General features: G+C 42.4%; 4 protein-coding genes and 1 long non-coding RNA gene across 15 annotated transcripts in view; 1 reads left to right on the forward strand and 4 right to left on the reverse strand.

The window, feature by feature from the left end:
- Positions 1-9275: 9275 nt before the first annotated feature.
- On the reverse strand, positions 9276-18555 carry slc35b3 (solute carrier family 35 member B3). Of its 3 annotated transcripts, none has more exons than XM_030398934.1 (10): positions 18451-18555; positions 16809-17045; positions 15938-16059; positions 15561-15715; positions 13606-13713; positions 13256-13353; positions 12993-13085; positions 12048-12159; positions 11736-11805; positions 9276-10344 (listed from the first exon to the last, which is right to left on the reverse strand). In XM_030398934.1, exons 1-10 carry the CDS (start codon positions 18466-18468, stop codon positions 10194-10196), a joined length of 1164 nt encoding a protein of 387 aa, XP_030254794.1. In that variant the 5' UTR covers positions 18469-18555; the 3' UTR covers positions 9276-10193. The 3 variants fall into 3 exon arrangements, with proteins under 3 accessions (XP_030254794.1, XP_030254795.1, XP_030254796.1); XM_030398935.1 differs by lacking the exon at positions 18451-18555 and adding an exon at positions 18008-18268; XM_030398936.1 differs by lacking the exon at positions 18451-18555 and adding an exon at positions 17793-17978.
- On the forward strand, positions 18337-195538 carry LOC115570386 (uncharacterized). Of its 3 annotated transcripts, none has more exons than XR_003981761.1 (4): positions 18337-18481; positions 31905-32009; positions 100567-100702; positions 194864-195538. It is a non-coding gene; the product is annotated as an uncharacterized LOC115570386 (long non-coding RNA). The 3 variants fall into 3 exon arrangements; XR_003981760.1 differs by lacking the exon at positions 194864-195538 and adding an exon at positions 150549-150958; XR_003981762.1 differs by lacking the exons at positions 100567-100702; positions 194864-195538 and adding an exon at positions 34594-36189.
- Positions 195539-219302: 23764 nt separating this feature from the next.
- Positions 219303-252680, reverse strand: LOC115570480 (uncharacterized). The gene is made up of 8 exons (XM_030399086.1): positions 252617-252680; positions 250592-250683; positions 248660-248805; positions 234915-235166; positions 231361-231613; positions 230656-230819; positions 225262-225421; positions 219303-219377 (listed from the first exon to the last, which is right to left on the reverse strand). The coding sequence occupies exons 1-8, from the start codon at positions 252678-252680 to the stop codon at positions 219303-219305; spliced, it is 1206 nt and encodes a 401-aa protein (XP_030254946.1).
- A 107-nt stretch (positions 252681-252787) lies between these two features.
- LOC115570384 (uncharacterized) lies at positions 252788-273993 on the reverse strand. Of its 7 annotated transcripts, none has more exons than XM_030398930.1 (10): positions 272946-273270; positions 272556-272653; positions 271096-271182; positions 270006-270079; positions 268615-268738; positions 263189-263431; positions 259571-259719; positions 258946-259060; positions 257848-258169; positions 252788-253792 (listed from the first exon to the last, which is right to left on the reverse strand). In XM_030398930.1, the coding sequence occupies exons 1-10, from the start codon at positions 273265-273267 to the stop codon at positions 253599-253601; spliced, it is 1728 nt and encodes a 575-aa protein (XP_030254790.1). In that variant the 5' UTR covers positions 273268-273270; the 3' UTR covers positions 252788-253598. The 7 variants fall into 7 exon arrangements, with proteins under 7 accessions (XP_030254790.1, XP_030254793.1, XP_030254791.1 ...); XM_030398933.1 differs by lacking the exon at positions 252788-253792 and adding an exon at positions 273867-273993 and having other exon boundaries at positions 257244-258169; positions 272974-273170; XM_030398931.1 differs by lacking the exon at positions 252788-253792 and adding an exon at positions 273867-273993 and having other exon boundaries at positions 257244-258169; positions 272946-273170.
- Positions 273994-276723: 2730 nt separating this feature from the next.
- Positions 276724-288358, reverse strand: part of LOC115570486 (orofacial cleft 1 candidate gene 1 protein homolog) — an 11812-nt gene continuing 177 nt past the window's right edge. Inside the window, exons 2-5 of the mRNA XM_030399098.1 lie at positions 285787-285866; positions 281202-281268; positions 280634-280813; positions 276724-276875 (exon numbers count right to left, since the gene is read on the reverse strand). Coding sequence (XP_030254958.1) covers positions 276724-276875; positions 280634-280813; positions 281202-281268; positions 285787-285807 — 420 coding nt within the window. The 5' untranslated portion in view covers positions 285808-285866. The remainder of the gene's footprint in view (positions 276876-280633; positions 280814-281201; positions 281269-285786; positions 285867-288358) is intronic.

A 288358-nucleotide genomic window follows, 5' to 3' on the forward strand; every position in this document is an offset into this window, starting at 1 on the left:
AGAGATCGGTCCATCACCGGCAAACAGGATTTGTTTGAACTTTTAGCGGAGACAGTTGCTCAGGAAGTAATGATTTGGCTTTTGTGGGGTGAGGAAAAGCTCAGGACAGAGGACACAGCTGAGCAGCTCTGATGTCTTTAAGATCATATATTTGTCGGATGTCACCCCCGCGTGCTTATTGCCACCACAGTGGTCGTTTGGGACCGATGGTGGCTCCTGTCCAAATACCTCTGGATTTATAGCACCGTGGTCTCCCCCCCTCCCATTTCCTCCCCCACGGTGAAAGAGGTGTTGTTGTTTGGCTCTGCGCCAGCGATATTGGTGCTTCCACGCCCTCTTTAGTTATTTGGGATGCAGGGGAGGGGTCGGAAGCTGGGTCTACCTAATTAAAGCGGACTGGGATTTCCAGCGAATGCATAGTAGAAGCAGGGTGCTGCCTGGGGGGGCTATTATTGATGCAACACCCTGAGGACAAGAGTCACATATGGGCCTCTCTATCTGTAGGCCCTCTTTTTAATTCACTGTCATTAAGCATATATAGTGGCACCTCGCTTCCATGCAGCCGCTGACATTGTGGGAAACAACAGCATGATTACAACTATGACGTGCATGTGTGTGTGTGTTTGAGTTTGTGTATGTGTGTGTGCGTGCATTTATTTGCATGTGTGTGTCTTGTTTGGCTCCGAAGTGATACATGATGCGGCTGTGTTGTCCCTCCAATCAGTGCTCCCAGCCTCCCCCCTCTCTCCTTCCACAGGAAATTAATAGGCGGCTGCCACTGATGCGTTAAATTGCTTTGCGTTGGGCGCTGCAGACAACTGGATTATTTATTCTTTATATTCTCCATATTGGAACTCCTGCCTTCTGCTTTGCTATTGTTTTTTAAATGAGATCTTGTTTCCCAGTGTAGCGTTTAAAAGATACTGTATGTAATTGTTCCAAAAGGTTCACACGGTCGGAAGTTTGGTATTCCATCTCGTGATGTTTGATCAGAAGTTTCTTTCGTCCTTTTTTATAATGTTTATTATTTATAATTTGATCAAAATCGTGCTTAAAATATTTATCAAATGTATAAAATAAAAATATTTACGGTTTAAAGGGATGCAAACTCAAAACACACAGACAGGTAGTTTGAAAAAGTAAAAGCGAGCTAAAAGTAAATAAAAGCTAAAATCCAAGGCCAAAATTCCAAAACCCAAAGTCCAAGCAACAAAAAGGCAGGAAAAGTAAAGTCCAATCAAGTTAAGACAGCATTTTGCAAAAGATGGAAAAATATGAACAAAGCATGAATTGCGAGATAAAGAATGTAATAGTGTGGAAAACACAACATAATTTACTGAATGTTAGGAATGTTGGGAGCCTTTAAAAACTGGGGGAGCTTTATAGAGTCTTGGCAGTCTATCTTGGTAATGATCATAAAAGTCTAAGACAGGTGTTTTTATAAAGTAAAGTAGACCAGACACTCTTTCTTCCCTGTCCACACTTGAGACTACTGTAACATCTGTATATTCACCTCAGTTTAAGGGCACTCTATGTTAAAAATGTACTTTAAAACATTGAAAAATTAACACAAATTATCAACAGAATGTGAAGAAATATCAGTTTTGACATTATATCACAGATGTCTATGTGTTGCAGGGAATCCTACCGATGTTAGCATGCTAACTAGCTGGTCCCAGCCGTGTGCTCACAGTGAGGGCACACTAATAAGGCCGCTAGCTACACGGCTAACTGAACTGACTAGGTAACGGTAGCTACAGTTAGCAGCAGTTAGAGCTTACTCTGGTGATGTGCTGCCCCTGTTTGTTTGGAGAATGGTTTCAACAGGAGGCCAATTCTTACACATTGAACAATGTTTTTTATTGACTTGCTTATTTATTTGTTGGTGTGTAAAGTTTGTTGTAATTAAAACCCAGATAAAAATATACTTGCCAGGAGCAAAAGTTTTTATTGTTTCCCATTATGGAGAAACATTTCTATTTTACACCCTTGTTATCATTTCTTCATGTAGCATGTCGGCTCATCCCAGCTGCTGACACAAACTGACATTTCTTTTTATCCTTTATCCTCATCCTCACTACCCATGTGTCCCTGCCTCTCTCTGTGCTCCTACCATGTAGAGAGGAAGGCCTGCTGTTTCACTTTGCAGTGGAGGTCTCCTCTCCCCCCACCGGACCACTGTCAATGGGAATCTCCTTCAAACCCCTGCTGCTGCCTGGCCTGGCATCGCCTCACGCTGCCTCCGCACATATGCATGTCATGTGGTGTCAGCGCCAAGGTGTACTCTGATGTTATGGGGCCTGATGGTAGCATATTCCCTGCTGATAGCGATGATTGCCATGCCCAGGTATAGCTCTGAGTGTGTGTGTGCCCTCTGCGTCCGCCCTTCACGTTATGGGTCTGTGCCCGAGCTGACTGGTTAGCCCCTGCACCTACTTGAGTCCGCACTGAGGATTCAACATGGCAGCTGCAGGTTTATGAGGCTGCCGACCCTCCTCCTCTGTTCTCTATGCTCTATTTCACCTGGTTCTCTATCCTCTTGCCCCCGTTTCCTTCCCTTCTTGCACTAACCCTCCCATTTTTCCATGTGGCTGAGCTTGGAATAGAAGGGGGTGACTCACACACTGTGGATGGTGTACAAAGTCCTTTGCTGCTCTATTTTGCATCTTCCAGTCCCATCCTTTAGGGAAGGGATGCAAAGTGAAATCGAGTAGACAATTCCAGTGCAAATGCTGCATCATGGCACCATTCTCTCTTTAATTAATTCTACCAGCTCCACAATGACGCTTCAACATGCGGTCAGTTTTGATTGTTTAATGCTAAAAAAACACTGAACAATACTTGATAGTCTGTTTTCGCTCCTGTTTCTTTAAACCCCCCCACCTGAATTCCCATTCTCCTCTGATTGGTCACCTTGCACATGCCTGAGCCAGCACCGCTAACAACAGCAAAGCAGGTGTGCTAAGTCAGATGTCAAGTGCCAAACTAGATATCACAAAGTCATGGAATTAAAAATGAAGACTACTGACAAGTGAGGAGCTTCTGCTGGTGTGGAGTTTTTCAACTTTGAAGATCTTTCAAAAGCACAAAAACGTGTAACACACCGAAGTGTAGAAACAAATAAAAAAAAGCGTAACAGGTCTCCTTTAAGTTTTTTTTTAAAATGTTTTTAATATGAACAAAACAAGACACAAAGACCGTCACTGAAGGTACACGGAATCTACAAAAACTTATTCCAATACGGCCTCGGATGAGTTTTTCCACTTGTATTAAAACCAGCGCTGAGTAATATTCAAGTTAGCTGTGATTTAATATGACATTTAGTAGATTTTCCTCTAGCACACAGCGCAGACCAGGCAGCACCCATGGGAATCTCCTCTCCTGGTACACAGTTAACATTCCGCATTTGTCTGGCACTCTGTAATTTATTGGATCTCATCTGTCCAGGCTTTGATTTATATATTGATTTGAAAAATAAATAAAAGTGATAGGAACCTGCATTGGGGTGTAATGATGGACTGTGTCGACATGCAGGAGTAGGGATATGAAACATTGGGAGGAAATTAGATATTATGCCCCCAAGACAACTGCAGCCAGCAGCACATTCATTATTGGCTGGATATTTATTATTAAGAATTTCTCTTCATGAGTGACTGCTGCAGAATATTTCGGCCCTGCTCGAGCTACCAAAATGGTGCGCGTGTGCGTGTGTGTGTGTGGGTCTGTACAGTATCTATATGTGTTTGCATGTGCAAAAATGTTTGCCGCTGTGTTGTCGGTGGATGCTGACAAGACGAATACAAGAAGATTTGGTTTGTCACGTGTTGAGTCTCTAACACACACGAACAGTGCACACGGACCACCCACCCACACACACAACACACACACAAACACACACACCCACACACACACACACACACACACACACACACACACACACACACTGCTGTACAAGCTCCCCAGGTGAAATTGAAAAATACATGCAGTACATGTATAAAAGGCCCTGGTTTTTGCTTGTACAATGCACAATTATACCGTCCAAATCCATATTTCAACATGACAGGACTACATTCACGGACACAGTGGGAGAGAAATACACTAGACAGCTGTTAAAAAACCAAAAATCTTTGCCAGGACTTCCTCCACCACTCTGCACCAGTTTTAATCACAGCACAGTGAATTTTAAACAGCAGTATAGAGAAGGGCCGCTGTCCAAGCCTCCAGAATTTTTATTTCATTTTTTTCTTTCTTTTCCCTCCCACCTCTCCGCTCTAATCCACTTCAATTATGTTTCCTCCCATTTCTCCTGATCACTTTACAGCTCAGCAGCACCTGTGCTAATTGTAGTGGTGATGATCGCTGATATGTTTTGCATTCTTAAAGGAGTTTGAGAGGGGGACGACAGATAAACATCTAGCCCCGGGGCTTTTGGAAAGCGCGGCTCAGCCTAGCAGATGGCCATCATATTATATGAGGAGAGCTTCTCGCTGAGGCTGGGGTGTACGGGTGGGTGGGGTGTAATGAGTCTGAGGTAGGAGGGGGAGGAAGAGGTGGGGAGGGGGCTGATGTGGAGCGGGAAGGCAGGAAGGAAAGGAGAGAGGGAATGAGGGAAGGGAAGAAAATAAAGGTATAGAAAGTATCCGTGTGTGTGGAAAATTGAGAAAGGACGGAAGGTAGTTCTCTAATAGTTCAACATGTTTAAATCCATAGTCGCTTTGTTTCTGAGAGCTAGATGACAAGATTGAAATATGTAGCTACCACCAGAACCTGATAAGCTTATCTTAGCTTGTCTCAGTAGAGAGACTGGACACAGGGGGAATAAGGCGTCTTGGCTCATTCCGAAGATAACAAAAATCCACCTACCAGCTCACAAATGAACACCTTATATCTTGTGTTTTTTAAGCCATACAAATACCGCTTCTAGAAGATGAGAGAAATAATAATTAACTTAAAAACCACAACTTCGGTTTTATTTAAGCAACATAATATGTTGATTTGTTACATTTGTACTGATCTTGGCCAGCTGTTTCCTTCCATTAGTGGGCCGCTGCTGTAGCTAGCTGTTCCTTGGATGATTCATTTTCCTGAGTTGGGGAGACTTTGCTGCGGAATCAGCGTGGACCCAGCATTGTCAGGGTAAATGCAAGTCAAGTACGTCACTTTTCCAGCTAATCAAGGTCACTCTGTGTGGACAGCAACTATCGGTGACAACATAATACCATGTTAAAAATTGACACGTAAGCAAAACATTGATAAACAATATGTGAATTACTAAAAAGTTTCTTACCATCATCCAACATTTACTTTCATCCACCATTTTTCTGCATATATGACGTCAAAGTCAGCAAGTCGAGTACCAAAATACCAAAAGTTCCTATCAGTGATATAGTGACCTACCAATCTTGTGAATAAGCAGATGATGAATGATCACACACTTAAGAAAGTGCACAACTGCATTTAAATTGCAATATGTAGGAATTGGCCACCTGCCAAATTTCATACTCAAAATGAATGGAGGGGCAGCATATTCGTAGTGTAACCGCTAGCTGCCGCTAAATGTAGCTGCTGAAGGCTCAGTAGGCCGCGTAGTTAGCGGTCCTGAATGGGAAATTGTTACACCGGGGCAACTATTTGTGTTTACAGCACTAGCACAGGAGCTTTGAACCAGCACAAGAAATAGACATCATTATGTAAAAACACATTTCTTCCCATTCTGTCAATAATTCTAGTTAACCATTGTGTGTTTTTAAATTTAAATCTTTCGTATTGCACCTTTAATCTGACAACTGTAAAGTTTTGGATTCCACATACTGTTAAATCTATATCTATATATGTGTACTTGTTTGTGTGTGTGCCTCCCACTTAGCCAAGGACGACAGGATGTTTGTATGTGTGGATGTGTGTGTGTGTGAGAGAGTGAGAGAAGGTGTGTGTGCACATGTCTCCGTGAGAGCGGCCGTGTATCCGTCACCTCGCCACCTTGCTGCCCCCACTGAACCGATTGCACCCATAATGAATGGGCTGCCAGCCCTCCCTGCTGTGGCTATCCGAGGTCGGGCCACATATTATATTGCAACCTATCTGAAGTGGACCGCATATTATATAGCAGCCTATTTGCTGGGATGATGAGCTCCGGACACCTCCCATTATTTATTAGGAAGGGCTGCAGCCATGTGAGAGCAGGGGCTGGATGGCCTAGGTTACCAGGTGTGTGTCTGGGGGATGGAGAATGGGGGGCTTGGATGATGAGGAGGAGGAGGAAGGAAAGAGAGACAGAAAAAAGTAAGGTCTTTGTGAACCTATTTCAATATATATAAATCAAGAATTTATTCCTTCCCTAAATGTTCTTTAAATATACGTTGTTATGTCAAACAGGACATACCTCGATTATACAAGTAAACAGTTCCACACATTTACATTTCATCATTTCATAGCCTCACTAAAGACACCTAAAGTCACTTACGATAAAAAAAAAAAGAAAAAAAAAAAAGGGGAACTGTTTGTCGAAAACAATAAAAAAACAGCTGACTTCACTGGATGGCAAATTCCTGTGTGGCTTTGAAAAATGGTCCAAATCCTTAGCGTTCTAACAGGGGTCAGCCTGCTTTGTTAGGTGTGTTCTCCTGGTGCTAAAAGACAAATGATGTACTTTGCCTTAGGTCAACTGGGCTTTCCCATCCCATAATGACCTTTCAGGGAGCTGGAAGAGAGCAGCCATTCCCATAGCGATGAAGTAGTACTGTACGCTGCACATCGGAGGTGTATATAATGGCAAACTAATGTTTTAACGCTGCGGTGTGACCTCTCGACCTCTAATGGACTGTTTCACTGTTCATCAATCATAAAAAAAAAAAAAAACAGCAGTTTAGTGAGCCGGTGTGTGTCATAAAAACGGCCTCTCAGAGAAAATCTTCTCCCCATTTTGTGCTCGTGTGAAATCAGAATCAGCGGCCAAACAAGAAAGCATCCAAAGTCATTTTCTGTTTTCAATTCCGTTACACACTCCCAGTATGTTCAACAGCCGCCACTTAGCTTTTTTGGAAGACAAACTTCTCACTGTGTGTGTGTGTGTGTGTGTGTGTGTGTATACCGCTGTACTGCCAAAGGTTCCCCGGAGGAGTGAGGATCTCTGTCAGTTTGTCATCAGACACAAGCTGCCAAATTTTATGAAATACCAAATTACTAATTGGCCCAGCGTTAGGTTTCCCGCCTGGAAGTGAGACTGTAATATCTGGGCCTCTATTAGGATCACAGAGAGAGCCACACTCAGCGGCCTCCTGCTGAGCTGGCAAGTCTCTGTCATTTCACACCATGCTATGGCAGTGATACACACACACACACACACAAACACACACGCATAAAGCCATCATCAAGGACAAAAGACTTCCCAAACATTTCCTGTTTGTTCCTGCAGCTTACTGGAATATTTTTTTTGGTCGGGCCTTTTTCATAGGTGGCCAATTAAAAAACGAAGTGCATCAGATTTTCAGTACTGGACATGTGAACTGTAACATATGCAATATAACACTTTACTGACCTCTGGAAGGAAATTCTCCTGCTGCCCGTATATTCTCCACTGAGAGGTCAGAATGCATAGTCAGCAGACAGAACATTAGCGCTGGATTCGTGCTCCAGGGCACTTCAACAGGGAGGATTCTGGGTTCATGGATGAAGGACGGTGTTCTCTTATCACTTAGCGACCCCGCGGCTAACAGCTTATTTATGCCAGGAAAAATAATTTATATTTTGTGGACATTTATACTCAGTGAGATAATAAATCAGAGCTATGGTGGACTTTACTTTGTATGTGAAGATTTACAACTGGAATCAAGACACCAGTATTGACTGAAGGCTGCGTTGCATCATCAGAAGGGCTCTGCCTTGTGCTGTGTGATAAATAGTCAACAGGACTGTCCTGCTGTAAAGACCAGCATGGAACAGCACCAAAACCAGCACCAAGACACAACATATGCTGGTCTTGCTGGTGACCGGTCACCAGCGTTCATGAGATTTAGTCGTTTGTAAATAAAATCTCTTTTGAAGGTGCAGTATGTAAGAATTCCAGTTGAAATGTATCAATGGAATGTAAAGAGGAAACAGCTTTGACAGTCATGACAATCTGTGTCTACAGAAGCTAGCATGCTAACCAGCTAGCTACCACCTGTTTTGGTCCAACATTTCAACGCTAGTGGTTTAACCACAGACACTCTCCTGGCGGTCGGAGCTCCTAGTCAGGATCACTAGATGCACGGCTAATCAAGCTTACTAGCTTACAACAGCTACAGATAGCAGCAGTTAGCGGTTACTCTGGTGATATGCTTCCACCGTTTGTCTTGAGTATGAATTTGACAGGTTGCTGATTCTCACATTTTGCACCTTCAAAGCCAAAATGCAACTGTGTGAAGTAAATGTAAAAGCTGATGTAAGGCTATAAAACAACTACAACGCAGTCGCATGACTTCAACATTACCACCACTACGCTTCATACTACTCTATATAATTTGATCAATTTAAAAATTGGAAAGATGATGGTGATGTTTTATTTCACCAACAACCTCTGCAGTTTCATTTAGCCCCTTGCTAGAAACTGCCTTTTTAAGCATACATAAAAGCTTCAAAATTCCTGTGTGGGGATGTGTTGATGTATTTTATGTCATAGAACAAAACGTGAAATTGTCTTTAGCTTGTGTTGACCACAGACATCATTTCAGGCATCAACCAAAGACCCAGAAGAAAAGAAGAAGGGTCCAGAAGGTGCAAAAATGCCTACTCAGGTCTGGGTTCAAGGACTCATTCTTGCCACTCTCTATCAAGTGATGGTGGTGTAAGCATGAAAGAGAACGAAAAAAAAACCTAGCGTAATTCTCAAAATGGGCCTTGAATGGGCCAACAGAGGAAACTGTAGTGTTTTGCTGAAGAAAACCAGGTGAGAAATTCATTACATCATCGCTTAGACAAATGGCTGGTATTCATGTGAATGACTGATACACATATACACACAAACAAACACACACTCACACACAGGATGGATCCAAATGAATAGGACAGCCTCGGCACAGTGAAGACTGCTGTTTATTTTCTGTCTAGCAGTGCTATCTTTTTTTAGGACTCCTAATCAAACATGCCTAAGGCCACTGGGTGGATAAACACACACACACACACACATGCGCGCGCACAAACACACACTTTGGCAATATATCAACTCTTCTCTCAAGCGGTGCAAGGGGAGAGAATAAGGGTAGGCTGACGAGACACACACGCACAAAGACACTGTATTTTAAGAGAAATGTCTCAGTTTGTTTTAATGTAAAAAGAGTGGTACCCTTTCACCCAAACACATGGTTAGCAAATTATGGCAGTTGGTATATTTAATGTATTGATGTACAAATGAGAGAATGTCTCCAGATTCCTAGAAATGTCACCATATGATCACACAGATCCCACATGTTCAATAAAATAGGACAAATATAAATTACCAATAAACTGTGAAAAAAGCCACTTTTTATCAAGACAATGATTATGTAAAACAAAGTTTTGTTCCGTCTTCCTGGCACATGCGAGGGCAAATATGCCTTTTTTTTTTTTTTTTTTAAATCAAGATGTTTTTTTCTTTTAGGATGTGGGACAAACATTCATTTTCAGACATGACAGATTCACATGTCACTCTGTGCTATCTTCTTCCAACATTTCCGTTTTTTTCCAACCACTCATGGGTTTAAGTGTACAAGTCATTTCCAGTGCAAACTGTGCGATTTGGTTGGCTAAGGCGCTGGCTTCCCTTTCGAGAGTCTATAAAGTCCTCAGTGTTGTCCTCCATGTTTGGACTGTTCCTGTGGCGCTCTCAAGCACTGCTCAAAGAGCCCACTAACATTGATCCCCTTGTAAAAAAACAGTTATGGTTCCTTCAGTTTGCTGCAGAGAGTTTGAGTTACACCGGTGGTGTGGCTGGTAGATAGAGATGGGGTACAGTGACTCTATCACCCATTGTAGTTTAATCGTTTGTCAGCTGATTTTCAGGCTGATCTGTGGTCAAACTCTGTACACTGATTCTTGGCTCAGTGTTGGTGGTGATGAGGTTTGTAGCATGGGGCACGTGCTTCAATGCATCCCCTGAACCAGGTGGGCCGACTCTACATTGGAACAGACGTACAGTCTGCCGGCGCAGGACTTCCACCACACGTGTGGGTGCCCTTTTATACATCTTGTGAGAGAAATCGGACTTTCTTTCCCATCAGCAGCCAGCTCCTGAGGTCCTTGATGGAGGGAAGCTTCATTTTCTCTTTGTTTTTACTGTAAACATTCAAGAAGATGCCGAAGAGCACCAGAAGGCCGCCCCATATGTACCTGAGGAGCAAGAGACGGAAAGGTTAGATAATAATGGGATATACAGTATGAAGATGGTCACTGAACGACTTGAACAGTTTTCTTCAAATTTCCCACATACATGTTAGATTTTGGAGTTTAAGACCACAAACAGTGCTATAGAGAAGTGAGCAGGAACCTGTATTTTTGTTGATGTGACACAATACACATTCTTACAAATGGTTATAATGACAATAAACACATCAATGGCAATAAAGAAGGCTGGCAGCAAAAATAATAATAATTTCGTAAAATATTGGTTTTATGAGGAAGAAAATGCACATGTACTTTTGATAGATACATTTGATAGATCTCTTTAGATGTGTTAGATGGAGAATCTAAACAAGTTGACTGTTTACATGCTGAAGCTTCTTTACAGGCCATAAGAGGTCTCTAAATGGTTTGATGAATATGGAAATTATGTGACCTAATTAAGACCATTATGAGTGCACTTAAAGACAAATGTCGTGTCTATAGTGGCAAAAAGATACCAAGGATATGAGGAAAAAAAAAAAAAAAAAAGCCATTTGTCGAACATCAGCATATCTAAATTAGTTATGGAAATCTGCCAATGAGAACTGTGTAATGTCAGACATCTTATCCTTTACACACTGGAAGGTTTAAGCAATGTCAGAATCAGTGACAGTGTTGCCAGATGTGAGATGTCAAACATCAAACCATCAATAATTTTCCAGAACACATATTTTAACACATTTTGAAATGCTGTTTTTTATTATTATTATTATTATTATTATTATTATTATTTTTTTTTTATTATTATTTTTTTTTTTTAAGTAAGCTGATGTAGCTATGATGTATGGGATGTAGTGTCCATAAGTCCATCAGCATTCCCTTTCATTTAATTTGTCACTGACCTACACTTAACTGATCATGTAGCGTTTAGCGCTTGGTCAAACTAGCTGTTTAGCAATACAAAAAAATAATAAAAATGGTTTAGAAAGCGTAAACTGCAGCCAGGGAAGGGACTGCGAGTCCAGCAACGGTAGAGGGCACACAAAAGCTGGAGGGAGAATGAAATTGGCCATGAAGATGCAAAAAAAAGTTTTTGTATCTTGTGTGGAGTGTGTGCGCGTATGTCAAAAGTCACGCTGAAGAAACAGAGCAGAAGAGGTACAGCAGTAAACAAGACCCTTCTGACAGCACAGAGGAGGTTGTGGGTGAGCAAGAGTGGAGGGAGGACAAGGAGGAAGAGCAGAGGAGTAGTCGAGGTCTGAAAATGGTCTGAGGACATGAAAGCAAGGGGGCAGGGGAGCCAAATCAAGTTCCACTGTTTCAGTCAAAGGAGAGGTCAGTGTTGGCTCACTTTAAAACTAGAAGAAAACTGATCAAAGTCCAAAGGTGACGGTACTTACTGAAAAGTGAAAGGTTTTGCGAAGAACATGAAGGAAAGTACGATAGTCATGGCCTTCCTCCCAGTGGTCACTGCAAAAGAGTAAAACACATTTGTGGTTTCTCTTAATTACAGACAGGAAAGTTAAGCTCAACAGATGTGACTTTAGAACAAACTCAAAGAGACATCTCTAGTCTACAGCTGGGTAACAATTCAATTCTGTTCATAAAAAAAAGAAATACATCGTGAATTATCTCCATTTTATGTCTGAACTAAAATTACAAATCAGCTATTAATCCGATTATCCCATCGCGAAGAGAGGAGAAGCTCTGACCTGTTACTGCAACAAGGGCACCAAAGAGCTTGATCAAGGCCAGCACGAAGGAGATGCCAAAATAACCCGTAAGAGAGAAGAAGAATGCGTAACCGTACGTCTTGACAGGATGCTGGGAGGGAGGAAATCATTGAGCATGTTTAACACAGAATCCTCATCAATCTGCAATAACACCTGGATTTACAGTGAGAAAACAAACATCTTGGTGGAGTATGCAGCTAAATTAAAGGGACATATTAGGAGGTTACACAGGAGGACGTGACACATGATTATAATTATTATTTGGGATGTTTCTGATGGCTAATTAATTAAACATAGCCTGGTGGACTAGTCTTAAAGTAATAAAAAACAGGCAGTATTGAGCAGTATTTTATTCTGTAGTAAAAAGCGATGGTTTTAAAAATGGCGCCAAAACGTGTGGCACTTTGCGGCGTGCATTATTAACATTGGACTTAATTCTACGAAACATGACAACTGCTCGCTAAATAAAATTTTACTAATTACGTTTACTGAAAACAATATTCATCTTCACAAATCAAAATCTTGAAGAAACTTATAAGTAAATACTTTGCAACGGTTCACCAGCGCTACTCATGTTTTTAATTAACGCTCTTGGCAACATTTAATAGGTGCATATTATGTCAAAATGTAACTGAATGCATACACTCATGGAATAATACCTTTACCAGACTAGTATCTATAGTGCTGACTAGCAAAGGTAGCAATGTTTTATTGCCTAGTCAACTAATCACGCACATCCTTAATTATCGTACTATACGTAACTAATTGTTCTGCATATTTTACATTTGACTTTGGCGGTGTGTATGCACCTCGCAGTATAGTTGCAGATGCATACAGTCAACAGCCTCTGTGATGATATCAGTCTGTGGGCGGCCACATGAAGTGCCAGGGGTATCTAGCCCTATTGTCTTCAGGTGAACTCACCTCTGAGCAGAATGCCACTGCTGGCCCCAGCCCGCCCACACAGAGCAGGCCTGTCAGTATGTAGACAAAACCGATGGAGTACGAGTACAACACCTGTCAACACAACCCAGTCAGTGACATCGCATACACACAAAAAAAAACCAACACAATTCTCAGAGCAAAAACATGGCTTTTTTCTGCACTTGCCTTCACTATTGTGTAAACAGATCCAATTTCCAATACACATACAAACTCTCATTTTTTTAAATCTATCAACAAAGTACCATTTCAGAGTTGGAGCCATTATGGAGCTTCATGGCTTTCTCCTGCACGTTTCCAATGGCTGCATCTGCACACAGTGCCAGGGAGATGAGGAGAACACCTGTGTGCCAAAAACACATAAATATAAAAAACATGGATAACTGAACACAAATCATGTATTTCAGCTGAAGCTGTACAGGGAGAAGACTGGGCTTGACAGCGGAAATATATGCATATGAAAAAACACACATGCCTTTTAGTAAAGACAAACTAACCATGATGATATAGCGTGAAAATGTGGTTTCATCACTTGAAGCATTACAGAATTTTTGTGAAACAGCTGTAGTCTGCTGTTGGATGGAGAAGAGAGTACCTGTGAGGTTGAAGCTAGGAGCCACTTTGCTGTCAGCTAGCGTAAACCAGATAAGTCCCAGACTCATGCAGAGGGCAGCAGACACATCGGCCAGATTGTAGCGTTTACCTGGAACACAAGCACATAGATGTGAATCCTTTTGGATGTCTATCTGCATCTCTGGAATCAGAAACTGAAGCTCCTAAAGCCTCCGAAATCACATTTTGACCCAATTCACAAAGGGGAAAACAAGGAATACGTTTTAGATGTTATATCGGCATGAAATCCAATCTGAAATGTATGCAACTGTTGAGACTTCCAAAGCCTTTTGTAACATCACAAACAGAGAAACCAAACTGAGATATTGCGCAGGCAGAGAGTACTTGCCCTCGAGCACAGCTTGCAAAGAAATCTTCAAAAGGTGACCATTAATTTTTTAAATAAAAGAAGTTGACTTTGGACTCAGGTAAAAATTTTACTAAAAGTTTTTACAGTGGGTCTTCTTGACAATTCAAAGTTTCAAGTTTCTGAGGTTGTGCACGCAACAATGCACCAAAAAAAAAAAAAAAAAAAAAAAAAACCTGTGTGAAAAAGCAAAAGTTGGAGGAAAAAAACAACAGGATGAAGGAGTCTTCCGAAAACAGGCTGACGGATAGATGCCTTGAGGTTGACAAGGGGACGCAGCATCAGGTCGGCCGTGGTCGGCTTTGATTCCCCCCGACACGCCTTTGAAGGGCCTCACATCAGATGCAGCCCCGCACCCCTCCCTTCATCCAGCCATCCCTCTCTCCAACTTTCTTTCCTCTTTGCATTCCGAGTGAACAAATTCTGTTTTCCCACTCGACCCCTTGAGGGACCGTGGGCCTCACATCTACCCATCCAGAGAGAGAGGGAGAGAGGGCATTAAAAAAAAAAAAAAAAAAAAAATGCACAAAACCTGTCTGACGCCGAGGACACAGAACCTTGAGAAGGCCGATGTGAGGATGAAAGCACAGGCAGAACCGAGGAGAGCACGGCCGACTGGGCTCTGCCAACTGAAAACAACAGACTTTGATAAAAAGGAGGTGCCGCATGTTGAAAGGTGGTCATTGCTTCAAAGGAAACACGTAAGATGACTGAAATGAGGTGTAAAATGTGACGACAGTTAAATCGTTTTAAGTTCAGTGCCATTTTTTTCCTTGATGATGCAACCTTTATTCTTTAGAAGTTAATTTATCTTCTGTATAAAAATGCTGATGATTTAGTCTCTTTGAGTTCTAAGAGAAAAAATCCAACATTTTTCCAACTGCTCAAGGCCCAATCCTCATCTTTTTGACCCTAATCGCTTTGGATTAATTGACATTTATAGTTGAAGAGTTTGTCTGAAAGCTAAAAAAGGGAACTTATTATCATGCTTTATTCTCTGTTTTAAACTTTGTTTTGGTACCGTACTGTATCATCAAGAGACCGCTCAGTTCATCCCCAGCACTTCACCATAAACCATAGTTCTAAGTTAATGATCTATCCAGGTTGGATATGTTGGAATCTGACCCAGTGACAGGCATTACGCCTAACTATTTAAATTATACAGAGATAGACAATCTTCTTGATGATGGTCCTGTTTGCAGTACTGTAAGGTCATACAGACGCATCAATACGATCAACAAATTAACATTCTTAATACTGCTGTTGACTTTAAAATTCCAACTTCGGGTTATCTGAAGTGATTTAAGATATCGCACCCCCCAAGTTAACATGGTTGGCAAGCCTCGTTTAAACAACAAATATAAATAGACGAGTAACCCCAGAATTTAGGAGTCGAGTGCCAAACAATTTTTATACAGAGGAAGACAGAGGTTTAAAGAGAGAGCTACTTTAGATACACAATGACAGAGCAGCAAATATTAACTACATAGGACAAAGGATCAAAATATTGTACAGAAAAAATGCCCAAAAAAGAAAAATGTAGTTGCATATGTAAGGTTGGTTCGACTTACCTTGTATAAACACTCCTCCAATCATGACTGGGATGAGTTTACAGCACTTGAAGATAACCTGTGTGGGGTAGTTCAAGTAGCCCAGGGAGGTATTGGACAGGCCCATAGTGCCCACTGTTAAAAAGGCTATAATCATGTAGGTCTTCCCTGGTATCCTGGAAGACAGGGAAATAAACATATTTCCTTATTAAACTGCTTCAGACGATTCAACAAAAAGTTTGTCAGCCCCAATACCTCCAAAAAACATCAATTAAAGATTTAGTACACATTGTAAAGAAAAACGGTCTGTAAATATGGTCTGTTATGGGTGGCAGTCAAGAAGCAGGATAAACAAAAGAAGAATCATGTGTGTCATGCGACACCAGGAGACTATTTACCTTCTGCGCTTGTCCTGTGTGAGCTGAAGCTCCACGAGTCCGAACATGGAGTAGAAGCCAAACTGGACCAGAGTGAGGTACCAACCGAAAGGCTTGAATCCTTCTACGGAAAATATCAACTCCTGCGTGGAGAGACATACAGAGAGTCACAAAGCAGATAAAGAGCCTTCTGAGGCCCAGCTTGTGAAATACAAACATTCATATAAAGGGCTGCATTACACTGAAATGTAATTGAAATCGCTTTATGAACAATTCCATCTTTGCATCAACCAGGAGGCTGGAATCTTTTTTATAATCATGTCAGGTAAAAAATCCAAACAAATGTCACATTTCCATGATTTTAGTAACTTTTGTCTGTGAAAATGAAAATTGCGATGTAAAAATGATGATTTCCTCTAATTGTGAATCAAATCACAAGCGTAATATCTTTTAAAATAATCTTAATAGTCTTAATCTCTAACCATTTCATACAGCCCTAATTCACGTCATCAGTGTTGTCTCGTATTTTCCTTTCTTGTCATTATACCCAGGTACAACAGAACTTTGCTGAGCGTCTTGCTGAAGCACAAGACATACAACATACAATATAGAAACAAGAGTCTTAGATGAAAAATTTAAGAAAATGACATCAAAATTCTTATAAGCCATCTGTATCTGTACCAGCATCTTTGTCAGGAACACATCCACACCAAGCTACATTTGCTGTTTGTATTTGTACATGCAAACAGACACGCAGAGCATGCAAAACAGCCCTATCCTTTAACTGTGACAAACATGGTGACATCATGATATTTTACCACATGTGTGTGTGTGTGTTTGCTCAAGTTCATGTCTCAGATGAACTCAGACAGTTTCTTCCAGCCTGGGTTACCTGCAGGTATCCATAGATGAGGTAAAAGACAAAGACTCCAGCCACACAGATCAAGAACTGTGTGGGGGCACCAAAGCTGCTCAGGTTGATTCCCAGGACCCTCAGCTCCTCCACGGACTTTATGTGGGGTGACATCACCTCTGTGGATGACGGAATGGAGATCGAGATGTGCTTCCGTGAACTGTTGTAGCCCACCAGGCCATATTTGGCACTCATCGTGTCTGCAGCTGCTGGGAGCTATGGGACCACAAAGAGAGATTCAGGTAATAATCACATAGGACATCATTTTCTCCTGCTCAAGCTTTAAGTGTTGGATCTTGCTTGTTAATTAGCAATGCAGATGCACTTTTTAAAGCAGTAAAGTTACTTACATAAAAGGTACATAAGCAAAGTGTAGAGACCTGAACATAGAGGATGGACAAAGCTAAGCTTTTCCTCACCTGAACATAAAGAAATAACCATAGCGACAGTGTCAACACTAAGACCTGTTCAACTTGTTGCACAAGGGAATCGTGCTGAAAACAGATGATCGGGTGAAGCAGCTTTCTTTATTGTTTGAATACAGGCATGGATTTTGTTTGTTATCTTATTCAAAGAAGTGAGCACAGTGTTAACGCTTGCCAGCCAGTCTCTGTGACACTGGAGACACTACAAAAAAGACTTAGGAGATGCCCACACCGACTGTGTACCGTTTCTGTTCTTTTTAGTATTACTGATCAGAGCTCCTTCCTGATTAGTAGTAACAGTGTGTATGTTGAAGGCAGTGTTTAACATGTATACCCATTCAGCTCTGGTTGTAAGGGTGAGTGTGAGGGGAAAAACAATTATATATCTGTTCTCTGCAGTCAAAAATATTAATCCAAGACACTACACCGCTGCATGACAGTCATCTGAATATCCCCGAAATTGTAGATTTGTTGTAGCTGGCTGATAGTAATATTTCAAACATGTTGTGCGATTAGGGAGAGTATAATAGCCACTTACGTTGCCTTGGCTGCATGAAGCAGCCGGTTGCTAATGCCTTTAGTACCATTAAGAGCGACCATTTAACTAGCTAGCTTATTTTAAGCATTTAAACACAAGCGGTAATCCCATCGGTAACAGTGCCATTTTATGAGTCGCTTACTATTAGCGACTTATTTAGACCCTGACATTGGTTTGTCAGCCAAACAAGCAGGCTACAGTAGCAGGCTTGTTACCTTTAACAACACTTCCGGGTTTCTTTACGTTAGCGTATCCCCTTCCTCAGAGGCGATCCCAGAGAAAATCATTTCGCAGGACGTGGCGATTTCATCTTGTGCACATTTCGAACGTTTTCACGCTTTTCCTCTTCAATGAAAAACAGCACAAAAACACCCCGAGGAGCCTGTTAGCCTGCTAAACGCTGCCTGCACTTTCCTGCAGTGGCAGAAGCAGCCAACAACTTCCGCTCCTCTGACGACCTCTGAACTGTGCTGCTATTGGTCTACGTGGCCACGCGCTGTGGCAGGTGAACAACGTCATCCGCTGTGTCCTTAAAGTTAGTGTTAAATGCGTTGAATTAAATTAACCTGCGCCATTAGCACTGGGTCGGAAAGTTAAGGCAACCCTTTTTAGTTAAGATAAAACGACCCACAGTGTCACGACAGTCTGCATGTCTTACCTTTGTGGCAGGATCCATCTCGAGTTATAAGGTGAGTTTGCTGCCTTCTGTCACCACAACAGTGGCGCTAACGTTTAACACGAGCGAGTTTTGCTAGTTAGTCAAGTTTAGCAACACGGTTCCGTCCTGTTAGAAGGTTCTTCCTGCATGTTCCCCCTCCAGTTTATGGATATCATGTATTAATAGTTCCGTTCGAAGTTTAGAGGACAGTTTAATTATTAACTTAATAACAACATGAGCACAATTGACCAATTTTTCTTTAAACATTTTTTTTAACCCAAAAACAGGAGCCTGAGGGCAGTCTAGAATGTAGGAAAGTACTTAAATACTGTACTTGATTATTTCAACATAAAAAAAAATAAATATGACTTTTTATTCCACTACTTGTTTGGTACATACGGAAGAGGATTAGGGCCACATGTGAATTTTTTTTTTAATTCTGACTTTAAAGTCAGAATTCTGAGAAAAAAGTCAGAATTCTGAGAAAAAAGTCAGAATTCTGAGATTAAAGTCAGAATTCTGACTTTTTTCTCAGAATTCTGAGATTAAAGTCAGAATTCTGACTTTTTTCTCAGAATTCTGACTTTAATCTCAGAATTCTGACTTTTTTTCTCAGAATTCTGAGATTAAAGTCAGAACTCAAAAAAAATTTACATGTGCAGACTTCTGACTTTATTCTCAGAATTCTGACTTTTTTCTCAGAATTCTGACTTTAATCTCAGAATTCTGACTTTAAAGTCAGAATTCTGACTTTAATCTCAGAATTCTGAGAAAAAAGTCAGAATTCTGACTTTAATCTCAGAATTCTGAGAAAAAAGTCAGAATTCTGACTTTAATCTCAGAATTCTGACTTTTTTCTCAGAATTCTGACTTTTTTCTCAGAATTCTGACTTTAATCTCAGAATTCTGACTTTTTTCTCAGAATTCTGACTTTAATCTCAGAATTCTGACTTTAAAGTCAGAACTACAAAAAAAATTCATGTGTGGCCCTAATCCTCTTCCGTAGGTACATCTATGGTTGTGTGCACATAAAGAAAAAAGCCTATTTTACAGATTTTAAATATACCATCAACATATATAAGACATGTATTGAAATTAGAAGCCTGATGACCAGCTACACCACTGAAATACTCTTTACAGGCTGACGCATCACAAACCAATGACCATACAAATCAATTACAATAATATATCACTGATGGTGGCCATTCTGTTGCGTGATGAACTCGTACCTTTTTGCTACTTTTACTTCTGCACCTTCATTTTTTGATCTTTTAATTTTTAAATTTTTTTTAAAGGGTCAACCTACATGGCTTTTTCAGGGCTGAAACTGATTATTAGAAATCAAGGAGACCAATAAGCAATACTTGGAACCAGAATTAATTTGTAGGAAAAATTAAAATCTTCAGTGTCAAACATTTAGAGCAACCAGTGATGTAATGTGATTAGAGCGGAATCGATTACTCGAGTAACTCGAATAATTCGATTCCAAAAAATGGTAGAAGTGAAATCTCTGCCTCGAGGCTTTGTTTAATTCCTATCACCCGCACACACACCACTACGTTGGTGCTGAGTTGGTGCGATGGCAGAGAGCCAAGAAACCGTAAAAGACAGAGAATGTCCAAAGTTTGGGATCATTTCATACTCAAAAAAGAAGATAACAAAGTGCAGTGTGTCTACTGCAAAGCAGAAATGGCGTACCACAACAGCACTTCGACAATGATTCAACATCTGAACTGAAAGCATCCAGTTGTTAACACCAGCTCACCAAGAAAGCACAAGCTAATGTAAACACTGATGTTAGCTAATTTAACGTAGCCTTCCATTGCAAGTTGGAACGTATGGTATTTGTAGAGGCTGTAGCCTGATGTGGGTTTGACTAGATATCGTGTTAAGATGTGGAAACTAATTTGTGTTAAATTGCAAGAGAGTAATAGCCTACATCAAATAACACCTTTCCACACATGCACGCACGCACGCACACACACACAGACACATACACACACTCATCTCTTCTCTCTCACTCTCCCTCACGCATGCCTGCACACGCAAACACACACACCCTTAGTCCCGGTCTTAGATTACCACCACACCATAGCCTACTCCAGACATTATTAATAGGTTATTTGGTAGTAATGGTTAATGCTGCAGATGCACACAACTATGTTAAGATGTTTACTTTGAAGTGAGTATAGGGCTTGTTTACATCATGACATTTGTTATGCATATTAATAAATGTTTTTTTTTTTTTTTTTCCCAGCACATGACGGCTGCGAGTTGGAATAAATACCTCTATGTTTTTACAGGAATAAAAGCCAATTGCTTGGTCTATTTAACAGCCCTGTCATTTTGTTATGCATTATTTGGTATTGTTTAATAATATAAAATTATTTTTTATTAGATTACTCTATTAATCGATGGGATAATCGGTAGTAATACTCGATTCTAAAAATATTTGATAGCTGCAGCCCTAGATCTGATGTGTCTTAAGTATGTCCTTGCTATTTTATACTTCCTTGCTACTACATTTATTTCATACACTCATTTACTAGTGACTTTGCAGATTCCTCTTATTTTGTTGTTTATAGGCCATTAATTGTGAGGTGTAATCAGTCAGACGGGGTTGTGGACAGGACACGGGATGCTGCATCAGAGCACATTTTAAATTAGTTTATTTTATTGGCATTAATCTGACAGAAAAATCACAGATACTGAAAATCGGAAAGATGCTGAATATCAGGCCAGTAATCAGTCTATCCTAATTCATTTTTTTACATCATGGTATTGCTATATATTTTCCAGTGAAGAATCTACAGTGAAACCACAACCATAGTCAAAGAAATAATGCCCTTTAAAAAATGGAATGGAAAAAGTGCACTGAACTGAAACTGAGCAACAAAATAATATTCAGATTATTATATTCAGCTATCATGTTAATATTGTGGTCAGGTGGGGCAGCTCTATCCCTGCAACTTTCTCTGTTCCTCCCTTCACGTAACTCCCCCATTCTGTCCAGACTCCCTCTTCTCCCCTCTTTTCCTCTCAGTCTTTCCCATCAACTCCCCTCCTCCTCCTCCCCCACACAGCCTTGTCCGTATATGCTTTTCCCTCTCTAAATCCTTATTGCATTATTCCCTACTCTCCGGTCTTCTGTTCTGGCTCTGTCTCTTGGCCATCTCATATCCCTGTCTCTCCCTCTTTGGCTTCCCCCAGCACAAGGCATGAAACTCTCTTTTACCCCTCCATCCCTCCCCTCCCTCTTCTAGCCTTCCTTTCTCCCTACTGTCCAATCTCAAATCCCTCCCTCTGCCGGCCTCCCCTCCTCCCTCTTTCCTCTCCTCTCTCTCTTTCTTCCTCTCCCTCTTTCTCTGTCTCTCTCACTCTCTCTCGCTCGTCCCCTCTCCCTCTCTCCCCCTGTCCTCTCTCCCCAGCCAGAGGTTAATACACTCCAGGATGGCATTATTTCCTCCCCGGCCCTCTGACAATATAAAAATTCAGAATGGACAGCTCAATCCCTCTTCCATCTCAGATTTGATTGTAATGGTATTGCCTCCTGTCCCTGGGAGGCCCCTGCCGCCTCGCCAACCCGGCCTTTATGACACTAAATGGCCGGGCTACAATTTTTCCATCTATTCAAAAAATTCTGTTAATAACTCATTTGGAATGAGACGTCTGCACTCCCTGGGCCGTCTGCGGCCAGGTCTCTCACCCCTCAGCTCACAGGGGTCACAATATACAGAACAAGATGCAGGGCTGAATCGCAAATGTAAAAGGTTAATTAATCTCTCTGAATTTACAATCCCATTCCCCCCTCATTCCCCTTGCACTCCAATTGACAGTCCCAAAGAGACAAAAATGTCATATTTACAACCTCGCATGGAGAAAGTGCTCAGCGAGGCACGGCAGTTGAGCGCAGGCGCGCGGTCCGTCCGACCACTTTCTCTTCTCCCCCGTCCAACTTTACAAGTGCGGCCATTCATCACATGTGATGGATTTATGTAATAAAACCCATTTCCTTTTCCCATACGATCCTATTAAATAATAAAATAATTATTTATTGATTATTCAAAAAGGTACATATGCGCGGGTAATGGCTTTGTACCACACCACTGGACCTGCAATAAATAAAGCAGGCAGAGAGAGGGCTTGAGAGAGACAGAGAGGAATAAAGCAGGGAGAGGGAGAGAGAGAGGGAGAAATGAAGGGGAATGAAATGACTTTTGAACCAGTGAAATCTGGATCCAATATGGCCTCTTGCAGCGCGGATCAGGAAGGACATTATTCAATCTTCAGGAGGCTCATATGGGAGCGCGACCTATGAATGGTTTTGATATACTATATAGAGCATAGAAATTAAACTAGACAACTGGGTGAGTGTCCTGCACAGAGTTTGTGTCTCAGAGTGGAACATTTGTTGTGCTGAAAATAGTCTTAAACTCAAATAAAGCATCTGTATGAAAATAAAGAATAAAGGATGAGATGCATTTTATACTGATAAGATTTTGTATGATCGATCAAGGTAACGCGTGATAAGTAAACAATGAACACCCAATAAAGCAAATAATAAAAACTTCTGAGTTCAAAGATACTACTGATGCTTTTATAATCATTAACAGGCATCTAAAATGTTTCTTTTGGATCTTTTTGCTAAAAAACTTCAGGACTTCTTGGGGTTTAGTGAACTGTCCAGCCGTGCATTTCTGTTTTTATTTCTTTAATCTCTTTTCCAAAAAGACAGATTATCCACACAAATAAACATCCACTCCCTTGTAATGATCCTTCATATTATTTATTCAACATGAGTATCATGAAAAGCCCCCATCCCCAACAGTGGATCATTTCAAAAGGAGACACTTTAATGTCAGCCAGATATTACATTGAGGGCTTCTTAATAACCCATTTGTGTTTGGTCTTATCCTCGGCTAAAGTGCACTCACTCTCCGTTGTCTCTTTCCTGGTCTTGTCTCAAGCCTCCTGCATGCTACGGAAAACAGATGCTATCTCGGCTATATTACTTCTCAAAGCACTCATATCCTCTCCCATGTTATTTTCTTTGATCTGCTAGGCTTGCTGCTCTTACATTTTTCTTTCCCCTCTCGTCTCACGCCCTCCCCTCCACCTCCCCCTCCTCCTCCTCATCCCTCCCCCCCCCTCCCCATCCTCTATCCTCTCTGCCAGTGACCATAGAACAGAGACAGACCGGCCGGGCTGGTTAGTGGTGGCTGTGGATGATTTTAAATTCAGCTCATCTGTTCTCTGTCATCAGAGGGCAAGGGGTGCACGGTGGGTCAGACCTCTTAGATTCTCCATTTAATATGCTTCTACCATCAGAGGAGGGCTTCATGTCAGGGCTGAGGGTCAATTTACATTCAGTCAACAGTCCATTAGATTCAAAACAGGAACTCAAGCTGCAGTCGCAATACTAAATGCATGATAAGGATGGTTTTTAATTTTTTTTTAAAATTGACCTTATAAACTGCTATTTCTATCCATTGTATTGGTTATGTTTCTGTTTGTTGGTTGGTTTGTCAGCAGGATCACACAAAAAACTAATAAACAGATTTCCACCAAACTTTGATTGAGGATGGTTCTCAGCAATAAATAGACCCCATCCAGATTAAGGGGACCAATCCAGAATGTGTAGAAAAACTGTTCTCTACTTGGTGCCATTCAAGTTAAGTGAGAGTCAACTATATATTGTTTTTACAAGGATGAAATATCTTAACTGACAATGTTAACTTATAAGTATATTAACAATAACCAATTTGGTAACAATTCTGATAACTGAATAGTCTTCACGATATTTTCAAAAACAAAATACAAAAACATTTTCACTCCTCAAATGTGAACACTTGCTGTTTCACATGGTCTGCAATGAGTTTTGGGCTGATGGTAAGAAAAAACAAGTTTGAATATGTTGACTTGGGCGTTTGAAAACTGGAATCATCAAGTTCAGAAACCAAACACTTAATGTGGTTGATTAAGAAAACATGCATCAGATTAATGTATACCACAATAATTGTTAGTCGCAGCCAGTTTTTATGCCTTTTTCTCCAATTACCGAGTAAGAATTATTTTAGTCAAGTGTTTTTGAGTTGATAAGAGATTGATAGTCAAACTTTGACTTCATATCTTAGTTTGAAAACTTAGAATGGTAGACAAATTGAAAGTGTGTCTTATCAGCACCTTAGCTACACACAGGGACAATGTACAATCTAAAATAATTCAATACAACATCCCTGTCTTAAATGATCCCTTTTACAAAGATTGTCAGAAATTATATGTTTTATTGATGAGATCATAATTAAAGTTGGGAAGTGTTTCAAACTTTTTGTCCCTGTTTAATACATGTGTGGGGCAGAATATTAGAAACACCTCTCAGTGTAATACACTTTAGTTCTAGTTCTAGTTATAACAGCAATATAGTTGTGTTTGATTGCATTAGACTGTACCAGTGTATCTCATGAATTACTGAGTGTATGTAATACCTCCATAGACAAACTACAATTAAGTGACTGCACCTCCAATTTCTTGGATGTCAAAAGTTTATGAAAAGAGGAATGTGCTGTTTGTATTTTCAACCACTAGGACGCCACAAACCTCCTGACAGCTGTACTGTTAACGCACAGAATCACTGCAGCTCTAGTCATGAATTTTAAAAAAACGTTTTAGATGGAGTCATCGCCTTTTGAGTTCTTTTGGTTATACCTTTTTTTAGAAGTATACATAAATCCATAAGCATAGAGATGTTGCCCTATTCATAAGCAAGTAAAGTAAATGAACAAGTCTCTTAATCCAGAAGTCAAACAGCGAAACAAGAAAAGGGCAGTAAAACTGCAAACTTACAGTGAACTTAAAGTTAACCCAGTAGTTGCTGAGGTTTTTAGCTAAGTTAATGAGGATGCTTGCACATACGGTTACCTCTGTCTGCACACAGGTCATAAGCAGCAATAGCTGAGTGAATAGGTGACACTTGGGGCAGGCACAGGAGACCGTCGAGTCTTTGGCTTTCTTATGAGCAGCCAGGAGGGGGAACCATCCCTCTTTGCATGTGTGCTCACAAGAAAGGAAAAAGAAAAAGTAATTAAGCAAACAATTTACCAGGAATTGTGTGTCTGCTTATCCAATCTACCATATTCGCTGTTCCTCTCATACATATAGACAGGAAACGGGGGTGGAGGGGGGGATTGTTTGTTGTCTCCTCAGAGTAACGGTAAATGACACACATGTTTCATTGCCCATTCATTTAACCTGCGCTGTGCTTATGAAGAGAAAGGGATTGAGAAACAAATTACGTAGTGTCATTTAATTAGAAGTTTTGCTGTGAGCAATAATCCAGTTTTTTTTTTTCCTCATAACCTTTAACTACTTAATGGATTTGAGAAGCTATTACCTTTCAAGATTTCTGTTTTTAATTATTTGGAGTATTGTCACAGATATGAAATGTCAATCACTCACCAGGATTAAAGCTGCGGTTTGTGCTGGGATATTATTTACTCATGGATTGAAGCTGGAGGAGCTCCTGTTGTTGACAGGTTGTGCGAAAAAACAAACCAAATTGTGCAATATGCAAAAATTCTGCTCTGTGGCCTATTTAGCTTCTCACATTCATTTATCCTTATGCACCCATTTAGTATTTAACATAGCCACATCTTAAACCCACAGAGGCAGTTATTTACATAGATATTAACATTATATTTATGATAACGGCATGCCATGGTGAATCTCAGAGTAATATTAGAAATACGCCTATGTGAGTCTTGGATCAGATTATTATAATGACTCAGTTTTAATATGTACAAACTCAATTTATAGTTTCCTTCCTTTGGCGTTTTTACTGTAGGTGTGCTTGTGTATAAATATAACCCACGAAGAGTGTGTGTGTGTGTGTGTGTGTGTGTGTGTGTGCATGTGTGTGTGTGCGCGCACGTGTGTGTGTGTGTCTAGCAGAGGACCTAACTCTCACCCTGATCACGTTTAGGCAACACTGTGAAAGTGGCAGACAGAGTTTGTTTAGTTTCCCCTGGAGGACATCGCAGTTCCCTGCCAACAGACCAACCCACGTGCTGTGACATCAGGCCCGGCTGTGTGTACATGAATATCGCCTTAAATACATGCTCCATGTGAGGTACGCTTGATTTATTTTGCCAGACATTCACAGGACCATGAGGGCATGTGCGTCGAGCTTAAATCAACGCTCCTCGCATGAGCTCACACGGGCAAAATCATATATTTTGAATACTTAAGTGGATCAAAACATATGTTGGAGCACCTGATATAGCTCGTCTGGAAGTTTTTACTTGAGGATCCGTCTAGGAGGATAAATGAAGCGCACCTCGAGCGGTTCAAATATTCAAAACCTTATTCAAATAGATGTTTTCACCCGGGTTTGACACGGCTCTTAGGCTGGCGTGTTGGCTCCTCAGACCCCCCATGGCACGGGGCATGTAATCATCCTGAAAGTCTCTTTGGGTGTCTGCACTCTCATAAAGCAGGAAAATGGATCGTGTGGCCCAGGAAGGGAAAATGAAAGAAAAGGAGAATGAAATTACAGACCTGGCTGACTGCACAAATCATGCATATCATGTTTTATGGCTTGCCAGAAGAATTCAACACCTGTGGATCACCGTAGCTATAATTGTACATGAACGCACCGGGATGGGGGGTGGGGCGGGGGGAGAGCTGCGGTTTGTGTGTCACTGAATATGTGAGTGAGAGTGTGTGCGCCTTGGTAGGTGTCTGTTCAAAGTATGTTTTTCTTGGCATCGCCAGGTTTTAGAGACAGAGAGAGGATGATAAAAGAAAGTTACGGGAACGCCTGTTGTTCACTTCTTCTGTACATCCTGGGTGAGCCGCCCACAGCCCACAGGGCTCACTCACAGAGCCTTCATTTACCATTGTAATTACCCTGTTTATTTACCCTACCTGGTTTTGGTGGTAAAAACGGGGGCCAATTCATCAGATCAGGACAATTTGGCCTCGCTTTGGTCTTTGCCATTTACTTTAATTAAATGAGGCAATCAGTGAATCATAAATCACGATCCGTGTGACCACTGGCTCTGTTTGAACCTGGTCTGCTTTAAAGCTAACACACCTTAACCTACAATAGACACACAGGAGCTACTGTAGCTGCTGAGCCTGAGAATTCACCCTTCAACCAGATGCATATAAAGCTGCAATGACAATTAAATTAATTGACAACATTTTGATAATTGATTGATTTAAAAAAAAAAAGAAATCCCTTATTCCAGCTCCTTAAATATGAATATTTTCATTTTTTTCTAATTGATTAATTGATCAAATAATCAATGGATTAATCAAAACTAGGGATGCACAATTACTAACATTTGTTATGGCCCAGTGCAGTGTCCATAAAGTTAAAATGTGTGACAAAACTGCAATATAAGGAAGTACTGTGGTGCTGCAGAGACCGTGGCCTCTAAATTTTATTCTCCAGATGTAAGAGGACATGTTTGTTTGCTGCAGACCCAAACACATTTTACTTCATCATCATCATCTTTTGAACATTTTATTTCAGGAAAAATGAAAACTGGGACGCAAAAATGATTATTTGCATTAATCGTAAATCATATCACAATGGCAACATTGACACTGGAAATTATTGTTATCTGCAGCCGTGGATGCATGATGGATTGTCTTCTCCATGTCCATGCAGAAAACACATAATCTTTGAAATCCTGTATATGTCTTATTTGGCTCATTTCTAAGTTTACAACACTTTACAAGTACAGATGGACGTACGCAGGATGTGTGAACGAAGGCTAAAACCTAAATAAGATGACAACACAGCGGATCGAAGCGTCTCCCCTCGTCTCCTCCCCTCCCGCTCCCTCCCCTCTGCCGTGGATGCTGATGCTTGAGTCAAATTGATTACACCACTCCATCTGCATCATGACCGGCCTCCTCCTGTGTTTTGCCGCCTCTGCCTACAGCACAGAGTTAGTGTACAATTACATATAGTTTAATATATCTGCCTGAGCACCTTTAAATAAGCATCACAAGTCCACAAGGTGATTTGTCTTCCAGCCCCATTACTCCATTGTACATCTTGATAGCCAGGGATCGCTCCTAGCTATGTTTAAGCATTAAATAGTGTATTATTATTTCACATAAATCAAGCTGAGATGTGAGGGGGGTATTCATAAATTTTGCATTTCTCACAGACAGTATTTTAAAGCCTCTCTCTCTCCCCCCCCCGCGCCCTCCGCTGCCGCTGCTCAGAATTTTGAGACTAAAGCAATTCTGCCGCCTGCACTTGATAGTACATTAAAGATAGGCATATCAGGGAGGTATATTCAAAACAACATGTAATGCAGTTTAGATTAAGTTTGAGTTGCTCGAACACATTCATCACAGCGCTGTTTCCATAATAAGTACCCTTGCCTTCCCTCGGTGACGCATCCACACACATGCGCCATTACCGTCGGAGAACACTGTATTGTTATTGTCATGAATAATGGTGGAAAATACTAATAAAAGCCCATTCATCATAATATTTTCCCAGTTAAGCGCGGCTACTGAATCTCTTATCTGTTCCTCGACAATGAAAGGGTAAAATTAAATTTAAAGGTGAGCGTTTGCCGTCAGCCTTTTGCTTCAACACAAGTGCCCCTGAACACCCCCCCCCCCGCGCACCACCCAAACACCAACTCGGATATTAGTCCTGTGTTTGTGCAAAGCGTCTACTGAGGAAATGACTTCACTCAGGAAACTGGTTGTCAGCTTTACACACGGGCAGGAGAGCTGCCAGTGTTTGAGTCAGGCCGACAACATGTTCTTTTCTCAGCTCGCTCTCCAGTTGAGTGTAAAGCTACAAAAAGTGACAAAGGAGGAAATTGGACTCGCCGTTGTTTTGGTTACTCCGAGGACACCTCGCACATTCGATTCTATTTCCTGTCTGTGGCCTGGCTTTCTGATTGGCACTGAAGTGCAGAGTATTGGGTGTGAGGCGAAACCTCATAGAGGTCTGAGGTTCTCTTTCATTAGGCACCTGGAGGTTCTGTGTGCCAGCCCTGGTCCAGGATCAGCACTTTGCATACAAGGAAAAGCTGCGTTCGAGTTTAAGTTCTCTCTAGAAATAACGCCTGACTTCAATCAAACGACGGCCATTTGTTGAGAATGTGCTTCTCATTTTCACCCGACCTGACACGTGTAATAATGTAAAAGGATCCAGGAGACTTTATGAGCGAAAATAAAAGGATGGTCCAGAAGTTAAGCCAGTCATCTTCTAAAATATGTCCAGAATATTACCTCAACCCTCCTTGATGCTGATACTGAGCGTAAATCAGCCGCCACCAAATTGTTTAAATAATGCAAAAGTCTCATAAGTTTGACTTTTGTGATTTCATGCTCGCATTGCAACCGTACACCACAATTAAACCTAATTTTCACTTTTAAAACATGCTTATCATTTCCTGCACATAATAATTATATGACCCACTGGCCTGGGGGCTTCAGCGTTGCAGCAAAGTCAGTAAAAAATCTTGTAAAAGTCATTGCAAATTGGAAATTGACTAGATGCCAGGACAGTAAGTTTAGTATTGGTGGGGGGGGAGCGAGGCAAGAAAAAAATGTCTTTGAACTAGTTTTTGCTTGCAGAAAATATCGCTTCTGGGTTGATATTCTTTCTGAAGTGTTTCATGGCATTGAGAATTAAGAAATAAAGCGCAGCGCCAAATGATTCAGTGAAAAGATGGCACACACCCACAGGTATTCAGTTCACATGACATCACCCTGTGTAAAATTGACAACTTCATGTTTTTTTAACCTGTTTTTTTTTTTTTTTTTAAAAACTAGGTGGGTTCTTTGTCTTTGAGGGAGTTATTGAAGCGAGGAAGCCGCATCACATGAAATGAAAGTTATGGAGGCTATCAATCACAAACCTCTGTGAAGCGACATCAGTAAAACATTTTGTCTCATACCTTATCTATGTGAAGATAAAAATGCTTTAACTGATTGCTTGGTGTTTTCGTGACTCAGACATATCTTTGCTGTAAGAGCCACATCAAGGTTCATGCGAACGAGATCTCTATCTGTCTACCTCTCCCTTCGTTTCTGTGGAAGAATGCGATCTGACCTTGACATGTGCAGGCTGGCTGCATGCTTCCCTCTCAGTGCACCCTTACCTCAGCTCGTGAACTGGAAACTTTACTCCTGTCATCTCTCTCTCTCTCATGATCACTCCGCTTCCTTATGCCTTACACACACACAGAGCACACACACACTGGCAACAAATACCTGGGAGGATAAATGCTCAGTTAAATTGAATAAACATAATCCAGACATGCTCCATTCCTGCCTGTCTGTCATGAAGAACTTACACAGGGATGCCTGATTCCATCAGTTGAAGACGCAAAATGATGGTAAATGATACAAATGCAAAATGTAGATGTCATCTGGAAGGCCAGTGTTGGATAAAGGATTATTCACAGCTCTTGCGATCAACAGAATTTAAATCAAACATCAGATAATCAGTGATTTTACTGAACGCATTTCATGGCTTCCTTTGTTATCTTTTGATGACAGATACCAGTATGTATCGGACACATTCACACAAGTGTTTCCTCTGTTCATTTTCAGTCATCCCTGTTGGATATTCATTTTATGCACGTCTTTACCCAGTCGCATGTTAGAATGCCCCGCACAACATCACCCGACTTAGTTTTTGGCAGCGCGACTGCATGTGTTACATGAATGTCGGGAAAATGCGTAAACACAAAAAGTGAAGAGTAAACCCTGCCCACCTCTCAGTGCACGGCGCGCTGCGATGTCCTCTCATGTTAAAACAAAGCATCTGCCTGTCTATCATCTTAACCATAGGCGCTCTGGGTGGGGCTGGATTCCAGTCTTTTGAAGTGAACTTGTCATGGGAAATCTGCATCACTGGGGCTCAGTGCAATCACAGGCTCAAGATTAATTGTTCGCGGTGCACCACTTCAAACGGGCTTTAGACACTGCGCTACGGGATGAACTTTCGTAACGCCCGTTGTCACCTGTACACACACGCACACGCACGCACACACGCACGCACGCACACACACACACACACACACTAAGGTAAAGTGGTAAATACTATATGTTCACATTCCTGTGTGGCTTTAAAAACACACACACATGCTCGCACACATACATCTTCGAATACAAAAAAAAAACACGGTTTGTTTACTTTAAAAATAACATGATGCACTTATACACTTACATATTTACAAATGTATAAAATGACACTTTAATGTGTATTGACAAGTAACACCCCCTCCAACCTCCAAATACACACACACGCGCGCACACACAAGCATGCACGACTCCAAACAGACTGCAGTAACACAACATTAAGCGGTTTTCTCTTCTCTGTTATCTCCAGCTTCCTTTTTGCCCTTTGGTTAAACATTCTCTTGGCATGCATGATCTCATTTAACTTTGATTTCCTCTTTTTCCAGGACGGCATCCTCGGTGGTTCCAATTTCCAGCCCATTCCCCAATTTTCAACCCCAATGACAGACAACACACGCTTGAACGGCTGTTTCAGCTAAAGAAGGGAATTGGTAAGTGATGATTTTAAATGCTGTTTAAGATAAAGATAAAAAAAAGAAGGAAGAGTTTCAAGCAGATAAGGATTTGCCCGGGTGGTGAACAGGAAGCTCGCAGATACTGTCTGAATGTGCTGTTGCAGTGGCTGCATTCCACAGATGTTGAATTGACGTTATTGAGCTTTAGGAAACATTGCTGTAGACTTTCATTTGTTTGACAGAAACTATGTTTTTTTTTTTGTTTTTTTTTTATCTAAATAGAAGTTAAGTTAAACTAAGACAATTGTTTACTTCAGCCTGTATGTGTTTGATAATGTTGTATGATGGTACCTAAGACAAAAAAACAAATTAAAAATATTATTTAATGTTGTTTTTTTTTCTGAAAGTAAAGTTATAGATTCTTATGAAAAGGCAGTTACATTAAATACGATATAAAATGTTCATAAAACACTGTAAAATATATTTTTTAAATGACTTTGACTTTAATGCAAATAAAATTTACATGACATGATCTGATGTCCCTGGTTTGTGACCTTTTGTTAATTATAATCTTTTGTTTTAATAAAGTTTTTAAAGGAATCCCAGAAGAAAGTTGTGTCTAAGGCCACGCTGACTGAAACATATAAGTCATTGGACGTCTGAATAGTTTAGATTTGTTTGTAAACGGGCGCAGAAATTACTTCACTTCAAGTTGTGTTGCAACATTTGCTTTGTGCATTTTTTGCCTATATAATTCTGAACCCCACACATTACCTCAGTTTTATTTCTCTTTTTCAGTCAGTGCATCTAAATAAATAATTTGTAACCAAATGAAATTAATAAATAATAATATAAAAGTTTCTGTCACCACATAAATACAGAAAATTAAAACATAAAAATTTAAGCATCGCTATATTAAATCTTCTGTGTGTTGACGGCGCCCGACACAATCACAATATTGACTTAATTTGTTCCTGATTAACCTCTTGGGTGTGGAGAATGTGTCCAGCATGAAGGACTTTTTTGTTGATTGAAAAGAGCAGCTCATTGTCGGGCTTTAAGTGCTTTGTGTAATCCCCTATAACCAATCCCATGAAGCCAAAGGATTCAGAAAATCTGTTTTCAGCACATTTTGAGTAGGAGCAAACCTGGGAATTCTCTCTCTGTCTCTCTCCCCAACTCTGTCATGAAACAGAGCACCCCATTTCCATATCAATCGGATTAGTTCCAAGACCAGGGAAGTAGGAGTAATGTAAGTAACCGTACAAATTTAAATATAGGACATCAAAAACATTGTTAGGCATTCATTTATTTTTGAAGCAGCCCTGGCTCTCTGTGTCTCTCTGTGAAGATGAGATGAAAATGCATCTCTCCGATTTTTAGTTTTCATTTTATTTTGAAAGGTGCTTAACACTGCAGTATTTCAAACATTTCATGTGCGCCTCGGCGTCACTGTTCCTGTGTGCTTAACCCTTCCTGTGAAATGAATATGTCGCATCAAGCGATGCACTTGGTCAGAATGCGACATCAAAACAATTTCAGGTGGGCAGTGTTCACACGGGATGATTGTTTTTGAACATTTGTGTGTAAAACGGTCGACTCCTGGCTCCTGCGGTGTTGACGCCAGCTGGTGCCGTGCAGTCATGCTTTAACATACGATTTGTAATGTATCTGCGCATATATAGTTTCAAACTGACTTGTCTTTGGAATTTGGTGTACAGAAAAAAAAATTGCAATGGCCTATTATAACCAAAATTACTGGTCTCCTTTATTGTTTACACTTATATATAAATACATATCGTATTCAGGCAATAAATGACTGCAAACACACAGGTAATGGTGGAATGTTTTGATCAGACATTTACCTTTTTAAGACTTAACACAGAATGTGAAACTTCAACTGTATTGTTCATGTAGTTTTCTTACATGATGTAAAGTTTTAGGATTTTTTTTTTTTTTTTTTTTAAATAAACCCAAATCATAATAGTATTATATCAAATATTGTGTACCTTACATTTGAAGCATCTGGTGGAAAAACTTTGTGAAATTACCCTTTTTTCTGAAAATAAAATAAAAAAAACAAAAAAAATCAGCAATTAGTGTTAAAAGTCAGGGGAATATTTGTGAGTGAAAGTTGATTTCTTCTTCTTCATTTATCTATTTTACATAGACCGGTAAGTCTGTCCATTTCTGTGTGTACTGATGTGTGTGTGTGTGTGTGAGCAACTGAGAGATTATTCAGCAGTCTGTGACTCTGCTGACTGATCTGACCAGCCGGTAGCTCCCTGCCCGGATGCAGAGATGGATAAATGGATGTCTGCCTGTGCTTCCTCAGCCCTTTATGACTTAGCCTGTCTCTGTGTAATTGAAAAAGTAGCTCGGCTGTGTTGTCCTGGGATTTTTTTCTTCCCTTTTCTATAATGCAGCTTCAAAACAGGAAAACCAATAGTGGGAATAGACCCCCGAATGTAATTAATTTTGTGGGGGCGGGGGGTGAAGGGGGGGAGGTGGTGGGGGGGAGGTACTATTATTGCAGGAGGAAGAATTCTAATCAGTTGCAGATTCCTTCCTGTTTGGTTAGCGTGACCGTGGCCAATTACAAGTGAACTCTGTGTTACAGTTTCACTTCCTGTGCTACCCAAAGAATGGACTGAGGGCCGGTGGTGCAGAGCACCGACGGAGGAGGACAGAAGAGAGGGAGAGAAGCGATAGAGAGAGACAAAACGAGACATGAGAAGATGAGACTGCAGGAAAGTAAACAGAGTGGAGGAAGGGGGAGAAAAAAAGCAGAAAAAGGAGGGGGGGAGGTGAAATCTCCGGCCAGATCTAAGGTGCACAGACATGAAGGCACATACGTCCTTTATCCAACTAATATAGAACATGACATGTGGTTTACGAAGGAAATGAAAGGATTTTGGCCCTGACTTCTCTCGTTGCCTGAGCCGTTCTCAGGTAAAGCCTGAAACTGCATTGCAACAGACCAAACTTGAGTCACAAATGCAATAACACATAACTCAATCATTGCAGCGATGTTATCGAAAGACACAATTTGGCATTGCTGTTTTCCCCCTAAATCGAATTAAACCACCGGACTAAACAACTGAATGACAATTGCTGAGACGTACCTGAATTTGAATAAAATGTTCTTTTCTTTTTTTTTTCTTTTCTCCAGCTTGTAGAAGTAACTCAATATGCTATGGTACTTCCTAGGAAATTCTCCACGCTTATTAAGCCAGATACCGATTTAGCTAAAGGCTCTCCCAGCCAGTAGTTTACACCATATTACAGCAACTGGCTCACAACGTCAATCACGCTCTTTTTTTTTCGGGATCATTTCTTATTTCTTCGTCAGAAATGATCAGCAAATACACGAGACGTGATAAGACAAACTCCCCACTGTCACAGAGATTTCCATTGACAATCAATTACAAACCTGACCTGCCAAAATGGTTCCCTTTGGCTTGATCCTCAATTCTCTCCTCTCTCAACCTTTTTTTTTTTTTTTTTTTACACTTCTCCAGAGGGGTCTATTCCCATTGTTTCCCACTCTAATAGTTTTTTGGCATATTACTCTCCTCAATCAACCCCAGAGGTCTCCCATAATTCACTTTTGATATCATTGTTTAGTCGTAGAATTAGAGGAGGGGTGCACACTGGGATCAGGCAGTCAGGATTGGCAGTGGGACATTAATTCATTCATTCTAGTGGGATGTGATTCACTGCATCACAACGTTTTGGATGGGGGGAGTTTGTAGTTGCAGTGCTGAGATATTATTTTATTAATTGAAATTGTATTGATTGCATGAATTATTTTGCTTCCAGCACATAAAGATGCAATTATTAGATTATATTGGGCCTAAGCGATTTTAACCTTGCGGTATTCTGAGACTATATCGCGACGCCGGATCACAATATCCTTGCTCAAATTCCTCTATCGATATTTTAACAATGTTGCAAAAGATTGCCATTTTTATTTTCCAAAATATTAACACTGTAAGAATGTTGCTAAATAATCATCAGTAATGTGGTTATAATGACTCAGTGGGTCAAGGCAGTACACTCAAAATTCCTGCTTGAGTGTGTGTAAGTAAAGATATTGTGTTAAAATACTACTATGTTAAAAGTTAAAGTCAAAAGTCTTACGGTATCTGATATTAAATGTGCTTGAATAGCAAAAGTACAAGTAAAACTAAATTATACATGTTAACATGTATGTGTCCTGGATAAGATATACTTGATATTATCTGGACCAATAATTAAAATGTTTCTGATTGTCAGAATCAGTGTATTTTATATCCAATTGTCAATAAATGACATTGATCAAAGAATGTGCCACTCTGACTCTGATGCAACATGAAGTCTGCAAAGTAACTTGTAACTAAAGTTACCAAATGAATGAAGTGGAGTAAAAAGTACAATAGGTGACTCCGGAATGTAGCCGAGTAGAACTACGAGTGGCAGAAAATGGCAATACTTAAGAAAAGTGAATGCACCTCAGAATTGTACTTAAGTACAGTACTTGAATAAATATACTTAGTCAACACTTATGCCATACCTCAATAAATAAATGTAATATAGTCTCATATCATGATATTGACATAATATGTATGTGGTTCCCAGCCGTAACTTGGTTCTGGTTGTATTCGGCGTTGTTTTTGAATTTTAGTTTCTAAAATATGTGCCCTTTTATTTTACTGTTGACGGATGAAATTAATACTTGCAGTGACGAAAACATAAAAAAACTGCAAGTGATGAGAACACATTCCTGTTCGCTAGTCAAATTTAGGAAATCTGTTTTCCATCACCAAACAGATGACATGACATTTATTACCATTTTCCTGCGCTGGTAGAAAACATCTCAATGGGGACCGGCACTGCAGCGGTTACAAGTGGAATAAACTGCTTAGGAGATGTTCGAGGGATGATGCACATAACTGGCAATATGAATGCGAATTCCCCGGGAAGCCTATTTTGCACACACACACGGTGAACAACATGAGAAATGGGCAATGTGCCACTCTATTCACTGTGAACTGGAGGGTCCAAGTCGCTAAACTAATCCCGGTACCACAGGATCCCACTCCCAGCCCCGTCCTCGGCTGCAGCTGCCTGGAATCATTTCACAAACACAAGGTATTCCTGGAAGAATTGATTCTGTTAGATAGTGCATTGATCACACACATCGCCTGCAGACAGAAGATGGCTTTACAAGCAATAAGACGGGAGACAATTATATTATTTTAGTCAAATAAGACAGAGTACAAGCAGCGGGTGCCAATAGCCGAGGCGGGGGGAGGAGGAGAGGAGGAGGGGGGGGTTGTACATGCGGCCCCCTCTGTGGCTGCCTCGGTGTGTTTGTGCTCCATCCTCAAGTGGCACGGTAATCCACTAAACTTTCCTCCACCCGGCTTCTCTCAATGCAATCAGGATGCGAAGGCTCACCAGTGATTGCGTTCATTTGTAAAAGCATCCAAGCCAAAATTGAACCCCAAGGCTGATAAACTATAAAGATGCTGATCAGATCGCGGCTAAGGAGTCCGCACTCGAGGGCACAAGGTGTCACGGCTGGAGCCAAAAGAGCAATGACTCTGTATACCTCACTCGGAGCCAGGCGGCTGCCCCGGAATACAAACAGGAGGAGAGGAAAACACATAAAAACGACAACGAACAGTTGGATTTTTCATCCCGCAGCATCTTTCGGAGGAGGAGGGCGTTATCTGTTCAGCAGATTAGCAGTTTTTCAGATGTCCTCTTTTTTTTTTGTCGGCCGGATTGGTAAATCGGAGGCATTTATTGTTCGAGCTTTAGCGAATCTGTTGTGTCTTATTGATGAGCTCCGAGTGAATTTCATAATGCATCTCGAGAAAAGTAGAAGCCCAAAAGAGATGCTGTTTGGGGGGGGGGGGGGGGGAAGTCATATTCTTTCAACCTCGCAACAGAAGATTTCACCCGATTTATCAGAATGAAAACAATACATAACTGTGCAGTGCTCCTCTGGCCCGATCCATTCTGTTTTTTTATCGCAGGCTGCCCGTTGTCGCTGCACTTTAAGAGTTAGCGCAACTTTTTTGCCTGCCTTACAGTTATTTCTCACAGCTATTGCGTTGTCTTGCGCTAAATGAACAGTGTCATTACTTTAAACACACAGATCCGTCTCGGCTGAAGCGCAAAGATTGAGGACAGACAGGGAAGAGGGAGAGAAAGAAAGGAAGAAAGAAAGAACGCGAGGGAGGATCTGAGGATGTTTTTTCCCTCTCCATCCTCGTGGCCCCAGCGCGTTAAATGTCAAAGAGCAGTCAGCGGGAGAGACTGATTCCAGGAGGCGATGTGAATGGGACGATTGAAGACCCGCTTTGATTGACAGCTCTTCCTCTCTCGCTCTGCCCCGGGGGTGATTGACAATGTGGTTCATCTCACATTTTGTGACTGAGCTAATCCAGTAAATTCCTACCAGACGCAGCACAACTCAGCAGAGACCTGCCGCTCCTTTCCCAGGTGGAGTTTTTATTTTATCTCCTCTTCCCCAAAATAAATATGTTTTTCCATCTGTGGCACTGAAAACAAACCGGGAATGGGGGGGGGACTATAATTAAGTGTAAGTACATAATTAAGTGAGTTTAGAAAAGTGCTAGTTTTCGATGAATTAAAATGTAGACTAATTACATGTGGGAATTAGCCTGCTGTTGTGCTAGTGATTAATATTGTCATAGGTTACTGTCTCAATATGCTGCCAGTTGGAAATGGGATCACCTTACTGGAACGATTGATCTCTTGCCAAGTTCAATAATTAATTGACTCAACAATCACTGACACACAACTATCTCGCTCGTCGTCCCGTATGCCCACAAGGTGCGCCGCTCGTCCTCACGACCTTGCACCTGCATTTTCGTGTGTGTAGGTTTCCCGGGGAAGCGCTTCCGCTGAGCTGCAGCTGGCTTTTCAAAGAGGAGCGAAGACAGAAGAACACAAAAAAAAAAAAGAAAATCACAAGAAAAATAAGAGGCCGAACTGACTCACGAGAGCTCCTCTCCTGTTTTTTTTTTTTCCTGGGCGTGCGAGCGGCGATCACAGACGGGGTTACCGCGACCCACATTACCGCAGCTGCCCAATAAGACGTGCGATGTGAGAGATATTTGACGCGTCCATTAATCATCATTCCTAAATGATCACTCTGTGAGGGTATGCATTTAAGCATGATTAATTGCAGAGTGAGCCTAATCAAGCAATGAATTACCTGCCTAACCTTTTGCAGGAGGTTGGTGTTAACCTCGAGTCAAAGCAGTGGAGCCCAGAGTGGTTAACTGTGTCAGGGAAAATTAAGAGGAAACAATAATGAGAATCAGTTAGAGAGCCTGATTTAAAAGAAACGACGCCCGCAAATATAATTAGCTGGCCCTAGACCTCAAACTAAGTTAAAACTACTAAAAAGAAATACATATTTAGAGGTTTCCCTCTAATTGAAGGGGTCAAGTGTTGTGAATAATACATGACATGCATCCTGCTGCTCCTACAAACCTCAATATTTGTGGATGTTTCAAGATACAACATGTTTTGAGTAAATGAACCACAATCCTGGCTCCGCTTCCCGAAAGCGCATACTGTTTTCATAACTTACGTGTCGAGAAAAACGCTGTGATTTATGAAACTGGCCAGATAAACTCTCAAATGCGCTGCAGGTACGCTAAAGAAGAAGGAAAAAAAAACATTTTGTTGCTGCAATGTTGATATTTTCATATTTTCTCTCGCGGATGATTAAGTGCAGCGGGTGTCATCGATAATTGTCTGAGCGAAGTTGGCTCCTGTGCTATCTGTCTGAGAAGACAATAGCTCCAGTGTGTGCAGATGCAGATCAGGTGTTCGGCTTAAAAGCGTGATGAAAGCCCCGCCAACCAGTTGTGACAATGGCAAGGTGAGATAACAGCCCCCGCCGAGATGATTCCAGGACGACTTGCACAAGCGGCGGGCTCGTACGGTGGCGTTGCACACTCTGAATGGTATGCTTTTGAAGTCCTGGAAGACGAAGGGTGTGGTGGCGACTCTTGACTGTCTGGTCCGCCTCATGTGTTGCGTTATTGGGCCGCTGTTTGTACTCAGAATAACGTTGTTCCTTCTATCGGACACTTTCCTATTCATGACATTCAAACACAATAAGAAAATATGACCGGATCCTTTAAAAGAGAATAAATATTGCATTAAAACATCCCCCCATCAGTTGACTCCTGCCTGCTTCACAGTCAATACTCATTAGAGGCAAATATTTTGTTCACACACACAAATGAGCCCCCTCATAATTGCGCGATTTTATGCACAATTCAAATTCAAATCATTCCTTCTTGACACAGCCAATACATCTGTCACGCAGCTCCTCGTTCCTTCTTTTTTCTTTTTTTGTTGAATAATTAAAAAAAGAAATAGAGAAACATACTAATGAGAGAACCTTACTTGAGGGCTTTGCCGCTCCACTGACTATCATATTAATGTATTCCTGTGTGGATTAAACGCATCATCAAACACCTAAGTTCCCTCCATATTTTCCTCTGAAGACGAGGGCTGGACACCGGTGTCTACCTTGCCCTCTGCAAAAATGAAGGGCATTCTTCATTATTACACCTCTTGTGATTACTTGTTAATAGCCATGTACTAAAAGGTCCCCCCCCTCCAAATTGACAAAAACACTGGGAATTCAGCCCTTTATGAGAATGACATTGTTTCGGTCAATGATCAAGTCATTAAGATATGTTAAGGTGAATTTAAAGTGATATGTAGATTGACTGCACCTCGCTTGCTTTGTCTTCTCTGTATTTTTTTTTTAGGTCTGTAAATGTTTAATATTAGTATCAATTCGTACCTTTTTTTTCCCACCTAATTAAAAAGACACACTGTCCTGGGCGCTTGTAGGTAGATTTTCTTGTGCTAACCCGGCCGTCAACGGTGGGATTCCTCCTTCTCGTTCTCATCCTTTCTCTCCTTTTACAGCCCGGAGCTCCGGTGACTGCCAGTGTAATCTGTGCCTGACCTTTCCCCACCTCCTTAAAACCTTTCTCCGTTCCTCCCCTCTTCCCCCCTCCCGTCTTCCCCCTTCTACTCGCCACAGATTGACAGTCATCACAGCTCCTTTTCTCTGCGCGGCTGACAGCTTGAACCGGCTCATTAAGGCAAATTGGGAACGGGAGACTAAACTGAGCATGCAGAGTTATTTTAGAGGCCGCTTTGTGACAGAGCAAACATGCCAGCTCATGCTCCATATAATGGCTTGTCCGGGGTTGAAGAAATATGTTAGATTTAATTATCATAATAGACCATTAGTGCGACTAAATGGGTGAGGTTTTGCAGAGTGTGCCAGAAGAGTTTAGAGATAAGTAAAGTTGATTTTTTTTTTTTTTTTTTTTTGGTCGAATATGCAACAAGAGGAAAATCGGGTTTTTAAAAATTCTCACACAGGCGCCAAAACAAAGGCACAGAAAGTACAAAGCAACAAAGCATGCAGTTAAGGTGGGACTGAAATGTTAGTTTGAATATTTGGAATAGATTTGCCCATAGCTGTTCGAGAGCAAAGCAGGCAATGTGTGATTGATCACGTCCCACAGGGGTGACAGCCAGCACGCCATTTATACACAACAAACGGTGTTGGCTACACTAAACTAAGCTCACACAGCCTATGCAGATAGCACAGTCTTTCATTTTAACATGTGCATGCTAAACCTGGCTGATAAACGATTTGCCTAGCAGCACTTCCGTCCATATTTTATCACGGCAGACAATGCTCGGTGGCGTTGCCAGACTTGGTGTATATCCAGTATTTAGGCAAAAAAGCTTCTCCTCAACCCCTCAACAGCTTGGCTCCCATAATTAACTTCCACAGGACTGATGGGAGCCTTGGTCGGAGGCAACAGGAATAGAATACAATAGATTAGAAGAGAATAGGTGCAAAAATGGTTGAAGAAGACACGCTAAAAAAACCAAAAAGAACAGAGACTAACGGCAGACAAAGATTATATTTGACAGACAGAGGTCTTGGGTCAGTCATGCTTGAAGCTGATTCCATGTTGCGCAGATAACCTCCGTCATACAGCGAGCTCCTGTCGAGGGCAGAAATGGCTGAAAGGATTAATGAATGTTTATACTTAAAGCTGTGCAGTTGCTAAACACGCTGCAAAAACCTTTAAGCCGTGGCACGCCGGCAACATTTTAAGCCAGTCTTGTGAATGTGGCAATTTTTGCCAACAAATACGAGCAGGGTAGAATGTTAACTGTTTTATCCAGGGGCGATAGAGTCTGGTAAATCTGGAGCTCCAGTTTTTTTTTTTTTCCTTTTTTAAACTCAACTGATGTTTTTTTTTTTTCCCCTTCCCTTTTTTTATTTTAGAAGAGTGCGTCCAAATTTGAAAGTGTCGGATGAAGTAAACGTTCTAGTCACACCTCAAATATATCTCTTTTTCAGATTATGTCTCGGGTTTCTTTTTAGCTTTAAAGCAACAACACGTGGCGCTGTAATTATTTTCACTCACATTAGAATGTGGTGACGGATACAAACCAGCATTTTTTAATGTGTTTACAGCACAACATGCTGCTCCTTTAAGTTGTTACGACAAACTGTAAATAATGTGGAAAATATGCTGGTACGAGTAGAATGAACAAGTTAAAGCCACGTCAAACGTCACAGTTTCTGTATAAGTTCACACGCGCACTCACACACTTTGATAGACACTCCGCTGACCTGTTCCTTGTTTGTACCTACACACCGCACACATGCACACACACAGACATCAGAGCAGATCGCTCAGCCTCTGCTCTTCCTCAGTCTAACCTTAACCAGACAGATCTTCTTCTCGAGGGCCCCGGGTGACTCCTCGACTCCCTCCGACTGGACGGATCCTGCGCGTGCTTTTTGTTAAAAAGGGATCATTAATAGGCTGCTTACGACCTCTGACCGTCCCTTTAAATCATTAGCCGGCCAACTGATGGTTTCTATTTACCGTCCCCATAGGAGACCCTTAAAGAGGAGGGGAAGACTTGCTCTTATGAGGATGTTGTGACGCTGGAGTTGGAGTTGATGTGTCGTATTAAGTTAGTTTGTTGCTCTTTTTAAAGCTAAACAGAGGATATTTAAACTAGGGATCTTCTTTGCTTTTGTGCTTCTGGAGTCGAATATATGAAAATAAACAAAGACAAAGTGTTGATGAAGCAGATTCCAGGACAATACAGCAGCTTTAATGCCACAATAAAGAAGGAAGAAATATATCAAATCCAGAATAGTATTGGTTCCACATATATATGTATATAGAATAATACAATTGTATCAATGGTATGACAACGGACATAATTTGTCAGAGGTAGACTGACAGGTTTTGAAATGCATGCTGAAGTAACATTAGGAAAAAAAAGCTAAATAGTAAATACAAGTGAGGTGATTTTTCTAAGCCTGCACACAGGCCTGCTTGCACACAAGTGCTGGTGTGTTCACCCACACGTGTACCCATTTGTGTCTATGTGTATACATCTATAAATGAGATAGGACGGGAGCTCCCATTCAGTAACCTATCACTTAAATCTGGCTGCGGGGCACAAAGTCCATTTGTCACGTCACGCTTTTGTTATCGCGCTGCTCTTCAGAGAAAACAAAACAACAAAAGCGCACAAAAGACCTCCGCAGAAAAACCGCTGCCTCATCCAATGAGAGGTTTGCATTAGATATGATGGGGAGAGCAGCCGGGCTGAGGCGCTGCAGAGGAGGAGGAAGAGGAGGAGGAGGAGGAGGAGGAGGAGGGACATGTGTGATTAAATGCATGCGTGTTTGAGTGTCGTTGTGAGCCGGTGTACTGCATGTGTTTGTGAGTTTTCCGAATGTGTGTATGGTGCGGAGGTGTGTATGGGAGGTGTGTTAGGAGGACACCCGGAGCCTTGCCGTACCGTCCTGCGCCTAAATCATGTGTACAAGCTGTTTCCAATAAACTGTTAAATTTGATAAAGAGGTCTGGTATTATATTACAAAGCCCTCAGGGCGCTCGGACCTCTGCTATCATGAATACATTTTGCCTGATAATAATGCTGCGACTTCAATCGCTGCCACAGGAAAAACTGCTGCCCTTCTGGAAATCAAGTTGCGAGCCAGGGTGACACCTGTATAAATGGACAGGTGATGAGATTATAATATATTTATGCTTTCTGGGCTGGCGTTAAGGGACTCCTACAAGTGAGCGCGAGTAACACAAGGGACTGGAGGGCGCGACTGGGAGTGCCATGGGGGGGCAAATCCTCTCACCTCACAGAGAAGGCCTTTTATTCATGAGGGAAAGGCTGCTGAGATATACACAGTGGCATTGGTTGGAAGTCACTGTAGTTGCGGCGGGGTGTGCATGATACCAAATGTCATTTCAGGTTAGTTTACAGGTTTATATGTTTTAAGGATCCTCATGTTTTCCAGAGAAATGAAATGTATCAGTGCATTGAAACACATTTATAATCTTTTACTGACTATACATGAAGAACACATACACACATAGTATAATCACTGGGTCTTAATTCAGCCAACTAAGGTCAACATGGCTTGAATTTGTTTGGATTTAACCAGTTAAGCATGGGCAGTCTTGAGTTTGAAATGCCCTCTAGACTTTAGCCAACCTTTTTAAAATTGAAACACAAAAGCTGCTTTAAGTGAATTGTTGTTTTATTATAACAAAGCGTTAAACAGCTCTATATGTGTTGTCGCAGAGAGGAGGGACGGGGATTGCTTAATGCAATTAAAACACTATGATTTAGAGCACTACATTGCATTTTTCTGCCTCCTCATCCACCACGGTGCCAGCAATAAATCATGTTGCATTATTTACAATATGGCACCCAAGGAAGAACCGCATGTAGTATTTGTCCTGTGAGTATAGCCATCTTGTGGGCTACATCAGGTATTTGTTAGTTCACAACGCGCGGCTCTGCCAGTCAATGAAGTTATGTGAAGTTTAGAAGTACATTCAATTCTGTGATCTCCTTGATTCACCTTAGAAGTACATTAAAGACACCTTTTAGTTTTGACCTCGTGGGAGCGTTATGTTTTATATTACTGTCACTGGGTAAAATATAGTGTGGCTGTGAACTGTTAATCATTTTTACTATGTCAATAATTCTTCCTTATTGTTGACGACGCTGTAATGCTGGGGGAGGAGAGAAATGGGTTACTGACCAAAAGCTCTATAACAGTGATCACTGTTGGACTAAAGAGCTGTTTCAAATGTATTCTAACAAAAAAAATCACTAACAGCAGCTTTAATATATTGTGTATTCTTTGCAGTTTTGAATGTCAAATGTGTTTTGTACAACCATCAATACATTTGTGACAGTTTTCTAATAATAACGTCAGCTAAAATCCAACACTAACACTGAGCTACAATAGCCTACTGATGCTACAAGTTAAAGTGACTATGTAAGAATTTGCGTTAGAATAAAAAAGTTAACTAAAATTATCAACAGAATGTGAATAATAGTAATTCAACTTCATGATGCATAGGTACTGACATCTTGCACAGACATCTACTGAAGTAAGGAAGCTAACCAGCTAGCGCTGTGTCGTCCTAGTCCAAAACTCTCGTTCTAGTGGTGTAAACACAAACACTCTCTGGTCCACGAGTGTCCAAACTGCTTGCTACACAGCTAACTCCGCTAACTATCCAAGGGCAGCTACAGTCAGCAGCAGTTAGCGGTTAATCTGGTGATATGCTGCCCTTATTTGTTTTGAATATACAGATAATAGGTGGCCAATTTTTACATATTGCACCTTTTAACCCAGTAGTGTCGACGCAAACTGTCACCCAATTATCTGACTCATTTTGAGTGTATGATATAAAATCTTCTTTTTAAATAATAGAAAAATAAATATATTAATGAACATATGAGATCAAACCTCCACACACTGGAAGAACATGCACAAACCGACACCAAAACAAGAAAGAAAAAAAAAACCATTCCCTTCCATCCCAGGATATAAGAATTCATTACAGTGTTCGCAGCGGTGTTACTTGGTATTCCCGACTGCACCAGTCTGCCCCATATCTCTGGTCTCCATACAGTATCTAGGTAGCTAAGAAGGTAGGCAGGTGATGAATGTTCAGTAATTGTAAGAGTTCAGTGGTAAAAAGATTCAAATCCATGACAGTGAGAAATGGAAGAGAGCCCGGGGGAAATTTCAGGCTGTGGGGAAGTGCATCCAACCTGTCTAAATAACAGATCACACCTCAACTTGGTCACTTGCTCAGAACGTGCTCGCTGATATTAGAAATGTGCCTTTATTGCAAATGAGTGTGGCTCTGCGATCCAGCGGAGCAGCTTGTTTTTGTTACACAGGTATAAAATGGTGTTAGAAGCTGTAACACACATTAAATCACGTAGTTTTAGTGCGATTTATCGTTAAAAAGTGTTTGTGTAGCTACGTATGAGTTATATTGAGGGTTTCAGCATCTATGCTTATAATAAATAGGCATACACGCGTGCACTGAGGAATGCATGAAGTGTGTCTTGTGCGCTCTCAAGCACTGTTGTTTCTTGCGAGCCTTTTTTGGCTGTCGATCAGGACTGTACAGAATGTTTTTCCTCATCGCATAACTGCATCGTGGTCGAATAAAACTCTAATCACATTAATTTAAATCTTAACCAGTAATCTGCACCTTGTTTAGACACGCACTTTTAAACCACATCCCGCTAGGCTCAAGACAAACAACCCCCCTGCTCATTACCAGTGGATGTCAGATTTGGCCGGCGCGCCTCCGATTCTGACTGGAGATTTTTTTTTTTTTATGACTCACAGTAAAAGTCCAAAGTAAATGCAACAAAGGATCGGATTTTGTTTGGCGAGGAGCTCAATGACTAACTGATGCCGCTTTTTATGAGTGATTACGACTGAGCTGTGATTATTATCGGCATTGTTATCGAGGATTTTGTGAGATCAGAACAAACATTTCTGTGTTTGTTCACGTGCTCGTACGCATGGGGTCCGTCTGGTGGTGCGCGGGTAGCGGTGTGCGCTGCTTTTTTTTTTTTTTTTCGTGGATGCACATTTTTTTTTTTGTTCCAGAATCCTCTTAGTCTTATAATCTGGCTGTCATTATTTCATTCACCCTCTGTTTGACACCGCACCACTTAACCTCAGTCATGAGGCTGAACATGCCTTATCCCATCCAACGTGGAATGTCAAGTAGCATTTTTGCAGCTAAACAATCATGGCGGGAGATTACTGACAGCAGTGCGCGCGCACACACACACACACACACACACACATTAATTGAACCTTCACCCAATCAGGAGTGAGTGAGCAGAAAACCAACAACAATTATCATAGAGCAGTCAAGCTCTTGCATGTAGCTGGCATCGCTTTCGCTTTCTCGCTGGAATGATATCTCCATGTGCGCATCAAGAGCGGACAAAAGAAAGCCTATTTTAGCAACAAGTGGCTGCCACTAACTTTTACAGCGCTTCACTGTCTTATCTGATGAGTTTTCACCGATGATCTGATATTTATGATACTGTAGATATCCTGACAATGAAAAATGAGGGCTGATGATAAATAGGCTGTGTGGGGATGGTACTTCCAACAAAGTTTCATAACTTCATCATCAAGGATGCCGCCTTGGTTACAGTTCCATTGCATAAATCATCAAGGATGCATACGCCGAGCAGCGCCCGGGGGTTTTTCCCAAAGCGTGAGGATGGAACTTTTTACTAATAATACGGGAAGACTTCATCACTTAGTCACAGTGAAATTTCATAAGACATCAAATGACAGGAGGGAGAAGCGTGATGCTAAAGGGTGATCACTGTTGTCAATACGGACGCGCACATGTGGACAACATCTCCCTCAGAAAAGGACGTGCATCTGCAAGCGGGGTGAAATTGGAGAGACAGCGCCGAGGCAAATACCTACGCACCTACTGTATGTAGCCTCCGGCTGTTGTCTGCGTACAACAAGTTTACAATAAACCTAACAATCCGAGTTTAACTCAGTGGTCAGACAGTCAAAATATAGTAGAGGAAAACACGAGGGGTCGTCTGCTTCACTGGAAGGAGGGCTCATAAAGAGGCGACCTCAGCAAACAACAACAAATAAGAACCCGGTCCGCTTCCTGCTTGGTTAAGCTGTGGAAATACAGACCAGACAGCTGGTATTAGCAGGACAGTCACCGGGCCTTCACGTTATTAATGACATAATTACTGCACACAGGCACAAATGAGGAAGATGAGTAAAAAAGAAACAAAGAAAAAAAAAAGAGGCAGATAGAGAAAAGAGTTCTGTAGAAAGGGAAGAGATGGATTGACATTCCCTTCAGGGCCGTCGCGGAGAGGACATTTTTATTTTGGGTGGCTGGACCCTCCCTCATTGTTAATTGGAGTCCGCGCCTGTATCCCACTGTCCCGTACTCCGGTGGCGCCCCCCAAGGTGCAGGGAATTACCGTGTCTGCCTCCCCTCCTCTATATTTAGGCCATTTAAGGTTGCACGGTTTTAAAAGGGAAAGTCAAAAGATGCCATTCTTCATGAATGTCTGAGGATATGAATAGGGTCGCCACTCCTCTCCCTCCATCCCCTCAGGACTTCACCTTTTCAAATATAACGAATGCCTCAATTAAAATCCCTTTCAAACACCATGCTTATTTTTCGATAACAATCGTCCGCCGCTCCCCTTTAGTTTCCTCTACCTCTGCTCTCCCTCTCTCTTCTCTGAGGAGGGAGGGAGGGAGGGGTGATGTGAAGGGACATGGAGGGCAGATGATGGTCCTGCATGGAGAGAAAATAAAATGAGGGGGAAATGAAGAGACAAAGACAAAGTTGGTAATGAAGAGGGAGAGAAACGGAGAGGGAGAGAGAAAACAGGAGGAAACGGCGAGGGAGAGATGTGTGTGAGTGTGTGTGTGTGTGTGTGTGTGTGTGTGTGAGAGAGAGAGAGAGAGAGAGAGGGGTGTAGTTATGACGGAGGGATGGATGCAGGGCCTAGAATGATGTGAGCCAGCAGATGGCAGGGTAAGAACAGTAATATGGCCAGTTCCACTCTGGCTGTCTGTAGCCAAACAGCAGGTCAGTGGGGAGCCCTCAGACTACACACACACGCATACACACACACGCACACGCAGACACCATAGACACAAGTATATGGAGAGACTAATGCACGCACAGATGTTTTAACGTTTTTTACAAATGCATTCGAATACACAGACTTTGTACTAATGCTCACATGCCTACATGCACTTAACTGTGAGACACATGAGCATGATAACACAAACACACACACACACACACATGTTAAGGCACCAATGTCAGGTAGTGCAAGCAGACTTCAACATTTCCTTTGTCTGCAAATATTTTAAATAATACTAAAAAAAATGTAACCCATAGAGTCGATGTGTTCGCTTCGTATGTTTGCGCCTGAGAAGTAAGTCGTAATATCTCCACTGTCAGAAAGGTTGCGGGTGGCGTGCCTGACGCAACTTAGAGCTCTAATGGTTACAAGACAGTTTGTCGCCATTTGAGGCTCAAAGGGAAATGAAACTAATGCAGAATAATGCGTTCTTAGGCCGTCATTAGCATCGGAATAGTGAAACGCATCGGGGCTCTATGGAAGATGGCTGGCTTTAATAAAAGACCACTTAAAGACGGCAAACAACAGCAAACAAGTAAATCTAAAAAACATGGGGCCCGCTCGCTCACTTAAGACCCGTGGACATTATCAGCATCTGAACTGTACGCTAGTGGAGATTAACTGCCTGGTGTTGTTTAGCTTAGCTTCACGTTGGCTGCGTTCGATTAGACTCAAGGGAGGAAACCAAAGACAGACTTTTTCCATTCAGTAATATCGACTAATTAATAATTATGTCAATTCCTCCTTTCCAGCTCTTGGTTACATGCTGGTTTGCGGCCATGATGGCGACCGTGTGTTTCTTTTCCTGATGAAAGCGCGCGCGGGCAGCTCTCTTTACTGTGTCTTAAAAACGTGCCTCCCTGCATGAATATGCTCACAACCAAATTAGACCGGAGTAAATGATGGTTTACTGTACATGTTGCGCGGGGTGCAAGTCGAGCACAGAGGGTATAAAACTGGATCAGCCGCTGTTAGCAGCTAACAAGCGGGCTTGTTGTGGAGTTCACTGTGGTTTTTCATGGAGAGCTCCAGCTGTTTCGCATAGAGGAGGCTCAGAGCTATCTGCGCCTTTGCTAAGAGGCAATATATTTGAACATTCCCCGCTCTCTGTCTATATGTGTCTGTCTCTCGCCCCCACTATCTGTTTGTGCTGGTCTCTCCCTCTCTCTTTCATTGCCAGTCTAAACCAATAATGTATGATATCTTTATCTTGAGAGTCACGGTAATATCATATAGCAAGCAGACATCCCCACTTGCCTTTTGGGCTTTTTCTGCCCTCTGAGCGGATAGTCACCGTCAGGAGCGTCTCCTGACAATTTCCAAAATGCGATGTAATGGTTTGTTTATGATTATTTTTCCTCAGAATTTTGTCCCGTTCCTTCTGACTGATGTTTATAGAAGAGCACACTGGCAAATTGGATGGCGAGGTCCCTGGCGATTGTGTCCCTTACTCGTCCACCACGACGCCAGTAAATAAATCTCTCAGACTCCAATAAAATATGTGATTTCTTCCCTATGAATCATACAACATGGCCGGGCTTCATTTCTGACCATACCGCGTTGGCTGCGGGCTCTGAGATTTCTCAGAGAGAATTATAAGATATATAGAGTAAGTCTGTGGTTGTTTAACTCTGTCAGGGAAGTCTCCAACACTTTCTCAAAAAAACACACAAATGAATTTGTAAGAAGCTTAACTCTTACATTATGCTGACTTTATTTCATTTGACCCATATTGTGCTTACTCCTCTTGGATTGCGGTTTTGATCTGAATCATTTTGCTTCACATTTTAATATTTTATCTCTAGCTCTAATTTTATTTTAGCCTCTTCCTTAAGATTTCCAGATTCTAAACCCTTCCTGTACAAAACAAAAAACGACGTGTGCATCCAAACAAAGAGCTGTATTTCTTTCTATCAGCAGGGGAGAAACATCCACACCTGTGTTGACTGCCTGTGTATTGTTAAAATTCCCCTGTCTCTTCTATTTACCCACCTCGGCATCACTCACCCATCTCCCCTACCAGTGTTGGCCTGATATTATCCCCCTAAACCCAAACAGCAGTTTACTCGGCTGCTTTTCACCTTGTCGGGTCACAATGCGGCAGGCATGTCGAGGCAGACCTCTATTTAAAGATGGTGAAAATGTTTGGGTGGCTCAACCCTTTCAAATTAAATGGATGGCATCCCAGGGAGGCCTATCAAAAATGATTAAAAAGGGTGGAAGACAGCATGTGTGTGAAGTGTCAAGACGAGTCGGCACAGGCTAGCCGACCTGCACCGAGAGCCAGGAAGCTTATTAGCATTTCAGCGCATAGCAACCTGCCTAGCCCCGAGCACTGATCTTAACACGGTCTGTCCAAAACCGCACCGCTCTCTCCCCCCCTCCTCCCCCTCCTCCTCCTCCTCCCTCCCTCTCTCGCTCGCTTTCCCATTCCTCTTTCTCCTCCTGCATGTGCAAAAAACATTCGTGTCAAGTTGGTGGTTCACTCACGTCTGGAATGTTTCTGTGTTAATGTCAAATCGGAGCTGCAGCCCGACAGGGAGTGTTTGTACGCGATCGTCTGAGAAGTTTAACGCCGTCCAAATATGGTGCGGAGGGATAGCAGAGGTGATAGCGAGTTCCCAGTTATCAGATCGTGGCATCAGATCGGAGTGTTGAAATATATTAAAGCTGTGGTTTCAAACTTTCTGAGCTGGATATTGAATTTGACTCAGGCTCATTAAGACAGCAAAATTCCTGTCATGTTTGGACCCAGCAGAAATGTCTGTTTTCATCGTGCTAAGAGTGTTTTTTTTTTTGTTTTTTTTTTCTGAAGATGGAACTGAAAGTTGCTGTCGCCAACTTTTTACCCAAGTTCAGACACTCATTTGGAAGACCTTTTAACTTATGGTGATCCGTCTGAGGCGTAAAGTATGTTTAAGTTTCAGTTTGATCAAATGCTGCAAGAGTATCTCGAGTTAGAAAAAAAAGAACCAGTCAGGTGCTGCAGGCTAGAACCACTATCTGGACAAAAAGTGGCACTCTCTTTCATTTTTAATCTCTGTCATTCCCTTTTCTCATCTCACCGTCTTTGTCTGAGTCCGTATTGACTTCACGGCCGGGGATAAAAAAAAAAAAAAAAAAGAAAAAAAGAAAAGTGCTGCAACCTCCATCGGCAGACATTTTTCAGACAAAGGAAGTAAAGTTGGAAGTAATTGGTATGTTTTAAACATGGCAAGAGCGCATGGAATCGCCCCAAACCTTCTCACTGGATGTTATTATGAAGATAGCATCCAGAATTGACTGCACCGATTACTGTAATCAAGCTGGAGCGAAATAATAATGTTTCAGTCAACTATCAAGTATCATACCAAAAAAATGTAAGGCTTAAAAACAATCTTTAGGATGTGCCTCAGAAACATAAGCACAGTAGTTTGAATGATATCTGTGTTTCCCTCCCTTCCCCCCCCCCCCCCCCCTTGCGTGATGCGAGAGGGCGCCGCAACTGGACCCGGACGCTTAATCAGTCACCGGGGCGCGGCGTGCTTCGATACCAAGCATTTCATATGACTGTATTGACCGAGTTTTTATGCTCTTCCTCATCCTGACAGTATAAAGAATGGGCTGACGGCGCTCTTCCAAGATTGGAGGCCATTTTGTGGCCGAGCTCTGTGCTCAACATTGTGACTAATGGGAAGCCCTGGAGGACTTTGGGAGGTATCACTCAAAAACAAAAGTTTGCAACAGCGAGAGAGAGGGAGGGTGGTGTTTACAGATGCACTTTGGCAACAAATGTCGTAAGATTCCAAAATGCTTATTTTTCTGCGCGAACTTTTGTCTTTCGGTGCGAAAAAAAAACTGCTCGCTCCCAAATTTGATAATTAAACCGTCATAATGTGCGCTCGCATACAGCGGGTATCCTTTGTCCCCAGACTAGCTCGTCTCACGGAGGCGACCTTGGGAGGGGGAGCCTGCCTGCCTACCTTTATAGCTCCCAGCTCTCCACAGGCCCCCACAGAGCATCTCATTGTCTCAAATTAAAGATAAGGTCTGCCTACTCTGTGTACGGTAGCTACCCTACCTTTGGCATGTGGTCGTTGCTAATTACTTTGAGCTGTTAAGGGAGACATATCTGGGGAGACAGGCAGGAGGGAGAGACCTACAAACCCAGTTTAAAAGAAGAATCTGATTTTCCCATTGCTCCCGATGGCTTTGTTTGACCTGTTGGATATGCATTGTTCTCTAGCGTTAGGTTGTACCTGTTGTTGTGCTCTGCCGACGCCGGACAGAGCGAACTCTTGCGGCCATGTTTGCAACAGTGCCTCAAATGTTGCATCATGTGGGGGAATAGACGAGGGACTATACAGAGAGAGGTGCTCTTGATAACGTTCGGTAGTGTAATCTGTTGCATGTGTGACTGTGTGTGTGTGTGTGTGTGTGTGTAGTAGGTAGGTAGGTCTACGTGCCCTCAGGAGGCTGCTAAAGTCTCAGTCTCTCCTGTGACCTGGCCCCGGTGTTAGTTAGTGGCCTGGGAGCAGTCAGCTGTCATAAATTGGTGTAATTTGCTGTAAAACAATATCCGTGGCTCAACTTGCTCCGGTTTGTGAATTATTGGGAACGAAAAAAAAGAAGAAAGGAAAAAAAAAAAAAAAGAACAAATGAAAGCAGTCATTAGTGAAAACAAAACAAAAGTGGCGTTAATCAATTTGAAACAGTAAATTAGCCGGCATAAATCATCGTCCGGGGCTGCAGCGAGCCGTGGTGGTGCTGGTGGTGTCAGGGATGTGGTTAAGCGTGCTCGCTGCCTGGTAAACTGCTCCATTTAACTCCCCTCCGACTCCCACTGGCTCATTGCTAAATAAGGATATCAATTAGGCTAAAGCACTCAGCAAAGGCTCCCAAGTTAACCATCAGCCGAGGCATGAATGGATCTTTGGGGATATTGACTGCTGCGGCAATAGGTTTGTAAGTGGGCTGACCAAGGGGTAATTAAAGCAGCATTATCATGTTACGCCGTTTATGGTACTTCTGCGGCTCGACGCCGTCCGTGCAAGCAGGGATGCAAGGGAGACATCATTTGCTTGTGTATTCTCGTAATCAAGTGATTTAAGTCTTTGGAAAGGTCAGTCCTGGGTGTGTTTGTGTAGTTCAGTCTATCCTAATACAACTGATACAGCTGCCATGAATCATTGATATTGTAAATAAAAAAAATTATTTACAATATCAATGAGGTTATAGCACTCATTTGGAAATATTTACTCTATCCATAACTGAATAAACAAGCTGTTCTCAGAGGAATAGAAGGTCCCAAGAATGCTGTTTGAAGCTAGAAAGGTGGCAGGGTCTGCCACATCTAAACAGAGTAAAAGAGAGTTTGTTTAGGCAAAAAAAAAAAAAAATCGTTCTCTTTTTTTTCTCTCCAAAACGACATAGTGGAAAAAAATGTCCTCAAAATTCTGCCTCTCACCTGTGCCACTTAAAAAATATATAGGAAATTGAATTCACGATGCTAATTTCAATGAGAACGCCAATTCCATCCATTCACTCTCCGTGAGTAATGCCTTTACATGACGCGAAGAAAATCATAAGGAGCGAGCTCAAGGCTGCCCGCTATATGAGGTGGCCTTGATGTATGTGCAATTACAGCATAATTACAGAGATAATTACTGTATGGGCAAGATTAATAACTTTATTAGCTAAAATGGTTCACTTTTAAAGGAGGGGAATGTATACGTTGGTCTTGCCGATCTAAATTTGCTGAAAGTCAATTAACGGGCTGATTTTGTATCTCATTACTCACGTGTTTCACCTTGGAAAGGCACCTTGAGAAGCTAAATTTAAAATGTAAAAAAGGTCAGGAAGTCCCTCGTACAATTAAGCCAGGAGTTTCTAAAGAATTCCATCATTACTGAGGGATTGACAAAGTGTCTATTTTGGCCAATCTAACGAGAAAGACCTACTTCAAAATTAAATCGTGTTAACTGTCGGACCAGCCTCTTCAACATATCTCAATTACCAGAGGAGGAGAGTTAACTACAGACGGCAGTTTTTTCCTCACCTTTTCTCCCTTTTAAGTCAGTTTTTACGGTTGTTTTTGACAGCGGCAGAGCACGTCCTGCCAGCCCGTGTTTTGCCCGAGCGACAACCGGCCCTTAAGCTCCTTTGAAACAATAATAACTTCTCCTCTTTAATTTAGCCAACCTAACCACGTTGCACCGTTGACAGGGCTAGATTTGTCTTATCAAGACCTATTAACCGTTTCCATTTTCTTATTAAATGCATGCGGTATAATTTGTGATTTTTTTCCAACGTGATGTAATTATGATGTATCATTTCCCTCAAATAAAGGCCCTGTCCTCTCTTGGTGTTAATTTGAGCGTGTGAACTTTATACTTTGAACTAATTGGTTGCTGTCGAAATCCCCTGAATGTGAGTAATTCGATCAGGTATTCCATAACCATTGTACAATTTAATTTGAGTAATTTAATTGGATTTGACTGCTCATTTCTGGGCCACTCTCCACTCAGTATTCAAGAACTGCAGAGCTGCGGAGGTATCCTGAAGGCAAACACACACGCTAGCTGCCACCAGTCCCTCGCACCAACAGTGCTGGGAACTTCCCACTACAGATAGCACAGCTGGATCGCACAGTGGACCACTGGATCACTGCTTCAAGATATTACAATGCGGGTGATACTAGAAGATCAAGTGGAACAAAATGTAAGGTTAGGATCTTTAATTCTAGGTGATGCTCGGCCGCCGCCATTATCCATCATAGGCTCCGAGGTAATAAGAACAAAATGCGTTTACACAGGCTGTGTTTTCCTCTATTTTACACTAAAACGGGGAGATTGCTCTTCATAAATTGCATTAACGCGGCCGATGCCATCTCCTTTCATTGCTCCGCCGACCAATTGAGCCTTGTACCCTGCGCGTAATGTCATTCACGCCGCGCCACAGAGGACTTTATCTGTCCTTAGAGGGTCAGCCATCTTGTCTTAGTGATAGCTGAGGCCTGGAGACTTTGAGGCGGCAGAGAGCAAAAGCAGCAGAGACAGGCTCCCCTGCCACCCTGATGTGCTGGGAAAAACAGTGCGAGAACCATGCTGAGAGACAGAAAGGGAGCGAGTGAACAAGAGAGGGGGAGAGAATAGAGATAGTGAACGGAGAGAGAGGGAGAAAAAAGAGAGCGAGAGAGAGATGCCCATGGGCAAGACTGGCGCTGTCTTGCCTGGGCCCTCCTCCTAGTGCCAGAGACAGGGATGACGCTGCCACTCTGCATCAGCCTTATGTAGTATTCATAGCAGCAGGTCCTTCTAACACAATTTGTGACCTCCACCCCAGCAGAGGAATATTGGAGTTTAACAATGGGCGGCTCTGTGGGGAGCGAGCGCGTCGAGACCCCGGCGAGCAACTTCCCCGTCTATTATTTCTCTTTTTATATATTGTGTAGAATGTGTCTTTTCTGGGAATTCCACAATAAAATGACTGTTATTTATCATTACCAACCTCTTTATCATTTAGTCAATAAAAGGCCTCTCACTTTCTCTCTCTCCTTCCCTCCATCGCAGTCTGGGAGTCAGATATCTGTATTAGTCCCCCCCCTGCCTCGGGGCAAGCCGTGTCAAAAGCTAAATCATGATCAGCTATGGCTTTCTGGCTAAATTGTGTATGAAGGCCCCGGGCGGAAAAAGGTGCACATGCTCATTATTGGAGACACAGAGAAAGAAGGAGAGTGAAGTTTGCACAGTCGCGCTCGAGCCACACGCACGCACGCACACACACATTCTCACACATACACACACAAGCAAACAAATCTAGGATAAATCGCCAACACTACACATATTAACAGTACAGGGGTCATGAAGATCTATGGAAGTAGTTCAAGTAATAACATGAAGCGCGTGTATGTTGGACTTTCTTACACGCAGATAAAGGGAGAATGTATCTGATGTCATGTTACACTAAAATGAAAATTGGAGTAATTTGTGAAAGTAAACCGAGTCGCAAAGCAAATGCAACCTACCGACTTCACATCTGTTCAAAGTTTTCCATTAGGACCCCGAAATTACAGGTTTGTCTGCCACGCCACGCTATCACATCGGGCTGCACGATACAGTCAATGTCATATTGTGATCATTTTGACTTTTTTGTGTGATTGTGATTGCGATACCATTCACGTTTAATGAGATAATTTGTGCATCACAATCACTAAAAAGCTGTTGTAATCATGATAATGTGACATTTGTCTGCGTCCTTGGCATGTGTTCTCACATCTGGAGAACAAGATTGGTGGGCTCCGGCATTCTCTGCAGCTCACCAGTACTTATTCTAGCACTATTTTACACACATTTGACCTTTATACAAAAATGAAAGGCAGGGGAAAGCTCAAGGGTTTGGACATTGTACTTGGCCATTGCCATTTTGATTATTATGGCATCACACTATTGTATTTTACTGTAGTGCACCTCATTCTTTCTTCTTTGCAACTCGTTCAATTTCTGACTCGTGCCAAAGTCACTGAGCTAAAATGCATGACGTTGCACTACTTTTGATTTCTGCCCATGACGTGGCCGCTACTTCAGCCAAGTTTTGCATACGATCGATCGAAGAGTCGATTTGGGAATGAGACTCAAAAATCAGCTTTCTCACACTGACATATTAAATTGACCCTTTACTAACCAACATGCATATATAGCTTAGCCACCTGTAGGTCTAAGTACACCTAGTCCCAAATGTCCTATGTTTTGTATGTCCACCATCTACCTCACACTCCAATGACTTGCATTAAGAATTGAGTTATTGCACTTTCTACCCTAGAAAGTCTGACTCACTGGATGTAGACAGTGGTTTATATGTATGCCAGGTGCATTATGGTCTTCAAAATCCTTACCACTACAGGTAACAACAACCCCCAAGCTAGCAAACGATGCTAAAAATACCCTAACCCTTACCTGGTCACCAGTGGAATGAACATAAACAAGCTAGCAGCTGTTACCCTTTCTTCTGCTGGGATTTAGCCATTTCGATGCCTGGGCTCACCTCCCCACATGCAAAACAAGTTCACCCCGACATCCTGGGATGGGTTGAAGGAAATACAAACAAGCCAGAGCCTTTTTTCCCTATAGCCGAATGAATACGGGGTGGTAGCCAGATCTTTCTCCTGTGCTGACACAGCGCTGTGAAGGTAGGTCTGACTTTGCAAGACTACTGAATACAAACACATGAAACTAAGGTACTTAAACATAGTTTATTTGCCATAAATGTGATCTGTCCCTGATGTGAGTCACACTGTAGTAGCCATGCATTAACGTTGGTAAGTAGAATATCTTGTCATTGGACAAAAAATACTAATAACAGACGATTTTCAAAAACCCTGGACTACATTCAATGACCGTGTTCTTGTCTGATAATGGGGCTTTAAATGCGCACACATATAAAGTTTCCAAATTGGCTGAGGCCTACCCAGCTGCTGCAGGACACATGTGTGATGGGAAACGTCACCCATGATACCTACTGTACATTCAGAAGCCTGAAAGCGTCAGCTATAGCTACCCAAGCGTACAGGACTTGGTCCACCCTTTAGGACATTATCACCTTGTCCGGTCCTCTGGAGGGCCCTCCTCTCCCCCGTGGGCCTGCGCTTCCTGCTAGCGCTAATTAATTAAGAGGGCAGGTTGGCCACAGTGGAGAGCGGGCCCTGAGCCTTTTCATCTACTCCCAGACAGGATGCCTAGAGACTCATCGCCTCCCCTCCCAATAACGCCACTGCAAAGCCCGCAGAAGTCAGCGGAGATTTAGGAGCAAGTATGCCACACATGAAAGGTGTACTGCAAGGGGAATTAGCGGTATGTAATAATAAGGTGCTTCTTTTTAATCTCATGCCAGCCCGCTACGGCTGCCTGTCTGCGCCGCGCGTTGTCGATTGATTTCACGGATAACCAGCACACTTCTGCTGTCTGTCGTTTAGTAGTGGAGTAACAGGATCCTACGCTATGACCTTACTGTAGATTTTTATATTACAATACACTACTTAGCACCAGTGTACAGCCTTACTTTGTAACATTTGCACATGGTTCTTCAACACGAGAGAGAGAAAGAAAGTGTCAGGGGGAAAGAGAGCTGGGAAGCAAGTGGGGGAAATAATACGACCACATTTAATGAAAGGTTAAATTTTCATTTACTCACTATTGACTGAGCTGAAAGGGCCATTATTTATTGTATTGGCATGATGTGGCCCATTAGTGCTGTATTGGAATTGGTTTGGCTTCTTTTCCCCTCCCTTTCTCACTGACTCTCTGTTGTTCAGCGTTGTGCGATCGCTCCGAGCTAAAGTGTGAGAAAAGACCTGTTTGTGTGTACGCGAGCATGTGTGCGTCTTCATGATAGAGAGAGAGAGAGAGAGAGAGAGAGAGAGGATGCAGGCCGCGCTTGGCTCCTCAAACTTTCCCCCGCTGATTTCCTTTTTTGTTCATTTATCCATCGTCTGCATCTTCACATATCGCACAGTGATTCGGCCATCGATCTGTTGTTCTCACGATCCCACTGACACATCAATGACAATCTAATTCCGTTCAACGGGCTTTATCGGCCGCTGTCTCCGCAAAGTGACAAGACACATTGCGGCCGCGCGTAACCTAATAAGAGGGTGCTCTGCTCAATCCAGATTAAGTCACGAGACTCTGTGGCTCCGGCAACACACAGCACATTCATTTAGAGAGGCTTCCTAATTGGGGGCTGGTGGAAGGGAGGCGAGAGGGTGCGAATGTTGCTTTGTTTCAAGTCCGAGGAAACCCTCCCCGAGACCATTTATTCATTTGTTTATTAGCGTCCCGGTGTACACGAGACATTATTGCAATAATGAGGCAACATCTGCATAATTCCACGCTTAACTAAAGGGCCCTGAGGACAAACTTTGCACAAATATTCAAACACAGGATCAGGTCAATAGTGTTTAGGTTAATCAGACTGTTGTGAAATCTTGCGTAGAAACAGGACATTGAAGCATAACTGAAAGCCCTTATCTGCAGGTCAGAAAGTTTGTGGCCTCAATGTACCAGAGTCTTGCTTTTTATATTATTCTGATATTAATTGAAAGGGATATCTATCATTGTGCAAAATATTTGCAGAAAATACCCGAATGAAGAGAAGAAGAGCTGTCAGCGCCTCGCCTCTGAATTGCTTCACAACATGAAGCAGGATAAGAGCTACGTTATTCTGAGCCCCTTATTTGTGTGCTTGTGTGTTTGTTTTCTTCTTTACTATATTAATGGCCCATCATATCTGATTTTGGAAAACTGTGAAAACGCAATGCCATTTAGTTTGAATATTTAAAAATAGGTGTAAATCTTAAAGGTGCAATTAGTAACATTAAATTAAAATGTTTAATAAATAGCTAAAATTATCAACAGGATGTGAAGAATCAACAGTTTTCACATTGTGCTACAGGGATAACTACTGAGGTTAGCATGCTAACAAGCTAGCCCCTAGTCACATTCTAACATAATGAGTGAAAATCCAATAGTGAACAAAAGCTGCAATTCACCGGTGCTCTGAGTCCAGGCAGAGTCAGCAAATACGACTGCTAGCTAGACTGTTAACAGAGCCTACTAGCCAATGGCAGCTGAGATTAGCGGTGGTTTGTGGTTATGCTTGTGCTATGCTGCCCCTATTTGTGGCCAATTCTTACATACTTCTATGTAAAATTGATTTTCTGTCTGTGGAAATTGAAAAAAAATAGAACAGATTTACACTTTTAGGTTTAATTTTTTTTTTTTTATTATTTTGAGCTATTCTGTTGACTATTGGGGAGCTTCCCTACTTTGCCGTTGACTTTGTTGCCCCTGTCTTGATTAGAATTATTAAACTGCAAGGAAAAGAGTGTAACCTTCTGAAAAAGTTAACATACTAGCTGCTTTCTTCTAGTTTTTTTTTTCTATTGACCTTTCATGTGTCATCATCTGCTGGAACCTGAAAGCTTTAGCATCATTCGAACCTCCACTTAGCGGTAGCTCTCTTTCTGTTTTGTGCCATAAAGCAATTTTGTTGATTTACACCTAATTTAAAAATAGGTGTAAATCTTAAAGGTGCAATTAGTAACATTAAATTAAAATGTTTAATAAATAGCTAAAATTATCAACAGGATGTGAAGAATCAACAGTTTTCACATTGTGCTACAGGGATAACTACTGAGGTTAGCATGCTAACAAGCTAGCCCCTAGTCACATTCTAACATAATGAGTGAAAATCCAATAGTGAACAAAAGCTGCAATTCACCGGTGCTCTGAGTCCAGGCAGAGTCAGCAAATACGACTGCTAGCTAGACTGTTAACAGAGCCTACTAGCCAATGGCAGCTGAGATTAGCGGTGGTTTGTGGTTATGCTTGTGCTATGCTGCCCCTATTTGTGGCCAATTCTTACATACTTCTATGTAAAATTGATTTTCTGTCTGTGGAAATTGAAAAAAAATAGAACAGATTTACACTTTTAGGTTTAATTTTTTTTTTTTTATTATTTTGAGCTATTCTGTTGACTATTGGGGAGCTTCCCTACTTTGCCGTTGACTTTGTTGCCCCTGTCTTGATTAGAATTATTAAACTGCAAGGAAAAGAGTGTAACCTTCTGAAAAAGTTAACATACTAGCTGCTTTCTTCTAGTTTTTTTTTTCTATTGACCTTTCATGTGTCATCATCTGCTGGAACCTGAAAGCTTTAGCATCATTCGAACCTCCACTTAGCGGTAGCTCTCTTTCTGTTTTGTGCCATAAAGCAATTTTGTTGAGCCATAAAGCAATAATGAATTCCTGCAGACGCTGCCATTCCCCTAAATGCAAACTGCAGCTTCTCCAAATTAATCTAGGTAACATTTATTGATGCTAAAAGGCTACACGGTGTGTATTAATCAAGATTTGCTTCATGTTGGATATCAGCACTGCTGTGACCTGACCTTGGCAGTGGAAGCCTGGCCTCCAACATACAATATTTCTGAGGTTTCATCAAAGCAAGCTAAATAAAAGCTCTCTGACAGAGGGCACCAGATGGCCTGGGCTTTAGACAGACTGGCATGGCCAGACAGAGCTTTCAGTGTCACATTCACATAGACATGCACACATACACTCACACTCATTCAAGCAGGTATACACACTCACACACACACACACACACTCACTGATTCTCAACAGTGTCACAGAGGTCAGTGTGCTAAGAATGGCGATGCCACTGTGAGTGCCATCTGGCAAGCCGGGGTCAAGGTTACACCTCCGGGTGCTGCGGCCTGAACCGACTGAGCTCATTCGTTCAGCGTTTTTTGAAATTTTGGGTAGATCACACAGACTGAAATCTGTGGCCACCATTTTCTAGATTTTGCTGTGTTGTGTGGTGATTTGAAACATTTATTCACTTTTTATAATAGTCTGTAACACATTAAACTGCACCCCAGCGCTGCACGCACAGAGCACACATACCTGCGTGCTCCTCAAATGTTACGACTCCATCGTTTCCCCTTGACACGCTTTCTTTCCTCCTGTTTCCTAAACTCTACATAAACAGCGTGGGGCTTTACTGCCTTGTTTTCTGTCTGTCGGCGCGCTGTGCCAGCATCCGACACCAGCTCCCTGCCACTTTCACAGGCTGTAAACATCTGAGCAAGGCCTTTCATCTGGTCAATGTGGCAAGGGGACCCAGGGGCTCTGGATTAGCGCCACGATAAAAACAGGCTCCCGCACTCGGTTTAGCAAGCTTCAAGCCCGCCACTGTGACAAGCTGTGTTTAAAAAAAGCCAAAGGAAAAAAAAAAGAAAATGCTTCACAGGCCAACACCACAAATTAATAGTTTCCTCCAGAAGGCAAACTTGTTCCAGAGCAGGCTCATTAATTTAACATTAAAAATGGTCAGAACTATCAGACATTATGCTTCGGTTTTAGTGTTTTATCATGTTTTTTTCTTAGATTGGGTTTATAAGAATTATGGTGCATATTACAAAACATAATTTGTCTCTTATTTAATGGTAATTCAGTAGATTTTTATGTAAAAGCCATATTCCTCAGAGTAGATTTAAACTCAAGACTGAAGTGTACAATAACAATTGTCACTGTTCGGGAAGTTATGATTTCAACATGTCCGTTTGTTTGTTGGTTGGTTGGTTTTTCAGAAGGAGCACACAAAAACTGTTGAAAGGATGGATCTTGGCCCAAAACAGACCTGACTAACTCTTGGTGTGGATTGGGATAAAGGGACAGATCCTGAATGTGTTTCTTACTTCCCTTATCATTGCAATGTGCACATGAACACGACTTTCAAATTGTCCTCACGACTCCCAGCATGTTTTTTTGTGCCTGGACCACAACATTTTGAACTTGTGCTAAAAGTGGCAGGTACTCAAATCATAAACCCTTCTCACACCAGATTGGTATCACCTGGGGGCCTCTGGTCATTTATAATAATTGTGGAGGACGTCTGTGATCTTAACCCCGTACAAATCTGCCATGTCAATGATTTAAAAAGTTAAATATCCACCATATTTGCAATTGCAATTCCTGTGATTTGGGTAACAAATTTGGGTCATGACATATTGACTTTTAGAAGTGGTGACAGGAAAGGCTCTGAGAAACGATGCTGGATGATGCGTTGCTTCTGAAAGTTGCAACGCATGCAACCTTGAAATCATATCCAGGAGGTGCTGTCAGTAAATATGAGTAAAACACAGATTTTGGTGATTCTGTGCGAGTGCGCCACTAGAAACACAATCATAGGGTGTCATTTTTGAATGCATAAGGTCCCCTGGTAGAACCGGTCCCATGAGAATAGGACTCTGTACATTAAATTTCATCACTTTTTCACAGACTGCCGTGACACTGTGTTGTACTTTGCTTAACTGGGTAATGTATGAGTGATAAAGATGGAAGACAAAGGAGATGACAAGCAGCTAAAGTCATGAGTTAGAGTCCAAACATTGCAAGCCCCTGGCATGTACCCTATCCTGCAGAAGCCCTCTTTGCCACTGGCTTTTTTTTTTTTTTTTTTTTTTTTTAGCATCACAGTAAATCTTCAGAAGCAAGGTGTCGATCAGCGCCAGTGTCATCACAACAGATGATGTCATCCATCTGTCTATACAGAGAGAGTCGTATGGACACAGATATGTCTACAGTGTGTTTTATCTCATCGAAAGGGCAAGTGATTTTCTTTCACCGCCGTGTCAGGGTTGAGATGGACTGCGGTTCAACAACATTAATATTTAAGCAACCTCTGCAACCGGTCTCACCCTCATCCATTATTCGGGCGCCTTCTGACACTCACAGATTGTTGTCCCTGGGTAACTCAGAGGCGCCATCCAAATCTTAGCCCCATATTGTGAAATATCGGAGATGCTCCTGGGTGACTATTCCCGATGGAGTCGGTTCTGATTCCTGGTTTGATGAGCCTCTGCCCTGCTGGGGTGCTGAAAATGTAATCAAATCATTTGGGTCAAGTGATATGATAAAATGCATGTAGAGTTAATTGTCCCTCTACCTGGCTTGTATGATGATAAAATAATTTTTTTTTTTTTTCCTGCTGGAGGGTTGCCACAGGGGAACATTTTGCATTTTTCTTCATCGCCGTTTGAAATGATGTGCACATATGCAGCATGTCTGTCTGGATCTGAGCAGCAGTGCGTCTCAATCTAGCACACACACACACACACACACACACGTGGAGACTCGCATACCTGGAAATGATTTCAAGGACTCTGGGGAATGTGGCCCAGCCGACACCCCAGTTCTGACACTGAGAAGCAGCCCCCTGCCCTCCCCTCACGTCCCTCCACAACCCACCACCTCTGAGTCCTGTTTCTGGGGCCTCTAATGCATCCCCAGACCCCTACCAGAGCACTGGCTCTACAACATGCTGGAGCAAATCAAGTATTGACCTGAAGCAGTTATGTGCTGTAGAACATTATATTCTCATCCGGGTGGCGTGGTGACTGTAAAGAACACTCTGTTTGCCGTGAAACATGGCTTTGCTTATGCGCTCTGCTGCCCGCCCAGGCGCCCACGACGCTCGTACATCAAGCGCCGGCCTTGTCGCTCGCTTTATTGAGAGGGAAAACAAAGGGTTGAGCCGGTTGGAATCATTTTTTCTCGGGACGATTTTTCAAAACAGCACCAAAAGCTTTCCTTTTGGGGTTTTGGGGTGGACGAGGAGGAGAGAACGGGCGATAAAATTGATGAATGGCAGATTGATGGATTTCATTCCTCTGCAGAGGAGAAAAACAAGAGAGATGCACATAAGGTTTTTTTTTCATGTTTCAGGAGTTTGAGAAAGTTACTTATGACAGATGGAGATGCCTGCTTGCACATTCCCATTTATAAGCATGCATAGTAGTAGATTTGTTAATACTAGCTGTAGTAGAGCTTTTTATGTGTGGAGCCAGTCGGACAAATGTCAGTAACAGGAGGACAGGGTCTTTTTTTATTGTCTGTTAACCTAACTGTTGATATCCTTCTTAGATAACACTGTAATGCCAGATGGAATGTTTCTGGACAGTTATATATAATTTAAAAAACCTGGAAAACCATTATCACATACTGTTTACATTAAGGAAATATCTGCTTAAAAACAGCGACCGTGCAAATGCTCAAGTATATGCCTGACAAACATATATCATCCAAGGTATGGTCAGATGTGCCTTATTATACCATATTAATATGCACTGTAGCTTGGGCGATCTTTCATTCTACACTCGTCAGTGATATGTAAATATTTTTTTGTGGAAGACAGCTGACTCCTTGCCTTTCTGCTGTTTTCCGGTCGGTTACAAATGATCTGATGCTAATCGAGCACTTTTTGCTCCGGACCCACATTCAGCAAATTGTTATTGTGGATACACATAAAGAAAACATACAACCAACAGCAGTTCTTGCCCAGTGTGAATCAGCTCTCCCCTTCTGTCTCTGTATTAAAAACATTAAAATGTAAATGTAATGTAAATGTACTTTATTTATACAGCCCTTTACAACGATCCTTTCGGTGTACCGAAGTGCTTTACAGCAGGTAATAAGTAAAAAGAATACATAAAAACAATTAAAAACAATAAAAACAGTGAAAGCAATAAAATACAGCAAAATAAAATAAGATAAGATAAGATAAAAAATGTCATCATGCTACTGGGTATTAAAAACCATTAATACTGGGTTTTTAGCCTAGATTTGAAGAGGCCCAGGTCAGAAATAACACGCATCTCGGCGGGGAGCTTATTCCAGAGCCTGGGAGCAGCAACAGAAAATGCTCGGTCACCCCAGTGTTTATATTTTGACCTGGGCACTTCCAGCAATAGTTGGTTAGTTGGTTAGTTGACCTCAGAGCTCTACCAGGATTACGGACAGTTAAAAGCTCAGATAAATACGATGGGGCGAGGCCGTTAAGAGCCTTAAAACTAAAATTATCAACAAATTGTGAAGAAACTAGCTAGCAGTGTCTTTTTCGTGGTTTTCGGAGAAGCACTTTTTCCCAGTGGTCCAAAAATAGTCCCTTGGTAGTACAGCTAGCTGCACAGCTAATCGAGCTAATGAGCTAAAAACACATAAGTTACGGATGTATACACAGAATACAGTTAGCAGCAGTTAGCAGCTACTCTGGTGATATGCTGCCCCTATTTGTTGGACAGTATGAATTCAAGGCGGCCAATTCTAATATATTGCACCTTTTTAAAATAGATGAATAAATACTGTACATGCCGTGTGTTGTACTTAATACTTTGGCTGCTACAACTGATCTTGGAAGTATATAGCATAATGAAATACATTGTCTCTTTACAGATTTGCTTGGTGTCAAAAAATTGCGACCTTCAATCTAACCCTGGCAGTAGCATATGAATGTAATTTGTAGGATGCAGGATTTAGCTGTTGTAGGTTAGCAGCACATATAGTTCAGTGGATGACTGAGAACACATATTGCTGTCATGCCATTTGAGTACACTGCTCCGTTTGTCAAGTAAAACATACGCATCCTGTCAAACAAACACGGAACAACAGGTTGGTAATATTTACAAACACATTGTCTTTTAAATCAATTGCATTTTGATAAAGAAATATCATATTTAATCACAGCACCTCATTTTTCTCTTTTCCCTACCCTTGCATTCTTTCTCCCAGTCAATACCAGACCTCAGACTTTAATAATGAGCCATTAAACAATGTGTTTAGTAAATTGATCTGTGAAGAAACACACAATCACCAACAGCCACTAATGAGCTCCCATTTGTCTCAGGGAGCGGAGAAGACACGGAGTGAGCAGCCCTTCATCCCATTCTCTCTCCGTTTCACTCATTTATTCCTTTCCCGTTCCTCTCACTTTACCTCTTTGAAATTCTTCCCCACATCTCCTCCGATACCCACCTCTGTATCTGTCCATGTCTCACAATCTCCCGCTATGTCCCTCTCTCTCTCTCCCCCCCCCACCCCTCGCCTCCTAAAGGACACAGGTGACTGAACCCATGACTGTCCTGGCGTCAGAGGATGATACATAACAGCTCAGCCCCGAATGACAAATCCAGCAGACACTGGGCCGAGAAGGGCCATATTGATTTTTCAATGATTAATAAGTGGAAAATAATTGTGTTTCATTAAGATGGATGGAGTTTCATTTAGTCCTGTCTCCTCTTCTTCACTTCAGCGCCAGGCAGGCAATCAAATCTGCCACTACCGCAGCCCGTTAGCCTGCTATGGCAACAAGGCCCGCCACATGTGTTTCTGTTTGTGTGTGTGTGTGCGTGTTTGTCTGTTTGTGTGCGGCAGCAGCTGGAGTATTGGGGGGGGGGGGGGGGGGGGGGGGGAAGGAGAGCGATGTGAAAAAGGAGATGAGAGTCTATCTCTCAAAGGGGTACACATTTACCATCAGCAGCACACAGACCCCATAGAGAGATCAAATGTCGACCACAAGAACTCGACTTTTCATCCCGGGAATATTTCGACAACACTGATTATGTTTACATACATCCAGATTTCCCCTCTGAACAAGATTTTTCATCCTGGTTTTTGGGTCAGCACACTGAAAATATCAACACTTAGTCACAATAACCCTGGTTAGCTCATGCCCTTATTATGGGAAACTAGAAACCAGAAACCAGCGGTGGTGATGACTGGCACAAACGCCGTTCCCCTCAGAATGAAAGAACTCCTCTCTGAACTCGCTCAGCATTTTGCGGTTATGCAGATCACAGAAGAGGAAAAGAAAAGCCAATTTCCTCACTGATAGTGGCTTTAACATACAGCGGGACGTAGTGCAGCTACAAGACATGCTGCATTCTGCATGAGGAGCGCCACTCGGTCGGAAAAACTTAACTGGTCTCCACTACACATACTGATTGTTGCAAGACCGGGCATGTTGCTTAATTACGGGAAATGTGGGAATTCAGTGAGCGAGGTAACAGTAGACCAGACAGTACGGAGGAAAACAGGTAACCCATAAAAGTGCTCAGATAAACAACGCAGGTGAGCAGCTTTTGTGTTGTTTGTACATGCACACTCGCAGGGCATCGTGGGTACATCGTGGCATGGTGTCGTGCAGTACTTAGCAGGTGATGAATTAACACTGGCCACCGGCGGAGAGTTTGCAGATTGTGTTAGTGGCCAGTGAATGTGTGTAACCTTGTTATGAGCTGTGTCGTTGGGAAATCATAAGCAAACATGAATGCAGCGGAAAAGGAGTTTTTCCATTTCTGCAGATTTGTCTCTTTTCAAATCTTTTCAGTATGTGAATATAATCATTCCCATTATTTTTGCTAGTGGGCAGTAGAGCTGCAACAGTTAATTGATTAATGGATTGCAGTTGTTGTCAGCTATTAAAGACGCGCCAGCTTTTTTGGGGAATTGATTAATCAGTTGAAAAATCTGAAAATGTTCTGATTCCAGCTCTTGCATATGAATATTTTCTGGTGTCTTTACTCCTTTTATGAAAGTAAACTGAATATATTTTCTTTTGGGACTAAACAAGACATTTGAGGACTTCATCTTGAGGTTTGGGAAGCACTGATTCAACATATTTTGTTACATTTGAACCAGATCATTTTTAATTGTGGCCTTGACTTTAAAAATACAGAGCAAATAATTAATTATTTAAGTCATTTAAATCAACTGGTTGTCTTTTATGGTCTCTTTTTGTAGGAAATAAAGTACAAGTCATCTCATATCTGGCTCAGAAATATGGTCTCTACTGAACACTGAAGTTTAATCTAATCAGTTAATCATGAAAATAATTGACAGATTAATTGACAATGAAAGTAATCATTACTTGCAGCGCTAGTGTGCAGTTTATCTATGAGCTGAACTCCGCAAATGAACAGCGATAACTATAACATGTTTATTTCTAGTAGTTTTAGTTTTATTCATTAAAAAATTATAATGTAAATCAACGTATCTAGTTTTGTTTTTGAGTGGTAACAAACATCTTTACATTTTTATGATCCCTAATCATTAATTATTTTTTACATCTAAATGATAAGATAGGATTTTGCTTTTTCCCATTTTTATTGGTGGATTGGTGGATGGCCCGACCTGAGAAACCCAAATTGTTGATATTTGAAGAGTTGGTAATGTGACCTAACAATCAACAATGTTACAAACTGGACCTGAAAAGTGTTTGGTCACACCTGATTGATAGCTTGAAGCATACAAACTCCTTAATGGCTTAATGATTAAATGTATTTTTAAAGTAACCTTCACTTTAAGTGCACAAAGAGACTCTGTTTAACAGTTTGTTGCAGTTTTCATGTATTAATCACTATTTACTGGCCATATGTGAGTGGATTGTAATGTGAATTTCTTGTTTGCCTATACAAGCCCGTGGACTGGATTTCTTTGAGAAGGACTCAAGTCGACTTTTCTGCAACTGTCAGAAGGATGTGACTTTATGCATGTTCTCGAGTGTATCTTTCGCTTCGCCAACAAAGAGCAACAGTGGCTAACGTTAGCCTGGAAATGGAGTCCACTAACATACAACACAAAAGTTCCACAGAGCCCCTTTAAGTAGAAGATGAATATCTGGGCATGTTTTGGAAATACAGCCAGAGGGCGGAGAAGATGACGATGACGAAGATGGTATCCGCTAATTAGACACCTCAGTATCAGACTTCATAAATGCAGATTATTTTATAAATTTCACGTGCTCACCATTAACATTAGCAAAAAAATAAATAAATAAAACAGCCTCCAGTATGAGACACCTTTGGTTTAATGGATGAATCGCACAGCATTTATTATCAGGAAAATCAATGCAGTTACCCAAACAACTGTACATCAAGCACAACCTGATCAAGTGCTACAGTGTGTCCATTGAAAAAGACATAATAACATTATCCTGGGGGATAAAGCCAAACAAGATGGGGCCTTGTTTTAGATGAAGGCATCGTAGGAGTTGGGGGGGAGGGGCTGCGGCACCCTGGTCCTCCATCCCAGCATCCCTGTGTATCACTTTAATGTTCACATAATGACATCCCCTCCAAGTTTGTGTCATGGGCCATCAACAATCATAATTGTAAAGTGATTCATTGACTGATGTTGTCAACAATGCTACTGTCAAGAGAAACTGATACCAGAGAAAGAGAATAGGGCCCTCTAATGAATATATCAATAACCAGTGACAGGTGAAGGAGTACTCCTGACCAAATTTCAAATAAGCTCCAACACCTCCTCTGGATGCCTTCATTTGTTTTTCTACAGCACGTTGTGCCAAGGCGAGGGGAGAAATAACACAATTAACAGCCGTGGTTACAAATGCATTAACGGAAAGACTTGGATTTTAAATTGTAAATTGCGCAGTTTTCGAACTGGATTCACATGTTTCATCCTGCCTGTCCATAGAGACTTATCATGTCACTTATCGTACACATCGGCTCATGACTCCTTCTGGATGCTCTGCAGTAGAACACTATGATGATACCGCCAGACCCGCGTGTCAGAATGGATAGTTCACTTCAACATTTGCTCATATGAAGGACACCATAAGTGGGCACCTTAAATTGGTGGGGACCGATTTGTCGTCTTTGGCCCTGTGTGAGTGTTTGTGTTTGTCTTTGTGTCTGTGTATAATCACCTGCACACTTCACAGGGGAACACTAGTGATACATCACCCAAATGAGGTCCAGTCGGGGCCATGATCCATCACCCAGTGTCTAGTCTAACAGCGAAGGTAATGAGAAAGGAACCTATGCAACATTGATGGGGCCTGGCCGACGACAACTCATGGACAGCGGTATTGATGGCTGACCATCACTATTAATGGCTGCGCGGGGTTATGAAAGGGGGGAAAAAAGAAAAGATGTGGGTTTGTGTTCAAGGTTTAAACATTCAAAGCTTGCGGTAATAATTAGTGTGTCCATATATATGCGTGTGTGTGTGTGTGTGTGTGTGTGTGTGTGAGTGAGAGTTTATGACTGTGTGTCCAGACACACTCATCTCCCCGCGCGCACCTGTCATCCTCACCCAGTCTGGGGAACAAAAACCTGGCCGAAATGCAATTAAAGGGGCACTGTGGTGCTCCATTGTCGCATCACACCGGGGCTACCTCTCTCTGCCTGCCGCATTAATAGGGTTTCAATTGCCAGCGCCCGCTTCTTAATGGCTGATTTATTTCATTTTAATACCCTTGTCATGAGGTAAGGCCTCGACTGTGGGCAGCATAATAGGGGGCCATTTTCTTCTCTTTTCTCCAGCGGGGAATGCTTGGCTCTAAAGATCTCCATTTGATATGTGGGCCACAACCCCTTTGACTGAGGCGGTGGGGGTGGATGAGGCTGGGGGATGGGGTACTTGAATAGAAGTGCTATACATACTCATTTAACATTTAACTTATGAGAGGTACACTGTGTAGTTTGGAGTAAGAAATCTTAATCAGGAAAGAAAAAATAAATATTCATTCACTGATTTTTTTTTTTTTTTTTTTTTTTTTTTAATGCTTAAACAACCAAAACAAATGTACTTTGCAATTTCATACCATTTTACTTTGTTTACATTTGGCGGACCCTGCCACCTTTCTAGCTTCAAACATTGTTTATACAGCTCAGATAGAAAGAAATGAAATGTCTGAGTTTTTATTATTACCTCATTAAAATTTCAAATATTTCAGTTCTGAGTTTATATTTCAAAACTACACAGTCAAATGGGTTAATAATGTTGGTCAAAGTTGCCCTTGAACACAACTCTAAAGACAGAGGGGGCAGCATATTAAATCCGACCACTATATCATTAGTTAAAACAAGGAAACATAAATGATCTGGGATGAAACATACATCACGCGTGTGCAGTGATATTTTTGCCGTGTCTTTGTCTTCCTCTCTCTCTGTTTTGAAGCAGAGGACAATGGCAGCCCTGCTCCCAAGAGAAACTCAATTGACTGGAACCTCCGTCATTTAACACACTATTAATTGACTAATGTGCATCACATCGCTATGCAGCATAGGTAGATGAGGACCATGGGGCCTTATCAGAGGGGATTATGGGAAATTAGCTGAAGCGGGCGACAAAACAGGCACGCTCCTGCGTTCTCTCAGCGCACAATCAGCTGTGGCAGAGCGGATGTAGCCGTTTTGAGATTATTTGCACAAAGGCGATTATTCTAATCACTTAATTCCGGTTTTATGAGACATCTGCTCTGCTAAGCTCTATATTTCCATTTCCCCAGACAACTGTGTGCAGACGAGACTTCATCAATATCATTACTCACTACATTGTTGTACTCAAACAACGCCTGTATGATTAATGAATAGGCAAAAGACAGTGTACAGCCGTAATTCTCACAAATCAATTACTCATGCTAAGGAGGCCTGTGTTGCAGATCAGCCATAATATAGTTAATCATACACTTTCAATGGGACGCATGAAGTCAGACGTTGAGCGTGTGGGCGTGATAATCAACGCTAATGTATTAAGTGTTCGCGATGTGCATGCGAGGGGAGGTTTTAATGCGCGCAATGCATACGCACAAGCATGCTCTACAGAACATGCAGTTTTTTTGTTGAATGCCTCCATGTAATTGCATTATGTACGTTACGTGTCGATGGCGCACAATAAACGTAGAAAACAAACGCACATGCTCTACATCCCCCCCCCAGCACACGCAGTTTGCAGTACGTAGCATCCAGCCGAGAGCTGCAGTGGTGGATGTTCCCATTAGCATAAGAGGCTTTGATTTGAATATGTTGGCGAGACAATCAAAGGACAGTCGTGGTGATAAGGTAATCCCAAAAGTTCTGTAATTACAAAAAAGGAAGAAAGGCTATCTCATATCGCACACGCTGACATTGCCACACATCTTCCTACAAACAAACCGCCATTCAAAACATCGATAAAATCATTATTTCAATTATGCTCCTCAGGGTGTCAAATGAAGTATATCCTGATCATGGAGCTGGGATCCATCCATCTGCGCCCGCTCTTCATTCCGGCCTAACGGCTCTAATTAGCTTTCTGTCCATAGACTAATCTTTCATTCATCAATCGATTGATTTCCCTGTCTTCATTACTACGGGGCTGACATCGTGTCACTGCAGTTGGAAGCAGAGACGGCCAATCCTGTGTGAAAGGTTAAACATGTTAAGCTCGGCGACTAGCAGCTGACAAGACATTGTTTGGGACAGGTTTATTAATGGAGGTGTCACATGAGGCTTTTCTTTTTCTATCAGCGGACGGCCATTATTACAGCAGCTGCGGAAATGTGGAGATGAAAGGGACACAGGCACAGTGAGTTTACATTCAAAAAAACAATACAATATGATACAATAATCAATAAAGCAGCTGCTTTGCTGATTGAAGCACTTACAGTAGTGAGTTATAAATGCTGAAAATGTATGAAAAACTGCATTTTCCAAACAAAAACATGGCATTAATTGCAATTTTTCCCATTAATTTAAGATTTTTAACCATAATTATCCATGTGATTCAGATTTCGGCTTGCAGTTATGTCAAATTCCCAGTGTAATCCGACATATAAAATGATTAACTCCCATGTCGCTTTCAAAGGACCAACAGGCATCCTTACCGCCTTTCCGATGAGGATTCAACCCACTCCTCGCTGGGCGGTGGCCATGTTTATTCATATTTCCGCAGTTCCACCGCCATTTCCGATAAACGCACTTTTTTTCAGAGTTGGTATCGGGCGACGCCGGTCACGGTTCAAAGCGGAGATTACCTTGGTTTTATCTAGAAAAAGCTGCTAAACTTTTCTACAGTATCAACCTTTGCACTGAGCCTGCTGCGCCTGTCATCGGGAAAATAAACAGATGCCTCATTTTGTGTTTATAGCTGCTCTGAATGATGGATTACAGCGCACAGATAGCGGTAATTATCGGAAAACCATTAACATTCCGACACTATCCATACCCTTACATACACACTGTATAGTACTTTGGACATGGGATTTACAATCTACTGTATTCAGGGAACACATGCTGATTGGAATGAACGCTTGCTTAAATCCACTCGCCTTGCCCTTAGGTTATCTTTATCCTATATTTATTTTTATCCTCAGTTCCCCCGATTCCTTATGTCTCTCTTCTCTCTCCACACCAAGGTGTATGGGTTTACAGTAATGCAGAGTGTATGGGAACGGCGATGGCATGCATTGTCCCCGTTTGACAGCGTCTCAATAGATAATCTCCGAGTGTCTTGGATTTCGTTCAATCTATTAACTATAATGGCGTATATTTAGTGCTTTCTAACTTTGCCTTGGGCTTCTGTCACCCGAACACAGCATTGAAAGTGGCAGCATGTTAAAAGCGATGGAATAGCACGCTATCTGCTCGTTTATGAGAGCTGAAAAGCATTTTGTTTACATTGGAGGAGAGACAATTTATTTGTAAGTCGCAGCAACAGAGGCATTAAAGCTCTCAGTCTCGTGAATGTAGGCGTCTTTTTCGGGTGATAAACCCTAATAAACCCCGTTGACAGGAGGAGTTTGAATGCAAGGTGCTATTGTGTTTCTACAATGAATGTTAAGAAAAACAGCTGGAGTCACACAACACAGGAATTAAAAAGCCGCGGTCTGCATACAGTTCGAGGATTTCATGTACATCCAGGGATACAGTGGAGGGGGATCTCATGAAATCAGCCTAAGCTCAGCCACTATCCTGCAGAGGAATGCACACAGTAGACTCACATGAATCTGATCTCAATACAGCTTACATGGTAGTATCACGCTGTGAGTTACAGTACATGAAGATAAGCTCTTAAGGGAAGGAAAAGGTGAGGATAGACTGGTTTGCTGAAATATTACACTGTCATTTGATTTTCAGGTCCACAGCTTCAGTCTGTTAAACCTGAAAAATGGTATTTGCTTTGCTTATTATCATATTCTTACACTATATATGTATTCCCTTTCTACTGAAATAGCTAATTAGCTAATTCTACATTAGAGACAAACCTGTAAAGAGAGGTTTATATGCTTTTTGAAATTGCTGGCAAAAAATAAATTCAGGTGAAACCTGGTTCAAAAAATGGTGGTCACAGATAATAGCATGAACGATGTGATTCTGGCAGCTTGGGTCCACAAATTGAATTAGTGTTGATTCAATACGTGCACCGTGTTTTCTGTCAATAAAAGGTGAGGGAAAATGTGACCATATTATACTATTATATTGTATCAAATGTCTGTTGCTTGAACAGTTAAAGAAAGACAGTGTCGGCAATCTAGTTGTGTCATGGGATTAATTTTAATGCTGTCGAATTAATAGAGGTTTGTTAAAAGAATTCAAACAAAAGGTCGTGAATATTGCTTCCAGAAACCATCATCTTAAACAAAGGAAGAAAAAACATTATTATGGTCTTAAACTGGGCAGTAATAGACACTACAGCAGGACACCCGTCAAACAGTAATGTAGTGATTTTCTTAACTTAACATTTTAAAGCTGGGGTTGATAAGATTATTAGAGAAACCAACTGGAGTAAACAAAATCAAAAAAGAAAAAGGTATCCAACCCAGTCCCACCCCATCCTTTCAGCCTCCCTCCTTAGCCACTTTAGCTATGCACGCTCCCTTAGCTTTTTTTTTCTTCTATTAAATACGTAAATAAATAAATGCATAAATAACACTAAAGGCCACAATTGTGTAAACACAAGCAAAATAGCCCTCACGAATGCTCCTCAGTCCGAAATAAGAGAGCCTACCTGGCAGTTTCTGCTCTGTGCTAACATTAGCACTGTTGTTGCAGCAGCGGCTCTGTTTGCCGGCTATCCTTGGCTGTAGCTAGCTACTGTTAGCTAAATACCTCATCTGGCTCAGTCAGCCGTGGCGCTGGAGTTTCCCTAGACAGAGACCTTGCATAACAAGGGGAGTCATCATGGGTCGAATATTTTGTGCATCTTACATTTGAGTTTTATTTAATTTATGTCCAGTTTGAATGGTGACAGTTTAAGTGTTTTAAGATGAGTTAATGAGGCAATTAAGCTAATCTTAGCTCGAAAAAAGACAAAAACCTGGATTCAGAAGGTGTACAGTTGAATGTTTTGTGTTTATTAAGGAAAGTAAAAGTAAGAGTATTTCATTTCTTGAAATTTAGGGAGTTCATTTTGTTCATTTATTAGACCAGAAGGATGGCATATATCTCCCAGCTGATTCTAGCGGGGGCTATGGGACTATTGCCAGTACAAAGTGGTATTATGAAACAGGAAGGATTGGTAGCTGGTTAGCTTGCTAACTGCTTAAGTCTTCTCTGCAACACAGTAGACAGACATTTTTCAAATTACATCGACACTATTGGTGTATTGATTGACTATTTCTCTGCCATTCTTTAACAACTAGCTAGCCAGCTAACCCAAAATCTTTAGTAATATGTCTTCTTAGTTGATTTCCGTGGGGATGTTGGGTAATTTTCTCCAAATATAGGGTTAGGTTAACATAAATCAAAAACATTTACCTTCGACTTGGGAAAATACTGTACTTCCATCACAGTTTTTTTTAGTGAGGCACTTGCAATATGGAGCATCTTTAATATCATCAGAAATGCATTAAACCATTAGTTAACCATTAGATGCAAGTTTTATTTGTATTCAGTTAGGATCACTCTGTTATACATTTAGTGTTTCAGTACTCTTTGTTTGAAGGAATTGATTGAAAGTAACTAAGTACTTTTACCGACGTAAGTACTTAAAGGGATATTCCGGTGTAAATTTAATCCATGGTCTAACACACTGTGAAACTGTGTTAGACTCCCTCTCGAGAGATCAAGTTAGCAGACCGCTAATTTACGGAGTTTTATCAACCTCAGACACGACCGCACGACAACAATACACTGCAGTAAATGGATCCAAATATAAACCGCCACCAAAAAGCCACAAATAATGCTCAGAACAGCACCAAACTTCAGGGTCTCAGCACATAGTCCGGGGCATCTAACCTCCGCTAGCTTAGCTGGATTTCTACTGAAAAGCTGACAAAATGTACCACTCTTCTGCAGCAGCTTCCTGTTGACAGGAAGTCCCGACGACTCGATGCAGTAGAGTTCCGCGGTTCATGGATGAAAATGTATGATTATGACTCCATGGAAAAGCAATCAAAGTTCGTATATGTCTTACCTGCCAGTATATAACAGTTATTATCGAGAGCGGACAGGGAAAAGAACGGAATTGAGCATTTCTAACCGTACTCAGTAATCGTTGCGTTGGGACTTCCCCGACCTGGAAGCTGATGGAGGAGAGTTGAAATCCGTTTTTAGCTTCACAATAGAAATCCAGCTAAGCTAGCTAGCGGAGGTTAGATGCCCCGGACTATGTGCTGAGACCCTATTTGTACTGTTGCTAAAGTTTGGTGCTGTTCTGAGCATTATTTGTGGCTTTTTGGTGGCGGTTTATATTTGGATCCATTTACTGCAGTGTATTGTTGTCGTGCGGTCGTTTCTGAGGTTGATAAAACTCCGTAAATTAGCGGTCTGCTAACTTGATCTCTCGAGAGGGAGTCTAACACAGTTTCAAGGTGATTTAGACCATGGATTAAACTTACACCGGAATATCCCTTTAATACTTTTGTTACATTACTCAACATTATTTAGTTTCTATTTACTTTGAAGGTTCATTTTAATCAAACAAAATGTAATCAAATAAATTATAAATATGATAAATTAGGATAATGATTCCTGGGGGGGTTGAATTCAAAAGATACCCAGCAGAAAAACTATATAATGTAGTTACTGTAAATCACCTTTACCAGCTTCACCATTAAAGTGATGAAAACTTTAATGCAACAGATATAAATTAAATATACATTTATATAAGTTAAAACATTAATATAACACTCATAATTATAATCCAACAATATCATATACTTTACTCTAAAATGTGCACACAAGGTTCTTTTAATTGTGGGCCTTTTAGTATATTTTGATGCTCGAACATTTAGTTCTTATAAGTGAAAATCTTAATTCATGATATTGACTTCTACTTCTCTACTCTGGCATTTTGCAGTTTTTACTTAAATACAGGATCCGAGCACATCTTCCACCACTGTTTAATGGAACAAACTGTACTTTACGGGCTCTTACTTTCTGCTTCACTTCGCTGTATTGCAGCAGGAGTAACAAACGTGTCCTCAGATGCCACTGTTATGGGTGGATAAGGAAATGAACCATTGAGATTTGCTCTAATCTTTCCTTCCCATCACGTCATGTCTTTATTGTTATTTTGGACTTGACGCCACGAGGACGTATTCTGATAGCCTTGCCATTTCCAGGTTAAGCCAGATAGGGAGACATCTTACACTCTCAAATCGCAGCACTTGCTAAGAAGGTGCAGTAATGCGCAGAAAAAAACAAAAAAAAACACGAGGCCTCTTTCCTTCTCGTGCTCATTTCTGCCCCCCTGCTTTTATGCTAATAGCCGTGGTGTTGCATGATTAGTGGCGACTATTTACAGTAGAGACATTTGCTAATCAACCCATAGAGTTATGCGGCAGATCTGGGAGCAATTATGTCCACACAAAGGGCCCATATTCACAACACACACACACACACACACACACACACACCTACACACACACACACACACACACACACACACACACGCACCTACACAGGCCCGAGCATACTTTCACACACACATGTACACGCACAGTTAGGAACACATCAATTACCAGGGCCAGCGTTTTACATTTAATCTTCTTATTGGATCCTTGTTAATGTTAACCACTTCCTTCCCCTGCAGTTTATTTTGCTTTTGTGCATGTGGCCTATGCTCCCAGTGAGCGTTTCGTGGACCAGACCATCCATAACCCTGCGCAGGCAGACAGACAGGCAGACAGACAGACAGACAGACAGACAGACAGAGGGGGGAGACACGCAGAGCAGCTGGCTTTTCCCAGAGCATTGTAGGATTTTTAGCTGGAAACAAAAGTGCCGCATCTAATTTCAGGGGCTTCTGTGGTCGCTTATTTCTACTTATCAACTTAAGGAACAACAATGGCCATGCAAACGTTCGTCCTTTTTTAAGCACCCTTGCGTAATGAAACGGTAATCTGAAAAAAAAAAAAACACGCTACTCATGTTTTTATTTCTGACGCGACACCTGACCGCAATTTCACTTCCCATAATGCTCTCACGGCGCTTTGTTACAGTAAAGGTTATGATGTTATCGTGAAACAGTGACCAGGCAGCCTTTCCCAGCATTCCCCAACTGAGATCAACTCTTTCCATTGTGAGTCAGACAGGAGAAATGATCTGTGAGACGAGGAGCCTGTGTTAACTGTTAACCAGAAGTTTGATGTTGTTTAAGCTGACCGGAAAAAAAAAAGAAAACTCTCAATGCTACAACAAAAAGTGTGGATGTTAACACAGCTAGCACAGGAGCTTTGGACCGGGGCTAGCTGTTTATTGTGCTAACTTTAGTAGAGATCTCTGGGAGCTGTCACTGTGAAAATGTCAAAACTGTAATGTCTTCACATTTGTTGAAAGTCTTTGAATGTTGTCAACTAACATATTGCACCTTCACAGTAAATTGCTTAACATTAAGTGTGATATTCTAAGCTAAACTCATGTACATTCTCACTGACTTTCTGACTTTTCGGGTACACTGCCCTCTCTATTGTGCTTCCAATGCTCAAAAGTTCCCACCACTTATCAAGAGACCCCCCCTTCTGGTCCACACTAGTGCAACATTTTCCCTTTCTAATTACGTCATCAATGGCCTTTTAAAGGTACAAGCAAATCACCATCATGGCGAGCCGCTGACCCTCTCTGCGAACCTTTGAGGCTTAGAAAAACGAGATTTGTACCAATCAGGGAGAGCTGACGCTTGACTTGGAGCCGCGGACAGAGAGTCAGGACCCCTAATTAGGACTCCTAACCCCGTACTGACAGACAGATTTGTTTTTACCTCGCCCAGTGTTTTGCCAAGATCTGCTGGGACCCGCAGATCAGCAGATATGCATCGAGAACTACCAGCGTCCCGCGATTGGCGTTCATTAACTGGCTTGTTCAAACAAAACACAATCAAACCCGAAAAAGCTGCCTCGGTGCGCAATCCAAATAATAGAAATAATAGGTCTTTTCCTCCCCTCTTTACCCCACAGAAACCCGGAGATAGAAACTCATACTGCAGGAATTATTAGCTGTAGTTCTACTTGATTTGGACAAAGAGAGAAAGATGAAGAAACACATTCACTTTACAGCCAAATAAATGTTCATTCTTTGTTGCTTTTTTTTGTAAACCTTTTATATATTTATGCAAATTGCACAAGGACAATACATGAAGAAGCAACGAGTCTGCATGCTGCTTACAGTAATTGATCTGTTGCATTGCATTTCAGACACGGGGGGCTTGTTGGGTAAAGAGTGAATCCAGGCCGTCAGTGCTTCCTATTAGGCATCTCTGGTATTTTCCAAACAGCTGCCTTTGATTATTCGCAGCAGGGGCTGCCACAATACCGCCATGAGATAGCATCAGCTGCCTCCAATGGTGCAGCCAGGGACAGGCTACAAGGACAGGATGCAGATGCAAACTCACACACACACACACGCAGTCAGACTGGTGTACGCGCAGAAACACACACTCACACACACACACACACACACACACACATGCCAAGTAAAGACAAAGGCCAAGTGGCGTGGAGAAGGAGGAGGAGGAGGAGGAGGAGGACGAGGAGATGGCCTGCAGTGGCTCTTTAGGGCTTCCTGTCTTTTTTTTTCAGTCCCTGGAGGCCAAAGATACTTCCCATGGCTGGTCACGCTCATCCAGACCATTTCACATAAGAGTCCAAACCTTATTTGATGTCATACGTAACCCCCGAACCAGACAGACTCGCTTCCCCTCCCCGGCAACTGTTTCCATTAAGCAACCAGGCGACGCTGTTACGGAAAGCGGTATAATTTTAGCAGTCGAACCCCCCCCCCCCCATTTTGCAGACATGAAAACTTAATAATTTCAGATTTCGGCGTTATTATCAATTACAGCATTTTTAATACATTAAGCCATGATAGTGTTTTAAGAGGACGCAGATGTCTCTGTGGGTTGCCGTCCATGACGTCTAATCTGATTAGGGATAGATTAAGGTGAGTTAGACATAATGATAACTGTGACTCATTGCCTTTGCTTCAGATATCCACCTTCATGTCAGGATAAACAACAATATTTAGGAAACTGATAATCAATGGCAGCATTAGATAATGGCGCACAATCTCTATAATGACTCCAAATGGGGCTCTAGGCTGATTAAAATGCCAAGGTGAGGTATTCTACCACCATCTGTTGAATGGGTAGCAATTGAAAATAGAAGTGAGTGGAGGTGAGGGGGCGGGGAGGGGAGTCGGCGTGTGTTGTGCTGCCGTTGATGTCGACGTGGCGCTCATAGCCTTTTCCATTCCAGATCAAGCCGAGATGAAACTTCCCCCCGCTGTTCGCCTTTACAGCAGGTGCTTCATGGTGTGTGCCGCTCTAAACTCAACCCCTTTTACCCGCTGACATTTAGCAGACACACACATTTTGATCCCCCGCTGCCACGCTGCCAAATATTGAAAGGCAACGAGGAACATAAAGAGCACGTATTTACTTAGCGCTCGGCAATGACACTGCACAGGGGGTAGAGAGAGAGAGAGAGAGGGAGAGGGAGAGAGAGAGAGAGGAGGAGAGGAGGAGAGAGAGGCAGAGAGGGGTTAGGAGAGAGAAAAGTCAGCGGGGACGTGACTGTATCCATAGAAACCTCAATCAAAAAGCGGATTCGTGACCTCACGTTTTTCAGCCGGCGCACATTTGAGGGGCGAGAAGCACTCAACATGCCAGCCATCAAGCCTCGAGAGCCATTTGACGAATAATCAGTTTGTTATTGGTCTTAAACAGTGCCTAATTAAAATGGTGACCCCGGCCAGGCACCCTCTTCCTACACCTAACCCAAACAGGAAAATCTGTTTAATTGCAGCTGGAAAAAAAACGAGCAGATCTTTTTTTTTTTTGCATTGGAGGGGGAGGCGGGGCTTGAGGTGGTGAGAGGTAATTGACCCTCTGTGAAACAAATGAATCCTCGGGGGACTCCGGCTCAGATGGATGTTTAAATGCAAACAGTAGTCGGGTCCACTCGCAGGAGAGGGCCCAGAACCACACAGGCCCTCGGTCCCTGCTGAGCTCCTATAAAATCAAATCAAAGAATCTGACATTTTCACTAACCAGAGGCCCTGGCGCTGGTTCCGCTACAATAACATATGGACAAACGGGACAAATTGAAATGAAAGTTGTAAATGAAGCTCACGTTAAAAAATGCCTGAGATCAGAGGGAGGGAGGGAGGGAGGCAGAGAAAGAGAGAGGGAGGGAGGGAGAGAGAGAGACAGAGAGAGAGTGAGAGAGAAGATTAGTGGTTAGGTGAAAATGTTTATTTTCACACTTCAAAGTTCCCAGCTCAGTGTGTGTGTGTGTTTAAGATCAACAGACCCTGTGATGAACAACCTGTTCCATGCTGGAAATACATTCTGTGAAACACAACAGTCCTCTGTAGGAACCTTGCAAAGCACTGACTGGGGAGTATTGAATTACAGCTCTTACTACGCTGTGAAGCAGCGAGAGAAACACACTCTCACTCGCCCATTTCAAAAGATGTCACTTTCATGTGCGCGTCTCAACCTCGGCACACAGACACAAATCGAGCCTTTTTATCTGGGAGAGGAAGAAGACGCGGCTCGGGAACCTGCTGAATCAGTTCTGCAGCGTGCTGAACCGCACCTCCACATCAGGACTGGTTGCCACAGTTTGCTGTGTGTGCAGCAGCTGTACGGCACAGTCAACAGCAACCACTTAAGAAATGATTTCGGTCAAATGCACATTTGCTTTTTCCGCTCGAGTTTTGATATTTAGCTAGTTCTTAGGTGGTGCTCAAAGGACAACAGTAGGATGTTAAATTTTAAGCAGCACTAAGGGGAAGCATTATTTCACTACTGGGTATAAATCATTCATTTCTAACAAGCCCGCTTTTTAGGAACCAGTGTAAGACAGCCTCATTGTTTTATTTTTATATTTTTTTTACTTGACGCTGTGATTTGCAACCCGAACATAACCTTACTGTTATCCTTTTTGTTTTGGAGATTTTAGACGGATTTGTCAAACACATAGTAAAAAAAGAAAGTTTTGTGCAGTGTTTATTCACGTCTGTGGCAAACAGAAATGTACCTCATAGAACATCACCCGTGGGCATATAGTCAATTATGACATCGTTAAGAAAAATAATAGACATACTATAGCAAATAAACATACTACAGCAGATGAACATACAACATATAAACATACTACAACATATAAACACACTGCAACACATAAACATACTACAACATATAAACATACTACAACATATAAACACATAAACATACTACAACATATAAACATACTACAACACATAAACGTACTACAACATATAAACATACTATAACATATAAACATACTATAATATATAAACATACTACAACACATAAACACACTACAACATATAAACACACTACAACACATAAACATACTACAACATATACACATACTACAACAGATAAACGTACTACAACATATAAACATACTATAACATATAAACATACTATAATATATAAACATACTACAACACATAAACATACTACAACATATAAACATACTACAACACATAAACATACTACAACATATAAACATACTACAACACATAAACATACTACAACATAAACATACTACAACACATAAACATACTACAACACATAAACATACTACAACACATAAACATACTACAACACATAAACATACTACAACAGATGAACATACAACATATAAACATCATGCATCAAAGGAACATCCTACAGCAAATCAACATAATACACCAATTGAACAGAATACATTGAATAAGCATACTACAGCAAATTAACATATTTCATCAAAGCATCATTCGACAGCAAAGGAACATTCTTCATCAAATAAACATACGCAAGACAAAAAAATAACCTGTAATGAAATTTAACACCAGGTAACTGTCACTCACCGTCCCTCAGCTGATGACAGACAGCAACATAGACTGCTGCTAAGTTACAGCTCTTATGAGTCCTCCCCCAGTAGGACTGTATCCAATAGGTTGAGCAAACTCTTTATTATTAATTAGATCTGTTTTTAATTTCTTCGTCAGATTTTTACATATGGTGAGGAAGTGAAGTCCTGTATCAGGTTTACCGAGGGTGCAAAGTCAGGCTTTCTTGCGTCTCAACCCTCCCTGCAGCAGGACTTCGCTTGCTCAGTCTGTACATTCATCAGAGTTCTTTTAAGCTCTTGTCACCAAAGCTCAAATAATCTACTATGGTGCAGTGTTAATTTAGAGCCAGATAGAACTGCATTTTTGCGAAAAGTACACATTTTTTTCTGCTTGGATTTGACTGATTGCTGCCGTGAATTTCTTGATATTCGTTTTAATTACACACTTTTTAAAAAATGTATTTTATTGTTTATTCATGACTACATTTCTGCATAGAACCATACTCTGTACATTTGGTTTTAAGCAGCATTCTTTCTGAGCATGGTAGTACACACACTGCCAGCTGGGGGGAGGGGGGAGACTATGGAAGACATACATCAAAAAAAAGTCCACTTTAATGTGTCTTTTCTCACACTCTGATCCCCTTGCATGCCTACTATAATCAGTCTTTGGATCAAATTCTATATCTCCGCTGAGCCCAACAGAGACCTGGCCTCTAGTGGCCTTTGACACATGATTGAAGCGTCAGTCGTCTCAGGCTCCCCGTCTGTGAAAGCCCTCACGTGAAGCACCAAGAGATGGCAGTATTTCACAGAATATGTAGCAGCGAGCCGGGCTGTGGGGGTGGGGGGGGATTATCAGGAGCCGCTGCAGCACTGGTTTACAGCTTCTTCTGTTTGAATTGAAAAAAAAAGAAAAAAAAAGGTCTTAGGAGAACTTGTAAAGGAATATCTAAGGAGCATATTGTCATCCCATTCTTTGTTACATCTCTATATGTCTCTTTTTTAATATTTAGATCTCCCTGCTGGATTGAACAGCGCTACTGGCCCCTCAGTTCCAGTGTGTGTTTAAGAGATAAAAGAGTGAGTTGTAATGTTGACGAAGTAATATACTGTAACAGAGTCAATTTATTTGTTAAAAAAGAAGGAGTCATTTCCTGTGCGGTAGGATCACTGCCAAAGATCGGTGCAAAGATAGCTCAATCTTGCTTTTACACGACAAGACGGGGATTAAACATTAAGTAAGTGTGATATTTTGAATATGTATTTTTATAATGAGGAGTGACATCTTTCTGTCATTTATTTTTATTTCAAAATGTAATACGAGTCCAAAAAAAAAAAAAAAAAGCACTTTCCTGAAGCACCCATCCGAATGACAGTGATGCACTCTGATATCAGATTCACGCTCTCATGCTTTACAAGTCAATATCGCCCCAGTCTGGCGACACACTTATTTGTGCCCTTGAATGAGATGTTTGTGAACCGTGTATTGAGAGGCAGCTGCTCAAAAATGTTCGGGGAAAAGGAAATCAAATCTAAATAAACAAGTTGCACCAAATGTTTCATCAGCTGTCACGACGCGAAAAAAAGGAGGGTCACACACACAATGAGAGAGAGGGGAGGGGAGACTTCCTCCTTCTCTCCCCTCGCTCCCGCGTGCCGTTTGGAGAGCCTGCCAAAAAGTTTTGACGAGTGTAACATTTTTCGGGGAGTCGATTTAAAGAAAAAGAAGAAGGGAAAAAAAGGAAAGAAAGAAAGAAAGAAAGAAAGAAAGAAAGAAAGAAAGAAAAAAAAGTCGATGGGAGATAATCTGCTCCTGGCTAGTTCTGCTGGTATTGACTGCGCCTGCAATTCATTCTTTACATCTTTTTGCATGAATTCAGCAGCAGAAGTGTAAAACTTTATATTTGAGGATCTGTTTATTTTGTTGCTGATGGAATACATTTGCAGCGCGCGCGCACACACACACACACAGCATTTACATTTTCTTCAATATTTTGTCTCTGGCTCCTGTGTGTGTGTTTGTTACACAGCCTTGCATGCCAGTGTGAGCGCGGCCAGATGAAAGCGTCTGCGAAATGGCGTATGTTAGGGTGTGCGTGAGTTCCTCTTTTTTTGTTTCCTTGTGTCCTGTGCATATCTGTGCGTGCAAGTGTGTGTGTGTGTGTGTGTGTGTGTGTGTTTGTGCGTGTGCGTGAGTGTGTGTTACAGAGTGTGGAGGGTAGAAGTCAGGCCTAGGCCTTTGTAATGAGCAGCCTGGGTTCTTTCTGGTTCAGCTGCTCCTCTCCCTTATTTCACGCTGCGCTGCTCACCAACTCCAGTGGCCCAGTGACTACAGTCCTGCGTCTCTCTCTCTCTCTCTCTCTCTCTTTCTCTCTCCTCCCCTCTTCCTCCCTCTCTCTCTTTTCAGTCTGTCCTTTTACCTTATCTTGTCTTTTTTTTTACTCTCTTCCCTCACCGTACCCCCCCTTTTATAACCTCCCCCTTCTCCTTTCTCGTATTTGTTTATCCTGATTCCCCTTCTCTCTGCGTTGTGTCGCCTAAAAAACTCTCAACAGCAACCGAGAGAGAGAGTGTGAGAGGGGGAGAGAGAGGTAAAGGAGCATGCATGAATGGTCACTACTGCCCCATACCATTCATTCCAGCGAAGGGAACTGCCCTCCAACACTCCGCCTCACCTCCTCCCTTTCCTCCACAGACACCACCACCTCTACAGGCCTCTGTGGAGCAAACGGGGTGTGTGTGTGTGTGTGTGTGTGTGTGTGTGGGGGGGTGCTTTAGCATGGAGTCGTTTTAACAAGACATTTCTGCACACACACACACACACACACACACACACACACACACACACACACACAACTGTACCACCAATCCCCTCCTCCATCCCCCTTCCTCTGCTATATCTCCTTCAAAAGCCACTATTTCCGGAACCACAGCCAGATATATTTGTTATCCCCCCCCCCTCTCCCTTACATCTACCATTTCACTGGGTTCTTTTCATTTCTTTGACCTTGAGCAGAGGCACAGTTAAAGTATTAGCAAAGGTATATGGGAAAGAATGAGAAGGCTCAGTCTCCTCTATCCATCCAGTGCATTTGCCCACTGAAGCTTAGAGTGCAGACGCAGTCAGTAAAGTGGCAGTGCCTCGCGATAGTCACTCATACGCACACATACACATTCAATGAGCGCATTGAAAAAAGATGAAGGCACGAACAAATATGGAGTATTATTAGAATTGTAATAAAAGAGGGGGGAAATGCGACTACGCCTTGACTTATTTTCCTTCTTTTGATGAGGGGGAAGAAAGGATGTTCCACAAAGGGTCCAATAAAAGCAGGCTTCCCCCCGAGTGGAGGCAGGCTGAGCGACGTGTTTTTGAACTCCGGGGGGAAGAAGGCTTCCAGGCCACTCTTTTGAATGGGTGGGAACCGTCAGTTACTGAGGTAAAGGTGCGCTGTGGAATTTACAGTTGTGAGAAGTTGCCCCAGTAATGTCACTCACAGAGCTTTAAAGTCTTCTTGTTTTATTGGCTCGGGCTGATGAATATGTTAAGATTTGTATCAGTAGCGGTTGACAGGTATCTAGTAAAATCTGGCAACTTGACTGTTGGTCTTTGACGGCGGTTAGTTCGTAAAAAAAAGCAGCGCGTGGAAGGAAATGTATTTCAGCTCAATGGAGAGTCTTACTGTCACATTTGAAATGTTATTTAGCCTTAATTTCAATCTTACACTTAAGAACGATAAAAAAAAAGCCACTGACAATTATATAAGGTTGAACTTTTAGAAAATGTTGTTTTTTAACCTTAAAGGTGCACTATGTAGTTTTGGAAAAGAAATTCAGAAACTTTCTATTATATTGATATGGTAATAATACAAACTCAGAGATATTTATTTTTTCCACCACTGGATAAACAAGCTGTTCTCAGAAGAATATAAGGTCCCCGGAACACTGTTTGAAGCTAGAAAAGGTGGCAGGGTCCGCCAAATTTCATCTAAGTAAATTTAATTGTGTTGTCCAATGTCAGTTTGTATATTGTGTTTATTCAGTTATTAAAGCTACGCTTGAAAATCAACCAGTGAAGATGTTTCTCCTCTGATTAAAATGTCCTCCCAAAAACTACACAGTGCACCTTTAAAGAGACACAACCACAGAAAACTATTTCAGTATTTAACCCTCATCATATCCGCCAGACTTTGTTCAATGCCGCAGATAATGGCGAAAACAAAAAGAGCTTCTTCCCTCATTAATTTGACTGAACTTTACAATGCAGGCCGAAGTGTGGCGTTAAAGCGTAATGTGATAAGACAAGTATGAAAGCATGTTCCTAATAGTGTTTGTGTGAATGTGTCATCGCATCACAAACACTGATACATTTAATTTAAGACAAAATCGGGGCACAATTGTTTAATCGGCATTTTGACAGTATTTAATGATTATTCCGTATTACCCTTAAGTGTGATTGTTTCAGCGCTCGCTCTGCGGTATTACGTGTCAAACGTCAGATGTCTTTTTTTTGGGTGCAGAAACTCTTCACACCTCGCCTACCCTGCGACAGAGATCCTTGGAGAATGAATCAATTTACACCACACTATGGATATTAAAGCAGGTGATAAATATAATCATCTCTGGCGATCACCTTCCAAAGTAGCCGTGTAACTGTTTTCAGCGGCGTGAAATCCTTTATCAAGCCGTCGCTGGTTGACAGAAACAATTATCCAGAGAGGGAGGTAAATGAATAAAATTAGCACTCGGAGCCCCCTTGCACATTTGCGCCTGTGGCTATCACCATGCGACGACTTCCCAAACTCTTATCACGGGCCCGGCACCAGAACGGCATGGGCTTTGTATCGCACGGTCACCCCCACCTTTTTTCACAGTACTACTCCTAAACACACACACACACATTTAGCCTCACACTCCACGCTTGGTTTAATCACACAGTTTGTGCATGGGTAGTGGCAGAGTACTTCATAATGGACTCATTTTTTGCTGTGGAAGATTCCAAACCAAAGTACTGTGGCAGCCGTAAATGTGTGTGTGTGTATGTGTGTGTTTGCGTGTGTGCTCCACAGGCTTTAAGCGCGGAGGAACCTCGGTTCACATACTTGACATACATTTTTATTGCAACAGGAAACACTTAGGCCAAATGCTCCCATGTTCAGAGGTGACTTGCGGTTTTCAAACTGGGCATTCCTTCCCAATCTCTGCCTGGGAGCCAGGAGAGAGAGAGAGAGAGAGAGAGAGAGAGAGGGTGAGAGAGAGAGAGAGACTATTAAATGAGGTCATAATTGTTTCCTCCCTCCTTCCCACCCCCCCTCCATCTTCACCCCCACCTCCTTCACCGGTCCCCTGCATAGTATTTCCTGTTAGGACGGCAACCAGACAGCCTTTATTTACCCTGTGCTCATTTCCCTAAATTAATACCCCTCGCCCACATCTATGGCATGGGATCTCGTTTTGTGAACCTAATAAAAGTTTGGTAAACGCTCCGCAATTTGTTCCACTGGCAACAACTGTGCCCGGAGTGTTGGGCGAGTTGGTTGGAAGCTGGGGCCGTTGTGTTTTTTTTTTTTTTTTTTTTTTTTAGCGCGGTACTCACCAGCGGGGAGGATGTGCAAAGAATACGCACGCCATGGACGCACCTCACAGATTGGTCAATTTCCACAAATGTAAACTGAAGGATTAACATACTCAGTTCTATTTTTCATCTTTTGACTGCCTGGTGTGAGGACTTCTGATGTCTACCGTGGTGTTTGTGGCATAAAGCTTACACATTAATCAGGCAGAGGAAACATGACAGGGCATAGTCATATTCCGTGTAGTATCTGGCACAGGCGTCCTGGGCACATACCCAGGGCCTTATCGTCAGACAGAGGAGCGACAAACCGCTTAATTTGTGTATTGTTTAACATACTTATTTACATAAATAAACAATATTGAAATCTAAAAATCTAAAATAATCTCCGGTTTTAATGTTTATACATCTATTTATTTATTGTTAGCATTAGCTATACTTTTCTTTTATGACTTACTAATTGTGCACGAATAGGAGCTATCAATAGACCAGCTGAAATATGTTCATTATTAAATGAATGAGTATAACATTAATGTTGCATTCAAATAATTTTTTGTTTGCCAAACTTTAAACTGTTCATATAAGGGGGCCCAAAGAAAGGTTTGCTTCAGCAGCCTGTCCATTGAATCCGGCCCCGCTCGGACTCAAACATAAAGAACAAGACTGCATTGAAACACTGCTGCTGATTCTTTGACCTCACGTTGAAACCCGCTGAAGTTACTGTTCCAGAGGTAGAATGCACTCGGCATGCCAAGTCTGCACAATCTTTCAAATTTGTTATTCTTATTAATAGAAGTAACCAAAGATCAATTGACACAGCCTGGCAGCCAATCACAGGATTCAGGCTGAATGAGTTCATGTGAGAGGAGTAAAAATGTCCAAAAAATGATGTACAGCTTCGACATTTTTTTAAGGAAATCCTTTAAAAAAAAAAAATAATTCCTGGATCGGAATCGGCACCAAAATCTAATAATCCTGTTTCTTGGATCATGGCTCCATCTAATCTCACTGTAATGTATTAAGTAGATTTGTGGTGCGCTGCTGTTACTGTAGCAAACAAACTGAGAGGGGACCAAATAGATGACCTCCTTGTTTTTCGGGGTTTTAAATTGAATAACTGTTTGATTTGTGAGCTTCAGCAGCTACATGGAGCAATAACAGGCTACTTTCAGACGCATTCTCGTGTTACTCGTTAATTAAAACAAATGCTCGAGTAATATTTGCGACTCGGTGAGTGCGTTGTCTCGCCCTCCGCTCAAATGTGTTGAAAGTGCTCTGTCGTATTTTTTTTTTTACAAGTGTGCCACTGGTTATCTTCTTAACTCCTCAGAAAATCTAATTTCTCTCTGGGCAAGCATTTAAATGCCTAATGACTGATAAGTGCAGCTTGGACTGTGTGTGTGTGTGGTTCCTCCTTCAGCTGGATTGAGATAAGAAACTTTGCTGAGCATTCCCCCCCCCCCCGTTTTTCCGTCGGGGTTTGGGGGGGGGGTGCAGCGATAACTTCCCAACTCTTCATTCGCTGCTTATTTGGCATCATTATGTGTAATCGGCCTAATAGAATATGTCAGGGCTAATACGCCGAGGTTTGGCATGATGAAGCCGGGTTCTGCCTTTTGTGGAGGTAGGCGTTGCGGAATGACATCCATCGCAGATGAATCTTTGGAGTAAATAGAGGGTTTCATGTTGCAAAATGAGAGTATTGATGCCATCCTACATGCCCTGTAGCCAGAAGTTAGAGAGGAGGAATGGTGAGAGGAGGAGAAGGAGCACAGAGAGAAAAGGAGTTGGGATAAGCGGTATAGGATATCCAGGAAAAATACTATTGCTATGGCTAAGCCAGGAATAATGACTTTATTGAATTTGACTGTGGTGCATTACGGTCTTGCATTCTTGAATGATTGACTTCTCTCTTTTACTGTTTTCTTTTCTCCCTCTTATTTTCCCTTCCCCTCCAAGACATTCATCTTTGGACACACAGAGACATAAAAATAATGTTTCTCAGAGGCGATCAGCAATTGACCTTGGGGTTTTTTTTTTTTCCCTCTCCCCCCGCTATGCTTCAGTTCCAACAGAAATTGTACTCCGCTAATTGTGTATAAAAAATGTACTTTGAACTCGGTGGGGAACTTTAACTTGATTTTTGCCCACAACTGATGCCCAGGCACTCTTTCTGTGTCTGTGTTCTGAATACACACTCTTTATTCGGTTGTTTCATGTCCCTGACACAAGTACAGTAGCTCATCAGAATCCAGCTCCGTTGCCATCTCCAAAGGCGACGCCTCGGCTTGAATAGTTTAAAGAGAAAGTGCACTATATTCAATTTACGATGCGCCTTTCTTTCTTCGGTGATTGAAATTATACTCGCATACACAAAAACTTCGGCTGTGCCCTCGCGAACACCAATGTCCACGCTCCATCACCGACACGCACACCTCCCACACACTTGGTGCATAAAAGCACAATCGACAAGCCACACATCTCGCGCACTCGCTCGGTCCCCCGACGCACACACACATTCACTCACACCCAGGCAGAGTCCCTAAACCGTGACATCCAGGACCGTGCTATAATTACAAGGCAGATGAACACATGGCGACAAAGCGGTCTCGGGAGGGGAGCGGAGCAGAGCGGAGCGACAGAGGTAATGATCTCTAGAACAAAGAGGCAGACCTGGGAGAACAGGTTCAAGAGTCAGCCACAGGGCCACACGACACCACAGGCATGACCTTGGAGAACTTTCCGGAACACTCGAGCATTCTCTCCGCTTTCCCCCGCGCAAACGCCTGTGCATTCGTGTTTATAGCATGAGCGTGCACCAAGCGCAGTCGCGCGCCTGCTCGTGAGAGTGTATGTGGGCTTGTGTGTGAGCGTGTTGCGTTCAAAGGCAGACGTGTCCTCGGGGGAGGAAAACCCTAGAAATTGGTTATTGTATCACTGAGGCTATTTACCTATTTTGGGGATTAACATATTTAATTCCCCTTCTTAATCCCGTTGGAGTTAATGCCCTCGCATTTCCAATTATCTGACTAAGTGTAACGCAGAGGGAGTCAGGGCTTCCTCTCTTGCCTGTAACTGGGTTTAGCATGCAGGTCGCAGAGCTGTAGCTACAGTGTGTGCTGTTTTCAAAGACAACTTGTTTACGCAATGGTTTAATTGACTTACCAGATCGACTAAGTTTGTGCTCTGACATTTATTTATTTTTTGGTGCAAATTTTTACTTCATTCAACCTGGTAAGCATGAAACGTAATCGGAGAACAAAGAGGAGACTCTCATTTTTTATGCTTTCCCTCCATATAGATTGTAAGACTCCAATGCATTATACTGATTAAACTTGCTGCTGTGATCAGGAAAGCATTACGCTGTTTGATGAGGCTTCGGGCCTCTGCAAACCTAAGTGTGTTTGAAACATCCCGGCCTTCGCGCTCATCTTTCGCCACTTTGTTTCAAGTGAAATAAAAAAGCAACAGCAGCTCAGAAATTTGAAGCCACTTTCCAAGACTTAAAATAGACATTTGAGAGATGTAACTGAGTGGTTTAACGACAGGTCAATTGCCTTACTACATTACAATTCACGATTTGAGTCTGACCTGTAGCGATGCTGGTGCTCAACCATTAGTTCCCCGTCCTCGTGAGCATCCAGCACCAAACACAAATCAAGGTTTTCGCTCCAAAGACTATGGAACACTCTCAAATTCTTCCTTTTCACGAGACGTGAGCTCACTGGAGAATTACACGAGGGTAGAGTTTTAAACCCCGAGAAATCAACGTGAAGACACTTTTTTTCCCCCATTTCATTGAATTGTGGTCTTCGAGATCAAGAGAGCGTCTTCTTCTCCTCGTGGAAAACGTTTTCGTCTTTTGCCCCAACGCGAAGTCTCAATGAGATCCACCTGGTGCGCCTGAGTCACACACAAACACACACACACAAAAAAAAAAATCACCCACTCTCTTCCCGACACGACGCACATGGAGAAATACCTAGACGGCGTATTTACGGATGTGTGCAGACGGGAGAGTACGTGTGCACGTGCAAACACACATGCTCTCTCTGAGGATGTAATCACATGGGTCAGTCTGCTCAGTGTCAGCTCCCCAGACTGGTGGAAAGCAGAGGAAGCATGGCTTGTAGCAGCTTTAAAAGCCTCTGACTTTCTCTCCCTCTCCGCTCCCTTTATTACTTTTCCCTGCATCTGACTGACTTCAGTAGTCATGCATTTGCAGAAATTCCTCACAAATCACAGCTTACAACTCGGAAGAAAACAGTATGGTGGGGATTACAGGACTATAAATAAAAAGCATGTTGTCTCTGCGCGTGCAAGCATGAGTAATATACTGAAGCAGTTCTGTACACATGTAATTGCACTTGCCCCCAAAGTCACATCGTCTTTAAAATGAGAAGGAGCGAGCGCCTCCTCCGATGTACAGTATGTGCCCTCTTATGCGTCACAGCGGCGGATGATGAGTGCATTCTTCATTAATCCCATAATTACGCATAAGGCCGCACGGAGCAAAAGTTGTGAACCTTTAAAGATGATTCTCTTACGCTCTCACACATTCGCCGTAATTACCGCGTGCCAGTTCCTGCACGCCGAGCGGACGTGTGCATCTGTCACGTCCGATTACGGGCCTGAAGTCCCGCATCATTTAGGATCCATTTTGTTTAAAATATCCCAAGCGGACGAATGAAATGTCAAGCTTGATCTAAAACATGCTCATGCTGTTCTCGAGGGAATTTTCTTCTTCTTCTTTTTTTTTTTTTATTTTTTTTTATACATTATACATCTTGAAAGCAAGGAAAATTTAGAGACACTTTGTCTCAGCCAATATCAAAAGGCTATTCAGTGCCATAGCCATTACCCATAAGCCCTCCATTGTGGACCAAGACGCTCCCTGTCACAAGACTCCAGATCACTGGCACATCCACAGAACCATGATCCTGAGAGCAAACCATCGATGAATGCATCAGATTCATAGATGTAACATAAAACTTGCCATGACATACCAACTCATGGCATGTCGGCGTGATTTCCGCGTGCATGAATGTGCGTTGTGTCGAGTTGTAATCGCACAGTGCATTCCCACCAAAACTACAGGAAGCAACCGATCGCATCTCAAATTCACTTCTACTGACTATCGAAAATGTCTCTGCCTTTGGCAATAAAGCTGTACACATCCAACCTATGACTAACGCTGCGGCATCCAGCACATTCTATTATTGCCACTGCTGTTGTTTAATTCATTTGAAATTAGACGTGAGGTCATGTGAGGTTTGATAAACAGCGATGCAGATTAGTGTACATCCAAACAGCGGGAGAAGTGGAACCCGTGCTCCTGGCTGTCGAAAGGTGATAATAATGTAATAATCTACCTTTTACAGTACATTGGAAAGGTCAAGAACATCATGCATTCTAATGCATGATGTTATGTAAGAGGAGCAGTTGGAGGCAAATGGTACACAGGCTGGTGAGCTATCGAAAGTTGGTAAAAAAAAAAAGAGAAGAAGAAGAAGAGGTCAGGGCATTAGCTGACGGCAGTAATTGACTTACTGAATATATTAAAAAAAAGCAATCCAATGGCAACACTGTCTTCCCCCTGCTTAAATGACTTGGAAAATTGTTTATCTAAGAGAAGAGGATTGTTTTAGGGAGACTTTTATAATTGTAATCATGAAAATAAAATTGTGCAGTGTCCAAATATGTGGACACCAATTTTCTGTTTAAAGGCGAACTATGTAGATCGGGAGAAGAAATTCAAACTCAGATATTTATTGATATGTACAAAATCAATGAGGTAATAATGCAAACTGAGGAATATTTACACAAGTGAATAAACAAGCTTGTCGCAGAGGGAAATAAGGTCCCGAGAACACTGTTTGAGGCTAGACAGATGGCAGGGTCCGCCACAGGTCAAGAATGGAAAACCGCATGAAACTGTGTTGTCCTTTAATGTCAGTTTGTTTATTCAGTTTATCCAGTCATTAAGTAAAACAGTGAAGATTTCTCTCTTTCTCTTAACATTCCTTCTGAACAACTACATATTGCACCTTTAGATAGGTGCAAATACAGAAAGCTTACCCTTTTGGTATTTTCATTATCATAGTTTTCAGTTTATTCAGTCATGGAAACAAAGACTTTGTTTATTTACTTTGTTTAGGCATAAAACAAGTTTTCTCTCCTGATTAAAATCTTTCTCTCCAAAACTGTGTAGTGCACCTTTAAAACAAACAAACAAAAATCCTTGAATTCGTGAAGCATTTAAGTACACCACTTTAAAATCCAACAGCTGTCTAATTTTGTAACAACTCTTGATTCTTTCTGTCCGAGGACGGACAATGGACCGCATTATGTATGAGGGGACACGCAGCCAAATCAGCGTGGACAAATTCTCCTGCCTCCCCCTCGACATAAAGATCTCTTTATCTGCCCTCTGGAGTGACGGGGCCAATCCAGCATCTCTCCTCTCCGTCAGCACTTGTTGTACTACTTCAACTCATTCCTGAAAAAGAAAAGCCCCCAGTCTTTCATTCGACAAGTTTGGGTCTTCCTCCTCCTCCTCCTTCTCCCTCCCTTTCTCTGCTCTGCTCCCCCCCCTCGCATACTCCATTTGGTGGTGACAATCCGGTCATTATGCCATCTTCGCCCTGTCTGCAACCCCCCCGCCCGCCCCAACCCACACTTCTGCGCTGCCCTCCGTCCTTCCCTGTCACCCCTCCCCTTTCGCCGAGCTACTATGAGCTATATTACTTTGACCCCGGCCCATCAATCTGCTTCAATTGGATAATGATCTGTAATCACGTTCTTTCAGGGGAGTCTATAAAACGAGCCGGGGCCTCAGCACCCCTCCTGAGAGGGCTCCTTCTGTTCCCTCACCCCCCCACCACACACACATTTGATCCAGGCGCTTCTCCTTTCAGCTTTCAGGCCCCCACTAAATACCCTCGCACATGGGCAGCCGCTGCAGCCGGCGGTGGGCCTTGTAAAGGGAGTGGAGGAGGGTGGTGGTGGTGGTGGTGGGGGGGGGGATTGATGGCTCCGCTGTTGATTTTTCATGGCCCCCGCTCTCCAATGGGAAGGGGATAAGAGGGACAAGGTGGAGCCCAGCAGGAGGGAGCGGGGGGGCACAGGAGGAGGAGAAGGAAGGAGAAGGGGCCGTTTAGAGCCAGGCCCAGCTCCTACCAAGTCCGGGGCCCCCCGCCCCTCACATTAAAGCTGACCCTCCATTAGGTCGTTTTGTACGACAGGCTTGTAATCGATAGAGCCTTCTAACTGAACAGGAGGAGCGGCGAGGGGTGGGGCTAGACGCTGTTTGGGGTGAGTGTGGGGGCAGCGGGCGTCATGGGTGTAAAGGAAAGAGTAGGAGGAGAGGGATAAAGAGAGAGATTAGGATAGGGTTGACGGACAGGGAGAAAGAGGCAATGAATGAATAAGTAAATGAATGAAGTGGAAGGGAAGGCAAATTAAGCCAGGAGTTTTCGCCTCCACCCGGCCTGTCTTTGGCTGCTCCTTCTGCTAAATTGGGTTTCAAGACAAACATAATCCCAACACAGGGAAAATAAAAAATTAAAATCGGGCTCGCTGATAAAAATCAAGTGCAAAAACCCTGGCTAATAAGAATCTAGTACCAAATTTCACTTTCTATTGCTTCCCCCCCGACTTTTCCTCTTCGGTTTGTTTGGAGAGGGAAATGACTTAATGTGTGTTACTGTATGAGATCTTAAGTGGTGTTATCACATGTGGAGATAAGATCTGAAGGGGGGAGAGCGAACACAAGGGGCTGTTTTCACAGCATATTGCACATTTCCAAGTCAAAACTGACCCGCCGAGCCACCTCAGTTAACAGTTATCAATTGTTCGGTTGGGGCCCTCATTGTGTCCGTCGGTGGCGACAAGCTGCGTACCGCTTTCGCGTTAAAACACACATGCATGTTTTGGGCACAGTTCAGGAGGCGATCGGAGCAGCTTGACCGCAATTTAAAACGCCATCAGTTCGGCGGGGGCTTTTGTGTAATCTCTTCTGCGCTCCTGAATATACATAAAAAGGCTGCAGAGTTTTAAGGGCCATACAATAAATTGATGAATGAGTATTTTCTCTCTCTCTCTCTCTCTCTCTCTCTTGCTCGCTCGACGGAGTGAGGGGCCCGTTCTTGTATATCATTATTCCCTCCACCCATTCTTTTGCTAGTTTAGGGCTCTTACATGTGGAGCATATGCCTATTGAAAGGGTGGCACCACGCAAGGCAGGCACAGATGGAGTCACCCTCCCCGTCAATGGAGGGACAATGGAAAATGGAAATCAAAGTTAAAGGGGTGCATCCAGCCCCATTTAGCCCACACAAAAGGTGCTTGTAGGAGGCAGGGCGTGAGGGACGGAGGGAGGGGAGGCTTTTGGAGCGATGGGCTGGAAGAACATGTCCCGGGCCACTAGAGTCCATCCCCGACTGGCCTCTCCATCACTGAGGTGATAGAGACGTGCTGACACGGCGCTAGACACCCCGGCCCTTGTTGCTTTTAACTCCCTGTCGCAGCGCTTGATGAACTGCGCCGAGTGATAATTGAATTCTCGTATTTGTTTTTAATGCCCGGGCTCAGGGCTCGCTTTTTCTCACCTAAAAAAAATTGCGTCTAACACTTTACAATGTTAAATAAAAAAGTGTAACCAAAAGCGGCTCAGCTGGCCTCCCTCCATTTCCTCGAGGATGGGGGAAGTGCTGACGCGCTGTGACAAAGCCGGGGATGGACGTCTGACGAAACACGACACTCGAATGCATATAAACTTCTACATTTACAGCAAATGGTTACTTTGGTGGATTTACAAGATGGCCGAGTGGTTGGGCTGATAGAAATCCATTTATGGTGTTACAGCGGCTGCATCAGTCTATTTAATATCAGACTGGTCCGCGTGACATCGCACTAGAAGTTCATCAAATGATGTTGATAGTAATACATCATTATTTAGAACAAGAATCAACTCACTTAATGACGAAATGAACTTCAGCGCCTGTGTTGTTCGAGCACGTGCCCGAGTTTACACAGACGTCCCTGTTTGTTTATCGTCATACGTGATCTCCATGGCGACCTCGTAGTAAATAAAACAGTGTTAATAGAGGAAGCAAAATAAACCAGAGGAGGAAGCGGGGCGCCGTCCATCCTGTTGTTGCGGTGGATGCTTGCTTTGAACGCAGCTCTGATGTGACCCATAAAACAGTGTGCGTTGTTTTAAGAGACAGTGATTTCACTCTCATTAAAGATAACTACACTCCACTGTACGCAGGTATGTGACACCTCCGCGTTTAATGGTACGGTTACTGTATCCTCTCCCGGCATGGGTGCTCATTATCCACGAGCAGCAGGTGAATCTCTTTCACTAACGTCATTTTTTTAAAAACATCATTTCACATCAGTTATTTGTCTTAAATTTGCTGATATTGAGTTGCACAGTATGTTCACAGTGAAGTCACTGTTGGAAGATGGTGGCAAGGAGTGAGCAACGGCCACATGAGCATTTGTTTTGATCTTCGCATGAGTTTCATAAAATTGAAATAAAAACATTTAAAAAACACAACGATTTTAAGATTATGGAAAAAGTGGGACAACATGTCTTGTTTGTGATTGGACAGAACCCGAGTGTACTGTCATTTCCTGTTTGTACAGTGCTCTACTCTCATGTTTGATGCTCCCTCTCAAATGTTGTGTGTACTGAGATCTCGCGTTGTCTGAAATTTGTATGTCTATTTCTTTTGTGAAATATTGCGGTTTTTGAAATGCCATTGTGTTTTTTTGTGAAATGTGGATTTTTTTTTTTTTGACATGTCATTATGTTTTGTGAAATGTTGTTCCTCCTTCCCAAATGTTGTGTTTTACGAGATGCTGTGCTGTCGGCAATGTTTCCTTTTGTGACCCGACGTTTTTGCCGAAATGTTGAGATCTAATTGTGTTTTGTAAAATGTTGTGTTCTTGGAAATGTGGGTTGTTTAAAATGTTGTTTTTTTCTGAAATGTTGTTTAATGAAAGGTTTTCCTGAGATGTTGTTGTTCTTTTCTGCTCAATTGCTGTGGTGTGTGCAGTGTTGTGTTTGGTGAAATTACATGTTTACTGAAATGTGGTCCGCTCTGCAGTGTTGACTTGTTGCGTTTTGTGTTGTTGTTGTGTTTTATTAAATGACATGTTTACTGAAATGTTGTTTTTTCCTGCAATGTTGTTGTTTTCTCTTTTGTGAACTCTTGTGTTTTCTGGAAAGTTGCGTTTTGACCCTCAGGGCCACTGTACATTTCCGTACAAATTATTTAATGACACTGTTGATAGAAGAAATTCTACTGAATAGCGTATGAAAAACCCTGAATTAGTATACAGTGCAGCAATATTTGAAAACTTTGAAAAACCAATTCACGGTCAGTCAATATTTTGGTCACATGTCTCTATTAGTTCCCAGAGCTCTTCTTCTATTGTGTCTAAATGACAATAATCCCTCATTTGATCTTTTTGTGTCATGCAGTGCGGCTGACAGTGGGGCGTTGGCGTCTGTGGAGGCTGAAAGATGGCAGGCCTTAATGAACCTTGGTCTGACCTTTGACCTCCTTCCCCCGACGACATCACCAGCTGAGGGCTTCCACAGAGGGTCCACTTGTGTGGTACGGCGAGCACACACACACACACACACACACACACACACACACAAAAACTGCTGTCCCACAATCTGTAATACGAATGAAACAAGCTTTTTTTCTTTCAGGTTTGATTATTAACACCATAAAATGCAGCTGCAAAAAAATTACAAAACACCTCCCTCAAATTTTCCCTGAGTGTGTATCTAAACCGCTGGAACAGACTGCGCTGCTTCTTCGCGGTTTTATCTTTGAGCTGCTTTTAGTATTCAGAGTACTGCGATTTCTCCAGCTAGGATTCACCTCAGCCGCCCTTCTGTTTTCTGTCTGTAGTCTGGTGTGTGTGCCCGTCCAGGGGGCACGACATGGTTGCCGATGCGTAATACCCTCTGACATAATTGTGCTGTCAATCCACAATATCTCTAATGCATGAATAACTCATGACTGCAAGTGTGATGTCTGCTGTCTGTGCCTCAAATGAGATTTTTGTTTCCACTGTATGTGCCTTTTCTACTCGTTCGATCTCATTTGCGGGCTGAATATATCCGTTGCCATAAAAAAAAAAAACAGAAACCTGACTCTGGTCAATCCCCTAAAGCTATATTATATTCTGCTGTAAATAAAAAGCCAAATGTGTACATGCTGTATGCAAATTGCCGTCTGACAAGTGTATGACCACCAAGCAATATGAATAATGTAATCTGATTTTATATTTAGGTTAAGAAAATATTTGCAGATTGCATAAAATGATATTTCCGGCAGTGTATGGTGAATATAAGGCTCGAAAAACAAGAGATTTTAGGTTTTAGTGATTGTGCTTATTTAAAATCAAGGATTTGTGTCTACGGTTTAGTGTAAAATATTCACATATATCAGCTGTTTTATGAATTACACAGAGTAGAGAAGACATACTGTGTCTTTGTTATAAAAAATATGACAATTTATGTGCAGTAGAGTTGCAACCGTATGAGATTTTGGTAGAACAACCCTCTCTCCAACGTCTCTCGCTGTGACGTTAAGCTCGTCACGGCGCTATACATCCGGTCGGTTCTCCTCTACAACACAATTCTCCCCTCATTATTCTTCGCTGTTTTCTCACGCAGCCCAGATTCTCTGTTGTGAACATCTGCAGAAAAATTTGACCGATTTACAGTACGCATCACACGGATGAGGCCCAGTCGCGCTCAGGTTCAGCTTCCTAAACAAGTGCCCCTCCTTGACCTCACTCCGTCTTCCCTTCGCCGGGCTTTACGTTCCTGCAGAATATGCATCCAATTATAGCGGCGGAGCGCTGTGGAGCAGACTGACCGTTCGGAAGGACCTTATAATTGTATGTTATGTTTACACGTGTATCTGTGTGAGCGCGCCTGTGTCTTCCACCTCATTGATCGCCGCGGACGTTTTCCGGAGCGCAAATAAACAACCACTGTAAACCACTGGACTCTATCTGCTGCGTGGACAGCATGAGGGATCAGCTTTGGCTGTTAAACGGTCAGCATGCCATTAGTTTAATAGCCTGACAATGATTGCTCTGGTGCCTGGTATAAATTACAAAACATAACGAGACATTGCTTTATATTATCACGGGCCTCATTTAGTGAAATATACAGATGTAGCCACGACATTTAACTTCTTTTCTTATGAATGTTCCTGTGAGATGGGGTCATTTTTGCCCCAAAGCGATCATGTTAAGCCCAAGAAATGCATACATTTTTTTTTATCACAAATTCATTTTACAGTCGAAATAAAGAAAAATAGAGAAGTTACAGAGGATTTTTTTTGGTATTGGGGAAACAAATAACTCCTAATCAGTGTTGCGTATATAAACCGTAACACCTGAGAACACACACTCCAACGCTCAACAAACACACCGCGCCCCTGCAATAATTGACTGTTTGATCCAGCTTGTCTCGGGTCCAGTCCGCCTCCTCTCAATGACTATCCAATCAATCCAGGCTCCCGTCCGAAGTGGCATGTCCCATAACAAATTACAGCTAATGAAATAACCATCAGAATGACATTACATGGGCGGGCCCACTGCATTATTACCCAGCGTGGCTCTATATGAGCATGTGTGTGTGTGTGTGTGTGTGTGTTATTATCACACATGCTATTTAGCACCTGAGTCGCTCCGTGTGACCGACAGGTCTGATGAAGGATCTCTGTCATCCGCCTTCGTGTTCCTGAAAATCCCCAACTGACCGCAAAATGCATTCATTTGAGAGAACAGTGGAAATAAACACGTTTTATTTCAATCTTTCATGCACTTCTTCAAACTTGAAAGACTGCGTGATTTGTTCCAAGAACTAAAAACCTTGTCTCCTAAAACTCACAGAGCTTGTTCCCATTACCAGACTCTTTGTTTGCACCGAAAATCTCATTTAGCTCCCTCGGCCTCATGTAATGTCGATGTCCCTCCGACAAGAGACCGCCGTGGCAGCCCGCACTCTCCACGTGAGTCCAGCCATTCTCCCTCCGTGCTGCAGCCAAATCTCTCGCTTTTCTCTCATTGCCTTCCTCTTCCATCTCCTCCTCCACCACCACCACCACCACCTCTTCTACCATTCCAGAGCTGACGGCAGATGGTGTTTTAATAAAGTCCAGTAGGAATAGGACTGTGAGTAAACAATGCAGCACATGCCAACTCAGTAATTGCTGGGCACTATTACAACCCCTGTGTCTGGCAAGGGAGGGAAGGATGAGAGGCAGAGTGGATGAAAAAAAAACAAAAAAAACAGAGGATGAGGCAGACACACAGCGAGAGGACAAATCAGGAAGGCGAAAATAAGAGAACGAGGGAAAGGGAGTGAAGGAAAAAAAGCAAGAGATGGAGTGGAAAGAGGGGGTATGGAAAGGGCGGGCAGCGTACACACATATACACCTAGCAGCTGGAGCCAGAAAAGCGCAGCTGGTGAAGGTGCAGGGAGGCCACAGGGAGGAGGGGGCTGAGCGGGGCTGGGATGGGCTGGTCGAGGCTGTGCTGGGCTGGGCTGGGCTGGGCTGGTCTAGGCCAGCGGGTGCAGTCCCGGGCCTACAGCCTCCAGGCTATGGGCTCCGAGCCCAGTCTCTGAGTCCCAGGCCCTGCTCTGTGGTCTCCACTGCTGACACAAGGCCAACGCAGTCCCCCGTCAAACCCCCAGTCATTGGTCAGGCACATTCTGGAGGAGGTGGACTCAGGCAAGACCAAAGTTAATGCTCCTGTTTCGCGCTACTGTAAACATGAAAACGATGGCTAGAATATTACTTAAAGTCGCAAGGCCTTCACGAGAACAGCAGCTGAATTCATGCATTGCTTATCCGGATATCTTCGACTCTTTTTACCCATTTCAATGCAGCCTGACCCTTCTAAAGCAACACGCAGAACACAAATACCTACACATGCACGCCTTGCCATTTGATCCCTTCACTGAGCCTTCATCACATCACAGAGAGGTCCTTACAAGTCTTGCGGAGAGCTTTCCCATGATGCACCATTACGCCTATCGCCTCCAGGGGTGTCAATCAGAAACCATCCCTCCACAGGTCTGACAGCTCGGCTGCCTTACGTCACACACCTGTTTGGCTCAGGTATTACTCAGAGGAAAATATGTGAAGTGATAGAGAACAAAGAAAGAAAAGCCAGCGAAGGCGTATCATCGGTACGCTCCTTAAAGATCTAAAAGACAAAAAAGCAAGTAACTCATCTCAGTGTCGGCATGCTTAAGATACTTCCAAGGTGCTTTAACAAGAAGAAGCGTCCGTCAGAATTCAAAAGGTAGAAAAAGGTAATAAGGCAATAATATTTCCGTTTTACCTGGGTTAGAGTTGATGAAGCACCTCCCACAGCTACATAGTTAGCGGCTCTCATCAAAGACAATTAGCGAAAATGACTTTTATCTTAAAACTGAGGTTAAATGACCAGTCTCCTTAACCTTGAAGTTCACCGTCCGCATGAATATTGAATGATTCTTAACCTTCTGTTCTAATGCTAATTGAAGCAGAGGGGGGATATTACATATTTGTAATTAGGGGCTGTTGGATAGGGCTTAAGCTCTGAGCCTCATTAGCTTAATCATGAGGACTCTATCAATTATGCAGGTGGAGGTATGGCGGTGATTTGAGAAACATTCTGCTCCGTAGAAAACTTTTTCTCCCCCCCGGAGTAATTATATTGACGTATTCCTCTTGGACCTTGTCATTAATTCCAGTCCTTCTGAGGGCACCTTTTTCCTGAGCGAATACGGGAGATGGGTCTGACGCCAGAGTTGCTGCATCTTCTCTTGATGGATAATCTCAGGCAAGGCCGAGTTATATGAAGCTAATCCACACGGAAGTTACCACAAACACAGCGCCCGAGGACATCACCCAAATACAACATCAAACGGCCTCCTGACAGGTTTGCTGATGAGCACAAACAAGGCTTCGTGTCGAAACACAACTTCTCCTCTATGACATCTTGAACTTCTGTCCAACCAAGTCTTCTCACATACTTTCAGGCCTTGAGAATTTGCCTTTTCCCCCTCAAGGCACCGAGGCAGAGAGACAGAAAGAGTGAAAGACGGAGCTCGGCAGCTCGGAGAGAGTGAAATATGAGCTGCAGCTCCTGCAACAAGATGTCTTCACCGTGAGGACAGTCCCCGTGGACCTGCCATATTTATTTGAGCACAAAGTGGACATACGCAACCACACAGCGCTCCTATCCTGCACTCCAAACTTCTGTCAGGCCTTACCTCAGACATCTTCCTTACATCCAGTTTGCCAGCAGGTTTGGGTTCACACCATTAATCTTGAGCGAGAAAGCGGGAGAGAAGACGGCGGAGGGGAATTCGCGGGAGGTGGAAGAGGTGGGAAAGTGGGTCAGAGGACTCAGACCGAAGCGAAGGCAGCTGCCCCCTTCAGCACCTCGGTCTTCCTCCAGAATCCTCCACGTCGCCCTCGCCTTCTCTCTGAGGTGTGCAGGTGACAGTTGGTGAGGGACCTATGAGAGGTTTGCAGATTGGTTCTGGCTTTACTGTACCAGTCAGGGTCCTGTATGCAGAAATGTTTCTAAGAATAGGAAAGCAGCTTCGGAGAGCTTTTCTTTGGGCAGGTGATGTGAACTTGAATGCTGGAAACGGTCTCAGACGTGGACTGCTATTCTGAGATATGTCATGCTTACTTACTGACGTATTCGGGCCTTTTTATTCCCAACGGACGTGACTGACCAATTGCTGCTTTCTCCCTCTGCTGCGAACCTTCTGACATTTGACCTGCCCTTCTGTAAAGGCTGTGCACATGGTCAGAATTTAGCAAAAAGGTGAGAACAGACTAGAAAACAGCTAGTCAGCAGACCTTTTGTAAGTGTTGATGTACTTTTAATGACGTACGCAACTTGAAAAAACCTGTGCAAATAGTACAATAAAAATAATTGCTAACAGAATCTTATGGGCAGAGGTAGGAGAGGAAAACCAGGCAAATGTATAACATTCTTTTGGGTGAGATTATTTATAGCATAATGGTGATGAACACTGGTTGGAGGGGCCCCTTGGACATTTTTGCTGAGGCCCCAAGAGACTCTAGAATTGCCACTGCTTATGGGTACCAATTATTTCCTGATTTTAGCATTTATTTGGCATCGATGTCTGTCTAATGCTAATATATATTTGCACTTGATAATGCCATTCCATTGTGCTCATTTGATCATGTGAGAGCTAGAGTTAATGAACTTGAAAGTCCAGTGTAACATTAAGGGGGATTCAGGAGGATATATTGGCAGAAGTGGAATATGATATTCATCATTATGTTTTCAGTCGCGTTTAATCACCTGAAACAAATAATTGTTGTTTTTTTTTGGCACGTTAGAATGAGCCTTTCATATCTACAGAGGGAGCCACTCCTTTTTTTTACGGAATCCACCATACTGCAACAGTAGCTTTTAAGCCTTTCTCATTTCAATAGTTTTAAGGGGAGGGTGAGGGGTATTCAGTTAGTTGCAATTTGAAACCTCACCAGTACATGCCACTAAAGCCCACGCATAAGGACTGCTAAATGCTAATGTGAGTTAAGAGGAGGTTTAAATGCAAGAGTTCTTATTTCACATGAACGCACTCCTTTCCTTGAAACACATCCTCCCGATACCACACTTTCTCTCATCTTCCTCCAAAATAGACTCAAATAGCACTCTATCTTTCAACACAGAGAAGTGGTGTTTCCACGTCAAAGAGGGGGACGGAAAATATATAGCCATAAATGTATTAAAATATTGCTTTTACACCTCATCTATCATAGTGCAATTTCATGGGTCGCCTTTTTAAAAATTAATTTAATTCTTTGACCTGTTACGAGTGGAAGCACTAACATGGGTAGGCTTTGAGTTAAATTGCGCTTGTGACTTCATGGATCACATTTTCAATTACCTCAGAACACTGCGTGGTGAGGGAGAGGAGAGAATGAGAGGGGAGAAAGGGAGAGAGGGAGTAGATCATGACACACACACCCACAACAACTTTATTTACTGGGACAAGTGGTATGGAAAAGTGAGATTTAATGAGCTATGTTCAACGACAGGGAGGTAATGGGGTTACAAGCAGGAGGCTCCGACAGACAATGACTGGTTGTAGATTGAAAACACTTCCAAACTTTACCTAACTTTTCGCTGACACGTGTTCCATATTCATTGGCAATATGATCATAACATACAATATGATAATTACATGTAATTAGACTTTGTCACGCTGTGTTCTCCTTCGAATACTTAACTGGAATAAGTAACTGATTGCAAACCTTTCATCCAGTCCATGCTGGAATGCACTCTTGCTGGATCCAAGATTAACTTTAATTGGGGAAAAAAATTTTGTAATTATTGGGTGACTGTTGGGTGTTGAGGCCAGATGAGGAGTCGGATCCACACATCCCCGTTTGACTGAATCTTTTTGTCAAAATTCGTGGGGGGAAAAAAGCACACGGCGCATCTTTGACTTTGCCGTAAACACAAGAGCGGAAAGAATATCCCACGTCCCTTCATCATGTGAAAAAGTGTAACAAACAAATGTTGTTTCATGGTATGGCGGGGTGGTTTCTGTCATCCTTCTGTGTGTCCTCGGCAAGAAAGTTCTATCTCTATTAAATCCAGATGAACGCTGGCTTCTTTCTTTTCTTGACTTTGTAGATATTAACAGTAAAGACCTTGATTTATTGTGACTTAGTATTGGGGTACATTGTGTCCTAGTTTTAAGGTAAATAGTTAATATTAGCAATAATACCGACTCTCCTTGTACTAAGACTGTTTTCTGAAGGATTAGGAGGTCTGTGCGGACTGTATAGTTACCTCGCATTATTGTTAGGAGGATTCACTAAAATTTCGATTAAAGGGGCTTTAGTTTAGAAAATGGCCCATTGAGGTTAGGAGTCTTAACCTTTTACTATGGCTTCCCATACAGATGTATTTGTCTAAGATTACCCAGCAGCAGCAATAGTTATTGGGAATACAAAAGCTCAAGTAAAAAAAACATACAAACGAAACATAATTTTGCAAGCACACAGACAAAATACAGTCCAGTCAAACACACCACCCCAGTGCAAATTCTGTATTTTATGACTCAACTGATCTGATTACACATGAGCAGTTATCAGTCCAAACAAAGGCATGTATTTATGAAAAGCACCTTACTTCAGCGGTGTGTTTTGTCAAAGCCATTGAATCAAGAGAGACAAGGATTCCACCAATGAGAGTGCGGAGTCGTGTCATATAATTACAGGGCTCAATCACTGAGATAAGCCGAAAAGCTAATGTTGACTTACCGCATAACCTTTCAACTGGTTAATTCCCCCCCACACACCCACCCTCCGCTTTCGGAAGAGGTGAAAACGTAGCCGCCTCTCTCCCGAGGGTGAACTGTCTTCACAGGCATTAGAGAAGAAAAAGGAAGAAAAAGTCGCTCAGTGATAGATATGAGAGCGCATCTAGATCCCTTCATGCCGTGTCAACCGTATCCTGAGGTGAAGAGGACACAATGAATGATTAAGTGGGAGCGCCTTGCAACTTTGTAACGCCGGCGCTGTGTATAAATATTTATATATTCTACATATATGCGCTCCGAACAAAGAAAATAATAGTTTTCATCAATTCAACCGAGTTAGCGAAATAACCGTTTTAATGGTAAACTTGCAGAGCCTCAAGGGGTAAATGAATTGCGCGACTCAAGTGCCATTTCACATTTTTACACCTTCTAAGGTTTTGTTTTTAGCAACACTCCCTTATGCTATTTTGATCTCAAAAGAGTTGTAGTATTAACGCATTAGTGAATCAAACACTCCTGTATATTTCAAACATAATGAGTCACTTAATAATTTATCACCTAAAATAGAAGCCCAGTCTTTCTGGAAAACAACTCCTCAGTTGTCCCTAACCTTGTTTTTTCATCGTGGCATGGCTCGCTGTCAATGCCAGCCGAGCTACAGTACGAGCTCTGAGCCGCTGCCATGTGGATGTAATTTCACCGGGATGATGATTTTTTTTTTTTTCTACCGCAAATCAAATAAAAGATTCAGCTTTGAGGGTAGAAAATAAACCCAGAACTGATCTGCATTACACCGAAACAAACAAGAGTGAAGTAAGAAAATGAGAGAGACAAAATCTGAATGTAATGGTTGTGGAGCTATACACATTTCCTTTGATTACAAGGTATTAGTGTCATCCATGGGCCCATTGGCAGGAAATGCTGGGCTGTTCACCACATTGGAACAAACACAAACGTCAATGTCTATTAATTCAGTTATAATCATATTTGAATGGATCTTCGCTGCCATGCCATATCTGTCTTTCTCCCCGCAGTTTTGAATGAGTGCTCTCAGGGATTCTTCAATCATAGTGAAACCACACAACTGGATTGTGTTTGCCGAGCATGTGTTTAGAGGGAAAAGTTTTCTACGGCGCTATGATTGCAATGACAAAATCTTGAATTGATAGCGCTGACAGTGGAGGCAGCGCAATCATATCATGGAAGATGAGTTACAGAAATTTTGAAAGCAATTACACATTATAGCGTGAGGTAATCGTCTTACGCCAGACCAAGTTGCATTGCAAAATCCTTTTTTTCTTCATAATTATAGGTACATGGAGATGTGTTGAGACCATAGGGACTTTTAGCTCTACTTCCTCTTGGTTGTATTTGGTTGTTTAAACTGATAGGGACACACATTAAAGGACTATTCTGACTTTTTAGAGATTGCTTGATTAGTGAGAGAGCTTTTGTGTCAAAAATTTGTTATTGGAACTTTAGAATTTCATTTTTAATTTTATATTTGGACTATGCAGTGTATATCAATATTTTATTATTAGCATGACATTAAGACCAAACATCTTGTGACATAGTGATATGGCAAAAGTGTTTTTTTCGCCCCTGGTTTTGAAGGTGCAGTATGTAAGAAGTTGCCACCTGTCGGACTCGTACTCAAAACGAATAAGGGGAAGCGCATCACCAGAGCAACCTCTAACTGCTGCTAACTGTAGCTAGTTACCGCTAGTTAGCTCAGTTAGCTATGCAGCTAGGGGTCCGGCTAGTGGAACCAGGGGACTGTTGATGTTTGATGCACCGTGGCTAGCTGGTTAGCATGTTAACTAAAGTAGATATCTCTCAAATGCAATGTAAAGGCTACATTACAGTAAAGTGATGTCATTTTCTGAACTTACAGATTTTCCACTTGTTTTAATATTTGCCTTTAATTAGTGATTATATCCACATTACTGACGATCATGTATCAAACATGACATTGTGTTTATATTACGTAAAAAGTACCAATAGTCATCCCCACAATATTGGCAACGATCAAAATCGAGGTATGTGAGCTGTAGAATAAAAATGTATATGAACTACTGACAGGATCGCCGGTATTGTTCAACTCGAGTTCAGGAATCACTTTATATTTCACCCAGTCTTGGTAAGAGCTTATGTCAGGCCTCATACATTAAGGCCAACGATGTGCTAAGGTTTTTGAGTTAAAAAAATACGAAAAAAAGCCCAAAGGTGCTTAGATTTTCAAAATGACACAGTACATTTCTTTCGTCGGACTCTGTTTAACATCAGCCTTACCCAACTCAAGCCTAACTTGTTCCACTGAGACTCACCAGGTTGTGTGAGGTCCCACCGGATCGTGGCATTAATGTCAACTTCTATCACAGGTTACTGCGAAGAGAGGAATCGGAGAGCCAGTGTTTCCATGTATTGTGAGCAAGAGGCACACGTGTGTTTCATTATAAAGACAGTGTGTTGCACTGACCTTTGGCTGTCTGATGTTCTGAACCGCCGCACTCTTCTCTGACATGACACAGGGGATAGTAAAAAGGAAAAACTTTAGAGCCGAGTGTCAAAGTTGATTCAGGAAGGCCATTTTTCAGCCATGACAAAACACCGCTCTGCAAAATGGAGACCATGGGTGCAGTCAATAAATGTCGTTCAGCGGCGTTGACAAATCGCTTGAGTAGTGGCACGCGATGCCACAGAGGCATTGCTGAGGCACCGCAGCGTAGCCTCTGTGTAGCCTCCCACTCCCACCCATCCTCCCAATTAATCAGGCTTATCTTCACCTCCATCACTGCTGTCAGTCACACTGGAAAATGCTTCTGCCGGGGTGGGTGTGTTGCTGTACGTGTGTGTGTGTGTGTGTGTGTGTCGTCAAGTGAGGGATAGAGCATGCGTCTATGAGCTCATGCACATCTGTGTGCAGGGTCAGTACGGTTTTGTCTGTGTGTCTGTGTGTGTGTGCAGGCAGGCAAAGCGTTAAACATCTGTCTCAGCTCCCTCCACCCAGCCAGACTGACTAGTGAAGTATTTCTCAGCCCCTATTGAGACTAAATGTTTAAAACTGGATCACTCAACGTCCCCGAAGCCATGCTGAAGGCCCTGCGAGCAGAGCGTGTGTTATTTCGCGTCACGTAAACAATCGTGACCCACTGTTGTGTCTGGTCCCTTAAATTCTACCTTATAATCTCGGAAAACAAAAAATTATGTAAATTTAGATTCGAGCAGTTTCGGTCAGTAAATGTAAGAAGAATTCAACAAAAACGAGTGTGAGTGAAAACAGAAGCTGGGGGAAAACACCAGTGTGTAATAAGCCAGAAAAACATATCTCACAGTTCACTGAAGCAATTACATTTAATTGTATTATAGAGAACTGTAAAATAGACACAGTGTCGCTTATCAAGTTTTGGTTCTTTTAACTTGTAATTGGTTACATTTTTTATCACGCAACGAAAAAATATGTCAATTACTGATATTTTATTTAAACAAGGAGCAAATAAAAACAGGAAATGCCTCAGATTTCACTCAAAACGGAAAAAAAAGGAGTAGATTTCCTTAACCTACTTTTAAACTAAGTGTTACTGTGCACACATCCATCAAAATTAAACTGTCCAAACTGTGGATATGAACAGTAAACTCTGCGCATGATGGATATCTGAATGGGAGCGAAATTGGGTTTGACGTTAAAACCAAATGAGATAAAGCACAAAGAAACTGCACGATCAGTACATTTTTTGACATTTCTCCCTGCAAAAAAACGCCATGGGACACTTCGCTCCTGACAGTTTCATGGAATCTTTGTTTTGATAATCCTTGTATTGGTGATACCTGTCAGGGCGCACAGTAGTAACCACCGAGCCCCCTCAATCTCTCAGCTAAATCTCCCTGTCTACACAACGTTGGCCCCGTGATAAGAAGGTGACACTGTCACTCCAGCCCACACACACTGATCAAATAAATACACACACACACATACACACGCGCATACACACATATATATACAGGCGCACACAAACAGCCTCGGAGGCGTGCAGTGTGCATAGGCGTTCGGCATCATGCTAATTTTCATTGTTGTGATAAAAATAAACAGGTCTGGGGAGCTGAATCTGAAGGCCCGAGGGTCACGGCGCGCTCGACTGACAACGGGGGTGGGGTGGAGGGGGGGGGGGGCTTTGGAGGGCGGGGAGGCGGGGTGGCGGGGTGGGATGGGACGGGGAGAGGTGGGGGACGGGGAGTGGGGGCTCACACTGAATTACCTTGATCCAGCACGACAGCCTCACATCACTGTCACCAGCCTGTTTGGGAAGGGCTTGATGGGGCTGTGGCGCTAAGTTGGAGCAAGCCGCCTTGCGATGGATGTGTGTTGACAGTGTACTGTATTCAAGGGCACATTGAAATGAGCCGGGTGAAAACGGGGGGGAAAGTTTGCTAAGCCATGTGTGCCGTAATTATCACAGGCCTCTCCTCGTGCCTCTTATCTGGCGGCTGGTGGTGGTGATTGTCAGATGAGTGAGGAATCGACTGTGACATTATCTCCGTCTCACAATAGCCCCGAAATCTTACAATGGTCAGAAGGTGTTATGTGGGAGTAGTAGTTTCTTTCTTTCTTTTTTTTTTTTTTTTCCAAGGGCCATGTCACGTCATTAATGTTTCTGTGGCATTAAAATGATACTGGGGAGTTATTTTAACATTATAAAAACACATTACTTAAAGGGGCAGTATGTAATTTGGGGGAGGAAATTGTAATCAGATTAACTGACTGATTTTTTTTGTGCATGAACAAACTAAACTTCTCTTTGTTTTCATGACCGAAGAAACCGAATAAACCAACTGACTTTAAAGGACAACGCAATCTGGTACGGTTTTACTGTGTTTATATGTGGCGGACCCTGCCACCTTTGCTTGTTTATTCAGTTATGGAAAAAAAAACACCTCATTAACATTGCAAATATTACAATTCTGAGTTTTAATTTCTTCTCCTAAAACTACATAGTGCCCCTTTAATGGTATGATATTACACATGTGTGCAGTGCTCTTGGTGATAAAATATGTATCTTTCCAACACGTTAAGTTCTGAGAGTTAATATAAAAGGTTAACAATGATATAATGTTGCAACAATACAGTTTTTGACATTTAAATGGGTCAAGTGTTTCTAAAGAAACAGGGCGTTAATATCCAACACATTCATGCTCATAATTAATGCATCATCCAATCAGTCCGTCTCAGGCTTTAACCCCTGACTGTAACCGCTGAGGTGTTGTGATCCTCTTCAGGTGAGGTGCCGCGCTCGAGCACTAGGTGGTGCTTGAACACAGCCCTCACACACAGACACACACGCAGGCGCACGCACCTACACACCTCTCTTCGCTCACACCACCGTCGGCTCCCGTTCTGTTCACTCCGCAAGGACAACAAAACCCCCACCAACCCCTGCCCTCACACATACACACACACACACGCACACATACACGCACACGCACACACAAAGCAACACAAGGCTCGACTTACAGACCTCTTCTCTGTTCATTTGATATTCATCAGCTTCCCTTTCACCTCTCCCTCCTCGTCTTCACACACATACACACACACACACACACGGACACACGGACACACGCACACACACACACGCACACACACAGGAATACACTTCTCACTACACTACTCATCAAGTCTCAGCTACACGTGTCTCAAGCTATGATATCCATCTAATCATCGGGCCTTTTCTCCTCCGCTCCCTTTCAGGGACTATAAGGAGTGGGGTTGGTAGCATGCTCAATGTTTCAGGGGCAGGCGACCAGCTGCAACACAATACCTGTGAAAGCACACACACACACATGCAAAGACACACAAACATAGTTTCTTCGCATAAAACCGATCCATCTGAAACACCTCCAGCTTTAAAACAGAGCTCAGGCTCAACTGTCTTGGTCAAAAGCTTGGACGACCTACGGGATGAGTGTACTCGGGTGCTCTGCTGTTGCAGTGAAGTGGCTATTTCTTCTGTTAAAACAGCCATAAATGTTGGATTGGTGTGTGTTCATTTTTCCAAATATGTTCCTGCAGAGCAGTGTGTGCAGGAACCTGCGACCTTCACCTGCCGGGATTTAAGGCCAGGGCAGGTCAATCAGAGAGAAATTAATTAATTTCTTGTTAAAGCGATCTTGTCGAGGATATTAGCTTGAACAGCACTGATTGTCTTCTATTATTACCAGGCTCATCAGAAAGTAGGGCACCTCCACTGATTTCACAAATATTTTAAACATCACAACATGCGCATTGTGTCGTCGTTTTAGATTTGCTTTTGCCAAATCTTGGCTCCTCTAAGATGCCTCTGATTAATACTCGTAAAGCTTTTTTGATGATATTGATATATCCAAAAAAGAAATCTGTTGTTGCAGTTTGTTGTTTACTGGACAAATTGTGCAACTTCCAAATGATAAATGTTAAAGTCCAACATCGTATTGTGTATTTCTTTTTTCTTTTCCATAGTCTGTGGAGCATAACATCAGCACAACTGAGCAGAATATCAATTCAATTAAATAAACATGTCATCGTACTTCAAAAAGGAAGGAAGGTCTAATATCCATACAGTGTATGTGTGTGTGTTGTGTGGGTGTGCGTGTGTGCGGTTGGTGCCCGTAGCAACAGTGTGATTGTACCAAGGGCAGAGCCTGTTTGAGTCCCTGTGTGGGCTCGTTCTCATGCTAACCAGCCAGTGTTTAGTGGTGGTGTGTTGTCTGAACCGTGGGGCTACATGGGGTCTGCGTGTGTGCCATGTGTGTGTATCCGCGTCCACCTATCCTCCTGCTCCGTGTGCGCATACAGCCGCGTGTGTGTTTGCTTCACGTTGCCGCGTCCTGAGCGTGCTCGTCGGTGGGTCTACGGGGCAGCTGCGTGAGCATTCCTGTTGACGTTAAGCAGCTAAACAGTACCAGCTTGCTGGGCTCTTAACCTCCCCTCTCAGAGAAGACCTAATGAAGTCCTGAAAGGCTTCCTGACTCCCTCATCTGGCTTTGTTTAGGCCCTGCTCTCCCTCCCTTTGCTTGAGGAAAGCCATTAGCCCATTGAGAAGACAGTCACACAGGTCCTTGAGAAAAACACTGCAGTGGCGCTTCGAAGACCCTCAGTTGCTTTAAAGAGCGCTCATGAGGTGCCTGTAAGTCCCCTTAAGAATCTTCTTGGCTTTAACATTATTAGATGTGTTCTTGTTCCTACAGTTGAATGTTGAATGTATGTAGTCATATACTGTTAGTGTGTTCCTCCATATTTGTAATCATGCCATGCAGTTATATACAACATGTACGGTATATTCAGTGCATACAGTAACAAAAACACCAGTTTATTCTGAATTCATTTGGGCAAAGAATGCCGAATAGCAAATTATCTTACAAAGTGCAGATGAGTAATGCTAAAATTCTATGAAAAACTACTCACCCCATTGCAGATGGAATGTCAGGAGAAGATTCTTGGTCCACAAAACATTTAAGAAGCTTTACATACAAAAATAAAAGAAATATTTAAACAGTTGTTTAAATAGGATGATTGGATGTGGATCAAGTAGACTTGGAACATTTTTATTTTTTAAAGTGTAAAAAATTCCGGCAGGGATCTTTTCTTTCTATTTACAGTGTGGTCAAAGGTGAGTGTGTTTCCATTACAAATGGCCACTCCATCCACAACCAGGAAACAGAGCATGGAAGATTATCAACATCTGCAGGAGACTGGGCACAAAGAGAGCAGAGATAGATGGAGGGAAGAAACGAAGGAAAAGTAGAGGGATCATTCCCACTGGCTGAGGAGATTTCCAGTCCCCCTCACCACCACCACCACCACCACCCCCTATCTTTTTTTTGCACACATGTACTGTAATAGCACTTCATTTTAATTTTATAGCTTGTGTATACTCAATAGAAGAAAATTGTTTCTACGTGGTTATTCCAGTCTATTGAGAGCAAGGCAAGTGAAGAGAGGAAAGGGGGGGGGGGGGGGGCACACATGGCAAATAAAAAACTGCGGCAGTTAAAATTGAATTTGTATTCACCAGGAAGTGGGTTAACCCAGTTAAAAGTCAGGGAATCCAATAGCACGGGCTGATATGTGATGTCGAGACAATCTCCTTTGGGGAGCTAAGGCGCTCGGCTTATATGCTGCCTACCCGGGCTCATAGCATGTTTTCAGGTAATAATAATACATCATATCGCTTAACGGCATATTTATGTAAGAACTCAGCGAGAGGAGGCATCTGGAGTGCCTTGGTGTTGTTCTTTGAAATCACCTCCTTCAGATATGTGCCACTTGCTGTTGTTATGTTTTCTCTTCCTTATCAGTTTTGCGGAGATGGAAAATTCTATTACAGAGCGTATTTGGTTTGTCACAGTCAGATGCCTTCTCTTCAGGTTGCGTTTGGTGAGGATGTTGGGGGGTGCAGGCATTTTTCCCCCAGATTTCTCTCTCTTTTTTTTTTTAAGAGACTGTGCTGACTGTTTGTGTGTGCATGTGGGGCTCTCCCACCCCAACCCCCACCACCCCCACCCCCTCGTTCTCCTGCTAAAGAAGAAAGGCATGTTTTCATCAAAAAAAAAAAAAAGAAAAAAGAGGCAGAGTGGGAAAATGACAAATCTCTCTGTCTTTGTTATTGGAATATATTGACTGCCCTTGGTTCATTGACTTTTTATTACAGGAGGTAGCACAACTGTCAGCAAATAGGGAGAAATTTGTTTCAGCCATTTGCTTTGGAACATTTGAAGCTGATAATTTTCGTGCGCACTGTGCGCACAGTTTTTTTTTGTGTGTGTCAGCATCAGGCATGTTTTTGCTGTGTGTGTGCATGTGGATTTGTGTGTAGGAGGTGCAGCTGTAAGCGCTGATGGTTACAATGAAAAGGAGGAGAAGGAGGAAGAGCTGGAGACAGAGGGAAAGATAGAGAGAGAGAGAGAAGGAGGGGTAGAGAGACAGTCAGCCAGACAGAGAGGTGGTTTCGGTCTACCAGGAACACACAGCTCTAGCCGCCAGCAGTCTGTCAGTGGTGGTCCCCTCATCCAGTCTGCTGCAGCATCTGCCAGAGAGGCACCAGGCTGAGCGAGACCCAGATCCTCAAGACCAGAGCCCCATCAACTGCCTTTCCTCCAGGCCCAGCTGTCTTCTTCTGCTCTTCCCGCCCCATTCCTCTCTGTCTTCACACCAAAACCATGTTAGTAACCCTGAATCAGGACCCTCGGGCCTCTATCTATTCTTTCCATACAGCGCCGGCCTGCCTCCAGCCCCAACCCCTCATTTTCCTCCACTGCAGAACCAACATCAGCTCTCCAGACCTCCCCACCTTATATCTCCCCTCCAGCCTCTTCCCATCCAAATGCCATTGCACTGCACCACACATTCACCCAGGAGTGCACAGTGCGAAAGCAATAATCCAGGGTCTACAGGTAAACATGTTAAAGTCTTTTTAACTGTAAATGAATGTCTTTTCACGCCACCTGTTTGGCCACTTAATGAAGCACAACTGTGCACGATCACGTCTGCTATTCTAAACTGAAACTGCTGAGCCTTTTCTCAGCCAGGACGTGATTCCTTTTTACATGTCTATCAGCTGCTCAATGCGAGAAATGGCTTGTAGACATGAGCCGCACCCTGAAAGGGAGAAGCACCACGTAGTTTGGAGAAGAAATTCAAACTCAGAATTATAGTATTTTAAATATCAATGAGGTAAGAATACAAACTCACAAATATATTTTCCATGAGTGAAGTAAAACGGTTTGAAATTGTGTTGTCCTTTAAGGTCATGTTGCTTTTTCAGTTTATTCATTCATGAAAACAAAATAGTTTGTTTATTTAGCTTCTGTAGGCATAAAAATAAAGAAATCGTCCCCAAAACTACACACTGCACCTTTAAGAAAAGACATCAGAGCCTGACTGATTGACAAAAGATCACTCTGTGGGGTTAGTTTTATGTTCTTGGTATTTTATCAGATACAAGCTGCGGTTATTCTGAGCTACTGTCTCTTTATGGTTAATCGACCGTAAACTGTTCGGAATGATTAACTCGGGTGTTAATTAACAACAAGTGAGATCACCTTACAGGCACTCCGATGTGTGTTCTGCCAGTTGTTGACCTGTAGCCCTGACTTAATTTCTCTTTTCATCTGTTTCCAATCCTCATCATCGCCTTAACCCAGTGTTCTCGCCTCATCCTTTCTGCGCTTCATCCGGCTCCAAACCCCGAAATGAACACAGCAGTCAACAGCTGTTTGAGCCTTTAACAGGGGTAGAAACAGCATTAACAACAACAAAACTCTGTTATCTTCACTCTTTTCTCCCTGTTCCAACCCTTTACTCTCCATACATTTCCATCACCTTTAACCTCGGCCTCGACCCTTGCACCATTTCTCGGCCATTCTTCCCTTGCCCTTATCCCCGTTCGCCTCCCATTACCCAGTCACCCCCATTCTCCTCCAGCCTCATCCCCATTTACAGTCCTTTTTCTTTCCCTGCTGGGGCTGGAGAGGGGCCGAAGCCACAGCATCTCCCCATCCGTTAGCCAGGAGCCAGAGATCCCAGCCAGAGATGCCATCTGATACAAGTCTATCATAATGAAGGTCCAGCATGGGGCTAAATGAGTTTCCACCTCAGCCGCGCGAGGGGCTAATGACAAAACAGCCTCCCTGTGCTCCTTGGCCTGCCGCTAGCTTTAATCAGGGCATATGGCACTTGCCTAAACTGCTTGGCTATGAGGAACAGAGAGGAGAGGATTCGGGAGAAAGTGGAGAAGAGACGGCAGAGGAAAGTCTGAGGAGATGAGGGAAAAAGGAATAAAATGGACAACGGGAGGGGAGAGGAGGGCGCACAGTGACTGGGTGCAGCTGCACGAAAAAGTCCGGCGTCGCACATTTTTATCCGCGGAGCTGCCGACAGGGCTTTATGTCTTCGTGATAATTATTTAGGACCTACTCAAGGCTTCATAGGCAGGCCTGTGTGGGTGCCTAATACAGGGACGGAGATCACTAATAGCTTTTCATAGATTTATATTAATTTGCGGGATTTAATGTGCCTTAAATGGCAGATGATCAACAAGGGAAAACAAAAGTGCATTAGTGCCTCGGTGGCGTAAAAAGAGTGTGGAAGGGGGTGGGAGCTTAACAAATAGACTACTCTGTTTTCATAGCCCACTTTATGGCTCCCCAACTTATCCAAATTAGCTTAAAGGATTGATAATTCTTCACTAATATAAAACTGTTACTGAGCCCCTAAACTGTGACTTGCCCTTTTTTTAGGTTTTGTCAAACACCAAATAAAAGGGCTTGGTTGTGGAAATTAAATTGAAATCGCATAACAAGGCTTCCTTTTAATTTGATTAATTCTTTGTTGTTGTTTTAGATCCCCAGCGAAGACACCCATGACGTTTCGAGGTTATTTGTTCCACTGTCTAATGACAATTTTCCTGCACAATAACACCAGTTAAAGAGCCGCCTCAGAGCGAGTTTTTTTTTTTTTTTTTTTTGCCTTGAAATCACAGACAAGGCTAAGCCAAAGGGAGACTAATGAACCTCACCCTTAATTCCACTGTGAGGGCTACCGCTGCGACTGCTCCCACTACAACTTCGCTGATTGTGTCGAGAGGCACCATCAAAACTTAATTTAGCAGGTATGAGAGGCCACATTGAGCCAAGTGACTGATGACCTCTCAACTTCCAATCTCAAGGCCATTAAAGCGGCGCAAAATTTAATACATCTAGCAGAAGATGTTTTCACAGCTGGCGTACATCTTTAATCAATTAAAATCCCGCTTCTCTGTGTATACAAAGCGGGTCATTCTACCCCAGCCACTGAGAAAACTTGTTAATTCTCTGAACCTCTTGGTTCCATCGCAAGCTGGTGTACTGTAGGATGCTTTTTGGCAGCAAAAAAAATAACAGTCAGGCTGTACCAGGCTGTACTCAGCATGGAGAAAATGAACCCCTGAAACCCATGCTGACAGTTTTGGTCCCTACTGTTCCTGATTTCAACAACACCATAACCAGTCTTGGCAACCAACAAGCCCCCAGTACAAATTAGCCAGCCGTCAGCAGGGTGCGGGGATTGCTTTTCCATGACAGGGAAAGATAGAGGACGGGCTCAGTTTATCCAGGCAGAGGCCTTCACAGACAGTTTCTTGGACTTCCTCCTGAAGCTCCCAGTTGTTTCCTCCCGCCTCCCTTTTTTCCCGCTTTCCCATATATCTCTTCCTCAATCTCACAACAATCCTTCCTCATTCCAAACATCGTCGCCCAGCGTTCCTCAGAGCGGGGTGATTGCTTGCAGCTGGGGTGCGTTGAGAACATTTTAATATTATGCAGAAGATTAGAGCAAACTAACTACATTATTCTCCAATTACACTCATTTCATCCAACTGATGTCTTTATATCCTTCCCCTCGCCTCGATTAGCCTAATGTGAAAATGGAAGGGGGGAATGCGCTTAGGACTGTACCCGATTGTTCCTCGGCTGCCTATTATTCCACAGCGCCATTAAAAAGGAGGCGTCTTTTACAGTGACTGTAAATAAAACGATTAGGGGCAGATCCAGCCGGGTGCTGGGGAAGATTTCATTTCAGGGATCTGCTTATCAACGTTCTTGGAAGGTTTGGAAGGATTGCGAGGGCTCGCCACATACGAGGAACTACCTTCCCCCCACCTTCATCCAACAATGGCTCCCTGTCTCTCTCCGGAGCCGCATTACAGTAGCAAATCTCACACTTGCTTTGCATCCTTGTCATAAAATAAATAAATCAATTACATTCCCGCACACGTGCACGCCTTCTATCACAACACGACTTCAAATCGTTTCGTCTCACATACCCCGTAAGCCTGCTTAATATCCTGCCAAGCATGGCCAAATTATTAGAAAGTACATGAGTGACAATTGTTAGCCAATGTTGCGGATCCAAGACGCACGGGGATGGTAATGCTATCTGCCTGAATGTGGAGAAGAAAGACGCTCCCTCACCTCATAAACCCCTCGCTGAGCGGGGAGCTTTTTGAATTGTGGGTGTTCTACACAAAGCAAACATGGCAAACAACATGGAGGAAGACCTACAACCAGAGAGATCCTCCAGTAGTATTATCCTAGGGCTTTGCTTCCCATGAATGCAACAAGTCCATGAGCCATGCTTAGTAGCGCAGAACCTTTATTGGTGGAATCATTCAAGGATTTCATCAGGCCTTTCATCATGCACACGAGACAAGAAACCTGAAATATTAAACACCACTCAGGAACGATTCCAAATCAGTTCAAACAAGAGTGTTACCTTCAAGATGTCTCCAGGTACTGAATGTAATGATGGACCCTTAAGGAATAGATACAGCTTATTATGAAAACCAGAGGCTCTATTTAGAATTCATATGTAACATGTATATCCAGCCCATACAAATATGTATGTTTGTGTACGTAAATGATCTATTTTGGTATATACAGCACACATATAATTCTCTATAGATATGACACAAGTATCAGTATTAATGTATGATTTATAAACTTTAAATGTTGGCATAAAACGTTTCATAATTACACATTACTAATCTTCATAGTGCAGCATGTCTGGGTTCATTGTAGCAATTCAGGCAGCGAATGACAAACTTCCAGGAAGTGTGTTTTTTGTCATCACTTTGGCACATTTTTTAAATCTATTTAAAAAAAATAATAATAATAAAACATTTTTTTATATATATATACTGTATATATATGTATATACACATATATATATATATATATATAGGCATCATAACATACTTATGTGCATCCACACAAATCATGTGAATGACTTAACTCATGGTGTGAAAACGTCTTTTACCACAACAGTAGCCAAATGGAAACATTTGTAACCATATAACAGGTATATTTTGTGGTGACTGACATGTTTAAACACGGTTCACCTTGGCTTATGGCTTCAAACACATTGCTGGGCAAGTCCAACCACCTATTTTCTTTTAAACCTCTATTTCTACATATATGACATACATACATAGTTATTACTATGTAATAATAGTTATTGCTAACTTTTAATATATGTACACATTTTACTATGGGTATTTCATATATGTTATAAACCTATATCTCCATATACCCAGAGACCTTATGTATGTAATAATAATTTAGTGCCTTATCATACAAGGCAGCCTTATTCTCCATACATGGTGGCATATGTAAAAATATGTACATTAAATTTCTGAGGGCATAAGAGTTTAGCCTAGGTTGTAAACATTGTTGTGTGTGGCATAGGTTAAAGCTACAGCTAAACATGAACTACCTTATGAATAAATACATCCCATTCTTTAAAAGTCGACACCTGGAGTTAATGTATTCAGTCTCCTATCAGTGACCAGGCCTCATTATGTAACTGCACAGAAGGATTAACAAGAACTGGATGTTAAAGGCAGGAGGGAGGAAGTGAGCATGCCACAATGTTTTCTTGTCTTTTGCAGCTTCACTAACACTTGAAGAAATATTTATTTTTCGGACTACGTTACATGGGTTTCTAGGTTGCATGGTGGTGCTACGGGCTTGACCACACATGTGTCCTGTAAGACTACGGGTAGATCTTGTTAAATAATAATACAAAAAAAGAGACAAAAAAAGAAATGCATGTGTTATTATTACATCAACTCATTACATGCTGCGCTCCATATTAAGCATTGCTGTGACATTACATTGAAACCCCTTTGGGCTATACTGAGGCACCCTTGTAATGTTTGTTTTTCCTTTCTTTCCCTCTCTTTTCTCCCTCTCTCTCTCTCCCTCTCGCTCTCCTTTAGTTTCTTGGATTGACTTCCCTTTTGTGTTGGATAGCAGGGACGCGCAGTGTTGATTTCAGTTGTGCGGCAGTTGTTTCATAGCTCGCAGCATGTTTGTCTATGGTGGCATTCCTCAATTCCATTCAGCCACAAGAGGATCCCCCCGGGCCGGGCATATCCCGGCGTCCTCTGCTCCTGCAGCGGCCCAGAGATGGACCAGGCAAACATCTGATCTCTGTGTGTCCACATGTGCACACAGACCCGTGCAAACACAAACACAGTGACACACATATGTGTACTCTATAGCACGCACGCACACACGCACGCACCACAAGCCGCCATCTCCACACTCAATACTTGCTCCTGTATCACATTGCAGTAAATCCAGTTAAGAAGCTCTGTGGGGAGAGAAAATAAGAGATACGGTTACCAGGTCTGGAATGGTTTGACCTAAGCTGTGTCATCATGTACGGATGCCATTGTCTGATGAAGTGTTTGAATATGACAGATCCACAAAGCCTTTTAGCGTGTCAGCAGTAATTTATTACGCTGAAATTTTCCACTTATGAGATCTGAAACTGGCTTCGGGTCAGTGTGTTTCTCACTGACTCTTCACTTCATGCGCGGCAGGAAAAAGCCTTTGAAACGGACGGCATGAACACTAAGATTCTCCTTTCAAAACCACATAAGAAAATCGACCAATTTTGGTGCACAACCTGTAGGATTTGGTGGCCTTTTCAGTCTAATTCGCTTTGAGGTCGGGATCAAAAACAGCGAGACTGGCGGTCAGGTTTTATTGTAGGCGAGATTGGCTCTTTAAAAGATCGACAGATCACTGTGTTCACTGGAAGTAAAGCTACTCTGGCCATGATTCCCTTTGGAGCTGGAACAAGGTCTGATGCGTTGACCTTTTGCAAATGAATCTGATCAAACCTGAGCGCTTCAGGTAATTACGCCGCAAACCTGCTTTGACAGAAACTATCTGGACTGAATTACAAACCGTAAATCAGAGCAACACAATGCCTTTTTTGGCTCGCTGGTTGACGGCTAGGATGCTATAGCACTGTACACTAGCAATATGACCCATTATAAGGAAGGAAGGAAAGAAGGACACAGGGATCACGGATGAAAGAAATAAAACAGATACAGTCATTGACAAAGAACACCAGGAAGAAGAATAAAAAAAAAATGATTGAAATGGACATCAACACATCCTCCACTGAAGCTGTGTGAGCTTTAGAGGCCCTCACAGCTAGATCTCTGAATTAGAGCTATGGAAGCATGTGGTTTCCTACAGAGCCCATGTAGTGGAACCAGAATCACTGTCACCACATACGGAGCAAAGGAGCGCCTCAGTGAATAAGCCTTAAAACAGGAGCCCATGCGGGGGACATCAGGACTGACCATAGGTGACATTTATCCTCAGACAATCCTCCTCATGAGCTGTTGAGGAGACGGCACGCTTCTCAGACTGTGTTGTGGAACCACCCGTGAGTTTTTACATGCATGTCCTCCATCTTGGATTGTATAGGTTACTATGACTGCAGGATTGCACAGGACTTGTTCAGTAACCATCTGTGAACTATGGAGGAATTGCATACTGTGTTTTTAATATTAAATGAGACCTATTATACTTTTCCATATTTTCCTTCCCTTTTGTGTATTACAGGGTCTTGTGCATGTAAAAGGTCTTGAAAGTCACAAAGTCCAAAGTCTGCACCTGCGGGCGCTCCTCTCTCCCTCAGAAAAACACTGCCCCAGAAGTGCCAGAAACGCCTTGTTAGTGGTCCTCCCTTCAACTATGTGACTTGCTGACATCACACTACGTCAGGCTGTATATTAAGGAGGGGGGCCTTAAAGAGACAGGAGCTGAGACAGAGCGTTTCAGACAGAGGGGGAATACAGAGCTGCAGCCCTCGATAGAATGATAAAACTGATGCCTTTTTTGAGCACTGAAGCATGTACAACTATTTTAGTGGTAACCCACAATAAAAATATTCACCTGAAAATGAGCATGATATTTCTCCTTTAAATTGCTTGATTATTTATCATGTCAAGATATCTGGTGAGCTTCTTTATAACCAAATAGATCTAAAGACACCGGGGGATTGCATTTACATGTCAAGGTGAGGTCTTGGCCTTAATAAAGCTAGCGACTACAATCCAGTCAAGGCAGCTAATTTGTAGATCGAACTAATAATTATGCCGTGTTCTTTCAGTTAAAATGAATATAGGATTAATCTATTGTTCCAAAACTTCTTCCTGTCAAAATAGGTTGAAATACTAATCAATTTACTTACATTTAAATTATGGGTTGTTTTACTGAGGTATTTGCTCGTAAACACAATTGCATGAGGGGCTCTAGAGTGTGGCCTCATACAACGTACGTACCTGAATATTAGTGTCACAACACACTTAGGCTTTGTTTACTGTCAGCATTTAAAATTGTTTCAGAAATGTGAAGATATCCAGCAGGACGGTTGGTTTCCAGACCTTTTCAATCCTGAACACTTAGGTCACACTTGAAATAATGGGCTTCAAGATACCCATCAAACCTGACGCAGTTACACCCTATCAGTCAACCTATAATGATACGTTGTTGTGGGAAAGCATACGGGCCAGAGCACTGTAAAGAGCTCGTGTTCAGCTTTTTTCCTGAAGGATGAGTGTGATAAAATGCATTTATAGTGGAAACTGGGTTGAAATGGACTACTGTAGCTCACCTGTCCTCTCTCCGCTCCTCTCCTGTGTGTGAGATGAGTTAAAAACAGATCGTATTTCCACAGGTGGCTGTGAGACGAACAGGTCCTGGAATGCTGGGCGACATAAATCTCTGTAATTGCACGGTATTGATCAGATAACTAAAGCTACGACTGGTGAGGGACACACCCTTTTTTTCCCCTTACTCCATACCATTTTTCATGCTTTCATCTGACATAAAGGAAGGGGGGTGTTAATCACCGCACGTGCACAACGAGTCACATGCACGCTTGGTCTCTCTGACGCTGGAACGTCGGCGTCTAGCAGAGCTTCTGACAGTTCTGTGGAAAAAGTGAGGCCGTCAAAGACGCGCTCGGAATATGTTTTGACTGCTCTGACTTTGACTGCATATATTGAAAGTATTCACCGAGACTCGTGACATCGGTGTCCTGTAATTGATGGGACAATGTCAGGACTTTTAAAATCCGTAAAACTTCTGCGGCATGACTGCACAGTGTGACAACTCGACTGAGGGAAGAGAGACGAGTCTTTTCATCCAGACTGACTCCCGTGACATGTGCTCTGCTGTCTTCTCTCGCGTGTCTTCACTCAACTGTAGAGAGCACGAGGCCTATATCCTCAAGAAGGAATCCAGCCACATAAGGGGCATCTCGTGCATTGTGCGGCTGTTTGTCTACGTGTGTGTTTACATATAGGCGGTATACATGTAAACCACACGAGGTACGGTATCTCTTTGGGACTCCTCCTCAGGGAGGGTGCGCACTTTGAGATCTTGAACCGATTAACTCTCAACCTCGTTGTCCCTGCTTGATTTTCAAGATGTATCAGAAAAAGTGTGGAAAATGCAGAGATTCTCTCTTTTTCCTTTTTATATTCCGGTGATACTGACCCCCATAATTGTCCCATGCAATGTAATTTGTCTTGATAGGGCATATTCTGTTGATTCACAATTGTTTAATCCCCACTTTGGAAACACATGTCCTTCCTGGTATCCATTAAGTTTTGTTTGCCCGCATTTTTTCCACTATGCGCATCTCATCATCCCCACTTTAAATGAAGAATAGAAAACCCCATGAAAAGTGAAGCGCTACGAAATTTTTTCATAAAAAAAATTAGACGACAAAGCAAACGATAAAAGGACCCGACCGCAAGCTGTATACAATACCTGAGCTGTAAACAAAAACTGTTTCAACTTTCACATGCGTATACCAGAGTCTGCATGCACTGTAAACAAAGCAAGATAGTTCCCCCGATTCACTCCTCTGAACTCCAAAACCTCAGGTTGCCAAGAGTGACATCACCAGCCCCAGACACAGATCCATCTCTCCCCTCGGGGGGCTCGGGAAGAAGGTGGGATGGAGGGGCGGAGAGAGAGGAGGTGGGGAGGGGAGACGGGGACGGGATGGAGGGGGGTTTGAGGTCGGACGGTGGAGGGGTGGGGTTATAGGTCTCCCTCTCTGCCAGGTGTGCTTTTCACACAAACACACACATCCTCTCTCCTTCCACGGTGGTGTCGGCGGTGGGGTGAAAAATGACGAGGCCAGACACTGGAGCCGGCATGACAGGGAGCTGCTGCGGCTGCGGTGAAGAGTTCCCACACATCTCACAGTGTGGGGATGAACGCACTCTCGTCCACTTAGCGGTCTGATTTTTTTCTCATCTGGTTGAAGTTTTATGGCGCAGGTGATATCAAAAACCGTGGGTGCTACGGATTGTTATCTGAGAGATGGCCGCGCACTGTAAATCACTTGAGGGTTCTTTTCCATGCACAACTCATAAAAGTCCACCGCATTTTGGGTTATGATCAAACATTATTTTTCTAATAGCGTCGCAGCACAATAAGAACATAATCATGAATAAAGCAAGTGGAGTAATTTATAGTAATACCTAAGTTAAAAAAAGAAACAAGTAAAACAAAACATGTACCATATGTGTGTATAAAAAGTGTATATACTCAACCTTTTCATATACTGTATGTGTACAGAAGATTGACTCCAATACACTGACATTAAAGGAGAAGATTGATGAGGCAATTTATATTTTTAAGAAAAACGTGTTTTTGTGTCATGCTGTGTACTTATTGTTTTAATGATCCTGATGGAAATGATGACATTTGTGGGGATAAATGATACTATCTTAACAAGTTGAAATTAGTGAAGGATTGGGATGTTGGTGTGGTAATATTGCTTTGTTGGCTTTGGGTTCCATACTTCATTTAATGTCATTTTCTTAAATTAAAGGTCCCATATTATGCTCATTTTCAGGTTCACACTTTTATTTGGGTGTCCAGTAGAACTTGTTTAAAAGCCTAAATGTTCAAATAACTCATCATTTGTTTCATTGTGTCCATTGCTGCAGCACCTCGGTTCAACCTCAGTCTGAACGCTCTCTTTTGGTCACTTTAAAGTCCTCCTTCTGAAATGTCCAGTCTGCTCTGATTGGTCGGCTCTCACAGGACTGAGGCAGGCACCGGGCCGTGGCTGAGACATCACAACCTTAGGAAAGTCTTGACCGCTCATTTAAAGACACATTAAGAAAAAAAAAAAAGTATTGATCATTATTAGAAAATAAATAAATACACATTATAAAAATCAAAAAATTAAGAAAAAAGCAGAAAACAGGAAAAAGAAAGTTACACATCCCAATAATGTGGCCTCAGTATTGTTGTTTGTTGGCTTCAGTACCAGCTTGCTAAAGTTTAGATCTTGAAGAATTAGGACTTTAATCATAAGAAAAGGTTTTGCGTTAATTAGTCTTTTGAAATCAATTTGGGATCATACAGCTTCTGGAGACTCAGAGTTCACCAGATGAGCTATATGGAGCCCTTCCTTCTTTTGTTTTCACATCACATTTCTGCTTGTTTTGAGGCTCCAGAAATGTTATGGACTTTGAAACTCCATCCCACCTTCCATTTGCAAGGGGTGAGTGGATAACGACCGAATGTAACATTTTTGGGTGAACGTTTCCTTTAAGACCTCCTGAATTAAAGGCAAATCACAGTGGTTAAAAATATATATATTAAAAAATGTCCCCTGTTCTGTTAGTATGTCGATGCTGCACTGTCCCAACTTCAAATCAGACGCAGAGGACGTGAGTGGCTCCATTGTGCACTAATGAACATACAGTGATAGGACAAACATCCCTGGGTCACCATGACATAGCTTCCCTGCCATTAATTACAGCTCAGCCGGTGCGTTTAAGCTACTAAAGATTATCTAAGGATACAGCAGATTATCTCCGGATGTGTGCTCTTTGGGAAACATAAATAAGCTACCTCTTCTTTACTCTTTTTCATTCAGCCCACTGCTTTGTCGGAGAGACCAGGGGTCCCTCACATGGTGTCCATTATTCCCAAGTAAAAAAATGATGACCGGTTAAGACCACCAGGGCTGTTTTTTCTTTTTTTTTTTTTTTTTTTATACTGCCAGCAGAGTTTAGATGCCCTCTTTTGTTTTTTTCATTAATTTTTTGCAGATTGGGGAATATTCATTTTCTGTGCTTGTAAACATGGGCCTGCAAACGCTGAAAATCTGATGCTTCCTTGTTAGGAAAACAAAATGAAATAAAAAAATGTCTTTGTGATGGTAGGTGAAATGCCAAGGGAGTTTCTTGTCTTGATTCACTGACATTACCCTTATTGTGGACATATTTTTCCTTTTAGGCTACAATTATCGAATTAAAGCTCAAAGATTTTATTTTGGCAAGATAGCCTGGTGGAATACTGTATCTGCATTTCATTTTCTATTTCAGAAGGCTTTGCTGTAGTTGTCTGTAGTAGTCAGGGAAAGATCTGAGAAAAGTTGGGAACCACTGGACTACAGTTAACTCCCATGGCCATTTACAACATCAAAATGCTACTCATACATTGATCCATTAGTATTAAGTCATGTCTTACATACTGTAAAAGTCCGCCAAAGGCAATTTTTCTGCAGAATAAATATTTTTACATTTCATAGTTTAAGTTAAATTTCCTGATGACACTTCTGTACTTTCACTGAACGGTGCCATTGATGACATCTAGCCAATAAATGTGGAATTCCATCTCCACCCTTTCACTGCATTCACATCACAAGGGATTATTATCATTTTTTAAATTCTTTTCCACAAACTGGCAAAAACCAAGACTCTTGATCGCTGACGAAACACAGATACCACGGCCATTCCAATGGCGTTATGCTATTGGCCAACCCTAACAAAACAAGCAGTTTAGACCCAACATTGTTTTTTTAAATGATTAATTCACAATCATAAAAATGTATTTTAATGAAGATAGATTCTTTGATTCTGCACCTTTCAACAAACCTTGCAGGTGTTTTGTATTTGAAAAAATATATACGTCTACATGAAACTTAATGGATCTCGTACTGCTGATACTTCCCCCATTGTTCTAAGTTTATTACAGTCACAAGGAGGCAATGATAAGGATTTGTTTAGTATCTTTATAGGTAAAGAATATACAGGTCAGCAGTCAGTCCCAATAAGTCCTTTTCAGCACCATCCAGCACACAGAGCTGCTTAGGTAATGCCGTATATATTTCCATTATTCTCTCATGTTACCATTGAACAGAAGTATTACTGTACTGCAGGTTACATAAGGTACTTGGCGCCGAGTGAAAAGGCACATTTTAACCTCTTCATTTCTCTTTGTAATGTGGACTACTTGTACTTCTTGGATTTTTTTCACATCACATAGAAACAAATCTGAGATTAATACGTCTTTAGATGTATTTAAATGCGCTCCTGTTGCTTGATTTCTAAAGAATGTGGCATTTCTCGATTAACCCTCATGCGCTGTGAGTAAACCCTGTCGTTTTCGTCTGAGGCAAACACAAACACTGATGACAAAACAACAAAGCGAGAGAGAAAATAACCCTCTGGAAGCAGAAAGTACACAAGTCCCAGTTGTCCATGTGCTTTAGATTGTATATTTATTAAGTCTGGATGGGAGCACATGTCCCACAGTACAAAGTTAAATGCCTCTGTTTGCAAAAAGGATTTTGCCAATCACAAAGTAAGTGTTCCTGTTGCAACTTTTAAAGTTCATATCCATACAGTCATCAAATCTGCATTGTGCCAGATAAACTAATTGATTTCCAAATGCCACTCGTCTGTTGTTGTTGTTTGTGGACTCTGACAGTGAGTCACGTTTTGTTTCTTGTCGGTGAAACTCTGTTCTGACACCACAGGCAAGGCGCGGCACTTTGAAATGCAGAGCTAACAATAAATAATTTAGGCGGCTTCGACTAAACTAACAATTATCAATGCTAATAATTTCCCTCCAAACTTTTCTGCACACATAGCTTGCTGTACATGCATATTACAGTATTCATGTTTTTTTTTTTCCTGCTATCACTGCGCCCGTCCTATAGCTAATCCATTTACATGGAAAAGTGAATCTCGGCATGAGCTCATCAACTCAACATTCCCTCTAAACAATTGGTGAGACGACTGGCTCTCTGCTTCATCTCGAACAAAAGGCATCTATGGTTACATCTTCTTGGTTACAGAAACATGACACAGTGTTTTTCCTCCAACACTTTCCACTGAGTCCACACTGTGCTCCCCCCAGGGCTCCGGTGTAATTTGGTAATTTGTCCGCAGCTACCTTTCAGCATTTTTACAACTTTTTGAAGGAATGCTGTCGTACAAAAGGCCGGTGTGGCATCACTGTACAGTACAAAAAGTCTCTGGAGGTTTATTCATACCCATGGTGCATCGGTGTGGAGTAACAGTAACTCTGAGGAGGTTGGGTTACAGGGATAATGACAGCCAATGGTCTTTTTGGTTGCCCTCATGTTCGAGGAATTCCCCCATCCAGGAGCTTTTTGTTGAAGTGTCAGTGCATTGATTTCACCTTTGGATACCGTAACAATATGCTGCATTGAAATGCAGGAAAATGACCTACAGAATCACAGGTGATTATGCAATTAAGTGCCAAACATATTAATCTCTTCATTCTAATTTTCATTTTTATTCTTATTCTATTTCATATTACTTTTTAGTAGATGCAGCATCTGTAGGGCCTGCAGGAGAAATAAAATCACATCACCGCAACACATCTGGTCTCATCTGAGTCCCTCTGTGACAGTATGTGCACAAGCAGCTTGGGCAGAGGGGGAGACCACACGACACGGAGACAAGCTAGTGCTTTGCCCATTACCGACCATGAGACTCCACTTGGCTGATACGTCCTGTCACCCTTCTATACAAATCCCCCTGATATCTGCAATGCACACGCTTACACTCAGGGGCAGGCGACGGCCTGAACTTGCTCTGTCACTCCGCTGTACCCGGATTCCTACAGAGGAGGGAGAGGGCCCCCATAGGGACCCTAATCGCCAAAGCAAAGGGTCATCCATTAAGTCAGGCTCAGTGGGGACATTAGGGGAAAAGGCAGAGGAGGGATGAACAACATAGGGGAGGGAGAAGTAACAGGGAGAGACAGAAACAGACAGTGGGGAGGGAGGGAGGGAGGGGGGAGGACTGAGGGAGAAGCAGATTGAGATACAATGAAGAGAGAGAAGGAGGCAAGCGCCGGGCTCGCTGCTTGTTTAGGGTCTGTCTCTGTCATTGTGTCGCGATGGCAGCGGGGTTACGGGGGCGTCTCTCGGACACTGGGGGCTGCCGTGCTCCGCTGATGGCCCTGCGACAGAGCATATGTCACCAGTCTAGCGCGAACGAGGGCGCTGCCTCTGCTGGGGCACACGTCATTAGCACCATCTGTGACAGTACCCATGAGGCCCTGGTGCGCGAATACGCTGGTTTTGTTTTTTGGGGAAGGGGGTGGAAAATGAGCGAGGAAGGGGTTGCCGCTTGTGTACGTGTGGTTGTTCCAGGGTCACTGCTGCTCAACTAGACCTCGTATTGATGGAGGAGGGGGGGCAGGAGAGGAGCTGTGGCGAACCTCAAGCACCAGTGTGTGATGTGTTAGTGTGCGAGGGTGTGAAAGTGTGGGGAACATGTGATGAGGGGTGCATGTGCGTGTGTTTGTGAATCAACACAGTGTCATGCATACGTACCAGTGAGTCCAGGACACCGGTATGGCAATGATTACAGCCTTCTGGGAGGGAGGGGAAGGAGGGGAGGGCAAGACGGGCCCGGGGTCCGCGCGCTGCAGCCGTGTTGAGTCCAGATAGAGGAAATGCTGGAATAATAAGAACAGGAAGGGTAAATGGCCTATCAAACACACCCCTCTCTGACCTCCCCTGAGCCCGGCCGACCAGGATGAAAGATCCAGCCACTTTCTTCTCCTTAATGGTTTCCTCGGTAATCAGCGCAGCGGAAGTGCTCCAGTCCGGGGTGATTAGCCAGGGCTAGGATTCCTTAATCGCCCCGGCCCCGTTCTCATGCTTTGAAAAATAAAGGAGGGAGTGGGAAGGAGGGAAGAGGAAGCAAGGGTGATAACAGGGCCCTGTGTTTAAAGGAAAAGCGAAGGGGGAGAGATGGTTGGATACAAGAAGAGTCGGGAGGGCCACGAGCTAAGAAGTCAGGGTTGTTTGGGTTCCTATGGACTCGGCAGGGTTATTCTTCAAAGACACACACACATACACACACAAAGAGAGAAAGAGATTGAAAGGTGTAAGTTCAAGTTAATCAGGAGAGATCATGTAGGTTTCATTAAGTCAATGAAGCTAAAGGATGTAATCACTGGGAAAACAACGAGGTGACTGCTAATCTGCCTGAAACATGACCTCCCAGACAGCGGTGACTCACACCACAGCCTCATCTTGCCAACAACCAGCTTGGATTCTCCATATTTACCCAGGATGTGTTTTGTTTGCACGTTTTCTCCTAATCCCTTAACAGAGTTTTCAGTAAGACAACATGATCTTAAAGTCCACAGCAATGTTTGTCCGCGCAGGGGTTTGTTTTCATCACTGTGATTGTGATGTGGCTTCCAATTTAAACAACAATTATAATACCCGGTCAGGACAGCGAACAATGTAAGAAACACGCATATATGCCTTTAATGAAAACAGATGAATGTTTGTCATCAACAGCTCGCCTAAAATTTCACCTAGATATTTTAGAATTACCTCCAATTTGGATTACCGCGCGTGTAGTCTTACAGCAGCTCGGGCACTGAATAGGTCGGTAAATTCCTCAGACAGTAAAATGAGAGCCTGTCTGTGGGCTGATGGTGACTGATGCTGGGGTCAGAGCATTTAGCTTAACCACAGAAATGGTAGACAGCATGAGTCACAGTTACAGGCAACACGCTCTCTGTTCCCACAGGTTGCTACTTTAACCAAAGTCCTTGGCTCGGCCATTTTCTCCATGTTTATATATCACAAACAAATGCCGGCTTAAATGTTGGCTGATTCGCGGAAGAATCTGTGAACACCACCGGAGGTTACTTTTGAGCCTCCACTAAAAAAAAAATCCCATCCCAACAAGAAAATCAATATATATATATATATATATATATATATATATATATATATATAGTATATGTTGTATATGTGTATATATATATATATATGTATATATGTATATGTATATATATATATATATATATATATGTTATATATATATATATATATATATATATATATATATATATATATATATATATGTGTATATATATATATATATATATATATATATATATATATATATATATAGCATGTATGTATAATTCTTAAGCTTCACTCACACCACTTCACTAAAAGGCCACTCTTGATACAATTACTTACATTATCAACATTTATGAATGATATATTTTTATCTGTTAGCAGTAGAGTTCTCAGGGCTGAAGGTCGACCATTCTCCAGATGGAGGAGGTTTTGGGTGGATGGACGGGTTCCACGACTCCCAGACTTTCTCCCAGGAGACTACTGTTCATGTCCCATTTGACATCAAAAGTCAACGTATGTATAATTCTTAAGCTTCACTCACACCACTTTACTAAAAGGCCACTCTTGATACAATTACTTACATTATCAACATTTATGAATGATATATTTTTATCTGTTAGCAGTAGAGTTCTCAGGGCTGAAGGTCGACCATTCTCCAGATGGAGGAGGTTTTGGGTGGATGGATGGGTTCCACGACTCCCAGACTTTCTCCCAGGAGACTACTGTTCATGTCCCATTTGACATCAAAAGTCAACGTTGACTTATTTTAACGTATGTAATGCACTTCACATACGTTACATACATAATTAACTTATTTGAACCCGAACCATTACCTTTTCCTAAACCAAACCAAGGCTAACTAAGGCTCATTTTTTCGGAGTCATTGGTAATTTACCCATAAATACGTTTAGGTATGAGAACATGTTGACAGCGACCTAGGAGGCCACAGGGAGCATCCAGACCACCTACGCCTTCCAAAGCCAACTTAGCATTGTTGTGTCAGAAATTAAAGAGCTGCGGTGAAACTGTATCATTTTAAGGCATGCTGTGGTTTTCTTTCAGGAGCTGCATTCCTCATGCAGCGACACTCCTATCTGTTTTCATTCGCGAATATCCCCTTGCCGTTTAATGCGGCGTTCAGTTTCCCTGTCGGCGGTGACAGTGTGCGGTGGCAGCATTCTTCAAACATACCTAAATACACAAACACCCAAGCCTGTTTGGCAGTGCGGGGGATTTGTTTTCATTCAGGAAGTCCCCCCAACGAGCACCGATGCTACTTTAGTTCCCACCCAGTCAAACCTGCTTGTGCCTTATATTGTGCTCTCTACTGTTTTTCGGCGATCACGTTACAGCCGTTGCTCATCCGAAATGTCTCTGGTAATATGAACATGCTTACAAATAGGTATCGTATATGTCCACTTATGTGCATGACAATGAGTGACCCCACCTGGGCTTTTGTCTTAGCGGCTACAGAGATTTGGCGTCTCACAGTGCAACTTCTCACGTGTCGCCCTTCAAAAATTCCCCTGTCCGCTCTTTCACCCCAGCCTTCTGTGGAAATATGTGCGCGCAACACTCCGTTTACAGGCAAACAAGTGCACAACACAGACTGATGAATGTAGAGCATTACTGAAATGCTCTGAAAGCATTGTTTTCATTCTTGCATCCGCTATGTTTTAGTCCTGGGGGCTAAACAGCTGTTCTTAAATACATTACTCTCGTACCTGCACACACCTCAGGGCCTTGACCAAAGGCCCTCATTTCAGCCGTGATTGGTTCATTTAACTAAAATTGGCCAAATTATACAAAAGGAACAAATCAGAGTCAATCATCCGATGTCAACGCTATATATTTCAAAATGTCCAAAAATGGCCTGTAGGTGGTGAAAGTTGAAAGCGCAGGTGAAAGGGAAATGAATATCAGCATTAGACAGCCCACATTCTGTTTTCCTGAAGAGCTTTAACTTCTTTGGTGACAAAAGTATTCTCACCTAGTGCAAAAAGGTTCCCGGCACAGTGTGTCTTTTGAACTTAATGGGCACTTTGGAGTGTGACTGTTTGAGCCGCAGAAGTCCCACGGTGCTACGACCCTTTGCCACCGCGACGGATGAAAAGGGAGATGCACCGAGAGCGAGGCGAGAGACGTGCAGAAGATTTCACAAAGCAGATGAGACAGAACAAAAGATGGAGATAAAGAGGGGAGCGCTCGACAGACAGACACACCAGGCGTTTCTGTCTCACCATCCTGTAGTCAGTGAGCTGTCAGCGATCCTCCCTGCCTGCTCTATGGGTACAGCCCCGCGAGCGATGGCATTTCAAATAGCCTTATAAATCAAGAGTTATGTTATGTCACCCTGCCACTGCCATTAACACACAGAAGAGAAAACCACCACAGTTTTTTTTTTTCTCCTGCAGCACACAGGGTTTATATTACTGTGTGCATCCCCTACTGAACCATTAATACTCAACATCGGGCTCGTTCTCAGGCCGTAACTGAAATTTGAGAAATTTATCCTCGTCGTGGGTCCAGGTCTCGAGAAAACTTACGCTGTTGTCATCGGGGCGCCGGCGAGAAACCGCTTAACCCGTTCTGGTTCCCAACGTGTAGGTTTAGAAATGTACAATCCTCCCTCAACAATTACCAAAGACATACCCTTGAGCAAGGCACTTGACCTTCAGTGGCTGCAGTAGTTACACATAGCCAGACCTGTCTCCACAGAGATGTGCCTTTATCAAAACACTCTGATTTGTTTGTGTTTTTTTTTAAGACAATCACAAATGTCTTGGTTGGTGCAAAGCTCAGAAGGCAGCGGTGGTGCCCCTGAAAGATACGGCTGCAAGCTTTTAAAGTTGGTGCTGTGGGCAACCAGGTTAGTATTCAGGTAACTTGCCAGTTTCAGCATGTACAGTAGGTTGCCAGCTTAGACTTTGTTGTTTCCAGTAGAGATTGGGATTTTTAAATTGTCGTGACGCAGATTGCGGAAGGAAGAAGAATGTTCCTCAAAGTAATTTCCGTAGAGCACAATTTGAACCCTTGCATAACTCCTGGTAACTGCACCTGAACTCCAGATCAGTTTGTGTTTCCACTGTGGACAGTGGGCTGGGGGTTGTTACCAGTCAGCCTTTGTGGTAACCCCTTTTGATTTTTCTTAGGGGTACTTCTGCATATGTCAAAAAGTAGTTAAAAGCCCTCTGTGGCTCCAAAGGAAGTTAAGTTGCACACTGGGTATTGTAGGCGACATGTTTTTTTTTTGACATATGAGGAAGAACTCTACAAGGCCTGTGAACACACCTTAATGTGCACCTTCAAGAAAAAGACATACAAGTCAAAAGACTGCAGGAAAAAAAAAAAGAACAAGCGTGTTGTAAATCCTACATTAGAGCGCAGTCGAATGAGACGACTTTGGTTGTTCCGACTGACCAATCAGCGGTCTGTAATTTTTATAACTCCACCTTTTGGCCTCAGGTCAGTGTGCCTGGTACCTCAACAGAACGGCAATGAGCAGCAAGGCCAGCACAGAGCGGTTCTTTTGGTACCATCCACATATTTTGATAGAGGAAATTAAATGAACTGAACCGAACTGGACTGTTTGGTGGAAATGGGCCAATGGCAGGCTTCTACAAACAGTCTGCATCCAGTGAGTCACAGTGATGCTGTAGTGAAACTGCTCAATAGCTAATAGTATAAAACTATGCTGATAATGGCCACCTCAGCATCCAGGTGTGAAATATGCAGCTGTATTATTCCTGAATGATTACCAGAAATAAACACTCCTGACTCATGTATTAATACAAATTTGTAGCATTACATGTACTTTCAAAGTCTCTCTGTGTTAAACGCATAAAAAAAAACACTTCAAGCATCATATCTCCAAAAACCTTTTGTCTGACACCCTTTGTTTGACTAAGGGACTCACTCACCGTTCTGTGCCAGAGCGACGCCTTTCTCGAACAACTTACCTTAATGATAGACAGATGGCAAAGAAATTCACTGCTACACCACTGCGCCTCGTGTCACCTTGAAAACTTTTTTTTTTTTTCCGTGCCCCGTACGACCCTCCGCACCTGCTGCAAAACAATTTCCCCCCACGAAGCAAGTCATCCGTACCACACGTAAGTCACGGTTGCCGGGGTTAAATATAGGAATCATGCATAGAGGGGATAATCAGGAGTTCTTATCGCAGGATCCCCCGAGACTGATCCGCGGCGTGTGACATGGCTGTCAAAACACTGACAGATTGTTTTACCGGTGCACGCACGCACGCAGACACACACACACACACACACGCAAACACGCAGCTGCATGCATGCACACACACACACACACACACACACACACACACACACAGAGGCACACAAACACATGCACATGCACAAAAAAAATCACATTGACAGATTGTTTTACCAACTCCATTGGCTTGACTGACACCTATTCTCCTGGGTATCCTCCCAGCTCCCTGCTTTACGAGGTAAATACAATCTAACAGTTTGGCACTGCAACTTTTGTTGTTTAATGAAAAGCAGATTTTTTTCTTCAGGTGGCACTATGGGTAAGAATTACTGCTTAAAATATTATTTGCTTTTATTCATCATGTCTTTAGTGGCAAAAAATAAATAAATACTGCCACATACAAGTTTAGTTGTCATTTGATTGTTTGACAACATTTTTATGAAATCGATGCAAGAAAGGGTACTTGGTCTGGTATGAAAAAACAAAGCGTGTGTCCGTTTGCTGCTGAAGGAGCATCATTCTAAATTATTTTCAATTTGCCATCATATTTTCTTAGCTGAAAGAAAAACAGATGCACAGAAGTGCAGCAGCCAGGTGCCCTATTGGATTCTGTCTGCCATTCCATTAGCCAAATCGCGAGCTTTTGAACATGTCAAAAATGCAATAACCCTATTAAACCACATTGACATATGACAGTTAATTCTGTTGCCGTATGTCACTACGGACAGTATATTGGTTAAATGCTTCCTGGGACAGATGCTTCTTTGAGGCTAATCAGTAGTAATTGATGGTCCAATTGGGTTACAGTGGCTTTGCTCTGGCCAGTGTCTTTTGGCCTGAAGCTGTCAGGGGGACGGGGCACAGGGACGGACAGACACTCATGCTAGCTCTGCCAGGGCCTTCATAAACTGTTTCTGGACCACAGAAACAGAACACCTTGTACCCACATTGATGGCAATTTGCACAGTCAGACACTGTGGCTGCTAATGCTCTTTAAAGGGCTTTGTTATATTCCAGTAGAAGTTGTCAAAAGTAGTAATAATGATGTGTAATAGCTGTAGTAGTAACTAGAATAAGATTAGTGGTAAAATAACTGTGAGTAACCACCTTATATTTATTTGTTATATATAGTCAGGTAAGCCTCACTGTGATGACCTTGGCCATGGTCATTAATAGACTCCAACTCAAACAACACCGAGAACTTGTACATTTTCAAAATGTTTATTTGTTCAATTCTCGTCTTTTATAAAAAGGATAGCAAGCCGATAAGTATCTTCTACAACAATTCCTCTCAGGATTTAAAGTAAGACAAAGTGATTTATGATTAGATGGGATTAATGATACATTCTAAAACATATTACGCAGAGAAGCAGTGAACTCACTCGGTAATACAGCAATATCTATCTAAAGTGTGCTAACATTACCTGACACCAGCCACCATAAACTACTCACTATCTGATATCACAGTGAGGGTGTTGTTCCTGGCAGGACATAATTAATGCTGCATAATCCAATGTTGCCAACTGAAACTGACCAATCGTGTATTTGTAATGTTGAATATGCAAAGTTATCCTTCAACCTTGTGGTTTTGGTTAATATGTACCATTCAACAATGATAAACATATTTTCCTAAACCCAAACAAGTATTTTAGTAGCTACCCAAGTATTAATGTTCCCGCAACTTCAACAAGTATTTTTGTTGCCTTAATCTAACCAAACAGTGACAAAAAACCTGAAAATAAACAGAAAACAATAAGTGAACTTATTATTGGTCCAGGAACAACACCTACTGACTGATTGCAATGCTATGATATCGAAACAGCGCGACTGGTAGGTTGCAATGATTGGTCCCAGAACAACATTAACTATGATGTCTGAGGAAAAACACCATCGCGGCAATATCAGATACACCATAAACCACAGGTCACGCCAGACCGAGTACGACTGCAGCGGTAAAAAAGCTCTACCCACCTGAGCAAGACTGTGTTTTATTGCTCATGAATTCAACTGATCATTTGTAGGAATAACGGAAAAGTTTGGATTAAACCTTTCCAGTGTGACATCCACTCCTTATGCCACTCGACAGACTACCAAACTAGTGAATAATGACAATTAATTACCTTGGGGGAATTGGTATACATTGAAGATGTAACTGGTAAATGGTGAACTGTGTTTCTTTTGGTGGCCTGTTGAAAATCCAGGAAGAGGAAAGAGGAAGACAAGTCATTTTACTGGAAATTGTTTAAATTGTATTAAAATTATGAACCACATACTATTTAGCAAGGTTATGTTTGGAAGGTTGTCGTTCTTATTAATTTGGCCATGTGATTTGGGAATTTGATTTCCTAACTTCTAGAGCAATAATACATGTTATGGTTACATGAATAGCACTGACAGTAACCAGGACTGATTCCTCCTTCTTCTGTTTATAAAGACTTGTAAACTCTGTGTGTTGCTCTGTACAACACACTGACATGCGAGGCGCACTGGACCGTGTTTACCAGCAGCGCTGACACAAAACTAACCAGCAGAATCCCTCAAGACTTCCTCTAAATGAATAATCTTTAAATTAGGACATGGAAAAACACTAATGATGCCCAGCAAAACATTTGACATCCCAGCCTGTCATGTTTTGGAATGGCCTTCAGACTTCACTTTGTTGCATTATACATCAACCCTTACCCTACATATTACATTTGCAATCCAGGGGCAAATATTTTCAATTGTGGGTGCGGGTTGGTGGAGTGGGAGGTGGGTGTGGGGGGTGCTGATTTCTATGCTCTAGCAATTTGATACCACAGCATTTGAGTGTTATCACTGGAGTGGCCGTAAGCTCCGCAGCAATTCATAATTGTGTTCTCTCATCTCATGCTGCAGCAGCTGAAGTTTTGACTTTTTTATTTATTTCCCTCTGCAGCACACACACATAACACCCACGCAAACAAATACACCCACACATAATCACACAGATGTCTCATCCCAGCACTTTTTTTTTGATGATACATTAAATGGTGTAAAGTTGCATCTAGCTCCCTGTGCACATGTATGCATCTGTGTATGTGTGTGTGTGTGTGTGTGTGTGTGTGTGTGTGTTTGAAGCAGGGTCCCTCCACCTGTGCTGGTTGGGAGTTAATCCGGTTAGGTCCCAGTCTCGTATCCGCGGCTGAGCGGTGTGGTTGAAGCTCCACATTGCCCTGCGGGGGCCTGAGGCGCCTCTCCAGCCCAACGCCTTGGCTTAAGCGTGGCGCGGTAAGGAGATGAGGCCGGCTCGGCCCTCGTTACAGAAATTAGATGGATCAGGGAGTAAACATAACCAGCTTTTTTATATGATCCTCGGCTCAGAGCCGACAGAGAGCGGAGAAGATGGAGGGGAGGGATGGGAGGGAGAAAGAGAAGGCGCGATTCCTCCTCTAATTACTTCATGGGTCACTGCTCCTGCAGGCAGATGTCAAAATCCAACACTTTCTGATGTGAGGAGAGCGCCGGAGAATGGGAGGGATAGAGTGGGGAGAGAGGGGAAGCATAGCAAGAGCATGAGGAAAAGGGGAGAGTAATGAGAACAGGAAGAGGGATGAGATAGTGCAGAAAGAGAGGTTTAAGAGGAGAATAAAATAGTGGATTGGAGAGGGTGGGTTACAAAAATAAAGCAGGGTGAGGAGGAGGATAAAAGAGGGAGAGAGAACAGATGAAAGGAGAGAGTGGGGGGGATTTTGAAAAGCAAGGGAAGGTGGGGGGGGTAGAGAGAGAGAGAGAGAGAGAGAGAGAGAGCGATGGTGGACGGATTGGGGTGTGGGGGTGTAACACGTTGTCAGGAAAGTGGGAGAATGCGGCGGTGATGACACAGATTGGTTGTGGAGTGGCGGTGACCTGGGATGGCCTGTGTCTGGCAGAGAGGTAGCAGGCGAACACAAGGCCCTTCACATTTGCCACATGCCCCCTGGCTCCCCGAGACACCCGACTGAAACGACAAACTAGCGCTGCCACGTCAGGAGTTATGCAGGGCCCTTTGGTGGCCTATCAGAGCGGTGATACCCACATGTCAGAAATTTCAAATGATCTGGGCTCATCAAAGTCCAAAAGTAATCATGTCAACAGCTGCCTCTGACGGCTTCCTCAAGAAAACAGAACTCATTTTTTTGTTGTTGTTGCATTTCCTGCCTGTACAAAGCCTCCAGAAAATGAGAATTTTCATTTCATCCCGTGAAAACTGTGGCCGTGATGAGATCTTCGAAAGCAAACACTGAGTTTCGCCATCAAAGACGAGCGAAGGACTTCTAAGGATGTAGGCTATTATTGTTTTGATGTGATACGTTGATACTTCTTTGCCAAGAAAAGTCAAAAGCAGCTGGATCGGCGCTGCAGAACCTGTTCAGCTGGCAGTCTAACAAGTACTAAGCTGCACAATGAGCCTGCACAGCATGTCTCTCCGTGCCCATCCGTCCCTGCGTTCGCTTTTGAAAGCAAAAATGTATCCTTTACAACTTAATTCGTGGGCCTGGATGCATCACGTCTGTCTGCTCGGTTTTTTTAGTGGAGGAGAAACAAAGATATCAGTCCGAAGCAACCGAGCTGCTCTTCCAAACACCTCCACATTTTGGAGGGAAGGCAGGTATTATCGCAGGTATTTGGGAATTGTAGGAAATCTTGAATATACGGTTAATCTAAAGCCTCTTATATCGTCTGTTTCCTCGCCATTTCATCATGTCTTGGTGACATTTTTCATCGCAGACAGCCAGTTTCAGTCTTGTGTCCATGTCTTTACCTGTCAGTGTTGTCCATGTACATGTTTTGAGAGAAGTCTCCTGACCTACTGTAGCGCCTGAACAGAGCAGATTTGTGATTACATAATAAATGCACTTTTTATATAGCAGTGTTTTTAATTAGAAGGGAATTCAAGCGGAACATGCACCAAATTGCCGCGCATGAGAAATAGAACATGCATGATTTGATTGAAGCACCAGCCTCGTTAACACCAGTGGTGGAATGTAACTAAGTTGATTCCCTTAAGGATTGTACAGAAAGTACTACTTCGAGTGGTTTTGTTGCCTTTTTTTGTTGCCTGAACCTAGCTACAAAAACCTGAAAAGAAACGGAAAAAAAAGGGAACTTGGTTTAAAAATTGCATGACAGCTGCTGCAGAACGAGTTTTCTTCATAGTCTTATAACTTAAGATAGTGTTCCTAGACCTAGATCAAGTCGAAAATCAAAGTTATGACGTCAAAATGGCGTGATCGGTCTATTGGTGAACATTTTTTTAATGCATTTTCCCCCTGTTAATTATCACAATTTCATGAAGTTTCATTATAAATCAAGCTATCCAGCAGTATATAAAGTCATTAAAATGGGCTCCACCTTTGCCACAGTAAAGTTATGAACACATTAACTCATCAACCATTATAATCCAATTGCATTATAGACATGATTCAGAAATAGGTAATTCTGCATGATGAGCAATTTTACTTTTACACTTTAAATATATTTTAAGTATAATATTGATACTTTTGTACTGTCACTTCAGTAAGATTTCAATGCAGGACTTGTATGTATGTATCATATAACAGAGTATTGTCATACTGTTGTATTACTACGTTTACGTACGTAAAAGATGGGAACACTTCTTCCACCACCATAATTAGTTTGAAGTGGTTTGTGATGGAATCCGACTATGCAGCAAAATACTTATCTAAGCTTAAACACGAGGCTTTCGTGGCCGTCTGAGGGCCGGGGCAGACACACAACTCACACACACACACACACATAAACACAGACAACCTGTGTTTGTGGGTGGGGTGGTTGTTGGTTGCTGGTCAGTGGTATACCGGGCTCTCTGAGGCCGGATTGAGTCTGATTTGGTCTCAGTGAATATGTCTCACTTCCCCCTCAGTGAAGCCGGCATGCCCTCAGGTCCTGATTTACTCCTGATTTGTGGGCTGCCTCTGTCAAAGCCAGGCACTGCTCAGGCCTCGATGAGACGTATACTACAGTAAACGTACACACACGCTCACGCTTACGCACACACATGCACACAAAGAGGGCATGCATAGATTTACATGTAGGTAGGCACAGCATTGTGTTTATTTGTGTGTGACTACAGACATGTGAACTGACCCCACACAGATGGATAGAGAGATAGAGAGATAGATAGATAGATAGATAGATAGATAGATAGATAGATAGATAGATAGATAGAGAATAAGCTAAAGGTGAAAGCAGATGGAGATCCCTTCGGCGATGACTTCTAAGCCCTGGTCTCCAGGGGCCGCTGGGATTTTCATTTCAATGGGCTCTAAATATTCATCACTTTCCCTCTCCCCAACCTATCTTTAAACCCTTCTGCTGGCCGTTTGACGCATGGAGTCTCCCAAACTGGCAACCCAGCCAGGAGAAGTGAAACAAACAGAGAGCCTGGGCAGACCAGCAAGTGGGTGGATAAAACTCACAGACCCACTCGCACACACATGCAGTCAAACACGCAATATCCCTCTCATCACACGCGCACCGCACACAGCACACACAGCCAACAATGTGCCTTTGTTTTAAGGAGGGCTCTCCTATTAAATCAAACATCAGGGCCGTCTTTCAAGCCAGCCTTTGTCTGTGTGCTCAGCTCATTCCTCGCCGGCCCCCCGACGGCCTGTGCATGAGTGTTAAGAGAACCCATTGACATCCCTGGATTAACATATATTAAGGGGTTAAATGAAAGTGCCATTATTGTGGTTTAAGAGTGAAAGCGACCCGTGGGATGTTATGCTTCCCACTTGAAGCTATGAATGGCTAATGCTAAACAGCACTTCATTATGGGAGCGGGCTTCATTGATGGTGTCTATCAGAATGGGAAAATCTCCTCTTGAAAAGCTCCCGAGGTTAAACAGCCTGAATCCAGGCAGGTTGAGGGGATACTGTGAGGCGTCCACAACATATCTCTGCTTAATCAAACACCATGCTGATGCAGCGTTTTATGAAGGATTTCAAATGGGGTCGCTGTGACAACTTTACATTTAAAAATGCGTCTGTGAGAACTGTAAACAGCCGTGTAGTCTACATCTAAGCTCACCTGTACTTGTAGCCTCTAGTTCAATGTAGTTTTTCAAAAGACGGTGATTTGTTCAGCAGCTCTTGTTCCAGCCACTGGTGCATAGCGGGAAGCCTGGCAAGTTTGATTTTGTAGATTATATGATCACATGTTGTTCCCGATCCAACTTTACCAAATGCCAAGGCACATGATAACCAGTCTCAGATAATGAAGTATATGCATTAAAATGTATAAGGTGGAGAGTTTACAAATTGTTATATTCAGTACTCTATGTATAGTACATGAGATTGTCTAAAAATGTCCTTTTTTAAATTTTGCAACAGGTTTTGAATGATTTCATGGCCCAGGGGTCATACATGTACGATATAATACCATGTTCATTTAATGCAACACTACATAAATGTATGAATAATTAATGCATAGCTTCTATTATACATTGCAGAGTGACTTGTACAGACGCAGTGCTTAGCAAAGCCTGCTTTCCCTGGCATACACTACACAGTACATTCTGTAGGACTGCATATTTAAATGATCGCTTAAGGGGTGAGAAACATTTGTCAGCATCATAAAGATGTGAGGCCTTTCTGTCCATGTCTGTTCTTTTCAATTTAGGACAAAGTACAATGTATCCAATCACTATAATGGGTATGTCATTGAATTTAGCATACCTTTAAAGTAACATTTTGTGGTAAGCAGTGCAGGGTTTCACTCCTAAACCCGTAACCAGCGCTTTCACCCATAAGTGTGTGCGACAGGAGGGATGTGGCCGCAGGTGTCCATGACAGAATGGAGGATCTGTGACGGGGATTTCCAGAACACATCCCTATTGACATGAATCTGAGGATCGGGTTAAAGATACTGTGTTGTGTCATCCCAACAGAAATGGATCTGGTTACTGCCATCCTGTTTGAAAAAAAAAAAAAAAAAAAAGGTTGTTTTTGTTTTTTTCATGGGTTGCTTCAGAGTTCAGAGACAGAAGAAGTCAGTAAACAGGTATATTTTAAAAAGATAGCTCAAACTTGGTTTAAACAATTCAGGATTATTTGAGACTAACTTCTAGAATTGAAAGATTAGTAATCAGTCACATAACGACACACACGCTGAACAAATATTGAAAATGTATCCTCAGCTTTTTGTCAGCTTTGCCTTGATACGGACAGACGTTGGTGTGATGTCAAAATTGAGTGGGCAGAGACGAGTGAGTGCGAGGCATCCATCTCCCGCTCTGCTGCGCCGTGTTTGTCAGAGCGGCGTTGACATTGATGAGAGCAAACTGGATGGAGACAGTGTCCGTCCAGTCAGACGCCTCATCATTACGGGCCGCAATCCTTTTGATCATCCCCTCCGTCTCCCTCACTCTCTCCTTGTGTCGGGTTGTCCGTCTCCGTCTCCCCTCTGTCTCTTCTCCAAAACTCCAGAAGCAGATGAGCGGTCGCCGTTATGGCACATGACACACACCCTTCTGTCTTTTGAGTTTTTCCATCTCACTGATCCCTCCACCACGCCACGCCACACCACAAAACACCACACCACACCACCCCCTCCCCACCCCTACCTACCCACTCACATGCATGCGTGCACACACCCACACACTGCCTCCCGCCTCTCATCCCTCGCTCCCAGACAGGACAGACCGTGGAGGAACTCCTGCTGCGTCACTCAGTGGAAAAACTGCGGTGGTAATGATATTAGGCTGATACTGTTCACTTTCCCACACACAGATGTGCCAAAATCTCTCTGATGTTTTATCTCTAGTTATTTGAACATTGTGACACGCTGACAGTTCGTGAAGACTGCTTATCCATGTTCTTGTCGACAGTCAGAAGATCAATAGCATCAATACTTGTACAGCCAGCAGCTGTTAGCTTAGCTTAGCAAAAACAACAAAATCTGACTTTTGGTGCTTCTAAAGCTCACTGAGAACAAAGTATTTGTTGTTGTTAAACATGTGGAAAAAGCAAAGTGTAAAACTGTGACTATTGTGATATTTCGGGGTTTATCTGTAAAACTGTTTATTTGTGGGATGCAATGACCTCATGGAGGTCAGGCAACTTATGAAACCTAAAACTAAACAATGTTCTTGTGTATGAAACCAAAGACTCAACTTTGTATGCTTGCAGGTAGGAGGATTTTGTTACGTTTGTGTAGAGCCAGTTGTGTAAAGATGAAAGTTCAGTCATTGTCTACTCAGCCCCATGCCGATGGAAAGCTCGGTGAAGCCTCTTAGTTGAAAAAACAGATCTGGAGCTTCACAGCTAAGCAACGTGCAGCATTCTAAACAACTGAAGTAGACTGGAACTCATTTTAAAATATCAAAAACCAACCCGAAATAGAGTCCATACAACTCATCAAGTCTAATCCAAGACCCAGTCTCAATACACCCCTTGCCCCTGCCAGGGTGTGAGGGTTAGAGGGTGAAAGTGAAGTGTTGAGGCTACATGGTCCTTCAAATGGAGGGTCATGACAACTCTCTGGTGTTTCAGTGTATCCATGACATCCCCACATTTTCACAATGTTGCATCCCCCGCTTTGATGGCATATGACACCTGAAGTTTAACTCCAGTTAAGTTTATTCAGGGCAGGGTAGGAGCATGGTGGGTCTGGGCAGAATGACCTTAAAAATATAAAGCAATAATTTTTGGAGTTTATCACGGTATTAGATATACATCTTGATACTTTAAAATCTTCTCAAAAGCCCTTCATAAAACTTAGGACCAGGCGTTAACAATATATATATTATATATTACTCAGTCCTGGAGCATGGGTTGCAAAATAAGTCTCTAATAAGCAGCTGGTAACAAAGCGGTGTTCTTTGTTTTTGACGGCTTGGTTGTTAGCATAAAGTTGTCAACAAATTGTGCGCATCCATGCTGTTATATCTCCATTTGATAAATGGCAAAAGGCATTGTGATAATACAGGGATTGCCACAGTAACACAAGAGAAATGACCACAGCGGAAGGAGCCATGTTGGAAACATCCAGTCATAACGTAACCGCTGACCAGTGGGGGTCGTGAATGGTTGTTCCATTTCATAGGGGGAGGTTTCAACCACTACTCCTTGGAACTCTGCTCTGAGGGGCAAGGGGTTCAGTCAGGAATGTCTGGCCGGGGTATAAGTCGGAAACGACATTGAGCCCAAGTCTGTGTTTCATCCCAGTATTCAAATTTCACTCATAGTTCTATCATTCGAAGTTGTTGTACCAGTTTCCAGGATGAGTACAATCAGTGCATTCCTTTCAACTCGTTTTTCTACATCTTAGACTTTGAAGTAAACCAAACTGCCGTCATGCACAAAGTCAAACCTTACCTAGAACCGATGTGTGTCACACCTGTCAAGAGAACTCAGAGGTCGAAGGTGAAATCTACTTCTCCTCCCACTGAAGGAGGCGAGCAGGTAATACGACCTAGGTGAAGTCACCGGTTGAGATTTGGAATCCTTTTGTGGAGGACGGCAGGGTGCGGTGAAGAGAAGAATCGGTGAGTGCGCGGTTGAATCTGTCATGTGTTGAAGAGCAGCGCTTTGTAATTGAGTTACGTTTGAATCGCTTTCAAAAAGTCAAAGAGCAACAACAAATGCTGCATCCAACACATAACAAAAGGCTGCGCAAGACAGTGAGAAGACAGGTAATTAAATGAGGTCACGGCATGAGAGCGAATATTGAAACAGTCAGGTGATAGACTGAAGCAATCATCTCACATATTCGGTTTCAACACGACTGTTTTCGGGCGATGCTTCACTCATTCACGTTATCGCCTATCACGTTTCAAAACACTTTTTTTGGCACGCCACTCGCAGAGATCAGATTCTATCTGGAACCTACGGGCCTGATGCTGGCACGGCTCCTCTCCTTCCCTGCAGTTTATCACAGTCTGTCACTGGCTCCCATCGCGGATTTCAGCAACAAATGTCAGAGCATTGAGTCTGATCCTTTGTTATTAAGATGAAACCGGCCCCCGAAGTCCTCGCGGAGAGAGTAAACAAAGCTAATAGAAAATCATGCCGGCCTGATTAACCTGCCTTATTACGTTGTTTGCATAGAACATCATTAGCAACAACAGTCATTTCTCATGCCAGAGAGTAAGAAACAACTGCCTGTAGATGATTTAATTTGCAAACAGCAACAAAGAAAGTAATATTGAAAAGGAGGTCAAATTGAGAAATACTTTTGAGCTAATGCATCTAGTTCTGTGTTCATGTTGCCGTATGGCCATGGTGCATCAGATACATCATCGGTATACGTTAAGAGACTTACTAAGATAATTTATGAAACGCTAACCTTGATTATTTAGTATATCTGAGACACAAAAAGTGTCTCCTGTCTGCTGAAACTTTGGGTTGGGATCAATACACAGTGTTAAGATGTAATATATAACACCAGGAGCAGCAGTAAATCCCCTTAATCTTCTAGGAATGCAACAACATGCTCATGGTATGGTTGATGGCGACGACTTCATTGATTTTTCAAAAAGTAGAGGATAAAAATGGAAATGCAGACACTCAGAATGCACAAACATAACTGGATCAACTGTATAGTCACTGTTTAAAATTACTCCTATCAGACTTTAGAAACTTTCTTTCAGAATGTATCAAATTATCCTCCTCGACCTTGTCAATACCTGAGTGATGAATGCAGGTACATTTTAGGAGGGTAAAGTTTATCCTTCCGGAGCTCCTTGACAGGAAAAAAAAAAAAAAAAGGCCTGCCCTGCTGTGTGACAGCCCCAGATCATGTGACCAGGCAGATGAAGAAGTGTTGACAGAGGATTCCCTTAAAATACACATATAATAGGACACACACACACACAAACCACAATCTTGTGAAAGATGATATATTGTGAAACTCCTTGTAGATCCTTACGGAGAGGAAAGGAGGGATTAGGGGCAAAAAAAAAAGGATGGAGAGGGGTGAAAAAAGGACAAGAATGGGAGAGCAAACAAAATTCAAGCTCTCCTTTTTTTTTTTCCAAACATCTTTTTATCCACGCTGCTCTGTCTGTCTCCTTCCTCGCAGCTATGAGGCAGCAGTGATTGTCCCCCATCGGTCCCAGGGTCCCCGCGGTGGAGGCCCACCCTACAGCCATGCCCCCAGACACAGAGTCTGATGAGGAGCACAAGGCCACGAAGGCTTACCCTGAAAGCCCAGGGGAACACACACACACACACACACCCACACACACCCACACACACATGTACACACACACACACACACACACACACACAGTGAGAGGCAGGCAAGCACAAATGCATGCACAAAGCCGAGCAGGCAGACATGTACAGTGCACATATGAACAGGCAAGCAGACAGATAAACACAAAAGCAGGTGGATGCACTCATTCACAGGCACACACACACACACAGACTGGCACGGTATCAAAAACATAGTAAAGCATGGACCAGCACAAACACAGACCTGCTGGTACTCCCTGGCACAGGAACTCGCTATCACAACAAACATGTAGCCGTTCTCTCAGAAAATAAACCCTGTGCTGAATCGATACTTTCACTGTTTCGTTCATATTTAATCTTTATTTACCCATATGTCACAACGGGACTGACATCTCTTTTACTAGCCAGGGAGAACTGGCATGAATGAAAACAATATAGCAAGTTCATACATGAGTTTAAAAAAAAAACAAGCAAAGTGGGCTTTTTTTCAGTCAGTCTATTCCAGCACTAGTAATAGCGTATATACATTGTTATGTATTAAAGGGACACTGTGCAGTTTTGGAGAAGAAATTCAAACTCAGAATTTTAATATTCACAACATTAATGAGGTAATAATACAAACTCAGAAATATTTATGATCCCATTACTGAATAAACAAGCTGCTTTCAGCGGAAGATAGGGTCCCCAGAATACTGTTTGAAGATGGAAAGGTGGAAGGGTCCGCCACACATAAACAAAATGAAAAAAGTAAAACAGAATGAATGCCGTTTTTTTAATTAATAATGTGTAATAATTTGTTTATTAAGTTTGTTAGGCCCACAAAAAAACATCGATTAAACCGGTTTGAATTTTCTTCCCCAAAACTTCACGTGCACCTTTAAGAATCTGATTATTTTTATTATTATTATTATTATTATTATTATATTTTATCATCCCTGCACCTTACTAAGAGTTGTATCCACTTTGCTAACTTTCTCATAAGTTGTATTTTAGATATTGATCCTTCACAAGGACGTAGAATCAGATAGATCTATTGTGAATAATGTGGTTCAAATGTGGGCCTGCGAATAATCCGGGCAAAGGGAAACATGATTGTAATTGTTGACAGAATTTCCCATCTAAAGCACATTGCCTCAGCTTGGTGCCCAAGGCCTAGACAGAACCACAGAATGTGTGTACCTCAGTGGGACCAATTTTTGAATCTTTCTCCAAACAAACCTGAACCAGCGCAGAAGAATAAGGAGTCATCTGCTATTGACATAAAGAGCTTAATCCTGCCTACCACTAACTAGCTCTTCTAAGACTAAACCTCTCACCTCTGAGTTGGCTAACTAGCCATCACTCCTGCCTGTTGGCTACACACCTGCCCCAATAGCACCTGGAGGCAGAGGTGGGCCCCACGAGGACACACAGACACACACACAGACACACACGTTCATGCATAAACCAGAAGTATGTGTGCACACATGCACTGATACCACACACGCTCACAGGCACACACACAAGCCAGTGTATGTGTCATTCACAGACTGTCCTTTTGTCAGAGCCGTGGCAATTACGGCTAACAAATACACACCGGGCGCAGAAGAAACACCCGGCGCGCAAAAGTAAATTAGTAATATTAGGAATGTGCACTCGTCATTTGCAGTCAATTTCCTGTCGCTAATGAGATTAGAAACAATGCTGTCAGTCAAGAAACAGTGGCAAACCATTTCCATTTTGTTATTTTCTTTTTTTTTTCCTTCTCCTCCCCGTAATCAAGCCATTGGTTTAATAATCATGAAAATAGCAGGATATGGCAGCGCTGTTTAATTACATTTTGAATATCATGGAGTTTTTAGTCACTCGGAAATGTCATTTCACATGATATTGGATTAATATTAACAGCAAATGAGGTACATAATATGAAATTATAATTTCCTCGTGGATATGACAAGGGAATAGGATAATAACCACGGCACAAACAAACAATTTTAATTGTTACGACGAGGGTTACACAAGATAACAAGTGGTAATGGAAATTGCCTCGTGACGCTGGTGTTATTTTTAGACAGATGTGCGGCGTGTCGTAGAGGTCCGCGATGTGCCAGAAGTGGTTTGCAAGTACAGTAAGTTCTTCGTCCTCCTCCTCATCTGTTTCTTGCTTTTCATCACCTCCTCCTCTGCATCCCTTCCCGCCCTCCCTCCCTCTCGGACCCACCTCCGCCCCGATTCCCTTCACCCCCCCCCCCCCCCCCTCACCGGGGACTGTCAGCATGGATGGTGGCGGCGGTGACCAGAAGAGGGCAGACATACTGTATTTAATCTCATATCCCGTTACACATCTTCTCTCTCTCTCTCTCTCTGCCACCCCCCCATCCCACCCCACCTCTCTTTTTTTGCCCATCGCTGTCTCTCTCCCTCTCTCTCTCTCTCTCTCTTTTTTTTTCCTTTCTGGTGTCTGTAGCTTGATAGTCAAGAGGAATTTCTGACCCCCCCACCCTCACCCACCCTCACCCACTTCACCCACTTCACCGCCCAGCCAAGCCTCGGGTGTCTGCAGGGTGACTGCTGAGACTGAACGCAGACGGCGAGCCCATTTGATTTCTCGACAAACAAACATTTTAAAACGCTGCTGTACGGCCATTGTTCATTGAGACGTTACAAGTGTAATGATGGAGTTGTGATTTTCTTCCTGCTCATACCTCCTAGTCAGATTTCTAAGGTTTTTTTTTTCCTGCACGATGCGAAATCGTTCCATGGCACAAATCAGGAGCTGTTGTACCATTACTTCATCTGTACAGTTATCCCAGCTCCAACTGCACACTCGAAACTTCACCACCGGGTCGGGATCCATGTTTGCTCTTATTAGAGGCTGATAACAGTTTTTTCCATCGTGCGTTGTCTGTCCATGGAGGATCAAAAGTATACAACAATTTGAAACACAAGCAGCATGTTGTTTGGGTCCAGTTCTAAAGTCGTTCCTACCGTTGAGTTAACTGACACCACACCAGTCGTACTGAGCCTCTTATTTCCTGTCTCTTTCAGACTTGAAACACTACGAGGTGCTTGCACTGCATTTCTTCATGTATTCTTGTATTGCTTGCTTAGTTTTTTTTTTTTTTTTTTTTTGGCATCATAATTTACCCAAGCAGAGTATTAATTCACAATCAACGTATTTTGAAATGTACGTACTGTAAGTCATTTTTCAGAAGGTAACCTCAAATTATTTTTGGACCACAGAAAATAACAACATACATTTCATAGAATGAGAATGGTTTAAAATGTGTTGATTGCCTGCATTTATTGATGCTAAATGTGCAGTTTGAAATCGAATGCGACTAGGATGACGAGCGTGTATCAACAATGTGATCTTAGACATCTTTCGGAGATTTCAAAATAATGAGACAAATGAACGTAGACATGACCACACTGTGAGAACACCAAACGCTGTGCGAGATTTCTGTGCTCTGCTGAAGGTATCTATTTAAAACCTTGTTTTCATAAATGTTTATAAAAGATGTGACCTCATAGCAGTGCAGTACATGTATCACTGTGATGACTGGAAAATGAGCTTTGATTTTTCAAAACATCCAATGGGTCTTTTAATGGTTTGCTTAGCATAGTAAGTAGAAGTAGTACTGTATTTTTATTCCAGCCCAGAGAAAAACGCAATCTGAATAACTCAAACTCACTTGATTTGCAGATGCACATTGTTTTTCATCAGAGTGTGACGTCATGATACTACAAATACCACAAAGAGCAGATCATTTGTTTGTGTGTAAATGCAGCCAACCACCGACAGTGACTCTCATGCTCGTACTCATCCAGGAAAAGGCAGGGCCAGAGACGGCGCTGGACATTATCACATATCGATTTAAAACCCTCCTCCTTTCCTCTGTGTTTTATCTGATCAGACACAGGCACAATGGTGATGTCTCTCTCTCTCTCTCTCTCTCTCTCTCTCTCTCTCTCTCTCTCTCTCCCTCTCTCTGTCTAGCTGCCTCTCTATGCTCTTTTTTTTCTGAAACCTCCCTCTGGTATATTTTAGATCCTGGATGCCTGAGGCCTTTGCACACCTCACTCTTCCCCCTTCCCTCCCTCCCTCCCTCCTTGCCCTCCTCCCCCCTCAGTGCTAATGAGTTGGTGGTGCTAACAGCGCGGGGCTAGCTAGCCTGCTGATGAAATGTAAATGGGCAGTAATGAGCACAACCAGAGCCACTTGAGGGGAACACTGCCATAGCCAACCCATACCGTCCCTCCCTGTCTCCATCTTTCCGTCACTCCATTCCTGATGGACAGGCCCCCATCCCAGGGTGGGCATGTGACTGACAGGGCCTGGTGCCCGTGCTGAGGGGACCCCAGTGGGCCTCTGGAGTGGCCCTTCATGACTGACCGTGGGGACAGGGATAGTGACGGCGGCTTGGGTCTTGCTGGCCGTTCTAAACTGGTCCATTAATTACATCAAACCCTTAGAGAAAATTAACAGGCAAATTTAATAACAGTGAGGAGGAGGAGGTTTGTGTGTGTGTGTGTGTGTGTGTGTGTGTGAGGGATTGTATCCATACACACGAGTGCAATCCACCCCCTGCTATTGTAAAGGAGGAGCGCTCCAAGCTTATTGTCACCACTGACACTCATCAAACAGGGTCTGCTGACACTTAAGGTCAATGATTTAAGGCCCAACAACAGGTTTAGTGGGGGCAATAAATTGCCACACTGTGGGCAATAAATTGCCACATTTGATGTTAAGTCATCCCTCAGCAATTATGAGACCTTGTGTGGGAGTTTCTTTAATTGGTGATTCATGACGAACCGTAAAGGATGATTCTCCACATGGAAGTTTGACGACATCTGAAAGGCGTCATTAAGAAACATCAAACTTTATGTGGCACTGAAGACAACATGATTCATTAGTCATCCAAGTGAGAAGATGATGGGATGCAGGTGTTTTTTTACCGGTGAAATTCATCATTCAGTATTTATCAAATAGAGATTATTTTATTATTTGATGATATATACATAATAGATCTGTTGATAGCAGTTCTGATATTGATCTTATCACTTTTTTATTAAAGAGAGGTTTTATATTTATTTAATGGTCTGCCATTATTTAGCATCATTACATTGCTGCAGCAAGCCCTAGTTTACTCCTGACCCCTCACATATCTCCTGCTTGTTTTGTACAACGTGAGAAAAATATGAAAGCATAATATTTTAAAGAAAAATCTGAAAAACAGAACTGACCATAAAGCTTTTTAATATGTTTCTCATTCATGAAATTTAGCAAGGGCATCTGTTATTCCTGGCTACCATCTTTGTGAGGGTAAAGAAAACATTGGCGGTGGTCTTTTTTTTACCGTGTTGTTGAGATAATCTGGAGGATCTTTCGTGACTCTGGAAGATATGTGAAATCAGCAAACTTAAATATATATAGTAAAGCGCGTTGGTCCGACCTGTCTGACATTTCAGCTGTGTTTATTTCACACTGCTACAGCATCATCATCAACATAACAGCAGAATCTCCAGCTGTCATTTTCTTGATCAGGTCTCCAACCAAACAAAAGTGAAAATGTTGTTGTAAGTGCGAAATTAAGGCGTAAAACATGCATTTTTGATTAATTAGATGTATACACTTTGAGATAATACCATGAATAGAGACCGTCCATATGGGCGACCAGGTATAGGTTCAACTCCAGCCTGCGCCCTTTAGTACATGTCATCTTCTCTTTCTCTTCCCCCCCATTTCCGGACATTCTTCAGATGTCTGTATCAGAGAGGCAAACGCCTGGGAAAATTAGTTACAAATCTAAAATTTTAAGATGTGAAACCGGACATTTTCACAAGTTTCTTTTTTTTCACATGTAAATCAAAAGTTCCACAGTGAGAAATGTGCATATTCACATGTGACTCCATCAATGAGGCCATCTGCCACATGAATTGTCAACAAAATCAGGAAATGTACCTTTAACCAACTGCCTCACATGCATTAACTCAGGAAAGATGGAGGTTTGGAGAACACCATCAGCCGACATGAAGCCCATGTGACAATGGCTTGTTATTATTTTCCAGGAATTTGCGATATTCCACTGTAACTTACATGCACACCACAGAGGGCATGTGCTTATGTCACCACACAATACCAGAGTGCTCTGGGAGATTTGGAGAAGGAAATTCAAGTTGTGACGGCGAGTGCAAATCCCTCGGCACAATCGCTACATTTAAAGGTTGTGTTTTGCTCAGTGTACGGTAACTCACGGCTCCGTCTCTCGCGCTCGTGTACTGTTCAAAGATGGATATGTTAATGCGTGAAATAGTTGGACTACGCTGCTGTTCGAAAAACAGAAGCAAAACCATCAGCTCGGCATATGCCGTATCAAACTCCTGCGTGTGTGCGCGTGTAGATATGGAGAATAGAAGAAGAGAAGAGTTTGGGGTTGCCGTGGCCCACTTCTTCTCCTTCTCCTCTGTATTCCCTCTTTCTCTGCGGTGCTGTCAGTCTCCCTGGGGTCGGATCAGCGCCGCCGCAATAGGTAGGCCGAGGCTATCAAAGTACGCGTTTTAACTTTTTAAGACTTTGCAGGTTGGCTTTGTTCTCCTTTTCTCTCTGTTGTGCGGGCTCTCCTGGGCCCTGGGTTGGGGAGGATCTCTGGGTGCTGGTGAGTGGCTCTGGGCTATTAAAAAAAAAAAAAAAAACGCAGGTTATCTACTGGGAGAAGTGAAGGAGCCTTTCAAATTGAAGTGAGAGCTCACGACCAAAGAAGGAGTTGGGAGGGGAGGGGAAGCAGGGGGGTGCTGGTTTCCATGATGAGTATGCATGTACATACAAGGGTATATGGTGCTAGGTGCTGGTGTGCATGATGCAGAGGAACGTGATCGTTATATCTCCCGTCTTCTTGTCTTTGCAAACCACCACCACCCCCCCATGATTGCACGCAAACACACACAGACACCCGCTTCATCACCTCCCCCCTCCATACACACACACACACATCTGCCACATCCACCACCACCACCACCGTCACTACCACCACATCTCCTACCAAAAAAAAAAATAAAAAAAAAAAAAAACCCCGGGCTCAAAGCCTTTGGGATGATTTGATTAGCAGTGATATCTGAAAACGGCCTCATCGCGCTAACAAGATTAAGCTGAGGCCCTGTCTGTTTTTCAGCGCTGGAAATTTGCTAGGTGATTAAAACTGGCTCTCTCTGCTGGAACAGGAGCCTTAGCCGGCTAGTGGGACCGTTGCCAGGTAACAAGACATGACTGCTGTTTTGATGTGGCTACATACGCAAAAAGGCTAAAGCTACAGTAGGCTGGTAGGAGATAAAGTGGAAAGCCTCGGTCCCTGGCCAGGCAACACAGAACGTGAAAGCCCCTCGTGCACATGATGCTCGGTGCAGCTACTCCAGAGACTGAGAGGCTCTGCTCTGTGATAGTCATGAGACACAGCAATAAAGATATAAACAAAAACAAACCTTCAGAAAAGCAAGCTGTATTTCCTTGTGAGCATTCTGTCCTTACGGTGTATTGATGATAAATAAAATGAAATAAAAGCTTACTTTTCATTGTGGGGCTCATTTAGTAGTTTATTATAGTGTTTAAATCATCATCACAAATTAATCCAAGTCCAATTTTGATGAACGGATACATTTACAGTAGTGGCTGTTGACAGTGGCGATTCTATAGTCTGTTGGGGCCCAAGGCACAAATTGCCTAAGGCACCCCCCCAAACCAGCGATCATCACCATTATGTTTTAAATAATCTGACCATATTTTTATTTCCAGTGTTCACATTGGTAGAAATAAATAAAATAAATAAAACATAAACACTACATTAATAAGTTAAGAACATTAAAAAAATAACATAAAACATTACTATTGGGGCCACATTGGTACATAGTAGAGTGCTTTTATGGGAGGTTTAAGGGTGTTTATAGTTGTTGATGAGTGAACGTTGAGGACCCCTTCTCCAAAATGTCTTTGCTGGGCCCTAAACATTTCCCGTTTTGCCTTTTCTCCTGATCCACCTCAGGGGATAGACAGCTACAGATATTCCCTCCGACATTATTTTTGCCTAAGCTGAACACAAATTTTTGACATTTCTCGTTCTCTGGGTTGTATCATTTTAAAAGGGCACTGTGCAGTTTTGGTTGAGAAATTCAAACTTTCTCTGAAGGTAATAATGCAAACTCAATACAAAATATGTATTTTTTCCAAAACAAGCTGTTCTCGGAGGAAAATAAGGTCCCCAGAATACTATTTGAAGCTGGAAAGGTGGCAGGGTCCGCCACATATAAACAAAGTAAAACAGTATGAAACCGTGTTGTCCTTTAAGGTCAGTTTGTTTATTCAGTCATGAAAACAAAGAGAGTTTGTTTATTTAGTTTGTTTAGCCATTACATAAATCAGTCAATGAAGATCTTTCTCTTCTGTTCATAATTTCTTCACCAAAACTACATAGTGCACCTTTAATGCTTGCCATACATTTGTTATATTCATTTTGATTAAATACATTACAGTAGAATAATGCCAGTCTGCACAGATGGGTGAGCCATCATCCCCTAACAATGAGAAGAATGCTTGTGCTGTGACCGCTGCTACAAGGAAAATCAAAGTAGTGGTAAATATTAAATGAATGGTGGGAACATAAGTTATTACGAGCATTTTCCACCGTGCTGTTCCCCGTGAACGGCAGTCAAGCTGCAGAATCTCCAACTTTCAGTTTACCCTATAGGAGGGGTATTAATTCTTCACTCCAACACTGTATTTATTCAATTGGATTATGTATGCATGGGAGGCCTAATGAGGGCTTAAAAATGCAATTATTGCTTAAGCAAAAAATGTGACTTTTTTGATAAATGTTTCTATTACCTAATAAATGGAGAATCAACAGACTTCAGAAAACTGCTTTATTCGGGGCTTGAAATTAGCCCATCAATCATTTGCAGAGTTTGTTAACTATTTCTCTCCTCTTCTCGCCTCCCGCTCTTCTATTGCCCCATCCTCGGAGGTCTGGCAATATGCAGAGAGGAGGGAGGGAGAGAGGGAAGAGGAGGAGAGAGGACAAATTGCATATGATAAACCTGAAAAAAACAAAAACAATGAGGGAGGAAAATCCTCCCAGCCGGGACAAAAAGAAAACACTTACATGGACAGTATGATCTCCCTTAACGATTGGACTATGATAATGCAGTGCATTTATAATTCATAAGGTCTATAAGCACAGGTCAGTGGCGCAATGTGTGCAAGGTTAATCAGAAGCAAGAGGGTCAGGGAGCTGCCAAAAGGTCGTCCTGATTTTTTATGAGCATATTGATTATGCTTTCAGAACAATGAATATCACATTGTGGCATATGTGTGTGTTATTGTATTGATTTGGTGAGTTCTCATCCATATGTGGCCTGCAAATATCAAATTGACCCCAATAAACTGGCTATAACAATATTCAAGAAAAGCCATTCAGTGGGTCATAAACTGACCGACGGGAGTGGATTGGTGTCAGATATCATGGATGCTTTAACTTTTTTTTTCCCAATGCTATAGAAAAACTTCCCACTAGTTCACAGTTAAAGACGGAATACAGATGAGCGAGCCAGGCGTGAAGCAGAGATGAATTGTTGCCTCTTTTTGGTTTTTGAGACTTAATCTGTTAGAGCAAAGAGATGTTTTAAATTAAACCGCAATCTAAATTTGAATGTCACACTCGCATGATATATTACCGAGCACTTTCACAGAACACAAGGAGTTTCAAGCATTTCCTTTTCCGAGTAATGGGAACTAAAAGGATGGCCCTGACACTCCTTTTTTTTGTTTTTGGTTTTTTTGGTTTTTTTTAAGAGCAAAAGTGATAGAGTCATCGCACGAGTGAATGTCCATCTATTCTGCTTTCTCTCACACACACAAACAGGTGTGATAGGGGACCACACCTGAGGGAAACTGGCGGGTTTTGAATACAGACAAACGGTACCTCCATTCTGCCTGTTATCACTAATGTCAGTCAGCTCAGCTTAGCTTCTATCTGTCTCCGGGTGCAGTAATCTGAGCTATGGCAGAGGGTCCAGCACATATCTGTAGAGGAAAAAACAATAACTCCTGTTTCATTTTATTCCTTCATCCAATCTAAATGAAGGGAGAGTAGCCCTCCTTGTCAGAGTTGATTGGGAAAATGTCGCGATGCGGCTGCTGCACGACACCGGACGGGCGAACATGAATGCACATACGCCCCGCTGTACATCAATTCAAACGCAGGCGAAGGGGAATATCCCAAATATATTCATGGAATGTTCGGAGCTATTTCAGCGAGGGATCACACAATATTACCTCCACGCGGTGATAAGATAAGGTATTTTTCATATTTCCATGTATTTTCATTCATTTTCTCATTTTGGGGAAGGAGGAGGAAGCGTTTGGCCCCCAGGCAAGATTAATAAGCATTTAAAACGGTTTCACTGCTAACCGGCAAATCACAGTGTGTGTTTCAGAGTATTGTTCACTACTGAGTGGCCATGAATGACATAAATAGATTGCACTGGTATACCTCGCCAGCGAGCTGTTGAAGGCAGGAACAAATGAATAAACAAAGCACACTTTACCTATAGAATTTCGCACATGGCGCACATGCAAATGTGGCGAGGCTATGGTGCACACACACATAGAAGACACACACACCAAACACGCAGTATACAACACATATATTGCATCTCCCATCTGAGCTATAATTAAATGAAAAACTTGCCTTCCGGTGGCTTTTACCCCCCCTCCCCCCAAAAGACAGAATTCAAAACACTTAACCCCTATTAGATACCAATTGACGACGGAGCCTAAAATGGTCGCTGCAGCCGTTGGCTAAGACCAAGTTAGTGTCAATAGCTGGCGAGGAGCCTGTGTATGTGGCCACAGGCTGGCCCCCTCCTCACCACCAGCAACAGCAACCCAACCTTCCAACAACACGGAAATATGCAAACATGGAATAAAAATTCACGTATAGCATCTGCAGGACTGAAGAGATGTACACAAAAACACTCATGGCTAGACACCTCTATAATCATACACACACACTCACACACACAACAAACTTGTGCCCGAGCATTACAACTGTAAAGTGGTTTAATGGCTGGTGTTCAAACAAGCGAGTGCAGCCGCCATAATTGAAGCCCTCCCCAAATTGTGTTTTTATTTTGCTCCCCAGTTCTGAAATATAATCAGTTTGCCTAATTTTATTGCATTTCCTAATGATGCTCGCCCAGAGCAATTGTTCTGTGTGTTCCTTAGCAAACAGCGCGTGTCAGCTCACTGAGATTAATCTTGATTACTTTAGCCCTTGATGAAGTAGGCTACAATAATGCTTTAATTGGGGAATATTACCACATCGAGGGAAAAAAAAAAAAAAACGGTGATAGATAGACCAGGAGATGGATGTTTGACTCCAAACTGCACTAATTGTAATGCTGTTTGGAGTGATTAACTTCGGATGGATCAGTGGCTGTGGTGGGAGGCAGAACGCAAACAACAAATAAGGAGCCACATCCATGAATGTAGTGTGCAGAGGTGGAAAGTAACTGAGTACATTTACTCAAGTATTGCACTTAACTTGAGTATTTCCATTCTAATGCAGCTCCTTACATCTACTCCACTACAACCAGAAGCAAATATTGTACTTTATGCTCCACTACATTTATTTGACAACTTAGTTACTAGTTACTTTGCAGATGTTGTTTAATTGTACCAAGTGTAACATGTCATAGTTTAAGACAAAACTTTCCTGCGCCCTGAGGGGAATTTCACAAGCTACCCAGATGATAAACAATATAAACCAACTTTATTCGCTTCAACATTAAAGCGATGAACACATTAATGCATCAGTAACATTAATCCAATAACACATTATTCTGAAGGACCCTTTCTGCATAATGAGGGCTTTTACTTTGATAATCTAATACTTGCTAATAGGTTTGTACTTATTAATTAAAATGCATAACTTTTACTTTACTTCTACTCTGTGGTATGGCTACTTTTAATAACATACATTGTACTTCTTCCACCTCAGATAGTGTGCTGCTGTCACTGAACTGGCATCACCATAAATGAAATAGCTGATAATATTATACAATGCATTTAGTTACCTTAACATTTCGTTGACACTGTACAAATTTTGATATAAATGAATAGATATTTTTAAGGCAATATTACAGCAGTACTGTCACCTGTTTATATATTAAAGGAGAACCGATTTAGCGCTGCACTCCTGTATCATTGCGGGTGGACAGTTTAAAAATAAAGCCAAAAATCGATGCAACGGAACCAAAGAGATGGTCCTTTTTTTATCCTACACTTTCTTCTCCCTCGGCAATACCTGAAGCCTGCTTTACCCATGATGCAACTGGGTTAAGTCAGAGATTCTGGTGTGGAATTCTGCTAACAGCTGATGTGGCGAGGAGCAGCACATTTTTTTTTTTTCCACTTTTGAACATGTCACTTGATTAAAGCAACACTATGTAGAAATTGGGCTTTTTTTGGCGATTTGGTGATGCCACATATTTCTCTAGCGTCTGAGACAGAGACAAACAATCCACCCTATTACAAGACGCTATACTGTAAAGGTTGATTTGTTCCCCCAGACTCGAATCAGCCAGCGAGGTGTTGGACAGATGCTCACAGGTTAACTACTCCGGCCCAGACCACACTGGTGGCAACTCCAGGCGTTTAATGTAAATAAAATCTGGGGCGGACAGAACAGGAGTACGGCACAGTTTACCTTAAAGCCTCTCAAGTTTTTGACACCAACCAGACCGAATGTTGAGTGTTTTTTGCAAGTTGAAACTTGTGTTTTTTGGTAATACCCAGGCTCGCAGAGTAGATTAGAAAGGCATACAGGCACATCGGGCACAAAAGCCAAAAACGTACTCGTTCAGTCTTTCATTTCACATTTTGGTCCTGTCACTTCATTCAAAATAAACTCTGCTCTTAGTTTAAATATAGTATAGTAGTACTATATAGCTTTGCTCAAGAGTTAAGATTATATGTGTAAAACGACAGAAATCAGTCTTAAACACTAAGCCAACGAATGTTTCTGAATTAAACAAACTCCTGGTTGAATATAGGATTCAGGACTGTCACTCTGACCTCATTACCTGGACCTGAAGTATAATGAAGCCTCTGAAAAAAAAAAAAAAAAATACGGGTTCAAGGCCCTGTCATGTCACTACTTATGGAGACTACAGCGCACACCCTGGGGGCAACACCCAAATCTGCTCATGCAGCTCTCCTGCTATTCTGCCCTATCTTCACTTGTGCGGTATCGTACGTGACACAGGGCGAGTGCACACACACTCACACACTGTACAGTAAAATGCATCGCATGCATGCACACACAGCTGCACACCACGCCACGCCACACCACGCCGAAGCTGCTGTAGAGACCCAATATGCTTGGCTGGGACAGTTGTCTTATGAGGTGTCGTACGCTGACTGGACATATGCTGACCCCGTCCGATTTTTTTTTTGTGCTGACTTCCTCGTTGGTGCCTCTTTGTGTCACGACTTTGTGCTGAGTTTTGTTTGTCGGAGGGGGGTGAAGTGGGTGGAGGAGCTTGTTTGTAGTGTATAGGATATGAGAGTTTCATGTGTGTCTTTGTTCAGAACAATGCTGGTGAGCAGTTGACTTGTTGGTTTGTGTGTGTGTTCAGCTGTGCAGAGCTGTGCCATCTTAGGAATATATACAGCGACCTGCATACACTCTTGTACACACACCCACACACACTCACACACACTCTCACTTGTTGAGCACACCAATGGACACGAATAGAGCGTAAGGACTAAATTGTACAGACGCTTCAGTCCAGCTCAATCTGTACCCAGTCCTTGTGAGTGACACCTGACAGAATGTGTGTGACTCGCGTTAAAGGTAAACACACACACACACTCACACCTCCGGAGACCTTGTCACCTGCTCACGCCAGGCGAGTTGAATAGAAGAATCTGGGATAAGGCGAAGGGGGGAATGGGGACAACAGCCTAAGCGTGTGGGCATTGGTGCTGTCTCGTGAAGGTGTGAATCTGTCATTATAGAACATCACAGACACATCAGGGTGCACACTGGCACAGCAAGTGTATGCACACGCACGCGCCGATATATGCTCAGAGTTGAGGAGTGATGCCGGAGTCCCCCCACATGGTAAAATATGCATGAATGCAAACATGAGTGTGTGCATCTTTATGCACACCAGTACACCCACTGTACCACAGTCCTTGTTTGGGACTAGGGGGTCACCCACAGTAAAAGTCTCCCGTTCCTCATGCCACGTCAAATCTTCCAACAGCGCGGCGGTGCATGTCAAAAAGGCCTTTCTCCGAGGAAGCCTGACAAGATGCAAAAGGATCAGTCACGCCGTACCGGAAAGATAACGTCACCAGAATCTGTTACGACACATTGAGGGGCGGGGGGGTAGAAGAAAAAACTGTGACACGTTCCACAAAAGCCGAGCTTAAAACAGGAGCCTTACAGTTATTTGGTGATATTAATGTATGACGACAACTAGCAAAAAAAGAAAAAAAAAAAAATCAATAAAGATTTTTATGACATCTCCATCTCCCCTGGCCAGCACGTCTGTAATACTATTCAAATGGGAGAAATGATGATAAGGTTTGGCCAAGGCTTCGACAAGGGAGGGGGAATGGAAGGCGAGGATGATAGAGGGCCCCCAGATAGCTGGCTTCAGGCTGTCTGCGGTGCCATAAGCTGTTGTTTAATTTCTCATTTTGTGGATGTAATCAGAAGAACAAATACAGTATGTAGTTGGCAGGGAGGACTGAAGGGTTATCCCCATCTCTGAAATCACATAGAACATAATCTACATACTGTATGCTACAGGAGGAATTACAGAGAAATGTGTCGTCCTCGATCTGTGAAGATATGGCCAGAGGTGAAACCTGTGTGTCGCTTCAGCAGGGCTAGGTGTGAAATCTATGCCCCAATATGTATTTATTTATTACAGTCCGAAAAACACGATAACACTACTCCCGACAAATAAATGTCATTTTTGAAAATCAGCAAAATACTAAATGGGCTTCTGAACTGCCTGAGCCAAACTTGGTTTAAGGCTCCCATATAAGACACCCATGCTGGATAATGTGAAATGCACTTCATGTTCCCTTATTAAGTGCTCTTGCTGAATGCGTTTTGCCGCGTTGCATCCCCTTGGTGTTCTTGAGTGCGGTTCTCTCCCAGAATTAGGGTGGATTTCCTTCTAATCTTTGGGTCCGTTCCATGTACAGTCCAACAGCAGCTTTGGCTTACAGGAATTTTTGACAGTTGACAGTCACCCCTTGGTTGTCTTGTTAGAGCTCAGCAGAGGCAAGCGCACAAACACACTCACATAGACACACACACAGAAAGACTCGCACATAGAAGCAGAAGGAGAGCCAACTGTACACTAAATAAACCTGCTTGTCATAATAATGATGAGAGCCGACTCCATTATGTTCTTTTGAGTTTATTTCTCTGATTTACCGCAGTCAAAGCGACGCATGCCTGGGACGGTCTCCAAGGTTGCTGTCAGGGGGAATTTAATGTCCTTGGCTTTAGCGTCTTTCTGGGAGCCTGTCACATCGGCTCAGCACTGACTGGCATACCAGCCGGGACCTCTGGCATTGTGAATATTAATAGAATATTGATACCGCCAAAACACTGCGGTGGGATTCTCATGTCTTCTAAACCCCCTCTCTCTCTTCTCCCTCTGCAGGACTTAAACCCCCCCTGCTTCCCTCTCTTCCCCTCTCTATGTGCTTGTGTTCTCCTTTTTTTTTCATTTGATAAAAAACCTGACACGTCGAATGTTATGCATCAGTGTTTTACTACCTCTCCTTATTTTTAAATGAATTATTAATCAAGCAAAAACCACAGGTGTTATTAACGGGAGAATTACCAGAAGAGGTTTTTATGATCTATGGTTGATGGTTGATATGAGACTGTTTAACCCCCCCATCACCACCACCACCACCACCACCACCACACACACACACACACGCGCGCACATACAGGTACACTCACATGCACCACCACTTCTGTCACAGCTGTTGCGTAAGACACTTTGCATGTACCTTCATGTGGACATTTCTTCAAAGCGGTGAGTCAGCCGTGAACAAACTGGGAGCTCCTCCAAAGATTTTTATTCATGTTTCCGCCACTGCTGTTATGCCAACCAGCACTGGCATGACCCCACAGGTGCTTCAAACTTCCTCATGCTATGACTTAACCAACGCTGGTTTCCTTTCCCAGGCTTGTTTTGGATCTAATAAAGTGGTAGTCAAGCGCTTGGGTTAAGAAGTTCAGTTGCACAATACTTCTTTTGTTTTATTATGTTTTTTGTTGTTGTTTTGAGTACTGAAGCGCCAGCTTGTCGTGTGATTTTGAGCACACGCAGTTCCCAAAGTATGAACAAACAAGAACTCAATTTAAGGGTGCAATACGTAATAATTGGCCACCGTGAATCAATTCTCAAAACAAATCGGGGCAGCATATCACCAGATTAACTTCTAACTGCTGCTGACTGTATTCTGTTCATACACTCATGACTGTAGCTACTGTTAGCTTGTTAGCTCAGTTACCCGCGTGTTGGTGTTCACAGCGGTAGCACAGGAGGTTTGGATCACAGGGAGAAATAGGTTTTCTGGCCCGCGGCTAATTGGTTAACATTGCTATGTTGACATATCTTCCACACAATACATAGATATATTCACATAACGACAACATGTTATTTTTTCACATTCTGTTGATAATTTCAGTTAATATCTGAATGTTTTTAGCTCAAAATTATACATATTGAACTTTAAAATGTTCCTGCTTAAAGACCTGTTTTAAAATCTTTAGCCTATTTCTCTGTAATGTGAAATCCTTATTACTCATTCAATGCATTTCAAAACTAAAGGTTGGAAATAATGTTGTGCCCTGTGGTGGAATTTATTTCCGAAAAAAAATATGTACAGTAAACAGTGAGTTTGATTAATTTTGGAATTGTGCCATAAATGACACACATGATGTTCATCGTTTAAAAGACATTTTCTTTTACCTTGAGAGGGTTTGTGATAAACCTAATAAAGTGTACGATTGTCAGATTACGTAACCAGAAAGCCTTCACATCCAACAGAAAAGGCAAGTCTTGTTTAAACTTGTAAAACCAACAGAAGCCCTGTAGAGACACTCCCACATGTTTGCACTAAACGTAATCTCTCTCCGCGTAACTTTTTTTCTATGCTGACGTGACGGCCATGTTGGTATTGGTGACGTTTATACAGAGTGAGACGACTGAGCGGTTTTGCAAAAAAGTAAATAATTTTTCTACCTTTATGATAAACTTTGACTTACTTGACTCACAAAATTATATTTTAAATGAACGTACTTTGTATGAGACAATTAAAAAATATTTGTCTGTCTTCATTAACCACCATACATATTTCTTTTCTGAAATACGATCCCACGAGGAACACCAGAAGAGACTCAGCTTTCAAAAATTAATCTATTCCGCTTCACTGGGACTGTGCGGGTGAAGTTTGATCAAACGTCTAAGCAATATAAGCAAATGATCCCACAACTGTCATCATATTTGGATTCAAACCCCATATAACCCAGACCAAAGGCACGGGAATATCTGACATCACCTTTTTCCAACTGAGCCCTGCCCACCTCAAATCAGTGGAAATACACACAGACATGTTCTTTAACAGATAAATGTTCAGAATTAGAAACAAATTGCGAAAACAAGTTTTACAGGGCCTTTTAAGAGAACCTTTCATACCACGTGTATCAAAATAAAACTTTCAGTTATTATGACGCGTGCATCTTCCCTGCATTCCCTTATGATATTGAACCACATGATATATTCCACCATGTTTAATCACAAGGGGCATTGATTTTGATGTAAACATAATTATCAAAGAGCGTCAGACTAAATTGGCCTGACAAGATAGAGAGTTCATTATCAGCCAAAACACTTGGGAGTGTGTTACTCTAATTAATTTTCTATAATGAACCCAATGTTTTTGTTAAGCACGGAAATACCTCAATGACACGTTGTTTACTGAGGGACCTCGACCCGGCTCCACTGGGTTTTGTGCGGAAGCTTGCGTTGGGTTAACGTATAGCAGTGGCGTGCTGGTGTGTGTTCATGTTTCATCAGCGTTTCCGAAAGTGCGGTGTCCTGCAACACGTCACAGGACATTATGATTGAAAAAGGACTCGGTCACCGTACTCTGCACTCACAAAGCAAAACTTAATTAAGAAACATTCTGAAGTTCCTCCACTGTGGTCAAATCAGCACCGTAACCCTCCTCCGCATGCACTCTCGCTCACTATACCAGGCGGCGTTGGCATCAGAAAACCATTTTCAATAATTGATTCCGCACTCTAATTGAACGGCACGACTGAACGACATAGCTCATTACTTTACTCATTAGTTAATTATCGGAGAAGTAGGACAAGTCAATAAAAGTGAAGGCAGTAAATTCCGATACTAATTAGCCGAGCTTCCTTCAAGACATATTTAAAGGCAGATTAGTTACCTGAATGTCCCGCGACGGGATAGGAGGGGGCTGGCGGGGAGACGGGGTGAGTGTGGGGGGGGAGGGTTGAATGCATGAGTGCTGGCTAAGGTTAGCTGATTGGTATCATTAAAGCGGGAGAGATCGTAGTTACAGCAGTGTGATGGAACGACCCATAAGACAGGTTAGTTTTTTTTAACCATATGAGGATTCGAGGTTTGGAAGGTGAAGAGTAATAAATCAATACAAAGGAAAAAAATATTTGCTGGTTAAACGTATGTTTATGTGTGCAATTTCAACAAAGTAGTCACGTGTAAAAAGATGATATTTCATGGTTTTCAAGGCATACACATTTAAAATTAAATAATTAAGGAAAAACAGCAAACAAACACAAAAAATATAGCACACAAATATAGCAAATGTAGCACATAAATCTGCAATAATCACTTGTGATCAGAAGCTCCACACATCAATATTACGTGTGCCTCATCAGTAACATTGTGTCCTTGACATATCGCTCCAGATTGATTAATGAGCAGAATTGATTAAAACAGTTGATTCCCTTTCATTATGAGCCTCTCTGCCTCTATTTGTTTTCTTGGCTAACGCAGCTAATAATAACCGTTTGACATGTCGGGCCCACTCTGAATGGCCGTGACTGGGTTCACGCGCTCCTAACAGGGGGGGGATTTGCAACAGTGGCGCAGATGCCCCGTCAGCCAATCGGAGGGCGGGAGGGAGAGAGCCGGGGTGAAAGCGAGCGCGAGAGTGTCTTTTTCACATGCAAATGCTACAATGTGATAATAAACACCTGACATGGAGCATGACTGAATTATCCTGCCTGTTTAATCAAAGGCGCTCCTCGTCGCGGCTCCGTCACCTTCCCTCTTTCTGTGATGTTTCGTCAGCTTCTCTTTCCTTTCCCGCGCCGCCTTCTCCTCCTCTTCGTTCCTCTTTCTCTCTGCGTCCCTCTCGATTCCTTTCTTTCCTCCTCTCTCCGCTCACTTTCTCCCTTCTTCCTTCCTTGACATCCACTTCCTGGGCCTGTTAACCGTCCTCCCTCCCTTCCATCACTCAGCTGTTTTCACGGTCATACATTATCACTTTTTCCGTCAATTGGCTTTAACCGTGCTAAGTTTTGTGAGGAGCCATTGGCGGGGGCCCCCTTGGGGACGAGGAAATGACAGAAGGCGGCCTTTATTTACCTCTGTGGCCCCTACCGTGTCGTCTGCTTAATCATGTGGCTAATCGACAACACTGTCTCCCCGCTCGCCCGCACCCGGACAATGGGGAACCTCATTCATATTTAATACAATGGAGTGTTTAAGTCATTGCACGCGTCTGAGGAGGAGGATATTGTGTTTCATTGTGAAGGGCTCCACAGGGACCTCCTCCCTGCCCACCCAGGCCTCCCTATCTGCCCTCCTCCTCCCAACAAGCATATGCTTGGCACTTCTGGTGTTAAGCAGGCGGGCCCCGGCCAGTGCAGCTGGCTGGACGCGAGGGCCCCGGCCTGGTATCAAAGCGTTAATTCCCATGATTAATTCAAATGGTTAATTCTGCTTTATCACGGCTTAAGAAAAATTACCAAGACAAATATGCACTCCGCTGAAGAATGAATTGCGCAGAGGTGCGTTTAATAATGCAACAGGGCGTATAATAGGGGCTCTTTTCCTCGCACTAATCTGCTCGCCACCTCCACTTTAGAGAGCATGGTGTCAGATGCTGGGGACCATGTGCTGCCTCTAGCTCCAGAGAGGGGATTTATCCCACAGAAAGGATCATTGTGTGACGTATGTGTGTCTGTTGCTACTTAACCACTCCAAAACCGCTCCGGCTGCAAACTTACATAACTGCAAACACTTCCATCGATGTGCTGACATGTCGTCCGTCTCCCTGTCTGGTTCTCTCCCCCTATCTCTCTCTCTCTCTCTCTGTCTCCTCTCCTCCCTGTTTCTTTAAAAGATTAACCAGGGTCATTAAGGACACCGAGAAGGTTCATTTCGTTGTTACGAGTGGCAAATTAATCATGGGGGGGGGGGGTGCCATTTAATGACACACTTCCCTGGACTGATTACTTGTGTTCTCGCTAATTACATTGGTTAACTACAGTGCACCTATGAAGGTCCTTTTGGTATTTGGTCTCTCAAGTCCACGGGCCTCCTTAAAGACACACTCGCACACTTTATTTTCTCCTCCGAGCAAATTAAAGAACATAAAAGAAACAGCTGTGTACGGCGCGGTTTCCCCCCAGACGAGCCCATTACTGACACGCCTGCCTGTGCCACGGAAGGAACTTAACTGTGTCCTATAACCTTAAAACGAGGGCACGCCGCTTGCCTCGGTTTTACTGTCGCAGCGCTGCGGCGCTTTTTCCTCCTCATCTCTCACACCTTGTCCAAATGAAGAGCGCACAAAAGCTCAGTGTCATTAAAAACCGGCACCATTAGGGCCGGCCGGCTTCATTTGTCCTCCGTTATTACTGAAGACGCTTCAGAGCCTCTGAGATGTGGAGGGGGGAGTGATCGGCAGTAGAATACAGGTTAGAGAGAGGGGCCACAGCCCCAGTTAATAAGGGAGGGAATCTTGGGGCAGGTAGGGGTCAAACTGGACACTTCCTAGCATGCAGCGGAGAGCCATTCATCTGAATGGAAATGTCAGCAGAGACCGTCAGGTCAACAGCTCCAGGCTAACTTGGACCTGGGTGTGACTCCTGACACTCAACAGTGGACAGGGGCCAGATAATGGGTTTAGGACCCTGATGGTTATCTCCTCAACTCTGGCTTGTTTTCATTCCTCTCCCCCTCCCCCCCCCGCCAACCCCTCCTTCCATCCCTTCCATCCTCTCTCCCCCCTCTCTAATGACAACTGAGGAGGGGTTAAATGGTCTAATTCCACAGAGATTTTTCGGGGGGGGGGGGGAGAAGATACGTGACAGATGTAATCGCGATAAACGTGATGTTGGCATTACTTAGAAAGAGCAGCTCAGAAGCTGGGGACCAGAATGGCAATGCTGTTTCCTTTGTGATGTGTGCCAATGCTATTTATAGTGTGTGTGTGTAAACAACCACAAGTCCCGCCTCATGACTATCATAATTGGTGGGTTCATTTATTTATTTTATTCGAGATCACAACCCAGACCTCAGTCGGTCCTCTCCCCACTCAAAGGGGCGCTGACGTGAGTAGAAAGATGTGTTGGCTTTAAGTGTAATTGATTTCTTTCTATTGATTTATCTACTATCAGTCACGATTACGTTTGAAACATTTTTTATTTTGATTGCTTATCTATCAGAGTGAGACATGCGGTAATTCAGACGTGACTGTTGGAAATTACATCTTTCATTTGATGATATAAATCAAAAGAAGTTCAATCCCAAGGGGGGGAAATACTTTTCCGACACTTTTCTCTCTTTTTTTTTTTTTTTCTCTTTTTTCAGGAATGCAACCCCTTTGTGTGGAAAACAGCAGACAAATATCCACATCTTCCTCATGTCAAAATCTGTCAGAGCATTTCGAGTCCTTTGATATTTTTTTCCCCCTCTTGCTCATATTGAGACGGCTTAGAGGAGATCCTGAAAAGACCTTTTGAAATGGACCAGAGCTGGCAGTCTGGCTATTTGGTAACCCCCTCCTTTTCTTCAGCCTGTATTACAATCTCATTAAATCGGCCCTTTGTTTTGCCACTTTCCAAGCTCTGATCTCTGGCTTAGGACGAGTCAAGAGGCCGAGACAGTTTGAAAAAGGCTCCCTCCACCACAAAGAGGCCGCTTGTTCGCAATCATTCCCCTCTTCAACACCGCCCAGACAAAAAAGAGAGGGAGGGAGCAACAGGGTCATTCACTGGCGCGTTATCGTGAGAACTTAATGAAAGTTTTATAACTCTTGAAATGTTTATGACCTGCCCCACTCAGCGGCTTGTCCCACCAATTAATGGCTGATGCCGACAAGAGTCCACAGGCTCAGCTGCTCCTACAGGGCGAGGGGAAAACTATTTTTCAAGACATTCTCATATTTAAATCTAGGTGAGCTTATCACCACCTGGCCTGGTCTTTTACTTCCAGATAGTGTATATGCCATCAGTGCCTTGCTGCGGCTGTGTGGTTGCTACAGGGAGCCCCTGCGTATGATATTATAATCTCTTTGGCAGTCCCCGGCCTCTCAGGCACTGCTAACCTCCTCTTCCCTGCCCAGTAGCTCTTCAGCTCTTGATAAATACAGCTCTATTGTGGTCTCATTATGCAACACTCGCTCCATTATGTCACTATGTTTACAGGGTGTAAAGAAAAAAAAAAATGGAGAAAAGGCGCACAATCAAAGAGGGATTCTGCTGCTGTTACCGCATCGCGTTACGATCCAAAATAATTCGTCCAAAAGTGTTGCATCAAAGAGCAAAATGAACGCTGAACGCAGCCTCTTTCACTCCAGCAGACAGTACTTACTGAATTACTTCTCTTGCAAGGACTTAGCAGAGATCCATCTTGGTACCGTGAACCTGTCATGGAGCAATGAAGGGGAATCCAGCGCCCATCTGAAACAAATGACAAAGTCTATCGCCCAAGGCCCCTCTCTCCCTCTTCTTAACAGCTATGCTGAGAAGCCATCACTGTCCACAAAATATGATAAAACCCATGCCATAATAGGATTCATAAACATGCCCAAATACAATTTGCTGAGATGTATTTCAGGAAAAGACAATCATTTACAACTTCTGAGGGGGATTTAGAATAAGTATGTTTGTATGCAAATCCGGCAAACACGTTTTATGTACTCCGCTCCCACAGATCATGAAAGCGCATTAGATTTATGGCAATGTGTGTGCATAATTGTGAAGATGGCGGGGTGGGGAAAAGAGGAGGAAGAAGACGAGGAAGAAGAAGAAGAAGTCTTGGGATTTACACTGAGACCTTTTTGGGGGTTTTGATTAGTGTAGAACGAGCCCAGCTTTCATGCCCCCGACATGGAAAACAATCGCTGCCACTTGGCTGAGTCCTGGGCATCCAGGCCCCCTTTGCTTCCACATGGGATGGCGCCAACATTCGCTTTTGGCAATAAAGATAGCTGAGGACAAAAGACAGACAGCAAGTACCTCTTGGCAAATTCTTATTTGCAAGCAGTCCTTCTTAATTTGTAGTTGTTGTTTTTTTTTTTTTTTTTCTTTAGGAACAAGAGAATTCATGAGGGAGAAGTTGAAGAAGGGGAGATATTTACAGGGGAATCGTTTTATTAGTGAAGAAATTAACCTTAAAACGTCACTTGACATTCCTGTGATGTCATCTATTGTCCAAAAATGTGTTACTACTTACCTGGAAAAATTAGTATAAGAGGTTCAAATGTTTTATCTTTTAGAGTCATAGACTTTCATACCTTTTAATAAAGGAAACATACAACCTTTTTATTTTTTTTTTACCTTTGCCAAGATTTTTCTGCATTCCCTGTCATATTACTGACATCTCCACCATTACATCTGAGTAAGCTGGTAACCTTTAGGGTCTTATCAAATTCTCCAGTTAAGAAACTAAAGCATATTCTGAATGGCCCTCTATAATGATCCCACTTTAAAAAAAAGAAAGTGCAACAGAGTCTGAAGACGTTTTGCTGCCTTGGCCTTATGTAAACACCATTAGAACCTTTAATCCAATAAAGTCCAATTTACAAACTCATTTATTACCAATAAAGGAGAGGAGAAACACCTGCTTCATGCAACCTTCACCTCATTTTTCAATGTGTTTTCTTTTCTCTCCCTCGTCCTGTCTGGAAAAAGACTGTTATGTGCAATGTGGCATGAATTTGGGCGTCTGAGACAGCAGCCTCCTCTTCCTCTATCTCAATCATTGGTGGGAGAGAAGAAGGAGAGCAGCGAGGGGGGGATTGACCCAGGAATCTGGAGTTTTTTTGGAATGGGAGTTCAAAGGAACTCCCCGCAGCCTATATAAACCACCCTCAATTGGCACAAAGAGGAAACTCAATTTGCAGGGAGCTGCGCTGTATACTTTTTATAGAGGAACTTTTAGTCATTAGGCCATATACTCCATCTCGCTCAAAGAGCCAGGCAACGCGGCAGGAGGCCGCAACGTGCTTCTTCTACTAAAAAGCAGGACAGAACCCCCCCCCCCCCCAACACACACACAACTCCAGAGAAGAAAAAATTCTGTTAATGAGAGCCCAGTTAGTTCCTGTGTCTTCAGATGGTGTCCTGTTTGTTCAGCAAAGCAGGGGGATCTGTGTGTTAACCCTTCCACAACGAAATCTGCTTAGAAGGTGTAATCCTATCTAGTATGCATGTAGCAGTCTTCAGGCGGGGCTGTGCAGGAAAAACAGCCAAAGATGCTGTATCAAATTAAACATATGTGTGGAGAAAAAAAAAAAGCGCACTCTTTTGGGCAACAATCAGTCCGCGTTGAAAGAGAATGAATTTCTTCTGAAAATCTAGTTTAAGGTTGTCATATTCATTTCAGTCAAATGGGATTTGAGAACAAAACGCAGTTTGAAAGATGACAAAAACAGACCCAGTAGTTGATCTGTTTACAAAAACAGTATTCACTGTGCTTACTGGGGGACTTTCATCAAAGAGAGCACGTCCAGAGCTGCTTAAATGAGGGAAAGATAATGAAAAAACATTGTGTTTACATAGATACAACATATATTAATTTAAATATTGTCGATTTAAATATTTAAATATATGCCATCATATATATAAAATAAACAAAGGTAAAAAATACCATATAAACAGTCAATTTTGAAATTTGCTGATACAAATGTCTCATCGTCTGGGCCTTTCAGGAGATAAAATTATTATTTTTGTAAATATTTAAAGCACATTTACAAAGTGATCGGTTTCCCTTATAATTCTCTGTAAGATTATTTTAAATATGGCACAATTTTAAATGAAGTGATGCAGCACAAAACTACCTGACGACACTGTAACAACGAAAAAGATTAAAACAAATAAAAAAAATAAATAAAAACAAGACAATGTAAACAATTATGACACATTTTTACACCATTTGGAATGTAGACAGTCAGTATGACAGAGGTGAGAGGGAAACGTTATGTTATAATGACTAAGAAACAGCAAATAAACGGAACATATGTGTGACATGTGTGAGAATACTGTATTGATTACCTTTTATTAGTTCATTTAGGTTTCAATGCAGATTCGCGGCTCAGCTGAGGTTCACCTCCGGCTGTCTCAGCAGGGAGTCTGTTGGCCACATTTCTCCATCAACCATTTCACTATTTTTCTTTTTCTGACGTAGCATAAACAAGATATAAACTGATATTATTGTCCCTTTTTGTCAGACTTTTATTTCTGTTTTCGCACAGTGATTGCAAATTTGAGACATTTGAGGTGTTGCCTGCACGACAAAATTAATATTATCGTACCTGAGCTGTCATCATCACTTAATTTACTGCTTCCAGACCACAACTGCGTGTGATGGTGGGAATAACTTGCTTTGTGTGAGGTGTCTCTTTAATCTTCAGGCCTTTTCCCAGTTAAAGACTCTATCTAAATATCATCTGTCATAGCCCCCCCCCTTGCCTCGTCCACCTGGGTTCTCGCTAACCTTTCTCAACTTTGACCTTACCACCCAGCCCCTTGCCATATTTGTCTCTTTGTGTCCTTTGTTGCCCTTCTCCCCCCCAATCTCCCCCCCTGCCTTCACTATATATGGCAGATTAATGACAGCTAATAATATCTGATGTTCCTGGACATTGCGTCCGGTAATGAGATGCATTCCCAATGGGTAGGCAAGGTGTCACCACTAACAAATTCACCGTCGCTGTGTGCAATTAGCCTGTAAAAAGGCTGGAAAAATACACTAAATCAGTATGGGCCAAGATGGATGAAGCGCGCCGAAAGAAAAATACCCCTTTGTTACAAAACACCCAACACGGTGGAAGAGAGAGAGAGAGAGAGGGAGAGAGAGAGGGAGAAAAAAAATGTCTCTTTTCCTCCTCCACATCTTTCTCCTGGAGGAGATGTGGACAGGTTACCTTTATGGAAACATTATTCCTTGACTGCTCCCTGGCAGGAGTTCATTACAGCTCAGCCTAACGTTGAAATATTCTCTGCAAAATGTCAGCATATGTAAATGAGGACTCAGCCCCTCATTCGCATGTCATGTTTTGTTAAAAGTTGTTGCAACCTTTCTTGCCGACTTATTTCTGGCTCTCCTCTTGCCCCCTCCTCGTCACCGGGGAGTCAGCTCGCTTTCCCAGAGTGATACACATCACTTTTAGAAAACAGATGTGAAAAATGAAAGAAACGTACACATCATTTGACGTTGTTCTCATAATCCTTCAATAATAATATCTCCTTGATTGGATCAATTAATAATGGCACTTTCGTAAAAGTCATGTGAAATAAAAACCCCATATGATCTGATGTGTTTGACCAACATTCTAAAGAAGTTCGATTAAAACACCAGATCATCGATTTTTCTGTATTGTGTGGCTGTATTTACATCCGTAGTAGTAGGCCATATTAAATCATGTTTCAACAGCATCGATCCCTCAGGGCAGTTTAAATATTAGTGAGCATTAAATCAATATCAATGCAGGCTGTTGTTACATTCTAAAAGGACGCTGGCATGATTCAACATTTATGCAAAACAACAGCTAAACTCTGGCATAATGTCTTGGCTGGTGCCATCCTCACTGTACGGGCCCTGTGGCTACTCCAAATGATGAGAATGGATAGAGCCTCCATTCACAGCCATCCGTGTGTGCCCAGTAGCTCAGAGCGTCGACTAGTCGCCCAGTCATCCCCCAATGTGACAGCTAGCACAACAGCTAGACCGAGCGGCTGATGCTATGCGCTAAAAGCCGAGAACGCCACCCACTTCTTCGCAGATGTTCAGCATCACGCTCGCGAGCTCTATTTTTTTCGCTTTCCAGGGCAACTCTGAGGCACGCTCAGACGCGGGGCTACATGGTAAATAATTTCCCACTTTAGGGGGTGCTTAGCTTATGTTGCTATGTATGAATGCACCAACTTCTCATTGTTGCATTGTCAAAAATTCATTTTTATAGAGGGGGGCACAGAAGATGCCAACGAGTTCACCTAGAGCTGTGAGGAAAGGGGGATTTGGCACATTGTGCTTCTGAAAAGAGCGCCGCAGTACTCCCATATTCAGCAGCCGGCGCACTGCTCTGCTTTGTGCCCCCACTGTACCCCCGCATGCACGGGCTGAACCTGTGGGGGCTCGATCCGCCTAATGAAAATTACATTCACACCCGCGCCACTCCTGCCTATACAGCCTACATTATGCAACAGATGAGCATTGGGGCCAGGGTGTCTAAGTTTGATAGCATTTCTTAAGCAGGATCAAACTGGAAGCGCGGGAGGAGTGTTGGCAGTGATGTGAATTTGATGAGTTCAACAGTAAAAATATTCACTTTTCACGTATAATGAGAATGAGAAACAGGTCGGCGCTGGGTAGATTTTTGGAGGCATTTTTTTTTTAGGGGGAATCTTCTTGGCAATATCATTACGTGGGGTTAAAATTGATATAAAAATGAACTTTTCGGAATAATTGACTCCGCGCTCATAACGAGAGGGGATCCCGTCATTTGTTATGAGCCAAATGTATGCTACAATATAGGAAATCCAGTTAGGAGAAAAGTGATGAGTTTCAGGAAGGCACCGAAATCTACATGCAAATGCATAATAATCACACATCTACAATATTGCAGTGTTAAGAAAAAAAAAAAAAAATACCTTGAATTCAATTATCATGTGGGCTGGAATAATCATAATGTTATTGGAAACTCAATTACGGAGGCAAGCCATGTCTGGAAATTAGCTGAACTTAGCTAAGGCAAGTCAGCCCCTTGAATTCATCAAGTATGGATTATCACAATATTACATGTTCACTTTGATTCTGCTGTCCAAAGACAAACATTCGCAGTCACTGCCGCATACTCCCCACGTTTGTTTTATTCATGAACTGCGCTCTGATCTATTATACATACAAAACTGATTCTATGCTGATTGCCTCGGGCTAAGAGGCTCAGACATAGAATTAATTATATTATATACACATGCATGATAATTGTGTACGATTCGGTCAAACACAGAGGTATTTCTCTATGTGTGATTACCATTGTTGCTTCAGCGGCAATTATTTTCATTATTGTTGCTAATATTGTTAATGTTATTGTTTTCTCATTACAGCCTTTCTCTGGGGCTTAGTTTTTAAGATATTAGGATGTATGTGACCGCTACTAGGGAATAAATCACGGCGTCGGCTGACGAGGCCCATGACATTAATACATAAACGGCACGCTCATATAGCAAGAAAATTACTTTGAAATTAAACACCAGGCTAGCACAGGTCGGGCACAGGAAATAGAGATAAGGGTGCTAATTCATTAAAAAATATTAATGAAATATCCCCCTCTACACAGTGTGCATGGAGACAACCATACTTTTGAATATTGCAACATTAAAAGTATTTCCTCTGGCTGATACGAAGGCTAGATCTTTCTTTATTATTAATATTATATTGGTTGATACTTGTACTCTGTTTTCCAGGCCTGGGCGTGATTGAAAATATCATTTCCACTTGGTACTGGGAGCGTCATGCATGGTTTGGTTATCAAATTCCAACACACACTGCAAGGTCCAATATGATTCCACCCCGAGATTGTCCAAAGACATTTACAATAAATATGCCAGGTTTATGCAGAGTTTGCTATGAGAAAAGTGTTGGACCTACGGAGGTCAATTGCATGCCTGGGTGGCATTTCTAATAAAGATAATGTGTTTAGGCATGGACCATGGAAGAGTGGAAGGATCTCTATTGATATTTGCATAGATCCATTAACAATGCGAGTGCATATATAGCAGTATGGGGAAATGAGTGCATGTGTGTGGACGACAAAGCTTATTTTCCGTGCACAGTATGAAAAAAGGATGCATTTTACTCACCTTTCAAACACTTTTGTATTGTGATTTAGACGAGACGACTGGCGTTTTTTTGTTAGCTTGCAAGAAAACAAGAACGACGCTCTGTAATTTCTTTTATTCTGCTGTCCGGCGTCAACGATTCAGGTAATTTTTGTGTTTGTTTTTTTTGTTTCTATATGTGTACCAGCGGGGTTTCTGTCAACTTCCAGAGTTCCTCTCAGTTCACTCCGTCGCCAGCCTTACCCCTGTTCCCCCTGCACCGCTGCCTGCCATGGCTGAGCTGGGGAACATGCAGCCTCGCTCCAAGACGACTTCAATCCCCTATTATCAGGAGAGCGCACATTGCCGCTCACAAGGGTTTAATTTATTTGTGCCTGTTTCAGCCCAAGATTAAAGTTTAATTGGCGCTGACTGGCAGCTCCCAAGTTTTGACTAATTCTCCTTATCGGGAATCCTTACCGAGTAGCTGTGGGCAATGTGAGGCCTGCCTGCTTGCCTGCCTGCCTGCCTGTGTGCGTGGCAGCAGTGCCCACACACACACACACACACACACATACACGAACGCACGCACACACATTTACACGCACAGGCATACATGCAGTCGACATAGTAATCCCTTATTTCAATTGGTCGATACATTGAGTACCTGTGACTACATGCTGATTTGAGTTGTGTGTTTTCTAGCTGTGTGTGTGTGTGTGTGGATGCAATTATGCGTGTTGGTGTGTATGTGTTTGTTTGAGTGGTAATACATGTGTTAGTTCCATTTCTCCTTGGCAAGGCCCCCCGAAAAGCTTCTGGATTGTTGGGTAATTAGACATGCATCGTATTATTTACTCCAGACTTTATAATTGATTTGTGAAGGTGGGGAGCTCCGTGCTATAGTGCAGGCCACTCTTATGTTCCACGTAAACACAAAACCAAGGCTTTGTGACTTCGGCGACGTGCGTGAATGTACATTTGAACAAGGGAGATTTCTCAGTCAGCATCGCGAACACAAGAGAAGAAAAATGCCGGCTGAGGGAACGACATTGGATTGTGGTTTGATGTGGCTCGTGCTGCCACATTTTCCATGAATCGTTCTAGCATAAATCATTATAAAGTGCATTACCGTAGAGGGATCGCATTTCCATAAGTGCGTGTTTATGCCAGAGTGATACACAAGCGTAAATAACACTGATAATCTCAGCCTGTGTTTGATCAGCCAAATCTGAGTCTGAGGGTGCAATCATTTGTGACCTGTAATATTAGTGGCAGCTATTAAAAGCTGTGGAGGATTTGCAAAGCTTCATTTAGTCCGTCGGGGAGATGTGCGTGAAATAGAGTTCCTTTGGTCGTAACTAATGTCTCTAATTCTAATGAGCGGAGCTTCTGTGTTGCTGCAGCTACATGCTCCTAAACTGGGAAGCACTGGATTAAGAGAGTTCTCATGAGGGCAAATGGACCTGAGTTCAAAGTCATCGGCTTTGATCAGGCACGCATGTCTGCAACGCTGGCGCAGCACCACGTAACAAATGATTCTACTGATGCACTTTTGTCCGTGTGCTTTTAACACACACTTGCTTTTATCCTATTAGAATAATCACGATGAACTAGAGGTGCTAAGTGATCCGACACAGCACGTTTAGGCACATTTAATTATACTGTATGACTCTGACGCTGTTCCAGTAAGAGTTATGATCATGGTGTGTTCCTCGGAAAAGGTTTGGCAGTAAACACAACTGAAGTTGCGTGGGGTTATGTCCTCTGCTTGGTGTTTGGGAGGCATTCAAATGACTATAAAAGAAAACAAGGGAGAGAGGAGCAAGATAGGAAATGAAAATGAATAAGAAGCTTTCATGCACGTACTGCATGCAACAAGGATGCAAAGGAAGGAAGGGAGGTGACGGAGTCGTCCTGGCTAGTTGAAGGCAGTTTCTCACCTGCCAGAGCAAATCTGGGAGAATGCCAAACTCAAAGGTAGCATGAGCGCTGTGTCCAACTGGAGACAGCAGGCTCCCCTTCTAATGCAAATAATGTGACAGTACAGGGGCTTTGTTGTCTCCAAAAGACACATGTATTCTTCCCCTGTAGAACTGGTTAGGGTTACACAAGCTAGTAGATGCTTGCTTTCTCCTGCTAGTTGATACAGTTAGTCTGTGTCGATATGGTAGAAAGATAGTCTAGAGAGAGCAGACATCACTATGGCCCATATCTCTAAAACTCAGCAACTCACCCAAACGAACTGGAAGGATGAAAAGCACCACGGGTGCGAGGAAAAAGTACTGGATGTAGTATTGATCTTGGGGGTGAATCTGCAATTCACATCTAAAGAGACATACCTATTCACTTTTCTTGCATTGAGTTACATGAGAACACTGATACCATTCTCATTTGTTTGTTGAGAATCTGATAAATATGAAGTTACACCAGGAGACAGTTAATTTAGCATAAAGAATGGAATCAGCCTGAAACACTTGGCCTGGCCCTTCCCAAAGAGTAAATATGTAATAATCAAACATTATATCACATAATAATCAGTCAGCCTATGCTTTGGAGGTGCTGAGGTGCCCCATTCTCCAATTTTTATGTTAAGCTAAGCCAACGTCTCCCGGCGCTAGATTCATATTTAATGCAGCGACAGTCTCTTGGATGTCTTTCTCGATAATTCTTTGCAATAAAGTGAACAAAAATGTTTCCAAAATTGTAACAAAATAATGTCTTTCGCAGGGGTCAGGTCACCTAAATTGCACGTAGTGGTGGAAAATTGTAAAGACGGACATCGACAAACGCAAACTGCGTAAAGCATGTTAGCATATGCTGCAGCCACCATCACGACTGATTCTGCTGTGATGCAGTTTCCTTGAAGAGACAGACAGCTTGTTGGATTGAAGGAGAAGATACTTGTGAATGCCGGTCTGTGGTCTGCATGGTGGATGCTAAAATGGCCCTGGAGCACCAAACAGGAAAAGAAAGAGAGCGCCACGACACAAACACACACACACACACACACACACACACACACACACACACACAAATACACACACACAGGAGCGTACACCCTTTTTGGACTTGGTGAGACTCGTAGCTGGGAGTCATTATTTGGAGCTGTGGGACAAGGCGGGAATGGCGGGTGTCCGCTGTGTGTGTGTGCATGTGTGTCCGGGGTGTGAGTGTGAAGGGCTGTCAGTGCGTCGAGATGCGGGGGGAGGTTGTCCCTAATGAATCCCCCAGGTCTGAGGGTCTTTCATTGACGGCTGCTAATTTCACCTGACACCGCCCGATCCGCCGCTGAGCACGGCCTGGCAACCAATCGGCACGCATCAGTCTCAATCAGGAGGAGATGCCCCTTCTCTGGTGCCCGTACACACACACACACACACACACACATACACACAAAGACACCATTTAATACACGGTCAGAGCTGGGATCAGTGTTCCCACAGCGCTCATCCTCAAGGAGAGCACCTGATCCTGACCAGGAGGAGATGGTTCTGCTGAGTCTAACTCTACCTGACCTCTGGGCGCTAAATACTGTTCCGTCTCGGCTGTCGCATCTGTCGCACCTGAGCTGCAGAGAGCGATCAACTCCGGAGAAACACACCGTTACACCACTCAGGGCCTCTCCACTTCTGTTGATGACATCACCTTGGCTCATTGCCACCTCCTGCACGCTTCACGACAACTCCTCCAAAACGTTGCGTACATACCACCTGAGGAGTGGCGGAGTGGATTCCTCTCAAGCTGAAGTCAAGCAGCACCAAACAAACAGCACCCAGTAGACAGATGGCGTCATGTTGCCGAGCTGAAGCGCAGGGGGGGCTCAGCCAAATAGCGTGGGCTGCCAGTTGCGGTGTAACATCTTCCACAGAAAAGGTGGATGCGCATGTGTGTGCACACGTCGAAGCTTTTGACAGCGTGTGTGTGTGTGTGTGTGTGTCCCTCAGTATTCAAAGACGGTTCCAGTGACTTGGCTGGAGCAAGTGCACCCTCGTACACAATGAAGACGCACGTTGGCAGCCGTGCAACGAGCATCGCTTTAATTCATGAATGTGACAAATGCACAACCATCTTCCGACTTCATCATCCTCCCACTGGTCCTCTTTATTTCGCCTTTTTTTCTTTTTCGACGCTGTTACTCCGGGGCACGGAAAATGTTTCTCTTTTCCGCCGTCCAGTGTCGAGTTATGATGAACAAATTGCGAGGCGAGGGTTGTTTACAGGGGGGAAAACAAAACAAGAAACAACGTTGAAAAATGGGCACCGCAGTTAGTTTCCGCTAAACAATTAATGCTGCTTGCGGTGGGCAAAAAGCGCTCGCGGCCAAAACCCATCTCTCGTCCTCCTCAGCCAGCGCGTGTTGTCGACGTCGCGGGTTTCTCACTGTGTCAAGAAGGAACATATTCAAATGTGTATGGCTATTAAATGTTAATTTGCACAACAGATGAATGTCAAGTACGGTGCTTCATCAACAAAATGCCCCTCTGTTTGAGTATGCAAAGAGCGGGGCTTTTCACCAAGTCGAATGAGCTGCGGCATTAATAATCCTCAAACAGATTTCTTTTAAAGCTTTTAAAAAGTTTAAGCTCGTTCTTTCTCTACACTTCATACAGGGGGGCCCCGGACAAACACAGTGCAACGAGCCGCTTCCTTTTTTCTTTTTTTCTTTTTTTTGGCTGATATTCAATATTTGAACAGTGACTATCAAAACATTCTGCTGTGCCACTTGTATCAACTCAAGATTTCTCCCTTTCTGTTGTTTAGAGCTTAATCTTGAGCTAACAGCTTGAATTGAAGGTCGATGCAGAAGAGTGTTGAGCCGTTGCTGACAAATGTCTCTCAGCGAATTCAACCATATCGCTGGAGATAGAGCATTCTCATACAGAGGAGCTTAGTGCGCTGATAGACTGAGATTAAGACGGGGGTTATGAACAGTTGTACCTCTCAACATGTGATTTAGAATTCGAATCCAAACTCAAACAGCGTGGGAGTCACTAATGCTTCATGTAGTCACTGATTATCCTATGTGATACCCTCGTAGTTCATGAGGACAGAATGCAAGGCTGTGGCACTGAGCTGTTCCATCCCTTTAAGATAGGTGTAGAGGTTCTTCAGCTCATTTGCAAGAATGAAATATCTTTAAACAACAGATATGGCGTATGTAAATTAGTATGTTTCATACATATCATATCAACATTACAAGACACAATATGTCAAGTTCAGAGGACACACATATGAGCTGACTTTGTTTAACATGTAGCTGGTTAAGGCGGCTGCTAAGATGTTCATGTCAGCATTTCAGTAAGAAAGTAAGTAAGTAGGTGCTATATGACTGGATATTTTAGACAGGACAATAGGACTGTCTAAAATATGTCTAAAATATGTCTAAAATATGTCTAAAATGGCAAACAAAAACAGGATATTTTGACGAGACGTCCGCCACGTGGCTTCCATGCTCAAACCTAGCTAGACCAATACCACAGCGCTGTCACTACATAAAATGTTAAATTGTAACATGAAGAAATGTAAAGTTTCAACATTTTCAAAATACTTAATGTAGAGTTTCTACATGTCAAACGTAAGGTTTCAACATATAAAATGTAGAGTTTCAACTTATCAATGGTTTGCACAAAACATTTATTTTGGAGATTGGGTTGAGTTGTTTTTACAAACCCTTACAATTGTTTCACATGGGGACTGCTTTAACTCACTTTATTGTCTGTAAATGTTACATGTTTGTCTTCGTCCTGTAGAAGACAAGCTTTATTTACTGAATTGCTGTAACTCAACATGTATATATACTATATATCATTTTTTAGGTTTGTAGTCTGACTCTTTAACTGTAACCCAACCGTGAAGCAGTGTCCGGAGGTGAGTCAACCCTCCTCTCTTTCATGCACACACTCACTAAAGTGCCGCTGTCAGTAGTGCTCCGACGACTTCCCGTGCACACGCACCTGACAGCTTCTCCCAACCACGTCTGCGATGGAGACGCATCGCACACTCACACCCGAGATGCTGAAACGGAGACCCGAAGACGAAAGCGGTCTCCTACGACTCACAGCGGAGCTTGAGCTGATGTCGCTTGACACGGTCAAAACAGAGCTCGGTGTTTCCTCCGCCGCTACGTTAAGCATCGAGGGCCGAGTGTCAGGCCTTACCTGCTTCCTGTTTGAAGGCTCGGTGGAAAGCTATTGTGACGATGCCACCTGGTCGGTGTCAGCAGAAGTCAGCATGAGCGCATACATAGGGTAAAGGGAGGAAGGGAGGAAGGGAGAGGGAGACCTGTATCCTCCTCCTAATGTTCCGCGTTGCTTCAGGAAACTGTTGTCCATTCTCACAAATATATATTATTTTGTTATACAGGGGCAACATGCTGACTGACCTTTGCACTTAATTCAGACAATAATCTAATTGAACTTGCATTTACTTTAAATCCCTTCTGCATTGGAGCAAATACTTACTTATTTGGGGTGACATTTCTTTTGCTGTAGAGCAGGAGTATGATAACGTGCACCTGGACTGAAATGCACTTTTGGGACACACATCGAGGTATAGCCCTGAAAAAAGACCCATTCAGCCTCTGAGCCTGCTGCTTTTTTTTTTTTTTTTTTTTTTTACTGTATTGTTGTAAAGCAGTTGCACATTGAGGCTACGTGGAGACATGTAATGCCTTCAGGGGATTTATCTTTATTTTCTATTCATTGAGCTATGCTGCTGCATTTTAAGAAGTTGCAAACATTAAATGTATTCACTTTGTCAGCCCACTATTTATTGATCCCCAAAGTTGTGCCACATGCTTGCATTTTGTGTAGCATTATAACAGGATTTCAGGCACTGGGTAGCAGAGCATAAACGGCTCAATTTTGACCAAAATCCACATCGATTTTAGCGAAATCAGAATCGTGAACGATTTCAGTGTTGTAAAAGTAGACCACAGCAGCAGAAGTGCAAAAAGAAGAGGAGGAGCAGAATGCCTTGTGTGTGTTTTCAGCCTTCCTCCAAATTGAGGCCACACTTTTAAGGTCAGCAGAGTGCGAGGAAGTGCAGCGGGTTGCAGAATGTTGCTGGCACTTAGCTTGGCGCACTTCTGAACCTCGTAGACGTCTGTGGCAAGGTCACCGCAGGAAGCATAAATGGGAGTTGATGGCTCCGTTGTTCCGTGTCATCCGCCGTGCTCTCCACCATACACTATTCGGGGACGGCACTACTGAGCGCAGCTGACAACATGCACATATTTACACAAAGGAGTCAGGCTGTAATAAAAAAAAAAAAAAAGCGTGGCGAAAATAGAGCCCCATAGCCCGACATTATTAAGACATAAGCTTCAGTTAGCCCGCACAATGTGATGATGGGACGTAATTGATGCATTTCCTGTCTTCGGCCCGGGAGAGCCTTTCATGCCGGCCCCACACAAACACACGTCCTCGTGTCCGCCTGCATGTTAGTGGGCGTTTTTTTTTTAAAGTAGCTGTTCGCTATTTTTCCTTTTTTTTTTTTTAACAGAAAGGGATAATGGAAATTCAAGATGAGAGGCCAGAGTGGTCCTGATGCTCCGCTCACCCGCTTTCCACTTTTTTCTGCACCGCGAATGCATTGTTTTACTGCAAATTATAACCATAAAAAAGCCTCTGATCCCCCATTCTGTTAAATTAATAGAATTACGCAAAAAATGTAATGATAGCAATTAAGTCTTGAAAATGCAAATTTTATAGTCAAGGACGATTACCTCATTTATAGCATGTGCTGGAATGATGCCAGGCGAAGGTAATTTAGATCCGGGTTGCTCACGGTTACATCATGATGAATATGAGACGAGCGGGGCCTCATCACGCACCTCCAGTCGCACGACGCTCAATCAAACAGAGAGGTGGAGGGGCGGAGTTTAGGGGGGAATGAGGAACATGGGCGCTGTCAGGGACGGGTCTTCCGAAAGGAGAGGCGGACATACATCAGGAGCAAATGGGACTGGAGGAGGATTAAACCTGTAGGTGTGCTCTCCTCTGCGCTGACCGTAAGCTTTAAAAGGCCTGTTCTTGACTTCTGTGACTTTACAAATGTTATGCATTTCCAAAACCTTTCCGCGCAGAGAGGACCTGCCAAGGCGTTTTTTACAACGAATGCTGACATTTCCGAGCGAAAATGGATCCTACCGCAGGTTTGATGGAAGCCTCTCAGGACGGCGCCGCGCCCGCCCTCCTCCGCCGTGCCCCGTTAACCTCATAATGTTTATTGCCCGAGATTAAGAATTCACATGAAAACTCCACGCCCAAATGACATTTAAATGCAAGGATTTTCAAAGCGTAACTGCGTTTTGGCTGAGTAAAATACTCACATTAGTTAATTATTCGAGAGAGGCAGCTGTAATGGCATGAATCTTTTATGGGGGTCTGCCTGGTGCCATGATCTCTAATAGCTTAACATTTCACTTTAGCACTCCCCCCATGCTAATACACTCTTCTAATCAACAACTGTTTTAAATGCTGGAGGATGGTGTAGGGGCAGCGTGGCACTGAAGTTCAAAGCCGGTGCACCTTTTGGTCCTGCTTCACTGTCTGTCGGTCATGGAAAAATATCACCGCGCTGCAAAAAAAAGTCCTGTGCTTGCCAAGAGTGGAAGAGTTGAAAAAAAAAAAAATGAAATTAATAATCTTGTTTTAAAAGTTCTTTACTATTTTCTATCTTTGAATTGTCTTAAATTGTCTTTTTTGCCTCAATTAGTCATGAATTCTTAAAATGTTGTAAATTTATTGTAAAACAAGCTACGTTGGAGAAAGAAGCCACAAACTGTTCACTTTCAAGTAGCAGCATAGTAATTCTCCACTAGACTTGAGTTATTTTTCACTTAAATTAGTGGTTTTAAATCAGTGAATCATCACTGTGGCATCCTAGATCGAGCTGCTGAACTTGATGCGGCTGTTTGCACGCACCAGGATGCAGATTTAAAAAATGCACTACAGTGTTATTTGTTGTGTAGCATTATTGAACTACAGATTTTCATTTCGTTGATGAATCATGATAAATAAATGAGCGCATTGCTTCCTCTTCTAACTGGGCCTTTGTTTTTTCAGTGTGAATGCAAATATTAACTCATTGCTGCGCTTTAGGGAGTCTGATCCCGAGTTATTTGCTCAAAAATTTTCCGGCATTTTCCACTTATTGCAAATCATTTCTAGACTGAACAACTTATTTCAATATTTCCTGTCGAGTAGAATGATCACGCGGCCTGGGTCGATAATTTCACTCGTATTAAATCACAAATTCAGTGTTCGTACCTTGTATTTAAGCTGCAGTGCAGAAAGGGAGACACTTAACTGAAAGCAAGAACGGATCATTTTGTCTTGACAATTCATAGAAACATTTCCAGTGGGGTAACATCCTCACAAGGGGCCGGATATCCCCCACCTATCGGTCATATTGTGTTTTCAAATATTATTTCATTTAGTTTGATTTCACCTCCAGGGAGATTTAATAGTGGAAAAGGCAGCGAGATAAAATAAAAGAAATAGCACAAGTATCCCTCTTGTTTCTTTAAAAACTGGAAAGCCATTAAACTAACATTTCACCCAGGTCTGGCTATTACACAGTCTATTGACACACATTGCACCCGGGCTGGACTCTTTCTCAACCCCATCCATCGGTCACACAGATTGTCCCCTGGTAGGCAGAGGGCTGCCACGTTAATGGAAATGGGGCGATGCTGGGAGCATAGAGTCTGGAGAAGCCTGGATGATCCCTCGGGCCATGGCTGCCACGGGATGAAATAGAGAGACTATTACAGCGGAGTTGTAAAGCCCCACACGCTCCACGCACTATCATAATAGAATATTGATTCTATCAGATGCCAGGCCCCGGCCTGTCCCCGCAATGAAGAAAAGAGCACTAAAGGTCATTGTGTAAAAGAACAGAGTGGGGGAGAGTGAGACAGAAGAGCAGAGAGGTAGAGAGGAATAGAATAGAGTGGACAGAGAAGAAGGAGTGTGCCGCTGCTGCTGTGATGCTGTGTTTTCTGTAATAATGGAATGCATCATGCTGTGGGAGCGCACGCCAAAACTATTCGAAAAAGTAAAAGGACAAGTAGAAATGAGCTCTGTATGAATGAAGTCGAACCAATCTTAACACATTTCTGCTGCTCAATTACACTATCTTTCTTTTTCCCTTTTCTTTTCCTTTTTTTCTTTCTTTCTTTTTCTTTTTTTTCCTTCCTTTTTTTTTTTTTTTTTTTGCATTGCCGCATCTGTCTCCACAGCCATAAGTAACAAGGAAGCAATTTCAACCATTAATTGTTGATCAAGGCAGTTGGGAAAAGCGCCAAAGGAAAAGGATGACAAATAAGCGCCCACCACGCGAACAGCAGTACAAATTACACCACAAGCAGGAGACGTTTATGCTTGATTGGAGCAATTTAATGTTTTCTTACAAAAAAAAAGCTCGCAAATCCTGGGAGGACAGTTAAGGAAATGACTTTTTAATCATCCAAGGAGCCGCTGCGCCTTGTCTCTCCTGATGGCCCCATATTGAAGACTTGGAGCCATTAGGAGAAGGAGTTCATTGGTGAAGGCCGTTTTTAGCAACAGTTGGACTGATGTTACTTACGGAAATGAAAATAAAAAAAAGTCTTTTGATTTTTTAAAAATGTCATTATTTAGTTTAGATGACATACAGGTCCCGTATTATGCTTATTTTCATATTCAGGTTCATACTTTTATTTTGGGCGCCTGTCTCTTAAAGGTTCCCCCCTCCTGAAAAGCCCGGTCGGCTCTTATTGGCCAGCTCGCACAGGCCCGAGCAGGCAACGGCCACCGCATTGCTGCACTTGCTATGTCGCCGTTTCTGCAACAACGGCCATGCTGGGGGGGGCGTGGCTATGGCAGTTGAGTGTATAAATGTGACATCACAATGTTCCGAAAGTCCTCACAGCTTATTCCGAGGCCCAGTTTCTGAATCCTGGCTTCATTTATTGATTGATTTAATACTTTCACAGTATTTATAAAGTATCTAGACCTGCTTTATGATAAAAAAAAAAAAAATATATGTAAATTTAACTTATTTCAATACAGGACCTTCAAAAAACATATATAGATATACCTTTACAAACATCACGACTGGAATATAAATTTTACAAAAATTGAGTAAGGGCACCGCTGCATATGTCAGTGCATCGCTATTAACTTTTTACAGTGTGCGGTATAGTTGTAATCGTGGCTCTGTATGCTTCTAAAAGAGCCCCAAACTGTACTTTCCTGAAACAACACAGGCCACCTCAGTCTGTCTCAGTCCCAACCATCACTCTGCAAAGCAAGTCAGGGGGAGCATATGCTTAACAATGCCAGAGTTACATGCACAATACATTAGGAAATTGACTAATCTTCGCTGTGACATTATGGCCTGTACAAACTTCATGATGAATTCTGTTTTTCCAGGGCTCTCGGAAAATATATTCATGAAATTTCAATGTCCGATGAAACAAGTCATCTTTTAACCAGAGCTTGACTGTGACATACCATTCCTCATTTCTATTCCGAGCAGGGCTTTTTTTTTTTTGTCAAATAAATATCCATTTGTCTTGTTGTATTTCTCCTCTCTCTTTTTTTTCTTCTTTTTTTTTTTTTTTTCAATTCACACACAGCCCCGGTAATTGAACAGTAGTTGTTGTCGAGGGCCCCGGCAAATGAAACTGCCATTGTAGCATCAAAAATAATCAATTTGATGAGTCTTGTATATACTCCCATACTCAAAGTAATGTGATATTGATTTGGCGCTCTGATATAGTACTCCTCTTCTGCACCAGAATGATTATTGGCTTTTGACAAATTCCAGCACAATCTTTTATCCCTCCCTAACCCCCCCAGCCACCCACCCTCGCGCTCTGCCCAGGCACCTCTTTTGTCTCAGAGCCGCGGTGCCAAAGCCCTCAGCTCCAATTCCACTCTGTGGCTCGACTTTGCGCGCGTTCGGAAAAAAAAAACACACTCGGACGATAAAAGACTTTCTTTTATTGCTAAACAACAGCGGGAATACAATTTGACCCGATCAGTCTGCATCAAACCATTTTACACGCGACTCAATTTGCATCTAAAAGACATGCAATTTCATATAGTGTGCTCTCTCTCTCTCTCTCTCTCTCTCGCTCTCTCTCAATCTTTCACTTCACGCACACACACTTACACTCACACACACGTGCGCACCTTTAAGTTATTATGTTTCATAGTGTTGTGAGGCATTGTGGATGGTGGCTCTGAAAATCTAATACATTATTTAAATCCAAATCACCCTCCCCTGTCCGGCCATGTTATAGATGACAATAATGCTGCCTCTCTCTCTTTCTCTCTCTCTAACACACACACACACACACACACACACACACACACACACTCTCTTTTATCCACTTTCTCAGTTCTCTCTGAATAAAGCAGATGCCTAGGACCAAAACAATAACACGGATGAAGTGATGGCTGGAGAGTAAGGTGATGGGTTAAGGGGTGACGGATGCATGGACAGAAGAGGCAGCAGGGCGGATGGATGGAAGGAAGAGAGGAATGGGATGGATGAATGATGGAAGGAGGGAGAGAAGGAGGCCGTGGAGGAACGATGGAAGGATGGCAGGCCTCAACAACAGGCCAGTCTGTATTGATTAGTGTGTGTAATAAAGAAAGCAAGACACTTGGCCCCAGAGAGGACATGGTTCAGTTGGTGTCTGCTTTAACAAGGAGTGAATGTGTGTGTGCACAGTGTGTGTGTGTGTGTGTGTGTGTATGCGTGCGTGTGCGTGTGTGTGAGATCTAAAGCTGCTAAATATGCCGATGCGTGCATTTTACACACAGAAATGCCTATGGGTGTCTACGGAAATGAATAAATGAAAATGCATATGTGTACGTGTGTGTGTGTGAGTCTGCGAGCCTGTTCACCTGCACGTGTGTGTGTGTGTGTTTGTTCGTGTCGGCCCGTGTACAGTTGCATGCAAGCGTGTGTGTTTGTGCACGCTGCAGGCTGCAGCCCCCGTGTGCCGTGCATGAAAACACTTCACACATACAACAGGGGGCCTGCTCATGGAAAAATCAATATGCTGGTGATAGAAATATGCTAGAACGTTCCGTAGGTGAGAGATTGATCTGAGCTCCGCAGAGGGTTCGACCCGTCCGAAAACCAAATAATGGTCAGGGGCTGGCGACCTCCACATCTCCACAGAAAACAATAATTAGAACCACACCGTATATGCCTGGACTAAGCATAAAGGCCACGGTCAATGAAGGCTAAATGCTAACACTGCAAAGGTGGTGGCTCAGCATAAAGGGGAACCGGAGCTTTAAACAATAATTAGGTCCATAATATAACCATGAGGATTGGTGTTTTAAAGCAGGGGTTCCCAAGCCTTTTTTTGACAACACAAACCAGACAAGAGCTATCGTTCTTCTGATGGACTCAGTGGATGAAATGTTATTATCTCTATTATCCCCACTCTCTGCAATCCTAGTTAAAATAAAACCTTGCATGCACGTGATGTATCCGGATAAATGTTTTTCATAGTCCTATTTCGTAAATAAAATCAGCTTGTTGAACATTTTGATGTGAAATGAAAATAATTTGCAACTTGATATGTAATAATATGTAATGAAAAAGTTCCAGGAAAATTAATAACACATTGCAGTACATACAGTGTATGGCAATAAACCAGCCTCATCATCTCCTGCCTGGTCTGGTCAACGGCATGTCAAAAACCCAAATGACAAAACAAAAAGCAGAATTCCCTCACTTACTGTATGTCTGATGGCCCATACTGTATAAAGACATGCAGATAGTTCAGGTTTCATTAGCCAGGGTTTTGGGATTGTTGAATGGAGTTAAAGCTGTAGTGCTCGCAGCGTGGAAATATGAGAACAACAGCAACTTCCTGTCAATTTCTGCCAGCAAGTCTCACTTGTAGGATTCATTTTTAGGAAGTTAACTGTGCAACAAATAAAACAAAAACTAAGGAAAATGAAAAAGAAAATTTACCCTCTCAAACGTCCGTGAACATGGACAACGTTTAGGATTGTGATGTGAATTATAGGTACCATGCTTTCCGGCTACGTAAAATTGTTACAAATTTAATTTACAAGATTTGTGTGCAACACTTCCCTGCATGAATTTCAAAGAGAGGATTTGTATCAATATACATATATTGCACAATGCACGAGCAACGGAGCTGCACACCGTGTTTCCACTCCAAACCAAATAAAGAGCATTCATTCAGATAAGCAGCAAATGTGTGTTCTCTGCCACCCATAAACCAGAGTGAAACCCACACAGTCCCCAATGCATGATGCGCACCTTCGCTCGCAGATCCATAGACTACCTTGGCACCGCTGTCAGTGATGCCTGGGTCCAGCTTGGACCTGGCAGGTGCATTAACTCAAGCTGTCTGTGTGGAAGGCGACCAGGCACACGGGCTGATAGAGGGAGACAGCCGGGCCGGAGCACTGTGCTGGCGTGAGGAGGTTTAATTGCTCCGTGTGCCACCAAAACTAACCCTCATCATCAGGCACAGCCTAATCTAAATAAAGTCTCTCGACTATATTTTGTCATTTTATTCAATTATGCTCCACGAGGCGAAAAAAGGGTTCTGTGTCAAAAAATGTTCCCGGGCTGAAGCTATTACAAGTGTTTGGTTGAAAATATGATATGAAAATGCCGTAGTGGAAATTTTAAGTAGTTCTTGATAATCCCAAAGGAAAAATATGCTAACGTATAAATTGGTCTTTTTATCCCACAGGCTCGACTGGCCAGCAGAACATCCTGATATTACCTAGCCAGCCTATCATCAGCACAGCCACTTTTTGAGTGATGAGTCTCCTACAGGAACCAACAGCTGTATGTGCAAATCATGCATATAAATCAATTACCGGGGCCCTATGTACTTTAAATGCACCCATTAATTAAGCAATGTCAGACACAATGAACCGTGAAGTTCATTACATTTTTAGCATTCAAACCCGGGATTATTTGAAGAGTGTGTGAGAGAGAGGGAGACGGGTTTACCTAATGATTAGCCCCATAGCTCAATGTCGGGCAGACGCCAGCGGAGAAATTTCAGGGAAAAGCTGTGGCGAGGGGAGACAGAACAGCAAGCAAGCTGTCTCAGGGATCCACGAAAACACGAAGGGGTTGATCAAAAGGAAGGCGAGGAGCGACGGCAACTGGAAGCGCGATCGGTGCCTGCTGCGCCTACTTTTGAACTTTCAACTCAAACAAACTCTCACACAGCCGTCCATGCAAGTTTTACCTGGTGGACTGATGTGAGTGAGATTTTTTTTTTCCATAATCACGCTTTGCATTTTTTTCAGAAGCAGCGTGCACGGTGACATTTTATGTATGCAAAGTTTTCCTGAAGAGCGCACGCAACACAATCTGAAAACACGAGTGTTCTGCGACCAGTGGTGAGCGAAGACAAACAAGTGCATTTCTTATGTATCCAGAAAGTGTCTTAAAAATCTTTTAATCTTTGAAGTGAGCCCGCAAAAATAAAAACTCTGTGTTTTCCTTCCGCAACAGCAATAAGCAGGTGTTTTCTGTGTGTGTCCGTGACCTCTGTTTTGCTTCGTGCCCGGCCGCAGTTTGGTTCAAGTTTCTGTGAGATGACAGGAGAGGTTTGTGGAGGACGGGGGGGGAGGCAGGCAGGAGAAGAAGCTGGGCCCAGCTGCCTGGCATTAAGCAATGACCTCTGCATAATGAAAGATGGCGACAACATTTCCCACTCATTACAAGGTTCCACACTGTGACAAGATTTGCATATTCATATATTTTTCCCTCCACCTCCTCTCCCCGATTTTTTTTTTTTTTCACCGCAAATGATTTTTTTTTTTTTCCTGTGAGCAGGACATCTGCCTCCCTGACACTGCTCTGGAGGAGGAGAAATAAATAAATATGTGTGCAGAGAGGCACATGATCCATCCAGATGCCACCGAAATATGGCACGATGTTGACATCTCCCGTACACCCCGACCGTGTGTGTTTTCCGCGGTTTAAGCACCAGGAAATCATGTTAGGGGTCAGCGGAGAAGAATACAGCTTGGGCAGAGAAAAAACCTGACAGAGGTCCGGAATTTATATCTGTTTTGCATATTATTTTTCTGCAACAGTGACATGAGTGCCGTTGTTACATCGGTGTTGCGGGTTACACATAGTTGGGGACAACTTGAATTCACGGAGGAGAGGAGCAGTAGATGAGCTGCTGAGCTGATTCTTTCTAGTCTTTAGGCTGAGGTGAGTTTTCTTCATATAAATTATTCAAATAAATTATGTAATGAGGAAGAGAGGCTTGAAACATACATTTATTTACAGTCTGAAGTTAGAAAAATATAACATATAAGTTAATATTTTCAAATATTATATGCAAAGACAGAGATTGAAAGACAAAAGCCATACTTTCATTCAATAGTTAAGATGACGTTTTTCATAAAAATAGATATTATTCATGCACTAAAAGGCTAGTTAACACACATTCCAGCTTAATGTACCATCAGACTTCCCTGATGGACATTGCGCTGTCGCTTTCCTCTGATCACAAAGCCGACCTCTCCTCCTCACAAGACACTTTTGTTTCAACATCAAACGAGAAGCTGCCACAAGTGAAGTTGGGTTAAATAGAAAATACGCACAAGTATGCAAAGACAGTAAATGTACAAAGTTCTTCATCAAAAGAAATGCTTTCAAAGAGGCTTAAAAAAACAAAAAAAACAATCAGTAAAGGTTTGAAAAGAGAAAAAGAAAAAAAAAATTACACAAAGCAGCAAAAGTGTGAATTTGAATCCCTTTTATTTTAGTTGGGCAACTTTAATTCAAATGAATCAGGCTGAGCTGCACCCGCCAACCGTGCCCGGAGAGCCGCCGATCTCTACGTGCAGCGTAACGATCACCGCAGCACTTCTGAATACAAACTGTTTTATGTGAATACCTCCAGCTGAGGGCTACATAAATATAGAATTAGACAAAGTGTTATTTTTTTCTTTTTATGTTTTATTTTTTACCCCCCTCTTCTCACGCTCTCCAGCAACATCCCCAGGTTGGGTTGGCTCTGAGCAGACGCAGGCACTTACTTCAAAAAGTTGCGGCTCCCTTATGATAGCTCTGCAAAAAGGTTTTCTTTTAACTTAAATCAGCAAATGTGTGGAGCGCAGACCTAGCGGCGTGTTTCTCTCCCCCAGAAATAATTGCTCCCAGGGATCAATTTGAAATTTAAATCGCGGTGAAATGGTGTTTGTCATTAACAATCAAATATTTGAACCATTGAAATACCTTTGCCCCTTTCTGCCCCCAGTTGGAAAATATTGCACAGGGGTGTTGTTTTGATGATGATGAAGTGAAAGGGCTGGTGGTGCTCTCAGAACAAAAAAAAATAAAATAAAAAACATCAGAAGAAGGAAAGCGGGAGGAGAAACAAAAGCCATTCATCAAGAATTATGGATTTATATCAAAGCATTAACATATCAAAACAGGTACATAGACCAGAGGAGTATTCGTGCTTTCTCAGCTGCGTTGGTTTTTGCTTCTCGGGTTGGCGTCATGTCGTACAGAGACGCGTGGAGAAAGTGAAAAGAATGGTAGATTTGAGGGGGGAAAAAAAACAGATGGGGAGAGAGCTGCTAAGGTAGGACAAACGGCGAGAGAGGAGCGCTCCCTGTCATCTCTGAGAGGCAGCGTCTCTGCTTAATGTTCATTAGGGGGCTGATTGAATTGGGGGGTGTAGCTCTGTCACTGTTAATGGAGTGATCTCTAATTGGAGCGCATTAGCTCTATAGGTTCTGGCTAGTGTCAAAGGCAGAGAAGGACGGGATGCATCGAGAGCGTCTAGCACATCCCGTTAACACTGACGACACACCAAAAATAAACACCGTCATCTGTCGAGCACTGGATGAAAACAATCTGATGTATAATTATTCAAAGACGGACTGTTGCCATCAAATGTCTTTTGAATTTTTCGCTTCCTTTTTAGGAAGAATTTAGAATTTTAGGCTGGAAAAGGGCCTGTGGCTCTATCAGAAACAGAACTGTTGGGTGTGTGTATGTGCAGGAGCAAATGTGTTGTGTGTCCGTATGCGTCGTGCCCCCGGGCGGCGACAGCGATGGTTTAAACATAGAGGTGAGGAGCAACTTCAAGGCCAAAGTAAGGTGTGCTCCTCATAATGACGAGCGCGAATGGCCGCCGCCGCCGCCTTTCCGACAAGACCCAGAACTTGATCCGTAATGGCCGCCCATAAAGGAGAATCATCATCAATGAAAATGACAGGTTATTAAGATCCGATTTTAGGAGGAGGGAGGGGTGGGCGGCGGGGGGGGGGATACAGGCTTTAGTGTGATAGGTTAGCTATCTATAAAACCTTTAAAGCCCGGCCCTCAACGACATCCGTCCCGATTCCCATCTCCCCGCGCCCTGTGCCAGAGACACATGCTAATAAGCTCACAACCTTTAATTAAGCAATATGTGTAAGTAGGCAGCCATTACGGCCTGATTTGTGAGCCACTTCATTACACTGAGCACCGGCTAGCAGACACATATTCAATACAAATCAAGCTGGCCTGAATATTATCCTGCTTAATGTGAGGCCAATATTGATATTTTATCACTCGTGTTCTGATTAGTGACTTTTAGAATCTTCATTTTTCACTGTGTTGAGGCAGCGCTGAACACCTAACAACCTGCATTCATTAGAAGTGTTGCTGAACATTGTTTATTAGGTAACAAATAGTCTCCCACTTCACATATACTATTTATGTTTACCTGCAGTGGGATGCGAGAGCAATATCATTTACTTTATTCTTTATTGTAACGAGACAACCTTCCATCTTTTTACCTTTAAGACCATCTTAAAGTCCCCCTCCACTCAAGAATGTGTTTCTCCTCTTCCCTACGGTTGAATATTTGGTCTTCACTGTGTAGAAGGGTGTTTTCACATTCATCTCCTAAAAGACATGTTTTTTTCCTGCTCATTGAAAATGTGATTTTAAAGGGGCTATGTAGTTTAGGAGAAATTGGAGATATTTACATATCAATGATGTAATAATACAAACTCAGAAATATTGTTTTTTCTATAACAAGCTGTTCTCAGAGGAAAATAAGGTCCCCAGAACACTGTTTGAAGTGAGAAATATGGCAGGGTCAGCCACATATAAACAAAGTAAAACAGAATGAAACTATGATGCCCTTTAAGGTCAGTTTGTTTTTTCAATCATGAAAAAAGAGAGTGTGTTTAGTTTGTTTAGGTCTCCATAAATCAGACATCAGTCAATAAAGTTTTGTCCCCAAACACTTCAAGAGGTGAGCATGATTTGTGACATCACAACTACTTTGGAAGCCAACCCTGGAAACCCTAGAAACTTCAAAACCTCCAGTGCACATACGTGAGAATGGACTTTACAGTGAACTAAATGTGATTGTGAATGTGGCTTCTAGGCTTTTATGATAGTAATTTTGTTTCATGACTGCAATGTCAGGCACATATTAGAGTATTTTCATGTTGACCTTAATACTGCACATGTTTGGAGGGAAAGCATTTTTTCTGACATCTAAACATTTAGAACCCAACTAAAATACTACACAGCACACACACATTTTGTACTCCTGAGAAAAAGCTGTTAAAATTTGGTATTTACATTTGAGAGTGTGTTATTCTGTTTTGAATTTTGAATTATTGTCGAAATGTACCAGCTGGCCCACTGTGTAGACATTTAAGTTAAGTTTAAGACATTTAACGTTCAAAGATTGCCTCAAATTATCAACAGAATGTGGAGAAATAACAGTATGGACATTAAGTCGTCTATCTTTTGTGTTGCAGCGATATCTACTGAAGTTAGCATGCTAACCAGCTAGCAGCAGCCTGTTCAAGTTACAACATTCCTGTGCTACCAGTCTAAACACCAACACAGCAAGGACCACTACATGCACGGTTAAACAAGCTAACTAGCTAGCTACAGTTAGGGCCAGTTAGTTGTTACTCTGGTGATATGCTGCCCGCAGTTTGTTTTGAGTATGGATTCGGCAGTTGGCCGGTTCTTACGTATTGCAGCTTTAAGTGAACCAGACGATTGATCAAATAATTAACATTAGTTTAAGGTCCAACGATCTCTTCCTTTGCTTTGACATCATTGGCTGAGGTCTTGCAGTGCAAAGCTGGAGCCACACCCGCTTCCTCCTACTGGCTCAACACGGTGGGACCCTGAGGGGATGAAACATCGGATGAAACTGTGTAAATTCTGCTCAACAAACAGCAGGTAGGAAGGGTGTGCACAGGTAAGAAGGTCACATGTGTGATGAGGTTTACTTTTCTTTGTGTGTTCTGTGAGTAAGCTGTTAGAAAAAAACATATTTTTTAAGATAGCAATAAAGGTGAGTGTAACATAGAGTCATCACTCACGTCCAAATAGTTTCTTCCGTTTCCGTAGCAGATGTGCAGCACTTGCACCTCCCTTGTCCTCTCTCTGATTTGCGGAGCCCTGACCCTTGAGGGTCACCGTCCTGGCTGCATCGCCCACCACATCCACATCACCAATCACCTTCAGAAACACAGCCAATGAGTACGAGACTCAGAGAGGAAACTTAACAACAAATGAACAATGTTAAACTTAGCTGTTCCAGGAGGCCCTGCAGCCAAATGTATCAAGCATCTCAAAGTACAGGTTGAACTTGGATGACAGTGACTGAGATTGGCAGGAGAACTGCTATTTTCCTCGAGGCCTGCAAGTAGTGTTGTCATGCATAGTCTCTGCCTCTGTCCCGGTGCTTAGAGTGAACTTGGAGGAGAAGCAGAAATGGAGACTTTATATGACACACTACCTCTGGTCCCAGAGGGGGAAACAGCTCTCACAACTCCGCGTTGGCCTACTTATGTACAGTGATATGAAATACAACTTAAATCTCACTGGTATGAGCAATGATAGAATGACACGATGTCAGTCTCTCTGAAAACGAAATATATTTTTTTTGCGTAAATAAATGAGGAAAATGCATTCAGTGAAACTGCGATGCAGAAAAGAAAAAAAAAAACAACTGGAAATGTAATAAAATGATAGGTTGAGTCAAAATTGCTCCTGCATTCTTTCCACACATCTATATTTCATAGCAGCAGCATCAAGTAGTCTTGTCAGAAAGGTAGGCTGGCATTTTTCTATGGTCGCAAATTACACAGATAGAGCAGCAATTGAGCAAACTTGAAAAAAATGTGCCACAGAGTGCTTCTTTATCTAAAACTAGTATAAACTTGCCAGATAATTACATGTGGTGTACTTTGGAGAAGTCCTCCTGCTAAGCAGATATGGCTGCCAGGGAGGCATTAATCTCCTCATGCAACATACAGTATGTAGCCAAGGACACCCCCCCCCTCTCTCTCTTGCTCTCCCTCTCTCTCTCCTTGTCTGTGTCTCTGGTAGCCACACACACACACACACACACACACATATATACACACACACAGCATACCGAAAAAGACGGCACACACACAGCATACAGAGCACACTCACTTCCTGTATAAATCATATTCATATTTCTGAGGGCTGCCGATGACCTCACGGCAAATGAAGCGTGGGTCTTCAGCTCCGCAGCGGCAATCAAACGTGCGGCAGAGTAATTACAAAAGAGGGGTAGGAGGGAGAATTGATGCGGTTTGTCAATTAATGTTGCTGCAAGGTGTTTTTTTTTTTTTTTTTCTTTCTTCGAAAGGTTAACTTCTTCATATTCTCTGCTTGCTAAATTAGGCCAATATTTGGTCCGGCAAAGAGTCGTTGTCATCGTCGTCATGCGCAGACAAACGGCGGGCTGAGTCACGGAAAAGGCAAGACAAAGGGTCCTTGTTAATGAGAGATTTGATGGCATATCATGATGATGAGGTGTCCCTTATGAAAGTTCAGTCCTTTGTTGCTCTGCCTTCCATTTCGCATTCTCGGCTCATCGTCGCCCCCGTCATTACGACCACTCTTCATCATATTTATCAACTTTGTCATCCTTATTAAAAGAAAATCCACAAACTATAAGGGGATACCCTCGAACCGTGCATAACACAACAGTCATAAGATAATTACATGAATACAGTGAAACCCCTTACCATGTGAATAAACTGCATACCTTTTGTTTCTACAAATGGTTAAGCACATCCACCCTCGAAAAGAAAAAAAGAGGGGGGGAGAAAAAGCCGAGCCGAAATTGCAGAGAAAAGTGTTTTTATTTATACAAGTCGCTGGAGATGCTCATCATCAGCGTTTTTTCCGAGCCATAAATAATTTGCGCAGAGAGGTAATATTCAAGCTGGCAGAGCCTTAGTTGTGCATCTTTAATGGAAGTTTTACAGAAGCTGAGCCAGTTCTTGCATATGCTGCTGCCTCCCATATGGAGAGAAAGGAGACAAAAGGAGCACAGTTGGCTTGTCCTATCTTTTTATAAGTCCGCCGACACTTAAATGCTAGCCCCGGAGAAAAAAACGGCACAGGGGGACATAAACCCACTGTGGTTTTAGGAGGAAAGATAATGACTTTGCCTGCATTAATTTCTTCATCAGCCATCTTGTTTCTTCAGACAGAGTGGTTATGAGGCCTTCTCTGAAGGTCCTAGGTTATATAGATGCGTTTCCCTGCATAATTTCGGCCCTAACAGTTGTTGTCAGCAGTGCGTTTTGCGAGTCGGCAGCTGGGGAACATCTGTTTATAGGTAATGAGCGTTTGAAAAGCAACACCTCACTTTACCTTTAATGTCTTTTATTGGAGCACACTGATGGGAACGTAGCGGTAACTTTTTTTGTATTGTCGTGATTCAGCTGGAAGATTCTTTCAACATGGTCAATATTACAGACATCTGCCTTGGGCAAACAGGCGGAATGAGAGCATATGATGGATCATTAATATTAACTTTCTTTAAACAGAATTCAATATGCAACTCAATAAAGACTTCATTATCGTTATATATTTTACTTCTCATCCACAACTCAGAATTTACTCCCTCCAATTTCTACTTCTTGCTAACGATGCAGCACGGAAAAGGTAAAAAAAAGAAAAGAAAAGAAAACCTCTCTGGTTCAATAATGGCTGAATAAACAGCAGAAATATTCAGTTTGTCGTGACTCTCACTCTCCAGCAAATCAAACAGGACACACCTCACTGTTCTATTCCTTCCAAACAGTGTCTATAGCTCAGGGCACTTCTTCCAGGACTTGCTTTTTAAGGTGTTTGTTTAGACAAATTTTGGGTGTAAATTTGAGGGTATTATGCAAAGCTGCCGGCCCCCGGAGCTGTGGTCATGTTAGTCTAAGGGAGGAGCAAGACCTCCGGGGCATCGGTGTCCAGGACACTGCCTGAGAAAACAGAGCTCTTTAAAGGAAATGAGCCATCCGTCAATATTTCCTCAGTAAATGGAAACAGACTTCTTAAGTAGCAGGATTAGTCTTTTAACTAAATGGGACATAGGATGGAGTCACGTTATTACACAGTCAAATAAAGTTTATTTGTTTTGTTTTTTTGTCACTCTCCTCCTTCTATTTCAAGTGTCACCTATGTCAATCTCAAAATAGAATATAAAAACAATTAATGTACTGTAGATACTATGACTACAGCAACTAATAACAATAATAATGATAATAATGAGACCGATATATATTTTTTTTGTCCTGTATTGAAATGTTGGGACAAAAGTGACGATGTGTTGATGTAATGCAAGGAAGCCTGTGTGAAAATGGTGAACACACTTCAGCATTTTTGGCTTAAAGTAAAACAAATTAGATTAGCTTTTATTGCTCAAACAGGATTCATGCTACATAATACTGCGTCTGCGAACGTAGCAGTGTAACCACATCACCATAAAACATGCTATTATTCGGATAAGTGAATAAAGTAATAAGCCTATACGGGAAAACCCATAAAATTGCTTTAGAATGTCATAAATCTAAGAGCTTCTCTGCATCACTGTGGTCACTGCAATTCAAAGCAGAGCCTTTCTATATTTTTCATCTATTTAATTTTTGTAGAAGTGCCGGCATGGCTGTTACTCCTCTCTGAGGAGCTGTCACCTTACATCTGAAGGCCAGTTTGTACACAGCACCCTGTCGCAGTGTGTGCATCGCTGCCAGAATTATATAAAGCACTAATAAAATCAGCTCAAGTGTTCTTGCGAGTGCCGGGGATTGCCCTTTGGTGAATCCTGGATCTTGCTCTATACATAAAAAAAAGCAGTCTGTATATTCAGGGGAGGATTAGTTTTGAATATGTAGAGCGGGGGTCCGCGCTGCGAGGCGAAGGGGGAATGGCATCGTGCTCTCTCGGCGGTGCTGAGCGTCGGTGTTATCGCTCCCCACTACCAGCGGGTGAAAGAGGACGCCATCGGCATCACTTGCTACTGGAGGTCCCTGCCTGTTAAGTTGCGAGGAGCAGACAGCAACACCCAAGGGACGCAGTGTGTGTGAGAAAAAAAGAGAGCAACAGAGAGATAGAGCGCGCGTGTGTGTGTGAATGTGTTTCCCAAGGACAGTAACACCTATCTTTCACTTAACGTGGCCTCCATGAAACTCCCCTCACAGTTTGAAGAATGAAGAATCAGCACAGCAGATATGATTTTTGCACGTTGCAGGAATTCATTCTCCTGAGCGCGTCCGGGGTTATGAGTGTTGTAAATTTGTGTCGCGGGCGCTTTTTCACACCAAGAGGAGATCTGCGTGTGTTTGTCGGTGTCAACCAGTGTGTGCCGTTTGCGTCTGAAAAATCCCCCCCAGATGTCTCATCTGCTATGCACAGGTCTAGAGGCTACACACGCACACACACACACACACACAGACGCACACACAAGACAGCGCGACACCAGTAATAAATATACCACGCTGTGTGTTTACTCACATAAGCTTACCATCACTCAAATTATGACGGAGAACCATTAGAACGCAAAAGAGCCTCAGAGCTAATTGTTAGCGCGTACCACCCCCCTCCTCACTCACTCCTCTGACATTCAAACTTCAAAATATTAATTTTGTTGGGACGATCCAGGTTGCTCTTGGGCGACTGACAGAATGATTGAGGAAAGGAATGACTTCTCGCTGCTGCAGCAGTTGTCACAAAGCACTACTTTTAATTAGGCACCAATCTGTGAGCCAGTCTGTTTCTGACCTGCCTGTCTTGCAGGGACTTGGAGGACGAGGAGCTAAATATAAGTTGCGATAATTACAATGCGCCGCAAAGTTAGGCAGCATTGTGTGCTTCTTTTTTTTCTTTTTTCTCCCCCTCGAATCAAATTACATTTCATCATAAGTCATAACACAGTGTTAAACAGGACGGGGGCGCTGGAATTTTTATTATACCGCACAGATTTAAATGGTTGTTACAGGCGAGGCCAAGGAAAAGGTGAGTTCTGTTGACTTTTAGTCGACATCCACATGATGAACTAAGTCCCGATTCGTTTCTCAGGGCTAGTCCTGTCATTACCTGTTTGAAAAGAAGCAATCATTTGAATGTGGTTTACCCGAGGGAAAAATAGAAATCTGTCACAGTTATTCACCCTTTCAGACCACAGAGCTGTACTGTTGTCTTCTGATTGTTGTGGAAGCACAATAATGGACTAGCTGCTGCTTCCGTTTGCGTCCTCTGCTCAGAGAGGGAGGAGAGACAGAGAGGGGAGAGGAGGGAGTGTTTTGTGAACCTCCAACCCATCTCTCCACCCTTTTTCCTCGCCATCTATTTGTCCGCTCCTTCTTATTTCCCTGCCTTGTCCTGGGCAGGTGCTCTCTCTGTATTTATGGTCAAGCATTTAACTCCATCGCCAATGTGATAAGGTAGAGTTTACTCGGAACACTCCCAAATACAACCTTGTATTTATTCTAAATCCAAAAATATAATGAAAATACATTTTTGGAACCTTGTAATATAATAATACACAATTGGTATCCCACCTCACTGATAACCCCATCTGGCTGGCGGAGGAAGTTCCTGTATCTTTGTTTCATCCCGCTCAGGCACAGGGTGAAGATTGCCACATGGGTGCTGGTCTCTCCCTCTGGTAGAGCTGCACCCTCCCTCTGGGGTTCACGAGGGGCCGCAGAGCCTGCCGAGGGGTCCTCCGCTGTCCAGATATAGTCATAGACAGCCACCTAATCAAGCACACACAAAGGGACATATAAGGTATATTTGTGACAGTTCCGATATCCAAGGCCTCAAAGTGGGATAATAAATAGCATTGTATTAACATAAGAAGACGTAAACAAAATGCAATAAAAGATGAAGGGAATCATGTAAAAATGCTCCTCAACCATCGCTATAGCAGTCACTCCTCAAATTACTCAAGAATAAGCGGCCGTGTCTTCTAAATCCCATGTACAACATATTAAAATCAGACAGAGCTGTACCTTGTAAACAGCTTAGATGTTTTTTTTAATTAACTGCAGCCACCAGATAAGCACCACTGGCGTACAGTATACCGGCACACTAATTCCTAGCAGTTCCTGAGTCCTATGGGGCCTGATCTGTGGCAGGTAAAGAGACAGGTTGTGTTTGTGATCATGCATACATATGTATAATCCTGATGGCAGGCTTGTTTATGACTCTTTGTGTGTGTGTGCGTGTGTGTGTGTGTGTGTGTGTGTGTGTGTGTTGGGGGCTCACACACACCTGTAATGTGCTGCCCCTCTGCATTAGGGTGAGACACGTGGAGCAAGCGGAGCGTGTAACGCGTTATATAGGTCATGTAACTCGAAGTCATCCATGTGTGAAGATCATGGAAGCTCTGTGCCGTACTGGAGAAGGCTCGAATGTCTGATCACACGCATTATGATAGATCTTACACATCAGATCAACTGAAAGACAAAATAGTAAATATAACCCCAACCCCATACTGCCCGGTATAAGTAGCCTGTTCGGGAGACATTTGAAGGGTATTTGTATGTCTTTGTCTGTGTATGGGTGCCATATGGGCCGCAATGCAAACATTAACTCTCACACCACAGACTTATACCAGGGTGAACCTTATGCGCACACACACACACACACCAAGTCGCTCACACACAAACTTCACAAACACCCACTCAGAGTCACAAAGAAGAGGAAGTTTTTCAAGCAGTTTGCAAAACTCAAGGTGACCCCCTAATTGGCTGCGTAATTATGATTCGTCTAAAATTACGGGGGGAAAAAAAAAAAGGGAAAAAAGGCAAACTCATTCAGCTGGCCCGTGAGTGGCAGGGTCAAGCTGAAGGAGAGGTTTAATTTGGTGGTGTATCGATGTCACCCCACACTTATAAATGGTTAGCCAAACACAACTCTCGGCACTTCACCGAGAAAACAGTGGGAGTCATTACCCCCGCTTGCAATTAGAGACACTGCATCAACTGCAAACCAGGCGGCCCAGTGAGTAGAAAGGACCTCATTGTCATAATGTCAAAGAGTCACGAGGGCAGGGAGAAAGAAGACTGGTTAGGAACATTTAAAGAAATGTGTGTGTGTGCGTGTGAGTCTAAAGGGGAGGTGGGGACGAGGGGACGCATCTCTTCAACGCTAATTAAGACGCTCATTAGTGGAATCGTCTCAACTGCGCCTTGCCTCTAGCTTGGCCTCGGCCCACACTGGGGGAAACTGATTACCTGAATTCCTGAAGTAATCAGCACCTCTGCTAGGCAGCAATCAGTCTGTTTGGATAGTGTGTGTATGTTGATTTGCTGTTTTTTTTTTTTAGCCTCTTTATGAGGAAACACAAGTGAGGAGTGTGTAGTAAAAAACCCTACATTTCTTCCTGTGTCGTGGCTCATTATACAGTAAGAGCTTGCAAACATTTTGAAGTCATGAAGGGGAAAACTAAGTGAGAAAACATCCTTTCCCGCTGTGCTGGTCACAGGAAGTGTGCCCATGACCCCGTCGAGGGGTTTCTTAAACCCAGCTGTACAGCGGTGATAGAAGCACCGTGGATTGAGCCTGTGTACTCTAAGTCACTTTGGTTAAACACACCTGCTTAAATTCCCCTGTGTGGTGTGCATGTGCATGTATTTTGGCTTGCATGAAAATAGATTTTTTTGATGTTAGCCATGCCACCATCCTACGCTAATTAGCACGTGAAATCCAGTTGACAAGACTAGACAAAAGCCTGAAAAGGTGTTTGTGTGTTCGGTTTGGGTGATGCCATTACATGCAATGCACCATGGCTCTCAGGATGTATCACTGCTGAGACACAAAAAGGAAAGAGCATTAGAGGGGCCTGTCTGCTCGACACTACTCTGTTCTGGTCTGTTGTGTTGCGTTATGGTGCTAGCCTGGCTTCTAGCCCTAGCTTGAGTGCTCTCTCCACTCCACCATTGTTCCATTTGATAGCACTAAGTGACTGATTTAGGTTCAATGCCTGCATGGAGCAGACAGGCCAGCTGTGGGTTAAGCAGATAGCATTCAAGTGAGCTAACCCAATTCAAACCCAATCAAGCCGGGATTTATTGTTGGGGTCTGTATTTAGAAATCTGATAGAGTCTGCATCAGTCCCTTGACTTGCATCAGGAGAGACGGGCCTTATTTCTTTTAGCGGAGGACTATAAACAGCAAACCATGTTTTCCAGCAGGGACATAAATTTCAGAATTTGTAGACATTACCGCAAATGCACGCGGAGAATGGGAGGGAGGGACAGGGGCACAGGAAGTGGGGATGGCACAGCTGCAGACGAGGCTCCATGGTTCACAAATATAGTCTGTCTGTCTTTCTGGGAGAAGATGCGATTTCACACCTACCGAATCACACCATACCACATATGAATGCAGAATAAAAGCAATCAGTACTTAAATGCAGGCGCCTGTGGATGGCTTTTCTTTTTAAGAATCCACTGTGACTTGTAATAAAATTTGACTGACCTGTCAATCATTTTTATTCAAGTGTGCGCAAATATAAAGTCTGTCAGGAGATGGATTTGGAATCACTTTGCTTTTTTTGTTAGTTCGAGGCCCCCCCAAAAATAGGCATCACTGCCTCGGAGATAAAAGGATACATACATCTAAAAGGGATATTCTTTTGTGTTATATTTAAAAAGTGACCCATATTCATACTTAAATTAGGATTTGAACTTACAACTAACAACTAAAAAAGAGGGCAGATGGTTTCTGGGAATTAAAGAGTAATTTTCCACTGGGTGACAGGCTGGTCTAGTAATAGCTATACAGTGTATTTTATATATTTATCTCACATGTCCTTGACAGTCACAAATATCAGTGTCTGACATTTTCATCCATTTCGTGATGTCGGATATAAACACAGTGTCTAGAGTTGACCATTATTAGAAAAGGACATTTCTGCTCTGACCCCATCCAGCGTGTCCCCGCTAACAACCACAGTAGTTCCCAAAACTCGACCCCCAGAAAACTTTGCTATGTTTAGATGATAATCAAAACACAGTGTCAAAATGGGACCTTATCACAGGCCCAGAGAGGCACTCGCAGATAACTAATGTGGGCCTTAATCCACCATTTTGAACCGCCACCATGAGGGGCAGAGACTGAAGAAGTACTCAGATCTTTTACTATGGTAGGCTGCCAAGCCAGTGACCGCAGTCCGAATCTGTGTTTTAACATTTGTAAATGTGGAACCACTGGATATTTTTTATGAGGGATCACAGCGTTCCAACACTGGGAAATGTGACACCACAGGATATATTTAAGAAGACCTCGGAGCGATTTTCAGCCATGTTTGTGGCAACAAAAAACATGATATTTTAGATAGGAAGTCAGGCCAACTCTGGCTGTGTTTGTGGCAAGAAAACCGGATGTTTTTAATCAGACCTGTTTGCGGCGACCAAGACAGGTATTTTAAGCAGAAACAATATGTTTTCCTAACCAAGTTATTGTTTTGCCTAAACCTAACAAAAGCATGTTCAAATGTTCACTTATCTGTGGTTTTGCACAAACGCACTTTGCCAACATTTGTTCTTCTTGGGGTAACTAAACTTATTACACATGCGTAGTGGAGTAAAGAGTATAGTATTCCACTTTGAATTGTAGTGTAGTACAAAGGAGCAGAAAATGGAAATAATCATGTGAAGTGAAGATACACTTCAATTCAGAACTTGAATTGAAGTGTACCGCTGGTGTGGGGGGATGCATCACTGAATAATAATACAAAAAGTAATAACAAGGTCCTTTCCTTAGGTATCAAATATCAAGCTTTTATTGTGAAAAGTTTGACTATACACGCGTCCACCTAAGTAAATATTTTTGCAGTTGTGTGTGACAGAAATACCTGTGTGTGCTTGTGTGTGCGACCGAACTGAAGCGACGAGAGAGGGAAAACGTCTCAATGGGCAGGCAGACTGAGCCGGGCTGGCGACTGTCCAGCACAGGAGCCTAAGGCGTGGGCACGAACAGGCCTGTCAGTCCCCCTGATCCTTTAATGATTGATCCAAACTAGATAGCCATCATTACCATTCGTGCGCTCTCTCTTCCCCAGGTCTCCCTCCCTCTGTCTAATTTTACCTTCCATTTGCATGTTCCCATGAACTAATTAAATCTTTCCCCTGTCTCTCTCTCCTACCTCTCCCTCGCTCCGTCTTTCGTTCTCTCTCCGTATCCATTGGTATGAAAAATAATGCAGCACATTTTTGGCACATTACTGTGTATGAAATGTGAGGGAATAATGTATTCCAGTTGGTTGAAGTTCTCCAGACCCTGCTCATAATGAGCGCCGCAGAAATAGACACAGTGAATGCTATACCTCCTTCTTCTCCCCTCTCCATCACTATTTCGCCATCTTCCCTCTGAAAGACGAAAGTGGCTGACCTTCCCACTGTCTGCCACCCACGCGCTTTCTCCAGCCGCTTCCCACCCTTTGCGCAGTCACACATCGGAGGACTGGGCGTTTTCCTCCTGCCACCGCCGTGATCATTTTGGTTTGTAGTTCTGTCCCACTTGGCTTTAATTTACAGTGGGAAAATAATTAGAATCTCACTTTTGCGAAGAGTGGAGTGAAAATGTAAACAATGCTTCCCTGCGGGCGGGTGCTTCATCACTTTGACAGGTGCATTTGAATTTGCCTGGGTGGCGGACAGGCTTGGTTATTTATGTGTCAGTCGCACATGGAAGCCCCGGCTGTGGCTGGGACTAGGGTTGGGACTGAGACAAGGGAAGAGATTGGAGATCTGTGGAGTGGAGGATATACCTTTAGATTTGGGAGAAAACTAAGGATGGTTTTGGACCTGGTACTTGGAATGGGGCTGTGGCTGGTTCTGCTACTTAGACAGGGTGATGTCAGGATTGGGAATGGAGCTGGATGTGGAGCTTGTGCTATGGCTGAAGACAGATTTCTAACTGTAAGAAACAGGAACAAGTACTAGTACTAGTACCTGGAAGAAGTTGGAATTAGGAAGTGAAGTATAGCTCAGTCTGGCCACAGGAATTCGGATGTGGATGGTGCTCGAGTAGGTTTGGAAATAAACAGGAAAAACCAAAATGGGCTTGGCTGGTACCAGAATCTTGTAATAAGTCTGGAGTATTTTCAGCACTCGCATCCTTTGAAAATGTTTATAAGGCGCCAAGTCATCTAGTTAGTAGCCAGTTTTCTCTAAATACATTTTGATGTTGTACCAAAGATGAACCAAATCTGAGTCACAGAAGTCTTGGCATCATAACTTACGTAGGAAGCACATAGAACTACACATTTGAGCAGTTCTGGTTGTTGTTGGTGGGATACATCATTTGGACCACTGCAGCTGATTACGATAGGTCAGCTTGGTAGCACTCACACAATAATTTCAAATGCGCCTAAACATTCAGAGAGAACTCGGAAACCATCCACTCCATTTTCACATATTTGTTAAATTTTTATTTAATTTTTTGTATTGTTTACAACTTGTATATAGACTTCATATAGAGTTTTACTTATTCATATTGATTGTAGTTTTGCACATACACATATTTTCACATCTGTACAATACAGTCCTGACTTTAATTATTCTCAACCACTCTTTTACTTTTAGTTGTTCAGTTTGTATTATCCCGGTGTCTATTCCTGTGTAAGAACATGAGAGCAACGTTGGTCAACATTGTGTCCAAAACTTTCATTTTCAGTTAACATCCTAAAATGTCTGCAATAGTCCGAATCATCAACAGTTACTTCCAGGTAGAAAACTGTCTGTTTATTTGCATCGTGGAGATATGTTAACGTATTCATGTTGCCATTTTAACAGTAACATTTAAAGATAAGTAAAACACAGTGGTGTTACCCATCTGAAGTTTCTAGTTTTCTTCCTGCTAGCATCTTTAATATCTACCCAACAGCACACCTCGGTCTTATTGCTAGTTTGGGGTAAACTTAAACTGTCACTTTCTTTAGCCTGTGGCTCAACAGATTAATTAGGTCTCCAACTCAACGTTAGTGAAAGTTTTGAAATAGCATCTTTAACAAAGACAGTTAAAATGTATGTAAGCTACTGTGTGATGCCGGGGTTTTCCACCAGGAAGTTATCATAAACAAATATTGTGGTTCAGTCTATTGAACCTATGTCATGCAACTCCAGGCTGCTTGCCTTGCACAGACCTAGTCTTGGGAATGGACCAGGCCTACTGGTGCCAGTGATGCTTGTCATTAATAATGAATAAGAGATTTAAGGATCATTCTTTTGTATCAAGCAAATATAATATCAGAGCAATAGGAACGGCTTAGGATTGGAAGTTCCTTACCACTTGGCTGTCAAATATGCTGTGATGATAATGAGCTTCTCAAGGTATGTATAACAGAAATGACCGATCTGCTAACCTTGACCCGAACTACTGAATGAAAGTTACTGTTTCTAAAACCGGATGTCTAAACATTGTTTTTGCTAAATATTGATTTTAATAGCCTTTTTCTTCCTGTCTCGTATTTATAGTGTGGCTGTAACGTTGTAAGGTGTTACCATTTGACACAGATTTGTCACTACATTTCAAAACAAAAGCCGTTGATAACATGGAAAGCACAGATAGAGCAGAAAGGCGCATCAATGATTATTGCCAAGTGAGAGAAGAGGTAGACATGGTTGCTTCTATTGTCCACAGATCCTCATCCACACACACACACTCGCAGGAACACTCATCTACATGCTAACACACACACACACACACACACGCAAACACACACACACACACATGCACACACACATGCACACGCACACACACGCACACACACACACACACACACACGCACACATCTATGCTCACAAACAGACAAAGCCTCACACAGTGAGGCAACGCATGCGTGCATCTCCAGGGCCTGCGGGCACTTGGGGCTAGGCAGCAGGGAGTGGGGGGCGGGAGGGAGGGAAGGAAGGGAGGGAGGGTTGTGGGGAGATGGAGAGGAAGGGGGGAGGGGGGGGGGGGGGGGGAGAGAGGGGAGAGGAGTGTGCACTGTGCAGAGGCTCTCTAAGCTATAGAGGGTCAATCCCTCCACTCCACCACCACCACCACCGCTGCCCGCCGCTGTCTGTCAGAGCTGGCCCGGGCTCAAGGCCTGATTGCTGAGCACTGGGTTCATACCACAGACTATATGTAGGCACACACATACACACGCACACACACACACACACACACAAACATACCAAAACAGGCTCATGGACACTCACACACATACGGTTCACACGCTCACAATTTGAAATAATAGGCACGTATACTGTAGTACAGATGCACAAGGTTTATACATCGGGGGTCACACTGCACAAATGCTTATTCACAGAGATATTAATGCATGCACTTGCTTCATGCAACACACACACGCACACACAAGGCCAAGACATGCTGCAGCATATTGCACATGGCTGGGAACAGACCAAACCACAAAGCATAAAAGACCACCGACATACATGCATGGATAAGCCAAGCAATGTCAGCCATTAGGATGGAAATAGATATGCTATTATTGTAAATTTGGCCAATATGTGGACGGTCGGCCGATATAATTGGAGCAGCTTGAAAATGGCATGGATGCACACTGTCTGCGTTGGGCCTGATTTGGCTGAAGCAAAGGTCTGTGTCTGGTTAAACGCACCACTGGACAAGACATGCTACCCATTCAAATTTGCATGCAGGGACGCACACAGAAGCACACACACGGAGTGACAAAATGGCTAGTACGCTACAGTGGCTTTCATCCACCCTCCTCTCATTATATAAAGCAAAGATCACTATATTTCAACCTGAGTAATCATAGTCTAAGTGCAAAAGTAGCACAGACCAAATTGGACTTCGAGAAAAAAAAAAAAGATAAACAAGCAACGATGACTATATTTACAGTCAGAATAAACCGAACAACTTTAAAAGAGATTATCCAGTAAGATAGTATCTCTGAGTGCCTGAGATAATCCAGAAAATAAGATATGCATAATTCACTGTTACTAATCTTCTTAGCAGAAAATAAAGCCTACTCCCATGCAGCCTACAGTAAACAACTCGGATAGTAGCCCATCTTTTACTTCCACGCCGCGTCTGACTCAGCCAGGGCCCCAAGGAGATCACTTTTCCAGGTTTGTTCTGGAGCACATTAGAGTTTACCTGCAACTTTATTTAACAAAGGGAAAATGCGCGCACTCGGCTCTGTTCACCGTGACTGAGAGTTACGTTTAGATCACATTTCTTCAGGTCAAGGGTCACTAACAAATGGGGATTAAAACACTGAGCGCATTAAAGGTGCAGTGTGGAGGATTTGGAGGATCTATTTGCAGAAATGCAATATAATATTCATATGAATCTTACTGATTGGTATTCCGAGTCCACCATGTTGCACCACCGTGTCCAAGCCCAACTGCACATATGTACCCCCAAACCCGCAGCACCACGAGACATCAGCCAGATGGAAGTGTTGCAATTGTACAATGCATTTGTGTAAATCTCAATATCAGCACGAAGATGAAATAAAGGAATAACATGAAGAATAACTGTGAATTCACATCTTCAACCAGAGGCCAATCATGTACTATATAGATTTATGAAATCTTACACCAAATTAATTCATAGGTGTAGCCTCCTCCTGCTAATCCTTGCAAATGTATTTTACTCACTTAAGGTGTACAGAACACGTATTTTAAGACGTTGTGCTCCCTCCTCAAAACGTCAGGAGCCCGGGCTTGGTATTAAGATGCTGCAGACAGATGCCAAAGTTGAGTGTTGCCTTTGATATCCAAAATTTGACTTTGGAGTAGCTTCAACCTAATCAGGCCTCGGAGGCTGGAGGTGATAAGTATCCAAGCCAATACCGAAATGAGGGCTGGGAATCAGTAAGACGCGCAGACACATACACGCACATGCATGCATGTGCACGCACATGCACACTGTCTCTTTAAGGTTATGAGTGAAACCCTTTTGAAAAAAAAAAAAACCCTCCAAATGTCTATCTCTCCTCGGGATGTCATGTGGGGCTGTTAAGACGCGACACCTGTCACAATCACCAGACCTTCCTCATCCCCTCCGGGCCACAGGAGGCGACCAAGGTCAAACTCTTTAAAGGAAAGGAAGGGAGAAAGGGGAAAAGAAGTGACTAACGACGGACAGTCACAAAGAATCAGATCTGTCAAGTGAAAGCTGTAAAAGCTCGGCGGAGTCAGAGGCCGCATATGCATCTCTGTATGTGTGTCTGAGCGAGCATTTCATACTGCGTTGTCTTTGTGTGCTTGTAAATTACTGCATATGTGGTACATTGCGATCACATCCTACACGAGTAAGTTTAATCTTAATGAAGCGTTTGGCTTAAACTAAAATCTATATCCACACGACAGATATGAGCCAGGTGCTTTGGTCACAAAACCTCCGGCGTAAGATGAGTCCTCTTTATTTTGGCTCTGTGGCTGCAGTGCTCGCTCTTCTATTGTTCAATTTGTCACCTTCTGTTTTTCATTATGGGATGGCAAGGGAACAGGCTCCATAGGTCTTGCCCTGATGGAGGAGGAAGGAGGGGAGGTAGAGGGCGAGGAGGAGAAGGGACGGACGGAGGAGCGTTTCAAAGTAGTGAAAACCTGGCGTCAGTAACTTCTTCCAGCTGGACATGTTTTGACAGCTGACGGGCGAAACTTCATAAGAAATTAAAGGAGAAAATCTCTTTCTCACTGATGGAGTCACAAGAGTCAAGTGTCTGAAACAATCTGAAGAACACAGCGTTTTGAAATAATCTCAGAGAATCTCAGCCTGATCCTTTTTTGTGACACCGAGGTCGACCGTACAGCTGGCTGCTGACTTAAGGCACTTCCTTCTTTTGACTCTCTTTCGCTCCCTCGCTCCCTCCCTCTTCTCCCTCTGACAGAAAAGCCTGCCCAGGCCCGGGCTTTGGTAGATAATGACATCCTCTCCCTGGATTAATTGTGAGGGACACATTAAGCAATGGGGCTGACACTCCCTGTAATTAAACTGTTCACACCGACGAGTTCATACTGGAACACTTTCTCCTTTCTCTCTCCTTTCCCTCTTGCATCTGCCGCGCTGGAACTGTGGGCCTGTTTAGAATTGGGATGCGGCATTAAAGTGGCTGTTTGTGAGGTTAGCGGGATCATCACCTTGGAGAATTTATACAAAAAAAGGAGTAGCCCTTTTCCATACACATGTGCTGGCTTGGCATGACTTGGTGTGATTGGTGCGTCAAATAGTAGTGGTCTCTCCATTATAACAGCATTACCTGCATGAGGGTGTGTCTGATACTGGTGGCATACCTGTCTTGAGCAAGGTATAAAAGCAGCAGACTCTTAAGCACTATTTAATATTGCACTCTGCAGTGGTTGTTGGCGACCAACTGAATGCAGACCACAGATATGTCCAAGGTTCGCATTTGTTGCAAATGTGGCATATCATGTTCACATGAGGTGCTTATTAGCTGACTTTCACATTAGGAGGTGGAGGGGATGGCCATGGCATTATTATAGCCAAGAGGGCTGCCAAACAGCCAACACCTGGGGCTATCATTAAAAGGTGGTATTCTGTACAGGATGGACTGGGGCGAACTTCAATAGACATCTCTGCAACACTGTACATAGACATCTTTGACACAACATCAACACTTTTGATCCTTCACATTCTGTTATTGATGTAAGTTCATATTTTGAATGTAAACCATTTTTCTTCATTCCATATCTTACAAATTGCTTATTTGAGGTCTCTGCTGGAATGATCAATTGGCCTGACATGTACCAATACAAAAATCCCTGATTACCAGATGGCCGTACCTTTCACAACAATTATTTTCCGGATAGAACAATTATGTAAGATGTAATGTATGTAGCATTGTAAAAAAGCATATTGCATATGCTAAACATGAACTCCATCTGATTTATTTACTGCTAATCAAATACAGTTAACATGACATTGCTACTCTTTGCTGAAAAAGAGAGCTAGAAATTGCAACCATTCAAAAGACAGTAAAGGTGTCAGGAAGCACTCTCCACTTGTGAAAGAATATAGCTCCTCTGTGGCTGCAAAACACGGACCAGCAGCCAGAACCTCCTGGATGCATAAATGTCAAATCCTCAAACACAAGATGACTCCTACTTTTTCAAATGTAATGTCTAGAGAAAGACATTACACGTCTTACATAATCCGTAGACGCTGTGCTCTGTGAGATCTCTGACTGGGCTCTGTGGGCTTTGGAGATGCATCCCCCTTCTGTGATTCGATACACCCCAAGAAGAATAAAACCATAACAAACAGTGTTGCCACCAATACAAAAAAATTAGCGTGCAGCCATACTGATTGCCTTTCTCACCGTTTTCCCAACCTTAGCTGGTTAAACAACCGAAATTACCTGTGTATGCAGACCGACTGAGTAATAGCTCACCTTGTGTCCATGCCCTCACATGCCCAGGTCTCATGAGGAAGCTATTGTGTGCGGTGCTAAACAGAGGTCAGAGAAGAGGCATGTGTGTCACAGAGAACAATGCTGCCTGAAAAAGGAGTGCAAGCAACAGAGTAATGGAGAACCGCTCAGCTCCCATGGCTCATTTAAGGTATAGAGGTAAGCTCAGGGTACATGTGCACAGAAGGCCCTGCGAACGGCGAGCATTTGTTCTATTTTAATCTCGCACTACTTCAAATCGGCCGGTCTGCGTGGTTGTGTTTCGCGTCCATAAAATCTTCTACGTGTGAATTGAGCAGGAGGTGAGAGTGTACACGAGTGTTTGATCTTTATCTGTTTTTACTCGTCTCCTTTTTTAACCACTGTGCCCCGCTTTCACACATTACTGCCCAGCGAAGTCCATGACCTTTTCAGGAACACAGGCACGTAGCTTCTGCAGTCATATCTCATATTGAGCTCCCTAATGCTCCGACTGTGGAAGCTGTGCTTGCTGCTACGTCGCCCCTGTCTCCTTGCCTGCCTGCCTGCCTGCAATCGCCCGGGGCCATTGGGGCCCACAGCGCTGTCCGCAAAAAAGAAAAAAAAGAAAAAAAAAAACGTTGGCTGTAATTGAAGAAGCCACTCTAATGTGACACGCACATGCATCGCGCGCAAGAGGTTTGCTTACATGTACTCACATGTACATATGTGCATGATGGTCACACAGAGTAAGCTTTGGAAGAGGTTATGGGGGGTTGGGAGGACTTTGGTGACCTCACATGCACACACATGCACACACATACACACACACACACACACACACGGTAGACCAATAGATGCCCTCTGACTCTACGCGACCTCCTGCGCTGCTGAAGCACTCAGCTCCTCCCCTCCTCTCCTGGTGTTCCTGTGTTGCTGTTATGGGTTCCTGTTGAGGGGCTGAGGGTTCTATTGTTGTGTGACAGCGGTTCCTGTGTATCCTGTCACGGCCCGCTGCTCCCTCTGTCCTCCTTCCTCTCCAAAGCTTTTTTCTTCCTTCTTCTCGAGTTTAGATTCGCATCTCAGGTGGCCTCAAACTCACTTTACTGTACCATTTGCACAGCACGAGAGAGAGATAAACCAGATTAATTTCTGCTTGATGCGTACTGCGTTCATTTTTCTCGTGGGTCACGATGAGTGTTTCACAAGTTTATGATCTGCAATGAACTGCACCACTTATATTATTTTGTCTGAGAGGCAATTCAAAATATTTCTCGATTAAAAATTTAAATGTACAATTTGTCTTTTTTGTCATGTTAATTGCAGGAAAAGGGAAGGCCCTGATCTTTCTTTGGTCAGGTGGTACGGTCATGTCACTGCTGTGGGTTAAGACGGAGAGCACATCTTATATGATTAACAGCCAGCCTTCCAGACTCAGGTTATCATTAGCAACCCAATCTGTGTTGTTTGACTCTCAACAGGTTTACTCCCCACCAACCACGCGGCTGTTGCAAAGCACCTTGGGTGTTCCCAAACTCGCCCGCTGGTAACCCATTACCTAGACATACGGAGACAAGCGGCGCGAAGGTACGCAAATGTTGATGCAATCAGGTTGCGAAAACATCTCCGGGGCCACCTCACGAGCCGCCTCCCTCCGCCGTCCCCTCCTCCCCTACTTCTTTTAATCTCTCCCTCTCTCTCCTTCAATTATCACAATGTCACCACCACCACTGGGAAAGTTTCCTTTTGGTGAATTACCGGGAAAAGAGCTTTGCGGCGGGTAGGCTGGCTCTCTACTCTGTCATTGTCATAGCGGTGGCTCTGACAAAACAGTTTGCGTACCTGCTTAAGTATTACAGAAATGAACACCTCCCTTCCAGGTACAGTAATCAAGGGGGTGACGGGAGACAATTAATTAGGTCCATCTGCATCACTGCCTTTACATAATTAATGGGGCTCATTACCGAGGCACTAGTATGATGTAAAGCATGCTAGCACTCTCACTAGCTCAGAGCATGATAGTAGTAGAAGCACCAGGAAATTAAAGAGTTTTGTTTGTTTGTGCAATTCAATTTGTACAACTTGCCTCTAACTGAATAATCTGCAGTGTTGACTGCAGTTTCCTGTCAAACCCTGTCAAGTTTTGATGGGCTTATTCTGCAGGTTTCTGTTGGCGTCTGTGCTGAGCCATCTTGTGAACAGTGGCCTAATCACAGTTCCCTTTGAGATATTATATGGGACATTTCTGCATTGAAATGTCTAAAATGACCTGCCGTTGTTAAATATTTTGGTGAATTGTTTACTTCCAATATCTCAGATGTTTCCAACAATGTTCAAACCCTGACAAATCCCACTTTTATTCAGTGCAACAGCTCATTTCATTTGGTCACCTGTTGCTATAACCTTAGTGTGCTGGAGAGAGTCAGAGGGTGAAGAAGGAAGATTAAGCATAATGTGAATCAAACTTTTAATGTGCAACATGTAGGAATGTTAGTCGAAAACATTAAAACAATAACTAAAATGATATACCGAAGTTAAGGAAAGAATGTATTGTATATACATTGAATGTATATGTACAAATGTATTGTATTACAGAGGTATCTACCTTCATTAGCATGCTAAGCAGATAGCCCTGGCCTGCCTGGTGAAAATCTCCCATGCTAGTAGTGTAAATACCAATATCCAGTGGCCCAAGCTCCCACTTGGAACCGCTAGCTGCACGGCTAACTGAGCTAACTTGCTCAAGGCAGCCACCATTAGCAGCAGTTAGTAATTACTCTGGTGATCTGGCTGCTCCATGTTTGTTTTAAACTAAGTTTCACCTGCAGTTTTTGGATTGGCTTTGGCTTTTGACGTCAGACAGCAGCAATGATCTGTTGTGCTCATCAATATATCCGTTTTTTAGCAAGCAGAAACATACTACAAACTAAGTACTCAAGGGGCTTTATCCTAATAAACAAATTTGAACACAAGTATTGTGAATGCAAAAAGACATCTACGTTACTGTGCTCAGCGAAAAGCAATCAACCACACGTCACTAGAGGGATATGAGAAGATTACGATAATTAAACAAATACCACATCCATAATCTCTAAGCAATTTCCTCTTGCATACTGCGTGTAAAAGGTGTGACGTCCTCCACAGATGTAAAAAGCAGCGAGGTACAAAAAGTGAGGTAAGTCTTAAAGAATTTCAATTATGAAAAATGCCATAATTGGTGTGTGAGCTAATGCCCCTTCTCTCAGCTGTTATCCACAACACTTGGGGCTAATGATCTTTAACGGAAACTCATTCTTTCCCTTTCTTCCTGTGATCAAATTAAAGGGCACACAGGTAGATAGGTCCTTGACTCATTCACCCTCTTTGCTTAGCCAGCGAGCTCCACTGCTGACATCTTAACCCAAGAGTAATATTTAAACCTTGAAGCAACTCGGATGATCATATGGCATGGAGGAATCTATAATATAAAGTTAATTGGTGAGAAAGTAAAAATTAGATTATGTTTTATTACTGCCTTGTGAAAATTACAAGTTTGATAATAATAGGCCATTTGCAGGTTGGTTATTGAATGTGGATTCTTTTTTTATTGTTTCAGCGCTGGAGGGAGATACAGAGAGGTTTTGCTGAGTTACAGCACAGCACATCCAGAAAAGTAGTTCTAACCTAATTGATTATAATCAGCTCGCATTTTGTTTTGCTGCTGTTAACTTTTACCTTTGTCTTGTGTTCCTGCCTAGAATAAACAGCAGTAAATACGGGTGATATTGGGAAACTTCTGAAGCTCTGCACAATGCAAATAATTTTTTACACATTTATACATGTAGAAATGTGTAAAAATGTATTTGCATTCGTATTTGCATACCTCTCTGCTGCCAGCTCTCGTGTCCCATGCCTGCTGTGTCTTGTCGTCCCTGAAGTCATAGTCCTGGTAAATCACCTCTGTAATGTATCATGTATCAATATTTGTTGTCAAACTGTCCTTAGTCGTTCGTGGAGGTTACGTTTAGTCCCAGTTCGGTGTCCAGCCATGTTCAGGTTGCCAAATCCAGGTGAACTGGTGACTGTGATGAGGCAAACTCTAGGGCCACTGGCTCAAATGCTAACTGAACCATGAGCTAATTAGCTAGCTACATCCAAGGATAGCAAAGAGTAGCAGTTATTTGTTATTCTGGTGATATGCTGCCCCTGTGTTTTTGGAACTTCCTGTGAATGTGGGCCTTATTTAACAAATTAGACCTTTAAGGTACAAGGGACCTGATAATTTCAGGTATACTGTGGGTTGGCTGCTCAAGCAAACTCGCTGACAGATTTCCAACTTGTTTCTACTAAAGGTTTCCTGACTGATGCACAGTCAAGCAACAAATTGCTACCTGTGAGCCAATGCGGCTTAAAGACCTCTATAGGGTGCCACAGAGGAGGTCTTAAAATTGCTGCAGCATGTTAAAACCTAAATTAAGGAAGTAGATTAACCTCTAAAGACTTTCACTTGTGAACCTTTAAATGATTTTCCATTTTCTGCTTCCCTGTGTGCCAGCTGACCTACAGCTGGTATCAAATGAGGCTAAAACAAACAGGAGGTATTTGCAGTTCCTGTTTGCTCCAGATCTGTTTTGGAGAAAACGTCATTCTTTATCCTTCTAAGAGTGTACTGTTCAATAACTTTCTAAAATTGGCTCAATATCAGACGGCTGCTGTTCCTGTGAGTGCCTTGTTTTCCTTCTCCTCATCCCTCCTTTCTCTCACTCAGCTAATGAAGGCCTCGTGGCCCACTGTTATTAAAATTACGCCCTTGCCTCTGATATTAATTGGGTCCGTAATAAGGAATGCGTCGGATTCATTATTTAATTGCAAGGGCACATTTGGAATACAGTTTCTGAAATGTATTTTTAATGAAAAACACTACATCCTGACCTAATCATATCAACCTTATTCTATCTAATTAAGGATGCAAAAAATCATTAGAGTTGCAAAATATTAGTTTCGGCTCTGTCGGGCTGCTCCTTTGCTCGCCTTCATGAATATATTTTTTTCCTGCCTGTGATAAATAGTTAATGAGGGAAAAATGACAAAAATTTGCATGTAGGCAAATTAGTCTAACAGGGATATGTCTTTGCTGAGTTAGGAAAGTGACCCTTTTCACAGGAGAAATTGTTCCAATAATTATGAAATAATGGCAAGGCCCATCTTATTTTGATGAAAAATGGCCAGCTTGAATAATGTAAAAATCATAAAATGCAATAACCCTAAATTCTCATCATGCTGGAGAACGTGTTAACGTGTTAGCATTTTATCAGTTTAATAACGGCAAATTAGGGACAATATGAAGTATGCTGTAATTGTTGCTGTGGAGGGAGATATGCAGTAATGCAAGGATGATTTAGCAGTGCCACCACAGCAAGAGGCCATCAGCGGCTAAATGAAGCATTTTCTTAATCACAAACTTTGGGGGTGTAATTTCGTTCAAAGTCTCCAAACATTGGGAGGTTAAATTTTCTCCCAATAAGCAGGTCCATCACCATCCCATTAGCAGTAGTGTAGTCACCTCTCGGAGCCAGGGTTGCAGTTCATTAAGGCTTACAAGACAGGTGTAAAAAAGTAGACTTTAGGCTGTTTCACGGTCTAGCGGTCGTATTCAGGAGGATCTACTGGCAGAAATGTATTTTAATATTCACAATTATGTTTTCATGTGTGTATAATCACCGTAACCTGAGAATTGTTGTGTTTACACTACCTTGGATTGAACCTTTTATATCTACAGAGGGCACAAGTCCTCTTGCACTGCCATGTTTCCCAGAAAGATGAATCAAACACTGGCCCCAGAAAGGGACATTCACCTTTTTCGCATTTTTGGGGTTACACATAACATAAATCATATCTCACGACTTCAATATAGCATTGTGAGACAGTTTCAAGTGTGTAAAATGTTCCCCTTTCAACTAAACAGTAGTCTTCATCTTCTGCACAGGAAGTGAGGTCACCTACTAAGGCTTTGTCCGGTAAAAATTCTGGTTTCTATTCCAGTATTATAAGATTTCTATGAAGGCACATGGTGCTCAATAAAGCTTGTGGCACAGCAGTTCAACACTGTTCAACACGAACTTGCCAGACACCAACTAATGAACTGCAATCATTATTCCCACTTGTCTGACAAATTCCAAGGGATACGATCTTGTTTTTTTATTAATGGTAATCATGTTATCATCAGTTGAAACACTGTCAATCACTACTTGAGTTGTTTCTGTGTAACGTCTGCCTCTAATTGTGTTTGTAAAGATGCAGATTGCATCCGTTCACACTGTGGGGAGCAGACCTTCAAATGTGTTTTAGTTTTACTGAGGAGAAGTTGTTTTTCTGGTGATTAGATTTTCCCAGTCCTACAAATGTTAACAGCCTTGTCCCCGGACAAAACATGTTTTGGATTTACTCAAGCTTGTTTTACTCCCCAGAAAGATGAAATTGTGCATCATTTCTCAACAATCAGTCCGTCTTACACTGGAAACAGAGTCTACTGTAGTTTCTGGTTCCATTTTACCCCTATGAACTTGTGCAAGCAAAGAGCAATGGAGTTAATGAACAGCGAGCGATGTGTGCCACTAACAAATCCTAGAGAATAAATTAAAGGGGGCTGCAGTTTGATCGCTGTGTTCCATTTCCCTTATCTGAACAAGTCACATTTTCAATCACTATGCAAAGATTTCTACATCGGGCGTAGGCTCGCTGCTAATACACTGCCCTTCCCTGTGTCATCACCATCGACCTACGCTGGGGCTGACAGACACGCGACAGCCTCTCCCCAGCGATAGTAATTTCATGGGGACATGCATTTATGCCAACTAGAACCCCGCAATCCCCACGACACCAGGTTGTCCATATGAAGAGAATGCACAGTGTGGTATGTGCATATGCATCCCGGTATGTGTGTTGATTGAGCAGTCTCTCTTTAATGAAATATCTTCGGAAATTGGTTTCCACAGACTAATCAGGCAGCCCGCTAGCTGAGTTTCTGTTTTGGTAATTATCTTGTACTAATTAGAATGAAGCTAAAGACCTCTGAGATGAATTCTCAGCTTTCTGAAATGTAACTAAAGAAAATGTAATGATATAAAATGAGCCTGTTCTATACATCCTCTCGGACCTAATATCTTCGTTGGAATGACCAGATTGAATGTGCTATTGATGAACAGCTTGATATCAACATGGCTGCCATTTAATGTTCCCTTCAGAATCAAACCCTTTCCGTCAGCGCCGCAACACAGCAGATACCTCCCGGGGGTTACAAGCAACCACACAGACCAATCTGGCAGATTAGTATCAGTGACCTTTTGGCTCGTTCTCTCGTTAAGAAAACATCCATTAGCCCAATTAATCTCCAAGGGTTTGAGGAGAGGAGCATTGTCTACTACGGAGAGACAGGAGAGGCCGCAGTGTGCCGAGATGCTCACCTTGCGCCTCTCCCCATTGAAGCCTCTCCACTGCTCCGCCTTCTTGACGATGTAGCTCAGCTCCTGGTTGGACAGCTCCAGGTCTTGAGGCAGGAAGTAGGTCCCCTCCTTGGCCGTGAGCCGCTGAAAGACGTCCAGCATGCGGCCATCGTTGTGGAATCTTAGGAAGCGTGGCGAGAAGAGAACAAGAAGTGAGGAGGGGGAAGTGGTAGCAGCAGTGACGTCATACTGAATCACTGTTCCCTGTAAAGGTCACACAGGGTCAAATGTCAAAGTCAGGGAAAAGCAGCATCTTTGCCTCGTGTCAGAGATGATAATTATGGACAACAAGCTCCACGGTTTCCTCTACGCCGAACAGCACCGCGTCTTATTTTTTTTTTACTGTCATATTGGCTGGCTTTTATGGAACAGGTCAAATCACAGTGATCCCAACTTGCTGGAAGAACACATGAACCCTTCTATTGATTACACAAAGCGAGTTTGCCGTGTAAGTATAATACATCAATTCCAACACAATGAAAGAGCAAAAGGAATCAAACAAATTGGCCTGTGAGTGGGAAGCACTTTGTTAACACAAGCCGACTGAAGCGATGTCTGCGTTTGTGTGTCTGCGTGGTCGTACATCTGTTGGTGTGTGGGAGTCAGATCCTTGGATATTCTTCAGTGTTAATGCTGAGCTTCAAAGATGGCAGATGCAACGGACGTGCTGGTTGCAGATGTGTCTGGAGAGACCGGCCTGAGTCACAGGAAAACGTTCGGCGCAGCAGAAGGCGTATTGATTCATACCTCCAGATGAGCGCGCATCACCAAAGTGTTATTTTTCTTTTGCCACACAAGGGTGCATGCAGCCAACCCCTAAAAAGAATCACCATGTCTGTAAACAAATGCCTTGGCTGACCATCAAAACCAGAAGACCTTGTGCCCTTCCATAGAGATTCTAGTCTGTCAGAGGGTAATCAACTCTCAAATAAAACCAACATCAATGAGGCTGGGATTTATACAAGAAGCTGGTACGGCGCTTTGAACTCAGCATCATTCCCCAGCGCTCTTGGGAGCAGGATGTTTGTAGAATCTTGACCTCAGACACAGGAATAGCATGCATTCATTTTCATCCTACACTTGAATTGTGCTTCTCATTCATTTATGCGGTCTCTCTCTTGGAGGAATTCACCATCTTTTTATCTTAGTGCTTCAAAAACTGGCTCATTTCCTTCGTGTTTGGAAGTGCCCTGAATGCAAGTATGTGTTGCTTATATCTGGACTATGACCTGGATGATAAGGCTCCCGTCAGCTCTTCTTCAGCACAGGGGTCACCTTAAGGACACGTGTTAACGTATGGAATACATTTCCGCTGAGTATTCATGACAGCATGACCATGGTGGATAAAAGGGTAATGGTATTTTTGTATTGTAAACCTGCGTACATTAAATATATATTCAGGCTTATTTCAACAATTACACTCTGCTCTCTATCTTTGAGAAAATTAAATCACTGAACATGCTCAATATTACTGTGTTGTTGCCAAACAATAGAAGAACGTCTTCTCTCTAACCAGTGGGTTTCTGTATAGAAGGTTATTCATTGCAAAAGTTTGCATTTGTATACTGTGTATGTACCCACAACCTACTGTTTAAACAGATACTTAGGGATAATCAGGGATAATAAGCCAAATCCATCACAATCAAAAAAACAAATTGATTGTTTCTTTAATATTGTAAAATTGCTGTACACTCACCAGCCACTTCATTCATAACTGTGCAAATGTAAGGTTCTGCCATTTCTGCCTTCTTAAGTTGTGTTGACAGTACTAAAAAGTGTATAGTTGTACTTTATGTTGAGGTCACGGTGGGTCCTGGTATTAAAGAGTGAATTAACACCAGAAGTACCAGAATTCCATAACTACTGGAAGTGCTGTGGTAATTTTGACCGCTAGATTTCAAATTTTAGAATCGCTCATGAGAGAGAGTCGTGTTAAGATATCTTTTAAAAAGTCAATACAGGTGTGTAAACTAATATCCCCCTCACAAACACACACACACACCCATCAGCACTCCCCTCCTTCATGCTCCTCAAAGAAACTGTGCAGGGCAGCAGATTGGAGCTCACCTGCATCAGCCATGAATGGATCTGGCTGATCTTTCTCTGATAAAAGTGGTCATTTTCTGATGACAGACGATGATAGTTGCCATGCAACCAAGATGCATCTCTCACCTTGCAAAAAAGTAAAAAATTAAACCATGGCAAAATCAGTGTGGGACATATGAGAGCTTCCAAATGAAATGGGGAAAAATTATGACATTTTCTTCACCTTCTGTATTATTTAAATAACAAAAAAATGTAAATGAAAATATGTACACTTTTAGGAAAAGTCAGTAACAGCATCACTGTAATGTTTCAAATATTCTGCCCCTCTCATGTATGTGAATGGGCCCCTCAATATAATAGAGTCCAGTTCAACAACACTGCAAACTACAAGCTTCATAATACACATGTAGTTAAAGGAATACCTCACACTGTCAATCAAAACTGAATATAATTATCTTTTTTAAAGGCAGCGTTTATGGCAGAGTTGCACAATTAAATGAAATCTCAATTAACAATCTGCAGAAGCTTCGATGTTTTTTTGTTTTTTTAATGAAGCTTTAATATGTGACAAAACAGAATTATAATGAAGTACTTTAGTCCCGCAGCGATACCCTTGCATGTGAATCTTTTCAGATATGCAGTCGGAAAACATTTGTTCACCTCACAACTATCATATCAACATGATTTTGATTGGTTTTTCAGTGCAAATTAATATTGTGATGCATAAATGACCATTCTCACTCATCCTGAGTGTAGCTAACGAAATGGCCAGTGAGTGTACATTAATTTTACAGTTTAAGTCCCAATCAGTGTATTTTTTTGTTCAAGAAGCAGTAATTTATGACTGATTTGGTGGATGTTGGATGTAAACATGCAAACTTGTGTACCTTCTACACAGAAACCAACAAAAAACAGTGTGTTTGTGAGGCAACGCAGGCAAAGTCATTTTTGTAGTCTTGAACCTTGTAATCGTTTGGATGTAACGGCGCCACTATCAACCTAACGTCACTCTCTTGTGTGTTTGTGAAGTTTCAAAGAGGATAGAGGTGTAAAACACATCACTTATGTGTATTTTTTGCAGCCAGTGAATAAAGGCTGCCTAAAATGTAATTAAAAAAGGATAACAGTCCATTCTATCTATACATATAGCCCGAGGCATTTTTTTAGAAATAGGTCACGCTCTGTGTCAGAGCCCCTTCCTTGCAGCCAATAGGAAACTGTAACCCATAAAATTATCAGCCTTGCTTCAGCCTCGTGGCCTACATTCAATACAAACCCGTGTGGCGGTTGAGTGGCAGAAGTCATTATTCCCGGCTGCTGTTTTAATATTGTCCATTTAGCTGGCGCCCGATAAGCGTCCCGCTTACTGAAATTAGATGGCACCCTCTCCTCGGCCGCCAATCTCAAACTGATTAATTCAATAAGGGTTTTCTTACATTTTGAGCCGTTAATGGAATTTGGTCTTATATGAGGGTGGAAGAACACACCTTGGATGAATACTGAGTTACATTATTCAGTAATTTATCACCCGCCCTTCTATATTTTTATTTTTTTTTCACATCCATTCTGCAAAAAACGATGTCCTTCTATTATTCAGAAAGTGCAATAGTCATCTTTTAAGCTGGAATTTTGGAACCCCTGTTTCTGCAATGTATGTTTAAATCTGCCCTCACATTGCAATGCAGTGTTAATCACCAGTGATTTTCTAAAACTGAGAAAAAGAGGAATGTTTGATTCAGCAGTTCAGGATCAGGCCCTCTTAACCTCGCCTGTGAGAGATTCACACTTGCTATGTTTTTTTTCCCTGTTCATCCCTACCTATCAGGAAGCTTCTAACAGCTTTATAGAGGGATGAAGGCTTAGCAGAAAAGAAAAAAAAATCAGAAAACAGTCTGAGGTGCTAAAACATAATACAAGCCTAGCAAGTAAATGCTTCAGCATGGCTGACCTCAATCTGCAAGACATGAGTGGAACACACAGTGCATTATAATGGAGTATGTGTGTTCACCACCATGTATATGCAGGCCATTTCAGTATGTATGAAACCTGCCGTGATACCAACCATGCAAAACATCCAGCCTAATCGGATAATGTAAGGGGGTTATGTGTTCACGCTATATCAAAACACATCTAACTTTTGAATTAGAAACGCTTTCAATTTTCCAACCAATTGCAGAGTATGGTATGTTCAAAAAAAAAGGCAACTGTGCCGTGCGTGTGTGTATTTCTGCATTTGTGTCCGACAATTCAGTGTGTGTTTGTGTGCCGAAGTGTGAGGTTGATGCATAGCTGCATAAGTAATTCCATGCGACTATAAAATCAAAATGGATTATATCAACATTTGTTTTCATTTTCTGTTGTTTTTTTGTGCTTTTCTGCGGACAGAGGAGGGGATGGTGGATCTGGTGGATGGGGGTGAAGCATAGCGCGGGGCTGCGGGGGTGGAGGGTTTGTAGTTATTTCTGAACAGGTGCCTGAGAATAGTAGGCTGGTGAGGGCCGGGGTGTTTCAGAAAGGGTTTTCCTCTTCATTGGAAGAATGTCCCTACAGGCTGCATTGATTCAAAAATACCCATACGATAATTCAGAGCTTGAGCCGTGTTGTGATGCTTTTTGAGCCATTGGGAAGGTCGGACATGGAGTTCAAAGTCGATGAGGAATGAGCGTTGTGGAAACAAAAAGGAACTGGATTCACATCTTGATTGTAAACCAACTGTGACATCACCCACCGGTTTGTTGATTACAATTCTGAAGCCTTGAGTTTGGCATTAGGGTCGTTGCAGTCTTGTTTTTCAAGACAAAAGTGACCATATTTGGACAAGAGGGTGGAAGATAGGGAGGACATCCTGATTGGATCTGAATGAGAACCAGAGCACAAGCCTTGGTTGTGACCTGTCAATCACTGGCTAGCCACAGCCAAGAGTATACCCTGCTTTTATTGTCTATCTTACTCTAAATGGTACAATCATTTCTTAAATGAACACGTGCTGTATTGATGAAGACTTGAAAATAGCCACTGAGACCATAAACTCATTATGAGGATGATTCCTGAGGTAATAAATCATGTGAGAAATAGGGTCATTTTCTCATAAGCTTATATGCAATTAGACACATTTTTGAAACCAGTGAGTCACATCCTGCTGGCCATTAGAAAGAATTCAGGTTCAAGCCACTTTTGCATTGGCTTTACTTTCATGCCCTGAGGCAACATCCATTTGTTCATAGAGTCACTGGCTCATACATGACATATAATCACAGTTAACTCCATAAATGCAATTGGATAAAGTCATTACCTTTCTGTGTGTCTCACCTGAGCAGGTAAATGAAGAGGATAGTGATGGAGAGCAGGAAAAGGACCGCGTAGAGGAAGAGAGTGATGATCACTCCCGCTGTGCCTGATTGGTCAGCTCGATAGAAGTGCCAGTAAAGCTTGGCTGCGTCACCCACCGGTGTGTCTGGGCTGTAAGCGAGACGCTGAGGAGACAGAGATTGGAAGAAAAATGGGAAAAAAGGACAAATCTGTAATTGTTGGATGTATAAGACTGGACATTTGCAATATGGGGAGGCTCTCGCCCAGGACAGAGATCGATCAAAGGAGGATCACATGATGGCTCAGGGGCAAAGTTTCACACGCTGGTCAGCTGGTCTTGCTCCTACTCTATTGTGTTACATTGCTGACTTTTTAAAACCACAAATACAACAAAGACATTAAACCATTCTTAGAAATTACAAGATAAAGTATATAAGTATATCACCATTACAATGCCCTTTAACTAGGATTCAGACATCACTTTACTTCCTGTCAAATGATTCACAACTGTGAACAGTCAAGATCGTTTCAGTCTCCTCACTGACAAACTCCAACCCACTGCCAAAAAAGACACCCATCTAACCTTGCACATTTCCTTTCTCACCCCCACCCCCCCTTTTTTTGTAATCTAAAGTCACTTTGCCAAGATAAAGTGAACTCCTATTTAAAGTGCACAAGTGTCCAAGTTATTTTTAAGTGACTTACCCCGAGGACGGCGTCCACTGCAAAGACCGCCAGGGGGTCGAGGACTGTCCACACTCCCTGAGCCATGATAAACTTTGACGTGAAGGAAGGGAGTGAGCCAAATATCTGTTGACAGCCCCATCTGATCAGAACCAGCAGGAACGTTACTGCGTTCAAGGTCAGGGGACCCACCACCACCATCGCCAGCTCCTCCCGGGTGTGGAGCAAAGAGCTCTGGTATACGAGGTCCACCGTGTGTGCGTGGAACTGGAATCTGGCGGCAGAGGAAACGGAGGCCGGTGACGTGCATGTGGGTAGACTAGAGTGTTAAGTGTGTGCATGTGTCAATATGCATGTAGTAGTGGTTTATGAAGCCTTGCAGCTCAAGGGCAACTGGTTCCAGCGATTCACACACCACGTTATATTATTTGTGGTTGAATCTATCATATTTAATTAGTTTGATGACAACCTACACTATTATTATTGGCTGTTTTGCTAATATGTGCTGCCTTAGTCTCGATATGTTTAAAGGTAACTTTTATTGGATTGACAGTGTGTTTATATATATATAGAGATATATATATATATATGATATAAGATATATATATATATATATATATATATATATATATATATATATATATATATAATTTAATTTAAAAAAGTAAAAAACATCAAAAAGTTGTGAGAGACAGAATACCAATCAGAAGGAAACTTGCCAGATCTTCCTCCCCCCATTGTAAGACTCCCCCATTTACCGCAAGCCTCATGAGTTCCTTAATCTTCCCATCAGTCATGTGGAGGTAGAGCCAGTGGTGGGAGAGGAGAGGTCCAGTTTTTGCTCATTAATTTCCATCTGATTTGCTCCAAGAGTCAAGCGTCTCTCAGATTCCGTCCATTAATCTGACAGTGGAGGTCCATCGGCGTTTTAACTGAGGCACATCTCCTAACACACAGATTCAATCCTCCAAAAGTCCTTTCGTAGCGCAGAGATTAGCTCGCCGGAATGACCAGTGCAGACAGAGGAGCTTGATGTTATTTCTAACAGTGTAGGCTTCTAGTTTACGGATAAATTGCGCTGTTAAATCTCATTCCAGGAATGACAAGGGGATATTTCATTCATAGTGAATCTTGATATGATACGATGAAACTTTCCAGTTTAATACATTTTGTCATTGGCAGCATTGTTCCATTTAAAATATTGAGGGTGGCAGCATCATTCCATATCAAATCAAATTTGGTGTCTCCTCAAATGTGATATTGTATTAAACTATTCAAACTGCAGGTGCTATTTCTGGGCAGTGTGGATCTAGATCAGTGGTGGAAAGTAACTAAGTACATTTATTCAAGGGACAATATAGAGGTACATGTTATTAATGTGAGTATTTTCATTTTATGCTACATTATAGTCCTACTCCACCACATATCTGAAAGAAATATTGTATTTTGTTCTGCAAACTGTTCATTTGAGATTTACTAGTTATTCAATCTCTGAACCCATCGGCTGCTGCTGTTGTCAGCGGATATCTGGATATCTGCTCTAAGACGCCCTCTTTCATGCTCTTGTCATTATAAGCAGCCTGATTAGTGACTTAGGGCACAAGAATGAGGTTCAGAAACAACTCCTTGTCTGCATATGAATGCAGACAAATAAAACAAAGGCAAAACAAATCTGAATCATCACCTTACGATAGCAGTGGCGGACTCAGAATGTTTGAGGGGCAGGGGCGAAAAAATTGAAAAAGGGAACCAGCGTGCAGGGAGAGCACTTTTACTGCATTTTTATCGTACATGGGGATGCACCCCTGAGTCCACCAGTGGCTCCGAGACTGTTTCTCAGCCAATGTGCTCTGCCTTTTTTTGCTCTCCACATGGACTTGACATGCACGCAACCAAAGTCGCCTGGAACAGGCCTGGTTAATGCTACTTGGACTACAATCAGACTACAAATGGAAAACCAGAGAGCTTTGGATACCAACATGTAATCACAATCCTCATTCATATGCAGATGAACAGTACGTTTATAGAGGTTACTAATAATTTAGCAGATTAGATTTGTTAAAACCTATAATTATTATTTATTAAATCATTATTACCATTTGGCACTCACACATTGTAACAGAGTGCACCTACCAGAACAATAGTAAATGTTGACCCTAACTGACCCAGATATAAAAATGCATCTCACAAATTGATGTAAAAGCAGTATCAGCAGTAAAAGTTAAATAACACAACATAATATGTAGTATTTAGTATTCAATTTTCATTAAGTATAAACTGTATGACTACTTTTACTGGTGTCACTGTATAAACAAAACAGAAAAACACAAGTAAGGAAAACCAGAGAGGTGACTGAGTGACACTGGGGCCGGAGCTTCTGTCGCTCCTGGGCACACTTCGCTGTCTGCTAATGTCCAAGGGGTGCATTATGGGGTAGGAGGAGGCAAAAGAGAAAAAGAGTCAGAGAGGAGGAAAAAAAGAGAGTGAGATAAAAACAAGAAGGGAGGGAGGCCTGTCATCACACTAGCCTCTCTGGCTGTCACTCGGCCCCTCTCCATCTCTCTCTCTCTCTCTCTCTCTCTCTCTCTCTCTCTCTCTCTCTCTCTCTCTCTCTCTCTGGGCACCACCAGCTCTGGCCATCGCATGGAGAGAGAAATGCTCGGAGGGAGAGCAGCAGATTCGGACATGTGGAAGTTGTCATCCGACGTTGACCCCCTCTGTTTTCGCATTTTTGTTTTTTCACCTCCCATCCACCCCCTCAGTCCATCCTTTTTTTTCCTCTATGTTTTTTTTCTAATTCAGCCACATTTCTTTCCCTCCCCTCAGCCTTCTTCTATCACTTTTCCATGATTTAACGCGTGTGATGTTTGCACCCCCATGTTATCGTAATAAAAACCTGCTTGTACGCATGTCTGCAGCCAGCTTGTTTTATTGTGATGAATTAAATCAGCACCATATGCCATTGAGATGTGATTTAACAGTTCTGTGCTATCTTATTGCTGTTTATTATCAATGCCGTGCACCAAAAAATAACAATAAATTCCTTCCAAATAATGTAGCCTTTTGGGACTTGAAGCCGTGTGGTGAAATCAACAAACTCCCCCAGCAATGGTTTGTTAATATTGAGAGAGTCTTGTTAAAATGTTAATGGGGGGATTCCAAACAGATGATTAGGGCGTATCCAGTGTGTGTGCGCGCATGTTTTCCAGCGCACACACTCAGAACTTGCTGCACATCCTCTGCTCCTTAGCCTCTCCACATCCCATTTCACACAAACCGTACTTTGCATGTGTGTGTGTTCGAGCTTGCTTGTTGTGTGCGTCTGCAATATGCCTATGCGCTCAGCAGTAATCTATGTATGTATCTGCCCTCCATGTAAATGGATTTATGTCAGCAGCGATGTGTGTGTTCAGAAAAGTGTCTATGCGGTTCTGCTCTGTGTGTGTGAATGTGAATCCATACGCTTTCCCCCCACCCATGTGTGTGTGTGTGTGTGTGTGTGTGTGTGTGTGTGTGTGTGTGTGTGTGTGCGTGTGTGCGTGCTTTCAGGGCGATATCAAAGGAAGCAAACTCACTTGTTGACAGGAACTGCTATGGCCTGGAGGTAGAGCCACTGGCTGCAGTAATGCAGGTAGAGCCTCACAAACCACATCAAAGCCAGCAGCGGCATAATGAGGCCGAGCTGCCTAACAGAGCCACGCCAGCTACTATGCGGCTGTTGTTGCCGTGGTAACGGTAGGCCCAGCTCGGACGGCAGCATACGGAGGGCCAGGCCGGCTCGGTAGGACAGGCGTGAGCGGCGGGAGCCAGATCCGGTCGGTGCTGATCTGTTTTTAGACAAAGGGCAATCAGACTCAATAGTCATATTTCCTATTCTAAACACAACGATGTACAGTATATGAGTGTCATACTTAAACTGTTAATCAACTCACATTAAGCGGACTCACTAGAGAAATACAAAGGTTAGGGACCATAAATTGAGCTACTTGTAATTTTGGATTCGGTGCAAGTACTTTTCTTTGCATCACATTGAGCATTTGTTTGCTCTCATCAGATGCATGCAGTAAATCATAGGTATTTGACTACTACATTTTCCTAATGTTGTATTCAAATCAGCACACATTCGCACATGTACACAAATCTAATCACACACATGCACACACAAACAGATAGGAATCCCTTCCAGCGGTGCTCAGCCTCCCTCAGCACCTCTGCCTCCTCTGTGCCGCCCTTTGTCAGGCCTGCTCAACTATTCCCTTTCATATAGAGGGCACAGATGGAACAGTGGAGGCGAGAGGAGAGGAGAGGAGAGAGAAAATATGTTGACTGACAAACTAGCGTCAAAAATATCCTACACATCATATGTATATAGTACACTGTATAGCAAGTCAATGTGAATAGTAAATTAGTGAGCATCCATTTATTATAGTTTGAGTGTGTCAACACAAGCAGACCCTCCATCTTCTGGCTGACATTAATTAACACAAGGCTAAAGTAGATGTACACAGTAGAGTTATGGTTAGCATCACAGAGTGTGACTTGAGGCCTTCGCCTGTGGACATCCCTGTGTCTCACCACTGTGTCCCAGAGCACAGTTGGAATTCACTTTGTAGTGGGTATCTGGGGAAAACGGTACACTGCCTAAAGAAAAAAAACAGAAAAAAAAAACAAACCAGAATCAATTGTATTGCCCCCCGCCCCACCACCTCGCCAAATAATTAGGCTCCCCTTGCATCAAAATGCAGCATTGTGTTTTCTTCTGCTTGTGTTGCCGCAGAAATATGAACCGACAGGCAGTAGCGTTTAAAACAAAAAAGGGAGATCATCTTCGCCATTTCTATGAGGTGGGCACACTCTCTGAAGTGTTAAATTATTTTAAGTTATCAAGTTCCTCGGTGGATGCACACAAGAGCAGTGGTGTAGTGTGCGGTACACATGGGAGAACTCGACGTTCATTCAGAAAATGCTCAGTCAACAGTTTGAGCTGATAAATATTCATAGCCTGTCTGAAATAAACCGGAGCAGAGAGGATAAACATCTGTCACAGGAGTCAGTTACCGGTCAGTTCTGGGGTTGATATTTTAAAAGCGCACGTATCCCAAGTGATCCAGTGTGTGTGTACGATATATACTGTATATTTCCTGTGTGAGGTCAGTGAGATGCTGTACATAAAAGATAGTTTATGCATAAGAGAAGTAGGGAGAATTGCATTGCATCTCTTGCTCTTTCATTACATGCAAATTAAGTCATCAGAAGACACTGTTTACAATTGTTTCTCTACTATTAATGCTACATGAAAAATACAGTGGCACAGCCTCCATGTTAATGAAAGCCATTGACAATAAAGATAAAAAAAAAACTTTAAAGTCACTTCCCTGAATAACATGAAGCAAAGAATCCATACATGACACTTTAGATTTATGGGAGATTTGTTGAAAAAATGTGTAATCCCAGCGTCAAATGTGCGTTTATACATGATTCTGAAGTGTACCACGAACATAAAGACGATCACGTATGCGCAAATGTGTGTCTCTGATCCTCTATTATGATTTTGACAAAGGCACGTCCATTCTGTTCCAAGCTATATCTCCACTTGCTCCTCTCTGTGGTGTAAAACTGCTTTTCCGCATGTCTGCAAGAGTGGAATTACGGAGTAGACAGAAAAGCAGTGTGTCACAGACACAGGCAAGATGCTACCCTGTCAAGTGACATTAAACGAAAACGGCAAATACAACCTGACGCCCATCTTTCATATAATGAAGATATTGATGATGCATGAAAGAGGAATATTTTTAGACGTCTTCGTGCGGTGGCCTCTTCCAAAGGAAACTGGTAACATGATGTGAAATCTGTTATCACCACTGAATTGATTTCATTATGGCACCTCCAATTACAAAAGTACAATGCAGAAAAAGAGGAGAAGGCAGGGGGTGGAGGTGTGGGCTTTTTATCTTGCAGGAACGAAGGATGTTTCATTCCAATATCACAGCTTGTCCCCTGAACGACTGATAGCATGTGGCGTAGCGGCCCACAGATGAAACTAACCATTTCAACAGGCATGCATTGGCACATAATACTATATTTTAATTGTAGTTTATACGATTCTGTGAAATCTGGGCCAGGAGCTGTTCCCTCATTATCTTTTGATATGTTTGTTGTTCATTCCAATGTCATCAAAGCACGTTGCAAAAGGACTCATCATCCTCCTTAAACCTTGCCACCGAGTGCCAAGGCCTGTAAATCACATTTAACTAGCATATATCTGTCAAGCACTGGAGCAAGTACCATCTCTTGGACTGGTTTTCCCAGGCTGCATCCCTCAACATTGTACGGCACGACAACAAACGGGAGCTGTGCTCTTGAAAATAGCACAAAGTGAATAGCAAGTATGGACAAGTATTAAACCTTTAAGATGGCATGGGTAATGAGAGATTGAGGAGCGAAGGGGGGTGGGGGTGTACAGTGGGGTGTTACATTTTAAATAGCAGATTTATGGTGAGAAGGCTCCAGGGCCGAGGAGAGTGAAGGTAGCCCTCAGAATCCCTCCGCGTTTGCCCTGATGGCTTAAACCCTCCAGTCTAAGGCCACTTAAAGTATTGGACTTATCCCTTTATTTTGAGGATTAAGTTATTTTCTGTCACTTTCTTATTTGGGCCACGGGCATTGTTTATAAATGCACTAAAACCACACATCTCTTTCCACAGAGTCGAACAATGGCTTGCTGTTGGGGATATAAAGAAAGCAAAGATACAGTGTGGAAATAGACTTAAAAGATTGACAGATAAGGTGATTGTTTTCTTAGTGGCCCAGATGCACGAGTGTTGTGGTGATTATGGAAGTGTGATTATCTTAGGTGTCAAGAGATAGGACCGAAGATACCGCGTCTTTGTTTACATTTCATTTTTGGAGAATGCTGATAATGCGTTTGTTTTGGATTGTGACAGTATCTGTCATCTGTAGGTTACACAATCAGTTCCTTTCTTAGGGGTTATTCAGGCTTTGAATGTAGTTGGGGCAAACAAAAAAACCCTGCTAAACTCAGTTTGCAACTTGTGAACAGATGTACATACATGGTAATTAGTAGTGCATGCATTCAAAGTTCCAGTCTGACTTGTTTAAAGAAATAAAGGAGCGAGCTAATTAAGAAGACTACTAGAAAATGTTTGCATGCTTTATTGTTCAGAAAGCACATTATTTTTGTATACTGTCCATTGGTGAAGCACCTCAATTCACCCTCCGTCTGAATGCTCTGTTTTTGTGCCTGTCTCTTTAAGGCCCCCACTGAAAAGCCCAGTCCAGATTGGTCAGCTCTCACAGGCCTGAATGGGTACCTCCCACCGACCCCTCCCACCGTCTGTCCACGTGAGCTCTGCCAGCATTTTAATAAGCACCAGTCACCATGCTGAGGGCGTGGCTGTGTAGATGTGACATCACAACATTACGGAAGTTGTGACAGCTGGTGTGAAGACACAGTCTCTGAATACGGGCTGCGTACATTTCTTTATGAACTGAGCGTTGGAACACTTTCACATTATTTATATAGCACATAGACCGCCTTTATAATCATAAAAGATCTGGAAATCTAGCTTCCTACAAAATGGGACCTTTAATTTCAGCTTGAATTTTACTGTATGAAAACAATTTTAGCCATATTAGCCAACATGGAAACACAGATATTAGGAGAGATACTTCGGTCCAACACCAGTCACACGTTAGCCAGAGAAGCACTTTATCATCATGTCTTTGTTAAAACCATGAGACTCACTGCAAGAGTCCAATATACATACAAACATACTGTACACATACACAGAATGAATCACCTTTACAGTGCTAATTACAATTGCAACATCATTTCTATTGTGTCAGGGCATTCTCAATGTGATTATTTTTTGTTTGGATAAGAGTATCTATAATTCAAGCTCCATGCACTGACTGTTTATATATGTATTTACATGCATTTACAGATAATAGATGAAGTATACAAGTTCCTGTGTAAGAACAAAGTGCATATTGCACGCGTACCAATCCAAGTTGACATCATATCCAGATGCCACGGTACACTCTCACAGCAGAAACATAAAGCTTTAACTGCCTATTTACTGCATTTATGCGGAAACACATCAGTTTACGTAGTGACTGGCACAGAAGCAGGGCTTTGCGCAGGTGGGGCGAATTTAATGCAGGAAGCCATGAAACCTCACAAAGTGGAAATCACAAAGACAGCCGCTCCCGCAAGATGTATTAAATGATAATCATTGGTTACTAAGCTAGTATCATTTTTGCAAAGCACCTTGAATATGTGTGTGTGTGTATGTGTGTGTGTGTGTGTGTATGTGTGTGTGTGCCCGTGTGTGTGTGTGTAGGTGTATGTGTGCATAAAAACAAGTTGAACAGAGCAGCATACGCCCGCAAGGCTTTTAGATAATTGAGTCATTTTTATATCATCTTGAGAGAAGTTTTATTTATGCTGAAAAAAAAGTACAAAAATTTGCTTCGGATTTAACTTTGTCCTCTCTCTTTCTCTCTCACTCACTCCCCTGTTTTTTATTTTATTTTTTTTATACATTTTATTTGTTCCAAGAACAATTGCCTTACCATTTGGGAACTTTATAAGCGCTGTTTTTTACAGAGACCCTGGCAAAGCGAGAATACACATAAATGAGTTTCATTGACAAAATGGGAGCACAGTGGCAGGTATTTGGGGTGTAGTTAAAAGAGAATTATGGAATAGTGACTCAGCTGCAGAACTGGAGTCCATCATCGTATAATTAAAATAGTGTAACGATGCACCAGCAAATTATCAGAATTATTTGCAGCTGACAGGGAGTGGAGGAGAGCATAATCAAAAGCAGTGAAAAAAAATATGTTCCACTTAATTAGGAATCCATGTTTGACTAATAGATGGCTGCTCAATTTTACAATGTGAGGGAGGTTCTCACATGCAGGCAAGCATATCAGGGCAATGGAAAAGGCCACGAGTGCTCCGTGTTGTTCAGCTAGCAGAGGATGAGATGCAATGCTGGTAGAAATGTTGCATCAGTGTTTATGTCAGATTTCATTTGAAAGCAAGTGACTGGTAAAAAAAAATGCACATCAGCAACATAATGAAGAGCAGGATGTGGGATATCAGATAAAAACAAAAAAAAACCCACAACTCTTCGATTATGATCAATAGTTGTGCATACAATTGTTCCACGATCTTTACGAGGTTTGCTCTCTTTCATGCTGTGCTCGGCAACCTCAGGTGAAGACAAGACACTGTCTTCCACCTTAAGATATACATTAGCTAACATCTGCTGGCTGTAGCTTAATGTATCTATAAGGCAAGCACAACTGTCTGTCTGTTATTCGCATATCTGAAGAACCATTCATCTGACCTACATCATACTTGACTGGTGCATAGCCGAGGACCAAAGGAAGTGCAGCGTTGTATTTGGTGTACTTTGGACTAGTGACATGTTGGATGTTAACGATTTTGGCTGGACAGCGAACCAAGCTCAGTGCAGACACAGGGGTTTGGCTTCATAGCTCTGGCTTCATGGCTCTACAGGCTGTAGCTGGCCTCACATGTGATCCCTCTCATGTGATGTTATGGCGAAGTAGATGTAAACACAATGAAGATTTGTTGTGTGCTGTGAACACTTGCTCCAGCGATTCGTTGCAGTGAAAAACAAAAACAAAAGAAGGTGAAATGAGTCTGGATGAGTGGTTTGTTGGCTGCTCTTGGATGCCTCTCACATTGGTGTGTTGTGGTCCGGCTCGGAAGTTACCGATCATCCAGAGTTTTAATCATAAATATCAAATATGTTTGATATTACGGGGCTGAGTCTGTAAGCAGTTCAGGAGGCTTGAAAATGGATCTCTAAACCCCTCATACTGCCAGATAATCTGTGTTGAATAGTATATTCTTAACGGGAGCTGCATTAGCATTTACTGAACACATTTTCATTTAACTCTCGGCCGAGTGAGTGAATGGATATTTCCCAAACTGTCTACCTATAAACACCTGAACCGGAGGTCAGAGATGATGATGAAACTCAAAGCCGGAGTGCTTATTCCATTTTGATTATTAGAGGCCACAATGGACATGGTTTTGAATGAAATGTCTTGAGTAAACAAATGTTCTTAGTTCAATGGCAAACCTCTAAAGCTACCAGCCATTCAAGAAATCTTATTTGATGAGTTATAATCCGGCTTTCCGGTTGACTGGCCAACCAAATCCCTCATGCAAAAATGTGTTTTGGCCTCCACGCACACCTTGGAATAGTTTAGAAGTGTACATGAGGTAGCCGTTTCAATGCCATGCAACATGTGGCGTTTTTATGGAGCGCCTGACTTAGCACGAGAGGGGATTAAAACATGGAAATGGCAGGTCCCTCGGTGCGCTATAAAGTAGGGTGGAAACATTTCAAATGCAGATGCACCTGGGATCAACAAACAACACAGGGACTTCCCAGGCTCTCGTTACACACTCAGCTACTACAACTACCACCACAGTCCTCCACAATGAAGAACAGGTTGTTTTTTCTCTCTATAAACTTTTTTTTTTAGGGGGAGGCAGTGAGAAAACAGTGAAAATACGCTGCCAGTAGATGCGTAATACACTGAGTGATTAATGCAGGACAAATACTAAGTGTTCTAAAGAGATCTATCCAATTCATCAATTCGGGTGAGGCGTGCAGGGAGGAGTGCTGCGGAGGCTGAGTATGGGCCTCCGGAGAGTTGCATCAGTATTTAAATGGATTTCACTTCTCTGACCTTGCCTCATAACTGCAGGACATTGTCACCAGAGAGATAGAGACGGAGAGAGAGAACGAGGGAAAGGGTGCAGAGAGAAAGATGGAGAAAATGAGAGGCAGAGAGAGCGAGATGAAGACAGAATTAACGGGAGGACGTGAGAAGGAGAGAGGAAATAATTACGAGCCAGGGAGACTAACTACTTGTAATGCGTGTGTGCGTAGAGAGCAATTAAGCGGGTGATGGACAAAGAAAAAAGAAAGCAAGACAAAAATAAAGGTTTTCTGTGCCACGACATGACCTGAAGTGACACCCAGCTCTCGAATCACTCTCTTTTTTCACTCTATCAGGAGGATGTGGGCCTCTCAAAGCTGCTGTTTCTATGTGATGTGCATCCCTATAACCTTTTAAAATCAGATTTAAAAAAAAAAAAATTTATTGTTATTATTATTTGTTCTATTTATAAAATGCTGCTTTAACGCTCCTGTTTCTTCCAAATGTTGATAAAAAACAACAGTTCATTGCAACTTCCATCGCAAGATCAACCCTTGGCGCAAAACGTGTCAACAGCAGTATATCTGATGGGGAAATTAAACACAATCAGGCTACAGATTTATGCCTTTTTTTTTTATAAATGCCACTCACATCCCTTATATTTATGTGCCTCCGAACAAATACAGTGTAAGACAAAAGCAAACTGTTAACTGTGGTGTCGGTGTAATTATCAATCAAGCGTGCTCTGGTTCTAAACTGGTGACGGCTACAATAGGTGCTGATGACATCATGCTCCAAAATACACAAATGTTTCACGGTGAATCAAATGTTGATTACATCAACATCTACAACCTGTCAGTTGTATTATTAGAGCTGCCCGTCAGTGATGTTTTCCTAAAAGTTCATGTTTATTTGCGCAGGGTGCTGTGCATTAGTGCATGTTTGTGCTGCGGTGCATTAGCTTACATGTATCTGCATGTTAAAATCTGACTTTTGAAGTCTTGTGGAGTTGTTTGTTGACTTTTGCCATCTTTTTCAGATGTTTGTGTCAGAGTGGGGAACGAGTGATTACAGATTAAAAAAGAAGAGCGTGAGGGAGGTGTCACCTCTGGCCTAGCTCTCTTTCGCCCTCTCGCCACACGCACACACACACACACACACACACACTCACACTCTCATGCACAAATCACACGCAATCACTCATATGCTTTCACATATAGTTCCTGTCATTTTTCCTGTACCCCCCCCTTCGTCTCTCTTACATGTCGGTGGGAAACACGTTCATTTGACCCAGACCACCAATGGGACTGCAGTCAGCTCTGACTGACACCCACATCACTGCAGATTAGCCAATCATATTGCAACACTAGCCTGTCAGGGAGCTGACAGCTCCGATTTCCATAAAGGAAGCGGCACGTTGATTGTGTATGTGTGTGTCTGTGAGATCCGAAGTGACCCAGGGCGCGTCTGGCCACAGAAAACCCTAACATGTGCACTCGGGCCGAGGTAGCCAGGGGCCTCTCTTTCACACACGCATGCACGCACTTGCGCGTGCACGCCCGCAGACACATTCCTGCCCCCTCAGCACAGGAAAGAGCCCTGGAAAGCACTAGAGACCCAGGGGTGAACAGCACTGCCATCTCCACCCACCTCTCCTACCAGCATTACATCAGAATTGATTGACCCTTGCACCGAGTTGTGATTCGGCGCTGCAGTATGCAGGGGATTGACAGCCTGGAACTAGCTGTTATTTCAGGTGGTTTTCTCTCTTTCTCTGTCTGTAACTGCAGGCCGATCTCTCTTTCCCTTCTCCTCTAGCGGAGGAATGACTCTGCAGGGTGCATGTTATGAATGTTTTACGCTGTGTAATTAGTCGCATAGACTGATGCAGATGGGCAGCCCTGAACAATATAACTGTACTCTTTAGTGCTAATCTTACACTTGAGCATGTATACACACTCAAACAGATGGAGGGCACAGGAAGATAGAGAGACAGAGACACACAGTGAGTGAGTGCTCTGATAGGCTCGGTTGGGGGAAACGGGCGGAGAGGATTGTTGGTCCCCAACGAGGCGAGCTAACTGGGGGAAATTAGGTCAGTGTGTTCCCTCTGACTCCACAACAAGAACAGGCTGTGTGTGTGTGTGTGTGTGTGTGTGTGTGTGTGCGCGTGTGTTTTGCCGGTGCACCTACAGTGCCATGCTGCAGCACTACAAAAACACGCTGTGCAGGTCTGCGCGCGTTTGTGTGCACTGCCTGCCACACGTTAGCATTTTAATACAACCGATAATTATTTCCAGCACAATTCCTTCTGCAGCTTTAATCCAGACACAACAACGCCCTAAATGCTGAAACTGTATTTATTTTGACTCATCGCTCGTCTAATTGAAACAGAAAACTAGGATGTAACTAATCATAACATCACAACCAGTGACAAAATAGTTCTGGATGTGAAAAAAAAGGGAAAAAAAGGAATAAAGGTTAAGTGACATTTATCCCCAAATGGCGACACAGTCTTTTGGAGTAAAAGCTTCGGGGACAGATGGAGTCAGTTCCGCAGTCATTCGGCCTCCGGAGGATGTGAATGCTCTTCTGTTCTACCTCCCACCCAGCTTTGTCTTCACTCTCTCTCTCTCTCGTTTTCTTCGTGTCTCCTGATCAGGACAAGTCACACATACTATAATTGATATGAGATTTAGGGGGTATATTTCAGTGTAATTAGAATCTTGATAATTGGACTAATTAGATCTAATTGCTATGTGAGAATGACTTTGATTAAAACAGGTTTCTCTCCTCAAAACCAGAGTAAGAAAAAAATAGTTGGGTGACATTGACGAGACACAATACTAAAGCTAATTGGCAATAATCACCTGTGCATGAAAATCCAAAAATCTGAGTTGAACAGGTAGGTTTTGATGAAAAACCGCGACTGGCATTTCTTTACTGCTGTCTGTAAGTGTTCTTTTCAATATAAAATTTGCTGAGTTCTGTGAAGCTTAGACGCAAGCTAGCAACAGTATCACAGCTTTGAACACACTTAGTGTAAAGTACTGCTAAAGTGCCCTCCGAGGTGTAAAATTAATTCAGTCTGAGCATGTTTACCTTTTTTCTCGAAGTTGTTGCCGCACCATCCGAAAGCATTAAATTGGCCCTATCGAATTACAACAGCCGTATTGAATCAGGTGCTTTGATTTTGCTCAGTGCTATTCTGTGAGAAAAAGAGGTGGTTGAGATTACACTTGTAGACATCAAATAAGCTGGAAGGTCGGCAGGAGTCTTTCATGCATGTTCAAACAGATAGCAGCAGCATAGGAACTCGGGGAAAAAAAAAAGAAGAAGAAGAAGAAGAAGAAGGGGAAGAAGAATCATTCCTGGCTTGTTTTCATAGTCTTTTTCATTTGCCCAGAATTGACTTGCAATTGTCAATACTTGCAGTAAGAGGTGCGCTGTGTTGTCTTTGAAATTGTAATTTATGGTTTACGGTTATTATGATTCCATATGTGTAGGCCTCTATCTTTTTTCAAGGGCTTTTGAGATTATCAAACAAAGCTATAAATGTATTTAAAAAAACAACAAAATGACTGAACTCCGAAAAAGCAGAGAGAAGATCCTGACACAGAAACTGTAAATATAACAAGAATTTATGCATAAAATCATATATAAATGAAACCTAGGGAGCTCCTAGAAAATGTATTTTTTCGTAGTTGTTTTTTTGTCTGAATAAATGAGGTGATGGTAGAAAAATAAGTGTTATTGAAGCATTAAAAACACCGTGCCTAACTTTTATAGATGCATTCATACAAACAGCTTGTTGCCATACTGTACATGTAACACTATTACAGTGTCTTTGGACCGGTGAGTCCATAAAGTCAGACTTTGAGGTCACACCTGCAGCCACAGCCTGCAGTGTCCACACATGAGATTTACTCTTGTTATAACTATTTGTGCTGTACATACATGGAGACCTTCTAAGACAATGACAGTGCTTCATTCCGATGCATTGCTTTACATTTATTCTCCTTGGTGTATAAAACACCCCTGCCTGTGACACCGTGGGAATGAATGCATCGTGTTAAAGATCGTTTCTGAAAGATTCTCAGAACCAGCCTAACTGAATCTCCCTGCGTCTAAGTGTTTTGCTCAATATTGCATGAGCATCTGATTTGCACATTTGTGCTGGGACGCCCTATAAAAATCTCAATGAGCTCAGTCTCTTGTGGCTCAATAGATGGCAGTAATATCCCTCAATCACTGCAGTGTGAATCCTCAGCCCCACATAAGACATCCGCGCGCACACACACACGCAGCATTGTACACAGAGAAGAAACGGCGTGCACATAACACGTGCACGAATGCATACAAAAACACACACACGCACATGCAAAGATAGAAACAGATGCCAGAAGAGATGGAGATGACATCATTACGGCAAAAAAAAAAAAAAAAGTGGTAAACAATCCGTTTCGTCTGTGTCAGTCCTCAGGTGACGTGCAGGAGCCCAGAGTATGTCAAACAGCACAGTGGGAGAGATAGGTGAGGGTATGACTCTGAGGCTGCAGCGTCTTTAACTTCGTTGTGAAAGCCAACACTGGCACCGTATCTCTCTAATGCTCTGATTAGACGAGGGCAGGAAAAAGCAGCCTTCAGCTCGGAGACACTGTAATGTGTGTGCTTGCAAAGATGAAATCAATAGCAGCAGCACCTTCACAGGGCATCAGGGAACCGCCGGGGCTCAGACTCAACACAATCCGTACCCATAACTGACAGAAAACGTCTCATCTCACCGAACCCGGCGACTGCTCAGAGGTAAAAAAAAAAAAAAAAAAAGCGGCACTATGAATAATCGTGAAAACCATTTAATTGTGTCCCTTTGTGTGCATCCTGCCCGGGCTCTAGTGTTTCGTTTTGTGCTCGCTCTCCCTCAAGATAGTCCCTGTGTCGTCATTTGTTGGCAGGATACGCTGGTAATCATTTGAATTCCCCCAGTATGTTCAGAATATGTCAGGGAGTAGTCTCTGATCTTGTTTAATATGTGACCAGCAGCTATAAATTACCAACTCCCAGAAATGAGGAAACATGGGTACTTTTAAATCTCCAGGGAGAGCTCTCTCTTTCTGCCTCGCTCGCACGCACGCACACGCACGCACACGCACGCACACACACACACACACACACACACACACACACACACACACACACACACACACAGACACACACACCCACGCACACACACACATGGGCTCCCTCTCCCCATCTCTCTCTCCCCCCTAGTGTAGTAGTGTGTGTGGTAATCCCCTCCCCTTAATTTAGTTGACGTTCAAATAAAAACAAATACCTGTGACTTTTTTGTTGAAACAAGCAATTTTGCTCTCAGCCTGTTTTCGATGCTCCACGGGCGCACAGTGCTGCTGCACCTTGTTGCTTTCACCACATTTGGCCGAGGTGTTTAAAAATTCTCTGCTTCCTGCTTTGTTTATATTTCATACGTCCCTGTTTTCTCATTAAAATCAAATGCTGTGAGCCACGGTGAAGAGGAAAAACATTTTTCCAAACCTTATTTATTTATTTATTTTTGTATTTTGTTGTGCAGAGGAGGAGAAAGAACCAATAAACCACACAGTGACATAATGGGTAGAGGTTGAGCAACGTTTGGTTTTAGCTACTTAACACAATGTTGTTACAAACCAAATTAGTTTGAATACAACTTGTTATTTTATCTCAAAACTGTGGATCAAAAAAGTGAAAATGTAATTTATAATTCTTTTTTTTCTTATTTGCATTATTTTGGACATTTGAGTCCAAAATAAAGCTACACTATGTAGTTTTGGCAAGACAATTCAAAAATTAGAAAAAGTCATATTTAAAATATTAATAAGGATATAATATAAACTCAAAAATATTCATGATTTCCATGACTGAATATTAAAAACAAGGTACTCTGAACACTGAGGCTAAAAAAGCTGGCAGTTTCCAGCAAATATAAACAAAGACAGTATGAAACTGTGTTGTCCTGTAAGGTGAGTTTATATTTCTATCTATTTAGTGTGATTAAACATGAAAATTTAATCAATGAAGATTTCTCATTTAAAAAAAAACCAACATACTGCACCTTTAGTCAAAACAAAATGTGGACAAGTTGTGTTTCAGTCGAGGCTTGTAGGGGTCGCTGGAGTTTTCAAGTATGAAATGGGGAGAGGAATTTTCCTTCCCTCTGACAAAGTTCTCACGCAGAACAACGTTCTCTTTTTCCAGGATAGATGAGGCCACAAGCCTCTGAAAATTGCTTTCCCCGTGACTTGTTTATGTTGACAAATTATAATTGCGCCACACAAGATTAAAGCTACAGCCGATGCAGCTCCATTAAGTTAGGATTTCCCTGGAAATACATGTGACTACTGTATCTATATCTGTACAGGAGGTGTTCTAGGCACATTTTGTTGTCAGCGTCTGTCTGCTTGATGCCTTGCACATCACTGAAACCGGTTGTCACCCACGGTTTTCCTTTTTTTTTTTCCTTCTTTTTTTTTTTTTTCCCCAGCACGTTTGAATTTAGCAAGACTCAGGCAGGATAATGAGTGGTGAGACTTACTGTAGGGAGAATGTATAATCCTCCATCTCCTCCGTGGAGAGGTTCTCCATTGAAGGCTGCATCTTCTGTTTGCCTGCCTGCCGAGGCGGTGCGCTGCCGCCGCTCATGCTGGGGCCGCAGCTATTTGTCTTCTTGATTGGCTTCTTCTGTGAGGAGCAGGAATCGGGGAGAACACATGCGGATGTCATTTGTAATCAAAGCAGGAAACAGGCCTCTGAATTTATCTTGGGGGATGCACACGGTGACAGTGACAGTGTGCGTGGCACTTTGGAGCCTCTCCTATATCTCAAACCGCGCCTCAATTGACACGAGACAAGAATGACGGCAAAATCGCATACGGCACGCCATCATTCAAGTTGAGTTCATTTGGGAAACATGCATACGGTGACGGTGGTGTTAAATATGTGATATTTGAGCAGCTGGCACTGTTTTTTTCCACACAAGTCGTTTACTGTCATCGTCATAAACACAGTCAAATGGAGTTAGGAAGTGGGGTTTTAAATATTTCACCAAGGTACTTGGGAGCAGATATTATTTGTTAAGCCGCCAACATGTTAACGGCTTGCTTTCCCTGGCCCTGTCAGCCCTGCCTGTGTTGCCCTTGGGTGGGCTTAGTGCCTTTCTGCTTGAAGTTGTGAAATACTCACTGATGTATGTTAATGAGATCCACAGTTTGGAATAAGCAACCTCTCTCTTTTCTTCCGCCCCTGTCTCTCATTTCATTTTTTTTCATCTTTTGCTCCCCTCCGTCTCCCTCTCTCTGTCTCTCCCTCTGAGATAAACTAGGCCCAGGAAGTAGTAAATGGGCAGGGCCCCATAAAAGCTCCATCCGTTTTCATAGGGCAATCTTTGCCAATGCAAGCTTGGATTCCAGAGTGATGATCACAATAAAAAGGTGGAAAGGAGCGGGAAAGAAAGCAGAGAAGAAAAAAAAAAAATGCAGGAGATATATAAACCGCAATGTTCTCCGGTGTCTCCCCACAATAAATTTAATGCAATACCTTAAGAGCGGATTCCGTATATAGCTGGATTCCTGCCCTGTGGGCAAAGTGGTCGCCTGGAGAAAATTCATTTTAATTAGGCCTGCACTGCAGGTTGAAGGGTTGAAATCTGATCCCTGGCGCTCCCAGGCTGGGGCAGGTTGGAGATCACTCCACTTAATCATTAGACAACTGGGTTCCACACTACGACATTTGACAGAGTTAGCGAGGTTTAAAGATAGGGCCAAGAGGAGAGGAGGGAAACAAAAAAACATGGTCTACAGAGGCTGCAGAGAAATAAAACTTCATATCAACAAACTCATTTATTTAACCGGTCATCGCTGATTAATGGTGGTCCGGAGAGCCTCTTGTACATCGAGAGAAGGAGGTTAGTAAGACTAAAAGGGGGTAGACAAGAGAGGCGTGGAGGGGAGGTTGTGTATATGTGTGTGACAGACGGAGGCTCGCTCATAGGCTTCTAACTACCTCAACAATAACATCACAACAACAAAAGGCCGCAGCGCAGGCACAATGGCAGGGGCGGACCGGGAGGCAGCAATGCCAGATCAGCACACAGAGTAATTTTGCAATTACCACTTCAAAGTATGGCAGGTAACATGCAGGCTTTGATTAATTTAGCTTAAGTCCTCTGTAGCCCAGGAAGAGGCGTGTTTAGAGCGGCTTGAAGAAGAAAAAAAAAAGGGAGGCCTGGCTGGCTTTGCTGATTTCACAGAATTTGAGCTGCTTTGGCTTGTCAAGCAGATCAAAACTGGCTTTGAAGGCTGAAAAATACCTGTTAGTGTGAAATGTATTTTGACAAATCTCAGATAATAAGCCAAGGAGGTGTGTGTAGGGGCGCAGAGAGAGGGGCGGGAAAGCGAAAGGGGGGAAAAGCGGAGAGAGGGTGCTCATTTTAAGGGTGGGAACACTTTCCCTTAAATCACAGTGTTACCTTGTAGTGGATCCCACCCTCTGCTTTCTCCCTGCATGGATCACTCTTGTCTCCCGTGTTTCCAGAAATGGCTCCCGAGGAGGAATTCTTCCCTGCATCCCGAAAAAAAAAGAAAAAAAAAAAGAAGAGAAGTGATTTGCAGCAAGTGTGAAAAAGAAAGAAAAAGGCTCGTGTTTGTTTTCTTTTTGCAAACCACATCTGGCAATCATAGCGAGGATCAGGGGTGGCTGAGGAATATTTATACTAGAAATCCAAATGATTGCGAGTTCTTAAAAGTCCTGATGAACTATCCAAAAAAAGAAATGTATTATAAACATTTTAATAGACCGTAATAAAAGTGAAAAGGTTGACATTTAGCAATGCAGATTTAATTTTAAATTTAGCAAAGATGCAAAAAAAAACTGGAGGTTTGTAATGACGAAGAGTAACTTTTTGGAAAATCCGTTGTTTGCCCTGTACAAATGAAATGCTCCTTGCATTTCTACACACACTACAAGTGTTGCTTTCGTCTTGTTTTTCTACTCCTAGGCAGGTAGCGGATGTGTTTTTGGTCTGCTGTCTGGAGACCTGCAAAAAAGCAACAAAGGCTGATTTTCCTCTGCACAGAGAGAAGCAGGAGTGTTAACTTCTGGAGCTCCCACTGCACAGTCATCTCTGTCTCCCACAATCTCAGAGCTGAACCTTCCCAGCCTCGACGCTCTAATGTATGCAATTAGAAGTGATGAAAAATCGAAAAAGAAATTAAGTTTGGTTGTAATACATTTCCCCATTCTTCTCTTCTTTGGAAAATTACTTTTGAAGTATTTTTTCATCCTAACCCTCTTTTTTTCCCCTTTCTCTCTCTATCTGTCTCACTCTTCTTTTTTTTTCCTTTTTTTTGCTGTAATTTAAATGGTAAGCCGCCAGATGTGTGTCTCATGCTTGAAGAGTCGGAGATCTGCATTATTTAGCATATTAACATTCACAGAATTTAAAAAAGGGTTCCTGCATTGCCTGGAGGTTGTAATTAAGTAAACCTTAGCTTGATACATGTAAGAATCTCACTATGTGAAACTTTTTTCCCCCCGTGGAACCAGTCACATCTATATAATACATATGGAAACCTCTGCGATGATATAATTTTTCTCTTGCTGCAGGATTAAATATATCAGTAATAATAACTTAAATGCAGGCAACGCATCAGAAATCCTTCTGACAGCTTAAATGTACTTAAATGGCAGGAAGAGTCTGCTCATTGCTATTTTTGAGGTGGTCTGAAATCAGATTTCATCCTAACGCAGATGTAGTTTTTAATTACCACAGCTTTGCTGGTAAGCATTTGGAGCGCCTACAGTTACAAGGTAATAAGGTTATATTTGTTCTATTCTAGGGATAAAATAGGGATTCATTATTTTTCCACATTTTCATGACATTACATAACTACATATTCATATTTTTTTGTCAGCATTAAGAGTCCAATAATCTCACATCAGGCAAGTCTTAACGCCTGAACCTTTACACTCCAAAAATTTATTTAATTGAAAAACAAAGAAATGACTGCCAAAAATAAAATGTCAAAGATGGAAAAGTGTTTATAAAGTCAATTTGTACCAAGAAGGGCACAGTCAGAGACCTTTTCTTTTGCCAAAATATACAAAACACGAGAACATTTTGCAGTTTTTCAGACTGTATTTACCCAGAAAGATAATACATTCTGCATTTCTAACTTTTTATTAAAAATCAACAATTTTTCATCGAGTTGCAGTGCATTGTTTTAATAGTTTATCGCTCAGATTCAGAGTAAAAGTGCACTCGAGCAATAATTACATTTCAATGAAGTGCGTACGTGTGTGTTGCTGTGCAGTCAGAGCAAAGCAGCCCGTGGCCAGCTGCTTTTACGCACACACAACAACACACACACACACACACACAAACACACACAGAGTTCAATCCAAACAGCGACCACAGACCAAGACCACCATGGATCAGGATGGTTTCTCAGACTACACACACACAAATGCACACACTCATTACGCCGGGCCCCACTTGCTAATGCGCAGACGCCGTGGAACCAGAATGAGCGCGGAGGCAGCATCGACAGCTTCGACATCATCGACAGCTGAGGGCTACGTCTGTGAACTTGGAGCGCTGGAGCTGCCACAACTCCAGCCTCTCCGGGCACTCAAGGCCAACAACAAACTCCTTGTTATCCCGCTGCGCTCTGAGCTGTGTTAAGACCAGCGCACACACATACTCATCCGGTGCATACGCTGCATTGACGCACCCACACACAGAAAGGCGTATAAACAAAGATATTAATATGTAGACACTTGCATACATGGTCAAACATTTTCGAGCGAAGAAATAGCAATGAGTGTACCTCACAAACACATAACTCATCACACTCCTTTTCTGTCTTGCTCACACACAAAAACCAAGGAAAAGAGAAAAGCCTGAAGGCCATAACACTGTCGAGACCCCATCAGTGTGTTACCGTCGAGATGCAACCGGGCTGAGATGGCGGCTCTGGCTCACCTAGGCCCCTAATTGCCTGATGACTGGTCCAAAGTTACAGAGGGATCGAAGGTCAGTGACTCACGGATTACCCCTGGGTCCATGTCGGGGTTTGTGTTAAGGTTGCTACGATACTGTGAGGATCCGTTGTCGCCACACACAAGAGTTTACCTTGTTGTAATCCATCACATTTCAGTCACAGCAACAGACACTCATATGTACATATTAGTGTGTTGTTTGAAGACGTTTTCACTCTCACTGGTGAAGTCTGTCGCTCTTGAAAGTCATCTCTGTCTTAATCGTGTTCGCAAAGGCTGCTGTTGTCTTATCACACAAAAACTGGGGATTCTCAGTGCGTTTCGGAGGCAAGGCGCTGTCACCTTTGGGTGTGTTTGTCCCATACGCTCTGTATCCGTCCCACATGTGCAGTCCTCTGGGCTTGTTTTTTTTGCACACCCACTGTGAGCACTTACATGAGTATCTCTGCAAACAGGCTTCAAAAGGTTGAACCCATTCATTTGGAATCCGGACATTGTTGAATTAATCGGCGACATGCACAGTGCGACTGATTGAGAGGGTATGATGTAACATTGTGGTTTTTCAAACTCCGATGACTGGGACCGGCCTGGAGCGGAGCACATCCTGAAAGTGCGGGGCAGCGGTCCAAAGAAGGCATTAGATGAGAAATCCTCGAAATCACCATCGGTGCTCAAGGGGATGGATGTTACGATGCATTTGTAAAAGAAAAAAGAAAAAAAAAAGGAGAAATGAAGCAATGATACAGTTGTGGCAGAATCATCTGTGTGCATAGTGATCCACTAAAGGCGATCATGAAACAAGACACTAATCTAATTAGTCAGTTGGGTTCAAACAAACCCAACGTAACTGGATCATTCAGCTAATGTGAAAGGTCACTTAACCCAGTGAGCCTCCAGCTAATCTCTACGTTAAAAAGCCAAATACACTTCGTTATGCTTGGACGAGTCAGCTGAGGTAAATTAGAATTATCATCATCCAATAGCAAGTGAATCTGAAACACAAAAACCATCCATGCCCGCACAATGGCACTTACTGTAATCTTGTGATTTCTCGATCAAAACTTGTCAGAGTTATTATCTCGGATTGGGATGTCAGGTTTTGTTCTGTAATAGACACCTCACCGCACACTGTGATTTTTCTACGGGGATTAATTAACTTAAGGCCTCAGGAATACAAACTTCCAGTCTCACTGTCAAGTTCTGCTGTGTGTGTACGTTATCGCCGTGACAAGAGGTCTCTGTATACTTGTCCTGATTCCGAGACAAATGGGTAATGAGGAAAATCCAGGCGCCACATGCGCAGAAAAAGCGATCCGCACACATCAGAAACAGAGAGGCATGAAATGGGAAGGAAACGTCTGAAACCCCCAGACTTGACAGGGGACTGAGGAACAGGGGGATAATTTGTTCTTCTTCTCTGCGCTGAATTGGATTTCCATTTTTTGGCTAGGTTAAAGTTGTCCGTCCAATCGCTCCCCGCAACCTTGACGTAATCTCCCCCATCTGAGCGCCATAATTCGCTCCAGAGGTAATGCAAAATGAACGGATCTGTATGCAAATGCAGCGCAAACGTCAGGTTGGCTTAGGTGGCGCCGGATGAGGTGTTGTGCAGGACATTTTTTGATCCGCTATTTCACTTACGGGATCGGGTTCACTTCGCAAGCAACCTCCTCACCTGGCTGAGGGAGTGTGTGTGTGCCGGAGTACGCAGCCATGTGTGTTGAAGGGACCTGGTACCTTTTGCCTTGCGTGGCAGAACATAAATCTCCCATAGTGAGTGCCCCCCCCCCTCCCTCCCTCCCTGCCTAGCTCTCTCTCCCCTCCCTGGAAAGGCAGTCAGTTCGTTGGGGACACTTCCCTTGTGGGCGTTAGGATCTCTGTGGGGGGTCACAGGTCAGTCGGCGGAGGAAGCGACAAGCTGTGAAATGTAAAAGACCAATTTCTTCCACATGTTTCAGTGCTGGGAGAACACTGCCAAGCTGTCAGCCGGCATCACGTTTAAAATGGGCCAGGGTGCTACCCAGCAGACCTGTCACAACTCATTTGTAATTAAAAAGCCTGTGTGATGTTTAAAGCAGAGCACCCCAGAAACTTTTGAGGACTGTTAAATAAAGATGAGCTGTGCGTGCAAAAAAAAAAAAGAGAAGGGAAAAAAAGGGGGATGTATTAATAACAAAGAAGCTAGCCAGTCGCCTTTGTAGTAGATCAATACCAAATGAGCCTGTATTTGATTCCTGGCAGTTGCTGGGATGCTGGATGACTTCGAACTAGGTGGGAAACGAGAATAGCATGTTTTTAAAATGAGGAAGTGGATCCTAATTGCTATTAACAGAAGTCATTAGCCAGCCACAGATGTGGTCGAAGTCGTGGTAGGACTTGGCCTGGACCACCACGTAAGCAGGGGCAACCACGTCGGAACGGCTGACGGACACAATTTTAGGATCAGAGCATATACTCAGGCACACACTGAAAGAAAAGCAAAGGCGCTCCAGTCCATCACAGGACTAAAACATGGAATCATAATCATATTCACACCTGGGAATCTGTAGTCTCAAATGAACCTGACCTGCATGTCTTCAAAATGTAGGAGGAAACCAGATCACCTGAAGGAAAATCGTGCGAATGCGGGGGGAACATATAACCTCCACACAGAAAGACCATTCTTTCTGTAAAGCAGCGCTCACCCCTGAGTCACTATGCAGTTGCTGCAATAGTTTGTTTGCTATCTCAAATCCTTTAATTCTGTATCCCAGTGCCTCTTCAAAAAAGTAATGGAACAATGTAGGAAATTCAGATTACATTTAAAACTTGAGTATTCAAGTACTGTTTGAAATAATAATCAGAAATCTATATTTTTCAGGGACTGTCGTGCCTTGGAGGAGGTTTCCTAATGTAGCACACGCTGTTTAATAGGGATCAGTGAGTTTGCCATTATCTATTTATTATTATTATCTACTTTTAATGGTTGGTGCCTAAACCAGAAATTGTTCATTTAAGCCCAAAATTTATATGTGTTGATCAGAAGCTGCTATATTAATTATCTATTAGAAAACTCTTTACACAACAGCATAAAAATGTAGCTTCAGCTCCAGAATATGTTTTTACAGCCCATTTTCACTACAGCCCGTCAAATACAGCAGCCTGGTCAGTGGCCCTACTATTCTAAGTTTAATGCTATAGGTACCATGTAGCATCACTTTTGGAAGTGACCTTCTATTGAAGTAGTATAAATAGTGGGAAAGGTCCAAGCCATAGTGTGGCAGGGGCGGTTGGGTGGTGCTTTAACAGGCATTCCCCCTTGTTGCCAGGGTTCAAGCCCTGTTTATAGCCAAGAGTCAAGGGTGATTTGCATTATGTGAGTGACGTAACGTACACATGATCTTCTCCTAAACCTAACAAAGTAGTTTTTGTGCCTAAACCTAACCAAAGCGCAGCAGCACATAAATAATCAATAAAAAGTCATATTCAACCAACCAAAGATTTGTGCTTTAGATCAATGTTTTTAAAGAGTAAGAGAAGCATTTACAGAATAAATACATACACTACGTGAGTGACGTAATGTAACTAGGATCTGTCCCTAACCCTTACCAAGTACTGACCAAGTCGTTTTTGGGCCTCAACCTAACCAAACCGTAATATAAGGTAATAATATGTGATACAATGTCAACTATTTGTCAGCACGCTTTATTTTGAAAGTATAACCGGGCATTGGATGTAGCGTATTGTTGCTAACTAGACTGCAAAGTTTAAGGGTGCTGATGATTAGAGGTTTGTTTTTGAGTTGGTTTTCAACTTCAGTTTCAACTTGGCTATCCAATGAGGATTTGTCAGTCATCACAAGTAAGGATTAAACAAAACAACATTATCTATACCTCAACCCTATATTATAACACAACCTGCAAAGTCTACAAAATCTAAAGAAAAGAAAAGTACTTTAAATCCAGAGCATGACATGATGATATTATGATATGTAACGACAAAGTAATACTGCAACAATATAACTGCAGAGTCAAAAGGATTTTTGTAGTTTAGGTTACTTTTGAATATATAGATTAAAGAGCAGCTATCACAAGAATGTAAATGTAGAAACAGTGCCTGCTGATAATTCTCAATTACACTGTCTGAACATTTAACCGGCAAAATTAAGTTAAACCAAGTTTAAACGTGGCAGCAAGATACACACAAAAGCTTGACAGCAGTATTAAGTACCAAGCAGTGTGTCGTGTGTGTGTGTGTGTCAGCTAATCTGTTGATCATATATATATTTTCAGTACAGTATTGACGGAAAACTGAGTCTCAATTTAGGAACTAATTTTGAAATGCCGTCAAGATCATATAAAGCTTCCTGTGGTTACACACTGAAGACGGTGTGTTTACTTATTTAAATGGTGGTATTATCCAAAAGTTTTATCTGATTATGTTCAAAGTCTGTCAGTGTTGTGCTTGCTGCTCAAACATTTGCCTGAACTAACACTAATGCTACAGTGTATCTGTTGGCTTTTTGCATATAATCTAACTGAGAAAACATCCTTTGTTTGATCTGACTTGTATCTGTCAAGCTCAGCCTGCTGTCTTCACCCAACCCTCCCCTCGAGCACATCCACGTCAGCCGAGAACTGCTGCTAGTGAGGCCTGCCACTCTTCCCATCCCAGCACTTGTGACATTAAGGTGACATTTTCTCCCCACTGTGGCGTAGTCGGGGGTTTTTAACATTGAACCCCTACCTGGCAGAGATGAGGAAGAGCAAGCCGAGTCAGCTGACAGGTGGAGAGGGGACCCCCGGTGAGAGTGTACCACAGCGGGTTCTCCTGCTCCTCTGCTGGGGCCTGCGTGAGGTTGCTGGTGGGGATATGACTGGGACTGGGGATGAAGGGGGTGAGGACGGAGCTGGGGCTGCGACGGGGGCGGGGGCTGGAGTGGCAGTTGGCCTTGCGTTTGCTCATGATGGACCTCAGGTTGCGGCAGGACCACGGGGTTAGGAGGGGGTACTGATCGGGCGGTGCAGGGCTCCAGCCCCCCAGATGTTCCAGAAGGGAGCCTCTTTACCTGAAACCCCACAAACAAGACGGTGTGTTGGAGGTCTACATATGGGTTCAGTGAACATTAATATAACCTTTTCATGTTAATGTCATCAGCAGTTATGTTCATATCGTTCCATTGCATCATCACTGTTTTGGGAAAACAGCATGTGTGCGTAATTACACTACAGGTGTTAGTGATCAAACTGCAGACATAGCGAACTATTAGTATTTGTCATAGTGTGCCATAATGGCATGAAATAATTCAATTAAGACCATAATTGTGACTAATATGAGTATTGTACATCCTATTGCGCTGTACATCCGCAAACATGCACAAAAATGAGGCTATTTACATCCCTCCGAAAACAAAGCGGCAGTAATGATAATGGAGTAATACAAACAACATGTCACAGTCCAAGGGACAAATAAAGAGACAAACCCAAGACAGAGAGCTTTGTTCTGGCGTTTAATTCAATTAAGATGTTTACTAATCTAATCAATGCATCAGCTCAAATGCATCCGGAATGGCTGGGTAAAGATGTGGTTCTTGTTTGCTCTCTGGGGCCAATTTCCAATTTCCAAGCATTTCTATGATAAAACCCCCTCCAAAAGTTCAACCCCCATCCGCCCAGAACCACCCTCCTGCCTCCCAAATAACAGAGCACAAGCATACGATTTAATCTGAAAAACAATAACTCATACCTGCACATCATTATTAATATAAAATAATTGTAATAATAATACAAGTCTTCATTAGAGAACGTGCATTCACAAGTTTCCTAACTGCACACACGAACACACCTGAAAGTAGAGGTTGCACAGCCAGTGGTCCAGATCAGAGGAGATGAGGGCTTCAATTTTTTTAAACTGGTCCACTTGTGCGCTGGGCTCCCCCCTGAGCAGAGGGGTTTTGAACCTGGGTTAATGACACATAACCGGTAATAGTCACTGTGCAACTAGAAGTACGAAGAGCAAAGTAGACATGAGCACAACAAGTAAGACTGCTTTTTTTTCCTTTTTTTTTTTACTAAGGTTATGTGTATATTGTGTTTATTAGTGTGTTTGAGCTTGCATGTGCATCACAGACTTTCAGCTAAACAGTACACTAACAGTAGTATACAGCAGTAACAAATATCTTTATCCATATTTGATCAGCGCTGTGTGGTTTGGGAGTTTGATCTGAGTTTTGTGAGCAGCATGTATTTTCTTTTGATTTTCTATTGATAAAATGAAGCATTTGAGGCATTTTTTGTGTGATGTCAAGTGGTAGCTAATGTCAAATAGACACGTAAGGTGTTCGATCTGAACATCAAAACGGGATGATTTTGCTGGGATCCATGGTGGCCTATTGACCTGAAATACTTCTACATGCAAAATACAAACTCTTTGAGGTCCAACAGCTATCTTCGATCTGCCTTTGACACACCTGCCCTGGACGTGACCGAGGCTCGGCCCACAAACAGGAAATGTCCCCCAAGCCATCGCGGAGCTGATGTGGCTGCCGTGTCCTGGTAGTGCGATCAGTTTGAACACCAGCACCATGGAGGGGATGACCTCACAGGCGGCAGGTAGGATCTGCAGACACACATAAAGGCCAAAGGTCAGCCACGGCTCCACTCAGGTGAACACACATGCCTGCAGGCACACGCACTAACGTTTGCACACATATGCACACCTTCTGACGCAAGCATATTGCTCTCAAACAGACACACAGAGGGTAGCAAACAGGACAGGAGCCCCCAGGGTGCCACTTAATTCACATCCTAGACTTGAATCCTCCTTTAACTTATTTTCGCGTGTTCTTTTCGGAGCCTTTTTTAACCGCCATTCTTACCCGTCCAGCTCTGCAAATTGCCTCAAAGGAGATGCCGGAATGATAAAGACTGTCTGCATCAATCGCAGGATGGAGGAGATGTTGGGATTTCCGTTGCAGTCTATGAGCTGACAAGTTAGTGAATTTGCAACGCGGTGAGGCCGCCATCAATCAAACTGATGACATTAAGGGTATCTCGCATGAAGCAAAAAGTGTTAGTGGTTAGCAGTCGATGGCAAACACATACATTCTTATTTACCCGGAGAGCGGTGGGTTTGCTTAAAAAATGAACTGACAGTTAGGTGTGTGCCACTTCATCCATCACTGGGTGGAAATATTTTATCCCTTTATTAGTTGTAATGGAAAACGCAGGGGACTTGTTTTAACACATAAATCATGTGTATCCCCCCCCCCCAATGATCTGCTTTTGGTATGCACCTGCGAAATGATGGGTAGTAGTGTCTGACTCAGGACACAAATTTATGGCATAATATCACAGATTATGGATATTGAGGATATTTCATATTATTCATTTACTGTAAGAAATATGACCCGCATAAATAGTAATTTGTGTGCACGCGCGATTGCATACGTGTGATGTGCACGCTGACATGTGGGCTTGTTGCCGCATATGTGTACGTGGGAAGTGTTACTGCGAGACCGGGTGATGTGCTTCAGAGGTTTTCTCACTTCCTGTGTTTGCGGGAGGAGCTGCCTAAGCCATTAGAAACATCTTCTTTAATTCAAAACAGTCTGATGTTTTATAGTTGTTGTTTTTCTTTTTAAAAAGAGCGCATGTGTGCACAAAACAAGTGAGGAAAAATAGGGACTATCATTGTGCAAGATGACTCAGTTCTTCCTCAATGACCAACAAAAGTTTTAAATTTTTTTTTTAAAGTAGAAGAGAAACAAGGACAAATTCATGGATCTCCGTATGCATTTCCTTGGACCTTTCATCTTTTTTCTCTTGTCTTCCTCACTCATTCTTTATCCTCCTTTAATATTAAAATGTGGAATCTTATACTCCACGTTCTCCCATTTGGTGTAAAAACTGCACAAAGACTGTGTGCCCGACTTCTCAGAAGTGCTCCCACTTGCCAGCATATCCGAGGCATCTCCAACTGAACTCCACTGTTTCTGTCTAAATCCAAACCCAGACACACAAGACAAAGGGCGAATGAAAAAAAAAAAAAGAGAGAAGGAGAGAGAAGGAGGAAAGGAAAGGAAAATAAGCTCCTGGCTTCCCCTTACCATCACTAATTCCTCATTTCCTCTTAGAAGGCACTGCAAGCACTCCTGAAATCGCACGCTACAGTGTGGGCAAGAGGAGAGAGAGAGAAAAACATCCAAGCCAATCCTGATAGTCTCAGACAAATCTGATCAGCGTTTCCACCGCTATCAATGAGGACGACAACAACAGGTCTGTCTATAAAGCGCAGCCGAGGGTTTGGCGAGGAGGAGAGGAGGGAAGGAAGAGTGACATGAGGCATTTAGCATGCCGTACTTAAACCTTTTTTACCTCTGAATCAGATCCCAGGTCCGCATTCAGTTTGTGCCAGCTTTTACCCCGTTCTTTATGTTTTGATGGGAGCCGGAGACAATATTATCAGGATGCTCGAGCTCAATGAATACGCCCACCAGCACATTGACAGTGTCCACATGTGCTAAATGCTCCAGCTAAGGCCTTTAGAGTTACCATCAGAACACTGTAGAAGCCCTTTCTGAGCCTGTAACAAAACTCTATGGGATCAGGAGGGACACTGGATTTAGTGGCTTCTGTTTTTAAGGTTTCTCTTGTGAGTCTTTGGTACTATGCGCACATCGCCAATGAATGAACCTAAACAGAGATTTTCTAATCCACTGGTCAATATCGGCCGTCTAAATCGACTATGTGGGTTTTTTTGAGATTAGCGCAGCTTCTATAGAGGTTGTTTTCCCTCAGGTTTAGGGAAGTAGTTGTGAAATGTGTATAGATCGCGTCTAATGTAATCTGCTGTGTTGTCTCATCCAAAGGACCAAATGTGAAAAACACGTTGAGTCTTTTACTGTGCACTGGAAATGGAGGATGAGATTCTTAATACTCTCCCAAAATATTCCATTTTAGTCAATTCTGCCCAAGTTTTCCATGCCCTCCTTTATCCCCCGCCGATCCAGCTCAACTCAAAGACATGTAGAACAGACTCTGAATTTTTCAATGCATTTGTACTTCATTTTCATTCCAATAAAACATTACTTCCTTATATAAATGAATAATTGATCTTGGGTTTGATTTACATGCATGGATTAAATGTCATGTTTGAAAAGTTGTTGTTTTATTCATATGGAGATCCCCGGAGCAAAACCTGGGGGCTGTGTGTGGCATATTTTCATATCCCGTCTTTTTACAGCAATATAACTTCTCATAACCCTTTCAATCTAGAAGCTACTCCGTCTTCGCTGCAACTGATGAAACCAAGGACAACAGAAAGAGGAAGATGAATTTGGAAGTGCTGTGGCAAAAAATAAAAGACTAAACATGCCGCATGGTAGGTTCTGTCATATTAGTGCAGCATGTTTTTATTGTTTGCTTTTATCTGAGGGGACTGTTTGTTTTTAAGATCGCGGTTTGCTAAAATTTTCCATTGAATTTCGCAACAAAGGCTTCGCCCATTTCATTGGAAGCGAGCGTGCTTTAATAAAGGGTCCCCCAGTGTCAAAATTACTTTCAGATAAGAGATGTTTTATATTTATTCCCCCCCCAAAAAATGGAAGAAAATATTCAAACCAGCATCCCCAAGCGTCATATCAATAAAGGGGTTGTTATTAAATAGAATTGCACAGTAACAAATCACAACCTGACTCTGTCCTTTCCTTGTTGAATAAAAACATATTAGTGTCAACTGAGGAAAGCTACATGTTACCAGTATCTGTAAATGCAGATCTCTTTAGTGGCCACAGTCACTTATGTTCCCTTTCAAGTCTACAGTCTGTTTTGTGAGTGTCAATGCTAACTGCAAACCAATTACTGGTTGGTTAAATATACATACATACACGCACATATATATATATATATATATATATATATATATATATATATATATATATATATATATATATGTGCGTGTATGTATGTATAAAATATATAATATATATATAAAGTAGTGTGATTTATGAATTTTCCCAGTATCATAATCGTTCAGGTATCAGCTTTTTTCTGCTTCTGTCCAACATCTCTTAAAAAAAACTGCTCACCATGAACAGGCTCTGGTTAAAGTGCAGATCAGTGTCGTAGAAGCGGCCGCGATGCTTGATTGGCTCGGTGGACACCGCCCATCGTTGCTGCTCTTTCTCGCTGCCCCATGCCAGAGCTGGACCCCCGAGACGACTGTGAAGGGACACGCTGACAGTGTAGAGGCCCTCGGGTAGTTTGTCTCTGGTGGCTCTTAGGCAACACACACAGACCTCCACAGGCTGGGGAGCGGTGCTGTAGTTCACCTGTAATACACAAAATGAGGAACATGAGATTTGATTGCAACATTTGTAACGTTTTATAAGTGTATAATTCATACATCTAAGTAAAGGTTAACTGATGAATGGCTTTATGTGATTAGTTCACACTTCATTTTGCAAATGTTAATCACAGTTTCTACCAACATTTATTGATATGCAACAAAATCTATTAAATGTGAACAAATCTCTTATAATCATGGTGACCTACAAGTATTCATGATACATTCTGCATTCATTCGTTAGGAGTCATGCATAAGTTAATCATGACTTAAGTGTATAATTCATACCCTTTTTATGAAGTGTATTATTTTACATCATGTGATATACTCTGGGAGTGCAACAGAAAAAACTTCCATGCCTCATAGAACAAGAAAAGATTCTGTTTTGTCTCCGACCACATCAGAATTGAAATAGGACAACCTTCTACAAACATTAGTATCTTATCAGAGACACATATCCTGAAGATAATTACAGTAAGACCATAGTGTCGGTATTTGTTTGTGCTCTTCAACTGTATCATGCTAATGCTGTTAAGTCTGTTAGCTGGATGTTACAAGTTGCCCCTTAAACATCACTTACAGGAGTCACACACCTACCTAAGTAAACAGCTAACCTGGCTCTAAGACAAACAGTTTGTTGACACTGCGAGGCCACCCTAATGGCCACACTTGTAAACGCCGTCAACAGTTATGTTATCTAATCTGCACTGCCCCTGCACCACAACTTCTGTCAAGCACTTTGTAACTACTTTGGGAAAAGTGTTATGTATCACTTCCCCCATGTTTCACAGTTTTTCTCATCAGCAATCCACTCTCCTTGCCTTGTAGGTTCAGAAAAGTAAAAACGAGTTTTGTTCCCCTGTATTATTAGCTGTGATGCACATCTGGAGATAAAACAGCATAACCAGATGCAAGCACTGATAACCTTTAAATGTATATATATATATATATATATATATATATATATACATACATACATACACACATACACACATATATATATATATCAATATATATATATATATATATACATACATACATACATACATACATACATACACACATATATATATATATAAATATATATATATACACATACATACATACATATATATGCATTTTAACCCCAAAAACTACATAATTGATGATGCAATTCCACACTTTTTTTTTTGTTTACTTCGGGTGTTTACTGAACAAGGGAGGTGTCTTCGTCCACATGCAGTCAAACAGTCACATATGCAATACATGCCGAGTACAGCTGCAGGCCTGCATCTACTGATCTCCATTGAGTGCCTTGCTCAAGGGCACATCGGCATAGCTTGTTATCGAAGTTGAGAGTGATTTTTGTTTTCCCCCATTCAGATAAAAGTTTCAAAAACGCCAACCTCCTGGTAGCGAGCTCATCCCACTAACCTTCAGGCTACATCAGCCCACTTGTTGTTTATATGCTTGTTTGTTTTGGTGACATGTGCCTCTTTTTTGGGGCTTAGGATGAGTAACAGGGTATGCTGGCTAGAACGTTCAGTGTTTTTCTGAAACATAATCAGAGAACAATATAAATGCATATTCAGTCTTTTGTCCCCTATGGCATCTGTTGAACAGCACTGAATGAAAAGTCAATCTGGCTTAAACAGAGTCACTTGGTCTGTATCACCATTTGTATGTTTTTTGTAATCTTCAATAGCAGTGTTTGTTGGTCCATTCTTTGGCTGGTGGGACATTTTGTCCTGCCATTTGTTCATCTAGCAGAGGCCAGGATTTCTGGGCAGGCTGCCATTTTACATGGACATTAGGAGCCTCAGAATATGGATCTTGATTATTTTCATGACCTCTTTACCTGAATTTAACTGTGATCATCAGACCACTTTAGAGCAACAAGTATCATAATCAAATTAGCAGATTGCTATCCTTGAGCCCAGCTGATAAATCAGTTGATACTGGCCTATCACAGACATAGTGGTTTTGGTGTAAATGCTGTCCGATTTGATATTATGAGTAATTTGTTTCAGACAATACATTTTTTCCGATATCCTGCCTCTGTTACATATCTTTGTTACAAGTGTCTGACAAAAAAGACACACAAAAAAAACACACACAAAAAATGTGTAAACCAGCTTAAATTACAATATTGGAATTTTTTGCTTCCTGATATTGATAACAACATGGACCCTAAAAATCAAGTAATTGTCCTGCTCTAATCCTAATTGTTTGTTCCTATAATTTCCTTTTGTTTTCCTCTTCTGTTCCATTTGAACATATACTGATCCATTCCATTAGTGGTATAAAATACATTCACTCAACCACTGTATTTATATCTAAGTTTATGTTTATATCCTTTTTTGCCACTTTGTGTTTCTACACCACTACAATTTAGAGGTATATTCAAATAATATTTTACTTTTTACTCCAAGATATTGCTTGGACACTTAAATTACTAGTTACTTTACAATACTGTCAATCAGGATTATACTTTATGAATCCCTTAGGGGAAATTCATAGTTAAAACCACCAGCTTCAACTTGAAAGTGGTGAACATATTATTACATCAGTAATTCCAAAAATACAATATTCACTATTCTGAATTCTGCATAAAGAGTATTTTTACTTTTGGTACTTTAAGGATATTGTGATGCTAATAATTTTGTACTTTTACTAAAATAAAATGAAATTCAGAGCTTTTGCTTGTGACTGAGTACTTCTACACTGTAGTCTTGCTACTTTTACGTAAGTATAAGATCTGAGTACTTTTTCTACCTTTGAATCCCATCCTATCCTATCCTGTCTCCCTCTATCCTATCCTATCTCATCCTATCCCATCTCATCCTATCCTGTTCTTTCCTATCTTATCCTCTCCCTCCCTCTTTTAAATGCATGTATTTATTTTTAGCTGATTATCTAAGTTGCATCTCTTAATGCCCATTTATTTTATGTACTCAAATTTACCCTGTATTGACCGACTCCCTAAGGCAAATTTTGAGTGTCTGGCAATTAAAGCCCTCAATACCAATCGATGGCAAAGCAGCATTCAGGGGCTGCATGTGCTCACACATACACACTCATACACTGTATCCAGTGTTGGTTCTACTGTACAGTATACTGAGACTGTCCCTATCCCTTTCACAGACACACACCACACACACATTCACCTAGCAGTGGCTGGTGGTGCCCAGTGCTCTGCCAGCCTGCAAGGGGGGAAGGTGTGTGCCGAGCCCAGCAGTAATGCCCCTCAATCTCCCCACTGTGAGCATCTTTGCATACCAAAACAACAAAAACAATTTAGGCAGAAGTGAAATTAGTATAATTGGTGGCAAAGCGGTTTAGCCCACACATCTCACATTTGGGAGGAGGTGATGGAGGCCTCCAAACCCCCACACTGGAATTAGATGCATGTGCGCAGACCGGAAAGGAAGAGGAGGAGGAGGAGAAAGGAGTGAAAAAAAAGAGGCAAAGAAGCAACAAACAATAAAATCACACTGGTGTCCAATTTGCACTATGTATGTCTTTAAGAGGTATTGTTATTATCTGGCCCACATGCTCGCACAGGCGTCGCAACAGACAGTCAAGACGGCAAGGCAAAGGTAAAAGGTGAAGTGAGCCAATTTTCCATATCAGAGGTGGTTTGTTTGCCCCAAGCCTGAGTTGTGCCTAAAGTGCCATAACATTACAGCACTCCTACAGATGAGATCAAAGGCTCCAGCGAGGGATCCTCCATGGTTTTGCTGGCAAGCAGCCGTCCTTTCGCTGAAATATCTTTTCAGGGCTTTCCACACATTGACTGATCACAAAATGCACTCTTAATAGAGACAGGAAATGCCACATACAAAAACTTCCTTTCTTTCTAAGTATGGGCTAATATTCAGAGATTAAGCTTTCTCGTTAATTATTTTCATTTTAATTAGTAAATCTTAATTAACAATGAACATTTACCCTTAAAATTTTTTGGCTTCGGAATGAAGGAGGGGGGTGAAGAAAGGAGAGAATAAATATGACAATCTTTTTGGGACCTCCGGGCAGGATTACTGATGCAGGCTGCCTTAGTTATTAAACACGTTCTAAATTAAATGCCTCCATGAATTTTGCACAGAAATATATTTTCATAGTTTTGCATGCCAAATGTGACATTTTATATTTCAGATTCATCTCGCTGCAGTAATTTTAGGGAAATGTCATATAAACAAAGATTTTGTCATTTACCAAAGGAAATTACTATGCGTGGCAGGTTTGGCCATTGCTTTCTCTCTCTCCCTCTCTCTTTCTTTCTCTCTTTTCCCTCTCCCTCTTTTGCCCCCTATTCTGCCTGTGCCGGTTGTTTCAAGTCAGCAAGCCATAAAAAATCTTTATCTCAGTGAAACACAGCAATTTGGGAGATAATCGAATGGTGACTGGGGGGCACAAACGCCAGTCTGAGGAATTATACCACAATCTCCCCTGCATTTACAACCTTCCTCAAAGCCAGTTGTCACCCTGGAAGGAAAGCCCCCGACTGAAGATTCATTACATCTTTAAGCCAGCACGGTGGCATGGCAGCCTCATCCCCAGATGCAACACAACAGCACACTCCTCCCACAGCTGGTGATGCTACCGCTAAAGCTGCAGCTTCCTCCTTCTCTTTTTCCCCACTTGGTTCTCTTTTCTCTCTTCTCCCTCTGTTCCCCCCTTTTTTTCATCTCCAAAGACTCCTTCTCCCTCCTACTTAGATTCCTAAAACCACAAACACCATTCACATGAGGCTGTATACGCTGCATAAAAAATATTGTGGCTGGATGGTTAGCATTCCCTATATGAAAGCCTTTAGCTTAGCGCTGTATAGCGCCTGTGCGTGCCTTTGTGTCGGCATGTGCACATACAGTTCCCGTTTGGTGTAATGAAAGGAGTGAAGGAATTTGAAAAACTCGGAAAAAAATAAATAAAATAAGGGATATGATTTTTCTATGAATTCTCTAACACGTCCCATTCATCACAGGATTTCACATAATTACATCATTTCAGTGTTTTTGAACACCCCTGCCTCCTTTTTTGTTTTTCTTTTTTTTTTTTTGGAAGCACTTCTGGATCAATATCTCCTCCTGTGAAACAACCTTCTTTCGGATTAAGGGGTATGTCACTTCCTGTTTGCGTGCTTTCCCACGGATTCGTCTTTTGCAGTCGACAGTCGGAAGCAGATCTCACCTGCCACAGCCGTGACGCCGAAGAGGAGGATTCTGGGAGCTCTGTCATCTGGCCGTATTTGGCCGCCGCTTCCTCTTGGCCTTCCCCCAGCGCTCTGAGTGACGGGCTTTCAATGGTGCCGCTGCTACACACACACACACACACACACACACACACACACACACACACACACACAACAAGGAGCTAACCCTGTTAACAGCCACCTGCATTTTGGACTCTCTGTTGTTCCACTCTGTAGCCAACAGCAGCGCAATCTAATAACACTGCAACAAAACACTTTCCACTGGGTCCTTCTTCCTCTCTCGTTCCCTCTCTTCCTCCCTCCCTCTCTCCCTCCCTGCCTTTCTCGGCCTTTCAATCTTATCAGTGGTAATGTAATAGGCGGTTGCTTCGCTCTGTCTCCTCGCCACCTCTCTTAATTCCTCAAAATAAAGCAATATCACAGGGGCCCTGGCCTGCCTGTGACTGGGGATAAGATGCTTGTAAAAGGAAGGATAATTCAGCAAATAAATGCTCGGCATCAAAGGCAGGCACTGGGTTCTTTCTTTCCTTTTCTCTCCCTCTCTCCCTCCTCTCTGTTCGCCTATCAAAAGTATTACATGTGCTTTCATCAGTTCACAACAAGGCACAATGCGCTTCCTAATGCAATTACTCGACCTCCATTAAATCAGAAACAGTGGAAACAAATGAATTACACATTTGTTACAAAAACCACAAGTCAGCTCCGTGTCTCTTCCCTTTATTTTTTTTATTTTTTCTTTCCTCGTTCATAGGCGCAGAGAGAGAAAAAAGTGAAATCATTTCTCATTAAATTTCAGGCAGATGTAGCCCTAGGTGATGCGTAGAAAGTCTCCCATGTCTAATAGCCACCCACCATTGATATCAGAAGGAATTTACAGGGTTCAAGGCTGTCGAGAGGAGGTCATCCCGCTAAACTCCGAACCACATTCATCTGACAGAGCTGGTGTCCGACTACCACCCACCCATGAAACAACCAAACACGAGAGAAGATACTGATGTGTACAGTAGTTTTCTTGATTTTATCATGTCAGCCGGCATGGTAGTCCATAATTACTAAAAACTTAAACATGCTAAGCTGGCTGCCTGCGGGGCTCTCACTGCGAGATTTGATGTGTGATCTCAGACTAAAGTGGATGGACCCAGAATTGATGCGCCTCCAAGCCCAATGACATGGACAGATTTCTGCGCCCCGGAGCTATACTACCCACAATGCAATGCCTGTCGACGGGAGAAGCCATGCAGAGGACATATGAATTACATGACTTCTCGGATGTCAGTGGGAATACAAATGCTTTTCACACAATTAATGATTACAGTCATGTGACATCAATTGTACATATGGAGAGAGATTTCAAATGGGCTGGACTCACCACTGAAGCAGCGTGTGCAGTCGGGGCTGCTGCGGTGCTTCTCTGACTGTCTCGTCTCTTTGTGAATGAGGCTCCTTTGAAAAAAATTCAAGTGGATGTGTTAACAAACACTGTTAATGTGTTGGCCTTCATTTACATTATCAGCTAACTGACAGTTTAATTTAAGCCACATCACACTGAATTATAATGGAAGACATTATTAATTTCTTTGATTGGCTGTAATAAAACATTTAAGAAAAAGTTAAAGGGACAGTCCCCCCCCCCCAAATTATAAATGCATATTTTTACTCTTACCTGTAGTGCTTTTTACAAGGCTTGGAGGGCTTCTTTAAAATGTAATCTGACACAGTAACTAATTACCTTTTAAAAAAATGTAATCAGTAACGTAATTCAAAGACCACAATATCAAGTCATGTATCTCGATCACTTTCCGTGACTTTTGGATTACTTCAATACAAATTATATGAAAATGAAGAACAGAAATATCAAGATTACTTTTTTTTTAAATCTCAATTTCAAGTGTTTTTCTGTCAGAACAGACTCTTATGTGCATGGTAATCCATCTTTATTTTGAAACTGTAATCCTGTTAATAACCCCCTTTGTCACTGAATGTATCAGTAATCTAATTACATTGTTTTTTGGATACAGTTACCATTTGTTTGTATCCTGATTGCATGATCCCATTACATGTATTCTGTTGCTACTCAAGCCTGCCTTTTTATACATATAGATTATTTTGGTGCAAGTTGCCCAGTTTTGGCGATAATGGCAGCAGAGATGTCTGTCTTCTCTCAGATATAATGGAACTAGATGGCACTCGGCTTGTGTTGAGGAATACATTTGAAAAACTCTACGCTGATGTCTCTCTCCTGAAATCATGTTCTGGTCACTCTTTCTACCAAACTGCATGAGCCAACCAAATCACCGCATTCCCCCCCCCCCCCAAATAGCAGCTCAGGTATGAGCCCAATTTTTATTTTAGTGCGAACTGTCCCTTTAAGCATAAGATTTTGGGCTGTAACTACAAGAAGCTACACATCCTTCCTACAGTATATATATACAGTATATATACAGTGCATGTGCCTTTACCTTAACATCCCCAGTGAAGAAGGCCATTAGTCTCTCCTTTCTCTTTGCCCACTCACTCCTCTTCAGTGGTCCCTTCTGAGCCGCTTGCTGAAAAATACGTGTAAATACACATGCACACTTTCTTTGGATGCAGCTTTATGAAACAGTGCAGTGCACCATAATGGCAGAATTAAGCACAAGGAGCAACTGTAATGCAATCTGCAGGCAATCGATACTGAGCCAGGCCCTAAAGACATGTAGCGTTTGATGAGTATTTCTGCCGGTTTTACATTCAGTCAGCACATTCACACTCCCCATTCAGATGCATTGACACTGCTAAGTGACAGCGTCTCGCCCTGTAGAGGCTTTGTGCAGCAGAATAGAGAAAGAAGAAAAACACTATTATTTTTAAAATAGATGTGAAATCTCTGGTGGATAATGTGCTTTCAATGGGAGGTGGGTGTGGAAACAGTAGGAGAGCGCATACATATTATGGCAGAATAAGATAACACCGATCCCAATACTGATACAGTACACAGCAGACGCCGCTGATTATCCAGTAGGGGAGGATGAGTCAACTGTTGCTGTGGCTTCCAAGTGATATTGAGACATTGTTGAACCATTTTTTCCCAATTACGTTGACTTTCTATTCATATAATTTGATACTCCTACTCCCTTTTCAAGCGAGATTATAACTAAAAATACAGTGGATAGAAGTTCTGTGTTCTGTTTACATATGCGTTAATTTCTGGGTTTCTAGATTTGCCAACACAATGGAAAGCCTGTGTTCTTGTATATCCTCTCCCATTTCCTTTCTGACTGACGGAATACAAACGCTTGTTTTTTGAAAGAAGCTTCAAATCTCAACGCTAGCTGACAATATCCCTACTCTCGAGTTGGAAAATAAAAAAAGTAGTCACGCTCTATTTTTTCCTGAAAAGACCATAAGACGGGTATAGAACCAGGGAGATTCAGCTTCTGTCAGACACAAATATGCATAATAATGCACAACAAAGTTCAATGACAGAACAAAAACAGCTTCGGCAGATAAAATAATTATGTGAGGATATCACATGTAGCATAGATTATATCGTCGGAATCCATCCGCGCGTTCTGAGCCGAGTGATCTAACCTTGAATGCATGTTCTACAAAAGAAAAGCTATTTCACATGAATGCATTCAGCTGAGATTCAAACCATCTGCGCTCCAAATCAAATGCAGAACTTTTTATAAAGGTAGCGGCGGGAAGAAGGGCTGGGGACAAAAAGAAAAAAAAAAAAGTGGAGCAAATATGGAAAGAAAGAGAAAGAAAATTAGAAACACTCACATACATAGACAAAACAACAGATGAACGCATACGCGCACATGCACGCGCCCCTACGTCCATTAGCCCGAGCCACTGATACACAGCATAATGGACATGGCTGATGTGCTGGTGAATATGGGATGATGACACAGATATTCCTCTTTGTAGCGCTGACCTGCTGCAGTGAAAGGCTGCCAAGCGTGATCATGTCAGGCCGCACACGCTCCCTCAGCTGCTGGGCGTAGTGGGGGATCACCTCCTTAGCTGTCCTCGCTGCAAGAAATAGTACAGAAGTGTCAGATATCTTATTATATCTGTCTAAACTGAAATGTTGCCACGGCATTATGCGTGATTCTTTGTGTGTGTCCTCAGAATTTTTTAAAGAATTGCACAAAAATGTTTACAAGTTCCTGGAATGATTCCTTGCTAGCTTCCGTAATGGATTTCAGATCCCGGTTGTGCAAAGAAAATGCATTTTTTATCATCATACTCACAATAACATACTACCTTAATGCCTCTAAACGCAAGAAGTGAAATATGAAAACAAACAAAAGCATTGCATTACTTTTTACAGCGCTCTCTCTGCCCATTACCGTCCTCCCTGCTTCGAGTCCAGCCTCTCCTCCCAGCCCAGCACCAGCCCCAGCCTGGGTTTTGGCAATGGTATGGGCCTGGGAGGGCCTGGAGCCCGAGGCACCACCACCACCGTGGAGCAGCAGTCGCCGCTGAAGCACCGGATCACCCGCCTTCACCTCCAACACCTCCTCATCCCTGGAGGCTAGCAGCGTACCTGGAGAGTTACGCATCAGTAGGCATGCACAGACGTACACACACACGCACGCACACACACACACAAACCAGACGCACACATGCTGATGGATGCACATACTTACCACATCTGAAACAGGCACACAGAGATGAGTTTGTGTATACAGACATTTATGCAGGTGGACAATGATGTGCTCTGAAAACAGTAATTCATCAAAGTATCATATTTACACCCAGGCTACCAGGATTTATCATTCCTTGAATCATGGTCCTGGCAAAGTCATAGTGAATCAGACTCTTAGTTAAAAACGGGCCACAATAGCTTTCTTTGCTGTTTTTCATTTATTTTATTTTTTTGCAAATATGCAAAAATATCTCAAAATATATCCCAAATCATGCAAAAAATAGACAAACTGCATGACTGGAATTAGATAATGAAATCAACCATGGGATGTTTAACTTAAGAGCAGGTGTAGATAGGGTACATAAGGTTGAACCGAACTGTTTCTATGCAGTGAAGCAAAGGAAGACGTGGGAAGGGTTTTAACACGACTGCGACTTTAAGCCAGTTTGTAAAAACAAATGCGGGAGTTCTGATGTCTTTACTCACCAACCTCCACAACAAATTGACAGAAAAGTTTTCTGTGAACTAGTTTCGATTTAGCAACCCAGAATTCAATACCGAAAAAGCCGGGAAGCATCGTCTCCAGCAGCTAACCTGCTCGCTGTGTGCCTTTTCAGTCCCGCTGCGCCGCCTCATTGGTAGAAAGCGTGAGGTATTCTTTGAGCATCTGTGAATTCAACGTGTGCAGTCCAACATGTGTAACAGCCAAAGCCGTTATCACTGCCTAATGCTTTGCACATAGAAGCTGATATCAATGCCTCACGCCTTACACAGAGAACTAGAATGAATAGAGAGCCAGTTCTGTTCTTTCATCTCCAAGCCAAAGCAGTAGAATTTATCGAGATAAAAAGGAGGAACTGAAGATCTCAGACAGACAGAAGGGATTTCTCGAGGAATGGTTTTTTTTTTCCCCCTTGAAAAAAAAAAATGTCTACAGCACTGGCCACTGTCCATTTCATTAATACTTTGTCTCTTTCTTGTGAAATATGTATGGTGCTTTGTAGCAGGCTGTGAAAGCCGAGACAAAAGCCTGAGAAGCAGTCACAAGATGTCAGGATCAGTACTGACATACACTGAGCCGGTTCTGCCGCTGCAAAGAAGACTCGCGGCCTACACCGGTGGGAGGCATCCATACAACAGCATAAGGTGATTGTCTCGAAGTCTATTGTAGCTCGGTGAAGTGCTTACTGGCAGCCGCCGCAGTTGGACTCCAACAGTACAGAAGTAAGAGCTCTCTCTCCCTCTCTCTTCCTCTCTCTCTTCCCTTCCCTGTCTCAGCCTATTGCATGGAGCGACTGTTAATCCAAGATCCTCTTTACTTTTTCTGTGGGATTTCATGAACATTCCAAGACAATGGACGGGGCTGCTAATCTCGGTGGTACAGCTAAATCCGAGACAATGGCAAATAATACGAGCCGGCTAAATTCTACCGTGTTGAAGCGGGCCTAAACCCATCACTTGTGCGCTGGAATTACAAGGGAGATGTGCGTCATGTCAACAGGATCTGGTGCGACAGTCTTCACCCAGAACAATGCTAAGCTTAAACCACCTCAACGTTGCCTGGTTGGCTACATATTTAAATGAAACTGAGCTAATGAGAAAAGGCACGCCTACTTCGAGACAATGGCTGTGCTTGGAAAGCACTGACTAGTAGTTTGGGTCCGTTTTCTCGTCTCATTCTTTGTTCTATGTCAGTGCTGCTTTCAACGTTGGTGGAGAATGTCTGGCTTCTTTATGAGCCATTCCTGAAGATACTGCACCTAAAGATGGTAGCGCTCCATTGCATCATTTAAAACGCTGTGGCCACTGTTTCAAATGGTAATTTGATTTCATAACGTTAAAACGCTACGTTTTTATAAATATATCACCCGGAAAATTAAAAGACACAATCGGTTCTGAAGTGTGAAATTCAACAGACAAGATCCAAACAACCTCAACCAGCAGTTACACCTGCCACCAGAAAAAGTGCCCATACAAATCAGATACATTTTTTAGCATATTAACACACATGATCTGTGCAGGAAAACACAATCAGGATATTTCAGCTCAATCCTGATCCCAAGGGATTCAATTAACATGATACTGTATGTCCCAAAAGTAATTGAATGTGAATATCAAGTAATTTACTTACTAAAAAAAGTTTAAACTACTATTTTTCAATATTGATTACTCTGCTGATTATTTCTATGATTAATCCATTCAGTGTTTTGTCTATAAAATGTCAAAACAAGCAGTCATAAACCCCAAAACTGCATTTACTATTATAAATAACAGAATCCTCAGATTCAGTGAGGTTCATTTAGTATTTGGGACCAGCTAAATTTTGACATTTTTTTGCTTGAAAAATGATTTAAATCTTCATTGACAAATCTATTATGCCTGAGCAAACACTCTATGTTTTCATGACTGAATACACTGAATAAATGAACTGACTTTAAAGGACAACACAATTTCATACTGCATTACTTGGCTTATATTTGGCGGACCCTGCCACCTTTCTAGCTTCAAACAGTGTTCTGGGACCTTAATTTCCTCTGAGAACAGCTTGTTTATTCAAGTTATGGGAAAAAGGAGATAGCGTTTTCATCTCAAAAACTACATAGTGTCCCTTTAAATGATCAATCAATTATCAAAAGAAAATTAATTAAAAAAATTAAACTTGACTACTGGATTAATCCACTCATCATTGCAACTCTAATTTTGACTTTGGCCGAACAACTGCTTCCAAATTACCAATGTACTGGCACACAATAACATTGGGATACATACCAGGTATATTTATGAAGGTATCGTCCTCATCCAGCAACGCAGCCATTCTCTGATACAGCCTGTTTTCATCAGCATTCAATATTGCTACAAGTCAAAACAATTATAAAATGAGTATGCCCTCAAAGGTGCTGGAAAATTACATGCATTTGTGTGCCTCAAAATTACTTTCTACTTATCAGACGAGTCAATCTAAACCACATCTTAACATGCAAACCGGAGATATTAGCCGCGGCTGGAGAGGGGTGAAAATCAAGTGTCTGCAGAGGGGTAATGAAATTGGAGCATTAACATGCCTGTTAGCCGGCCTGTCATCATCTGATGAGATTTGGTTTGGCGAATCCTTTGATATTACACGGCAGTGATATCCAAAAGATTCAGGTGAAATGGCTTCTCCATTAATAGCCATGTTTCATTATAACATGCATATTACTTGGCTCCCAAGAGCTCGCTTTTAATAGGCCTACTTTAGGAGGGGGCTGCAAACTATTGATATGGCTCTGCGGGTGTCATCCAGCAGGGGAAAGAAAAAAGCCACGGCAAAATGAAAACTGACCAACGATTGGTGACCTTCGTCAATGACAGTGAGTGAGGAAGCCAATCTAGTGATGCCATCACTTGGTGTATTTACATAGACCGTCCTGCCGTCACAAATGGCGGCCTGCTACCAGTGATCTCTCTCACCTCACTTTAATGAACCAGGGAGAACTATTATGACAGAGAATGGCATACTTAATTCCAGCTCATCTTCAGTGCTGACCCCAGCCGCTCTGCGATGCCTTGGGTCTGTCTGCTCCGCCGACGAGGGGTCAAAGTAATTTTGGGCACGTTGATTTCCTGTGGAAAGCGTGAGAGGCGAGAGAATGAGAGAAGGGGGCGGGGGGAGAGTTGGCGGGGAAGGGAAGAGGGGAGTTGTACAGGTTCAGGTTAGTGGTTATTAGAAGCACATGAAGCGAAATGTTAATTTTGAAACCCACACTGTCGAAGGGCAGGGGCAGCGGCTGCCACCAGATAAGGCAGAGCCAAGATGAGACAGAGAGTACAGAGGCAAAGAGAGAGAGAGAAGTGGGAAGGAGACTGCTGGGTTTCTCAGTGCACCTCTCCACGGCCCGCGGTGCTCTGGGGCCTAATTAGCATGCCGCAAAAGGTCACGGCAGGCAATCTCTTAAATACGACTGCCATATGTTTGCCGTGTTCAAAAGGAACTAATGAGAAAGTCTACAAGCTCAAAAGTACCTGGAATTTCAAAGACAATACCTTCTAAATACTCCGAGGTCAGCGGCCCAGAGGACCGGGCAAGTTTGGAGGAGCAGATCCAAAGGAAAATAACTTGAGCCCATGTCTCATTGACTTCTTATTAGCAATCACTGACCTATGGGTATCAAGTCTGCTCCACAGAGTTTATGGGAATCCGATGGCTCCGGGGTCTTTCTATTAAGGGTACACCCCACCAAGCAGCTTTCTTAACCCCAAATCATTCTCATTACAGGCCCCGAATATTTCACTCCAATCTAAATTGCTTTACTTGTATTTCTCAGGTTGTGGGGCGAAAAAAAAAATGCACGCCGCATTAAATCATGTTATATATTTTACACAAGAATCGCCTTTATAGACGTCTGAGGGTATCGACGCTTGGACGCATAAAAATGTGAGTAAGTGTGTTTGCGTAGGAGCACCACTGGCTCACCCTACAAAAAAAGAAGCTCGCCGGGATTCTTCCGCGCTCGTATGAAATATGTGTCCTCCCTGGAAGTTAAAGAGTCAGACTGAAATACTTATTAAACGAGGAGCAGCCGTATGACTCCTCAACGGAGCCATAAATTGACTGTGAAATTCACATGTTAAATCCCTCTACGTCGTTAACAGAGAGTTTGAACAATTTCTCTGCAAATAGCTCTGAGGTTATGAAACCCTTTTTTCAAACACAAATTTGCATAATGGGGTAGCTTCGTGGATCGCCTTTTTGAATCATATCTGTGATTTACCTAAATAGTCTGGCTGTCCTCCAGTTCATCTCTCTAATGAAAATTTTCGATTCTCTGTTCTTGCCTGCACAATATCAATAGCTAGCACCACTCACCAGCCAGAGCAAATGTTAACAGAGAGCGGGAGATAACGGGAGATTGTTTGGTAAAGGCAGAATACAAGTGTCACAAACACAGAGCAGAATCTGCTTTTTTGATCTTTCAGTAAAGGCACACGAGTCACTGAACCGCTCTGCATATTCACACTCCTGGACACTGCTTATTCTCTGCTGAGGATTTATAATTGTAAGTGCAATTACCGCAAAGAAATCAAGTTTTAAACCCCATAAAACACGTGGCATGATGTGACACACGTAATGCCCTTCAAGACTTTTCCGCTTCCATACTTTTTCAAGACGTTTCCCCCACGTTCTAAAAAATCAAGAATCCACCATATAGGTTAACTTCATTTTGCATGCTTTAAGGGTTTGGCACGTGGCCTAATTTACGTTTCCAATTAACAGAACAAAAAAGGAGAGGAAGATAAAAAAAAAATAAAAAAAATTGCAACTTAACTCATCGCTGATCATCAGGACACCAATATATGTTCAAGGAGGTGTCTACAGTGGTACAAAGAGAGATGGTGGATAGAAGAACTTTTTGAGAGCTGGGGGTAGTTTTGTTAAAGTCACATAATTTAAATAATGGATTGAATGTTTTACTAATGTGTTGACGGGATGGATATAATGATGGATACAATTTAGATGTTTGTCCATTATTCCTAATTTTTTAACACTTGGGCGTGTCATCTTTAACATGAACATTCAACGCATCTGCATTCACGCGATCACAACTGGGTTACACCTTTTACCAAGCTTATAGATCCGCTTGCTTAATCTTTGTACACCATTGTGTACCGAGAAGAAGACCTCCGAGGTCAAAACCAGTCAGTGTTTTATTGTTCTGCAAGCAGCCATGTTTTGAATGAAGTCTTTTTAACCTTGTTCGAGCACTTTCGTTCCTGCTGCAAGCATGAGTGCCAGATTTTTTTTTTTTTTCGTTTTTCTCATGTGCTGACCCTTTTCTTCAAGAGCACCTGCGTTTTCCTTGGGTTTGATAAACAGTATATGGCATAAAGGCAGTCCTTTTTTCACAAGACATTGTTATTGATGAGTATATATTTTTAATAAAAATACAGCAGTGAAAGTTAGCTAAACATATCTGGGTTTTTTAACCATCTACTCTCAACAAGCAATACAATCTAAAACAACACAGTAATGTGTTTGTACAACATTTTATGAACTTTTATTGTTCATTTTTTGGGTTTAGTCATTTTATGGTGGTTGGTAACAATTCACTACAATAGAGCATTTACACTGAAAGGTGCTATTTGTATGAAAAGTAGATTCTTCGTTCAAATATCACTTTAGCAAAGTATAGCAACTTTTTTGCCATATATTCTGGCTTTTCTATGCATGTTTTTTATGCAGAAATTGCAAATACCCATCAACATATGGAAACATATGGATAGACATGTATGTTTTGTTATAAATAGTTTACCGTCACTTTTCTAAATTAGAGTTTGAACAATCAGAAAGTTTTTCACTCACTGACAGACAATGTAAAGGAGTGAGCAATGAATGGTAAAGTCAACTCGAGATCCTATTTTCCAATATACTTCATACACAGCAGTTATGAAGTAACTCAGTGAAATATGTCCCTTTAATTAGAGGAGACCTCATTAGATGTGATTAAACGAGAGGGACATTCACTGGCAGCTGTACCTGCACTTTGACCACCACCAACACCATAATAAAAGTGAAAACAGAAACCAAAAATGGATTTCTAAAGCAAGTTTAGAATTCATCAATATCTTCTGCCAATAAAATGGTTTTATTAACTGCTAGTTTACAATCCGCGTTAGTCTCTCATATTATGTAAGTTCATGTCCTTTCTCAGCATGACAGAAAATGTTTTTTGTCCTTATGCTGTCCATTCCCACACACCACAGTAGAGCTTAATCCTACCTCCTGTGCATAAAAAACATCATGACAATAATTGATAATAATTACTGGCCATGCACAGCAAAAGCAAAATAAACCACATTAAATCAAGAATCTAACATGTGACTCATCCCTGAGAAAACTGGCACGCTCGCAACCTTGAACGCATCCTAATTTACCATCCCATTCCTCAAGAGTTCTCCCTGACATACTGAATTATAAGGGGGCATATTCGTATGCCTGATTGGCCTTAAGCCGTGTTTCGGGGGCGTTGTGAGTACACCACACAGACAGCGGATCGGCTTGGTAGCGTAGTAGCGTATGTAAATGCACTCTCCTATGACTCCAGCCCACCACAAGGCATGTAGCCGAGAGTGGGAGTCAAGGCTGATTGTGTCGAGGGTACTTCTAGATAGAGATAGAACACCCACTACTGTAGCGTTCTCCAGCGGAGGAAGAAGTTATACGAGGGTTGCTTGTTAGGACACGCTCGCTTTGGAATGCAGGGACCGAGGGCCCCCCGAATAGGAGAGAGAGGGAGAGAAAGAAAGAGGGAGTGAGAGAAAGGTTAGATCAGGAACACATCTACTGTCAACAAATTTGAGGCTAATGAAGAATGAAGCTTCACCTCTTTCTTTGGCAGGGGCTTGCAGCTCCATTTTTTTTTGGTGAGCTGCAAGGGTGCTATCTGGCCTGTCACCTCGAATTTCTCTCCCCAGCCAAACTGGAGGAACGGAGAGCTCGGCGCTTCCTCCTCCATCGAAGGCTGGGTTTTCTATTCCTACCAGAGCGCCTCTCTCCTCTTTCCCTGACAGAATAAGTAAAAACATAAATAAAAATACAAACACTGACATGAATGGGCATTGCAACCATTAGGTCAGAGCGGCTCGTGTAAAAAAAAAGAAAAAGAAAAGCATGTTTAATAACAACAATTTTTTTCTTTTATTGGTGATTTGTCTGGACCGAAATGTTCAAGCGCATCCTCCTCGAATGACACTAAAACACAATTAGGTTAAAATTAAATCAGAATCTTGCAAAGGAGGAGGAAAAAAAAGAGAAGAAGAAGAAATGATTAAAATAATTACAAATTGCGCCCTGACAAGCAAGAGCAAAATTTAGCCCAAAGCCATTTGTCTGTAATTAGTTAATTAATCCTTACACAAATTATGAGCAATAACTCATCAAGCAGGACTCACCCATCAGAAATTCAGCCGACTTGGATTTCTTCTGCTTAGGTTGCTGCAGAGCCTTCTGCTGTAACTTCTGGAGGGAAATTGTTAAATGAATAAATTAGCTGCAGAATGAAGATCATCATTTATGATCCGCAACTAACGCAGTATTTTAAATATGGGACGACACTAAAATGTCATTTAATTTACATCGCCGCTAAAGGGGTCAAGCACTAATTGAACAACAGGAGTGGAAAAGAATTTAATCATAAATAGATAAGAAAAGTTGACATGAATGTGTAATGAAGGTCACATTAAAATACTTCCTCCTTGTTTTAGAGAAAATGAATGGGCAACAACACTCTCCCCTGGAAAATTATGCATTTCTACACGGGCTGCAGGAGAAGCACACAGACTCGGTGTGCAAATGAGTATGGAGATCCAGGCACACTTCTCGTTACTTCCATTCACGTGAACTCAACCTGAAAAATCTCAAAAGGAGAGAGAGGAAAATAGTCTTTAAATAACACAGTGCCAGGTCCCTTATGCTATGGAGGATTAGCAGTGTGGTAATTTTAATGCAGGATTCATATGTAAAGAAATGATACACACATCTATCTATCTATCTATCTATCTATCTATCTAGCTATCTATCTAGCTATCTATCTAGCTATCTATCTGTCTGTCTATGGATCTATAGTGTTGTAGGTGGTCTGCATTGCATGGCATGGAATGGAAAGAAAAGAGCAGGAATGTACAAAAGCAAGCATGGTTTCCTTTGAAATCGAGAGGACGTGGAACAAACTCCGCAGTCCCACATTTCTCTCATTTCTGCGGACAGGCAGAACAATAAGAAAGCCGAGGTAAACGGCAGAAGTAGTTGTTTTCGTTATGGATATGTTTACATAAGAATGCGCCATATAAAAAGGGCTCCGTCGCTCAAAGCGTATGGAGCTTTTTAAGCATCATTTTATGCAGATTTCAATGATGAACTGTGCTCATGCCCATGAACAGCATGTATTTGTATACAATATTTAATTTCAAAGGCAAAATCAAGGGGCAGAATGAGTGGGGGGGCTTATTTCAACTCTAAATGACAGAGCAATTAAAATAGAGAAGGACTACTTCCAGACCAATCTGGTAAGAGGAGTTTTTGTAAATCTGTTTTTACATTCAACAAGCCCTACAGCAAGACATTCATTTATACCACTGAGATTAATGCTTATCTAATTGTAACTTATTTAAAAACCATTTTCTTTTCGACTGGGTACCAATCAGTTTTTCTGAGTCTCGCATGCTGCCGAGCATGAGGCAGGCGAAAATTCGGCATCAGCTGCGATTGTCTCCCTGTGTTTTATTATTGTGTCTTCTTTTTCAGGGTTTTCACACACCTTTCTGCCAGACAGATAGCGTTTGGGCGCACACGCAAATTGAGCAGGCCCCCTTGAAACATTACGGGGAAATTAATCAGGTAATTTTGCTAATAAAAAAATTGCACACCATCACCATTTGCAAGTTGGATTACAGCGGCGCCAGTTTAACATTATTGTGTTGTAAACTAAAGCAGCCGTTTAAATAAGCTACACGACATTTGCATTCATTATATGGTATTAAAATTTTGATTGTTATTGGAAGCTCACAGCCAATTCTGAGAACCTTAATGAATAAATTGGAAATAATATAACTCCATAGTAAGTTCAATTTTTATTTATTTTTTATTTTTTTTAACTTGATGTTGTGACACCGCCGTTCGGTTATTTAACAACATATTCTGTGAAAGTTATCGTTGGAATTGATGTGTTTTCTTGCTGAAGTAATTAATCGTCATATTAGAATAATGATGGAGGATAAAGCGCTTTATTCTGCAAATTATTGTTTTTGCCCTCAGGGCTAAAGGCACTTTGGAGAGATGAGCAAAAATCAAAGGAGAAAATCACATTATGTTTTATCCCCCTTCTAAAACGCATTTTGTTTATCACCCTAATTACTGCACAGAATAATCTAGAATATCATCAATATAAGAGCCATCGTAACATTTCAAGATAACATGAGATTATCCTCTTCTCTAAAAGTTTTTTTTTTACAGCCATTGTATTCCTTTCCTTGTGTGATTTTCATAGCAGTGCTCCTCTGGGCACCCGTTTTGTTTCTACCAGTGCCAGTGTTTCTCACTGTGCAAAGTAAATTAGCTCCATGTCCTGCAAATGCCAATAAGTCATCCGATTACTAGGAATGTATTCTTGCCTTAAGTTCAGTAACAGTGAAGAAGAAAAAAAAACAAGCCTTGGTAAACACACAAGGGAAAGTACACAGAAGGAGTACAGTACATACACCCCAGGCCTACAGCTTTGGGTCATTGTCACTAAAAATCTAATCCACACAGCGCCATGTGAGCCGCTCTGTCTAGAGAGCTAAGAAAAATGCCTGGTTCTCATCTTGCTCCCTAGACCCCACTGACATTGACAGCATGCTCCTTGTAATACAAGGACTGTTGTTCAATGTGCCATAACCGGATGGAACATGCAGATGTTGCATTTCTGAAACGATAAACAACTATTCAATCCCAAGGAGGAAAAAAAAAAAAAAAAATCTACCATCACAGAGGTTCATGAAATAAAGTGGGTTCTTAGATGAAGCAATGGCTGTTCAATAAGAGCAGTGAAAGCAGCTGCGCGAACTGGCCTCGTAATCTGCCCCGTCACACTGCACACAGATATGTTAAAATGCGTGGTGCTGCATCCAAATCGTGTGCCAAGAAATGTGGGTGTGTTACAACATACATGTACAGCAGCGCAAAGAAATAGCCCCCCCGAGTTCATTCTCCTGCCCTCTGAAGGCATCCATACATGCCCCCCTGAAACCGTCACATCATTTCCTCATTTCGCTGTGCAGCACACAAAACGCTTACTTTGCAGTCAACACGAGAAAAAAAAAAAATCATTTATAACTGGTGACAAAAAAAAAAACATCCGTGACTTTTTTTTTCTCTCTCTCTTTCTTTCTTTTTTTTTTTTTTTTTTTTTTTTAAATGTGATTGTTGTCAAAAGGAATTGAGCACAACAATGCCTTGTTCAGTTCTTGTTGCATTCAAAGGCATAGCTAGAAGGGCTTGGGGAAGACCGCTCGCTGCTAGGGGCTGGTGGGCACAGACCAGCTAGAAAGTGAATTTTGCATACTGTACGGATCATCGCCCAGTTCAGCCCAGTCACATTGAATCTGCCATCAACCAATTGTGCTTCATGAAACCGTCAACCCTCATTTACGTCTGCCTGTTTTCTTCCCCACGCAGCTGTAAACAAGGCCCCAGCTTTGAGCTGTCTTCCTCTGTCCCTGCATGTGCACGCTGCTTGCCAGGGGAGCATAGACAGCACAACCTCGGCTTCACAGAGCTACTTAAAGCTACCATTTCCAGACAAGCACCCTGTGCGCTTGGCATTGGGAGTCAAGGACAAGAGTGTTTTCTGGAAATGACAAGAGATCCCTGCACATGTTTGTGCTTAAAAATCCATAATATTAGGTTTGTTCCCAAGCCATTCTGCCAGTGCGGTCCACTGAGTGAGTAGAATCATCTTGTCTTAATATAAATATATGTGTGAATTTATGTCACAATGGGTTGTAACAAAATTCAAAAAGGCATATCAAAGATTAGAATGCCTTACTAAATCAATAAAGATACCAAGTTTAATTAGTTTTCATGTTTATCAAGTCTGTTTTTATCTCACAGCAGAATAAAAGTGGCTAAATCAACAAAATGTCATACATATAATGATACACCATCTGTATCTAAATTACCAAAGATAAGGTTAGCATTCTGTTTCAAAGCCACTTCGACCCTTAATTTAAAGAGCAGCTTTATATGTGCGCGGTAATTGTGACCCACCAAACACTTTCTTATTAAACAACAACCGCGTCAGTTGGTGTAGACAGAAAACATAATTAGTATTCAAGCTTAATTAATCTACGCTGGCCCCCTTTAAGTGAATTAGTCAATTATTTATGCATGTGTGCCCCTTTGATGCTAACAGATTATGTATGTTACTGGAAAAAACCTTGAAAAATGACTTTGAAAACTTTGCAGCAAAAAAATGTCATTGCACGCCACTACACTGGCTTAGAAATGTCAGCGAGCAGCATGAATAGTGACTGATTGTGAGGAAAAATAAACCTTCCTATAATAAACTGCCTAACTTCTACAGATTCTCATTATTGCCAAATCACCGTGCCAGATCTTCCAGTGCCAGTCAAGGAAAACATTGCGATTCATTGTCCGAAATCCAGAGCAAAAGGCAAAATAAATCACCCAAATATGTACTTTTTGTGCGCCCTAATCCGTGGAATGGAAATCTAACACAGGTCGGATCAAGGTCTTTCCTAGGATCATGGGAACTGCTTGGGATTTTCAAGAGCCTTTTTGTTATAACCCTTGAGAACCAGGCACTGGCCTCTGCACCCCTCAATCCCCCATTGAGAACCCAGAGGCAGCGCAGAGGAATGCTAAATGTCAATGGTCAGGCTGCACCAGCACCTTCAGAGAGAGAGAAAAAGATGGAGGTACGAGGCTTGACCTCCTTGTGCTCGGCTACGCCGAGGCCAGAAGTGAAACTGTACTCACCCTGCTGCTAAAGGTATCCATCTCCACAAACTGCAAAAGATCATCACTGGCTGACCCTGATCTCTGAGCAACGGTGAGGCCTGCAAAGCAGAATGTGTGAAAATGCTGTGAGAAACGTGTCAAAACAAATAAGATGGATCTAAAGTCAGGGCGCTTGCAGGAATCTGAAGCACACATGAGATGAATAGGTTATTGACTCAAAACTTTAAATTTGCCTTATAATTTGAAGTTTGTTGACGCTATTAGAGCTCTTTTAATGGCTTACTCTGCAGCCGAAACCCTTCACTCCACGCAGCGTAACACCACCCCCCTCCTGCTTGTGTGTTTAAAACTGTTATCTCTGCGATGCATCTCAGAGAATAAAGCACTATAAACACCATTTATTATCACAGATAACAAATTATTTTGCCCTGATTATTCAAATAGTTTATTCATTTACATCTGATACAATATCATTTGGTATTTTTATCGTCCTCTCCTATGGTAATTCACATGGCTTGCACAAGTTTCTGCTGAAATAGCAAAACAAACCCCAGGCAAAATGTGAAAGATTATCCCATACCATGCGAGCTAGGATGAAATGCTATACTTTTTCACACTGAACACTGCTCCACTGGGTGTGATTGAAAAACATGTAAAGCTATTGAATCTGTGGTTTGTATATGTGAGAGGAAAATGAGTGTTGTAACAAGTGGGCCAGTGTTTTTGTAATTGTTTCAAATTACACTCTGCGTAATAACTCAGTGAAAGCAGAGCCAGTGTGCGGTCCGTGCACATTAACTAGGCAAAGACGACAGGATATCCATGCACCTTATCACGGCCCGCGAAAAAAAGGAAAGCCTGATTGTGTAAACAACTGTGGTGGCTCAAACTCATATTTCAAGCTGTGTCTATTTGTGTCGAATGGCGCTTATCAGCAGCTACACAAAGGAAGGATCGCACTTTTAGATAAAGAGGTACTTTGCAGCATTTCCTTTACATGTGTCTTTTATTGAATTAAAGACATTCCTGTTTTTAATTTGCTCAACTGGTTTTCTGGGTTCCTAATAGAGCTGCGTGTGTGTGTGTGTGTGAATGTTTTATACAGGCTGTAAAATTGTGATGCTGTGAGAAGAATAAGTGCATTAGTTGTTAAAATTGCTCGCCCCCCTGCCAAATACTGGCTCCCTAACCACTGAGACTGCCAACACCATTGTTAACCACATAAATGACTGACTCACTTTTCTGCTTGAGGTTCAGGCTTCCTGTCAAAAGTCATATGTGCATATTTTACAGTACTACATGCAACAAAGCCCTCGAATCCTTCAGAGTAAAATTCACTGGACTTGCTGGACTTGAGCTGGTATCAGTCTACTAAACTGCTTACTGAACAATGCACCCATGAAAACAGCAGCCAGCACGCAGCTGAGTTATCTACACATGGTTTTTTTTCCTCGCAAATATATTTGTTTTTGACCCGCAAACCACAGCGCCGTTTCCTGGTTTAATCACAGCAACATGTCAGGCATGAGCAGCTCTGGTCAGAGTTGAACAGCAGAGAGGCAAAACTGCTGTCGATTGGCTGCTGTTTTGAATTTCGGAGCCGAAATATCTCAACTTTTAAAGACGCCTCGCCGTGACTTTTTCCAGACCTTCTCTGTGTTCTAAGGTTTGCAGAAATTATACAAGATTTTGTCGAACACCTCCTTTAATAAAAGGCTTCTTGGCCTTCTGTCAGACCCCAAAAATCCCCTGAACTTTGCAGTTAAACCTTGCACAGTTTGCATAAATTAAACAATGAGTGTAATGAATAAGGAAGTTGTTATTTATCACCCCTGAAGTCTTAAAATCATGAGTGCAAAACAAAAAAAACCCAAAAACTGAACTACAGCTGAAACTGCGTATTATTTATTCAGAAAGCAAGAATTTACGTTGTTCCTCTGAAATGACACGGTGCTATATTTGACCTTTTTCCTCCTGCCCCGAGAATGACCATCTCCTCTGTCATCTAGTCAGCTAAGCTCAATCAACCCTTAATCCAGAATGACAGTGGGGTCTGTGTTGTGCTAGACGAGCCACTTCCCCTTTTCTATGGCACAGTGCGACCTGAAATCTTCCCTTGACATTCTTTTTTTCCTCTGCCCCGAACACGGAGAAGGGACGTAATTCAATAGTCACCGAGGGACAGGGCACCATGCACCAAAGAATATTTTATTTGCTCGTGGACGGAGGCCTTTTCTTAGTCTCTGACAACAGCCAGTCTCCCTCAAGACATAGAGTTGACACGACTGACAATAAGGGTAGAAAAGGGCAGGCTGGTTCTTCCTCGTTCGGCAACTGAGATGTTTTGCATGCATATTTACTCTAATGTACTCTTTGCACTTTAAAGTGCACTTACAGAGGCATATATCAGCAGTGGAGTGGACACCGGTGGAGTATACTGAGTGAATTCATGCAAGTCTGCTGCAATTTATTTATGGGAATTAAATGAGTTTAGTGCAAAGTGCTCTTTGCACTTTGCACTAAAGTATGTCATTTGATCTCACTGGACTATAAACCAGATCTAATGCAAAATAACCAGCACATTATATGA

This window comes from Sparus aurata, chromosome 19, assembly GCF_900880675.1.
Source record: "Sparus aurata chromosome 19, fSpaAur1.1, whole genome shotgun sequence".
In the NCBI taxonomy this organism is placed as follows: Eukaryota; Metazoa; Chordata; class Actinopteri; order Spariformes; family Sparidae; genus Sparus; species Sparus aurata.

Bases quoted from the DNA above. Each gene is read 5' to 3' on its own strand.
- slc35b3 (XM_030398934.1), bottom strand. The intron at 13,714-15,560 runs GTAAGTCGAACC...CTTGTGTTCCAG, and splicing joins TGGAGGAGTGTTTATACAAG to GTAAACGCTACAATCTGGCC. The intron at 12,160-12,992 runs GTGAGTTCACCT...CCTCCCTCCCAG, and splicing joins CAGTGGCATTCTGCTCAGAG to CATCCTGTCAAGACGTACGG.
- LOC115570480 (XM_030399086.1), bottom strand. From the start codon at position 252,680: ATGTCGAAGCTGTCGATGCTGCCTCCGCGCTCATTCTGGTTCCACGGC. The intron at 225,422-230,655 runs GTGAGACACACA...ACGCTTCCTAAG, and splicing joins CTCTTCATTTACCTGCTCAG to ATTCCACAACGATGGCCGCA. The intron at 219,378-225,261 runs GTGAGCATCTCG...CCGTATGTCTAG, and splicing joins TCAATGGGGAGAGGCGCAAG to GTAATGGGTTACCAGCGGGC.
- LOC115570384 (XM_030398926.1), bottom strand. From the start codon at position 273,267: ATGTGCATCCATCAGCATGTGTGCGTCTGGTTTGTGTGTGTGTGTGCG. The intron at 268,739-270,005 runs GTGAGTCCAGCC...GTGTGTGTGTAG, and splicing joins CTGCACACGCTGCTTCAGTG to CAGCGGCACCATTGAAAGCC. The intron at 259,720-263,188 runs GTGAGCAGTTTT...GTGTGTCTGCAG, and splicing joins TTAACCAGAGCCTGTTCATG to ATCCTACCTGCCGCCTGTGA.